This window comes from Bubalus bubalis, chromosome 12 (genome assembly GCF_019923935.1).
Source record: "Bubalus bubalis isolate 160015118507 breed Murrah chromosome 12, NDDB_SH_1, whole genome shotgun sequence".
NCBI lineage: Eukaryota > Metazoa > Chordata > Mammalia > Artiodactyla > Bovidae > Bubalus > Bubalus bubalis.
Window position 1 is genome coordinate 10698173 of NC_059168.1, and position 288358 is coordinate 10986530.

The 288358-nt window shown below is 39.0% G+C and overlaps 4 protein-coding genes, 1 long non-coding RNA gene, 1 other non-coding gene and 1 pseudogene across 24 annotated transcripts in view; 4 read left to right on the plus strand and 3 right to left on the minus strand.

The window, feature by feature from the left end:
- Nucleotides 1-659, plus strand: part of DUSP11 (dual specificity phosphatase 11) — a 15742-nt gene extending 15083 nt beyond the window's left edge. For both annotated transcript variants that reach the window (XM_006045943.4, XM_006045944.4), the window contains exon 9: nucleotides 171-659. In XM_006045943.4, the coding sequence (XP_006046005.1) occupies nucleotides 171-366 (196 nt within the window). In that variant the 3' untranslated portion in view covers nucleotides 367-659. The remainder of the gene's footprint in view (nucleotides 1-170) is intronic.
- Nucleotides 660-4602: 3943 nt separating this feature from the next.
- LOC112578314 lies at nucleotides 4603-4706 on the minus strand. Its single transcript, XR_003102605.2, has one exon. It is a non-coding gene; the product is annotated as a U6 spliceosomal RNA (small nuclear RNA).
- Nucleotides 4707-10321: 5615 nt separating this feature from the next.
- TPRKB (TP53RK binding protein) lies at nucleotides 10322-16541 on the plus strand. Of its 8 annotated transcripts, none has more exons than XM_006045942.4 (5): nucleotides 10322-10474; nucleotides 12813-12972; nucleotides 14122-14244; nucleotides 15541-15717; nucleotides 16414-16541. In XM_006045942.4, exons 2-5 carry the CDS (start codon nucleotides 12832-12834, stop codon nucleotides 16498-16500), a joined length of 528 nt encoding a protein of 175 aa, XP_006046004.2. In that variant the 5' UTR covers nucleotides 10322-10474; nucleotides 12813-12831; the 3' UTR covers nucleotides 16501-16541. The 8 variants fall into 8 exon arrangements, with proteins under 8 accessions (XP_006046004.2, XP_006046000.2, XP_006045999.2 ...); XM_006045938.4 differs by having other exon boundaries at nucleotides 10337-10474; nucleotides 12810-12972; XM_006045937.4 differs by having other exon boundaries at nucleotides 10470-10588; nucleotides 12810-12972.
- Nucleotides 16542-20634: 4093 nt separating this feature from the next.
- Nucleotides 20635-23301, plus strand: NAT8 (N-acetyltransferase 8 (putative)). 3 transcript variants are annotated; one of them, XM_006045932.3, is made up of 3 exons: nucleotides 20648-21731; nucleotides 22290-22342; nucleotides 22532-23301. In XM_006045932.3, the coding sequence occupies exons 2-3, from the start codon at nucleotides 22340-22342 to the stop codon at nucleotides 23273-23275; spliced, it is 747 nt and encodes a 248-aa protein (XP_006045994.2). In that variant the 5' UTR covers nucleotides 20648-21731; nucleotides 22290-22339; the 3' UTR covers nucleotides 23276-23301. The 3 variants fall into 3 exon arrangements, with proteins under 3 accessions (XP_006045996.2, XP_006045994.2, XP_006045995.2); XM_006045933.3 differs by lacking the exon at nucleotides 22290-22342 and adding an exon at nucleotides 22154-22249 and having other exon boundaries at nucleotides 21622-21731; XM_006045934.3 differs by lacking the exon at nucleotides 22290-22342 and having other exon boundaries at nucleotides 20635-21731.
- An 834-nt stretch (nucleotides 23302-24135) lies between these two features.
- ALMS1 (ALMS1 centrosome and basal body associated protein) lies at nucleotides 24136-214839 on the minus strand. 9 transcript variants are annotated; one of them, XM_006045931.4, is made up of 24 exons: nucleotides 214441-214839; nucleotides 182396-182521; nucleotides 172163-172358; nucleotides 168229-168346; nucleotides 167112-167122; nucleotides 165001-165104; nucleotides 164748-164897; nucleotides 158015-158174; nucleotides 142745-147514; nucleotides 141559-141692; nucleotides 110416-112256; nucleotides 95094-95335; nucleotides 88820-88945; nucleotides 75841-76011; nucleotides 67498-67635; nucleotides 65866-66030; nucleotides 62771-63933; nucleotides 36901-37018; nucleotides 34506-34709; nucleotides 33838-34067; nucleotides 32940-33123; nucleotides 28511-28574; nucleotides 25690-25789; nucleotides 24136-24490 (listed from the first exon to the last, which is right to left on the minus strand). In XM_006045931.4, exons 1-24 carry the CDS (start codon nucleotides 214735-214737, stop codon nucleotides 24446-24448), a joined length of 10857 nt encoding a protein of 3618 aa, XP_006045993.4. In that variant the 5' UTR covers nucleotides 214738-214839; the 3' UTR covers nucleotides 24136-24445. The 9 variants fall into 9 exon arrangements, 8 of the variants coding, with proteins under 8 accessions (XP_006045993.4, XP_006045992.4, XP_044781708.2 ...); XM_006045930.4 differs by having other exon boundaries at nucleotides 166875-167122; XM_044925773.2 differs by lacking the exon at nucleotides 182396-182521 and having other exon boundaries at nucleotides 166875-167122.
- LOC123328410 lies at nucleotides 38890-47689 on the minus strand. The gene is made up of 2 exons (XR_006543216.2): nucleotides 41844-47689; nucleotides 38890-41695 (listed from the first exon to the last, which is right to left on the minus strand). It is a non-coding gene; the product is annotated as an uncharacterized LOC123328410 (long non-coding RNA).
- On the plus strand, nucleotides 183915-190821 carry LOC102399389 (annotated as a pseudogene).
- Nucleotides 214840-288358: the final 73519 nt, after the last annotated feature.

Here is a 288358-nt window from a genome sequence, read left to right on the forward strand (position 1 = left end):
TAATAATACTCTATTTTATAAAGCACTGAGAGATCCAAAGGTTAAGCAGTTTTATCTGCTAAAATCACACAGGTTGAAAACAGTAGAACCAGAGTGTCTATGTATAATTTTATAAAGCTTGTTATATATAGTTATTAAAACTAATAATGTTTTATTACTTTCATTTTAAGAAAATTTTCCCAGAATTGGAACATTTACCAGAGATGCCATGTCCCTCCTCCTGGTCCCCCTGGAGAGGACTATTTCCAGCGGAGATACTCTTGGAATGTAAAGCCAACTGCCAGTCAAGGAGGCCCGAACAAAAGGTTTTCTCCTGGCAGTTACTACAGAGTACCCTATTCAGCCTATTACAGATGGACCAAGTGACACATGTCTACCCTGGAAATCTGTCTGCAGACAGAGCAGGACTCAAATCAGCAAGTGACTTTTTGTAAGATCAGGTCAAATGAGGTTTATAATCTATTTTATTGCTCCCTTATGTGCTCAAGCTTAAGGAGAAATTCTATTGATACTTACTACTGCTGACAGATTTGCAGTATTTACAACAGTGAAGGAAATGATCTGTCATTCCACTCTTAAATTTTTTTTAAAGGAAGATGATATTTTAGAACTGATAAAGGTAATAAAGAATATCCCTTGTAAATTAATGAAAAATTCTACCTTCGTTTTCTGTGTATTTTTTCCTGACTAAACGTGTGGTGTTAGTGTGTCTGTATGTGTGTGTGTGTGTGCATGCAGAAACATGTTTTTATCATATTCTATTATTGACCAAATCACTAGGGTATCTTTTTTCTCCCCCTAACTGTTCAATATTTTTGTTAAAATCTACCTAGGAGATAATCTCTTTAGAACCTAATCACTATTTGTGATTAGTTGTAGTATTTTTGTCATTAGAAATTTCTTTCATTGGCAATCTGTTTATTGTCAGCTTCCTTTCACTGAATTTTCAGATAGGCCATCTAAAACAGGAGTGGATAAACTTTGAGACCGATTGTCAGTTGAGCAGGAAAGACCAATCGATAAACCTAAATACTTAATGCTGAGTAATTTACCTGACAGGGTAACTGTTATCAATTGGGTAGAGCTACTCAGAAAACTTGAAAACTTTTGTAGACTGTAAAGGTTGCTTGATGAACAGAATAAGATGTGACGTTTAAAGCCTGTGATATACATGGAGACTTGCATGGCTCCTGAAGTTACTGCTTTTCTATTGAACGTAACCTGCTGCAGGCTTTTTCTGCTAGCCTCTCACCGTGGAATGGTGCCTGACCTTGACTTTTTCTAAGTTATCTCCTCAGCTGGTTTACACACAGATGGATCACTTGGGAGGTAGTAATTATTTTTAGTTGCAGAGGAAGCCAGAAACCTTTGTTTGCTCAAGAAAGGGTGTAACTGTCATGACATCATAAGCCTTGGTAGATGTTTGATGAATGCTTGGGCAGATTGGCTTCATTTTTTAAGCCTCTGGTTTTGGGGTGTTGTGTCATAGAGTGATACTGCCGGTGACGCTTGTTTGCCCTGTTTCATAAATGAACATCTTGTGGAACCTGACGCCAAGGAGGTGCTCTAACTAACTCGCCTACTCCCTGGTCTGTGTCTCATGAACTCAGGCTGCTACCCTTCATCGAAATGGTGGCTCAGAAATTTTTTTTTTTTCTACCCACCACATTTAACAGAGATACAAGAGTTTTTCTTGCTAAAAGGCTGCTCTTGTGGAATTGTTTCTTGCATATATCATGAACTCTCCACTTGGAAAGAAATTGGAGCAGGACAACCGGTGAGGCAGAAAGAGAACCACCAGGGGCAGGCGTGGGACTCCAGCGAGCCTACTATTCTACAGAGTTCTTGGCCAGCAGTTTCTGAGGAGGACGTTGCCAGCACAGTGTCATGTAAGCAGTGCCACCTGGGAAACCATCTTCGATCCTGCGGTCCTCCCTGTCCCCATCTCATCTCAGTTGTCGACACAGTTTGTTGAAAACCACGCTCCTCTTGTGTCTTGTTTATTCTTCAGCACACTGGTTTTGGCTTCGGCTCACAGCATACCACTGAAAGACTTCTGGCTAAGGGGACCGGCAACTTCCTCTTTTAAAGGATGTGTCGTGGTCTGTTTAAGCTTTTATGTTTTTTATTTTCATCACATCAAAACACACATATAAGAAAAACACACACATGAACATAGTTTAAAATTCAAATAGTTCTACTGAGATTTTTAAGAAAAAGAGCAGTCTTCCCATTGGCACACCTGTCCTACCCCCTGATTGTCCCTCCCCAAGGGCAACACTTTATGCATTTTTGCATTATTATCTAATATTTACCTCTGTTCTTTAAATACTAGGCTTATACGACCAATTCTTGATTTTTCCGTTCCTAGTACTTTCTGTTGATTTCCTTACTGTAGAAGATGAGTATTTTTTAGCTCTCTCATATCATTTTTCCACATACACACTCCTATTCCCCGCATATTTTTAATGTAGTTATTTTCCACCTTTTGGTTACATTACTATCCTAAGGTAATGTTATTTTCTAGGTGAGTGTCTGCCTCTGAACCAGGGTGTGCCATGGCTATTCTTGCACCACTTTCACCCTACGTTTTTTTTTAATTTTATTTTATTTTTAAACTTTACATAATTGTATTAGATTTGCCAAATATCAAAATGAATCCGCCACAGGTATACATGTGTTCCCCCATCCTGAACCCTCCTCCCTCCTCCCTCCCCATACCATCCCTCTGGGTCGTCCCAGTGCACTAGCCCCAAGCATCCAGTATCGTGCATCGAACCTGGACTGGCAACTCGTTTCATACATGATATTTTACATGTTTCAATGCCATTCTCCCAAATCTTCCCACCCTCTCCCTCTCCCACAGAGTCCATAAGACTGTTCTATACATCAGTGTCTCTTTTGCTTTCTCGTACACAGGGTTATTGTTACCATCTTTCTAAATTCCATATATATGCGTTAGTATACTGTATTGGTGTTTTTCTTTCTGGCTTACTTCACTCTGTATAATAGGCTCCAGTTTCATCCACCTCATTAGAACTGATTCAAATGTATTCTTTTTAATGGCTGAGTAATACTCCATTGTGTATATGTACCACAGCTTTCTTATCCATTCATCTGCTGATGGACATCTAGGTTGCTTCCATGTCCTGGTTGCTTCACCCTACATTTTTGTGTCTTTTCCTGTGGCCCTAACGTGGATAGGGTAAACACATCAGACTCTGTTTGTTTGAAATCTTTCTTGGGTTGATTGGATTTGTTCTTGACTTGGTCTAGGTTGGACACTGTTTGCCAGGGCTGCCATAAAAAAAATCACAGACTAGGTGTCTAAAACACTGGATATTTATTTTCTCACAGTTCTGGAGGCCAGAAGTCCATGATCAAGGTATCAGCAGAGCTGGTTTCTTCTGAGGCCTCTCTCCTTGGCTTGTAAATGACCATCTTGGTCATTTGTCTATACATGGTCTACCCTCTGTACCTATGTCCAGATTTCCTTTTCTTTATGGAAACCAGTCACACTAGATTGTGCCCACCGTAATGAACTCATTTAAACCTAACTTTTTAAAGACCCCATCTTCCAAGTACAGTCGCATTCTGAAGACCAGGTGGTTGGGATGATATCAACATACAGCTTTCGCAGGGACACAACTCAACCTATGACAAGTACACAGTGGCTGTTCTCTACACCGGGGGCACAGCTCTTGCCCTGGGATTTCTGTTTGCCTTCACCCTGGTCATTTCTTCTGTGCCCCTTCTGTTTCCTGGATCCATAGCTGCTGCTTTCATTGTTTACTTCCCTTTGTGGTGGAGCATATTCTTCCTTGGTTTCCCAAGGATTAATGGGATGCAAACTCTTTGAGGCTTTTGCATGTCTGAAATGGGTTTATTTTATTCTTCACTGCATTGATAAGTTGATATGCTATACATTTGTAGGTAGGCAGTTTAAAATGCATTTATTCATTATTTTTCCATAGTTCATTGTTGCTATTTAAAACCCTGTGCTATTCTGATTTCTGTGCTGCGGTCCATGGGGTCACAAAGAGTGGGACACAATTGGGCAACTGAACAACAGGAACAATTCTGATCCCAGAACTTTTATTTGTGACCTGTAATTTTTATTCCTGAAAGCTTTAGGATCTTTCTCTCAAGTGTCCTGAAATACCATGATATGACTTACCATGGGTAAATTTTTGGCTGCGCTGGGTCTTCACTGCTGCGTGAGGGCTTTCTCTAGTTGCAGCAAGCAGGGGCTACTCTGTTGAGGAGTGCAGGCTTCTCCTGTTGCTGGTCATAGGCTCGAGGGCACATGGGCTTCAGTAGTTTCTGCTTGAGGGCTCTAGAGCGGGGGCTCGGTTAGTTGTGCCTCACAGGCTGAGTTGCTCCACAGCATGTGGCATCTTTCCAGATAAGAGATCGAACCCATGTCTCCTGGCATTGAAAGGTCAATTCTTAACCACTAGACCACCAGGGAAGTCCCTAGTGTGGGTATTTTTAAAATTCATAATGCAAATGAGGCCTTCCAGTCTAGCAGGCTATGCACATCATTTCTGGGAAATGTTTTTCACTTTATCTTCTCTATATCTTACTTCTTTTTTTTTTTTTTTTAAAGTGGAACACTTCCCCAGTTTGCATGTCATCCTTGTGCAGGGACCATGCTAATCTCTATATTGTTCCAATTTTAGTGTATGTGCTGCTGAAGTGAGCGCTGCCTTCTCTGTTTTCTTTTGGGGGAACTTCTATTAGTTGACTATTTGATTTTCTGAAATGTACCTCTTAAGTTAATTGTATTTTTGTCTCTTATTTTCCATTTTTAATTTTTTGTTTTTTTTAAATCACAAAATTTTTCTCAGCTTTATTTCTACCCTTCTATTGGTTTTTTGCTACATATTTTATATCTATTTTTTTCTGCTATATGTTTTTAATTTCCAATAGCTAGCTCTTCTTTTCTGAATGGCTATCTTTCCCTGGCACTTCATTCTTTAATTTTTTTTTTAATGAATGCATTATCTTTTCTCTCTTTATAAAGTTATCAGTTTTTAAGTTTCTTCTGTTCTCTGTATCAGCTGTTTTTGGTTTTGATTTTCTCCTGTTTGTTGATGCCTTTCTCTCTTGTTAGATGTGATCTTGGAATGTCTGGTGATCTTTGCCTGTTGTTTAGAACTTAAGATTCGAGCACTCAGAGCGGATGGAAACTGCTCATGTATGGCAGACTTGTCATAAGGCGGTCACTCACCTTGTTATTTTTGTTTAGCTTCCCCTCGCTGCACAGAATCAGGTTTTATTTTTCTCCATTTTTTTTAAGCCCTTAAAATTTTTTTTTATTTTTGGCTGTGCTGGCTCTTCGCTGCTACACAGGCTTTCCTTTCACTGCAGCGAGTGGGGCTACTCTCCAGATGCAGTGCACAGGCTTCTCACTGAGGCGGCTTCTCTTGTGGAGCACGGGCTCTAGGGCTCCGGGGCTCTGGAGCGGGGCTCCAGAGCGCAGGCTCAACAGTTGCGGTGCACAAGCTTAGTTGTTCCGAGGTACGTGGGATCTTCCTGGACAAGGGATCACTCCTGCATTGGCAGGTGGATTTTTTACCACTGAGCCACCAGGGAAACCCTATTTGTCTCCATTCTGACAGTTAATATCTTTGAAAGTTTTACTGTACTCTCTCATCTACCATTCATCATCCCTCCCCTTCTCTTGTGGGTTTTTAATCTTTGGGAGTTTATCTGTTTTGGTTGGGTTTGGGTGGTGAGTAGAGATATAGACATGAGTTCAATCTAGCCAGTATAATGAGACTTTGTCAATTAAATGAGTTTTGGATTTAACATCAGTCTGGTAAGCTTGATTTTTAAGGCATCACATCCCAGAATTGCAGGCCACTCAGAGCCCCAAGTCATGATCTGGACCCACACAGTCAACTACAGACACTCCTACTATGGAGAAAGCCCTTCCTAGGATCCTGTCTGAACCACCTTTCTAGTGTAATTCTAACAGCTGCCCCAGAATTACATCCTAAAACAAACTCATGAATGTTATTCCCCTCTTGGAAATTTTGAATGGCTTATGGCCTTGAGAATCCATTTCCAACTCCTTGTCAAGGCCTTGTGTGATCTGACTCCCAGCTGACTTTTCAAAGCCTCTGCCATGTTCCACTCCATTCTTCAGTGTGCCTGCGGTTCTTGAGCACATACACATTTATGCCACAGTATCTTCGTCTTTCAGATTGTTTCTTGGCTGTAACAGCTCTCTTGCAGCCTCTATGGGCAAATCATTCTCGAAGCCCCATCTCCTCAGTAAAGCCATCTCTCCTAACCTTACCCACCTACTGAATTACTCCTTTAGCTACAAGGTACTTTGTAGGACTAGTTAGCATTTATTTCATTTATATCATGCTGTGTGAAATACAGATTCCAAGAATGGTCTCCTCCTCCTTCCTGAAAGTGCCATCTGCCACCTGGCCCATGCTCCCCAGTTTTGCCTTTGCAGGCAAACCTAGCACTCCCTAAGCTGACTGGAGCCCAGGTTAAACTCTGGGCCTGCATGGCCCTTATAGCCCCCACATGAAGCTCTTTCTATCAGCCATCCCTCCACTTTGGAGTTGGAGGAAATGCCGCGTCAGGCCACAAGCTCTGGCTTTATGAGCTGCCATGGAAGAGTGAAATGATGTATAGAAGTGTAGAGCAGTTGACTCCCGTGTGAGGAGCCTTAAATAATGAAATGCAGAAGAGAGAAGGGAGGCTGGCAGGTGAATTCCCCCTCCATTCTCCCTTCTGTGGAATACTCTTGGAATGGCTTTTCCTTCCAGGCCTTCCAGAGAAGAACCAACCTACTGAGTGAACACATACACCAAACAACCTGTCTTTTTGGCTCACTGTGAAGCCTGTTCCTCACCCTCACCTCTCTATTCTTATATACCCCCAATAGAATTGTTATTTAGTCACTAAGTCATGTCTGACTCTGCGAACCCACGGACCATAGCCCACCAGGCTCCTCTGTCCATGGGATTTCCCAGGCAAGAACACTGAAGTGGGTTGCCATTTCCCTCCCCACAAGTAGGTGGTAGTGGTTGCCACTGTATCGACATTAATGACTTCAGCAATTGAGAGTAAAGTAGAACTACCTCAAGAGACCAGCTGTGACCACATACACAGAGATTATAAGGGAATATTAATAGCATCAAAGAAAACGGAAACATTAGAGAGCCCTCTTTCCATCTGCTAGAGGTTATGTTCAAGAGAGAACATTTTCAACAGCCTGACACAAGGCATTTTTCTATTTTCCTTATGAAGTGATTCAGCAAATTTAATTTCCGTTTTATTTAAACTATTTTTTTTATTGAAGTATGGTTGACTTACAATGTTGTGTTAGTTTCTGCTGTACAACAAAGTGAGTCAGCTATACATATATATTGAATATATATTCTATTCCTTTTAATATTCTTTTCCATTATGGTTTATCACAGAATATTGAATATAGTTTCTTACGCTATACAGTAGGATCTGTTCTATATAAATGATGGAATCACAGGATACACTATTTTTATGTCTGACCTTTTTTCAGCATAATTTTGAAATCTGTCCATGTTATTGTATGTAGTAATAGCTGACTTCCTTTTTACTGCCGAGTTGTGTTCCATTGTATGGATATACAGTTTGTTTATTCACTTAACAAGGGTTTGGGTTGTTTCCAGCTTTTGGTGATCACAGACAAGTCACTTTGAACTGGACAACTTTTTTTATGTCTATTTTTTAATCAACTCTACCGATAAATTTTATAAGATGTACTCTTTAAAATGACATAATTTGATGAATTTTAACAGTAGAAACAGTATCAGACTTTATTTTTCTGGGCTCCAAAATCACTACAGATGGTGACTGCAGCCATGAAATTAAAAGACGCTTACTCCTTGGAAGGAAAATTATGACCAACCTAGATGGCATATTCAAAAGCAGAGACATTACTTTGCCAACAAAAGTTCGTCTAGTCAAGGCTATGGTTTTTCCTGTGTCATGTATGAATGTGAGAGTTGGACTGTGAAGAAAGCTGAGCGCCAAAGAATTGATGCTTTTGAACTGTGGTGTTGGAGAAGACTCTTGAGAGTCCCTTGGACTGCAAGGAGATCCAACCAGTCCATTCTGAAGGAGATCAGCCCTGGGATTTCTTTGGAAGGAATGATGCTAAAGCTGAAACTCCAGTACTTTGGCCACCTCATGTGAAGAGTTGACTCATTGGAAAAGACTCTGATGCTGGGAGGGATTGGGGGCAGGAGGAGAAGGGGACGACAGAGGATGAGATGGCTGGATGGCATCACCAACTCAATGGACGTGAATTTGAATGAACTCCAGGAGTTGGTGATGGACAGGGAGGCCTGGCGTGCTGCGATTCATGGGGTCGCAAAGAGTCGGACACGACTGAGCGACTGATCTGATCTGAACACAGGTTCCCTTGTAATTAACACCACATCAGGACATAGAACATTGGCTTCATCGCAAAGGTTCCTTTGGGTTTTTTTTTTTTTTTTTTTTTCAGTGTCTCCCACTTCCCCATCCCTAACAACCACTAATTTGCTTTCACTCTAGAATAAATTTGCTATATTTGCAATCCCTATAGTTTTGTAGAAATGGAATCATACAGTAACAATTTTACTTTGCTTTTTTGCTGAGCATGTTTTTAGATTGATCCGTGTTTCAAGTATGTTCATTCCTTTTATTACTGAATAGTATTTCCTGACATGAATTTACCACGATTTGTTTATCCATTCATGTATTATTGGGCATTGGGTTGTTTCCAGTTTGGGGCCATCATGAGTAAAGCTGCTATGAACATTCATGTTCAAGCCTTTGGGTGGACATGTTTCACTGCTCCTGGTTAAATACCAAGGAGTGAAACTGCTGCGAATGGTTAAGTATGCACGTGCAAGGGAGTGTGCTCAGTTGTTTCAATCGTGTCCGACTCTTTTTAACCCTATGGACTGTAGCCCGCCAGGCTCTTCTGTCCATGGGATTCTCTAGGCAAGAATACTGTAGTGGGTTGCCATGCCCTTCTCCAGGGGATTCTCCTGACCCAGAGATCAAACCAGCAGTCTCTTGTATCACCTGCATTGGCAGGTGGATTCTTTAACACTAGCGCCATGCATTTAATTTTTAAAGAAACTGCCAAACTCTTTTCCAAAGTGGTTACACTATTTTTATTTTATACTCCGACTAGCAATATGTGAAGGTTCCAGTTCTGATGTTTGACGACACTTGATATTTAAAATTTTTAAGGTCTTTCAAATTTTAGCATTCTTATGGGTATGTAGTAATAACTCATGTTTTTAATTTGTATCTATTTCCCTGATGACTAATGATGAGCATCTTTTCATGCTTTTATTGGCCTTTCATGTATCTTTCCTAAAATGTGTTCAATTGTGTCATCTATCCTTAATCAGGTTGTGTCTCTTACTATTTTCGAATTGGAGTTGGTTATATAATCTGGATACCAGTCTTTCCTCAGAATAATTTCATATATATTCCCACTGGGCTCAAGCCACACGGTTCTCTTTGCTCTTTCTTAAATGAGGCCATATCTGTTCTGAGTCTTTTAACTCTCTCTGTTCCCTGGAATTGCTGCTCTTCAGATACACACAGAACCTGCCTCCAGACCTCCTCCAGTCACAAATGGCCCTTTTTGGTGAGATCTTTCTTAACCTTCCTATTTTAAATAGTAATACTCATGGCCTGACATTACCCCCTATTCTCTAGTTTTTTCTCCATAGCACATATCTATCCTATTTATTATTTACCTGTCTTTTTGTTTAAAGAAAAGTATTGACCCAGATGAGCCCCCAAGCATAAAAAACATGGAAGAATAACATGTTAGAATAATATGGAAAAAAACATCCATTTAGCGGATGACCTCGTCTTTCGGAGGCTGATACACTCAGGGATGGCAATCAAACCTGTGAGCCTGCTGGATGAAGGGGTTGTACTATCACTTCTCTCAAGTACCCTAGGCAGATCGCCGAGCGCTTTCGGCTCCAGATCCTGGCCAAGTGGACCTCGCCCAGAACAAGAAAAAACTAAGTCCTGCTTGCCTCGAAAAAGAACTGTGGAATCTCGAGCAGCGGAGACATGTAGAGCTCATCGGAGCCATTACTTTTCTTCGCATAGGATGAAACACGATGTCTCGTTCAAGGCTAAGCGGCTTAAGGAGGCGGCGAAGACCCACACTCAAGCTTCCGGCCCGGCCGGAGGAGCCTCGCCGCCACTCTCATCGGAAGTGGAGGACCGAGCCACTGCTCCCCTTCGGGTCAGCAGACGCGACTCATGCCGGCGAAACACTCTGTGTAAGGAGGTAGCCGAGAACCTTCCTCCGACCCCGACCTGAAAAGACGCTGCAGGGTCTGGGAGGGCGAGGAAGGAGCGCAGCTGCGGCCGATCTCCCGGAAGTTGAGGGCTTTGTTTCCGTGGGGGAAGATCTTACGAGACGGACAGGGACGCGACGGTGAGTACTCCCGGCACCACAGCCCTGGCCGGGTCGGGCGGTAACTGGAGACCAGTGATTTTCCAGATGATACCTGTGATTCTCGGCGCCCTCGTTTATCGAGCGTTTGCCAAGGTCGGGTCCTGGGATGCAGCCCGGCAGTGATCGGCTCAGCCTCCCTTCGAGGGCGGACGATACAGCATTCTGATGAGCCTGAGACTCACCAAAGTTGTAACAGAGGAGGTCGTAGAATAGGACACTGGTCCTGGGGTCCTGGGAGCGCTGGTAAATGGGCTCTTACTGGCCAGTCGAAGGGAGGGAGGATTAATTCAGAGTAACTGCCTGTCCGAGGGGGCGTGCTGGGTAGGGACTGGGGGTGGTGACAAGCTGGAAGGGCCAGTGCGGCGGTGGGGAAATGAGCGCGGTCTGCAGGGGTGAGCTAGGAAGCGGAAGAGAGAGGAAGGTCTCAGATCACAGAGTTTGGGACCCCGTGACATAAAGGGACTTTATAGCAGGGCAATATTTGGTGTACATTTTGAAAAGATCACTTTGACTCTCGGGTGGAGGCTGGATGATAGGAGGGAAGGAATTGTGAGGCGACCTCTTCTAGGAGGTCACCGATGTTGAGGAGAGAAGGTGGCCAACGGCGGTGGCAGAGTAGGTATGGAAGAGAATTGGACCCTTCAAAAGGATACTTAAAAGTTGAGAAGAGTTTTGCATAAGATATGGGATTTGAGTGGGAGGTAAGTATCCAGCGATGGTTCGAAGTTTATGACCTAAGTGAGTGAATTATATGCTATGCTATGCTAAGTCACTTCAGTCGTGTCCGACTCCGTGCGACCCCATAGACGGCAGCCCACCAGGCTCCCCCGTCCCTGGGATTCTCCAGGCAAGAACACTGGAGTGGGTTGCCATTTCCTTCTCCAGTGCATGAAAGTGGAAAGTGAAAGTGAAGTCGCTCAGTCGTGTCCGACTCTTAGCGACCCCATGGATTGCAGCCTAACAGGCAAACCAAAACCATTTTTGACGTTTGATAGGCGCCCTTTTCCCCCTACTGTAAAAACAAAAACCACAAAAAAATTGTTTCCTCCCTGGTTATATGTACTCATTATCTTTTGTGTGCTCACTGTAGAAAATTAAGAACATGCAAAAATATTTTTTCTAGAAAACAAAATTATCTGTAATTCTGCTACCCAGGATGGCCATAATAAAAATTGTGTAGCCCTGTTGTGCCAAGACATTATTCACAATTTTATTTTTCCAGATTGTAACAGAAAAAATCAGATGTAATTCCAGCAAATCAAAGATAACCTTTTGTTGTTTTTTTCAGTAGTTTTCTTTTTGTGTACATTTTTAAAAACCCACATATTATGCACATTTTGTGTTTTATTTTCCAATCAGATGTTAAGCACTTAATGTTATTTATTACTGTATCTACACATCCTTAGCTACTCTTCAAGACTACAGTTTTTAGTGGTTGATCAGGAAAGCCACTGTAGTTGGGCCTAATACTAGTTAGGTAGGTTTTCAACCTTTTACTCTTAGGATGATAAGAAAAACATCTTATTACATAAATCTTCAGATTGCCAATGTATTCCTTCAGAAAAATGGTGGAGATAAAACTTCCTAGGTAAAAGGATAAAGTGAACCTATATAAAATTGCTCCACCTAAATATCTCTCTGAGACTTGAATTGAAATTGTTTTAAAGATTATATTTTTGCAGTGCTTAGTTTTTTCATTCAAAGATAGATTATGTCTCTCCAGTTATTTGTTGTTTATTCTGCTTTTGTTTTTGTATATATCCTGTTCTTTCCTTGTTAAATTTATGTCTTTAAAGGGTGTTACTATTTAAGAATTGTACCCTCTGGGCTTAAATTCCCATGTATGTAATGAATATCTTTGAGTTGTGTCATACTTTCTTCCATAAGATTGTTTTCTGCCTTATATTTATGTCTAGATGCTGCCAAAATATAAATAAAATGGTGAGATTAGAAAGCTAAAAATACTAAGTTGGAGTGAGGTTTTCTTAATGCTGTAAGTAACCTGTGGTCTAAAAAGTGTTTGGTATCCTGCTCCTAGTTGTTTGTTGAGAAGCTCCCCCTCATCCAGAGCCTGCTTTATCTGTACAACTAGGGGACCTCGTGTTGCCCTTGATCCTTTCCCAGGAAGGAAGCTAAAACAGCTTAGCAGGGTTAGGAAGACAGTCTGTCATGAGGCTGCCAGATGTTTTGGGGTGGATTTTTCAAGTTTAACAGTTCTACATTGTATTATTAAAGTTATAATACTTTAATTGTGAGCAAGGATATTTGTTAGTGACTTACAGTTGTTAACTTTTGGTCTTTTGGTCTTGTGCAGTAGCATCCTGCTTATCTATGCAATGCAGTTAACACATCAGCTGGACCTATTTCCTGAATACAGGGTGACCCTTCTGTTATTTAAAGATGTAAAAAATGCTGCGGCCTTGAGAAAAAAGGCCATGGAAGGTGCCATTGATGGCTCATTAATAAACCCTACAATGGTAAGTACTCATGGCAATGAGTGAGCTTTATGGGGAGTTTAAGAATCTGATGATTTTTCATGATGTTATGGGTTAGCCCAAAATCGTTATCTTCAAGTAAAAGGACTTGTCTGACCTGTAGAGTGGATTCAGATTTGGCCAGCCTTCAATTTAACAGTGAATAGAAGCCAAGTCGGAGAAGGCAATAGCACCCCACTCCAGTACTCTTGCCTGGAAAATCCCATGGACGGAGGAGCCTGGAAGGCTGCAGTCCATGGGCTCACTGAGGGTCAGACACGACTGGGCGACTTCACTTTCACTTTTCACTTTCATGCATTGGAGAAGGAAATGGCAACCCACTCCAGTGTTCTTCCCTGGAGAATCCCAGGGATGGGGGAGCCTGGTGGGCTGCCGTCTATGGGGTCACACAGAGTCGGACACGACTGAAGCGACTTAGTGGCAGCAGAAGCCAGGTGCTGAGCCCCGCCCTAGGAGACATGAAAGGTGGTCTCCCTCTGATATGATGGCTGATGCCTAGATATCCATCTTCTTGTGTGACCTAGAAAATCTCTGTAAAGGAGGCATTGCACAGTGGTAGAATCACCAGGACTTAAATCCCAGTTATGCCATTTATTACAACTTTGAGCATGTGGTAGCCAGCCTTTATACAGTGCTTATTTGAGTTCTTTGTATATACTGCTAACTCACTTAATCTTTACAACAACTCTATGAAGTTGTGAGATGATTATCTGCTTCTAAAAGATAAAATGCTAAGGAATTTGCCCAGGTTCCCTTGGTGGTAAGTGGCAGAGCTGAAATTCCAATCCATTCTTTGCCTTGGTTTCCTCATTTATTGCACATGAAAATAATAGAAGATATCAAATAGGGTAATTTTGAGTAGAATAGAAAATAAAGTTTAAATGTTGAGTATATGGCCTTTCCCATAATAATGGTCCTCAATAAGTTGTTTTAAAACTTTTTGTGTCTTAATTGCCTGCAGCTGTAAAATTCTGTGATTTTTCTAAGCACCTAGGCCCTTGAGATTTTGGCAATTTTGAAAATATAGAAATTGTGATGAAGTAAAACAGCCTGATACTGGAGGGTACAGGGCATTATTCTTCAGAGTACTCCAGATTCTTTGTATGTAATTTTTTCTGTTCTCTTTGGTAGATTGTTGATCCATTTCAGATAATTATGGCCGCAAACAAAGCAGTTCACCTCTACAAACTGGGGAAAATGAAGACAAGAACTCTATCTACTGAAGTTATTTTCAATCTTTCCCCAAATAACAATGTAATTAATATGGAATATATACTTTCTTTATATCTGTTGACCTTGTCATGGTAGCCTGTGTGTGACTCAGTGTTGGGTTGGAGCCTGTTGCTGGTAACAAACCAAAATAACAGTGAAGAGTGAGTCCTGGACAGAGCATTGTGGTTTAGCATTGCCTCCTACCAGACAAGTAAGCTTTGGAGTCACTCACATGAAGTTTAGCTAAATTAAGTGAGGATAGTTTTATTTGTCCTTCCTGACATACAGAGTCAGGAAAATGCTGTTTAAATCTCATGATAAAAAATTAGGCGTGGGTATTTGTGTGTTACCATGCACGTCTTTTGTTCTCCCTATACATTCTTTGAGGATAGAACCACGCCTTTTCCATATACCAGAAGGCTGCTGGTACCTAGACTAGCTCTTAACACATGCTCATACACACGGTACACAGGAAGAGTTTGTGTTTGAGATACTGATAGTAATCAAAGTTTTTGAGTTAAAAACATTCCACCTGCACATATTTAAAAAAAAAACAACTAATTTTGCTGACGAAGTTTAATTATTACTACTACTAAACACAATCAAGTACTGCCATGGAGAGAAAGGTTAGGAAACCTGTGGCATGGTTTAAAATACAGATGTTTGAAAAATCTATAAAATGTGTAGTAATAGAATTCCCCAGTATCTTGGGGAAAATTACTGGGTAATTGTTTCTTTGAGATCACTGAAATAACTCAAGAGACTGCAGTTCATAAACATGTGTTGAGCTTGTCCCTGTTCCAGTCTAGGGTCAGAAATGTTCCCAAGAAAGGCAGATGAACAAGACAAAGTTCAAGTGCCCTAAGATAATTGATATAATGGAATAATAATGCAAATCTGTGGGAACAAAGAAGCAATTCATTCTATAAGGAGGAAAGTGCTAAAGGAGTAACATTTGAGCTGGACCCTTGAAAGATGAAGGCAGTCCAGGAGGAGGACAAAGTGCAGGCACAGGCAAGAAAAGTAAGAAAGGATGGGAGCCCCACAGCCCCACTGGCTGGAGGGCAGGAGGGCGTGGTGAGAGTCACTGGGTCCAGGGGAGGGGCATTGGTGCATCCAGTCAAAGTCCAGGCTTGATTCTATGGCAATGAGGTGCAGCTTTGAGCAGGGAGTACTCCAGAGGCAGAGATGGTAGAGATTAGGAAGGGACATTGCAAGACTGTAGGCAGAGAGAACCGCTAGGATATGAAAAATGAGAATCTGACCAGGAAAGGCTGCAAATGGGGAGAGGTTTCAGATGTTGAGACTACTGATTTTATTGTCTTTTTCACCCCTTAGATTTCAGAGGCCTTGAAAAAATTTGGTATCTCAGCAAATGATACTTCAATTCTGGTTGCTTATATTGAAGAGGGTGTAAAACAAATAAATCAAGAACACCTAATATCTCAGGTAGAAGGTCATCAGGTTCCTCTGAAAAATCTCCCTGAAATAACAAATATTACAGAAGTCAAAAAGGTTTGTAAACCCGTATTTTTAGAAAGAGCATGATAGATGTGGAATAATACTGTTTGCTTATTGATCACCAATGCTTTTATATTGTTTTAACTTTTAAGAAAGGTTAATAAGAGTCTGATGCTGGGAGGGATTGGGGGCAGGAGGAGAAGGGGACGACAGAGGATGAGATGGCTGGATGGCATCACTGACTCGATGGACGTGAGTTTGGGTGAACTCCGGGAGTTGGTGATGGACAGGGAGGCCTGGCGTGCTGCGATTCATGGGGTCGCAAAGAGTCGGACACGACTGAGCGGCTGAACTGAAAAATGATTAGACATGCAAAGAAATGCAGATTTATGTAAGATATAATTAGAAACTTAGTTGGTAAAGACATTCTTTTAAAAAGAATAGATAACTTTAGATATCAAGCTTACATTTGAAATATAAAATATAGTATGAAGTTAATGTCTAGATGTGTGCTTTTAAAATTGGTACAAATGTTTTGATGTTTAGCGAGTTATCACTATAACTGCAGTTGAAACTTTTGACATAAGTGATGAGTTGCTGTCTACTTTGCATACCTTAATCACATTGTGATTCCATCCCATTATCCCAATAATTGAGTAATAAATTAGGTCACATATATGTATTTGTATAATGGAAATTAGTAGTGCATGAATATGTCAGCATGTCATAATCTGTCTTTTATGCTTACAGGTATATAAACTATCTTCACAAGAAGAAAGTATTGGAACATTATTGGATGGTATCATTTGTAGAATGTCAACAAAAGATGTTTTGTGAAATGACAGAAATATTAAAAAATTTTCAGCTTTTATACAAAACATTCATTGTTTTTCCTAGATCATAAAATCTATTATGTTGTAGAAAGTTTTAAAACACAGAATGGTAACAAAGGAAAAAAAAAAACAACACTCCTGGTCCTACCTTTTCATATTTTAAAAGATAATCACGGTTATTGTTGTTGTTGTCTTTTGTTTCTGTCCAAATATATTTTATTTTTATATAATTGGAATAATTGCAAACATTTATTGACTGTCTACAATATACTAGGTTCTTATCTAAATGACTGTGTATCCATCAATCACACGCTTGCACTTAATTCTGGCTACTCCAGCATCACCGTTCCAAGCCTCCTGGTTCCAAGTTTTGTATGCAAAAATTCACTTAATTATCACAGCATCATGTGAAGTAGGTTACTCCCATTAGAAGGTTGTACAAATAATAATGTGCGCAAGGTCACACAGCTAAAAGTCATGTCTTATAAATGGTTTGGGATTTTTTTTCATATTTTGTCTTAAAATATGGTTGTGTCAGTCAAGATAGAGTAGCTTGCAGGCCGTATGTTAATGTTTTGCTAAGTTTGCTTGTTCTTGGTCTTTTCTCTGCATGGGCAAACACTTCTTTTCTGAAATATTTGAAAGTAAACTGCAGCCCTTGGGGGCACTTCACCCCCCATTGTATTTAGTTGTCATGTCTCTCTCAATTATTTTTTAATTGAAGGAGAATTGCTTTACAGAATTTTGTTGGTTTCTGTCATATCAACAGTCATGTCTCTTTTAAAGGCTCCTTTAATCTAGAACTATTTTTTTTTAAAGGTGATGTTGACATTTTTTGAAGAGTACCCCAGATGTCTTTCAGAATTTCAGAATGAGTTTGTTCGTGATTCAAGTCAGTTTAAATATTTTGGAGAATGATACGTAGATTTTGTGTCCTTCCAATTTTACATCACTGGGAAGCACATAACGTCACCTGGCCTCATCACTGGTGGTACAGTTTGGTCGCTTCGTTAAGGTGGTACCCCAGACTTCTCCAATAGGAAGGCGTCTTTTCTCCTGACGCTTAGGGAGAAGTCAAAGCTGCCCTAAAGCTCAAAGTGCCTGTAGCCAGGATTAAAACTCCAGGTGACCCCTGATCTGTGCTCCTAATGGCTCCACACAGCCATCACTCTCACCCTCCTGCCTCACTTCAGGCCTCTTGAGCATTAACATACCTGGTTCCCCTTTACCCACCCACGCTTTCATAATTAGGCCCTTTGGTGATCTGTATAAAATGAGCTTGGGTTATCCTAGTTTGAGTGCTGGGGCCTGATAATGCCTCCCTTTCGTTAAAAGGTTAGATTAGCAGTATTTCTATAGAGCTGGATCATTGTTCCAGTATTTCTGAACATCTTGCCAAGGAGTGACCTATCGGACCACTTTCTTTCCTCTTGAAACAATTTGCTGTTACTTCCTCTCACTCATGCCCTTTAAGTTACGAGTGCTCAGTGGGAATCCAGGGCACTGACCTGAGGCTGGCTTACTGGGAACCGATGAGAGATCAGGGGAGATGATGTTCTTTCCAGGACATTTTCCTCCTCTTTCTGAGACTTCCAAAACACGACACCACTTGATTGTCTGACTTCCAGTTCATTGACCCAATTCTGGGCTTAGCTGGTCTAACAGGCAAGTGTTCTTCATAAATGCAAGCATAGGATTTCATTGACATGCTGCTCTCAAGTCCCACAACTCTGGGAATAACAGTGATTTCAAAAATATAACTACCTATTATAATCAGGTTCCTATGGATAATATAAAAATAAAATAATTTATGAGGTCACTAGTAACTGTTTAACTGTTAATAAGTTAACAGTTTTTAGCAAGTAACACATTAACAGCAATATAAGTGCTGGATGAGAAGTGCAAAGTCTTCAAAGGAGGGAGCAGATACAAGATCCATCTGGTTGTCATGGGTCCGAAATCTTGATGGAGGAGGTAGCACTGAGCTGGACCTTAAACCTTAGTCACATACTGGATCTGGGTCAAGTATGGCCCGAACATAGGGGCGTGATGAGGCTTAGGGGTGAATCTTGCCTCCCAGCAGACAGCTGTTGGCATACACTGCTTTATACTAATTAATAATTCAAACACTTGTCAGATACCTGTCTTTTGGGGTCAGCATGTGGTACTGAAAAAGCAAAATGTTCAGGCCTTCGAGTCAAAACTGCCAAGGCTTGGGTGCCACTCTCATGGATAGGAGATCTCAGGCTTGTGAGCCTCGGTTTCACATTTGTAAAATGGAAGCAATATGAGCCTTAGCTCTTAGATGGTTGTGAATGTCAAATAGTACAGCACAGGAAAAGTGCTTTCTCACAGAGCCAGGTATCTAATATCTCAGAAAGTAACAGCTGTCTGTATGTACCGGGCATAACACTGAGGCATACAGTAGAATAAGACTCACTGCTGCTGGGAGAGTAAAACTTAGGACAGCAGTTTGGCAGCGCCTCAAGCTGTTAAAATGGAGTTACCATATGACCCAGTGGCTCCACCCCTGGATATAAACCAAAGGAGCTGAAAACACGTGTTGAAACCGCCACTTGTGCAGAATACTCATAGCAACACTGTTCACAACAGCCAGAATGTGGAAGCAAGTGTCCATCAGGGGATGACTGGATAAACAAATGCGGTCTATCCTTTCCATGGAACATTATTCAGCCATAAAAAGCAATGAAGCACTGATGCCTGCTAGGACATGGGTGAACTTTGAGAACCAAAGTGAAAGAAGCTAAAGATAAAAGTTCACATATTGTGTGATTCCATTTAAATGAAACATCCAGAATAGGTAAGTCCAAAGAGACAGCAGGCTAGTGGTTGCCAGGGGTGCAAGAGGGGTGGAAATGGAGGGACTACCCACTGACTAAGGGGTTTCATTCTGGGGTGATGAAAATGCTTCAGAACAAGACAGAAGTGGTGGTTATACAACATTGTGAATGTACTAAGTACCACTGAGTTGTACAAATTTGAATGGTTAATTGAAAATACTAGAATAACACACCTGCCTTACCTTCAGGAATTCACAATCTTCGATGGGTCTGTTTAGACTGACTCTCAAGAGTTGGCTGAAATACATTTGCAGCAATATAAATAGACCTAGAGAATATCATGCTAAGTGAAGAAAGTCAGAGAAGGATAAATACCATATGAGACCGCTTGTATGTGGAATCTAAAATAGGACACAGATGAACTCATCCACAGAACAGAAACAGAATCAGACTTAGAGAATGAACTGTGGTTGCTATGTGGGAGAGGGAGGGAGTGGGGATTTGGAATTAGCAGGTGCAAGTTATTATACACAGAATGGATAAACAACAAGGTCCTACGTATAGCACAGGGAACTATATTCAATATCCGGTGAGGAACCATAATGGGGAATAAGGAAAGAATGTATATATGTGTAACTGAGTCACTTTGCTGTGCAGCAGAAATTAACACACTGATTCAATAAATTTTTTTAAAAAAGGAGTTGGCTGAGGCAGAGACAGGTAGATTCCCAGGCCTGTTTCTTCATTTGAAAGCAGGGTCAAGATGCTGCAATGTGCTGGTTTCCAGACCTGTATCTCTTACACAGAGAATTACCCATAATTCCTCTACCCAGACATAAATACTGCCAATGTTTGATGTAACCATTCAAGACTTTTCTTTCTGCATGCTTGTGAATGTAAATTATTAGTTATATTTTTTCAAAAAAGAATGAAAACAGTTTTATCATCTTTTATAGCTTGACAATTGTATTCTGACAATTATTTTTCATGTCAATAAATCCTCATGGTCATCATTGATGACTCTGAGGAAGGTTAAAAAGCCTAAATGTAAACCAAGGTCACTGGGTTGAGGAAGCCACAGAAGTTGGTGAGAATACAGGAAAGAGAGGGCGGGGACAGACAGGACTTCTGGTCCCTCACCTTGACCACTAGGTTCTGATTGGTTAATATTAGAGACTCATGAGGGTTACTCAGCTATACTCTGGAGCCTTCTATTCTCTTTTGGTTCCTTGTTCAAATTTTGCTTAACGTTGAAATGTTATAAATGGCACCTTTGCGGTGATCTCTTTCACAAGTCTGGTCTCTGGAGCATCCTCCTAGTTGCTCTTGCCAGAAATCTAGCTGTCATCTCTGACCCCTTCTTCATCCTCAGATTAGCATTAACTTGTCATTTCTGTTCCCCAAAGATACTTCCAAGAGGGCCAGTTTCCATCCATGGCCCCATTCAGGTCCAAGTTACTGCTTTCTCTTGTAGGATCCCCACTAGCCTAGATGGCTCCTTTGTGAACAAAGAACAAGGCACCCCCTCAACACTGACACAGCCTGCTGGACACACAGTTCAGTGGGCAGTGACACCTTTGAGCAAAATAAGAAAAAGATGCCTTTTCCTTTGGCCAGACTCAGCTCTGTGCCAGGGCTCGTGGATTTTAGTTCCCACAAGCCTTCCTTGACAAGGTGATCTTGTAAAGTGAGCACCTGCGTATCTGTATCCAGAGGCCCTTCTGCTTGGACCGCTGCACTAGCCTCTGGGGGGCAGGGGGATATAGACTTCCATTCCGGGTCCTTTCAGTCCATTTTCCACAGGTCACCAGAATCACACACACATATCACACAACTCACCGCTACCTCTGGTTATGTTACGCCCCAGCTAAAAGAACAGCAGCGGGCTCCTGGTGTTCTTAGAACAGAGCCCAAACTTCGTAAATTGGATGATATGCCCTGCATGGCCAGGGCCCTGCTGCGCTCACCCAGCTGTGAAGGACCTTATGTACTGAGCCAGCGGAACTGGACTCTGGCCTGTGATGACAGAGCGCAGGGTGAGGGGCGAATGCTCCAGGGTCATAGCAGGTGTATGTGGGGCCAAGCATGAACATCAGAGAGCACCAAGGTGCCAGGTGAACTGCCATGGTTGGGGGTGTAGGCCAGCCACAAGGGCAAGGACCCCTGAGCTGTTCCAAACCCTGCGTGACCCCTCCAGGCTAATTCCCCAGAGTTCAGAGAACCAAGAATGGGCTTCGTGCTCTATCATGGCCCAGCCCCTTGAGCTTGGGCTTTATGATTAACAAATATTCAGAAGCCAGCCAATGAGGTGCCATCCAGGACCTGGGCCCCAGAAGTAGGACAGGCCCTGCAGTCTCTCCTGGATGCCAGTCGGATGCTGAGGACAGAGGCAGGCAGAGGCTGCCCTGGACACTCCAGGCTCTTGTGACAGCAGGTGAGAGGACATGGGTGGAAGGACTGCTCTCAGGTGTGGCCCGGAGCTCCGGACTCGCCCGGCCTTCAAGGCTGGACCGCTTTTGGTGTTACGCCTTATGCCCCCTCAGCAGCCTGAGAATCTGCAATCAAGGGGGAAGGAACATTTGCTGTTTCCAAGTCTTTGTACTTGGAAACACAGGCTTCCCTCAGTGTATGGGCCCTGAGAGAGGGACCAAGAGGAGGACGCATGCGTGGCTGCTGCAGGGAGCGCCAATGTATGGAGAAACAGACGAGGGCTAGGGAACGGGGAAAGACGGGAGGGCACTTTGCAATCAGAACTTTATGCTATTTCATTAAACCCTCTGAACAACTTCAGAAGGCAGATTCTTAGGGATTATATAACATGCCCAAGGTCATGCATGAAGCCATGATCAAATGCAGGTCTTTCGGACTCCTCACCTTCTCCCAGTGGCTGTGGCCTACTTCCTCTTGGGTAGAAGCAGAGACACATCTTTGAGCAGGGTCTTCCTGGTTCTGGTAAGTGGGCCACTCACATGGCTTCCTCTTTCTTCCCCAGGGCTGCTGGGCAAGCATAAGGGGGCACCTAGGTCTTTCCTGGTGGCTCAGATGGTAAAGTATCTGCCTGCAATGCGGGAGACCTGGGTTTGATCCCTGGGTTGGGAAGATCCCTTGGAGAAGGAAATGGCAACCCACTCCAGTATTCTTGCCTGGAGAATCCCATGGACAGAGGACCGATAGGCTACAGTCCATGGGGCCACAGAGTCGGACACGACTGAGCGACTTCACTTTCACTTTCAGGTCTCTCTTGAACTTCGAGATCCAGACAACCAGAAGTCTTCTATGGCTCCTTATCACATCCGCAAATACCAGGAAAATGACCACAAATGGGTCACAGACTTGTTCTCTAAGGTGATGGCTGAGCACATTCCTACCACCTTCCGCCACATCCTGAAGCTGCCCCAAACCCTTGTGCTCTTGCCTGGGGGACCCCTTGCCCTATTCCTAGTCTCTGGCTCCTGGGTCCTGGCCTTCGTGGCCAGCCTCGCCCTCCTTGCTGCCCTGAAGTTCCTTGCCGAATACCCCTGGAAGCAGTTTAAAGTCATGTCTTTGCACACAGACTTGTCTGACATCACTAAATCTTACTTCAGGGAGAGTGGCTCCTGCTTCTGGGTGGCTGAGTCTAAGGGGCACGTGGTGGGCATAGTGGGAGCACTGCCTGTTAAGCCCACCCTGCAGAAGAAGCAGTTGGAGCTGCTTCACCTATGTGTGGCCCCTGAGCACCGAGGTCAAGGGATAGCCAAAGCCCTGGTCAGGACTGTCCTCACGTTTGCACGAGACCAGGGCTATGGTGAAGTGGTCCTTACCACCAGCTTGCTGCAGCACTATGCCCTGGCCCTTTACCAGCGCCTTGGCTTCCAGAAGATGAGCCAGTTTTTCTTATCCACGAGCTGGAGGCTAATGTCTATCTCTCAAATTCAATTTACCTACTGCCTCCCCTCTGCTCAGGTCTCTCAGGCACTGGAGCAGAGAGGAGGCCTGTGATCTGTTTTCTAGCAGATTAGTCAGGAGGCATCTGCTCTGCTGCAGAAACCGGCAGCCCCTGAAGTCTCAGTGTGATGGCAGGGTAAAAGCTTATTGCTTGTTCACACAGGCGCTGGTGGTGGCATGGCTCTGTTCCATTCAGTCTTTTGGGATTGCTACTGTTCCATTTATCTAATGCCAACAGACTGTTGTGTGAAAAACTACCACAAAACAATAATAAACCTTTTTCTTTGGCTCATGAGTCTGTGGGTCAGCAGCTTAGGCTGGGTTGCCCCTTTGGTGTCCAGGTGTCATGCTGGGGACCCTCCCCACTTTCAGTGAATGGAAATGCAAAATCATATGAAGAGGGCGTGGAGAAGGCATGTGAGAAGAATCCACGTGAGAAGGACTGGGGCCAATGATGCCGTCAATCTGTCATGGTTCCCAAGGTCTGTGCTGAAGGGGAGAAGGCAGCCAGGGACAGGACTAGACCTAGAAGTGGCACCACCTGCAGCTCACTGGCCAGGACCAGGTCGTGATTTAAATCCAGCTACTGTTGTCTCCTGAGCTGTGTCTCTAAAGGCTAGCGGCCCTGAGGGAAGTTGGAGTGAGGCTAGGATGTGGCTCTGGACCCAAGGTGCTGTGTCTGCCGAGTCTCTATGGCTACACAATGGCTACCTAAGCAGACACTGTCTCCACAGAATCAACAAAAGGGCTCTCACTACATTACATGGCATTTCTAAAGAAAGACCACATTTTATCTAACAGCCCATTTCCCTTGACTGGCACTTTTAGACTGAAGTCTCCCACACACCCCTAGAAACACTGCGTAGCTCCTGGCACCTCTCCAGACAGAAAATAAAAAACCTTCTGCTGCTTGCTTTACTATGAGTCAATCAGAAGTTATTTATTTTCTATAAAAACACATACAAAAAGGGACTTACTCTTGGCTAGAATTAAGGTAGTATCATTGTAACAAATATCCTTGTGGGTAAGGCCACTGTGGAGAAAGTACTGCTCATAAACCATTAATAATCTTAGTCATTCTACCCAAGACTCTTTAGAAGGTAACTATTTCTACATTACACATGGACGACAAGTTTTATTAAACCAGACTCATAAAAGTAAGGATTATGTTCCTCCAAGCTGATAAAATATAATTCCAAGGCGCTGAGGAAAATACTCTTTATTTCAGTCCCAAGGAACTTTTCTCCCCAAGAGTTGATTGGTCACTTTCTGTGGAAGAAAAGAAAGGGAAGAAACAAGTTAGATATTCTTGCCATCAGAGGCAGACAGCCGCTCCTCACCCTAGTCGTGCTGAAGAGACCAGTGTGGTTCTCCCAAACCTTATCTTTCCCAGCTTCAGAAAATATGGTAATTATAGTAAAAAAATACTTCCTCAAGTGTTTAGGAAAGACCATCTACATACAGTCTGTCTACACAGAAACATTACATTCATATAACCCTAACAGACTAATCCGCCCGTCAGTTCCCACACCGCGCACCGAGAAGCCTGGCCTCGGGACGCTGGCACCCCGGCGGCGCTGCAGCGCCCGCGCCTCCCACTCGAGGAAGCCCGGCCCGCGCCGCGGCGCGCGCTCCAGGAGCAGCTCTCCAAGCCCACATGGGTCTCGCACGAACTCGCCTCTTGGTTCCTGACTTTCAGAGTCCTCTGAGGGTGAAGCAAGGGGGTTGGGAAAGAAAGGAGAACAGCTGAAGGACCTAGACCTTCTGGTCCATCTGCTTTCTCAAGGAATTAATTGGCAGCAAGGCCCCTGGCCTGTGAGGTTCTGGGGCTTGTAGCACCATTGATTCTACTGCGGCTATGGGCAGGAAATGGTGGTGGCGTCGAGGCCCCGCGTCCCCAAACTACCGACTTGTATGCTACGCTTGGACATTTTCCAACTTATCTGAAAAGCTCTAATGGTATATGATTTACCTATAAGGGACATAAAACTACCATTTGGGACTCAAATGAAAGCCCAACAATTCTGAAGGATGTGGGGATTTCCAGCATGGCATCTAAACTGACACCTAAGTATGAAAGTTTCACTCCAAATGTGTCTGGAAGGTGACTTATTTATCTATTGAATAATTTTAAAAAATTAAAAAAAATTTTTTTTTTGGCCACACCATGCAGCATGTGTGATCTTAGTTCCCAACCAGGGATTGAACCTGTGCCCCTACAGTGGGAGCACAGAGTCTCAAACACACTGGACCTCTAGTGAAGCCCCTGAAAGGAGCCATTTTTAAATTTGCCTTTTTAGATTTTCAGATTTGAAATCTAGTTACAGATGCTTTTGTCTTCTAAATTTCAGTGGTGGTACATGTATTTATTAGCTTAAGTTCACTCTCCAAATTCGGCTAATTCAAACAGGTCTCGATTTCTCTTTCCCCTGGTAAACCTCATCAATCCTGCTCGAGGACTGACTGACCTTTTTATACAGCTGGGCTCGCAGCCGGTATGACTTATATTCTGATCTCCTCTTTTCTTCTTCTCTCTTTTTCTGTACTTCAGGAAGCTGTTCATAAATCCTTAGAAATGGTACCGGTGGAAAGACAGAAAGCAGTGAGGTTACTGACCACAGAGGCACACAATCACTTCTCCCCACATCTCCTAAGCTCTACCACTCTCTAGGCACTCAGTGCCTCAGACAGGCTGTGGGCCTGTTGTGGGCCCAGCTTCCTGTTAGACATTTGGACATAAAGAACCCTGGCCTAGAGTGTTCAAGATCTGGAAAGAGATACAGATAAACAAAAACATAATAAAATCCTGATGATAGTGGTCACTTCTGGGAAAGGAGTGGAATAAAGGGTGCAGATGAACTTCTTGGCATTCTATATGCACAAATGTATGGTTTCAATATAAGATAATGACTACGTATTACTACCATACTTCTAAAGATGAAAAATAATGCAAAAAAAGTACAATGGGTCATATCTACAAAATGCTACACAGTTATAGGAAATGAAAAAAAGTTATTCTGACGGAAGGAGGTCAATGAAGACCAAAAGGAATAAGTTTGAGGTGGGTCTTGAAGAAGTTAGGAGTAGAAAGGAGATGGGAGGAAAAGGGAGTGTTGGTAAGAATGGAGTCAAGGTTTCATGGAGAGAGTAGAGTGCAGGGGAAACAGATGGGGTGAAGGTCTCGTAGTCAAGTGAAAATCTTGGGCTTTGTCCATCACGGATTGGATGCCACTGATTTTAAAGAACCATGTTTTGAGGAATAGGATCAAAGATGCATTTGATATATACACTTTAATTGGAAATAATCTAAATTTCCAATAAGAAAACAAATTATGGACTATAATAAAATTATTACAAAGCACAAAATATTTCAAATAGCTTTTACAATATGGGAAAACATTCACAATACTCACAATATACTGTTAAGCAAAACAAAACAAGCTACAAACTTCTGTATATAGTATGATCAACCATTTGAGGAAAAAGAAGTATTGCGTTGGCCAAAAAGTTCCTTCAGTTTTAAAGTGAGAATAAAAGACATGCTTTTCTTTTTCACTAAGAACTTCGCTGAACAGTGTATTCACTGTTTTGTTCCACGACCTTCTGCCATTTTCCAGGCAACTTCATAATTCCATCCTCCCAAAACTTTATCTTTTTGAGCAAAGAACTGTTTCAGGTGCCTTTCACAGTCTTCCAGGGAATTGAGAAATTTTCCATTAATTTTATAAAGACCAGAATAAATATAAATCTGAAGGTGCAATGTCTGGTGAATACGGCAGATGAATCAAAACTTCCCAGCCAAACTGTAACAGTTTTTTCTTGGTCAACAAAGAAACATGCGGTCTTGTGTTATTCTGATGAAAGATTATGTGTTTTGTGTTGACTGATTCAACAGAATTAGTCTGACTCACTTTTCCGCGAGTGTTGCTTTCAGTTGGTCTAATTGGGAGCAGCACTTGTTGGAATTAATTGTTTGGTTTTCGAGAAGCAGCTAACAGTAAAGAACTCCCTTCCGATCCCACCATATATACAACATCACCTTCTTTGGATGAAGATCGGACTTTGGTGTGGTTGGTGGTTCATTTTGCTTGCCCCATGATCGCTTCCTTTCCATATTATTGTACAGTATCCATTTTTGATCAGCCGTCACAATTTGTTTTAAAAAACAGAATGTTTTTGTTAAGTTTAATAGAGAATCACATGCAGAAATACGGTCAAGGAGGTTTTTTTCGCTTAACTTATGTGGAACCTAAACATCAAAGTGATTAACATAACCAAGCTGGTGCAAATGGTTTTTAAAGACTCAACATTTGATTTGAATATACTGAGTACATTGGCTGTCTCTGGCCAGGTATAATGTTGATTGTTCTCAATGTCTCAATTTGATCGCTATCAACTTCAACTGATCAACCCCATCACCTGTGGAACTTCCAGCAAGAAATCTCCAGCATGAAATGAAACTTTGTAAACTACTTTTGATACATTTGATAAGTCACAGCACCTTCTCCATATATTGCACAAATCTTTTTTTGCACTTCCACTGTGTTTTTATCACTCTTGAAATAATAAAGAATAATATACTGAAAATTTGCTCTTTTTTTTCCATCTTCAATATTAAAATGGATATACAAAAATTCACCAATTTTGGTAAGTTTTAATATGCATTCTGATATGACGGACAGCTGTCACAATGCAACCTAACAAAATTGTTTTGAAAGAAGTTAAAGACAAGTAAATGCCGCTAGAGTCATCTTCTGGAAATACTGAATTTTTGCCAACCCACGACATGTATCTATGTAAGCACAAATACTTTTTTTAAAAGAGACAAATGGTGGCAGTGTACACATGATTCTGAAACTTTATTTCAAGTTTCAAACTTTATTTAGCTACAAGCCTAATGTGTTGTATCTCTGAGATTATTTCCTTATCTCTTATTATATTGGATACAATTCCTAGAAAAAGGATTGCCTAGAAATAGAGCCCCAAATAAGTATTTACTTTTATTTCAAAATATTTTTATTTATATTTAAGTTTCTAACAAAAACAAGCCTGACTAAAGCATAAAATTCATGGCAACTCTTTGTACTTTTTATATATGAGGCATCCATACCATGATCTGCTAATTTTCATTTCCGTTTTAGAACCATAAGTGAGAAACTATTTTTATAGCTAATTTTCTCACAATGTTGTAACTAGAGTGTAATGCTTTTATTCTGGGCCAAGCTACAGCTCCTGACCATTCAGTGGCCTGATTTATACTTTTATAGTTACTTATTCTTTTGGCCTTACCGTTTAGACCTCTGAATCATTTCCTTCTTTCCAATAGGCCTTTTCTTTTGGGCTGCCAGGAAGCCTAAGCAAGAGAAGAGATTTTTTTTAGTGGATTGTGCCATTTTTTCTTTGAAGTGAAGAATAGTTGATTTACAATATTATGTAAGTTTAAGGTGTACAACATAGTTATTCACAATTTTTAAAAACTATACCCCATTTATAGTTATAAAATATTGGCCCTATCCTCTGTGTTATACAATACCTTCTTATAGCTTATTTATGTCTGAATCTCCAATCCCTATCTTGACCCTCTCCTCTTCCCTTTCCCCACTAGTATAACCACTAATTTGTTTTCAGTATCTGTGAGTCTGTTTCTTTTTTCTTATATTCTTTAGTTTGTTGTATTTTTTAGATTCCACATATAAGTGATATAATACAGTATGTGTCTTTGTCTGACTTATTTCACTAAGCATAACCTCCAGATTACTCCACGCTGTTCCAAATGGCAAAATTTGATTCTTTTTTTATGGTTGAGTATCAAGTGGTGTCACCATACCACACCTAAAAACTGTGGACCTGTTTCCATACCAGACCCTGAGAGCTGGACATTTGACCTGATTTATCTCTGTGCTCATTTCAAAAGTACCTGGCATTTGGCAGAGATGTTTTGCAGCTGTACTTTGAGAGATACATGTTTTGAGAGATATATAGTGGTCAACTGCCCTAAACCGGTTCTGACTTGACCACAAGAATGAGCCTGTGTGGATGCAACCTGGAAGTGTCCAAAAGTGACTTTTGCTTCATTAACATGCTAAGGTCTCTGTCCAAAGGGGGCATTTGTACTCTGCTAGGCACAGAGTTCCAAAGAATAGCAAGGAGAGATAAGAAAGCCTTCCTCAGTGATCAATGCAAAGAAACAGAAGAAAACAATAGAGTGGGAAAGACTAGAGATCTCTTCAAGAAAATTAGAGATACCAAGGGAACATTTCATGCAAAGATGGGCTCAATAAAGGACAGAAATGGTATGGAACTGACAGAAGTGGAAGATATTAAGAAGAGGTGGCAAGAATACACAGAAGAACTGTACAGAAAAGATCTTCACAACCCAGATAATCACGATGGTGTGATCACTCATCTAGAGCCAGACATCCTGGAATATGAAGTCAAGTGGGCCTTAGGATGCATCACTACGAACAAAGCTAGTGGAGGTGATGGAATTTCAGTTGAGCTATTCCAAATCCTGAAAGATGATGCTGTGAAAGTGCTGCACTCAATATGCCACCACATTTGGAAAACTCAGCAGTGGCCACAGGACTGGAAAAGGTCAGTTTTCATTCCAATCCCAAAGAAAGGCAGTGCCAAAGAATGCTCAAACTACCGCACAATTGACTCATCTCACACGCTAGTAAAGTAATGCTCAAAATTCTCCAGGCTAGGCTTCAGCAATATGTGAACCGTGAGCTTCCAGTTGTTCAAGGTGGTTTTAGAAAAGGCAGAGGAACCAGAGACCAAATTGCAAACACCCACTGGATCATCGAAAAAGAGAGTTCCAGAAAAACATCTACTTCTGCTTTACTGACTATGCCAAAGCCTTTGACTGTGTGGATCACAATAAACTGGAAAATTCTGAAAGAGGTAGGAATACCAGACCACCTGACCTGCCTCTTGAGAAATCTGTATGCAGGTCTGGAAGCAATAGTTAGAACTGGACATGGAAGAACAGACTGGTTCCAAATAGGAAAAGGAGTACGTCAAGCCTGTATATTGTCTCCCTGCTTAATTAACCTATATGCAGAGTACATCATGAGAAACACTGGGCTGGAGGAAGCACAAGCTGGAATCAAGATTGCTGGGAGAAATATCAATAATCTCAGATATGCAGATGACACCACCCTTATGGCAGAAAGTGAAGAAGAACTAAAGAGACTCTTGATGAAAGTGAAAGAGGAGAGGGAAAAAGTTGGCTTAAAGCTCAACATTCAGAAAACTAAGATCACGGCATCCAGTCACATCACTTCATGGGAAATAGATGGGGAAACAGTGGAAACAGTGGCTGACTTTATTTTTCTGGGCTCCAAAAATCACTGCAGATGGTGATTGCAGCCATGAAATTAAGAGACGCTTACTCCTTGGAAGGAAAGTTATGACCAACCTCAGTCAGTTCGGTTCAGTTGCTCAGTCGTGTCCAACTCTTTGCGACCCCATGAACCGCAGCACACCAGGCTTCCCTGTCCATCACCAACTCCTGGAGTTCACTCAGACTCACGTCCATCAAGTCAGTGATGCCATCCAGCCATCTCATCCTGTCGTCCCCTTCTCCTCCTGCCCCCAATCCCTCCCAGCATCAGAGTCTTTTCCAATGAGTCAACTCTTCGCATAAGGTGGCCAAAGTACTGGAGCTTCAGCTTCAGCATCATTCCCTCCAAAGAAATCCCAGGGCTGATCTCCTTCAGAATGGACTGGTTGGATCTCCTTGCAGTCCAAGGGACTCTCAAGAGTCCTCTCCAACACCACAGTTCAAAAGCATCAATTCTTCGGCGCTCAGCTTTCTTCACAGTTCAAGTCTCACATCCATACATGACTACTGGAAAAACCACAGCCTTGGCTAGACGGACCTTTGTTGGCAAAGTAATGTCTCTGGTTTTCAATATGCTATCTAGGTTGGTCATAACTTCTCACAGCATATTAAAAAGCAGAGACATTACTTTGCCAACAGATCAGTACTGGGTGTTCATTGGAAGGACTGATGTTGAAGCTGAAACTCCAATACTTTGGCCACCTGATGTGAAGAGCTCACTCATTTGAAAAGACCCTGATGCCGGGAAAGATTGAGGGCAGGAGGAGAAGGGGACGACAGAGGAGGAGATGGTTGGATGGCATCACCGACTCAATGGACTTGAGTGTGGGAAGACTGTGGGAGTTGATGATGGGCAGGGAGGTTTGGCATGCTGTGGTTCATGGGGTCGCAAAGAGTTGGACAGGACGGAGCGACTGAACTGAACTGAGGCACAATCTTTACCACGTGCAAAGGACCATGGAGGACTGTGCATGCCCTGGCTGCCCCTGAAAATCTCCGCCCCTTTCCTCAAGGCCTAATCAACCCATCTGCCTCCTAACCCTCAATTCCCTTACCCCGCTCCTCTTTAGAACATGAGCTCTACTGGGACTTCCCTGGCAGCCCAGTGGTTAAGACTTCACCGTCCAGTGCAGGGGGTGACAGTTCAATCTCCGGTCGGGGAGCTAAGATCCCACATGCCTCTCGGCCAAAAAACCAAAACATAAAACAGAAGCAATATTGTAATGAATTCAATAAAGATTTTAAAAATGGTTCACATCGAAAAAATCTTTAAAGGAAAAAACAAACAAAAGCATGAGCTCTCCGTTTTCCATTCCGTGATCAGCTCATGTTCTGCTATGCTGAACCTGGTCTCGTTCAATTGAAAACTGTGAGTCTGGGCAAAGGATCCACTGAGGGGATCCTGACCCTTAGGGGATTGGTAACAGAGGATTGTGTCTTAAGAAGGAAGGGTGTGTTGCTCAGGAACTGTGAGAGGGAGCAGCCAGGGCTTTGTGCCCCTACCCTGAGCTGGCAGTGCAGGCTGGTGAGCAACGGCAAAGCCCGGGTTAGACGGTGCTGACTATGACAGCGGCCTAAGGCTCCTGAAGACACGACGCTGCGGCGCAGACTGAGCAGTGTGAGCTGAAACACTGAGCTGTGCACAAAAGGCGTGATTAAAGCATGAGGGAGTGCTTTATAGTGTTCACAGCTTTCACATATTATTTTATTAAGATATTACATCTAGTATAATTGTTACGAGCACAGAGTCTAGCACCAGCCCACCTGGGTTCAAATCCGTTTGGGCAAGGTACTTAATCTCTCTTAGCCTCAGTTTTCTTATTTGTGAAACAGGGATATTAATAGTATCCACCCCATAGAAGTGTTATAAACATTAAATAAGAATAATGTCTGAGCAAAACACAAGAGCTATATAAGTATTAATTATTACCCTTTGAGGGAAGCAAGCCCCATCAAAACGTTATACTTTTGGAACTAACTTGTTCATGGTGACAGAGCTGGTTTTTAAAAACATTATTCTCAGGAATTCCCTGGTGGTACAGTAATTAGGACTCCACATTTTCACTGCCGGGGACCTGGGTGCAATCCGTGGTCAGGGAACTAAGATTCTGCAAGCCAAGTGCCCTTTCTCACTGCACACTCTCATTTTTAAGATGTGGTGACAGGGCAAGATTAACTGTGCTTTTCTGGATCATGGAAGTGCTGAGAGCTTAATTAGGCAGGTTCTGTTATCTAAGGAGATTTGAGTCTCAACAAGCAAAAAGTCACCTTCTGAACTGTAACTGGCCTGGCATTGAGCAGTGCTGCCTTGCATGAAGCAGGCCTTGCCCTCTCTACCAAGTAACAGGAAAGTGAACAGGCCGAGTGTACCTCTCTTACGGAGCAGGTGCACGGGGTCCCGGTAGCCCTGCCATTCCTGCACAGTGTTGAACAGTGCCTCCCGCTCACTCTGTAACATATTCTGCAGCTTCCTCTCCTGGACTATTAACTTCAGGCGCTTTATCCGCTCCCCAGAACGGGAGATGAAGTCCGGTCTGTGAAGCTGAAGTGATTCCTGAGGAGAAGAAAAAGCCCCCCAACCTCATATTAATGATGCAGTCTTTTCTCCAAAGGCCTACAAAAACAGTACCTGCCCAGCAGGTTTGGAAAGCCTATTTGTAACTTACAGAAAATACGTAGAGCTGAAGGATGATCTAACAACTCCGTGAGTAGGAGAGTTCCAGTAGGAAAATCAGAGGGATCAAAGAAATGCCTTTGGAATAAGTCAAGAACTAAGATGGCAATTACAACTCTCCCCAATGTGGATGGGATAAAGTTTGGCTCACTGTGCGATTTTAAATTTCCCCTCAAAGAAATACATCATTAAATAACATTTTCTTTGGCTCCCAAGTACTTATAAAAAAGAGACTTGGTGCCTTTTAAACCCTGTGCTAAGTAGAAATAAGAGTTATATAAATGGAGGAACAAAGACTGATGCAAACATCAGGCCTGTACTACACTCCACATGCAGGTATCTATCTAAAAACCCAATGAGTAGCTACACAACATCTTCCCTTCTATTGCCTTGCCCCTCTCAGATACTGAGGGTGATACGTGATTTATAATACTAATAGTAAAGGCAGCCTTTGATTAATGAGTGTGAGAACAGATGAACTGTGGAGGTGCTGGAAACAAGGGTCACAGGACTATACTTCAGAATGCTGAGTCACAGGTTTACCCTTTCTTCCTCCTTCAACATAGGGCTAAAATGAAGTCGGTCTCACTGTACCTGGAGGGTGGCTCTCACAAACGGCCCCGGCGGCTCCTTGCCTGGGCCGGCTGGATGGCTGTGGCTGTCCATGTGCTGCCCCTGCCAGTTCTGCTCCCGCAGTGGCTCCCTCCAAGGTTTCATGTTGGTTATTGGTGCAAACCAGGAGACACCAGGGCCATGAAGCTTGGGCATGTTTTCCTTCTTAGGACCAGACTTCATATTTTCCACAGGAACAAACCATGAAACTCCTGTAGGAGATATTTTTAAGAAAGAAAAAAGATTTTTCATTTTTCTTATCAGAAACATATGCATAATATAGGCTCTCAGGGAATCAGCTGTCAGGGGCCGGCAAAACGCCCTAGAGTCTGCTTACTGCAGGTATATAGACTCTAACTGCAGCATTAAATAGTCAGCCCTCTGTATACATGCATGCAGAATCCTTGCATTTGGGGGACAGTGCTAGGTCATTTTATATAAAAGACTTCAGCATCCATAGCCTTTGGTATTCAGGAGAGGTTCTCAATCCAAGCCCCTCCAGATATAGAGAGATGACTGTACTTTGAAAATGTGCCAAGGTGGTCCTGGGTGGTCAACATTAAGTTGTTCAGAAATGAAGAATCCTAGCGTTGCAAGACAACAGAAATTCACAAGTTTTTCTACTAAGAAAGCAGGACTTAGAAACTGACCTTCACAGCAGGTCTTCTTGTTCTTCTTTAACTTTTTGTCCCCAAGATAACTGGTAAGGAGCCTCTTCTCTTCTATTTTTTCTTCTGACCAAGAAGTCACATCACTGTCCTCTTCTACTCTAGCCTCACTAGAACTTGGAGTTGGGAAAGTCATTCCAACATCTCGAGTGTTTTTTCTGACACCACTCACAATCTCCAAGTTACCTGAGGGTAAAGATCACAGACCTCTATGAGAAAAGCCTTGAGATTTAGTTGTCAGGTGTATTTAAGTCAGTAAATTAAAACTTAAAAAAAAAATTAATCATTTATTTTGTATTCTGCAAAGAAAAAGAATTGAGATCTATAATCTTCATAACTACATCTGGTAAAACAGGGAAATCCCGAGTGGGCCACTGGTTAGGGTTCAATGCTTCCACTACAGTGGGCATGGGTTTGATTCCTCGTCAAGGAACTAAGATCCCACATGCTGTGCAGCGTGGCCAAAAGAAAAAGCAAATAAATAAATCTGGTAAAATATTCAAAGCAATCATTGAGACACATTTTTAACAAGTATCATCATGTAAAAATATGTGTTGAAGACAGTGCTCTGAATGAATAGAAGCAAAAAGACAATGCAAGCAGAGTTGAAAGGTGATATAAACCATTTTGGAATCACAATATTTGATTTACTACATCAAGCGTCTTCAAAGTTTTATTGTAATTTCAAATACGTGAGATATCTTATTTATTTATTTTTTTTCTGTAATCAACTTGTGTTTTATTTTTATTTTTTTTAGTTTCTTTTTTTTTTAATTTTATTTTATTTTTAAACTTTACAAAATTGTATTAGTTATGCCAAATATCATAATGAATCCACCACAGGTATACATGTGTTATTTGAGTTGTATTTTCTCTTATTGTCATCAGAATCCTAAACTAGGATAAGTGATATACATCTTTTTCTTATTATGATGTCTGCATAAAGAATGGTAGTTTCACTGGTGCCTAAACTATTACCACTAGAGTTAAGTTTTTGTTTTAATTCCATTTCAGTAAATTAAAAAAATTTTAAGGTTTCCGAACCGCAGGCTACTGACTCCTCTTGGGTGGGGTAAAAGGCTTTGAGAGAGAGAAGAGAAGGAAGATGAGGGTAGAGAGATGGAGATGTGTGTGTGTGTGGGAGGAGTTCACTTCTGTCAGTTTAGATATAAGAGGGAAAGAACTACTAATATGGATTCACTGGGAAAAAGATTTCAGTTCTGATCCCAAGTAAGAAGGACAGTAAATGCAGTCACCAAGGTAAGGGAGAGGTTAACAGATGTAAAGACATGACTTGAAGGGAAAAATAATCAAGGGGCAGGTTTACTTCTGTTTTATAAAATCAAGAGATATAGGAAGTCATAAAGTAAAAAGCCTCCTTCCCATTCCTGTTCTCCATTAAGTTTATAACCCTGTGATTCCAGAGAACTTTTGCACACATTCAAGCAATTCTCTTCATTTTTCAAATACATGTAGTAGCATGCTACATACTATTCTGTACTTTGCTTTTTCTTTTTAATTATGTATCTTGGGGATCTTGACACATTAGTAGCAACAGCTTTTTCATACTATGTAGGACTTCATTATGTTAGTCGCTCAGTTGTGTCTGACTCTTTGGCAACCCCATGGACTGTAGTCCACCAGGCTCCTTGGTCCATGGGATTCTCCAGACAAGAATACTGGAGGGGATTGCCATTTCCTTCTCCAAAGACTTCATTATATGGATATACAATAATTTATTTAACAATTTAGCTACTGATGGACATTTAAGTTGATTTTACTTTAATGCTTATAATAAAACAATACTTCAGAGGTTAATTCTGTCATTAACCATTTGTCATTTTACACATTTGCACCATATATCTATAGGCTAAACTCCAAAAGTAAAAGTGCTGGGTCAAAGTAATTTTGACAGAAACTTCCAAGTTGTTAGTCATAAGGGTTGCACTCCCAACTTATACACCTCCTAGAATGTATCTATTTCCTTACATGCCTGCCCACAAACTTGCTATCAAATTTAAATTTTTGTCTGATAGGTGACAAATGGCATTTGAGTATATATATTTTTTGTTAATTAAAAAAATTTACTTATATATTTCATTTTGGCTGTGCCAGGTTTTAATTGTGGTGCACCAGCTTAATAGCTGCCCTGCAGCACGTGGGATCTCAGATCCCCAGCCAGATATCAAACCCATGTTCCCTGCACTGCAAGGCAGATTCTTAACCACTGGACCACCAGAGAATATACTTGAGTATATTTTTAATATACTTGAGTACATTTTTAATCTTCATTTCTTTTATTGTGAGTGAGGTGAGTGTCTTATCACAGGTTTAAGAGCTACTTATATTAATATTTCAATGAAAATGTTTAATTTACCTGCTTGTACGCCCTTATTTAACATATGTGCATTTTGCTTGTTGCAAAGGGTAGAGTTCGAGCTCCAGAAACTACTGGTAGAAGATGAAACAGAGTCAGAAGAGACATGGTCCATCACCTGGAAAAAACAAAAGAAATCCTGTTATCATCACTTGTGGTCAAAGGCATAGTTACCTACAGAATAAGAAAATATACAAGTCACCAAGAGCCCTTTCCAATCCAGTTCAAATGGCTGAGATGACATTGCCAGGAAGCTTGCAGCAATGTGAACACGCTACTCCATATTTTGTGATAGAGAGGTGGATGCTGTAGTTAGATAAGGGCTCAAGCTGTTTCAAGAAGCTAAGACAAGACTGGGTGTGTTCCCAGGACTTGAAAACACTCTGAACAGGGTGCTAGACAAAGACTAGCCTGGTGTGAGAATGAAATTCTGAAGTGACACTACCACAAAACTGGTAAGAAAGAAGCCAGAGGATAACTCAAGAGGCTGAGTGGTGAACTGCAGAGAGTGCTTTCCAATAAGATCCAACTTAGGTGTTTATTCAAGAATACATGCCCAAAAGCTTAAAGGCCCTATGAGAAGTCCTGGATGTGAGGAATACTGCAAAAAGAACTTAAATATTTGAGCCCCAAAGGTTTTTTAGTTATATTCAGAGCAAGTAGAGCAACGAAGGGAGCTGATGGTGGAATGTTTGTGAATAACCAAAAGATTACCAAAATATAGTAAAAAAAAAAAATTGATATAAAATGGTATTTCTTAAACTGGTTCATCAGAACACTCTCCTGAGAAAGGGTCCTAACCCAGAACAATGAATTGGAGGTTGTAAGTGAGGGGTCTGGGCATCCACATTTTGAATAAATGCCAGGTGCTTGTCTGATTAAGGACGTTTGGTAGAGTAAATTGAAGCCCAAGTCAGGAAAGGAAACAGAGCATCTCCTTCCCTGAGCTAGATAAACTATATTTCAGGACCTTCAGGGAACTTGCAACAGATCCTGCAGCAGAGGAACTATGTTAAATGTCTGGAGACAGGAAATTAATTTTTAAAAAGAATAGCATAGAAAACTGCAGGCTTTAAAGATGATGACCTGTAAACTTCTAGAATGGATCACAAATTTGATTATTTGCAAGCATATGCAGGTAAAAAAAAAGATCAGCAAATTTTAGCCAAGGTTCACTCAAGCAGGCAGAATAAAACCCTGCCAGGTTAGCCTTATTTTTTTTCCTAGTAGATACGGTCATTTACCTAGTAGACCAGAAATATATAGCAGAGCACTAGATTTGAATAAAACAACAAAACTTCTCATAGCATACTTGAGGGCAAGATGGAGTTATAGGGGCTGAAGGTTAAGCTGATGGAACCAGCTTTCCCATATAAAACATCCGAAAGGGACTAAATGGCTGTCAGGATCCCTAATAATAAGAGGAATGAGAGGCCAAATCAAACAAGGGATAATTGTAAAGCCTTATGCATCAGGCAGGAAGAATGACAATAACTTTGATACAGTAGAAAAAGCTGTGAGTCTGGAGTCCAAATACCTAAACCAGTCTCAGATCTTCCCTTTACTAGCTGTCTCTTCTTGAGCAAGCCATAATCTCTGTTGCCAGTTTCCCCATCTAGAAAAGGGAACAGCTGCATTCCTGAAACTATGCAAGTGTTACAAAGAACAAATGATTTAGATACAAAAAATGTAAAAAGCTAATATAAAATTAGGAGACAAAAATCATGTTAAACCAATATGTATGAAAGTGTGGTGAGGAAGATTTGACTGACTGGTAATACACTATAATTTTTCTGCAGCTGTTTTTTAAAAAAGGGGAGAATAATTTACACACTAAAATGGACTTTCAATATAAATTGTCAAATACAAATGGTCAAATACAAATACAAGTGGTTTGCTGCCACTTTTGTGAAAAGGGAAGAAAATATATGCAATATATAGTTACTTGCTTTTTATGTATAAAATACCTGTGAAATAAAAGAACCCAGATTGGAAAGGAAGAAGTAAAACTTTTTATTTGCAGATGACATGATGCTATCTGTAGAAAATACTAAGGAATCTACAAAGTATTAAAACAAATAAAAAAGTTTAGCCAGATTGTGGAATATAAGGTCAAGAAGATAAAAAAATCAATTGTATGTCTATATTCTTGTCAACTGCAATCTGAAAATAAAGGTAAGGAAACAAACTCCATTCACAGTAGCATCAACAAGAATAAAATATCAGCGAATAAATTTAACAACAGAAGTGCAAGGCTTGTACAATGAAAACTATAAAACTTTGGTGGGAGAAATTAAAGGCCTAAATAAGTTGTGAGATATTTCATGTATGTGGGATGGACAAAAGATTTGAATAGATATTTTACCAAAGAAGATATAAGAGTGGCCAATAAACATATGAAAAGATTTCAACACTATCAGTCATGAGGGAAACAAACTAAAGTCACAATGTGATACCACTTTATAGCCACTAGGATGGCTGTAACCAAAAAGATGTGCAGTGCCAAGTGTTGACAGGGAAGTGGAGAAACTGGAACCTTCACAAGCTTCTGTTGAAAATGCAAAATGATACAGCTACTTTGGAAAACACTTTGGGATTTTTCTTAAAAACTAAACATAAACTTACCATATGACCCAGCAATTCCACTCCTAGGTATATACTAAAAAGAAATGAGTCCACATAAAAATTTTTGTGTCTACACAAAAATTCGGAGCAGTATTATTCATATTATCCGCCCCCCAATCAAACAATGCAAATGTCCAACTGGCCATCAGACAAACAAAATATGGTAGAGCCACACAATACTAATCAGCAATAAAAGGAGTACTGATACATACTGTAAGGGTGAATCCTGAAAATATCCGTAAGAAGCTAGATACAAAAGACTAGCTATTACGTAACTCCATTTATATGAAACATGCAGAAAAAAGGAATATGGGAGTTCGTCTTGGGCTGGGAATGTGAACTGGTTATAAACAGGTATGAGACTTTTCCGGGTGACAGAAGTGTTCTAAGGCTGGATGGTGGTGATGACTGCACAGCTCTGTAAACTTACTCCAATAAAGCTGTTTAAAAACCTCTAAAGATGTGCAAGAACTAGCAACACTGAGTAACTCTGAAAAGATGGGTGCCTGGGGAACAGGGGAGGGAAGAGACTTTATCAAATGCTTAATGTATTTTAAATTTTGTACCATGTGATTGTATTATCAGTTTAAAAAATGAGAATAAATGAAACAAAAATAAGGAAGTGTGGCAATAAAGTAATGGCTTTGGTGAGTTCAATAGGAGTAAAACATGTTAGGCCATAGCAGTGTTCTAGTTTACAGAAAGTGAAAAGTGAAGTGGCTCAGTCGTGTCCGACTCTGCAACCCCATGGACTGTAGCCTACCAGGCTCCTCCGTCCGTGGGATTTTCCAGGCAAGAGTACTGCAGTGGGTTGCCATTTCCTTCCCCACAGGATCTTCCCAATCCAGGGATCGAACTCGGGTCTCCTGCATTGCAGGCAGATGCTTTACCCGTTTAGTTTACAGAAAGGAGGATGATAAATCTGCTGTTACTATCTGAGGCACACCATATGTAATTCAAAGGGACATGTTTAAATACAGGATATCAACAAATAGACCCAGAAGCTGCCAACTTAGGAAAGTGGAGTAGAAAGGATGACCTGTGAGAACTGCTTCAATGAGTGAAGACCTGAGAGAAAAACACTTCAGGGAAGGAAGTGGGGGCCTGAGAAGTAGATTAGATCTCTTTCCTGTGCCTTCAGAGAGCAGAACTGCGAACAGAGCCAGGAAATCTAACACAGGCAGATTTTGGATCTTTTTAAATTTTCAAAACCTTTGTCAACTAGTGCCTAGGCAAATGAAATGAGATGCCAATGAGCAGTGAGTGAGTGGTGGAGCTGTGGAAGCAGAGGCTGGAGCACCTTATGGGGCAGAGGCAGCAAAGTGTGGATGGTTCTTCCCAAGAACGAGTGTGAGGACCTCCTGCACTTCCAAAGTACACGACTGGGCATGGTATGCACCGCTGGGTGTGAAAGAACACATGTTTATATCTGATTAAATGAGGAGTCTTGGTATGTGTGTTTCTGCTTCCACTTTAAATCTTTCTGATTAAGTTCATTCCTGTCTGTAAAAAGGTAAACATTTAAAAATAGAAAATAGTCTAAAAATACATTCTTGCTCAACAAGATGTATCTAGTTAACTCTCTAGTGTGGTGAAAATCAAAAGACTAGACAAAAACAAGTGTTTTCAAGGATGTGGAGAAATGAGAACCTTCACATATTGATGCTTAGAATGCAAAATGGTAACAATACTTTGCATAACAATCTGGTAGTCAGTCCTTCAGAGGGCTAAATATAGACTTACCATATGAGCCAGAGTCTATCCACTCGTAGGCATATGCCCCAAAGAAATATAAGCTATGTCCACATAAAAACTTGTATATGGATGTTCACAGCAGCTCTGTTGATAGCAGCCCCACAGTGGAAGAAATCTAAATGTCCATTAACTAATGAATAGTTAAGTGAAATATGTATACTCATACAATGGAATATTATTTGGTCATACAAAGGAATGAATACATGCCACACTATAGATGAACTTTGAAAATATTAAGTGAAAGAAGCCAGTCACAAAAGATCACATATTATGTCTATTTAAACGAAATGTTTAGAAAAAAGAACTCTAGAGAGAGAGGAAAAAAAAGCAGATTAGTAACATAGCCAGGGAAGGGGCAGGAAGTTGGAAGAAGTGACTGCTAATGTGTAGGTAGGTAGGTAGGTATTGAAAACACCTTAAAATTGGGATGATGGTTGCACAGCTCTGTATATACTAAAACCCACTGAACTGTACACTTAAAATAGGTGAATTTTATGGTGTGTGAAACATCTCAAGAAAGCTATAAAATGTGTATATTTGTGTATGGTAGGTATTGAAAACACCTTAAAATTGGGATGATGGTTGCACAGCTCTGTATATACTAAAACCCACTGAACTGTACACTTAAAATAGGTGAATTTTATGGTGTGTGAAACATCTCAAGAAAGCTATAAAATGTGTATATTTGTGTACGCAAACTGAAATACAAGCAGTTTATGAATAAACATTTATCTTTATTTGGAGAAAAATTGCTGCTCATGCTTGGTGGTCTTGTATCTCCTGTTACTGAATCAGGGATATAAGAACAAAGGAAGGTACCAACAGTGTCATCTTCATATAATAGTGAACAGTCCTAACAAATGTGGGCACTGGATATTGTACATATGGCAGCACTGTATACACACTATGGCTAGAGCTAAGTGCAAACTGTTAGAATGATGCAGTCATGCCATGCTGACTTCCTCAAACAAGAATCACAATTCACAGCCTTGCACTGTGTCTGACAATCTGTGCTGAGGACCCAACACAGGATAGAAGGTAATTTTTGCTGAATTCATTTACAGACGCTGTTGGTAACCCACAACAACCCACCTTCCTTAGTCCAAGGGAGAGTCTTAGGCAGCTCCTATAGTGGTCTCAGCATCCCTCATGGCTTGGAGGTGAATCAGCCCACTCAGTTCTCTGCAGTTGGGCTTACACATAAAGATTTAAATGACCACAAGTCAACTGACATTACCAGTTACCATGGTTTTTAAGCTTTCTGTTGCAGAGTTGAAAGGAGATACATACTGGCTGGCTTCTTCTGTTTTAATTTCTATTATTGTAAGAGTAAACTCACCTGTTGATGCCTGATTACAACTAGGAAAAAACTGCCACCATCTCAGAGATGTTTCAGGTTTTTTGTTGTACTTCTTAACTAAAATCTAGGTGAAATTCATTCCCATATTCATTGATCAGACACACCATCAGATAGACCCAGAAAAAAAAGGTTTCCAAGTAATTGCTTTTCAGGTGGAAACTGAGCTTGGGAAAATGTACCAAATGTAGGAAACAGTCTATGTTTTCTTACACGACCTTCGACGGCTATTCTTCACGCATGAAGATTGTTATCATTGACCTTCTGCCAGCAAGGTGCCTGCTGAGATACTTTTCTTTCAGAGTAATGGATTTACGCTAATTCATTTATAACTACTCAAGTTTAGTACCAGAGATACACGTTGATAAAGCAGAGTCAAAATCAGAAATACAGTCAATAGCACCCAAAGACAGTCTTTCTTGTGAAAAGTTTTTAGATATGTGCAGCTCAAACTGGCAACTGTAGATTCAATACTAAAACTTATTAACCAGTAAAAGATGACACAAAGTGTGTGCCCTCAAAATAACATTTTGACACAGATTTAATTCTGAGAAGCAAGATTAAATCTTAAGCAGAACTCAGGTGAGAACTATTATTTACCATTTAGAAAATCAGAACTGGTCAATTATTTCTGCAAGTATGGTAGATGATAACTATAAAATATCCTGTCCTCTAAAATGTATTGTGCCTGCAGAAAGGTCCTCAGAAAATTTCTTTTCATACAAAAATGAATAAAGATTGCAGAGACGTAATAAACCTGGATAATGCCAAAATTCAAAGTAAGGCCATGAGCCTGTATAGTTAAAATGTAACAGCAGTACTTGTCATTAGAACTGAGGTTAAAAAATCTCTAATGCATAGTAAAGCTTTCCAGATAATGGTTGGGTTTGGGGTAGAGAAGAAAGAAAACCAAGAGCTGAAGTCCTCAATTAATATATGGGAAAAACTAGAAGGTTAGAAAATGATCATTAAAATTTTACAGAGGGTGGTAGAGCTAGATGACATGAGTCTTAAAAATTATGGTCTGGCAGTGGGCCTCTCACTCTTTTTTTCTTCCCTGCATTCTCTCAAATCTTTCCTCTTGGCTATAGTATTTATAAGGATTATGATCACCTTTACATGGATGGCTCTAAAATCTTTATTCCACTCATGAGGTCATATATATCTATGGTTTTAGACATTTTCACTTGGATGCTCTGATCCAACTTCAAGTTTAATAAATAAAACTCCATATTTCATAAGTCAGAATTAGTTTCCTCTTCTTATCACTCTATTTTGATTACCTTATCACATAGGATTTTAGCTGCTTTGCACATAAATTTCAAAAGAACCATGGCTATTAATTACCAAGTCCAACTGATCAAAGCTCAGCTTAAAAACAGTATTAATTTTTCTCATAAATTAACTTGTGAATATCACTATCTGGTTAAAAAATCTGACAATTAGCTAAACATTAGGCAATAAAATTTCACCTAGACACACCAAAATAAATTCCATGAGGATTAAGGATTTAAGTACATTGTCCTCTACCCTAAACATGATAAACAACAACAACAAACCAAGGAGAATACTTTCTTACAATCTTGAGGATGGAGCGACCTTTCCTAGCATGTGACAAATAAATAAAGTTGAGTATACAACAATGCTATTACACCACTAGATGGTTTTAGATAGTGCATGCTCAGTCATGTTCGATTCTTTGCGACCCTATGGACTGTATGTAGCTTGCCAGGCTCCTCTGTCTATGGAATTTTCCAGGTAAGAATACTGCAGTGGGTTACCATTCCCTTCATTAATATCATATAATTATTGCTCAACAATTAACAAAAATTCTTCAGAGAAAAATGTGCCAAGTATATAGGAAGTTAATTCTCAAAATAAGAAATGTAACAAGCAACCTCTGAAATCTAATATTTAAAAATGTAATTTAAAGCAATGAGTTTTTTCACACATCAGATTAACAAATATTAGAAGGACTGATACTACTCAAAGCTGGCAAAGGAATGAAGAAACACTCCCTCATACTTTTGGTGAGCACATATATTTGTACAAAATTTCTGGAGGGCACATAGTTAGGGGTGGGAAGGTCTATAGATTTACTGATGGTCTTTTAAATTTGTTGTTAATGATCTACTTATTTTCTTAGAAAATCATCCATCTAATATAGGTTTTAAAATATATCAGCCTAAAATTGCACATAGTAATCTTCTTTAAGAAATCCACATCTTTGACTGGAGTTATATCCTTCCAACCTATTAACATCGACCCTTTTCCTATGGTCACAATAATTAAAGATTTGGTCTTTTTTTTTTAAGAGCCAGATCTTGGTTATATTGATCAAGCTGGGGGACTAATTTTTAGAATGCTTACTTTAATTACTTCCTAGTTGAATTTGCTCAACTAAAATATTAAAGGCTCTATATTTTCCTGTAAATATAGGTTTAGTCACATCCTGTAAGATCTGGATATTGCTTTTACTCTCATTAATGAAAAAAAAATTCTACAATCTCAATTTTTAGTTATCCCATAGCCCAAAAGTTTAGAATATTTTAAAATGTTTCCTTAAAAAAGTTACAGCCGTTAAATACCAACCTTACTGTATTGTGGTTAGAGAATATAAGCTTAGTTAGTAATCTACTTTGGGGATTTATCAACATTTTGCCTAAGTGTACAGTTAATCTTTGTAAATATTCCACGGGCATTTGGAACAACTGTGAATGCTGTGTTTTAGGAATAAAGTTTTGTATAGGTATCTTAAATCAGCACTGTTAATACTGCTATTAAATACTGCTATTTTATCTGTTATATATCAAAATCTGATAAAAAAACAATTAAAATATTCCATTCTTGTACTTTGTCACATTCCTTACTATGTTTGGATGAACATATGAATTCATTCTGGTTGTAAGCACAGCAGTAATTTTGGCAGTCTCTGACAGACTTTCTTCCCTTGGAAATTACAGAGTGGAGATAGGGTAGACTCTCACAAAAAGTAACATTTAATTAAAAATGACCAAAAAACCCCTCACCTTTCAATGGTATAGAAACTTGTATTTCTAATCTGGCAAAACTATAAATTGACCAAAAAATCAAAATAAAGGAATTTTCATGCACTGCAGGTAGAAATACAGACTAGAAAGTACTTTGGTACTAATGCAGAAAATTATGTATACATATAATTTATGATCCAAGAATTCCACTTCTGGATTTATGTGCCAAAGACAGCCTCACAAGGTCCGTAAGGCAATATGAACAAGGATGAGCACTGCTGGTGTTTTGCATTGGTGGGAATTGACAATAACATGGGTGTTAATTACAGGGAAAGGTAAACCGGTAGATGCACTCAGTGGAGGGCTGTGCAATGATCAGAAACCTGAATTAGATGTATGAATAGCAATGTAGATGCATCTTAAAAATACAATGCTTAGTGAAAATAACAAAAATAATGATATACATATAAGCTGAAAATACATGACAAATACATATGTACATATACATATACATGTATACGTATATGTACAAATACATATACATATACAGAATATATGTTTTGTAAGAACTCCTCTAAGTCAAAAGATATTTACATAACCAGTTGCATATAGGAGGAGACGAATGAGGATGGGATGTGGGAACCAAGTTTTTAAAAGAGACACCATGAACCTAGGAGTATATTTAACTCAATCCTTCGCAGCTGAAGTTAAAATTTTATTTCATTTTGGCATAAAAACTGTGTATAGTACTTTTCTAATTCTGTTCTTTCACTCTGCTTCTCGAAGGATTTATGATGTCTAGATTGGAACTCAAATAGGCACTTTAGGCAGAAACTAAAACACAGTGAGAAGCTTACGAATTCTGTTTTCCAGCTCTTAACTAATGTTTTGTTTGTTTGCTCAGTCTGGCTGAGGTCACTTTTTAGTTAGTGCCACAACATTTTTTTATGGTTTCATATTAGAAAATAGTTGATTCTTGTTTAAACAAAAACATGAAAAATTAAAAAGAAAAAAATGTATAAACCCACAATCTTAAAATAACCTGCTAATATTTTTGTTCCAGCTATATAAATACAAGTGTATGTTATAGCTTGCTTTTTATCTCTTAACACAATGAAATTTATCCTTGGGTTCAAAGATACTGCCTTTGACTGTTGTTTCTCTCCATATATGTGTGACTGTGAAGAGTGATATATTAGCCTGTTTTATAAAAATGTAAGAAACACCAGTAAACATTTAAACAGTACTAAAGCTATCATTTTATTCTCTCATGGATGTCTCCTTGGTAGTTAATGTTGTTCATTTGCCCAACTGCTGGTAACATGGGCAACTGGAAATAATGAGAGGTGAAAAATACAGAAAAATCATTCATCTTTAGCTTTTTCTTCATAAACAAAAACTGAATGTGACTTCTTTTGTGCTGACAGTAGTAAACTATTCCTTTTCTTTGACCCCAATATACAACCAGACGGTGAGAGAGGGGAAAAGAAAGAAAAAACAGAGAGGGAGAGAGCAGGCAAGCACAGCAAAAACATGAAAGAGAGAGAGAAGGAAAAGAGTAGCTTTCACAAGAGATACACAGCAGAGACGGTGAGACAATAGACGGCATGAAGTGGCGTAGAGGACAGCACAAGTGAACAGAATGTGGGTGCACAGAGGCAGAGAGAAAGAACACCGAAGTAGACAGAGGGCAAAGACACTGCAGCATGAATTAGAGTGTGGGGAGAGCCTGCACAGACACGTCAAAGACATGCACAGAGAGTGAGTCAAAGAAAGAACAGGTGTCATCAAAGGAAGAGGGGAAGGACAAGCAGGCACTTGTAGTTACTCCCTTCTGTTGACTCTTAAACCCTCACATGTACATGTCCTGGATACACATGTTCAGGGGAAAAAAAGCATTAGCATATCTAAGGATACCTGGTTTAAAGATAAGATAGGCAATTCAAAAAAGAAATACAGAAAATAAAAATTCAGTAGGTGTGGAGAAGGCAATGGCACCCCACTCCAGTACTCTTGCCTGGAAAATCCCGTGGACGGAGGAGCCTGGTGGGCTGCAGTCCATGGGGTCGCTAAGAGCCGGACACGACTGAGCGACTTCATTTTCACTTTTCACTTTCATGCATTGGAGAAGGAAATGGCAACCCACTCCAGTATTCTTGCCTGGAGAATCCCAAGGATGGGGGAGCCTGATGGGCTGCCGTCTATGGGGTCGCACAGAGTCAGACACAACTGAAGCGACTTAGCAGTAGGTGTGATTAAAGAAATATCAGTCAGGATAGATACTGTATTTCTGGCCTATATGGCAAATATTAACAAGAATGCTACTGGCAGGTATTGAATCAACATTTTAAGAGGATCACTTAGTAGTGTGGATTAAACATTTTTCATGTACGTACTTGGTAACCCAGAAATTCTATGTTTAGACATATATCTCTAGGAAAGAAAAATTCATAATGTACCAAGACTACCCACCAAAGTGAAAATTATGATAAAGTGCAAAAAAACCCTTAAAACTAACTATTGTATTTATACAACTGAACTCATAAAGCCATTAAAAATGACTAATAAATCTTTATTTATTGTGGCATGGAAAGATGTCTATGATATATTAAGTGTAGAGTTTCAAAACAACATACATAATATGGTTTCATTTTTTTTGGACCATTGTTTCTTTCCATATATGAAAACGATTGTGAAGGCTAATATGAAATCAGCCAGTTTTACAAAAATGTAAGAAACAGTGATAAACATTTAATTCGACAGTAATAAAGATCTCATTTTATGCTGTCACGGAGGTTTCTTCATTTGATATTTAGCTTCATTAGAATGCCGATCAAGCAGATCCAGGGTAAGCAGTAGGTGTGTGCAACATAAAATATAAACCTGGAAGCTTATTTATGAAAATGTTGATCATGACTATTTCAGGATGGTGAGAATTATGGTTCATTTCCAAGGTCTTTATATTTTATGTATTAAACTCTTTATATTTAGTTATCTTTTTACTTTTATATTCAAATGTAATAAAATAATATCTTTTTTGACAAAAATAGTTGTTACTAAAGAGAAGAGAAAGATGCAATGTGGCTGCTGTAACGTGTAAGGGACTGATTATAATAAGCGGCCCAGGAAAAAGAACACGTCTTCCAAAGGGAGACACGTTCCCAGTGAAAACATAGCTTCTGTCCTAGCCAGAATGGTTTACTGTATACCCTTCTTTGGCCAGGAAGAAATCAGAAAAAGGGATAGGAAATAACCTCTTAAGTCTAAAATTAAGTCTTTAGTTTCATTACTAAAATTTTCTAGAAAAAAAAAAGGCCTCCGCTATATCACTGCCCACATGAAACACAACAATGCTGTGAAAGCAGCTCCCAGCTGACTTTATGTAGAACAGCAGCAAAACTCAAGGGCGTGTCCTACAGAACCAGGTATTTTCTCAGCTCCACACGTAGAAAAGTGGCCATCCATTTATGTTTCAAAACAATGGCAGAGAAAAATATCACCTGCTAAAGCTGTCCAGAGTCCTAAAATCAATTACTATCTTTCTGCCTTTCCCAAACTCTGAAAGGCAAAAAAAAAAAAATACAAGACACATACAATCAACCTTAAGGTTCAAGTCCTAGGAAGGGGACTCAGTATCTTGTAAACAGGTAATAAGCCAGTCAGAAAGAGTTTAACCACATTACGTGGGATCAAATAAATGGTTTTCACAAAACTGTTTAGAGACAAAGGTAATCTGAAAAAAAGAGAAGATAATATGAAAATATTCTATAGCATTAAAGTGGAAGAAAGGAAGAACAAAAAAGGGAGGAAGAATTTACTTTGCCAGAAGGTTTATCCATTTTAGTCAATAAAGAACTGGGGACTTCCCTTGCGGTACAGTGGATAAGAATCCTCCTGCCAGTGCAGGGGACATGGGTTCGATCCCTGATCTGGGAAGATTCCACATGCCGTGGAGCAACTAAGCCAGAGTGCTGCAATTACTGAGCCCATGTGCTCTACAGCCCACAATTCACAACTACTGAGCCCCTGCATCTAGAGACTGTGCTCCATAATGAGAGAAGCCACCACGGTAAGCCAGTGTACCACAACATAGAGTAAGCTCCCACTTGCTGCAACCAGAGTGTTGGCGCTCAGCAACAAAGACCCAGTGCAATCGAAAATAAATAAATAAATAAAAGAAAAAGAATCTGCATTTTCACTTTAGAAAAAATTTAAAAAGAACATGGACTTAATGAAATAGATCCAAGATAAGCTGGGAAAACAGGGGGAGATTAACAGGTTGTTGACAAAATTAACACAATTCAATAAAAAGTTAATGAATATATGCCATATGTTGGAAAATCAATGCCAGGCATCAAAGGAAAAAACTGAAGACAGTAATTATGTCGTTATATCATTGCAGAATTAATTTATGCAAAATAAAACAAATTTGATTTAAAAAAATAAAGAAAACTTAGCCAGTGGAGCAGAGTACAGTTTTAAAAGGTCTCCTGAAATGTAGAGAAAAAGATGAAGGGAATGAAAATAATTAGATTGCAAGAAGAGGATTCTATATGTGGCACTGGCCCCAACACTCACTTGTAAGACAGAAAACAGGTTGAGAGGAAAGGAAAAAGTGTTCTAGGATACAATATTTAAAAGTTTTTGTTGAAATTAAAAGTAAATCTGAATGTACAAGGGATACAGAGTTACTTGGTACCAGAAAAAAATTAATATCCAGAATACATAAAGCAAAAGGGACAGAAATACAGGGAGGGAGACAAAGACAATTCAACAATAATAGCTAGAGACTGCAATATAACACTTTCAAAATGGATAGAAAAATTTGACTGGCCAATAAGGAAATTGAAGGCTTGAATGACACTATAAATCAAGCAGATCTAGAGACATATACAAAATACTCCAGCCAACGGAAGCAGAATATACATTCTTCTTGAGGGTATATGCAATGTTCTCCAGAAGAGACCATATGCTAGGTCAAAATAGTCACAATACATTTACAAATCATACACAGTATTAATATGTTCTCTGACCACAATGGAATGAAATTAGAAATCAAAAAGGAACTCCGAAAATTTTAGAAATAATAGAAATTAAACAACACACTCTTAACTGCCAATGTTCAAAGACAAAATCACAAGGGCAATTAGAAAATACTTTGAGATGAATGAAAATGAAGGCAAAACGTAACCAAACTTACGGGATGCAGTGAAGGTAGAGCTTATAGAAATTTGTACCTCTAAATGTATATATTAAAAGAAGCAAGATTTCAAATCGATAACTTCATCTTCAATCTTAAGCAGAAAAAGAAGAGCAAATAAAATCCAAAGCAGGAAAAATGAAGGAAATTATGTAGATTAGAACGAAAATATATGAATCACGGGCCTCCCTGGTGGCTCAGCCTGCCAAGGCAAGAGTCACGGGTTCAAACCCTGGTTCGGGAAGACCCCACGTGCCGTGGAGCCACTAAGCCTGTGTGCCACAGCTACTGAGCCTGTGCTCTAGAGCCCAGAGCCACAACTAACGAACGCCACCCGCCTAGAGCCCGTGCCCCACAACAAGAGAAACCACTGCAGTGAGAAGCCCACGCGTCACAGCTGGGAAGTAGCTCTCACTAGCTGCAACTGGAGAAGACCTGCGCACAGCAGCAGAGACCCAACACAGCCATAAATAAATCTTAAATTAAAAAAAAAAAGAAAATATATGAATCAGAGAATAAAAAAAATAAAATAAAATAAATCAAAAGTTAGACTCACCAAGGGAAAATGTAAATCATTATAAATTAAGAATGAACCAGGGGGTGTTACTATCAATCACAGAGAAATTAAAAAGGACCATAAGGGAATATTATGAATAATTATATGTCAACAAATTAGATAACCTCAATGAAATAGACAATTTCTTAGAAAAACAACCTACCAAAACTGACTCAAGTAAATCTGAACAGAACTATAATAAGGACAGAAACTGAGTCAGTAATCAGAAAACATCCAACAAAGAAAAGCCCAAGCCTATTTCACTGGAAAATTCTAAAAAAAAACCACAAAAAACATTTAAAGTAGAATTAACAATAAGTACTCACAAACTTAGAAAACAACAACTTCAAAACAAGAGGGCTTCCTTGTTGACTCAGTGGTACAGGAGACACGGGTTTGATTCCTGATCCAGGAACATCCCACATGTTGTGGAGTACTAAGCCTGTGTGTCACAACTATTGAGCCTGTGTTCTAGAGCCTGGGAACCAAAACTTCTGAGCCCACGTGTCCCAACTACTGAGGGACACACACTCCAGGGCTTGTGCTCTGCAATGAGAAGCTACTGCAACGAGAAGCCCACGCATGTACTGCACCTAGAGAGTAGCCCCTGCTTGCCATGAGAGAAACCCTGCGCAGCACTGAAGACCCAGCACAGCAAAAAAGATGAAAAAACAAGGAGGATCACTTCCCAATTCATCCTATGAGGCCAGTATTACCTTGAGAAAAAAGGCTAAATATAATAAAACTACAGACCAGTACCCCTTATCAAAAGAGAAGGAAAATCTTTAACAAAATACTAGGAAACTGAATCCAGCAACACAGAAGAATTATACATCAAAACCAAAAGGGACTTATCGAGAGAAGGAAAGTTGGTTTCATAGATGATTATCAGTCAATGTAATACACATATTAATAAAGAAAGAAAACATATGATCATTTCATTATACACAGAAAAACCATATGGCAAAACCCAAAGCCCTTCCATAATAAAAACACTCAACAGGGACTTCCCTGGTGGTCCAGGGGTTAAGACTCTGCCCTTTTACTGCAGGAGGTACAGATTAGACTAGCTGGGGAACTAAGATCAGGCATGCTCTGTAGTATGGCCAAAAAGTGAAACAAACAAGCAAAAAAACACCACTAAACAAAATAAGAATAGAAGAGAATTTCCTGTCTGACAAAGAGCATTGATAAAAATCTCAGAGTAAACATCATCCTTAATGACCAGAAAGATTTCTCCCTAAAATCAGGGATAAGACGAGGATACTCATTCTTACCACTTCTATTCAAGATAGTACTGGAGGTTCTAGCAAAGGCAACTAGGCAACAAAAACAGATTAATGACATATTCGAAAGGAAGAAGGAAAACAATCTCTATTTGCAGATGACACAATATTCTACATAGAAAACACCAATGAACACACACAACTCAAACATACTCAAACTTATAAACAAGTTTAACAAAGTTGCAGTGACCAAGATAAATATGAAAAAAAAATCAGATTTCTGTACAGTTCAGTTCAGCTGCTCAGTCATGTTCAACTCTGTGCAATCCCATGGACTGCAGCACGCCAGGCTTCCCTGTCTATCACCAACTCCCGGAGCTTGCTCAAACTCATGTCCACTTAATTGGTGATGCCATCCAATCATCTCATCCTCTGTCATCCCCTTCTCCTCCTGCCCTCAATCTTTCCCAGCATCAGGGTCTTTTTCAATGAGTCAGTTCTTCGCTTGTTACACTTGTTAGTCTATACTAACAAGGAAAAGTCCCAAATTGAACTTCAGAAAACTAGTTATGTTGCTTATTAACAAGAATAAAGAATAAAATACTCAATATACTTTTAACAAAAGAAGTACCAAACTACAAAGAAGTGGAAACTACAAACATCATTGAAAGAAATTAAAGATGACCTAAGTAAGTAGAAAGACATCCCATGTTCATGGATTAGAAGATTTAATATCATTAGAGTAACAATACTCCCTAAATTCTTCTACAGTTTCAATGCAATCCCTCCCCAGGATTCAAGTTGTCTAGTTTCTTCTTTTGGGCAGAAACTGACAAGCTGATCTGAAAATTCCTATGACCTAAAAATAATAAGCTTGACAAGGAAAAAACAAAGTTGGAGGATTCACACTAATTAGACAGTGTTGTAGTGGAATAAAGAGAGACATAGGTTCAGTGTCCAGAAATAAACCCCTACATTTATAACTTTATCATTAAAAAAACTAAAAAAAATTTTTTTTCCTTTATGATCATTGGTTTTTGCCAAGGGTGGCCAGACAATTCAATGAAGGAAAGAATAGTGTTTGCAACAAATGGTGTTAAGACAACTGGATATCTACAGGCAAAAGAATGAAATTGTACTGCCTCAACACCACATACAAAAATTAACTAAAAAATGTTCATCAAACTAAAAGAACTAAAATTATGAAACTTTTAGAAGAAACAAAAAAGAGTAAATATTTTGTAACCATGGGTTAGATAGCAGTTTTAGATATTATACGAAAAGAATAAGGGACAAAAGAAATAACAGATAAATTGAATGGTTTTGTCAAAATTGAAACTTTTGTACCACAAATAATACCATCAAGAAAGTGAAAAGCAAGTCACAGAATGTAAGGACATGTTTGGAAAACATAAGGGACTTGTATTCAGCATAGACAAGAAATAGTAATAAAATGACAAATAACTCAATTTTAAAATGGGCCAAGGATCTACATAGATATTTCTCTAAAGAAGATATATACAAATGGCCATCAGGCATATGAAAAAATGCTCAATATCAGTAGCTGTTCGGCAAATGCAAATTAAAATCACAGTGACATAACTCTTCACATCCATAAGATGGCTATTATCAAACGACAGAAAACAAGTGTTGATGAAGATGTAGAAAAGCTGGAATAAGATCTAGGTGCAGCCACTAGATGCAGATGCAAAATGGTGCAGCCACTTTCAAAAACACTTTGGCAGTTACTCAAAAGCTTAAACAGAGTTACTACATGATTTAGCAATTGTACTCCTAGGTATATACACACCTAAGAAAATTGAGGAAACATTTGGACACAAAAACTTATACATTAATGCTCACTGCAGCATTTTTCATAATGGCCAAAAGAGCAGAAACAATCCAAACGTTCAACAACTCATGAATAAACATGTTGTACATGCATATGAAATACTGTTTGGCCATAATAAACAACAACTGACTCATGCTACAAAATGAACCCTGAAAAAATTAAGGGGAGGGTAGGAAACGACTATTAATGGGCACGGAGTTTCTTTTTGTACGAGAAGAACGTTCTGGAATTAGCAGTGATGGCTGCACTTTAAAAGAATTAACTGTAGGGCTTCCCTGGTGGCTCAGTGCTGAAGAGTCCGCCTGCCAATGCAGGGACACTGGTTTGATCCCTGGTCCAGGAAGATCCCACGGGCCTCAGGGAAACTAAGCCTGTGCAACATAATTACAGAATCCTGTGCTCTAAAGCCCAGGAGATACAAATACTGAGCCCATGTGCTGCAACTACTGAAACCATGAGCCGGAGAGCCTGTGCTCAACAAGTGAAGCTGTCAAAAAGAGAAGCCCATGCATGGCAACTAGAGAGCAACTCCAACTCGCCACAACTAGAGAAAAGCCTGTGCAGCAACAAAGACCCAGCAGAGATAAAAACATAAATAATTAAAAAAAAGAATGAATTGTGAGGTACGTAAATTTTATTTTTTGACCAACAATGAGACACACCCTGGGAAAGTAAGAAAACAAATGTTAAAAACCTGACAAATTTTGAAAATCCAGGATCCAACATAGGGAAAGAAATACGGTTGCATCTGGCACCAGATACATTACACATATGCACCCAGAAAAGGGGGAACAAAATTAACTGAGCTCTGAATTAAAGATTATTACTGGGACTTCCCTGGTGGCCCAGTGGTTAAGAATCTGCCTTGCAACGCAAGGGAGGTGGGTTCGATTCCTGGGAGGGAACTAAGAGCCCATATGCCACACAGCACTAAGCCTGAACGCCACATCTGGAGGCCATGCGCCACACTGTACAATGAAGACCCGTGTGCTGCTACTAAGACCTGAGACAGCCAAATCAATAAATATTCTAAAAAACTGTTTAAAAGTTTTATACCCAAACAAGTTGTTATTCCTATACAAAGGTGACAGAATGATAATATCAAATTTGCTAGAACTGAATACATGTTCACTGCTAAAAAACTATTGAAAAATCTCTCCAAACAATAAAATTATTTAAATTAATAAACTCAGTTATATTGAAAAGACTTGTAACAAATACCGATGCTTTTAAAACACATACAGTGATTTTGCTTATAACATGAAAGAAAAATGTTATACTTCTTGAAAATAAAGCCAATCAATACAGGAATAACACTTCCAGAATAAACATAAAATTCACAAAATAAATATTGGTACATTGGGGGAAGTGTGCTGTATGTGGGGAGAACAACCAACTTCTTAATTCTTCCTATAATAGTGGTGTCAATAGATACTAACTTCATTTCTGACAGTGATACATTTGAGACAGTGGCTTAAGCATATCTGTTAGTTACAAGGCTGCTGAATTAGCAAAAAAAACTCAAAGAAATCTTATACTAATGAAAAAAAATCGAAACCTGTAAGAAATCACTAGAAATGATAAAAAACACTGAAGAACCAAGAAAATTTTGGAAAAGAACAACAAAGTTGGAGGATCCATACTTCCCAATTTCAAAACAGTAATACAACAGTGAAATGCTGGCATAAAGACAAGTAAATCAATGGACAGAATAGACAAAAATAAACCTTTGTGCCATATGGTCAAATGATCTATGATCAAAGATCTCTGACCCTTGACAAGGGGCCAAGATCACTCAATGGGAAAAGAGTAATTTTCTTAACAAATAGTGCTGGGAAAACTGGATATCCACACACTCTTAAAAAGAATGAAGTTGGAACCTTACTTTATAGCATATACAAAAATTACCTTAAAACGAAATAAATACCTAAAACCATAAAATTCTTGGAAGAACACGTTAGGGGAAAGTTTCGTGGCACTGGACTTGGTAATGATTTCAAAAGCATAGGAAGCGAAAGTAAAACTCAACAATTGGCATTGCATCAATATTAAAAATTTCTGTGCATCAAAGAACACAATTAAAAAAGGTGAAAAGGCAACTCACTGGTTGGGAGAAAAATTTATAAATCATGTATGTGATAAAAGGTTAATACTCAGAATATATAAAGAACTTCAACAACTCAATAACCAAAAAATAAATAACATGATTCAAGAACGGACCAAGTATTTGGACAGACATTTTTCCAAAGATGATATATGAATAGTCAAGAAGCATGTAAAAAGATGTTCAATACCAGTAACCATGAAAGAAATGCAAAGCAAAACTGTAAGATATCACTTGATACTTATTAGGATGCCACTATTAAAGAAACAGAAAATAACAAGTGTTGGCACAGATGTGGAGAAAGTGAACCGTTCTGTCTTGTTAGTGGGGCTGTAAATGGTGCAGCTACTGTGGAAAACAGTAGAGTAGTTCCTCAAATAGTTACAAACAGGATTACCACATAACTGAACCACTCCACTTCTGGATATATAGCCACAAAAACTGAAAGCAGGGTCTCGAATGGATATTAGTACACCCATGTTCACAGCATTATCATTCACAACAGTCTAAAGGTAGAAGCAACACAAGTATCTACTGCTGGATGAATAAACCAAATGTGGTACACACACACTGCAGCATTAGTCAGGGTTGTTTTTTTAAACAGACAATCCTGTCAGATGGTACAACACTGATGATCCTTAAAGAAACGCTAAGGGAAATAAACTTGCTACTTAAGGATAAACACTGTATTCCACTTACATGAGGTAACTAGTGTAGTCAAATTCTTAAGACACACAGAATAGAATGGTGGCTGCTAGGGGTGAAGCATAAGGTGGTATGTATTTAATATCACTGAACTACCATGCACAAAAATAAATTCAAAATGGATTAAAGACAAATGTAGGAACTGAAACTACAACCAAGAAAAGACTCAACTTCCTGAAGAAAACACAGGCAGGAAGCTATGTGACGCTGGTTGGCCTCAGTGCTTTTTTTTGGATGTATCTTCTCAGGCGTGGGAAACAAAACCAAAAATAAACAAATGGGACTACATCAAAATAAAGAGCTTTTCCACGGTAAAGGGAACCATCAAGAAAAAGAACAGGCCATCTACTGAATGGGAGAAGATAACTGCAAGCAATTTATTGGAGAAGGGGTAAGTAAGCACAATATATAAAGAACTCATACAACTCAACACAAAAAAACTAAACAACCTGATTTTGAAAATAGGCAAAGGATCTGAATAGACATTTTTGCAAAGAAGACATGCAGATGGCCAAGAAGCACATGAAAAGATGCTCAACATCACTAATCATCAGTAAAGTAAAAAGCAGAAGTACAATGGGATATCATCTAACACGTCAGAATGACAGTTAGCAAAATACAACAAATAACAATGTGGAAAAGGATGCCGAGAAAACAGGATGCTCATGCACCACTGGTGGGGATGGAAACTGGTGCAGCCGTTATGCAGAACATGGAGGCTCCCCTCAAAATTAAAAGCAGAACTACCATATGATCCAACAATTAACCTATGGGTATTTTTCAAAAGAAAACAGAAACACTAATTTGAAGAGATAACTCCACTACTACATTCACTGAAGCACCATTTAGAATAGCCAAGATATGGAAGCATAAGAATTCTTATCAAAAGGAAAATATTTTTTTCTATTTCTTTAATTTTCTATCTATACGAGATGATGGATGTTCACTAAACTTACTGTGATAATCATTTCATGATGTATACATCATGTGAAATGCCAGGCTGGATGAATCACAAGCTGGAATCAAAACTGCCAGAAGTAATAACAACCTTAGATGTGCAGATGAGAATACCCTAATGGCAGAAAGAGAAGAAGAACTAAAGAGCCTCTTGATGAAGGTGAAAGAGAGTTAAAAAGCTGGCTTAAAACTCAACATTCAAAAAAATACAATCATGGCATCTGATTCCATTACTTCATGGCAAATAGAAGGGGAAAAAGTGGAAACAGTGACAGATTTTCTTTTCTTGGCTCCAAAATCACTGCGGATGGTGACTGCAGTCATGAAATTAAAAGACAATTGCTCCTTGGAAGAAAAGCTATGACAAACCTAGACAGTGTATTATAAAACAGAACCATCACTTTGCCTATAAAGGCCCATACAGTCAAAGCTATGGTTTTTCCAGTAGTCATGTATGGATGTGAGAATTGGGCTATAAAGAAGGCTGAGTGCCAAAGAACTGATGCTTTTGAACTGTGGTGCTGGAGAAGATTCTTGATAGTTCCTTGGACTGCAAGGAGATCAAATTAGTCAATCCAAAGGAAACCTGGATATTCATTGGAAGGACTGGTGCTGAAGCTCCAATTCTTTGGCCACTTCATGCGTAGAGCTGACTCACTGGAAAAGACCCTGATGTCGGGAAAGACTGAAGGCAAGAGGAGAGGAGAGCAGAGGATGAGAAGGTTAGACAGAATCACCGACTCAATGGATGGGAATATGAGCAAACTCCAGGAGACAGCGGAGGACAGAGGAGCCTGGCCTGTTGCAGTCCATGGGATCACAAAGAGTCAGACATGACTTAGCGACTGAAGAACAACAAATAAAAGATAAGTCATTATGCTGTACTCAAACAGATATGTCAATTATATCTCAATCAAACTGGAAGAAAAATAACTTATAACACTTGTACATTGACAACTACAAAACATTGCTGGAAGACATTAAAGATATAAATAAATCAAAAGACTTTCTGTATTCCTGGATTGGAAGACAGTATCATTAGGATGGCATTAAGCCCTAAAGCAAACTACCTATTAAATGCAATTAATATCAAAATCCCAATGACATTTTCAGCAGAAATAAAAAAGCTGATCCTAAAACTCACATGGAGACATAAGACCCCAACTGGCCAAAAGTGTCATTTAAAAAAAAAAAGTTTTAAGGCTAACATTTCTCAATTTTAAAATTTACTGGTAGCCCAGTGGTTGAGAATCAGCCTTCCAATACAGGCGATGTGGGTTCAATTCCTGGTCAGGGAACAAAGATCCCACATGCTGTGAAGCAAGTTAAGCACCAAAACCACTGACGCCTGTGCTCTGCAACAAAGGACCCTGCATGACACGACGAAGATCCTGCTTGCCACAACTAAGACCCAAGGCAGCCCAATAAAAACAAATAAATAAATATTTTTAAAAAACCCCAAAACTTACTACCAAAACTACAGTAATCAAATAAGTGTGGTAATGACATAGATACGCATGTAGATCAAAGGAACAGAATTGAGACCCTAGAAATAAACCCTCACATCTGTGGTCAATGGTGTCAGGACATTCAATAAGTAAAGAACAGTCTCGACAACTGGTGCTGGGACAACTGGATATCTATGTGGAAAAGGATGATGTTTGATTTCTGTGCTGTGCTGTGCTGTGCTTAGCTGCTCAGTCATGTCCGACTCTTTGCAACCCTATAGACCATAGCCCGCCAGGCTCCTCTGTTACTGGAGGATCTCCAGGCGAGAATACTGGAGTGGGTTGCCATGCCCTCCTCCATAGGATCTTCCCAACCTAGGGATCAAACCCAGGTCTCCTGCAATGCAGGTGGATTCTTTACCATCTGAGCCGCCAGGGAAGCCCAAGAATACTGGAGTGGGTAGCCTGTCCCTTCTCCAGGGGAACTGCCTGACCCAGGAGTCTAATCAGGGTCTCCTGCATTGCAGGCGGATTCTTTACCAGTTGAGCTACCAAGGAAGTCTGTTTGACCCCTACCTCATACCATAAATTAACTCAGTATACATCCAAGATGCAAGTGAAAGAACTAAAAGTATAAAATTCTTGAAAAAAAAAAAAAAAAGGACAGATCCTCATGACTCTGGATTTGGCACCAAAAGCACAAACAACAAAAGAAAAGATAGGCACACTGGGGCTTCATCAAATATAAAATGCTATGCAGCAAGGAACAGTAAGTGAGCAGAAAACACATATTTGCAGATTACACATCTGATAAGATTGCACAATCCAGAATATATAAAGAACTCTTACAACTCAAAAACATAAAGGACAAACAATTAAAAAGTGGACAAAGACCTGAATAGATGTTTTTCTAAGGAAGACCTAAAAATGATCGAGTACATAAAAAGGTACTTTAACATCATTAGTCGTTATGGGAAAGGGCAAGGCAAAACAAACCACAATGAAAATGACCGTGAGTATGAGATACAACTTGGTACCTACTGGGATGGCAAAAAAAGGTAGAGTGTTGGTGAATGTGGAGAAGCTGGAACCCTTAGAAATTGTTGGTGGGTATGTCAAATGAGGTAGCCACTGTGGAAAACAGTTTGAAGGTTTCAGAATAAGCTTAAAATTATTGGGTTGGCCAGAAAGTTCAAGTTTTTCCATAACCTCTTAGGGAAAAACCTGAATGAACTTTCTGGACAACCCAGTAGTATTTCCAACTCCAACGTATACACCCGAGAGAACTGTATGTAGGTGTTTAAAAACTTGTACACAAATGTTCATGTTAGGTCTATTCACAATAGCCAAAAGGCAGAAACAATTCAAATGTCCATGAATGGATGGATAAATAAAATGTCGTCTAAACAAGTATTATTATTCAGCCATAAAAAGCAATGAACTACTGACAGATGCTAGGACATGGAGAAATCTCAGAAGATTATCCTAAAGTCAAAGAAGCCTGACACAAAGATCACATATGATGTGATTCCAATTAAATGAAATAACCTGAGTAGCAAAGTTCAGAAACACGAAGTAGACTTCTGTGGTTGTCAGGGACTGGTAGGAAGGAGAAAAGGGAGTGACTGCTTAATGAGGTTTCTCCTGGGTGATGAAAAATTCTGGGATTAGGCATGGTGATAGTTGTAAAACACTGTGACTGTATTTGGCACCATGGAACTGTCCACGCAAAATGATCAACTGTAGACTTCATGCTCTATGTTTTACTACACTCCCCTCCCAAAATGCTCTATCTGCATCCCTTCCCCCATCTCCTCTATGGAACAAAATGCCTCAATCCTGTCTTTCCCTATTCTTTGTTTACTTAAAAAAAAATCTTATGGTACTATTTATACATGTAAGTACTGTCATTAAATACCTACCAAAAACTCGATGAGAAATAATATTTATGGTAAATGTATGAATGTTTTGTGCCTTCTCCCCACTAGACTAGTGGTCTCCAAATTGTTTAAATCATTGGGTTCTACTGATTAAATATTTCTGAGCAGAAATTATTAGATACTTATAAGTTATGTATTATTGCTGTATTTATATATTGTAAAACATAGACAAAACATAAACTTTAAAAGGTTCATATTCCAATGAACCACTTTGCAAGTATCCTTATTTGGAGAGCACGTCTCCAAATAAATTTTATCTTGGGTTAAAGTGATGGTTTGCATTTACTGACCCTGTAAAATCTGCCTTTATGGAATTCTCTAAATTAAGGCCATATTAGCCTCATATGACTATTGTTACTGAGAACATATTGTAAGGACTCCGTTGAGGATTTTGTTACACCACAATGCTTTCTTGAGGACAGAGGAAATTTCTCTTAAGTCTTTAGAACCAGAGATATCTGTACTGCTCTTGAAAATTTTGTTTTTCCTATTAGAGTTATGCAACTGATCACAAAATTCTACCAATATTAGCTGGTAGAAAACATAAAGCAAAATTTGTGACTCACTTTTAGGAAACATATCCACAAGGTATCAACTTGTCTTCCCATTACTCTTAATTATTCACTCATTTGTTTTAAAAATCATGTTGTAGCTCACTCCACCCTGGCTTCAATCTAACTTTCTATCATTCCAATTCTTCATCAACTTAAAAAAATCATATCATATTACTTATATATGTATGTGTGTATGTATATGTGTGCTTAAAAGAACCTCAAGATTTCTTAAAAGATAGGGAGGAATGAATAAACAAAATCAACAGGCAAAAAAAAAAGCAGGCAATATTGTTCAGAATGAAGGTCATTCTAAACTTGAAGTTCCCCTGTACCAAGGGTATACTGATTCTGAGGTATGCAGATTCTGAAGCATTTAGCAGCAAAGCCTTTCATCCAAAGGGTAATTTGTAAATGAGTGTTGATGAAAAGAATGACAACTCACAACAGCACTGTGCTACACTTTCTCACTCTTTTCCAGTTGGTAAGAAATATTATAGGGAGGAAAGGGCAATTGGCTTTTTTTCCCCTGTGTGCAAAGCTTAACTAAAGAAGTCCATGAAAAAGGCAGTCACATTGCCAGATGGAATTTGTAGCCATGTACCTGGATGTGTTTCCTTCTGGTGTGCTCTGAAGTAATTTGGGGATAACCTGTATTCAAAGCTTTCTTGTTTTTCTTGCTCCGCTTCTCAAGGTATCTCCTCTGGTGGTCGGTGATACTGCTGTATAATTTAATTCGCCTGGGTGACAAACAAACTCTTTCATGGCCAAAAGCATGGATCAATCGGGCAGTGTCAATGGTGGAAATTGAGCTGCTCCTCTCATGCAAAGTCATTTCCTTATCTGTTTGGGTCAATATATCTGATTCCACAGGAGAAGTGGTGGTAGAAAGGATGTTGGTGGTCGTATCTGTGAGCAGCTCACTATCCTCTGAGTGTCTAGAATCTGAAGAAGTGTTATTTATATAATGAAAACCTGGATGTTTTCTCAGAATGTATTTATCAAACTTAAACTGCTCAATTTTAATCTGATTGGGCCTCCCAGCTTGATGAGCAGAAAGAATCTTATTTTTTTTAAGATCACTTGTGTTTTTATGGCATTTCTCCAGGCTTTTATACCGTTTCTTTTTCTGAAGCTTGTTTTTCTGCTGCTGCTGTTTATCACTCCATTCCTTAGCATCTTGTTCCCCTCTGCTGTCATCCTGTGTACTTTCTGAGGGCTGAAGAGAATGTGTGATGGGATGCTGAAGAAGTTTAGCCAAACGATCAAGTCGCTCCACCAAGGAAAGTTCCTTCTTGGCACTGACCTCAGGTTTCTGCTGCTTCTGCCGTTCCTGATATCTGTTCCAGAGTTCATTCAAACTCACAGTGTGCTCGCTTGTTAGCTCTGGGGTGGCCTTAGGATCCCTTTTTAGATCATTAATTTGTTTGTCAGATTTTGGAAACTCTCTAGCCTGACTTTTAGTAGCATGCTTCAATTCCTTGTTTTCCAAGTTTACGTTGATACTGAGGCTCTCTATTCTGGTATAATCTCTCTTTGTCTTTTCCATATGTTGACAAGGGGAAGGAAGACAAGTGTATTCTCTTTGTTTGTCTGGATGATGTTGAAAGAAATCTTTCCAAGAATGCCTCATGAAAACACTTCTTCCTAAGGATTCATGGCAAAAATCTTGGTCACTTGACAGGTGCACTGGATGATGAAAGTAAAACTTAGCTGACCTGAACACAGAATGGGTGGTGTTTTCAAATTCCGAATGACATCTGGATTCTGAAAAGGAGGAAAAAAAAAGATTTTGAAGTACTTTCAAAATATCTGCATTCCATTTAGAAATAGTATTCACATTTAATTCTTTATATACAAAACAAAGACCGAGGGAAATAACGGTTTATATAGTTCAGGGATGCAGTTAGGCAAGAGTGGGCAGTCCCCAAGCCTTTCCTGGACTACAAGGCCATCACCCTGGCCTCCCCTTTCCACAGCGATGGAAGGTGGAAGAAGTTAACTACATGATGACCGGACTGTATCCATGAAATAAGCTGCTACAATTCTGAGAACTGGCCTCAAAGAAATGGGAACAAATTGACCCTGGAATTGAAGACTAACTATACTTAAAATAGTCAAGATGATGCTGCATGACCACTGCATGACCAATTTCAAGACGACTGTCAGAGCTGACTGCAGTTTCTGCATGTAGTCCCCTCCTTCCATGTATACACCCTGAAACTTGCCTTTAAAAGCTCTTACCCACTGGTCGTCAGTGGGGGAGTCAGCCTTTGGACGTTAAGTCTCTCCCACCCTCCCCCTGGTCTGCTAGCCTCCAAAAGAAAGCAAACTTTCCTTTCCATAAAAAAAAAAAAAAAAAGAATGATTTATATAAAGATTCAGAAAATTCACTGCCTGTATAAAGGATTCATGCTGTGTGCCTAGTGCCCAGACTGGCATGGTAATACTTCAAGAGACTCAGGGTCAAAAGACCCAGATTCTTGGGTTGGATTCTGCCACAATCTGGCTGTATGACCTTGAGGAGGGCACTCTGGTTATTGGGATTGTAACAGCAGCTGCTATCTATCACTGCCTGCTATGTGTGGAGTGTTATAAAATATACTTTACCTCTTTTTTTCTCTCTCTTATAAACTTGATAGAGAGGTATTATTAACCTCATTTTCAGCAAAGAAACCTGAGACTTCACTTTCATCATCAATAATTAAATGGATAATATTTTCAAAAATGCCAACTCTTTACATGTTTTACAGCCCAGGAAAATTCCTTTTTTGTGAAATATCTTCACACCTCCCTCCACGCAGATGATACCACTCTAATGGCAGAAAGCAAAGAAGAACTAAAGAGACTCTTGATGAGGGTGAAAGACTTGAGTGAAGACCCTTGCTCCTTGGAAGAAAAGCTATGACAATCCCAGACAGCATATTAAAACCCAGAGACATTGCTTTGACCACAAAGGTCCTTCTAGTCAAAGCTAAGGTTTTTCCAATAGTCATGTATGGATGTGGGGCTTCCCTTGTGGTTCAGATGGTAAAGAACCTGTTTGTGATGCAGAGACCCAGGTTCGATCCCAGAAAGATACCCTGGAGAAGGGAATAGTAACCTACTTCCATACTCTTGCCTGAGGAATTCTATGGACAGAAGAATCTGGCAGGCAACAGTCCATGGGGTCACAAAGAGTCAGACATGACTGAGCAGCTAACGACCGGACTATAAAGAAGGCGGAGCACTGAAAAATTGATGCTTTCAAACTGTAATGCTGGAGAACTTGAGAGTCCCTTGAACTGCAAGAAGATCAACCCAGTCAACCCTAAAGAAAATCAACCCTGAATATTCACTGAAGCACTGATGCTGAAGCTGGAACTCCAATACTCTGGCCACCTGATATGCAGAGCCAACTCATTGGAAAAGACCCTGATGCTGGGAAAGACTGAAGGCAAAAGGAGAAGGGGGCAGCAGAGGGTGTGATGGTTAGATAGCATCACCAAATAAATGGACATGATTCAAGCAAACACCAGGAGACAGTGAAGGACAGGGGTGCTTGGCGTGCTGTAGTTCACAAGGCTGCAAAGTCAGACATGACTTAGTGACTGAACAATGCTCACCAGAATTAAGTGGAAACATGTGGACATTGGTGCTTGGGGGGCACACATGCTCTCTCTCTCTTATAGCTCCTACCCCACCACCCAATCCCATTACCTGCAATATCTATCTGTAAGGCTTTCTTTTCTTCTGACCAGGCTTCCTTAGGAACCTTCCTCTTACTATGGATCTCCTCTTTCTGTTTAATGGCTTTAGTGTCTGGCAGACTATCAGTCTTTGTGTCTTGAGTTGAGTGCTGTGAAGCAGCAGCAGTACTGGAACCTAAGACAGGAAAAAGAAGACTGTAAGTTGACAAAACGTATTTTAAAATACTTTTCAAGCATCTACCCTGGGTTGGGAAGATCCCCTGGAGAAGGGAAAGGCTACCCACCCCAGTATTCTGGCCTAGAGAATTCCATGGACTGTACAGTCCATGGGGTTGCAAAGAGATGGACACGACTGAGCGACTTTCACTTTTCACTTTCACTAGAGTGAGAAGACAGTTAAGATGTGTAAACACTGAGAGTGAAAGAGAAAGACATCTTGGGGAAAGGTGACTACATATGAAAAAAATGGAATCAGGAAAGTAACTCAACATCTAAGAAACAGAACAATTATATAATTTATTTGATTATAGAATTTGTAAGCACTGAAAAGTTGTTTGGGAGCCAATTCTACTATTCTGAAAGACTAGGCTAAAGAGGTTTTAATTTGTAAGGGCAATGAAAACTTTTTGATGTGGAGATTAACATGATCAAAACTTTTTTTTGAAGCACTGATTTAGCTACAGCAAAAAAGGGGGTAAATTTTTGAAGTTCTGCCCAGAATACATATAAGTTCTGAAACAGAAGCAATACACACAAAAAAGAGAAGTGGCTAATTATACTCCAAAATATGTTTCAATATTTATAACTGTGGCAGAAACTACCAGCTGCCTTCTGAAATTGATTTTCCTCTGCCTCTGAAATAGAACCTGACTTAGCTGGGCATATGTTTACGAGAAGAGAGATTATATTCCCCAGCCTCCCTAGCATCACAGGTTGGTGTGACCATGTGAATAACTCTGGCTAACAGGATGGGAGGGGAATGATATATTTAAATTTTGAGAAGTATTTAAAGGAAGAAATATACTTTTTTCTTTTCCTGTTTTCCTTTCTACCGCCTGGAATATGGGTCTGATGGCTACAGTATGAGAATGGAGGCTAAAACATTGAAGCAATGGGAGAGAAAGAGCTTTGTTACCTGGTATATCTATTCTTTCTATCAACAAGTCTTTTTCGTTTTGTTTTGATCCCTGAGAGCTAAATCCTAACTTAAACACACTTGAATAGGCATATTTAATTAGTACAGTCCTACTGAAGTGTTTTAACTGAGTAGGTAGTTAGGAAGTAAACAAGTTAAATTCCTAAAGAACAAAAGCCTATGTATGACAATGTTATTAAAGAGCTAGCATCTCATGGCACCAAATACTTTTATCAGAAATGTTTTTTAAAATCCATATGTGAATTTATGGCAATCAGATTAATTTGTGTACAATATACACAAAGTTTTCCAAAAATATCTCAAAGAGCTTTAAAAACGTTGATTTCACCTGCCAGTGCATACCAAAAGCTGCAGCTAATATTCTACTTCAGATATGAACAAGATGGAGGAGGGTTGAAGACAACTGGATAACACTTTTCTATTTATTGATATATTCATTTTAGAAGGCCAGAAGAAAATAAAAGGCAGATAATTCAGTTCCTCTACCTGTGGTATCTTTCTCCAAAGATTCTTTTTCTTCAGAGCCAGCAATCTTGGTCACTGCCTTTTTAGTGTAGATCTCCTTTTCTTGGTTTTTGTTTGAGAGGTCCTCATCCCCAGTGATGAGAACTTGAACGTGAGCATCTGGAATAATGATGTAATTTGATCCCATGGAGAAGGAAAAGGTAACACCAGAAAGTAATACACCACCCTCCCTCCCAAAACAAAACCTCTTTATATACTAGAGGAAAAAGCATCTCATAGGCTCAGCCATGTAAAAGCTGTGGCAGTTCTGAGGACTTCATAACATATGACAGTTTCGGGGAGTTTGGAAAACTTTCCATATTTTTCTGTGTACAATCATCTTAAATAAAATCTGCTCTTTGCTGATTTGATGCAACAGTAAGAAAAAAAAAGGGGGGGGTCCAGATCAGGTATCTTTCAAAGTAGAAAAGTAGATCTGAACAACCTTTCAAGTTCTTTGGCCTAGTCAAAGTTTTTCTCACTTAGGGGACAAATTCTGACATTTCATATAAATACTAGAAAAAATTTTTATCACCTAGATTTTATATACAGTACTCATGTAATTTTAAAAAATCTCCTGAAGTTAAATTTGCCTAATAATTTCTAATTCCTTTTACTTGGTCATATTTGCTAGATATCTATCTACTTAATTGGTCTTTTAAAGTGAGTTTTTTTGTGGGTATGAGAAAACTCAAGTGCAAAATTATGTTGGTAAATAAATTAAAAATCACCAATATAACAACTAGGATACAGTTACCAAGCAGTTAATAATGGTTATAGAGCTTAAAAAATAAAACATTACAGATATAGTGATATAATGATAGATACTCTATGTGCATGCTCAATTAATACCATTTTCAGCAGCAACCTTAAGCTCAATTTAGAATCTGCCAATTTCAAGGATGTTTTTGAATGTATTGGATTATTTTGCATGTCTTTCTTTAAACTTTATATAAAAGGTGTAATACTCTGAGTACCTTTGTCTTTTACACTCCAAATTATGATTGGAGGATTTACTCATAGTAACTCTAATTAATTCATTCTCAATGTTACACAGAATCCTATTCAATTAATGTATCAAGTCATCTGTTGATAAACTTTACACTATTTCTAATTTTTTTTAATATTAAAAAGCATTACAATGAACATTGTTGTAGAATTTCTTTGTAGCTTGTATGAATTGCAAATATTCTCCAAGTCTGTGTCTTGTCTTTGTTATATGTCTTTTGGTATACAAAATTTTTTAATAATATCATATTTATTTTATTTTTCTTCATGGTCTGTGCTTTGCAGGTCTCATTTAACAAACCAGTATTTCATGGTCAAAACACAGTCATCTAAATTCTAAAAGCTTAAAGTTTTCCTTTTTACATTTAATATCACTTGGACTACGCTTTTGTTTAGTTTGCAGTAGGGCTTCCCTGTGGCTCAGATGGTAAAGAATCTGCCTGCAATGTGGGAGACCTGGGTTTGTTTGATCCCTGGGTTGGGAAGATCCCTTGGAGGAGGGCATGGCAACCCACTCTAGTATTCTTGCCTGGAAATCCCCATGGATAGAGGAACCTGGCTGGTTACAGTCCACAGGGTCACAAAGAATTGGACACTAACGAGTGACTAAGCACAGAGCACACAGGGATCTATCAGATTTTATTTTTTCTTAGTTCTATCATCAGTGGCCAAAACACTATTGACTAGCTCACCCCCTCCCCAGGATATGTCATCTGTGGCATATATTAAGTTTCCACATTCATGGGTGTGTTTCTGGTCAACACATTGTTTATTACTACATATTAGGTCTTAAATATGTTTTATACACATACACACACATGCACACAGTAAGTCTTTTGATATCTAGTATGGCAAGTTCCCTATCTTATTCTTTAAATATACTTCTTGATTTTCAAAAAAACCTTGGAATCAGCCTGTCAAGTCCCACAAAAAATTCTACTGGAATTTTGAGTAGTGATGCATTGAATTTACTTAGGGTTCTTTACTGTAATTCAATGAAGCTCAATCATTCTCTATGTCCTTTGTTAGAGTCATTTCTAAGTACTTATTCTTTGTTGTTTTTAAAAAGCGTATCTTAAAAATGCCTTTTGCATTATGTCTCAGAAGACACATAACAAATATTGCACAGAGAATTCAATGAATTGTTAAAAAAGTGAACATATACCAGGGTTTTAAAAAAAACCTGGCTCGAAGTATACATGCTCCCCTCATTCTTTCTTCCAATCTCCCCCAGGCTGATAATTAACAGCCCATTTTAAATGCAACAAACTACTTATATTTCTGAACTTTCTGTAAATAGAAAAAAAGAGCACATAGCCTTATGTCTTGCTTTCTTCTCTCATGTTGTATTTGTAAGATCCATTAAGTGTTAAAACGTATTTGTCCTTTACTTAGTCCCATTTTCTGGTTAGTATTAACAATACAATTCATCCATACTACTGGAAAAATAATGGGCATTTGGTAATTTCTGGTTTGAAGCTATTACAAGAACTGCTGTAAAGAATATTCACGTGTGTCTCTTGGTGCTCATGCACATCCTCTTCCGTGGAGTATATAATTAGGATCAGAATTGCTTGATTATGCTTTTGTGTAACTTACTAGATAATGGCAAATTGCTTTCCAAGGTCACTCTCGAAATTTACATTCTCACCAGTAGTGAATAAATACCTCTTGTTTTATATTCTTACCAGCACAGTACTGACTTTTTCATTCCAGCCATTCTAATGGGTATGCAGAGATCTTATTGTGATCCTAATTTGCAAATCCCTGCTGATGAATCAAGTTGAATATTTTTGCGTTATGTTCACTGGCTATTCGATATTCTCTTTTATAAAGCACCTAATTCAAGTACTTTTGTCCTTTTCAAAAATTGGATTGCCTATCTTTTTCACATTGATTTGTATTAGTTCATTTTATATTTTAGATAGAAGTCCTTTGTGAGGTATCTATTGAAAACATCTTCCCCACTCTGTGGCTTGCCTTTGACTCTCTCATTTGGTGGTTAATTAATAGAATATCTTAATTTCATGTGATATATTTGTCAATATTTTCTTTTATGGTTACTATTTTTGGGGGCTGGGGATTCGATTTCATAAATTTTTTCCCATTCCAAAATTATGAAGACATACTCCTCTGTATTTTCTTGCAGAAAACTGATCTATTTCATCTATCTATGCCTTACATATTTAAATCTATGAAGTATATGGAATTGATTTTGACGTGTAGTGAAGTGGGGGGGGGTCAGTGTTCTTCCCCGCCCCCCCCCATATCCAATTTACATAACATCATTTTACTAAAAACATCATCTTTTTCCCCACGGTACTGCAGCGGTAGCTTTATCATCAATCAGGTGTCCATATATATGTGAATCTGTTTCTGGAATATTCTCTGCTCTGGTCAGTCTGTTTATCCTTGTGCCAACAATACACTGTTTTGATTACTACAGCTTTGTAATAAGTTTTGATACTTGGTAGTGTAAATCCTCTAGATTTGTTCTCCTATTTCAATTTTTTATTATTTATATTTAAGGGTATAACTTTACCCTAAGTATCACTTTGGCTATCTTCTATACATTTTGATATCAGAGTTTTAAATATATTGCAACTTCCAGTATTACTTTAACTTCTGAGTTACTTAGAATTACAGTTTTAAATTTTCAAATACATGGTTATTGTATAAGTATATGTATATAATATTTATGTATTATGTATATTAGTTTCCTAGGGCCGCCACAGTAAATTATTACCAACTGAGTGGCTTAAAACAAAATACATTTATTCTCCCACAGATCTGGAGTCAGGTGTCAGCAGGAACACGCTCTCTCAAAGGCTATCTGGGAGAATTCTTCCTTGTGTCTTCCAGCTTCTAATGATCCCTAGTACTCCCTGGCTTAAGGCAGCACAACTCCAGTCTTTGCTTTTGTCTTCACATGGCCCCCTCTCCTATTCAGTAAGTCCACGAATCACTGGATTTGAGGTCCACTCTAAACCAAGGATGATTTAACCTAAAGATCTTTAACTAATTACATCTGCAAGTAACATTACATACTGAAGTTCTCAGTGAACATAAATTTTGGGGGAATACTATTCAACCCATAACACACAGATTTTTGTTTTGTTGTTACAAGTTTTTATTGTTGATTTCTAATTTGGCTACAGTAGTCAAAGAAGCTGTTCTGTTTGAACATCAATTCTTTAAGTGCAACAACTTCATCCATTTTTCTAAGTGTTTCACCTGTTCTTTAAAAAAATGCAAAGTTCTCAATCAATCAAATTTTAAAATTCCATTGTTTAAATCTTCTCTAATTTTTTTGTTTTTATTTTTTTCCCTTTTTATTATTAAAACCCTTGTGTGGAGGGCTGACATTAAATAGAACTCAAGAAGGGAGCTTCTCTGCTTCTTAGGAAACCCCCACCCAGAAGCAGGTTATCTATGAATGGTTTAGTACCTGACAGGTGAGGGCTGTCCTGCACTGTCCAAAACCAAGCTAGGCATGCCACACCACACCCCCAGGGATATGGGCAGCCGCCTGCCAGAGGGGGACCAGCTACCTGAACCCACCAAGGCTTCCATGGTGCTGCCGTATGGTTCTACCTCAGTGGGATTCCAGAGGTCTACAGTCTTAAATCTCACAGATGGTTGCTTTGCCCAACTGGCTCCTCAACCAAGTACATACACTTGAATCCTCTTTCCAGCATCTTTCAGTTTCTGATGGATATGAACTGTTGGGTTTACCTATATCTTCCTGTCATTTTTCCTGCATACAAGTTTGAGTACATGAAAATAAGCTCAAATTTTACCTTGCTTGTTGGTATATTTGAGCCTTTTTTTTATTGGAAGGGAAACTTGTGTGTGCACGCGTGTGTGCACACTCAGTCGCCCAGGCATGTCTGACTCTTTGTGACCCCATGGACTGTAGCCTGCCAGGTTCCTGTCAATGGGATTCTCCAGGCAAGAGTACTAGAGTTGCCATTTCCTACTCTTATATATAGATATAGGCGTGTATATATATATATAATTCATAATTATACATTATACTATATAAACATATAATTATATATTACATATTATACATTATAATTAATATAAATTATTAGTAGGAATATCCTACTCCTAGGAGTATATATATATAATATATATATATATTATATTTTGGCCTAGAATTTTATTTTGTCAATATTAACACTGCTCGCTACCTTTTCTTTGGTTAGTATTTGCCAAATATATCTTTTTCCATCTCTTTTATGTTTTGGGAGGTAACACAAAATAAACAGTAATCTAATCAAAATATCAGAAAGTCGAAGAGTTCCATTAAGCTTATAACAGAAATCAACAATTTTCAAATACCACCAATTCATTTAGTCATTTCTTCCAGTATCACTAGCCTTGTTTCCAAATAACATGTTTCATATCGTTGTATCCTTTTTAGTTCCATAAAATGTTTTATTTTCTTCTATGATCAATAGGGATTTACCTTTTAGAAAACTTTCCTGTCACACCCATATTCCCTCATTCTATCTTCTGAAATTTTAACCCTATACTAATGTTCAGTGTTTATATATTATGTAAATAAGTCTTGATTTAGTCACTCTTCAGTTCATATGTGACTGTGTTATGTTTCTGTTATTCACAGTTAAACCAACCAGAATACTGTAATCATATTTACTTTCTTTTACAAAGTTTTGCTTTTCCTGAGGAGTTACCAATTGCCTGTTTTTACATTTGCTAAGTTTCTCTATACCATTCCCTTCATCATCCTTATAAATGGAAACAGAATCGAAAATCCCTTCCAAATACAGCCAACTATATAAGGCAGTCTATCAGCTTGACTCTTTTCTTACAGTCCTCTATCTGAACTTGTTCTCGATCCTCTGCATCACTGCTGTAATTCCTTTCCCACTCTCCTATGTTGTTGACCTCATTTCCTTCATTCTATGTTTTCCTTTAAAAAAATTAAATCTTTAATTTTAATGAAATAATTTTCCCTCAGAATTTCAAGGCATTATGCCTTTAGTTTCTAGTCCCATGTATTACTTTTCTTTTTTTAATTGGAGTATAGTCATTTTACAGTGTTGTATTAAGTTTCTACTGTACAGCATATCTGTCTTGTTTGATGTCTTACCAAGTACAACCTCTATTTGTGCAAGAGCTCTGAGAGGAAATCCTTGGCAGATTAGAACCGAGGGTCGTGGTTAGAAATATAGGTCTACTGTACAGCAAAATGAACAAGCTATACGTATATATATATCCCCTATTTTGGGATTTCCTTCTCATTTAGGTCACCACAGACCACTGAATAGAGTTCCCTGTGCTATACAGTAGGTTCTCATTACTCATCTATTTTATAGATAATATCAATAGTGCATGTATTATTTTTTAAAAGTTTAACATCAGTCTAATATCCATTTCTTTATATGGTACTTGTTTTCTCTTTGGAAGCTTTTAGAATCTCCTCTTGCCAGTGTATCAAATTTCAAACAGTCATGTGCTTTGATGTGGATTTTTACATACATAATTCCTATTAATATGAAAATTCATATCCTTCACTTTTGGGATCTATTCCTATACTAGTCCTTGATTCCTTCTTTTTTACCTTCTCTATCTTCTGTATGGAACACCTGTTTTTTGATGATGACCCTTTGAGGTCAATCTTGAATTTTCTTTTCTTTTTTCTTTTCCCTTCTTTTTATGTTCTATTTCCTATCAGATTTTCTTACTTTTATATTCCAATCATTCTGAGATTTTTATTTCTGATATATTTAATGGGTTCACTTAGCTGGTATACAAAAGTTTTCCCCAGCAGGTATCTTCTCCCTATTCTTCTTAACCCTTTAAAGTGAGAGGTTCTAAGGCTGGGCTTCTCGGTTAATCAGGAGGGCTTTTCCTTAGGATATAAAGTCTGAAGTAGACCAACAATAATAGTAACAGATGTCCGTTTAAGAAGCGGGAAGTTACAGGGGTCCCTCAGGTAACAAAGCCTAACTTTATTTCAAACACAACATCCTCACCAAATGCACAGTTAGTAAGTTCACTGTGCAGACTTCTAATGGAGTTCCCTGAGTCTACCACTTTTTGTTTCCTGTCAGTTTTTGCATATCCACCTTCTTCACAAGTGCCTAACAGTGGGATCACAGGGTCACCTATGTGAACCAAACTGCCACTAGTATATAGCTAGCATATGAGAGTTTTCATTTATGAACTACATTTTGAAAAAATAGTTGCCTTTTTATTTACTTGGCAGCCTCAGTGCTAACTGGCAGATAAGCTTATCTCATTTCAAAAGACCTCAAAATGCTTTTGAGTGCAACAAAAAGTTATCTGGAAGAATGTCTGCACTTTAGCAAGCAGCCTTTCATTTGGTTTCCTCATAAAAGCACTAACACCATCACAGGAAATCATTAACACTATGCCCAAACCAGAACATAGAGCCAGCAGCCCTTGTTTGAATACTGCCCCCAGATTAGTAGCTCCTATCTGGCTAATAGCTATGAACATGAATAAAATACTGTAAATGTAACAAAGTAACATATGTAAGTATACATGTAGAGTTTTCAGTAGCTCCTGAAATTTTCGTTTAATAAATACTACTGTGTATCAATTAAAGAAGCACAATATCAGTGATGCAGAGGGAAAAAAAATCAAGGAGATTCCTAAAGATTAAAAGCTTTTATAAAACATTGGGGCCTTTATCTGGGAATAAGAATGAAGACCCAAGATCGATGAATGAAGCAGACTGAGTCTTCATGAGTCTGAGACTCATGCGGACTGATGCAAACAGAAGAATGTGTATCCTTTCTGCAGAGGACAGTCATGCCTCAGGGTTCACTGATTATTGCCAAGAAGGAACACAAGCTGAGTGCAACCAGATATTCTGACTTTTCAAAGGAAGCCCAAAATCTTATTTTTAAATGCTGGCAGCAAAATTTAAAAAAATTCAAAACAACATGTAAGCCACAGACTTTCCTGCAGAATCCAATTGATGAGATATTTATACCATCTGACAGATAAATTCATGAAGCATTTTAATCAACACTTTCTATGGATTTTAGTCTTTAAAACATTTAATTGGATATAATTTCATTTTAAAAGCTGCAATCTAGTTTCCATAGTGAAACTAAAGTTTATTGTTTTCAAAAATTTGAAGCATTTAAAAAGATTTTATATTTTCCTTCTTGTACATACCCAATAAAACACCTAGGAGAAAAGTTCGCATTAATGAAGTAGAAAAAAAAGAAAGGATAATACTCCCACTTAGGATGAATACAGAGAGAAAAAAAAAAAAAGAGGCCACAAAATACACAAAGCCACTCCAGTCACCTGCATTATCTTTCTGAAAGGGTTTTTTCCCCATTGACAAGGATGCCTTAGTTACCGCCCTCTTACTGTAGATGCCCTCTTTATGTTTAATGTTAACAGTGTCTGCCAGGTCATCATCCCTTGTGCCTAGCACCTGAGCCGGGAAATCTGGAGCAATGGCATCATTGGATCCTGCAGAAAAATGGGAAAGCAGTATAGTTAACATAAGTACAGATATGAATTTAAAGAAAAACAAAAAAAATTACCTCTTAAACCACTTCTATAAAAAAGGCACTACCATGGGAGTGTTATAGGGTACTTAGAAGGAGACGCCAGTCAAACTGAAGCTGTCAGAAATGTACAATATTGCAACAATATAGTGGAGAAGCAAATGACGTAAGAGGAGACATAAAGCAGAATATCAGTTCAGAAGGGAGATCAAATTCTAGCTCAGAAATGTTTTCAGATGAGGAGAAACAGATTGCAAGTAGGGACTTTCTGAAATATGGAGAGGAAGGAAGAAACAAAAGCATTTTAGGTAGCGGTTATGGCATTAGCAAAGACTAGGAAAACAGTAAATAAGAAAATCAGATACTTTTGTGGTCAGACATTAAAGAGAGTGGTGGGAGATATTAAAAAGTAATTGGGACAAAATTCAGTGGAGCATAGAATCCCAACTAAAGGGGGTAATAATAAAGGGAAATACAATCAGTCACATTTTAGGAAGGTTAATCTGACAATAATACAAAATATTCTAAGGAAAATTTTATGTGATAAATGTAAGATTTGAATATAAGATTTTTTTTTCTTTTAAAATACATTTCAGTGTTAAGCCCACTAATATAGGAACTGATAAGAAGTTTACCCACGTCACAAAGAAGAGGCAAAAGAACATCTCTGGATATATAACAGTTTGTAGTAACTACAGAATTATCTTCTACAAAAATGTTTTATTTTTTCCTTCTTATCTGATACTCCATATCTCATGCACTTTGTAAGCACCGAAAAGGTATATGGCCAAAAAAGCTAAGTAAGTATCAGTTCAGGTGGTTCAGTGGTAAAGAATCTGCCTGACAAGCAGGAGATGCAGGTTCAATCCCTGGGTGGGGCAATTCCCTGGAGAAGGAAATGGCAACCCACTCTAGTATTCTTGGCCTGGGAAATCCCATGGACAGAAGAGCCTCAAGGGCTACAGTCCCTGGGGACGCAAAAGAGTCAGACGTGACTTAGTGATTAAACCACCACCACCAAAAGTATCAGTCCATGAGTATAGTATAAATATGTCATGAGGAATATTTCAGGACAGACTGCAAGAATCCTGTTAAGCCCTCTGGGTCGTATGTCCATTGAGCTTTTCTTTGCTTCTGTGGCATCACTTTCTTTTATTTGCTCCCTATCCTTCAGGTAAATCCTCATTGTCCTTTCTTCAACTAAAACTCTCAGTGTTGGAGTTCCTGAAGGGGTCAGAACTGGGTTCTCTTCTCTTCCTGGATGAACTCCCCAATCACCAAAGTATAGAATTGTATGTTGATGACCAACAAATATGTATCTCTAGCTGGAACCTTTCTTCTGAGCTTCAGATTCCAGTACTTAGGACACAACTAGCCTCTACAGCATTTGGGGGAGAAACTGTTACAGCAAAAATAGAAATGACACTTTTCTTAAATAAAAATGAGAGTTTTCTGATAAACAAGGAAAATAAGGAAACAGTGAACAGGCTGGAGAAACAACATAAACAGGCCTGAAAAAGAATAATCTCAGCTTATTCTTTACTGTTACTACTAACACGTGTAGCTAAACTTCTCCTTCACAAAGCCAAACAAAGCTAATTACTCTTTGATTCCATATGAATTGTACTCTGCACCTGGCATTCTTCTCCCCCTACACTCTCTCAGTAGCATTCTGCATTCCAAAAAGAAGGTTAGGATCAATAACTTGAGGGAGTGGAAGGCCCAGTTGCTGAGCTGCCTGATGCTAGCTGTGGCCTTTTTTGAAATTTTGCAAAGGAAAAAAAAAATACAAGGGACATCCCCAGTGGTCCAGTGGTTAAGAAGTCACCTTCCAATGTAGGTGATGTGGTCCAGAGACTAAGATCCCATATGAAAGTGAAAGTGTAAGTCACTCAGTCAAGTTTGACCCTGTGACCCCATGGACTTCAGCCCACCAAGCTCCTCTGTCCATGCAATTCCCTAGGCACAAACACTGGAGTGTGTGGCCATTCACTTCTCCAGGGACTCTTCCCCACCCGGGGATCAAACTCAGGTCTCCTGCATTGCAGGCAGATTCTTTACTGTCTGAGCCATGGGGAAGTGGTGTACCTTGAGGCAACTGGTCCCTTGGGCCGCAAACTACTGAGCCCACGCGCCACAGCTAGAGAGAAGCCCACACAGTGCATCTAAGATGTAGCCAAAAGCAAACAAACAAATTTTTTTTAAATGCAAGATCTTCATTGTGATTCTCTCCCTATTACCCAAAGAAAAGGGGCATAGTTCTTGAGACATTAGCCTGCTGTATTTTCCCCTTTGCTGGACAATGAAAGAATAAAGCCACCTCTCTCCTCCTCCAAAACTGTCTGTATTTCTATTGGGCATCAATGCACAGAAAGCCAAGAATCTGGCAACAAAATTAGAAAAAGAATTCCTTTCCTCATTAAAAAAAAAAATTGTTTTTATATATTATGGAACAACACAAACAACTGTACATGAGGTTTTTTTCACAACTTTCTTTTATTCTCCAAGAGAGGTGATTATGTCAGCTTCAGAGGTGGGGAAGAATACAGTTCCTGAGAGCAGTAGGTATATATATAAGAGAATCAACCTCATTGGAGCCAAGAGGCAGTTGAAAGAGAGTGCAGCCGCACAATATATATATGCCATTGAGTGTATGCATACTTATTTTCCTGTATCTGTGTTCAGCTGTAAAATGTATCAAAATAAGTACAGATTAATGTTTGGGACAGGAAGAGAGTCCAGAACTCTAACAGGAGATTTGGAATCTCTATACCCACCTGGATGTTTTCATAAAAAACAGCATATGTTTATCATGTGCCATATTCCATGGAGTGCACTTGTATACAAACACATCCATAAACCAACTCTGTCTAAACTCAACTGCAGATTTAACATCTCCACATGGATGCAGAAGTCTCATTTTTAACATATCCAAAGCAGGTATCTTGACCATCTTTCCCAAATCTGCTTCTTCCTCAGGCTTCTTCATCTCAGTAAATGTCACCTTTTTTTTACCCAGTTGCTTATTCTAGAAAACTAGAAAGCATTTTTTTTTTTAACCTCCTCTCCCTCACTGTCCATATTTTACTACCAAGTCCAGGAGGAACTATTTCCTAAAAATAAGTTGAATGTTTCCATTTCTCTCCATCTCTATCATCATCATTCTAATCCTAGATGCTACCCTTTCTGATACTGACCACTGCAACAGCCTTTAGGTAACTAGCATCCTCAATTCCACTTCTTGACTCCCTACTTTTCATTCATAAGCCATCCTCCACGTAGGAGCATGAAAAAATTACAAATGTAAATCAAACCATAATTGCCAACTGGAATAAAGTTCAAATGCCTTAATATAGTTTACACAACCCTGCCTCAAAGGCAATGGCACCCCACTCCAGTACTCCTGCCTGGAAAATCCCATGGACGGAGGAGCCTGGTAGGCTGTAATCCATGGGGTCGCTGAGGGTCGGACACAACTAAGCGACTTCACTTTCACTTTTCACTTTCATGCATTGGAGAAGGAAATGGCAACCCACTCCAATGTTCTTGCCTGGAGAATCCCAGGGACGGGGGAGCCTGGTGGGCTGCCGTCTATGGGGTTGCACACAGTCGGACACGACTGAAGTGACTTAGCAGCAGCAGCCTCATCTTGAGCCTACCTATCTTTAACCAATTCTAGCCACAGCTCTGCTCTACCCACACTGCCTTCTTCTCATTTGCCAAATGCATCAAACTTCCCTGTTTCTGGAGCTCTGCCCATATTGTTCCCTCCAGCCAGAGCACTTTCACTCCTCACTCTGCCTAATTTACCTATATCTTCTAGATCTCAGTTCTAGAGTTTCTTCTTTAGCAAGGTCTTCATGAGCTCCTAAATTAAACTGGATCCTCTTATTCTCTTAGAACTCTTATTTTCTTAATGCATGATTTGTAATTTGTATACTATTTGTATCTATTTGTTCATATCTACCTCCCCACTTGAGCATAATCAGAGGGGACATGTTTATTTTGGACAACCCTATAAATGTAGCGCCTAGTATCTGTCAGGAATACTGGGTTCATACTTAGAACTGTTAGTTCATATAGTAATTCTATGTTTAATGTTTTGAGGAACCACTATACAGTTATCCATAGTTGCTACACCATTACCATTAGCAATACCCAAAGAGTTTCAATTTTCCATATTCCTGCAATCCTTGTTCTTTTTTATTTCATAACAGCCATCCTACTGGGTATCTCTTCATAGTTTTCACTTGCATTTCCTTTATGACTAATGATGTAAAACATCTTTTCACATTCTTTTTGGCCATCTGTATATCTTTCCTGGAGAAATGTCTCTTTAGATGCTGTGCTCATTTAAAAATGAGATTTTGTTGTTGTTGTTGAGCTGTAAGAGTTCTTCAGACATTATGGATATTAATCTCTTATCATATATATAAGAACTGCAAATTTTTTTCTCAACTCTGTGAGCAAACTTTTTACAATGCTGATAATTTTTGGGGGGGAGCAAAAGTTATGTTATTAAAGTCCAATTTTTTTTTTTTTTTTGGGCTATGCTTTTAGTATCATTAGTTGTAGGAAAACCAAGTCATGAATAAAACAAAACCTCTTTAGTCTCTTATATTAAAGACAAAAAATACAATTGTTTATTCTTTTTGTGCCTTTCATTCCAAAATTAACTTCTGACATTTTCCCCCCACCGTGTAACTAAATTTTCTATTTAGATGAGTGTTGTGTTAAACTGACTTCAAAGTTCACCACCAGTCACTTTCAGCTTCATTTCTCTTCATTTTGATTCATCTCTTCAGCTGGATGAGTCTTCAAGTAAATTTCCCAAGAAGGTACAGAGGTTGAATATACTTTCTAGCTCTTGTATACATGTGAAAATGTCTTTTCACTGTTACACTGCTTAATCTATATGCACTGGGTCTATAAATCCTTGAATTATATAATTTTCCCAATAAACACAGACTTGGTTCCATTATTTTTACATTTAGTCTTTCAAATAAGTCTGATATCAGATTTAATTTTGTTCCCTTTTTTCAACTGTGTATATTAATAGGATTTTTTTCCCTTTTAATACTCAAAAATCTTTTTCTGGTATGTATCTCAGTCTCCTTCTACTGATTTTTGCCTGGATTTTTATGATAACTTTCAATCTGCATACAGTGTTCCCTTTTTTAGGAGAGGGATGTTTTCCTCAGTTAAGCCTTTGAATATTACCTTTTTCCTCAGCTACAAATAAAATTCTTGGTTTGGTTTACTTAGCTATGTTTCTTATGTCTCTCATCATCTTGTGCAGCATTTTCTTATTTATTTTTGGTCATGCTGGGTCTTCGTTGTAGGTTGGCTTTCTCTAGCTGCAGCAAGTGGGGACTACTCTTCCTTGCAGTGCGCAGGCTTCTCTCGTTGCAGAGCACAGGCTCCAGGCACGGGCTCTAGTAGGTGCCACTCGCTAGCTCGAGGGTGTGCAGGCTGCAGCAGTTGTGCCACATGGGCTTAGCTGCCCCAGCAACACGTGGAGTCTTCCCAGATCAGGGATCAAATCCACGTCCACTGCACTGGCAGGCGGATTCTTAACCACTGTACCACCAGGAAGTCCCTCACAGCTGTTTCACTTCTTCTTTTTCCTCTGTAATTTTCGAGACTTTCTCAGATTTGTCCGCATCACTAATTTAACTTCCACCATGCTAATTCCATCCTTTCCTGCCTGAACAATAAATTTTACACCTGCTACCAAATCTTTACAGCTTTACAGTCTTTTCCTTCATATCGCTGCTGCCCCCCTTTTATCTAAACTGAGACAAAACAGAAAAGTCACAAATTAAAATGTGTACAATTTAGTAGTTCTTAGTACTTTCACAACCAATACTGATATCTAATTCTAGAACATTTTTGTCCACCACAAAGAAATCTTACATATGGTAGCAGTTACTCCCTGTTTTCCCATCCCCTACCATTCCCTTGGCATCCACTAAGCTACTTTCTGTCTATATGGATTTGCTTATTCTGGGAATTTCATGTAAATGAATTACACAATATATGACCTTTTGCTATTGGCTTGAAATATTTCTCCCTTTAATAATGTATTTTTTTTTCAGTTCTGTTAGTTTTGATTTATGTATTTGGTACTCTGCTGTTAGGTGCATATACATTTCATAATTGTTATATTTTCTTGATGGACTGACTCTTTTATCATTATAAAATGATATTGTCATTAATAACAATTTTTGTTTGAAGTTTATTTTGTCTCCTAATAGACACTCTAGCCCTCCTTTGCTATTATTTACAGAGCATATTCTATTCCATCCTTTAACTTTTAACTAATTTATCTTTGAATCTCAACTGAGTCTCTTTTTTTTTGGCCTCACTGCACGGCTTGTGGGATCTCAGTTCCCCAACTAAGGATTGAACCCAGGTCCACGGCAGTGAAAGTGCTGAGTCTTAACCACTGAACTACCAGGGAATTACCAAAATAAGGTCTTTTTCAGAAAAAGACAAACACAATATGATGTCACTTATATGTGGAATCTAAAAACAATGATACCAATGAACTTATTTATAAAACAGAAGTAGACTCATAGATGTGAAAAAACAAACTTATGCTTATCAAAGGGAAAGCTGGGGACTGGGGGTAAATTAGGAGTTTGGGATTAACAGATACACACTACTATATATAAAGATTAAAAAAAACAAGGACCTACTGTATAGCACAGGGAACTATATTCAGTATCTTATAATAACTATAATGGAAAATAATCTGAAAAAATATACATAGGTAAAATTGAATCATTTTGCTATACACTTGAAACTAATCCAATATTGTAAATCAACTATACTTCAATAAAAAAATAAAGTGAGGCTTCTGCAGATAGCATACAGTTAAATTATGTCTTTTTAGCCAATCTGTCAATCTCTGCCTTTCTATCAAAGTATAATCCAGTTACATTTAATGTAGTTACTAAAACTGTAGGATTTAAGTCTGCTATTTTTCTATTGTTTTCAATGTTTTATGCTTTTTTTTGCTCCTCAGTTTCTGTACTATGCCCCTTTTGTGTCAAATAGCTATTTATTAGTATATCATTTTAATTCCTATGATGACTTTTACTATATATAAAGTTATTTTCTTAGTGATTGTCCTGGGAATTAACATTCACATGTTAATATAAATCAACAATCTATTTAAATTAATAGCAATTTTAATAGTACATATAAACTTTTCTCCTTTATAATTGTCCCCTCCCTCTTTATGCTATTTTCACAAGTTATAGAATTACACATTTTGTGTCCAATAACATAAATTTATAATTATTGTTTTGCATTAGTCTTTTATGTCATATAGGAGGAAAAATGAACTACAAATAAAAATACCTTTCTACTGTCTGTATTAACTTATGTAGTTACTTTTATTACTCTTATTTTTTCATGTGGATTTGAGTTACTATTTAGGTTATCTATTATTTCATCTTGAAAAATCTTAATATTTTCTGTGAGTCAGTTTGTTAGCAATGTAGTCTCAATTTTTGTTTATCTGAGTATCTGAGAATGTCTTAATCTTTCCTTTATTTTTGAAGTTTTGCTGGGTACAGAATACTTGGTAGGTAGGTTTTTTCCCTCAGCCTTTGAATATGTCATTGTAATGCCTTCTGGTCTATATGGCTTCTGATGAGAAATCAGCTATTAGTCTCTTTGAAGAGACTTTGTACATAACTCTCTGTGTTGGCTCCTTTAACATTCTTTGTCTTTTGATGACTTATGATGTTTCTAGACATGGATCTCTTTGAGTTTATCATGTTTGGACTTCCTTGAGTTTTTTGGATGCACAGATTAATAGGAGTCCTTAAATTTGCCAGTTTGGGGCCATTATTTCTCCAAATACTTTTTCAGCCCTTTTCTCTCCCTTCATCTCATTATGTGTATAACAGATTGTTTGAGGGTAATCCACAGGACTCTGAGATTCTGTTGACCTCTCTTCATTCTTTTTTTTATTCTCTTTCTCACACTGGATAATCTCGACTGACCTATCTCCACCAAGTCACTGATTCATTCTTCTGCCTGTTCAAATCTGATATTGAGTTTTCTCTAGTGAACTTTTTATCTTAGTTATTATGCTTTTCAACTCCAGAATTTCTGTTTGGTGATTTTTATAATTTCTCTTTTACTGATATTCTCTATTTGGTAAAACACTGTTCTTATACCTTCTTTTAATTCTTTGTTAAATTTTTGTTTATTTGTGGCTGTGCTGGGTCCTCCTTGCTGTGTGGGCTTTTCATTAGTTGTGGCAAGCGGGGGATACTCTCTAGTTACAGTGCATGGGCTTCTCATTGCAGTAGCTTCCTTGTTGCTGAGCATGGGTTCTAAAGGCTGCTGCTGCTGCTGCTAAGTCGCTTCAGTCGTGTCCGACTCTATGTGACCCCATAGACGGCAGCCCACCAGGCTCCCCCGTCCCTGGGATTCTCCAGGCAAGAACACTGGAGTGGGTTGCCATTTCCTTCTCCAATGCATGAAAGTGAAAAGTGAAAGTGAAGCCAAAAGCTCAGTCGTGTCCGACTCTTCGCGACCCCATGGACTGCAGGCACCAGGCTCCTCGGTCCATGGGATTTTCCAGGCAAGAGTACTGGAGTGGGGTACCATCGCCTTCTCCAGGGATCTAAGGGCATGCAGGCTTAAATAGTAGCACGTGGGCTCAGCAGGTTGCAGCTCACGGGCTCTGTCTAGAGCACAGGCTCAATAGATGTGGCTCAGGGGCAGGGGCTTAATTATTCTGCGGCATGTGAGATATTCCCAGATCAGAAATCAAATCCTTGTGTCCTGCACTGGCGGGTGGATTCTTTACCACTCAGCCACCAGAGAAGCCCCCTTTAGTTCTTTAGACATGCTTTCACTTAGTTCTTTGAACATACTATGACTTATGCTATTTTTTTAAAGTAATTTTTCTAAACTAATTCTGTAAACTCTATTGAAGTTCCCACTCAACTAGCTTGCTGCTGCTGCTGCTAAGTTGCTTCAGTCGTGTCCGACTCTGTGCGACCCCATAGACGGCAGCCTACCAGGCTCCCCCGTCCCTGGGATTCTCCAGGCAAGAACACTGGAGTGCGTTGCCATTTCCTTCTCCAATGCATGAAAGTGAAAAGTGAAAGTGAAGTCAAAAGCTCAGTCGTGTCCGACTCCTAGCGACCCCATGGACTGCAGCCTACCAGGCCCCTCCGTCCATGGGATCTTCCAGGCAAGAGTACTGGAGTGGGGTGTCATTGCCTTCTCTGACTCAACTAGCTTAGTGGTAAGCTAAGATACAGATATCCTTAAACATCTACAAACAATAAATCTCTCAGTCTTTGCTGAGGGATTACATGCACAGAGCCTTCAACACTGAGGGTAGGGAGTTAAAAATTCTGCCTTAGCCTTTCCTTTCTTCTTGTCCACAGCCTTAAGGGCAGGCAAAGGTTAAAGGCCTCAGGTCTTTCCTGAGCACGCACACAGGCCTGTGCACATGTGTAAGTCTTCCAGAGCCCTAGGAATATGTCAATGGCTTTCAAAATATCTATAGACATCTCATCTTCAGTTTTTCCTTTAAAAGAAGCTCATACACACCGGACAGCTCTGAGTAATGCCAAATAAAGACAAGCCTTTTGAGTGGAGTCTTGAAAGAGGACTAGCTCTGTTCTACTCCCTCTAGTCCTGGAACTATAGGCTGATATTTTTCAAGATTCTCATTGAGCTGGGTGTGGGGATGAGAATAGAGTAAACTAAAATGCCACAAGCTTACTATTCTTATCAAGGTTCAGACATTTTTCTTCAATAAATGCTTACTACAAAGGCTACAAGACTTTGGTTTATTTCCAGAATTTTGGAAAAGTTTTCTATAAAGTTTTGCCAAATTTCTGTTGTTTTTATCACAGGGCAAAATTTTTCATGCTACTATTTTTTTTCTGCTATAATCTTCTCTGCCATTTTTTGGCTATAACTTCTCTTCTTCTTTTAAAAATTCCAGCCAGTTCTCTCCCAATGGCTTTTTGCTTCTATTGACAGTTAAGTGTTAGTAGTATATACATTATTTAAATATCTCTAAATGAATATAAAAATAACATCTATACTTTATATTGATATGAGGTATAAATGTCTTTAAAAACAGATATGGTACCTATCCTCACAGAACTTACTCTCAAATATAACTGGAACCTTGTTGCTATTTCACAGTGTTACTAGTCCCAAAGAGTGTATCTCTAACATCTATCTCTTTCTTTCATTTCAGGGAATATTGTCACCCTGCTTATTTAACTTATTTAACCACTGCAGAGTACATCATGTGAAATGCTGGGCTGGATGTAGCACAAGCTGGAATCAACATTGCCAGGAGAAATATCAATAATCTCAGATACACAAATGATACCACTCTAACAGCAAAAAGCGAAGAGGAACTAAAGAAACTTAAGATGAAAGTGAAAGAGGAGCGTGAAAAGCTAGCTTAAAACTCAACATTCAAAAAACTTAAGATTATGGCATCCGTTCCCATCACTTAATGGCAAACAGATGGGGAAACAATGGAAACAGTGATAGACTTTATTTTCTTGGGCTCCAAAATCACTGCAGAAGGTGACTGCAGCCATGAAATTAAAAGACACTTGCTCCTTGGAAGAAAAGCTATGACCAACCTAGACAGCATGGGAAGTACTGATGCTGAAGTTGAAGCTCTAATACTTTGGCCACCTGATGTGAAGAGCTGACTCATTAGACAAGACCCTGATGCTGGGAAAGATGGTTGAATGGCATCACGATTCAATGGACATGAGTTTCAGCAAGCTCTGGAATATGGTGAAGGACAGGGAAGCATGGTGTGCAGCAGTCCACGGGGTCCCATGGAGTCACAAACAAAGAGTCAAACACAACTGAGTGACTGAACAACAAGAGCAAATCTCTTTTTTTGTGAGATTACCTTTGCCTTGTGTTTTTGTTTTTAAAAGGATTTCATGAGTCCAACAGTTTAGTCATTCTCAATTGAGAAATTTTTCGGCCCAAATATCTGCAGTGGTTTATGACTTGCCCCCGGCCCCAAACTCTAGTTGGATCTTCCATATATCTATGGAAACACAATATACTCTAGAGTTAGACAATAGCTATCAGAACAATTTCAAGGCTTTTACCAGTAGCTCTACTGGTATAAGAAAGTATTATTTTCTATTGTTAATTCCATCCACTCTCAGAATAGATGGAAGAACATGAAAAAATTACTACCTCAAGTATATAGCTAACAGATCTCTTCTTGTCTAACTGATGAATTCAGTACTTTATAGGGACAATATTTCTCATGATACAACGTACCATTCCTGAGTCATTTTCTCTTCCCACTGCTGTCCATTTTTCTCAAAGTTAATGTCTCCAGAGGGAAGTGTTAAGGATGTAAATGAACAGAAGCACACTTGATCAGATTTCTATTGGTACATTTCTGTCTTCTGAACTAGGGGGCTGCAAGTGAGACTGAGATCAAAGATGTTCCTACCTACAATCAATCAAGTGAGCTTATTTTATTTCTGGTAGCCATTAAGTGTCTTTTTAAAATCATAGCCATGAAAGTAGTGAAAAATTCTTTCCAGATCTTGGTTATAGGCTTAACAATCAATCCTAACATTGGCATCACATTGGGAAGTCAGAAGCAGCAGTAACAGGGGTTTTACCTCAGTTACCATTAGACACTAGTTTGGTTTTCTTAAAATCAAATCTGTGTAACACCAGGGACAACTACTTTCTTTTTAATTTTTACACACATAAAGATGTCTACTGACCAATCATGAACAATTCATACTTAAACTGAATCAAATCATCTCCTGTGGACCAATTAATATGTTATCCCAACAATCAAAACCCCACATCCTACCAACTCAGTATCTGTATCTTATAATTTTCCACAGAAATTGTTTATTGAGCTCTTCCATGGGGTGCTATTCACTTTCTAAATCTACAGTTCTCTTGTGGTGATCTCAAAGAAGTCCTGTGGGATATTTTAAAATCCTAGGGAAATAGTGATACTTAATATCTGGTGTACACTACAAATAACCAAATCCCATGGACAGAGGAGCCTGGCAGGCTACAGTCCATAGGGTCACAAGAAACTCAGCACACACAGCACATACACAGCACATACAAAAACTAGCACCTAAATGTTTCAACATTAGATACTGTTATTACATTCCTTTCAACTCTGTTGTATCTTTGCAGAGTTGGGTTTTTGACAGTTTCTGTAACAAAAATAGTGAAGGAGAGTGGTTGCGTCCCATTTCATCTCATGGTTTGAGAAAGTTTACAGTGCCCGATAGCTGCACGTATCTCATCAGTAGGTAATTATGGGTATTTACGAACACAGTAAAATCTTTTCTTTCAAACACAAAACAAAAAAAAAAAAACCCTAATATTTTTGCTTCTTAAGTTGCTAGATCAAAACAGTATTTTTATGTGCTAATAACACAATAGCTTAGTATTTGAAAAAAATACTTCTTGTAATTCTATGCTGTTGATGACTCACATCTACATGATGATGGGGAAAAAGATCACTCAACCAAAAACTAAGGTCACTGTGAACAGACAAAACTTGGAAACCTTTGTCCTAGATGGAATCCACTAACCAAAACATGTAACTGTTCACACAGTTTTCTTGAAATATTTATTAAATGTTTGAGTGTACACAATATATCTGACACCTATCTGAACCACAGACTGATCAAAAATAGTTCTATATTTCACTTAAAAACTAAATAGCAATGAGATTTCACATGTTATACCTGAGTGTGAGCTCTCAATGGTGGTGTCTGATTTGGAATCCAGAGACGAAGGAATCTGTGTTAATTGTGGAACATAGTACATCTTCGTACTACCAGAAGGCTTATATGGCAATAGTAAAGGCTGGCCTAAGGAGATAAAGATCAGAATAATTATTAAGAAAACATTTATTAACTAACTGAATAAACATTAAGTACCCTTCAAGATTCTTGGGATATATTCATGAACTAGAATTCTATAAAGAGATAAACAGTATACAATTAGCATACTAAATAAGTAAATCATCTAGTATTTTAATAAATTATTAGTGATATAAAAAATTAGAAAATGCTGAGGAAGATAGGAAGTACTGGAGAAACTACAGCAGCATGCGGTCTAAATAGAGTGGTTTTAGCATCTATTCCAATATATAGCAATCTATTCAAATATATTTCTCTAACTAAGAAACACTTTACCTTATACTGAACGCAAACCTGGTCACTCTTAACCCCTACTCTTAAACCCTCAACTTTGGAGGTTCTGCCTCTAGAGTCATAGGAAATAAATCTAATTCTATTATATGTGGCAGATTTTCAAACTAAAAGTTTTCTATTATAAAAGTATAAATTCTCAATATTAAAAAAATACACAAAAGTAAAAAAGACAAAGTTCTACTATCAAAGATAGCTATTACTAACATTTTAATGTACTTCCTACATGTCTTTCCTCTGTATTTGTTTACATAGTTGTGCACAACTATGTAAACTGAAGCTGAAGTTGGACTTCAGCTTTTCCACTTTACATTAATACAATTTTCATTTTATTTCACAGCTTCACATTTAAAAAAAATCATTATACTACAAATTAAGTGTATTTAACCCTTCTCCTAATGTTAAAAATTAGGGGTTAACTAAATTTTCAATAATTGAGAATTCTGTGAAAAAAAAAAAAAAAGACTTTCTGTTTATAGCATACCTATTCTCCCCTGCTGTCCCGTATCACATAGATTTTCTGATTTCAGAGTTAAAAAGTATGTCATTTATAAAGTTGTTTTATTATAAACTTCTAAAATTCTTTCTAAAATGTCTGCAACAGTATAATAATTTGATTATTATAGAGGATGAAGTCTTTTTCTATATACTTTTCTTTCAAGATGTGGTAGAAACCCTGATTCTATAACAGCATCTTTTTAAAAAATGAATCAATTAATTAATGGCTATGCCGGGTCTTTTTTGCTACTCGCAGGCTTTCTCTAGTTGCAGTGAATGGAGGCTACGTTTTCGTCATGGTGTGTGGGCTCTAGGCACCTGGATTCAGTAGTTGCAGCTCATGGGCTTAGATGCCCTAAGACATGTGGGATCTTCCCAGATTGGGGATCAGACCCATGTCCCCTGTTCAGTTCAGTTCAGTTCAGTTGCTCAGTCGTGCCAGACTCTTTGCGACCCCATAAACCGCAGCACGTCAGGCTTCCCTGTCCATCACCAACTCCAGGAGTCCAACCAAACCCATGTCCATTGAGTCGGTGATGCCATCCAACCATCTCATCCTCTGTCGTCCCCTTCTCCTCTGCCCTCAATCTTTCCCAACACCAGGGTCTTTTCAAATGAGTCAGCCCTTCACATCAGATGACCAAAGTATCGGAGTTTCAGCTTCAACATCAGTCCTTTCAATGAACACCCAGGACTGATCTCCTTTAGGATGGACTGGTTGGATCTCCTTGCAGTCCAAGGGACACTCAAGAGTCTTCTCCAACACCACAGTTCAAAAGCATCAGTTCTTTGGCACTCAGCTTTCTTTATAGTCCAACTCTCACATCCATACATGACCACTGGAAAAACCACAGCCTTGACTAGACGGACCTTTGTCAACAAAGGAATGTCTCTGATTTTTAATATGCTGTCTAGGTTGGTCATAACTTTCCTTCCAAGGAGTAAGTGTCTTTTAATTTCATGGCTGTAATCACCATCTACAGTGATTTTGGAGCCCAGAAAAATAAAGTCAGCCACTGTTTCCCCATCTATTTGCCATGAAGTGATGGGCCCGGATGCCATGATCTTCGTTTTCTGAATGTTGAGCTTTAAGCCAACTTTTTCACTCTCCTCTTTCACTTTCATCAAGAGGCTCATGTCCCCTGTATCAGCAGGTAAACTCTCAACCACTGGACCACCATGGAAGTCCTCTGTAACAGCGTGCATGTATGGTCAGTCACATCCAATTCTTTGTAACCCCATTGACTGTAGCCCATCAAGCTCCTATGTCCGTGGGATTGTCCAGGCAAGCATACTGGAGTGGGTTGCCACTTCCTTCCCCCAGGATCTTCCTGATCCAGGGACTGAAACCACACCCCCCACTCCCCACCACCATCGCCTGCATTGTAGGCAGATTCTTTACCACTGCAACACCTGGGAAGTCCCCTCTGTAACAAGATCTTAATATTAGGCTGGGTACATACTGTCCATCTGTACATTACATTTCCCAATGTCCCCTGTAGCCATGTATGGACATATGACTACATCTGGGCCCATAAGTCAAGTGTGAGAATAATGTGTGCAACTTCTAGGCATCCCATTAAAACACTCCATTAGCTACTGCTAAAATTTATCCTCTTCGTTACTCTTCTTTTTCAGAATTTTCTTTGTTATTCTCCATGATAAAATTTAAGATCAATTAAACAAGTACAAAACAACAATTTTGCTAGAATTTGAGTAGAATTATGTTAAGAGTACAAATTCATTTGGGAATAAATGACATTTTTACAATATTCAGTTTTACTATTTAGAAATATTTCATCCCTTCTTTTAGTCTACTGGTCCTTTCTTTTCTATCCCTACACAGTGAAAGTGAACGTGAAAGTGAAAGTCGCTCAGTCGTGTCCGACTCTTCACGACTCCATGGACTATACAGAATAGTCCATGAGATAGAATCCATGGAATTCTCCAGGCCAGAATCCTGGAGTGGGTAGCGTTTCCCTTCTCCAGGGGATCTTCCCAACCCAGGGATCAAACCCAGGTCCCCAGCATCGCAGGCAGATTCTTTACCAACTGAGCCACAAGGGAAGCACAAGAATACTGGAGTGGGTAGCCTATCCCTTCTCCAGCAGATATTCCCGACCCAGGAATTGAACCGGGGTCTCCTGCATTGCAGGTGGATTGTTTACCAATTGAACTATCAGGGAAGCCCCATCCCTACACAAAGGTCGTATAAAATTCTTGTTCAGGTTATGTCTGAATATATTATGGGGTTGTATCACATATGTGAACAGAATTTTGTACACAGCTATCACCTTTGATCAAAGAGACCAGCTTCTTCAGTTTATCCTTACAGATCATGATTTTCCCTTGTATCCTGTCATCACCTCTAGATGGACTCCTAGTTACACATGTCTAGTTTATAAAAATCACTTGATCTTAGCCAAAAGGCCAAGAAGTGATACTCGAGACAGAGTCTGATAGCCCCAGGAATGAGAATTCCCTGACTCTGGACACAACAATAACTTTTATATTACTTGGAATTACCACTCCATCATTCTGATGATTTGATATGAAATCCATATTACTAGTACCCTGCTTCCAACCAAGAAACTGACTTCAGAGTGAAGGAAATGAGACAAAACGCTGATGCCTAAAGGAATTCACTCTTTTCATCACAAGTCTGATCACCCACAACTATGGTAAACTCAAAAAAAAAAAAAGTGAGTGAACAATTCACTGAAAACCGTTGTGGCACAAGCTGGTGGGTATCACTTTCTGAGGCTGGAATGCTAGCTTACAGAATCTGGCACATGCTCAGAGCCATATATGGTTCTGATACTTCTATCCCACAGACAGAATGCATATATTCAGGAAAAAAGGTAGAAGCCTTTAAAATCTTTTCCTTTCCATCTCTGTGACTGTGCTTTGTTAGATGGAAGATCTTAGAAATTAGGGAGGGGCAATTCTATCAAGAGACAGGAGCCATCTATCCATTTTACATTCTTTATGTCACTGAAATAGTGACATTAGCAGGCAATAGGGGGTCACAATGTTGACTAAACTATGACTGACCTTAACTATCAAGGAGAAATAAGGTTACCTTAAAAAAAAGACAGTCAATAGGAGTCTGGCTAATAACAAGCGGATCACTTTACCAAGCTTGGTCATAGAAATTAACAAAAATTATTTTAAACTTTTATGTGCAGGGCTAGTGAAGTCTTAGCCTACTTAAGAATACTTGTACCACTGCAACAAGCAAATACCCAGCTAATGAGAACCTGGCTGAATTCAAGGGGAACAAAGAGATGTTCAGAGGATGGAAGAACTTAAATAACAGAAAAAATAGGCTATAGCCTTCACTTCTATTTGGACATGCTGTAGTCATCACTGTAGGAATATTGATTTATTAGTTTTCTTCTTCTGTCAGTGTATGTAAATTTAGTTCAAAGTTAGCAGAAAATGGACAATAACATTTGGGCAGAATTACAGTGGACCTAGAGCAAGAATGGCTATCATGTGAAGATGGAGAATTCTAAGAGAGAGAAGTGAGTTTTTGAATTGTCAACAAGTTTATATGTATGGACGCAAAAGTCTTAAAGTGTGAACTGCCTATCTATGGGGGAAGAAGCCACTATACAGCAAATAATAATTGCTCCTGGAAGAGAAAAAAAGGACTGGAGAATGGTAAAGAAAGTTCAACTATAAAATTTACTTCTTCAAAAAACTTGAAAATGGAATTAAATGTAGACATACAGCATATTACCCTTAATTTAATTCAGAGCAGTGGACACTCAATCATAAATTTAACTTATTATTCTGTATACTTTAAAATATTTTTGAAAATTTTACTTTTAAATCCACAGAGTTAATGTTTTATTGGTAAACCAAACAATATTTACCTTTTAAAGCAGTCTTTTCTCCCAAGTACCTGTATGTAAAACTATATAAACTGTGGCCTCTATATAGACTGATCCATTTGATGTCAGAAGAGGTATAAAATACACTTTCATAGTTGGATATCCTCTCTTGTGCTTCTGCCACCAACAAGAGAACACAGCCAAGAGTACCCTGGCTTTCAGAACAAGGCATGTAGAACAGACCCAAAGCATTTTTGCATCCTGATGCCAAACTTCAACTGACTAGTAAGCCCATGAGTGAGAAAAGCAAATGTTTGCTATAAAGCTCTGAGATTTTCGAGGTTCTTACATGGTATAATGGTGGCAACAGGTAACTGACATGTTAAAGATTTACTAGACTACACATTTTTGGGGTATATTTTTATATTACAATAAAAATGTATGAGAAATATAACTATCTCAACATATAAATGTATTTATTCAAATTAAATTTAGTGCAATTTAAATTCAGAACAAAGCAATTTTCTTTATATATTTAAAGCATATCCCATCTTTATCTACAGACACATACACTTTTTGCACAAGTAGGGAAACTTAAAATTTATTTTGAATAGATTTGTACAAGTTACTGGATACTTTAAAATTAGTAATTTAAAGCTTCCACTTTTATTTAGAGGAAGAATGGGAACTTAATTTTCCAGTTACTTGTTTGAAAAAGAAAATAGCTTGCTAAAATTTTGAATGTTACACAGTATAAGTACTATCAAAATATCACTGTCAAGATAGCATACAAACACCCTAAATGTAGACCCTATGGTAGAGATTGCTAGATGTTCACCAAATCTCATTTCTTCTTCATCCTGGAAAGCACACTTAAACTAACCCTCGTCAGTGGAAAGTGATATGGGCCACTTCTAGGCCCAGCCCATAAGAGCCTCCCACATGTGCACCTCCATGTTTTCCATCCCTTCCAGTTGACTATGATGGTGAATTCATGGTTCCATGTTTTAAAGACAGCAGGGTCATAGCCAACCTGGGTCCCTGGTCAATATTTCATGAGCAAGAAATAGACTGGTATTGTGTTTACAAAATCTGTTTAATATATTATACGAAATGATAGCTAAAAAAAAAAAAAAAAGCCAAATCATTCGCCTGCCTCTCTTAAATTGAACCTCTGCAGTTTTTCAGCTTTCAGGAACTACTTGCACCTTATGACAAGTATTATGAGATGAAAATATGTCAACCACAAGTAGTATGCGTTTCACATAGGTTGTTAACTCCAATGGAATAGAAATAAAAACATAATAAACTATATCCTCCTCATGGCTATGAAAAACAAACGATATAATCATGTACAGCCTAATGATTAAAATGAAAATCAGGTTTTCTAACTAGAAAGACTCAATCAAGAAATTTCTTTACACATGAAAGTTGATAATATGACCTAGAATGCAATCATATTCTCTTACCATCTGTACCATGAGGAACAGTAATCTGTTGAACTGAAGATGATGAAGCGAACTTGACAGGAACATTGCCCGACTTCTGTGTATTGAGCTCTGGAATTTCATGTCCACGATCTTCAGCATTAACAAAAATTTCAGATGAAAACGTGGCTTTACCTGGACTTTCTGTTGTTATCTGAGTGACTGCATCAGATGACAATTTTCCAGAGAAGGGAGAAAACGGGGACTTAATCTCCTCTGGTGATCTGAAAAAAAAGAGAAAGGGCACAACAGGTCATATCCTTGGCTTATCACAAATCGTTATTTCTTTCCAAACATCGCTTCAATATTTTGTGGAGACACATCAGACTCCAATGGTTAAGTTATTTCTGCAGTACCCTTTGCTTTTTTAGATACTTATTACACTGTGATCAAATTTATTTTAAAACCAACTTTTATTTTCAATTCACAATGCTATTTACTAAGGACAAGGTCCTTTTCAGTTGAAGTGAAAATATATCCATTCAAAAATAAAATTACTGGGAAGTGAAAGTGAAGTTGCTCAGTCGTGTCTGACTCTGTGACCCCATGGATGGTAGCCTACCAGGCTCCATGATCCATGGGATTTTCCAGGGAAGAATACTGGAGTGGGCTGCCATTTCCTTCTCCAGGGGATCTTCCCAACCCAGGGATCAAACCCAGGTCTCCTGCATTGCAGACAGACGCTTTACCGTCTGAGCCACTAGGGAAAGGAGTATGCTAAACACATAGAGTATATAAAAACAAACAAGAAATAAAATCTTTCTGAAAAAATTTATATGTCAGTGGGGGAACTAGAGGTTTTTAAGGTTGCAATTATGTATAAAGATTATAAAGAATACACATTAAGACATAATGGAGTAAATAAATGACTGTATAAACAAGTAAACAATAGGAGGGATAAGACAAATCATGCTAATAGAAAAACCCCATATGTAGGTAAGCCCCTCTTGCCATTAACCTCCTCCCCAAGGAGGTGAAGTTAAATCTTCTCCTTAAGTCCAGTCCTGAGTTCACTGAGTTCCAAAGAAGAGAGCAAAAACGGGAGAAAAAGTAACTTCACAGTGGAGAAACCTGGCAAACACCATGTTATCCAAGTGACGATGGTTCACATCACCAGTGATACAATGTGGACATTACATATTCTCTGTTATGATGTGGTGAGAATTCACCTATGGTGTTCTTGCCAAATCCCAGAACTACAGTCTAATCATGAGAAAAACATCAGCCAAATTCAGATTGAGAAGAACTCTACAAAATGTCAGACCAATATTCCTCAAGACTGTCAAAATCATGAAAAACACGGAAGGAATGAGGATCTGTCATAGAGCAGAGAAGACTAAGGAGACATGACGACTAACTAAATACAATCAGATATACTGGATTGGGTCCAGTATGTTAGGAACAGGAAAAGGTCACCAATGGAACACTAGTGAAATCTAAAAAGCGTCTGAAGTTTAGTTACTAGTAATATATAAATGTTGGCTTTTTTAATTTTTAAAAATATACTATGGTAAAGAGGTTAACTAACAGTAGGAAAAACTTGGAGAGGAGTTAACTGTATTATGTTTGTATCTTTTCTACAGATTTTAAATTACTTGAAAATAAAAAATATTTATTTTTTAAAAATGGAGTAATACTGGATTTCCCTGGTGGGCCAGTGGTTAAGAATCCTCCTGCCACTTCAGGGGACATGTGTTCAATCCTTGAACTGGGAGGATTCCACAAAGAGTAGGGTGACTGGGCCTATGCCACAACTATTGAGCCTGTACTCTAGAGCCCTCAAGCCACAACTAGTGAGCCTGCAAAAGAAGCCACTACAACGACAAGCCCAAGCACCGAATGAGAGAAAGGCCCCACACAGAAACAAAGACCCAGCACAGCCCCGCCCCGCAAAAAAGGAGTAATGCTGTATTGTATCATATTGATGTAATGGCTATATCACAAAACCAGAAGAGCTTTTAAATCTCTATCCTTTGTCTACTAGTCACTAATTAAAAGAACAATTATGAGAAAAGAAAGTAGGCCCATCTCCCTTATGTATACAGAAGCAAGAATCCTAAAATGTTAGACAACCAAATGCACAGTGAGTGAGTGAATGTCTGTGTGTGTGTGAATGAATTCCTACCAAGCTGGTTTACTCCAGAAGTGCAAGGTAAGTTAACATTCAAATATCAACCAATATGATTCACCACATCAAAAGGAGAAAATTTGCATGATCATATCAATATAGTCAGATAAAACATTTGATGAAATTCAATAATTACGTATGATTAAAAACTTGTAGCAAAGGGAAACTACAAAAAACTTTAGCGCCACGATCCTATTTATAGTGAAATGTGAAGAATGTCCACTGTAGCATTAGAAACAAAATAAGGATGCCAACTCTTACCTTCTCTATTCAGTATGTTAGTAAAAGTCTTAAATGGCATTAGCAGGAAAAAGAAATCAGACATATAAGGATAGGAAAGGAAGAAATAATACTGTCACTTTTCATATTTGATACAATCAGGGATACAGAAAATCTAAAACAATCTATTGATAACTTGTAGAATATGTTAAGTTTTCAGAAGAGTTACCAGATAAGAGAACAAACTTAAGAATTCCCCTATATTCTTTGGTATCTGAAAAGTTATACAATTAAAAACCAAAAGATATGCAATATACATTATCATCAAAATATCAAATACCTAAGTATAAAAAAGATATAAGAACACTAAACAGAAAACTATTGATATATCACAGAGAGAAATTAAAGGTGGTCTGAATAGGATTTCCACTTCCAGTTATGACATACAGGTACACCTCATTCTATTGCACTTAACTTTATTGCACCTTGAAGATACAGCATTTTTTTTTTAACAAATTGAATTTTAGTTAGTAGTAATAGTAATATATAGTTAGTAGTAATACATAAATGTTGGCTTTTTAATTTTTAAAAATATACTATGGCACAATGGAGTAAAATCTAGCAGAAAACAAAGTCAGGCTGATGGGGGACTGAGTCAAGAAAGCTGAGTGAAATTCCCTGCACAGTCATAGAACTAATGAAACAGAAATCCCACTAGATAAAGGGGCTTGTGACAAACGTTAGGCCTCTTCCACAAGACATTTGCCAGGTTTTGAACCTACATAAGCCAGGAAACTAAATAACTAATGCCTGAGAGAAAGAAATTTCAAAAGTGACAAATCCAAGACCAGGAGATGACTGTGGCTCAGATCATGAGCTCCTTTTGCAAAATTCAGACTTAAACAGAAGTAGGGAAAACCATTAGGCCATTCATGTATAATCTAAATCAAATCTCTTATGTACAGGGATCCCTTCCCTTTCCTTCCCATAGTGGAAGTGACAAATAGATTCAAGGGATTAGATCTGATAAGACAGAATGCCTGAAGAACTATAATGGAGGTTCGTAACACTGTATGTCGGAGAGGGAAATGGCACCCCACTCCAGTACTCTTGCCTGGAAAATCCCATGGACGGAGGGGCTTGGTAGGCTGCAGTCCATGGGGTCGCGAAGGGCTGGACACGACTGAGTGACTTCACTTTCACTTTTCTTTTCTTTTTTTTTTTTTTTAAACTTTACATAATTGTGTTAGTTTTGCCAAATATCAAAATGAATCCGCCACAGGTATACATGTGTTCCCCATCCTGAACCCTCCTCCCACCTCCCTCCCCATACCATCCCTCTGGGTCGTCCCACTTTCATGCATTGGAGAAGGAAATGGCAACCCACTCCAGTGTTCTTGCCTGGAGAATCCCAGGGACGGGGGAGCCTGGTGGGCTGCCGTCTATGGCGTCGCACAGAGTCGGACACGACTGAAGTGACTTAGCAGCAGCAACACTGTATGTAGGTGGCGACCAAAACCATCCCCAAGAAAAGAAACTTAATAAGGCAAAATGGTTGTCTGAGGAGGCCTTACAAATAGCTGAGAAAAGAAGAGGAGCAAAGGAGAAAGGGAAAGATATACTCATCTGAATGCAGAGTTTCAAAGAATAGCAAGGAGAGATAAGAAAGTCTTCTTCAGTGAACAATGCAAAGAAATAGAGGGGAAAAAACAGAATGGGAAAGACTACAGACCTCCTTCAAGAAAATTAGAGATACCAAAGGAGAATTTTATGCAAAGATGGGCACAATAAAGGACAGAACAGTATGGACCTAACAGAAGTGAAAGATATTAAGAAGAGGTGGCAAGAATACACAGAACTGTTAAAAAAAGGTCTTAATGACCTGGATAACCACGATGGTGTGGTCATTCACCTACAGCCAGATATCCTGCAGTTTGAAGTCAACTGGGCCTTAGGAAGTATTACTATGAACAAAGTTAGTGGAGGTGATGGAATTCCAGGTAAGCTATTTCAAATCTGGAAAGACAATATTGTTAAAGTACTGCACTCAACATGCCACCAAATTTGGAAAGCTCAGCCTAAATTATCCCTAAGTAAAGAGGCTCTGACCCAATTAGTAAGAAATTAAAATTAATTGGTTAGCACCAACAAATTGGATTAACAGCATTTGTATATACAAAAAACAAATAACTAGAAAATACAAAATCTAAAATACTATATACAAAATTATCATAAAACATAAAATACTGAGGAACAAATTTAATGAAAAATGTGAAAGCCTACGCAATAAAAATTACAACATCTTACTGAGAGATATCAAGTCAGTGGCGGGGAGGGAGGAAGGGGAGAATAATTATTTCAATGATGGTGCTGGAATATCCAGTAAAAGAAAATGGTCCTGAATTATGTAAACTACAGTATGTACAGAAATTAATTTGACTACAGAGTCAATTCAATATAACAAAATCCCAGGAGGATTTTTGAAGAAACTGAGAGGACTATTCTAAAATTTATATGGAACTGCACAGAACCTAAAGTAGAAAAAAATAATGTTGAAAATAAAATAAGGTTAGAGGACATAATCTGATTTCAAGACACTATAAAGCTACAATAACAAAAACATCATGGTACGGCTGCAAAGATAAATAGTTCAAAGGAACAGAGTGGAAACTTAAAAATAAACCCCCATATAAAAGGTCAACTGATTTTTGATAGAGGTGCCAACTACTTCAATAAGGAAATAAATAATTATTTCAATGATGGTGTTGGAATATCCAGTAAAAGAAAATGGTCCTGAATTATGTAAACTACAGTATGTACAGAAATTAATTTGATACAGATGAAAGACATAAAAAAATAAAGCTAAAACTATTTTCATTTCTAGAAGAAATGTAGGAGAAAATTTCATAATACTGGCTTAGGCATCATTCTTAGACAAGACACAAAAAAGTACCAACCATAAAAGAGAAACTGGGTGTCCATCAGCAGATGAATAGATAAAGAGGATATTGTATATACATTTATATATACAATAAAATACTCAGCCATAAAAAAAGAATGAAATTTTGCCACTTTCAACAACATGGATGGACTGGGGGCTATGATATTAAGTGAAATAAGAGACTTATGTAAAGTTTAAAAATAAAATAAAATTTAAAAAAAAAAAGAGACTGAGAGAAAAAATGTCATATGATTATCAATTATATGTGGAATCTAAAAAATACAACAAACTAGTGAATATAACGAAAAAGAAACAGACTAGCAGATACAGAAAACAGCCTAGTAGTCACCAGTGGGGAAGGAAGGGCAAGATAGGAGTAGAGGGTAAAGTGGCACAAACTGTTATGCATAGAATAAGCTACAAGGATATAATGTACAACACAAGGAATATGGTTAATATTTTATAATAACTATAATAAATGAAGTATAACCTTTAAAATGGTGAATCACTATATTGTACACATGGCAACCCACTCCAGTATTCTTGCCTGGAAAACCCCATGGACAGAGAAGTCTAGTAGGCTACAGTCCATGCGGTCGCAAAGAGTCAGACATGACTAAGCAACTTCACTTTCACTTTCAACTTACACAGTATAGAAAAAGAAAAATTAACAAACTTGATTTCATAAAAATTAAAACTTTGTCCTCATGAAGCCACCAGTAAGAAAATGAAAATCAAACCTCATTCTGTGAGAAAATATTTGCAATACAGAGGATCTGTTATCTTGAATATGTTAAATATTCTTAAAATCACGACACAATCCAACGTATAAGAGTGAACAGATACTTCATAAAGATAAAAATGGCCAAGCACAGAAACAATACTCAACATCATGTGTCATCAGGGAAAAACAAATTAAAACCACAATAACATATCATTTCACATCCACATTTAGAATGGCCAAAATAAAAAATAACTGGAAATACCAAGTGTTAGCAATGGAATTTGCATATGCTGTTACTGAGAACAGAAAATGATAGTCAGTTCCAGTTTTGTATAATCAATCATTCTGTCTCTTCTACTAAGTGAAGCTACAAAACTGAGATGGACTACATGGAGCAGTTATTAGAAGACTTTTGAGAAATAGTAGGAGCTGGCAATTTGATTTACTGGTACATCTGAAGTACCAGTAAAACAGAGAAGTTCCCTTTGGTATCTAATGACCTGAACTCTAGTCTGACACTTAGAAGTGGACATTGGTACAGACAGAAAGACCTCCAGAAGAAGCCTTCTATTCGGACATGAGAAGTGGAACTGGAAATAATGTGAAGATCCCCTTTTCTTTTCTCTCTTTCTAGTAATCTCAAGCACTCAAGTGACTACATGGTGGCAGCAATCCCAGCAGTGACGGGAGCTGAAAATTCTAACAGAGGGAAACCCTCCTCTTCCACTACAGGAGGTGCGGTCTCAAGAGCGTAAGGCAAATCTGTGATTTTTTTTTCTCTGTACTGAACCACTTGGCACTGACACAGTCACAGGAAGCACACAAAAAACACACAGAAGAAAGGGCTAAGTTAAGCTCCTGCTTTCTGTTCTGAGGACCTGAAAAGGGGAGCTCAGGGTGAAACATATAAAGGAAAGCATCTATTATAATGGTTAATAAATATGGACAGTACCACAAGTTGGTGAGGATGGAGAGTAACTGAAACATTTGTACATTGCTAGTGGGAATACAAAGATACAGCCACTCTGGAAAAACAGCTTAGCATAGTTTAGTTCTAAACAGTTCTTGTACAGTTAAATACACACACATATCACATGACTCAGCAGCTCTAACTATATATACACATACATATATAAATATATTCTAATTTTTTTAGCAGCTCTAACTATAATCAGCGAAAACTGGAAACAACCCAAATATCCTTCAAGGAGTCAATGTACATAAATAAACTGTGGTGTTGTTTTTTTTTTTTTAATAACTTTTTACTGCTTTATGCTTGTAAAAAATTAAAAAGTAATTAAAAAGTAAAAAACTATTGATTCACAAAACAAGATGGACAAATCTCAAATACACTTTGTAAAAGATGCCAAACCTGAAAGGCTATTCTATATTTTATGATTTCATTTACGTGACACTCTGGAAAGGCAAAACTTGGACTGAGAGAAATGCTTCGTATGGAACTGTGATGTGGATTAATCAAAACTGATAGAACTAACCTTTTAACCACAAAAAGTGAATGTGATAGTATGTAAATTAAAAAAAATTAACCAAGTTATTGGGGCAAGATGGAATACAGGATGTAAGAAATGAATCTTACAGTATTATAAATGAATCATATCATCATGCTAAAGCATATAGGGAAGAAAATAACTAATGCGGGAAACAGCAACAATGTCTGGACTGAATACTATACATAAAAAACCTGTACATAGTTGGAGAATTTGTTTCTCACCTGGGTATGGGATAAGAATTCTGAAACTACATATACTGAGGTAAACATACTGAAGATAATGAGCCATGTTTATCACCATTGGAGAAAGAAGTTTATAAATAAAAGAAAAAAGCCCGAATCAACCCCATGGTTCTGGACTAGTTGGAGGTATCAACATTGACCGGTGATTTAAAAAAAAAAAACAAACACACACATAAGTACATACACACATTACAATCAAGACAAAATGACTATAGATGTAGACACATGTGAGTTAATGCCTATAATCTTTAGCTTTATTCACTCAGCAGGGCAAGAAGCAGTGTCATCCTGCTGCTGCTGCTGCTAAGTCGCATCAGTCGTGTCCGACTCTGTGCGACCCCACAGACGGCAGCCCAGCAGGTTCCGCCGTCCCTGGGGTCTCCAGGCGAGAACACTGGAGTGGGCTGCCACTTCCTTCTAGTAGTGTCATCCTAGTATGTCTTAAAAAAAATCAAACAGAAAGCAAAAAATATCTTGAAACGAAACTGTGGAACAAAACATATCAAAACCTATGAGACAAAAGCAGTTCTAAGGACATTTATAATGATAAATGCCTTCATTAAGAAAAAAGAAAGGCCTCAAATAATCTCACACCTCAAGGAATTAGAAAAAGAACGGAGTAGCCCAAAGCACACAAAGAAAGGAAATAAGAAAGATCAAAGTAGAAATAAGTAAAATCAAAGGAAAAAAAAAAAGGATCAGAGACCAGAAAAATAAAAAAGATCAAGATTAAGAACCTAAATTTTGATGATAGACAAAAATGACAAACCTTTAGCTAGAATAAGGAAGAAGGACTCAATCAGAAATGAAAGAGAAGACATGACACAGGATCCTAAGAGATTATTATGAACAGTTATATGCCAACAAACTGGATAACCTAGCAGAAATGGATAGTTTCCACTATCCACAAGATACATACAATTTACCAAGACTGATTCTTGAAGAAATAGAAAATATAAACAGACCAGTGGAGTAAGGAAATAAAATCAGTAATCAAATCTTCCCAATAGATGGTTTAAAGTGGTGAATTCTACCAAATGTTTCAAAAAGAAATAATACCAATACTTCTCAAACTTGTCCAAAAATTGAAGAGAGAGGACCATTTGCAAACTCATTTTACAAGGCCAGCATTACCCTGATGACCCGAAGCTAGGTGAAGATATAGAAAACTACAAACCAATATCTGATGAATACAGACATAAAACTTCTCAACAAAATATTTGCAAACTGAATTAAACAGCACATTAGAATTATACACCAAGATAAACTGGGATTTATCCCTGAGGCGTAAGGATAGTTCAACATATAAAAGTCAATAAACATGCCACTTTAATAGAATAAAAGATAAAAATAGTAAGATTATTTCAGTAGATGCAGAAAAAGCATTTGACAAGATACATCTTTCTTGATAAAAACTCTCAACAAATTGGGTATAGAAGAAACATCCCTCAACATAGTAAAGGTCATGTATAACAAACTCTGGGGAGGACCAACCCCTTCCAGAAAAACATCTATTTCTGCTTTATTGACTATGCCAAAGCCTTTGACTGTGTGGATCACAGTAAACTGTGGACAATTCTGAAAGAGATGGGAATACCAGACCACCTGACCTGCCTCTTGAGAAATCTGTATGCAGGTCAGGAAGCAACAGTTAGAAGTGGACATGGAACAACAGACTGGTTCCAAATAGGAAAAGGAGTACGTCAAGGCTGTATATTATCACCCTGCTTATTTAACTTTTATGCAAAGTACATCATGAGAAATGCTGGACTGGAAGAAACACAAGCTGGAATCAAGATTGCCGGAAGAAATATCAATAACCTCAGATATGCAGATGACACCACCCTTATGGCAGAAAGTGAAGAGGAACTCAAAAGCCTCTTGATGAAAGTGAAAGAGGAGAGTGAAAAAGTTGGCTTAAAGCTCAACATTCAGAAAACGAAGATCATGGCATCCGGCCCCATCACTTCATGGGAAATAGATGGGGAAACAGTGGAAACAGTGTCAGACTTTATTTTTCTGGGCTCCAAAATCACTGCAGATGGTGACTGCAGCCATGAAATTAAAAGACGCTTACTCCTTGGAAGGAAAGTTATGACCAACCTAGATAGCATATTCAAAAGCAGAGACATTACTTTGCCAACAAAGGTCCGTCTAGTCAAGGCTATGGTTTTTCCTGTGGTCATGTATGGATGTGAGAGTTGGACTGTGAAGAAGGCTGAGTGCCAAAGAATTGATTCTTTTGAACTGTGGTGTTGGAGAAGACTCTTGAGAGTCCCTTGGACTGCAAGAAGATCCAACCAGTCCATTCTGAAGGAGATCAGCCCTGGGATTTCTTTGGAGCGAATGATGCTAAAGCTGAAACTCCAGTACTTTGGCCACCTCATGCGAAGAGTTGACTCACTGGAAAAGATTCTGACGCTGGGAGGGACTGGGGGCAGGAGGAGAAGGGGACGACAGAGGATGAGATGGCTGGATGGCATCACTGACTCGATGGACATGAGTCTGAGTGAACTCCAGGAGTTGGTGATGGACAGGGAGGCCTGGCGTGCTGTGATTCATGGGGTCGCAAAGAGTTGGACACGACTGAGCGACTGAACTGAACTGAACTGATGACAAACTCTCAGCTAACATCAAACTCGATGGTGAAAGGATGAAGCCTTCCCTCTAGTATCAGGAACAAGGTAAGAGTGCCCACTGCTAGCACTTTTAACTCAACACAGCACTGGAAGTCCTAACCAGAAAGATCAGGCAAGAAAAGGAAATAAAAGGCATCCAATCACTAAGGAAGAAGTAAGCTGTCTTTCTTTGCACATGATATGATCTAACATCTAACAGAAAATCCTAGAGACTTCATAAAAAAAAAAAGTTAGAAATAACCAATAAATTCAGTAAAGTCACAGGATACAAAATCAACATAGAAAAATCAGTTGTACACTAACTACAAAATATCTGAAAAGAACTGAAGAAAATCCCATTCACAATAGTAACAAATCAATAAATACCTAGAAATCAATTTAACCAAGGAGGTAAAAGATCTGTTCACTGAAAACTAAAAGACTTTGATGAAGGAAATTGAGGAAGACACAAACAAATGGGAAGACACATGAAATGTGTTCATGAACCAGAAAAATATTGTTTAAACATCCATATTCCTCAAAGCCATCAATATACATTCAATGCAATCCCTACCAAAATTCCAATGCCATTTTTCATAGAAAGGGGAAAAACAATTCTAAAATCTGTATGGAGTCACAAAAGACCCTGAATTGCCCAAGCAATTCTGAGAAAGAACAAAACTGGAGGTATCACACTTCCTGCTTCCAATCTATAACACAAAGCTACAATAATCAAAACAGTATGGTACTGGCACAAAAACAGCCACACAGATCAGTGGGACAGAACAGAGACCCGTAAATAAACCCACACATATGCATTCAGCCTGTATTTTACAAGGGAGCCAAGAATACTCAGTAGAGGAAAACCAGTCTCCACAATAGAAGGTGCTGGAAAAAACTAGATAATCACATGCCAAAAAAATGAAATTGGACTCCTATTTTAATACTAACAAATTAACTTGAAATGGGTTAAAGATTTAAACATAAGACCTGAAAACATAAGCTCCTAGTAAAAAACACAGGGCAAATCTCCTTGACATAGGTCCTGCCAGTGGTTTTTTGGATGTAACACCAACAGCACAAGCTACAAAAGCAGAAGTCAGTACTACAGGACTACATCAAACCCCAAATTTTCTGTACAGCAAAACAGTCAACAAAATGAAAGGCAACCTACACCGATGGACTTTTGCAGCATTTTGCCAAGTGAAATAAACCAGACAGGGAAAGAGGAATACCATGCATCACTTACACGTGGAACCTAAACAAGAGGACACAGAGTAGAATGCTGTCTACTAGAAGCTGGAGGGCAGGAGAAATGGGGAGCTACTGGTCCAAGAGTACAAACTTCCAGTTAGAAGATGAGTAAGTTTTGGGGATCTATGCACAGTACTGTCATGATAGTTAAAAATAATGTATTAATATGCTGCTGCTAAGTCACTTCAGTCGTGTCCGACTCTGTGCGACCCCACAGATGGCAGCCCACCAGGCTCCCCCGTTCCTGGGATTCTCCAGGCAAAAACACTGGAGTGGGTTGCCATTTCCTTCTCCAATGGGTGAAAGTGAAGTTGCTCAGTCGTGTCTGACTCTTCGCAACCCCATGGACTGCAGCCCACCAGGCTCCTCCATCCATGAGATTTTCCAGGCAAGAGTACTGGAGTGGGGTGCCATTGCCTTCTCCGATGTATTAATATAGTTGAAAGTTATTTTAGAATATATCTTAAATTTTCTCACCACAAAAAAAGTAATGATAATTATGTGATGTGATGCAAGTGTTAGCTAACGCTATCACGTAATTATTTTGCAATATAAGTGTATCAAATCAACACATTGTAAACTTTAAACAAGGTTGCATATCAATTTTATCTCAACAAAGCTAGGGGGAAAATCCTATACTCCAAAAAAGAAATAAGCATTCTTTGGGGAAATGATTGATTTCAGGGCTGTGGCAGGGTACAGTAGCCAATCATGTTTTTAATTGCTAAAACTGAATCAATTTGAGTAGTACTGGATTATAATCCAAAGGATGAAATAAATGCCCCTGAGTCCATATTAATGTACATGGAAAACTAAAGGAACAAATAAATGGGAGGAACAACAGCTCTTGCTTACAGAAGAATTCCAATTAATAAATGTAGAAGGAATGAAGGAAATGATTTACCTACCAAGATTCTCTCTTTACACTAGAGAATCTTGGTAGATACCACTTTTGTCAAGTAATCAAGGTTAACATCATCAGTATATCAACTTAATGTGCTTCCTGATGAAATGCACTGAAATTGGATAATCTCAATTTAATCTTGAGACAACATCAGACAAAGCCAATTTGAAACCAAAATAATTCTCTTCAAAGGTCATGAAAAATAAGGAAGTCTGAGAAACTGCCTTCAGTTTCTCCAGGAGATTAAGGAGACAGAACAACTGGAGGAGATTAACTAGAGAGAACAACTAAATGCAAGGTGAGATGGTGGGATGGATCTGAAACAGAAAAGGTTCATTTTTGGAAAAACCAGGAGAAATCCAAATTGGTCTACACATTTAATTATAATTGTGTATGATGGAGAATTTCTTAGTTTTGGTAAATGTTTTATGGTTATGATGCTAAGATAAGATGTTAACATAAGGGGAGGTTTAGCAAAGGGTATATTGGCAACCTCTAAAATATTCCTCCAACAGAACTTCCCTGGTGGTTCAGTGGTTAAGACTCCATGCCTCCAACGCAGGGGGTAGTCTGGAAACTAAAATCCCCCATGCCACATGGCATGGCCAAAATCAAACAAACAAAAATCACCCAGGTGATCTCTGCTTCCTGGTATTCATACATTTGAGTAATCCCTAATCCTTGAGGGTTGGCCGGAAATACTGATTCATTTCTTTCTAGTATTAGAATGTGGCAGAGGTGGTGAGATTCACTTCCAAGGTTAGGTTACCAAGTAAAGACTGTGCTTTGTCTTGGGCACATCTCCTGAACTCTTACTTGCTCACCTGAGAAAAGCTTAACTGCCACAGCTGCCTTATGGAAGGAAGAAGCTGTTTCTGGCCAATAACCACGTGAGTGAGCTTAAAAGGACATCGGTCTTAGTCAAGTCTTGGGATGGGACCACAGCTGCGGCCAATACCTTGTTTGAACCCTGTGAGAGACCCGAAGCCAGAAGCACCTAGCTAAGCCATGCCTGGATCTCTGACCCACAGAAACTTTGGGATAATATTTACTGTTTTAAGCTACATTTCAGGGTAATAGGTTACACTGCAATAGATAACACAGGAACTCTACTATTTTTGCAGCTCTAAATCTAAATTTAATCTCAAAATAAAGTTTAATATTCTTAAACACTTTATGTATATATACACACATATACAGATGAGTGTGTATACTATTTACAGATTCTGGAGTCAGACAAACTAGGTTCAAACGTCATTTTTAACACTTAATGGTCATATAATCTGGGGCAAATCATTTAATCTCTCTAAGGTTTGTAAAACCTGTAAATTGAGGTAATATCTACCTATGATGATTATACTAAGTATAAAATGATAGAAACATCGACTACAGTGCCTAGCATTTAGTACATTCTGGAACAAACAGCATTGTTATTAGTTCATATTTATAATCAGCTATAATTTTTTCTCATTCAAAGAATTCAGCTTCAGTAACTTGACACTTTATCACTTAGAAGAGTTTAAGTATTATATGCAAACCTATCAATCTTTTAATTTCTAAACAATTTTCACACCCAAAAAGGATCTATTTATAATACTATGGAAATCAGAGATTGACCTTGTTTTTATCTGCCCCAATCCAATTCTCAGTCACTAACTTTCAGAGCTATAATGGACCTCCAAACTTTCCAACTATTTCTTCCCACCAATCATCCATATACGAGTGCCAAAGATATTAAATGACTTGTCCGAGAGCACAGTTGATAGGATAGTTTAAGTATGGCTCAGGATTTGGGAGACATGGTAATGTGGTAAAGAAGCGCTGGCTTCCATTGAACAGACTGCATTACTGGAAACAACTGCTGCTTGCTGAAAAAGCAGCAATGTCAGTGTCTCAGTTTTCCAGAAGGCAAATAAGGATACCATCACCTACCTTACAGGGTTAACAAGAATTAAATCCGGTAACATATGTAAGTCCCTCACTGCCATGACTACCACATTGTGGATATTGATTAAACATTTTTTTCCCCTTCTTTCCAAGGCTCACCACTATGATCTACTACCTTCTCAACTATAACGTGGAAACATTACACAGAGGCTAAGTGTTTAGCCATACAGTAAAGGACTCACTAATGTAAAAGAGAATTAATGATAGTCTTAAAATCAGCCTAAACAGTATAAATCTAATGCATTTATCCCTAAACTGGGTTTTCATTCCTACAATCATTGTGAAATAAGATATAACATTAGGGACTACATTATCTTGACATACACTACTTGTGATATTAACCTGATAACTTGGTTAAAGTGATGTCTGCCAGGAATTTTCACGGAGAAATTACCGCTTTGATACTCATTCAGAGAAGAAACATGAAACAGAAACAGAGAGAGAGGAGGAAAGGGAGCACATACATGCATGCATCCCCTTCCAAAGCCTGGTCTTCAGCATATTTCCAATGTAATAAATAAGGAATTTCTAAATTGAACCACTTGGTGATCAAAGATTCTTCTGAGTAATGTTTTAAAATACTTGATGTCAAGTTGTTTTCCAGAAGTCTTTTGAGAGTATAAATACATTACATTACATTCAGATGTTTTCTCTTACTTAAGTGTTCATTCCTTGAAAGATTTTTAGATTAGGCAGGTAATAACCTCCCCTAAGAGAAATTATCTGCCTCTCCCCCAAGAACTTACACTTGCTTAAGTATTTTAAACCCTTTATCATAAATTTCATCAGCTTGCTTGTCATCACAATGAGACTCACCGATCTGCAGATACCGGAGTCCCTTCTGGATTGGAATATTCTTCCAAATCTGAACTGTTCACTTGTGTTTGCCTTGATGTTACTATCTGGCTATTCTGATAAGGTATGGTTTTCAAGTCCTGAGTAATAACATTACTATCTGGAAGAGGAGATTGTACGACTTGAAAGTCCGATGAAGATTTAGGTCCTAGAACACCTAAAGATTCTTGATTCTGTGCTACAGGTTTACTGATCAATAATTTGGAGGTTGGTTCCAATGATCTTGAAGATATAGTTTGTAGGTCAGAGTTAAACTCACTATTCATCCTTGTTTTAGTGGCAGGATCCAATGAATGAAATCTTTTATCTAAGTTTCCACTATCCAACTTGGAAGGAGTCTTGGGACAAAGAGTTATACGAATACAAGAAAGTGCTTTTCTATTTGAAGGTGGAGTAGATGCAGATGTTACTACTGTACATTGATTTGGGACTGATGGGGAGACCACATCACTGAATTTGGCTTCAACATCTATCACATCAGAAATGTGTAATTTAGGCTTATGTTCATTATTCTTTTCTACTACAGAATCCTGACTTTGAGGAAGGGGGGAATGGAGTTTTCTCAGGTGGTGATCTACATTTGGGGCTTTGCTTTGTTCAAAGAGTTGACGCTGCTCAAGAAAAATGGAAGAAGGAAGGTCTGAAGCTATATAATCCTGACTCTGAGGAAGGGGAGAGTGGTTTTCTCTTAACTGATCTACATGTGGGGCCTTGCTCTGTTTAAAGAGTTCTCGCTTTTCAAGAAAAATACGACAAGGAAGATTTGGAGCTACATAATCCTGAAGCTGAGGAGGGGGCGAATGGTGTTTTCTCACATGGTGATCTGCATGTGGGGCTTTGCTTTGTTCAAAGACCTCTTGTTCAAGAAAAATGTGTGAAGGAAGATCTGCAGTAATAGTTACATTCTTCTCTTTTACTTCTAGTGTGGAATTTGGTCTGCCCGTGCTAATGAGAGTATGATTATCAGAAAAATGAACTTCTTTGAAATTGCTATCATTTGCACTGACACTGGGCTTAGGATGACTGCTTTTAAAATCTGATTTTTCTAAGGGTTTTTCTTCTTGATAAGAATGTTCAACAGATAATTTTTGGCTTTGGCTACTATTTTCTGCTAAAATAGTCACAGCTTTATCTGGTGACTGACTAGTGATTTTAAATGATGAAGGGGAAGAGGTTCTCTGTTTTAGATCTCTAGGAGGATTCTGCTCTTCAGTGAAATGAGAATTAACTACCCCCACAGATGCTCCAGAACACTGGCTACCTTCAGTAACACCAACCTTAAGAAAAGAGGAATCTGAAAAGCATTTAGAATGTCGGTGAGATGAGAAAGTGATGGAGGTAGTAAACTTTTTCATGGGTTCTGGGGGCAGCATTTGTGATGAAGAATGACAATCCATTTCTTCAGGTGGCATACAAGCAGGTTCTACTAATTCTGACAGCCAAGGGTCCAACTTTTCATGAAATGGCATTCGAAGGCCCTTGCTAATTTCCAAGTCATCACTGATAAAGTTTTGAAATGGGGAATGACTTTGTAACTGCAAGGAATTCCAAACTTTGAATTGGGAGTTGTTCTGGTCCAGTGACTTGGAAAGGTTGATGTGTCTAGTTCTCCATGATGATGGGCTCCGTTGTCCTCTGACTATTTCTGAGGGTTCAGCAGATCTAAAAACACAAGGGTGGCTGTCCAATCGGGGTCGTTCAGCTGTTAGAGTTCTGAAACATCCTTTTTCATGGCTCTCAATAATAATGTGACTACAAACAGCTTCTGGCTTGTATCCTATTCCCCGTGGACTCTGTAAATCCTAGAAGATACAAACAAGTTCTTACTTGAAGTAGTCTGAATAATTATAAAAACACAACAAGAAAAAGATAGTTAACTATAAATAAAATGGCTTATGATAACTAAGATCACACAGTTAATTTCTTCTAAAAGTTTTCACTTAAGTTACAAAAGCAAAGACTTTTGCTCACCTTTTTAGTTTTAGTAACAGGGGTCCCTTACCCAAATTCTGCTGGTCACATGACTACCAAGCAGAGACTCTTCTTTTGCAGCCAGATAGTACCATGTGACTAGGTACAAGCCAATGGGAGGTGAGCAAAAGCAGTAAGTAGGACTTCTGGCTCTTGTCCTTAAAAAATCAAGTTCTTGGCCTCCGTGATCTCCTACTGCCACCTTCGATCATTACCATAACGACTACTCTTTCTTTTCTTAATTGGAGTGTAACTGCTTTACCATGTTGTTAGTTTCTGCTGTACAACAACCCATTACCATTACTCTTGTCAAATGAAAATGGTGATGTCTAGAACAACCCTGGGAGGCCACTCATAATGGTGCCTCAACTGCCCACCCAGCTTGGTTCCTCAGATTTCAAGAAGCAAAGTTACTTTCTTACCCTGGACCCGAAAGAGAAATACAATTCTACCTTATCTGAGCCACTGTATTTGGGTCTGTCTTCTACAGAAACATGGCCTACAATCTAATATTCACCAATAAAAACAGGAAAAAAGAATTAGTACTTCTTACTAGGGTATAGGATCAGTGCTAAAGATACCATAAATATTTAACACTTCTTTGAGATTTCTCTGTTTTACCTCTAAAATGATAACCTGGCATTCTATTTAATTTTAGTGCCACATGTGATTTCATATAAAAATATTTTAAATTGCATTGCCATTTCTCACATAATGGAGATGTACTTTTCCCTAGTCCTCCTGCAAAGTACAACTAAAAATCCTGGACATTATATACAGAACAAACTTAAGAAGAATCTGAAAGGTAAAGAGAAAAAAGGCAGACTGGCTAGGGACTTTGGGATCAGAGAATAACAAGGGAGTGATCCCTGGGTTTTCTTTTTACTTCAAATATCCCAGACTTCCAGTTAAAGACAGCTACCATGAACAAAGAGCACAGAAGAATACAAAGAGCTCTAACAAAAACCTGCTCTCATTAGTTTAAAAACAAGTAAAGGTGAAGTTCAGCAAGACAGAAAACTTTTAGACAATAACTGCTCTCTTCCAACCAAACATCACAGAAAAAAACTATGGCCTCACCCATACCCACACCAGCAAAGGCCAAGTGAGAAGCTTAAAAGTTCCATCCCTGGAAAACTCTAATGCAGAATCCAAACATCCAGGCCAATGTGGTATTAGAGATGGTCAAAAAATTATACAACTACCTTATGACCCAGCAAAGCAATAAAGACTGATGTTCATCAAAAACCTAGACAGGAATGTTTATAGCAGCTTTATTTGTAATAGCCAACAACTGGAAAACAACCAAGTTACCTCATTCAATCGGTGTATATTTAAACAAATTGTGGCACATTCATACCATGGAATATTACACATCAGTAAAAAATAAACAGACTATTGACACTGAATATTGTCCAGAGAATTATGCTGAATGAGAAAAAGCCAATACTAAAAGATTGCACACAGTATGATTTCATTTATATGACATTCTTAAAAGGACAAAATTATAGCAATAGAAACTAGATTAATGGTTGCCAGGGGTTAAGAAAGGAGTGGGAATAAGACAGAAGTGGATATAGTTATTACAGGGAAACAAAAGGGACCATTGGGGTGGTGAAAACATTAAGTATCCTGACTGCATCAATGCCATTATCCTGGTTGTAATATATTATTATATATTTGCAAGACATCTTCATTTTTGGAAACTGGGTAAAGTGTAGAGGCAATCCTTCTATATTATTTCTTACTACTTTATGTGAATCTATGATTATTTCAAAATAAAATGTTTCAATTTTTAAAAAGTCAATAATCTAAATACCACTGGACAAAACATTTTAAAAATGTGATTTTAATTCCATGGCTTCTTACTATCCTGACACTGCCACACATATCACTGGGAAATAAATGCTCCAATTTGAGAAGCATAAACTTAGTCCAGCTTCTTAAAACTGGGCATGATTAGATTTATATTCATTCCAAAAGACATTTCTTCTTTCTTCCCAACAATCCGTATCTTATAATTTTTTACAATACGCCAAACCCCACAACCATCCATCACCTCCTTCAAGCTTTATAATAATTATAAACAGCTTTTTATAATAACTTTTCCATTTAAAAATTTTTTATAGCTTTGGTACTGGGCAAATCAATTTTAGTATTTTCATACAACCTTCTCCAGATACAGCCATAAGAACTTATATTACATCCCAACAATGCATCCTTTGATATGGGATAGGCTCTTAAATGTGGACTTCCCTGATGATCCAGTGGTTAAGATATACCTAACAGAAAATGGCTAAAATAGATGCACTTCCAATGTGGGGGACCCAGATTCAATCCCTGGTCAGGGAACTGATCCCACATACTGCAACTATATCCTGCTTGCCACAGCTAAGACCTGGCACAGCACACTAGCCCCCCAAAAGGCTACTGTTTTGCTCACAACCCTCTTTAATGATAAAATCATTCAGCAAACTATAAATGAAAGGGACTTTCTCAACCAGATGAACAGCATTTACAAAAGATGCACAGCTAACATTATAGTAAATGGTAAAAGATCAGACGCTTTTCCCTTAGGATAAGAACAACATAGCATGTACTTACTTCCTCTTCTCATACTGAAGGGTCTAGCCAGAGCAATCTGGAAACCAATTAAAAGAAATCAAGAATGGAGAGGAAAAAGTAAAACAATCTCTGTTTGCAGATGACATGATCCTCTACACAGAAAATACCAAGGAAACCATAAGAAAGCCAACTAGAATAAACAAGTTCCTTAAAATTTAGGACATGAGTTTAACAGACAACAGTCAACTACATTTCAATACACAGTGAACAATCCAAAAATGAAATAAAAAATTCCATCTACAATAGCATAAAAATAAAATACTTAAGAATATACTTATCAAAAAAATGAAGACTACCACAGAACACTATTGAAACAAACTATAAAAGATCAAAATAAATGGAAAACTGGCCCAATGAATTGGGCCAGACTTTAATACTGACTTTAATATTGTCAAGATGGCAATACTTCCCATACTGATTGATAGATTCAAGGGAATTCCCAATAAAATGTCAGCTGGCTTTTTTTCTTTGTAAAAATTGATCCTAAAGTTCATTCAGAAATTCAAAGGAGACACTGCAGCCAAGCCATTTGGAAAATGGTGAACAAAGTTGGAGGACTCACATTCTGATTTCAAAACTTAACCACACAGCTACAGTAATCAAAACTGAGTGGTACTGGGTACGAGAACAGAACTGATAGTTCAGAAATAAATACTAACATTTATGATGAATTGTCAAGTAGGCTAGAAAAGTCATGGGGAAAAAAGTCTTTTACACAAACAGTGCTAGGACAACTAAATATCCACGTGTAAAATAATGAATATGTACTCCATATACAAACAAATGCCATTTCAGCTACTACACATACGGATTATTTTTATATTTACAGTTTTGATACTTTGGTGTATAAAATAGGAGATATTGGTATAACCTAACTTTGTGTTTTTTTAAGAAGTGGCAAGCAGCCTGATTCATGAGAAGTGAAGTTTCTTGGCTGTGTGTGACTCCTTGAGATCCCATGACCTGCAGCCTACCAGGCTGCTCTGTCCATGGAATTTTCCAGACAAGAGTGTTGGAGTGGGTTGCCAATAACCTAACTTTTTCCTAAGTGTTTTCTAGTTCTTTATAAGTCTATTATTTTGCTTAAATAAATAAATAATGCCTCTAAGTGGACAGGCAACAAAAGTAAAAATACATGCATGCAGTTGTCCAGTTTCCCCAGCAACACTTACTGAAGACACTATCTTTTCTCCATCATATATTCGTCTCTTTTGTCACAGATTACAATAAATGGCCATAGGTGCATGGGTTTGTCTCTAGGCTTTCTATCCTGTTCCACTAATTTATATTTCTGTTCTTCTCCCAGTACCGATAGCTTACTGTAGCTTTGTAGTATAGTCTGAAGGGAGCTTGATTCCTCCAGGTCCATTATTCTTTCTCAAGATTGCTTTGACTATTCAGGATTTTTTTGTGATTCAATATAAAGTGTAAAAAATTTTGTTCTAATTCTCTGAAAAATGCCCTTGATAATCTGACAGGGTTAGCACTGAATCAGAATACTCCCTAACACGATACACAAAAATAAACTCAAAAATGCTTATTCACACTCAGAAACAGTCACAGACACAGGGAACAAAGTTATGGTTCAGTTCAGTCGCTCAGTCATGTACGAGTCTTTGCGACCCCGTGGACTGCAGCGTGTCAGGCCTCCCTGCCCATCACCAACTCCTGGGGTATACTCAAACACATGTCCACTGAGTTGGTGATACCATCCAACCATCTCATCCTCTGTAGTCCCCTTCTCCTCCTGCCTTTAATCTTTCCCAGCATCAGGGTCTTTTCCAATGAGTCAATTCTTCACATCAGGTAGCCAATCAGGTAGCCAAAGTATTGGAGTTTCAGCTTCAACATCAGTCCTTCCAGTGAACACTCAGGACTGATTTCCTTTAGGATGGACTGGTTGATCTCCATGCAGTCCAAGGGACCCTCAAGAGTCTTCTCCAACACCACAGTTCAAAAGCATCAACTCTTTGGTGCTCAGCTTTCTTTATACTCCAACTCTCACATCCATACATGACTACTGGAAAAACTATTGCTTTGACTAGACAGACCTTTATTGGCAAAGTACTCTGCTTTTTTGTCATAACTTTTCTTCCAAGGAACAAGCGTCTTTTAATTTCATGGCTGCAGTCATCATCTGTAGTGATTTTGGAGCCCAAGGGGGTAAATTGGGTGGTGGGCTGGGAGATTGGGACTGACACAAACGTACTACCATGTATAAAACAGATAACTAATGAGAACCTACTGTATAGCACAGGGCACTCTACTCAATGCTCTGTAGTGACCTAAATGGGAAGGAAATCTTAAAAAGAGTGGATATATGTATATAAATGACTGATTCACTTTGCTGTAAAGCAAGAAACTAACACAACATAGTAAGTCAACTATATGCCAACAAAAATTAATTTGAAGAAATACACCCCAAATTAAAAAAAATATTGGTGCAATTTTAAGTGAAGGCTTCCCTGGTGGCTCAGATGGTAAAGAATCTGCCTGCAACATGGGAGATCTGGGTTCAATCCCTGGGTCAGGAAGATTCCCTGGAGAAGGAAAGGCAACCCACTCCAGTATTCTTGCCTGGAGAATCCCATGGACAGAGGAGCCTGGCAGGTTACTGCTCATAGGGTCACAAAGAGTTGGACACGACTGAGCTACTAACACTCACATCTAGAATATATAAAGAATTCTTACAACTTAAACAAACAAACAATAAAAAAAAAAACCCAATCCAAAAATGGGTACAGGTCTTGAATAGATATTTCTCCAAAGAAGATATACAACTGGCCAATAAGTCCATGAAAAGATATTCAAATCAATAATCATCAGCAAAATGCAACTCAAAAGCACAATAAGGTATCACTTTATATCTGCAACATGGCCATTATGAAATAAAAAAAACACCCAGAAAATAATAAGTGTTGGTGAGAATGTGAAAAAAATTAAATCTTTGTGCATCATTGATGTTAATGTAAAGTGGCTACTAAAGAAAACTGTATGGCAATTCCACAAGAACATAAAAGTAGAGCGACCACAAGATCTAGCAATTCCACCTCCGGGTCTGTACCGAAATACTTAAAAGAAGGCTCTCAAGGAGATATTTTTGTATTTTCATATTCACAGCAGCTCTATTCATAACAGCCAAAAGATGCAAACAACTCAAGTGTCCACGGATGGATGAATGGATAAACAAATATCATACATACATACAATGAAATACTATTCGGCCTAAAAAGGAAAGGTACTGTGACACATGCTACAAAAGGGATGAATTCTGAGGACACAGTTGTCAGAGAAAGACAAATACTATATGATCCCACTTTTATGGAGCTACCTAAAGGAGTGAAATTCAGAGACAAATTATAATGGGGACTGCCAGGGGGTGGAGAAAAAGGGAGAAGGGAATAGGGGATTATGGTTTAATGAATACAGAGTTTCAGTTTTATAAGAAGAAGAGCTCTGAGGATTGTTTAACAACAATGTTAATACAGTTAAATACAGTCAACTGCATGATTAAAAATGGTTAAGATGATAAATTTTGTTATGTATAATTCAGCACAATTTTTAAAAGCAAAAATAATTTAAAATTGCCTCAAAGGGGGATCATGGACCTAGACATAAGAATTAAAACTAAATCTCTTTGAAGATAATGTTAAACCTTTGTGACTCTCAGTTATGCCATGATTTCTTAATATGATACCAAAAGCACAGCAATAAAAGAGAATTAATTATAAGTCAGACTTTGTCAAAATAAAAAAACTTGTGCTTTGAAGGTCACAACCAAGAAAGTGAAATGACAGCATACAGAATGAGAGAAAATACATGCAAACAATATATCTGATAAGAATCTAATATCAGAATATACAATTCAACAGTGGTGGTAGTGGTGGTTTAGTTGCCAAGCCGTGTCCAACTCTTGCTATCCCATGGACTGTAGCCCGCCAGGCTCCTCTGTCCATGAGATTCTCCAGGCAAGAATACTGGAGTGGGTTGCCATTTCCTTCTCCAGGGCATCTTCTCAACCCAGGAATAGAACTGGTGTCTCCTGCATTGCAGGCAGATGATTTATCAACTAAGCTATGAAGGAAGCCCACAGTAAAGAGGGAATTCAACAGTAAAGATAATAAAATTTTAAAATGGTCAAAAGATCTGAATAGAGATGTTTCTGCAAAGAATATCAACAAATGACAAGCACATGAAAAGATGTTCAATATCATTAATTATTAGGAAAATAAAAAACATGATGATACCACTTCATACTCATCAGAATAATTATAAACAAAAAGAAAATAGCTTAAAAGGATATGGAGAAACTAGAACTCTCATATACTGATGACAGGAATGTAAAATAGTACAGTTACTTTGAAAAACACCATATTAGTTCCTTGAGATGTTAAACAGAGTTACCACAATGTCCTGGCAATTCCACTCCTAGGTATACAGCCAAGAGGTATGAGACACGTGTACCCCAGTGTTCATCGCAGCACTGTTTATAATAGCCAGGACATGAAAGCAACTTAGATGTCCATCAGCAGACGAATGGATAAGAAAGCTGTGGTACATATACACAATGGAATATTACTCAGCCATTAAAAAGAACGCGTTTGAATCAGTTCTAATGATGTGGATGAAACTAATGAGCCTATTATACAGAGTGAAGTAAGTCAGAAAGAAAAACACCAATACAGTATACTAATGCATATATATGGAATTTAGAAAGATGGTACCGATAACCCTACATGCAAAACAGCAAAAGAGACACAGATGTATAGAACAGTCTTTTGGACTCTGTGGGAGAAGGCGAGGGTGGGATGATCTGAGAGAATAGCATTGAAACGTGTATTATCATATGTGAAACAGGTCACCAGTCCAGGTTCAATGCATGAGACAGGGTGCTCAGGGCTGGTGCACTGGGATGATCCAGAGGGATGGGATGGGGAGGGAGGTGAGAGGGGGGTTCAGGATGGGGAACACATGTACACCCATGGCTGATTCATGTCAATGTATGGCAAAAACGACTACAATGTTGTAAAGTAATTAGCTTCCAATTAAAATAAATTAAAAAAAATGTCCAATCAAAACCTCTTTATACCAGCACCATGCACAACAGCCAAAAGTGGAACCAAATGTCTATCAACTATTGAATGGATAAATAAAATATATCTATACAGTGGTATATTATTTGGCAATTAAAAGTACTTAAGTACTGATTCATGCTACTATGCAACATGCATGAATCTCAAAATTGTTATGCTAAGTAAAAAAAGCAGTCACAAAAGATCGTGTATTATAGGACTCCATTTATATGAAATATCCAGAACAGGCAAATCCATAAGGAAAGATAGTAGATTACTGGTTCTAGTAAGAGAGGAATGGGGGTAGAATAGTAAAAAAAAAAAAAAAGTTCTAACATTTAGCTATTGGATAATTCTGTAAATAAAGAAAAAACCACTGAATTATATATTTTAAATGAGCGATTATTACTGTGTATATATTATAGTGAGATAAAGCTGTTAAAAAGTAGTTTATTCTCTGTGAGCCTCTGTTTGTTAAGTGCATTTGTATTATTTCTTTTTAGATTCCATATATAAGGGATGTCATATGATATTTCTTCTTTGTCTGACTTACTTCACTCAGTATGATAATATCTAGGTCCATCCATGTTGCTGCAAATAACATTATTTCATTCTTTTTAATGGCTGAGTAAGACTCTATTATATGTATATGTGTGTGTGTATACACACACACACACACACACACACACACACATACATATATACCACATGGTTGCTGAGTGGGGAAGGATGGGGGGAAAGGATAGTTAGGGAGTTTGGGATGGACATGTACTCACTGCTACATTTAAAATAGAAAACCAACAAGGACCTACTATATATATATAGCACATGGAACGCTGCTCAGTGTTATGTGGCAACTGAAAAGGAGGGGAGTTAGGGGAAGAATGGATTCATGCATACGTATGGCTGAGTCCTAGGGCTGTTCACCTCAAACTATCACAGCATTATTAATTGGTTATAGCCCAATACAAAGTTAAAAAGTTTTTTTTTTTTTAAGTACAGTTTAGCTAATATATGTCCTTTATGAATTTCCAGAGACTATTTCTCTATTAAAATTTCTACCTAACAGAGCTATTTGAGTTTTATCAGATTATTCTCTTATTGTTCAGTTTAATATCACAAATCACAGACCTCATGTAACAAACCAGAAAGAAAATAACAGTTCTCCCCTGTCACATAAAACAAACAAAACTAAACACAAACATACACATACACACACGCACAGCCACACAAACACAGTCATCAAGCACTAAAAGTAAAAATCTACTCTCTACAAACAAATGAAACATGGATTACTATTTCATGCAAAACTCCCCTGAGGAAATTTCCTCACAGTCCAGTGGTTAGGACTCTGTGGACTTTCTTGGTAGTCCGGTGTTTAAGAATATTCCTCCCAGTGCAGGGGACATTGGTTTGATCCTCGATTCAGGAAAATTCCACCTGCTGCAGGGCAACTGAACTGATGCTCTGGAGCACACCCTAGAGCCAGTGCTCAGTAACAATGAGAAGTCACTGACTCAATGGACGTGAATTTGAGCAAATTCCGAGATAACGTGGAGGATAGCGGAGTCTGGCATGCTGCAGTCCACGGGGTCACAAAAAGTCAGACGAGACTGAACAACAATAATAGCACTAAACAATCTGCATCTGCTTAAACCTCTGGATGCAGAAGGACAACTGTGAAATTACATGTGAATTTTCAGCTGAATGGAGCCAGGTCAGACTCCCTAACCTCCGTATTTTTCAAGGAGCAACTGTACTGTGTCTCAGTGTGGGGAACTTTTTCTGTTTACCCTGCTCAAAGTTAATTAACCTTCTTGGATGTATATTTTCTATCAAATTTGGAAAGTTTTCAACAATTACTTCATTAAATATTATTTCTGTGCCTTTTCTCTTTTCTTTCCCCCTGGGACCTCCATTATACACATGTTGGTATGCTGGTGGTATCTCACAGCTCTGGTCATTTTTTTTCATTCTTTTCTCTTTCTGGGATTTCAAAGTTGCCAATCTCAACTGATGTATTTTTAAATTCACTGATTCTCTGTTTGCCTGCTCAAATGTGCTACTAAAACCTGCCAGTGGATTTTTCCTTTCAGTTATTATATTTTCAGCTCCAGAATTTCAATTTGGATCCTTTTTATAATTGTTGGATATCCCTTTTTTGACATCTCTTTGGTGAGATAGCTTTTTCTTGGTTGTCATCAGTGTGTTGACCATAGCTTCTTTAGCTCTTTGAGCACCTTTAAAATCTTTTTTTATAATTCCTGGGCTTCCTCAGGGACAGTTTTTATTAATTACTGTTGACTTTTGAACAACTTGGATTTGAACTGTGAGGGTCCACTTATGTGATTATTTTGCAACAGTAAATATCAATACTATAGTCCATCAATGGTTTGTGGTTGAATCCACAGATGGGATTAACAAAAAAAAATCACAGAAATGGAGAACTGAGTAAAGTTATATGGGAATTAATCCCTGCATAGTGTTACTGTAAACTGTATTTTCCCCCTGACAACAGCCATATTCTGTTTCTTTAAGCATGTCATGATTTGTTGACAACTGGACATATCAAATACAGGGTGGCAACTCTGGATACCAGATTCTCTCCCACAGCTGGAATTTGGTGCTGCTGCTTGCTGTGGGTAATTGTTTTGTACATTCTTTGTGTGTGGCACTGAAGTCTTGTTAGCTTTGCTCAACTGTGAGCTATTATCTTGACAGAGTTTCCATAAACATCCACAGCCAAAAAGAAAAAAGAAAACAACTTTCCCCAGTCTGTACTGACTTTATGTTGAAGCATTCCAACAGTTAGCCAGCTCTGTACTTTCATTTACAGCCTGTGCAATGCAAGTCTGAAAGTTTAGCCAGAGATGAAAGCTTAAGGTCTTCTTGGGCCTTTTCTGAGAATGAGTCCAGCTTTGGGCAAGCACATGGCCTCAACTCCCCAGTATAAGCAGGACCTTTAAAAAGTCCTACTCTCCATGTGTCTCGTTTTTCAACTGCTTTCTCCCCAAGTTTTACAATGTTCCTATTGTTTATCCTGTTAACCCTAGCCCCACTCTGCTACAGTCGATACTCCGGCCAAACACTGGCAGGGAAGTTGTTTCATCCTCAGAAAAGCTCTTGGTTGAGTGCAAGCCGCCACACTGGTCCTTCAGGGAGTTGTAAGACAGGCTGAAACACCTCCTAACAATTTTTTAAGAGTAGGGTTTGTATTGCACCCTCTGTAAGTGCTGACCCGCATTAGGAGTGTGGTCTGCAATCCTCAAAGCTACTGCAGACTGGGGGATGGTGAGGCAGGCGATTGAAGAAGCCTCAGTCAGTGTTCTCCTATAGAACAATTGCTCTTTACTTCAGTAATCCTTCCCTAGTTTTTTATTTTTAAGTTCTGACTAGATTCCAGAGATCTACAAAAATTGGTTCTGATAGATTTTGCGAGCTTGTTATTTTTGTGCAGAAATGGAGCCTTGGAGTTCCCTACTTGATCATTTATGGCAACATCACTTACAAATGTTTTATATGTATAAAAAAAGAGTATTGATCTTTGATTATGTGACTGCTAATTACAAATACATATTTTTTTTTTATCATATTGAGGCATTACTGGCCTACTCTAGAGAAATATTTTTAACTGGGAACAGATTTTTTACTTTTTATTTTTATTCCCAAATATCTTTTTGGAACACAATGAAATAACTACAGTTTTCCTGCTATGTAAAACATGTTTATAAATTTCCTAAGACTGAACTATCTGCTTTGCTGGCTTAAGCTCTACTTGCTCATGATACATTATTGATACTGAATACCAAATATTAATATTTACTTTAAATATTTTTCATCTATTTGCCACATTAGATTCTTTAATATAAAACATATATTGTGCTAAGAACACTTAATACAAGATACACCCTGTTGACAGAGTACATCTCTTTTTTAAGTGCAAAAAGGAGTATTATTAACTATAAGCACCATATTGCAGAGCAGGTATCTCTCTAGGATTTATTTTATATAATTGAAACTATATGCCCACTGAACACCAACTTCCTACTTATTATTCCCCACAGCCCTGACAACCACCATTCTACTCTGTTTTTATGAGTTTGGCCATTTTGGAAATCCCATATATGCAGAATCATGCAGTTGTCCTTCTGTACCTGGCTTATTTCACTTAGCATAATGTCTTCCACATTAATTCATGCTGACGCATATGGCAGGATATCCTTCTTTTTAATGGCTATGTATTTACCATTTTATTTATCCATCAATATACTGCTTCCCTGGTGGCTCAGACCGTAAAGAATGTGCCTGCAATGTGGGAGACCTGGGTTCGATCCCTGGGTTTGGAGGATCTCCTGGAGAAGGGAAAGGCTACCCACTACACTATATGTTTACTGTTTATCCATCAATAAACATATAGATTATTTCCGTATCTTAACTACTGCGAAATCTTGCAAAGAATATGGGAGTGCAGATATCTCTTTGAGATCCTAATTTTAATTCTTTTAGGTATATACCCAAAGTAGGGATGCAGATCATATAGTGATTCTCTTTTTAACTTTTTGAAAAACCTCTACACTGTTTACTATAGTGGCTGCACAATTTTATATTTCCTCCAACAATGCACAAGGTCTTCAGATTTTTCACATCCTCTCCAACCCTTGTCTGGCATTTTGATAGCAGCCATAAGGAAAGTTAAGACCAACCTAGATAGCATATTAAAAAGCAGAGACATAACTTTGCCAACAAAGGTCTGTCTAGTCAAAGCTATGGTTTTTCTAGTAGTCATGCATGGATGTGAGAGTTGGACTGTGAAGAAGGCTGAGCACCGAAGAATTGATGCTTTTGAACTGTGGTGTTGGAGAAGACTCTTGAGAGTCCCTTGGACTGCAAGGAGATCCAACCAGTCCATCCTAAAGGAGATTGTTGTTGTTGTTTAGTTGCTCATTCGTGTTCAACCCTTTGCGACCCCATCAACAGTAGCCCCCTAGGCTCCTCTGTCCATGGGATTCTCCAGGCAAGAATAGTGGAGTGGGTTGCCATTTCCTTCTCCAGAGGATAGTCCCGACCCAGGGATCAAACCCGCATCTCCTGCACTGGCAGCTGGATTCTTTACTACTGAACCACCAGGGAAACCCAGTTAAAGCATATACCTAAAAAAATAAAAAATTATTTTTATTTTTTTAAAAGTAAATCGCAAAAGATGACAGATTGCTATCAGAAGGAAGTCTGATGCTTTTATCTCAGAGGACAATTACATTTTCCCCAACATTTTTGAGTTCCCTTACAGATTTTTAAATGTCAATCATCTTGCCTTCTAATACTCATCTGGTACTTTAGCTATAAAACCCCTTGGTACTTTAGCTATAAAACCCTTTGGTCAGAGAGAGTCCTGGCTCATTAGAGGAACACAGATGCACTAGGAGGCTGCTGGACTACACTTAACCAAGTAACTTGATATGCATATTTCAACTGAGATTTCAGTGTACAGTGAGTGCCTTCAGTGGACAGTTCATTTCTCCCAACCATACCTCCCACTAGGAAGTAGAAATAATTAACCCTGGATCCAGTGAAAGGACGGTGTGGGTGAAAATCTAAAAGGGGAGAAGAGGCATTCAGGTTGACATCAGCAACATCAGAAGATGACATCATGGTGATACAATCACACCTGGCCCTATCTCACTTTGGAGGAAGCCACCAATGAGATACTGACCCACAACAGCCCAATAACCAGTTATCACATGGGGTACTCAGAGGGCAAGCACAAAACTATAAAATGTAGATGCCTGCTATTGTTGTCCCTTTTCTGTGACTTTCATGCCATCTGAGTCATGGGCTTTCTCCACGACCCCAGGAGACAACACCAGAAAGTTACTGGAAGACCACAGCACTCACTCACAACTGAACCCCAGGATGGAGGGACGGCATATGTTGGAAGTCAGCCCAAGAAGGCCTGGGCCCAAAATGCCACCAGGTTACTAACTGAGTGATTCAAGCACTGTCTTAAATGGCACCGAAGCACAAATGCTTCAAGGCCACCTGCCTCACGCTGCCCTAATTTCACCCCTAACTGGCCACAGGATTATACAGTTCAAACCCATCTGGTAATACAAGACTAAAGATTAAATTGTCAGAAGCATATAACTAAATTTTCTTTAAATGAAGGGTACACATGTGCCTCTCATCTTTACTATTTACAATGCTGACCTCCTATGCCTTGAAGAAGGGCACCACTTAATCATTTGCGAGATTCACTCCCAGAGACCCCCAAAATTTACTGAGAATTTGAGTTAGCAACAGACACTCCCCAAAGTGCAAGCAAACCTTAATCAGAATATCCCAACTCTATGCAACCCTGTTAGACCCTATGGGCCTTCAATTCCCTTCCTCACTGACGAGAGCAACCTACTCTAGAACGGCTCCTTCACATGCAATAGCACTTGATAATGCCCAACTCCATGATAATGCCAAACATAATGATCTGAGATGACAGAGTCTCAGCAGACGACAGCATGGGACACAACTTCATCATGAATACTGCCTCCACAATTTTCCACTATGGAAGAGGTGACACGCAGGAAAGCATGGCGGCTGATGATGGCAAGCACTTCCCAGAACTTGGTTGCCAAACTGAATGCCTAGTTATCTAAATTCCCAGCTGATGACCCATTTTCTTGGCATTTTGTAGAGTTACCCCAAGTTCTCCTTGCTTACTACATATCTCCTGCTGAGATGTGAGGTGGCACTTTGACTGTAGGCTGCTCTCCACTACACCTTTAAATTTTGATAGGTTAAGATATATGCCAAGTCTCTAAACCTTTTAAATGTCTGATTAAATGCTTCATATAATTGCTTACCCTCACCACACAATATTAGATTGATCCACATTATGTGACCTAATTGAGGGCTAGTAAATTTAATTCTGTTAAAAGGACTCCTCCCTGAGTATAGATGCTACAATCACCATAGGACTCCCTCATCACTCGCCTACATACACTCTCTCCAGAACTGCAGCCACAGGGACACCTCCCTACACAACATCAAGGGAATCTTTTCCCACTGGTTATGGAACCACTCAGGGTTCCATAATCTTCTCATTCAAGTCCTCCCACAGTCTTAATATTTTTATACAATGGGCAGAAACCAGTGCTTTTTTTTTTCCTGAGCTGCTGTAATTGCTGAACATATTATCAAACTCAACAAAGGCTTCTTTCCTGAGTCAGTGGCCTACTTAGCTAATTTCTTGACCCTGCCCCCATTTTCCCAGTGGAAGCCATCTCATGCATCTCCATGGCTTACCCAGCTCCTCTCTATGGTGATCAACTGTTCCCATGCAACACTTTGCAGTACAGTATGTGGCATTTGGCAGGAGCCCCACATGCACTTTATAATCCACCATGTCTGTCCACGCACTAACACACTCCACCTGTGACACCACACGGTTGAACACGACCTATACCTCTCATCCCAAAGAGCACAATTCCCATGGTCTTGAGTCTCATGCTTCAGCTTCCCCAGGGGAACCCCAACTTATTTGGATATACCCAGTATAACAGTTGGTGTCCACTGTGGGTTTAGTACCCAGGAGCAAACATACATACATGGTTCCTCATTTATGCGCTTCTCCCTTCCGCAGCCACCAATGCATTTGCCTCCTTGCCAGCTCCCTGATAAGTCCTGTCTGTTCACACCAAGATAGTTAAGTCTCCCTGGGACTATCCTTACAAATCACTGAATAGGATCCCCAAAATGTCTCTTTTTAAACCACCTCATGTCAAAAACGTTCAGTACTCATTCCCATTATGTTGGGAATAGGTCTGCTACTATCCTTCATGGGAACTGAGTTAGGCACCACCACAACAGCCAAGCAACAACAAATTATTAAATTGTTAAGGCAAACACCAAACTTTCAACTCCCCTGTCTAAAAACACTGGGCTGTTACACCAAAGCCCAGCCTTAATGCAGTAACATTACAATTCTTTAGTGTAGATGGTTTTGGACAACCATTTAGCTTTAGGTTACTACTGGCCAAGGAAGGGGAACCTGCAAAGGGTACCTCTTGTTGCATGTATATTAATAATTCTGGACAAACATAGACATTTACAAATGATATCCCAATAGGTACAAGTATTTCATAATCCCACCCAAGTTTTAAATCAAATACCTACCTTAATCTTATCCATGAGGTTTATTTTCTGGGCTGAACCCCCCAAAATGGGAGATGGTTACAGACAGGATTTCAAACCACCATTTGTCTATTTATATTGTTGAGTGGCATTTTGCTTTGCTTAGATGTTTCATGTGCTGGGTGACCAAAATCCTGCCAGCAGCTTTTAATATCTCCACCATCTAGCCAGTACCCATGATTTCCCCTAAAGACTAATGCCTAGGCATCACAGGGTCAATTGTGATGAGAAAACAGCTATTCTGAGTTGCTACATAAGCATTTTACAGTATGACAACCCTGCTCACACCCAGAGCCTGGACAGGTAAGGACCTGAGCTTAGGATTCCTGTGACAAGTTCCTGCTTCCTTTTTCTCAGAGCTCCTTTCAAAATAACCACGTACAGTTGAATTCACAAAAAGGTAGCAAAATCTCCCCTGAAACGCTTTTCAACTAATATGTGCTCTTCTGCTCACTTGTGACCTGGGACAGAGGACTGCCTTTCCTAGGCTACTGGACACCCCATCCCCCTTTCTGCGATCTGTAAGAATAAACGTGACTTTACTCCCTTGTAAAGTATAGTGCCATTGTGTCTTCAATCAAAATGTTTACACTTCCTCAAAGTGAAAGCTCAGGTGCTAACACTAACAGAGCTGTATGTCAACCCCATGTGAATGGCTTGTGCCTACTAATTCATCCAGTTATAATGTGAGTATTCTTAATTTAATACAGAAGTTATAGGCCCCACAACAGAACATATTTACAAAGCAAAAGAAAATTACATGAAGAGACAGAGCAAGTATCAAACCCAGATATGGAGAAGATACTGAGATTATGAGATCAGAAATTTACAATAACTATGATTAATATGCTAAAGGCTCTAATGAATAAAGTGGAAAGCATTCATCAAGAATAAAGGGACAATATAAGCAGAAAGATGAAAATGTGAAGAAAGAATAAAAAACAGATGCTAGAGATCAAAAACACTGTAGCAGAAATGAAGAATACCTTTGAAGGAATTATTAGATTGCACAGGATTCAAGACAAGAAACCTGAGACTTAGCATTGAAACATATATATTACCATATATAAAACAGATGACCAGTGCAAGTTCGATGCATGAAGCAGGGCACTCAAAGCCAGTGCTCTGGGATAACCCAGAGGGATGAAGTGGGGAGGGAGGTGGGAGCGGGTTTCAGGATGAGGGGGACACATGTGCATCTGTGGCTAATTCATGTTGATGTTTGGCAAAAACCATCACAATATTGGAAAGTAGTAATCCTCCAATTAAAATAAATAATTAAAAAAAAAAAGAATATCTCAACAAAAACCTATGAAAATACAAAACAAGGAGAACATAGACTGAGCAGGAAAAGCAGGACAGAATCTCAAAGAACTCTAGGAAAACTACAAAAGGTTTAACATATGAGAATGAAAATACTGGACAAAGAAAAGGACAGAAAAAAATCACTGAAGCAACAATGACTAAGAATTTCCCCTAAATTAATGTCAGACACCAAACTGCAGATTCATGAAGTTCAAAGAACATCAGGCAGAGTAAATGTGAAGGAAAAAATCACTATGCCTAAGTATAATGTAACATTTACAAAGTACAGAAAATCAAAGAAAAATAAATCCTGAAAGAAGCCAGAGAGAGAAAAATCTAAAGAGAAGCAGAGAATTACTTCCAACTTTCCCACAAAACCATGTAAACAAGAAGAGACTGAAATATTAAAAATGTTAAGAGAAAAACTGCACCAGCTTAGAATTCTAAACTCTCCCTATGAAATTATCCTTCAAATTGATAAAGAAATACATTCTCAGAAAAACAAAAATTGAGGGAATTTGTTACCTGTAGGTCTGCCATATAATAACTTAACAGAAGTACTCAAGAAGAGAAAATATAGTTCAGAAACTGAGATCTACATAAAGATAGTAAGACTGTCAAAGAGGAAACAAGTAAAGGATTAAAAAAACAAACAAACAACTTCTTCTCCTTATCCTTAATTGGTCTCAGTAGCTTACTCAACAAATTTCTTGTGCATCTTTTTAAACCACAATGGCATGAAACTAGAAATCAACCACAGAAAGAAACAGAGGATAAAAACTACTACACGGAGCCTAAACAATGTGCTACAAAAAATCTTTCATTGAGTCAACAATGAAATCAAAAAGAAAATAAAAAATACCTTGAAGCAAATGACAACAAAAATATAACTACACAAAATCTACGGGATGCAGCAAAAGCAGTCTGAAGAGGGATGTTTATAGCAATATAGGCCTCATTTAAAAAAACAAGAAAAATCTCAAATAAACCAATATACAAAGCAGAAAAAGAAGAATATTCAAAACTTAAAGTCATCAAAGGAAGGGAATGATAAAGATCAGAGAGGAAAAAAATACAGATTAAAAAAAAAAATCAGTAAAAGCAACATCTGGGTTTTTCAAATGATAAAATCAAAAAACCTCTAGAAAGGCTCACCAAGAACAAAGAGGACAAAATAAAATGAAAAATAAAGGGGGGGGGGACATAACAGAAATACAAAAATCGTAAGAATATACTACGAACAACTATAATACTTTAAGACAACAAGATGGACAACCTAGAAGAAATGGACAAGTTACTGGATATAGAGCCTGCCAAAACTGAATTGAGAAAAAACAGATAATCTGAACAGACAGTCACTAGAAGTGAAGTAGAATCTTTAACTGGGGAAAAAAAAAATTCCCTATAAACAAAAGGAAGGACCCAATGACCTTACTCGGGAATTCTACCAAACAACAAAGAAGAAAAGAACTTAAACCTACACTACTGAAACTCTTCCAAAAGCTTAAAGGGGAAGGAAGGCTCCCAAAATCATTCTATGAAACCACCACCATCACCCTAATATCAAAACCAGACACACTACCAAAAAAGAAAAATATAGGCCAATATCTTTTATAAATATAGATGTAAAAATCCTCAACAAAAGATCAGCAAACCAAACTCAACAACGCATAAAAAGGATCATACATCATGACCAAGTTGGATTAATACCAGGGTCACAAGGATGGTTCAACATATGCAAATCAATCAATGTGATATACTATATCAACAAAAGAAAAGACCAAAACCTCATGCTGCTGTTGCTGCTAAGTCGCTTCAGTTGTGTCCGACTCTGTGCGACCCCATGGACTGCAGCCTACCAGGCTTCTCCGTCCATGGGATTCTCCAGGCAAGAACACTGTAGTGGGTTGCCATTTCCTTCTCCAATGCATGAAAGTGGAAAGTCAAAGTGAAGTCGCTCAGTCGTGTCTGACTCTTAGTGACCCCATGGACTGCAGCCTACCAGGATCCTCCATCCATGGGATTTTCCGGGCAACAGTACTGGAGTGGGGTGCCATTGCCACCTCATGCTAAACAGATGCAAAAAATTCAACATCCATTTATGATAAAAACTCTCACCAAAGTGAGTATAAAGGGAAGATACATCAACATAATAAAAGCCACTTATGACAAACCCACAGTCAACATAATGCTCAACAGTGAAAACCTAAAAGCCATCTTGCTAAATTCTGGAACAAAACAAGGATGCCTACTCTTACCACTTCTATTCAACACAGTATTAGAAATCCTAGATACAGCAATCAGATGAGAAAAAGAAATAAAAGGTTTCCAAATTGAAAAGTAAGAGGTAAAATTATCATTAGATGCAGATGACATGATAGTCTATATAGAATACCCTAAAGACTCCACAAAAAAACTATTAGAACTAATAAATGAACTCAGCAAGTCGGCAGAATACAAGATTTATATACACATACACACACACACACACACACACACACACACACATAAATCTGCTGCATTATTTCACATTAAACTATGAAATGCTAGAGAGAGAAAGTAAAAACGGAATCCTATTCCAAACTGAATCAAAGAAAATAAGCTTCAGAAATCAAACAAATGGGGTATTGGGACAAAACCAGACATACAGATCAACAGAACAGAATAGAGAGCCCAGAAATAAACCCAGAAACCTACACTCAATTAGCCTTCAAAAGAGGAGGTTAAAAGCTACAATGGAGAAAAGACAGTCTTTTCAGCAAGTAGTGTTGGGAAAAAGGGACAGCCTCACATTAACCAATAAAGTTAGAACAGTCCATCACACCAAAAATAAACCCAAAATGACCTAGAGGCTTAACTTCTAGAAGAGAACACTCCCTGAAAAAAAAAAACAAAAACACAGCAACATTTTCTTAGATCAGGCTTGCAAGACAAAAGAAATAAAAGCAAATTTAAACAAACAGGGCCTAATCAAATTTATAAGCTTTTCCACAGCAAAGAGACCGTAACCAAAATGAAAACAACCTATGGACTGGGAGAAAATATCTGCAAATGATGCATCAAAAAAGATATTAATTTCTAAAACATAGTAATAAAAATCAGTATCAAACAAACAAACCAATCAAAAAAACTGGGAGAAGACCTAAATAGACATTTCTACAAAGACATATACATGGCCAGAGGCATATGAAAATATACTCAACATCCTAATTAGAGAAATGCAAATCAAAACTACAATGACCTCACAACAGTCAGAATGGCCATCACCAAAAATTTTACAAACAATAAATACCGCACAAGCTGCAGAGAAAAGGGAACCCTCCTACACTGGTCTTGAAATTTAAATTGGTGTGGCCACTATGGAAAACAACAAGGACTTTCCTTTAAAAACAGAGTTACCATATGATCCAACAACCCCTCACTTGGGTATATGTCCAGAAAGATGAAAACTCGAATTCAAAAAGACATATAAACCTCAATTTTCATAGCAGCACTATTTACAATACATGGAAGCAACCTAAGTGTCCACAGACAGATGAAGGGATAAAGATGTGGCACGCGTGTGCACACACACACACACACAGAAATATTACTTGACCACCAAAAAGAATGAAATATTGTCCTTTTCAGCAACATGAATAAACCTAAAGATTACCATACTAAGTGAAGTAAGTCAGACGAGAAAGACAAATATCATATGGTACAACTTACATGTTAAATCTAAGAAATAATAGAAATGAACATACAAAACAGAAACAGACTCAAAGACATAGAAAACAAACTTACAGTTACCAAAGGGGAAAGGAGGAGAGGAGGGATAAAATAAGAGTATGGGATTAACACATCACTATATAGAAACCATATAAAAAACAAGGGTTTACTGCATAGTACAGGGAATTATATTCAGTATCTTATAATAACCTACAATAGGAAAGAGTCTGAAAAAGATTCCATAATGCAAACATATAATGAAGATATATGAATTATTTTACAGTACACCTGAAATTAACACAATATTCTAAGTTAACTAGAATTCCCCCAAATTTTTCTAATAAATTAAAAAATAAATGCCCAGAAATAAGAAAACAAGTAAATGAAGGTGTATCTATGAGATACTATACTCTACTACACTGTAGCTCAAACTATGTATGGTCTGTGGGCTGAATCCAGTCAACTGCCTATTTATTTTTTGTCTTCATAATATCTGAGTCAGACATGACTCAGCAATTGAACTGAACTTCATTATATACTACTGTAAATAATTGAGTAAATTTTAAAATTCTTTTGGAGATGGGAGGGAAAATGGTAGCAATGATAAAAGAAATAAAACAAAAGAATTGGGGCTGTTCTTTACTGGAAAGTAATCGTACTACCTATGAAATGTTGTAGTGTTATTTGAAAGTATACCTGAACTGGGTACAAACATAATTTACAAATTCTAGGACAATTACAAAAAAAAAATTTTTTTTAAAGAAAAACCTATAACATATATGCTAAGAAATGAGCAAAAATGTACTCACATAGATGCTCAACTAAAATCATGAAAGGCATCCACCAGAGGGCAGATAGCACAAGTAAAACTACAATTCTGCAGCCCATGGAACACAAACTGCAACAACAAAAACTTAGTAAAAATGAGATGGCAGAGGAATTTGTCCCAGATGAAGGAACAGGATGATACCCCAGAAAAACAACTAAGAGGAAACGGCCAGCCTACTGGAAAAAGAATTCAGAATAATGATAGTGAAGATCATCCAAGATTTCAGGAAAACAATGGACGCAAAGATTGAGAAGATGCAAGAAATGTTCAACAAAGACCTAAAAAACTGAAGAACAAACAGAGATGAACAATACAATAACTGAAATGAAAAATACACTACAAGGAATCAATAGCAGAGAAAGTGAAGCAGAAAAACGGATATGTGACCTGGACGACAGAACAGCAGAAATCACTCCTCAGAAAAGAATAAAGAAAAAAATAAAAAATGAAAAGAAATGAAGACAGTCAAAGGGACCTCTGTGATAACATTAAATGCACCAATGTTCATTTATAGGAGTTCCAGAAGGAGAAGAGAAAGGCACTGAGAAGATATTTGAAGAGATAATAGCTGAAAAGACAAAGAAAAAATACTTAAAGCAACAAGGGAATAACAACCAATACAAGAGAATTACCATTATAAGCTGAAACTCTGCAGGCCAGAGTTTAATATATATTAAACTCAATATATACATTTAAGTGATCAAAGTGGCACAATATATTTAGGGTGATGAAAGGGAAGAACTCGCAACCAAGAATGCTCTACCCAGTGAGGCTCTCACACAGACTTGATGGAGAAATCAAAAGCTTTACAGAGAAGCAAAAGCTAAGAGAATTCAACACCACCAGACCAGCTTTGCAACAAGCGCTAAAGGAACTTCTCTAGGCGGGAAAAGACCAGAAACTTAAAACAACCTTGTACATTATACAGACAACTATACCAAAACCTTATGGCGAACAGCAAAGACAAAAACTACAACAGATACACACACAAAAGAGAAAGAGCAACCCCAGCATAACATTAAAGATGGTGCTCAAACAAGAGACAGGAACAAAAGAGGAGGGGAAGAAAAATACCCTCCAAAAACAAACCCAAAACACTTAGCAAAATGGCAAGAGGAATATATATACCAATAACTATATCAAATGTAAATGAATTAAATGCTTCAACCAAAAGACACAGACTGCCTGAACAGATAAAAAAAAAAGACCCCTATAAAGAGCTTCACAACCCAGATAATCACGATGATGTGATCACTCACCTAGAGCCAGACATCCTGGAATGTGAAGTCAAGTGGGTATTTGAAAGCATCACTACAAACAAAGCTAGTGGAGGTGATGGAATTCCAGTTGAGCTATTCCAAATCCTGAAAGATGATGCTGTGAAAGTGCTGCACTCAATATGCCAGCAAATTTGGAAAACTCAGCAGTGGCCACAGGACTGGAAAAGGTCAGTTTTCATTCCAATCCCAAAGAAAGGCAATGCCCAAGAATGCTCAAACTACCACACAATTGCACTCATCTCACATACTAGTAAAGTAATGCTCAAAATTCTCCAAGCCAGGCTTCATCAATACATGAACCGTGAACTTCCAGATGTTCAAGCTGGTTTTAGAAAAGGCACAGGAACCAGAGATCAAATTGCCAACATCCACTGGATCATCAAAAAAGCAAGACAGTTCCAGAAAAACATCTATTTCTGCTTTATTGACTATGCCAAAGCCTTTGACTGTGTGGATCACAATAAACTGTGGAAAATTCTGAAAGAGATGGGAATACCAGACCACCTGACCTGCCTCTTGAGAGACCTGTATGCAGGTCAGGAAACAACAGTTTGAACTGGACATGGAACAACAGACTGGTTCCAAATAGGAAAAGGAATACGTCAAGGCTGTATCTTGTCACCCTGCTTATTTAACTTATATGCAGAGTACATCGTGAGAAACGCTGAGCTGAAAAAACCACAAGCTGGAATCAAGATTGCCGGGAGAAATATCAATAACCTCAGATATGCAGATGACACGACCTTTATGGCAGAAAGTGAAGAGGAACTCAAAAGCCTCTTGATAAAGGTGAAAGAGGAGAGTGAAAAAGGTGGCTTAAAGCTCAACATTTAGAAAACAAAGATCATGGCATCTGGTCCCACCACTTCATGGGAAATAGATGGGGAAACAGTGTCAAACATTATTTTTGGAGGCTCCAAAATCACTGCAGATGGTGATTGCAGCCATGAAATTAAAAGATGCTTACTCCTTGGAAGGAAAGTTATGACCAACCTATATAGCATATTGAAAAGCAAAGACATTACTTTGCCAACAAAGGTCTGTCTAGTCAAGGCTATGGTTTTTCCTGTGGTCATGTATGGATTTGAGAGTTGGACTGTGAAGATAGCTGAGTGCCAAAGAATTGATGCTTTTGAACTGTGGTGTTGGAGAAGAATCTTGAGAGTCCCTTGGATTGCAAGGAGGTCCAAACAGACCATCCTAAAGGAGATCAGTCCTGGGTGTTCACCGGAAGGAATGATGCTGAAGCTGAAACTCCCAATACTTTGGCCAGAGTTGACTCACTGGAAAGACCCTGATGCTGGGAGGGATTGGGGGCAGGAGGAGAAGGGGACGACAGAGGATGAGATGGCTGGATGGCATCACCGACTCGATGTACATTAGTCTGAGTGAACTCCAGGAGTTGGTGATGGACAGGGAGGCCTGGCATGCTGTGATTCGTAGGGTCGCAGAGATCGGACATGACTGAGCAACTGAACTGAACTGAACTGAACTGAAAAGTTGTCTATAAGAAACCCACTTCAGGGACTTCCCTGCTGGCACATTAGATAAGAATTTGCCTGCCGATGCAGGGGACACAGGTTCAATCCCTCATCCAGGAACATCCCACATGCCAAGGAGCAACTAAGCCCATGCGCCACAACTACTGAGCCCACATGCCACAACTACTGAAGCCTATGCTCTGCAATGAGAGTAGCTCCCACTCTCTACAACTAGACAAAGTCTGTGTGCAGCAACAGAGACCCAGCACAGCCAAAAATAAATAATTATTTTTTTTTTTTTAAAAAAGAGACCTCACTTCAGACATAGGGATATGTACACACTGAAAGTGAGGGGAAGGAAAAACATATTCCAGGCTAATGGAACTCTAAAGGGTGGAGTTGCAATGCTCCTATCAGACAAAACAGACTTTAAAACAAGGACTACTAAAACAAAGGTCACTACATAATAATCAAGGGACCAATGCAAGAATTAAGATATAACAATTATAAATATATATGCATCCAACACAGGAGCACCTCAATATATATAGCAAATACTAACAGCCATGAAGGGAGAAATCAATAGTAACACAACAATAGTGGGAGACTTTGTAACACCCCACTTTCATCAATGCACAGACCATCCAGAGAGAAATCAATAAGGAAACACAAGCCTTAAATGATACATGAAATCAGATGGATTTGATAATTATAGAGCATTCTATCCCAAAGAAGCAGAATAAACATTCCTTTCATGTCCACACAGAATAGCCTCAGTAATGATCACAATCTGTGCTACAAAGGGAGCCGTGGGTAAATTTTAGAGGACTCAAGTTATATCAAGCATCTTTTCCAACCACAACTGAGATTAAAAATAAACTACAAGAAAAAGAAACTATAAAACAACACAAACAGGTGGAGACTAAACTGTTTGCTAATAAACAGCCAATGGATCACTGAAGAAATCAAAGAGGAACTCAACGGCTTCCCTGGTAGTCCAGTTGTTACGAATCTGTCTGCCAATGCAAGGGACACGGGTTTGATCCCTGGTCCAGGAAGATACCACATGCTGCACAGCAACTAAGCCCATAAGCCACAATTAGTGAGTCTGCACTCTAGAACCCGCAAACGGGAACCACTGAGCCCACGTGCTGCAACTATTGCTCTGCGACAAGAAGTCACCACACTGCAATGAAGAGTGGCCCTCGCTTGCTGGAACTAGTGAAAGCCTGTGCTCAGCAACAAAGACCCAGTCCATCAAAATAAATAACTTTTTTTTTAAAAGAAGAACTCAAAAAATACGTAGAGACAAGTGAAAATGAAATCACTGCAACCCAAAATCTGTGCAATGCAGCAAAAGGAGTTTTAAAAGGAAACTTTACAGCAATATAATCTTATCTTAAAAAAACAAAAAATCTGAAATAACCTAACCTCACACCTGAAACAACTAGAGAAAGAAGAAACAAAACATAAAATTAGTAGGAGGAAAGAAATCATAGAGATCAGAGCAGAAATAAATGAAACCGTTCTAATGAGGTGGATGAAACTGGAGCCTATTATACAGAGTGAAGTAAGCCAGAAAGAAAAACACCAATACAGTATATTAACGCATATATATGGAATTTAGAAAGATGGTAACAATAACCCTGTGTACGAGACAGCAAAAGAGACACTGATGTATAGAACAGTCTTATGGACTCTGTGGGAGAGGGAGAGGGTGGGAAGATTTGGGAGAATGGCATTGAAACATGTAAAATATCATGTATGAAATGAGTTGCCAGTCCAGGTTCGATGCACGATACTGGATGCTTGGGGCTGGTGCACTGGGACGACCCAGAGGGATGGAATGGGGAGGGAGGAGGGAGGAGGGTTCAGGATGGGGAACACATGTAAACCTGTGGCGGATTCATTTTGATATTTGGCAAATCTAATACAGTTATGTAAAGTTTAAAAATAAAATAAAATTTAAAAAAAAAAAAAAAAAAGAAATAAATGAAACAGAGACAAAGGAAACAACAGCAAAGATACATGAAGCTAAAAGCTAGTTCTTTGAAAATATAAACAAAATCGATTAACCTTTACTACTGCTGCTGCTGCTAAGTCGCTACAGTTGTGCCGACTCTATGTGACTCCATAGACGGCAGCCCACCAGGCTCTGCCGTCCCTGGGATTCTCCAGGCAATAACACTGGAGTGGGTTGCCATCTCCTTCTCCAATGCATGAAAGTGAAAAGTGAAAGTGAAGTCACTCAGTCGTGTCCAACTCTTTGCGATCCCATGGACTGCAGCCTACCAGGTTCCTCCGTCCATGGGATTTTCCAGGCAAGAGTACTGGAGTGGGATGCCATCGCCTTCACCGAACCTTTACTATACTCATCAATTAAAAAACAGACAGGATTCCAATCAATAAAATCAGAGATGAAGAAGGATAAGTTACAAATGACACCACAGATATACAAAGGATCATAAGAGACTTTTACCAGCAACTGTATACAAATAAAATGGACAACCTGAAAGAAATGGACAAATTCTTAGAAAGGTACAATCAGAGTTGGACTGTGAAGAAAGCTGAGCACCGAAGAATTGATGCTTTTGAACTGTGGTGTTGGAGAAGACTCTTGAGAGTCCCTTGGACTGCAAGGAAATCCAACCAGTCCATCCTAAAGGAGATCAGTCCTGAGTGTTCTTTGGAAGGACTGATGCTAAAGCTGAAACTCCAGTACTTTGGCCACCTCATGTGAAGAGCTGACTCATTGGAAAAGACTCTGATGCTGGGAGGGATTGGGGGCAGGAGGAGAAGGGGACGACAGAGGATGGGATGGCTAGATGGCATCACTGACTCGATGGACATGAGTTTGAGTGAACTCCGGGAGCTGGTGATGGACAGGGAGGCCTGGCGTGTTGCAATTCATGGGGTCACAAAGAGTAGGACACAACTGAGCGACTGAACTGACTGAACTGAACTGAAGGGAAACAAAAGCAAAGATAAGCAAATGGACTACATCAAACTAAAAAGCTACCACACAGCAAAGGGAACTACTAATAAAACAAAAAGGCAGCCTACTGAATAGTAGATATCTGCAAACAATGAATGTATCTAACAAGGGATTAATATCCAACATATACAAAGAATTCATACAACTCAATTAAAAAATTCAGACAACTCAGTGAAAAAATGGGCAAAGCATATGAATGACATTTTCGTAAAAAAAGACACATAGATGGCTAACAGACACACAAAAGAATGCTCAACATCACTAATCATCAGGGAAATGTAAATTTTAAAAAGTCACTAAAATATCAACTCATACTTGTTAGAATGGTTATGAAAAGGACAACATATAAGACGTATTGATGAGGATATGAAGAAAAAGGAACACTTGCACACTGCTGTTGGGAATGTAAATTGGTGCAGCCACTATGGAAAACAGAACGGAGGTTCCTCACAAAATTAAAAATATAACCAAAATCACATGAGCCATCAATTAACTTATGTGTATTTTTCCAAAGAAAATGAAGCACTAATTCAAAAAGATATATGCACCCCTATATGCATTTCATCATTATTTCTTATAGTCAAGATATGGAAGTAATCTAAGTATGTACATACATATACACCACATGGTTAATATACCACAAAAAAGAATGAAATCTTGCCATTTGAAACAACATGGATGGACTTAGAGGGTACTACAGTAAGTAAAATAAGTCAAAACAGACTAATACTGTATGATTTCGATTACATGGGGAATCTAGAAAATAAATGGACAGACGTAACGAAACAGAAATAGTCTCATGGACAGAACAAACAAGTGGTTGCCAGAGGGAACCACTGGCAGGAAGGGAAGAGCAAAATAGGTGAGGAAGGCTAAGATGTACAAAATAAATGAGTCATGGGGATGAAATGTACAACATAGAGGGAATATATCAGCATGTAAAATTAAAATCCAATCTAATTTATACTTTAAAAAACTGATATCCTTTTCAAAACTGATGAGCTATGTAAAATTAAAATCCAATCTAATTCATAGTTTCAAAAACTGATAAACTTTCCAAAACTGATGAGCCAAATAATTATGCTATATCACTGACAATTTTCTAAGACACTGTATGAATTAAGTCATTAAGTGTACATATCTGATAGCTATATCAATTTTTATAGAATTAATAATAGCAGTTATCGATTTAAAATAGATAACCAACAGGTCCTACTGTATAGCACAGGGAACTCTGCTCAGTGTTGTGTGGCAGCCTGGATAGGAGGGGAGTTTGGGGGAGAATGGATACATGTACACAACACTGTTAACTGGCTATACTTCAATATAAAATTAAAAGTTAAAATAGTAACAGTTGTCAATTATTGAGTACTACCTAGATATCACACACCCCAGCATTTTATAGGCATTATCTCATGTAAGCCATTGCAAAACCCTGTAAGAGAGATATGTCCCATTACTATTCGTAATAGCAGACAAAATCTATAGAATCAAATTCTTAAATCTTAACTTTTGAAGACTTAAGACTCCCAACACTTTAGCCAAAGACTATCAGTGACTCAGCAGGAGTCATCAATGCCCAGGTAAGAGATTCAAATTACACACCCTTTCTGTCACATTTTGTCTCTTAATTTTTAGATTTCTTTTATACCTTGGACAAGTCAGTTGTTCTCCCTTGACCAAACAACTTTGCTTTGATCTCTTCTACTTTTCTCCTGTCATCTTCATTTAATTCTGAAATGGAGTAGCCATAGTCATGAGCCATATTAAACTTCAGATTCCAGGCTGGAGAGAAAAGATAAAAGCATTCGAGACAATACAGTGCAAAACTATCAGTGATTACAAGAGCAGAGATCATCATCAATATAGCCAGTTTAATGCCTACCACAGTGCTTAGTAAACAGTGTGCACTCTCAGTTTTATAGCAAACTATTCAAAGTTCTTGACAGAGATAATTTCACTGAAAAGTCAGATTTAAAAACAAATAAAAACATATTCTACAGACATTTCTCCCATGAGGCCACTTGAAATATAGTATTTAGCCAATTTCATCTTAATCTTCCTTCCAATCAAAAGAGTCCCTTTGTCTCCCCTATTAGCTCCTGCTACAGTCTTTGCCACTTCCACAGTTGTTAATATTTTAAAATAATAAATAAAACCTGGGAGTTTCTGGAGAATCAAAATAAGCACAAGTGATCAAAAGAATGGCATAGGAAGCTGACCTCAAGAGACTTCCAGGTAGGCCCGAATTGCTTAAAAGTTGCCTTCCAAAATATATTTATTCACTGTGTTATCATAAAGATTTTTTTTCTTTTTTAATGGAATTCTACAATTTAGAGATTAATGGAATTTAACTCTAACCCAAGTTTTAGTGTTAAATACTTTCATTCAGTTTTTCCTAATGTCTATCTAAGATCTGCTTTAAGAATCTTATTAGAGAAGAGGATAGAAAATATACATAAGTTTTATGAAACACAGTGACTTAGAGAGTCAAATACTCTAATGAGTATTTTATTGCCTCCACAATGAGGACAGTACAATGAAAAGATTAGGAAAACATTCAAGCTTTAGAAGTTTGGAAACCCAAATTTTCTTACTTTTCTTCAGACATCAGAACTTCCAGTTCCTTAAGACCTCAAACTAGCACTATTAATACTGTGACTTCATTATTGGTTAAACGAGTTTATTCTGGGTTGCCAGTAGATAATGCAATCATTTTAACAGTTCTACAAGAACAGTTCTACAAGAAAATTACCTAGAGCATCAAATATTTAACTTTAAGCAAATTATTAAACTATAATGCTGACCTGCCTTTATAACAAATTATCTTTTCCTACCTCGTGCTCGTACCCGAGATTCCTCTTCCTCTGCATTTTTGAGTATTTGTTTAGCATGGTTCAATGAGGATTCACATTTCAGAAGGTTTTTCACATGTGCAGCCAGTGAGTCTACACTGCTTCCACCACCATCGTCACTCTCTAACACCCCCTCTTCCTCTCTGCTATCTGTCATGCTTGTCTTGGGTGAAGAATATGGAAAGAAATTTAGAAGCACATCAGAAACTGACTCCAAGGAATTACTGTCCCATGAGCAAGAACTTGCATCACTACTTGAATCACTTTTAATGATAGTCATCATAGGGATAACAATCTTATTCCCAATGGTTCTACTATACTCTTCAGGTTCAGATCTCATTACAGATCTGGCTGCTTTATATTGTTTAAGGGTTTCATCAAATGCCACTCTGGCTTTGCCTTCTGCTTCCTGTAAAGGACTTCTAACTGTAGTTGAACTAATAAACTCCCAATTTTCAATGCCTCTCTGGCATTTCAGATTCGTCTGTGTGCTAATATCCTTCTGTATACACCTGTTGCTTGAGCTTTCTTCTGTGAATGGCTGTCTCTGAGACAAATCACCATTAGATTCATCAGTTGTGAGGGGTTCTTTGAAGCAAACCATCTTCTTAGATTGTATAAATGAAATATCACTAACATCTCTGAAAGGGACAAGGGGAGCAGGAACATTGTATCGTCTTAGTGCTATATTTTCTGCTTCCATTAAAAGTGTCTGAATCTCTTTAAGAGTTTTGGAACTGTTTTCTGTATCCCGGATTTCCTCAGAGCCAACATCTTCAAAACCAGACGATTCTGGCTTATTTATTACAATTCTACCATCAGCCTGAGAATTTAAAGGCATATTGTTTGAGATAACACTGGTGTGAGAAGAATCCAAATTATCTGTTAGCCTTTGAACATGATGTGAAACAGGTTTGTGCTTCTCACTATGTAAGTAAGTACCAGGGGGAACTGTTGATAACCCATTAATCTGATCAGCTTGCCCAAGACTGCTTGAGAACTTCAGGTTATCTTCAGTTAGATGTCTTTCTGGGAAATCCTGATGGTACAATATAGCTGGTTTCTCTCTATGTGAAAAGGAACTAGGAGGAACTGCTGGTAACACAGTTTTTTTGTCAGCTGGTCCAGGAACTGTTGAAACCTTCAGTGAATCTTCCCTTAGATGTTTGTCTGGCAATTCCTTTGGGTAGAAAATATTAGATTTCTCACTGTGTGAATAGGAAGCAGAAAGAGGTATTGGTATCTGAGAATTCACATCAGTTGGCTCAGCAACAGATGAAATCTTCAGAATATCTCCACTTTGATGTCTATCTCCCAACTGCTGTTGAAAGAAAATACTAGGCTTTACTCTCTGAGAATAAGAATTAGGAAAACCTGTCAATAATGGAGTCTTCTGGTCAGCTGGTCCAATTATAGTTGAAGTCTTGGGCTTCTCTCTATGTGAGTAGGAACCAGAGGGAGTTGATGGTAACTCAGTCTTTTGATCGTCTGGTAAAGTCTTGAGTCTCTCTTTATGTGAGTAAGAACTAGAAGGTCCTACTGGTATCTCAGCATTCTGATCAGCTGGTCCAGGAAGAGCAAAAACTTTCAAAGCTTCCTCAGTAAGATCTGGTAACTCCTGCTGGTAAGAAAAGATGGGACTCTCTCTATGTGAATAGGAAGCAGGGGGCACAATTCGCACACCAATGGTCTGGTCTGCTTGTCTAGGAACCCCTAAACCTCTTAAAGCATTTTCATTAGCATCTGGCAACTCTTGCTGGTAAGAAATGATGGGCTTTTCTCCATATGAGTAAGAAGTAGAGGTTACTGGTGGTATCCCAATCTTCTGGTCAGCTGGGCCAGGAACCTCAAAAATTTTCAAAGCCACCTGAGTAAGATCTGGTGACTCTTGCTGGTAAGAAATGATGGGCTTCTCTCTATATGAATAGGAACTAGGTGGTACTGTAGGTATCCCAGTCTTCTGGTCAGATGGTCCAGGAACATCTGAAACCTTCAGAGCCTCCACAGTCAGTTGACTGTCAGGCAAGGCCTGTTGGTAGAAAATAATGGGTTTTTCATTATATGAGAAGGAAGGAGAGGTTACTATGGGTATCCCAGTCTTCTGGTCAGCCTGTGCAGGAGCATTTGAAACATTCAGAGCCTCTTCAGTAAGGTGTGTATCTGGTAAGACCTGCTGGTAGGAAACAATGGGTTTCTCTCTCTGTGAGTAGGAAGGAGAGGTTACTATAGGTATCCCAGTTTTCTGGTCACCTGTTCCAGAAACACCTGAAATTTTCAGAGCCTCTCCAGTTATATGGCTATCTGGCAACTCCTGTTGGTAGAAAATACTGGATTTCTCTCTATGTGAATAGGAACCAGAAGGTTCTGATGTCCCAGTCTTCTGGTCAGCTGGTCCAAGAACAGCTGAATCTTTCAGAGTCTCTTCAGATAAGTGACTGCTGGGCAAGGCCTGTGGGTAGAAAATACCAGGCTTCTCTCTATGTGAGTAGGAACTAGCAGGCAGTAAGAGGACACCAGTCTTCTGGTCACTTGGTCTCAATGCAGGTGAAACTTTCAGAGCTTCTTCAGTTAGACTACCATCTGGTAGCACGTGCTGATAGAAAAGACCACTTGGCTTCTCTCCAAATAAGTAAGACCGAGAGGACCCTGTTATTATCCCAGTGTTCTGGTCAGTTGTTCTAGGAAGAGCCGAAACTTTTAGAACCTCTTCAGTTAGAAGCCTGCCTGGCAACTCCTGCTGGTAAAAAGTAATGGGCTTCTCCCTATATGAGTAGGAACTAGAGGGTGCTGTCTGTATGCCAGTGTTCTGGTCTACTGGTCCAGGAATAGCTGAAATTTTCTGAGTCTGATCACTTAGATGACTGTCTGGCAACTCCTGCTGATAGAAAAGACTGGTCTTCCCTCCATGTGAGTAGAAAGCAGGGGGCACTATTGGTATTCCACTCTTCTGGTGAGCTAGTCCAGAAACAGTTGGAACTTTCTGAGCCTCTTTAGTTAGATGACTGTCTGGCAAATCCTGTTGGTAGAAAATAATGGGCTTCTCTCTATATGAATAAGAAGCAGAAGTTATTATAGGAATCCCAGTCTTCTGCTCAGCAGGTCCAGGAGCAGCTGAAGCTTTCTGAACTTGTTCAGTTAGATGACTATTTGGCAATTCTTGTTGGTACAAAATACTGGGTTTCTCTCTATGTGAGTAAGAAGTAGAGGGTATGACAGGAATCCTAGCCTTCTGCTCAGCCAATCCAGGAACAGATGAAACTTCTGGAACTTCGTGAATTACATGAATGTCTGGCAACTCTTGCTGGTACAAAATACTGGGCTTCTCTCTATGTGAATAGGAAGTAGAGGCTACTGTTGATATCCCAGTCTTCTGCTCAGCCAATCCAGGAACAGCTGAAACTTGCTGAATCTCTTGAATTAGATGACTGTCTGGCAACTCTTGCTGGTAGAAAATACTGGACTTCTCTCTATGTGAATAGGAAGTAGAGGGTACTGTAGGAATCCCAGTCTTCTGCTCAGCCAGTCCAGGAACAGATGAAACTTTTTGAGACTGTTCAATTAGTTGACTGTCTGACAGTTCTTGCTGGTACACAATACTGGGCTTTTCTCTATGTGAATAGGAAGTAGAGGGTACTGTAGGAATCCCAGTCTTCTGCTCAGCCAATCCAGGAGCAGCTGAAACTTGCTGAACTTCTTGAATTAGATGACTGTCTGGCAACTCTTGTTGGTACACAACACTAGGCTTCTCTCTATGTGAATAGGAAGTAGAGGGTACTATCGATATCCCAGCCTTCTGCTCAACAAATACAGGAGCAGCTGAAACTTGATGAGCCTCCTGAATGAGACGTCTGTTTGGCAATTCTGGTTGGTAGAAAATACTGGGCTTCTCTTTATGTGGGTAAGAAGTAGAGGTTACAGCAGGAACCCCAGTCTTCTGCTCAGCCAATCCAGGAGCAGCTGAAACTTTCAGAGTCTGCTCACTTGCATGAGTATCTGGCAATGTCTGTTGATAGAAAATATGAGGCTTCTCTCCATATGAGTAAGTAGAGGATAGAGTAGGCAACCCACTCTTTTGATCAACCGGTCTAGGAGAAGCCAAAACTTTCAGAGCTTCTTCAGGTGGCTGACTGTCTGGCAAGACTTGATGGTAGAAAATACCAGGCTCCTCTCCAACTGAGTAAGAACTAGCAGGTACTATTGGTTTTCCAGTCTTTTGATCAGCTAGTCCAGGAAGAACTGAAACATTCAGAGACTCTTCAGCTTGATGACTGTCTGGCAATGCCTGTGGGTAGAAAATACTGTGCTTCTCTCCAAGTGAGTAGGAACTTGGAGGAACTGTGGATACACCTGTCTTCTGGTCACCAAGTCCAGGAACAGCGCCAACTTTTAGAGCCTCTTCAGTTAGATGACTGTCTGGCAAGGCTTGTGGGTAGAAGATATTTGGCTTCCCTCTTTGTGAGTACGAACTAGAGGACACTGCTGCTATTCCAGTCTTCTGGTCAGCTAGGCCAGGAATAGCTGAAATTTTTAAAGTCTCTTCAGTTAGACGACTGTCTGCTAATGTCTGCTGGTTGACAGTATCAGTATATTCACCAATATTCTTCACTTGAGGAGACCTTCCAGCCAATTGAGGAAAGTCCTCAGGGGACAAGGATAAAGGAGATACAGTGTCTGAATCTTCAGGAAAGGTAGTGATGCCTGGTTTAAAGGTGGACTGAGGAATTTCAGCTATGCCTCCTTTAGAAGTATCCCCTAAAGAAAAAGGGATTTGTTAATATTTTTAATATTATAAATAAATACACACACACACACAGACACACACACACACACTTATATATATAGAATTAAAATGTATTCCTTTTATGCATTAAAAGAAATCAGGCAAGTTTTTCTTCTTCTGGCCTTTATGCTACCAGAAAGGACTCCAAAAGAAATAACTCACCATCAGAAGAAATAAAGATTTACAGATAAAGATGTTAATTATAAAGTGATTTATAACAACAAACTAATGTGGAAATAAATATTCAACGAGACTAATTTTTTTAAAATAGCAGAATATATATTTTATGGAATATTATGTGGAGCTTAAAATTTAGATTTTAAAGAATTTTCATTATGATGAACAAATCGTATCTACTATGGCATCTGATTTCATGCTACTTATAAGCTAATAAGTTAGCCTGTTACCATGTCATGTATGTTGTCAGAAGACAAAAGACTCCTCAGTCAAAGACAAAATACGTTATTCCATGGGATAGTAAAGGAAAATCAACTTATTTTCATGAAATTCCCTTTCCCCTAAGTCATATGAGGGCAAAGCAATATAGCCCAGATGGATGCTATACATGCAATGGATTTAAATGATTCTCCTCATAAACACACCATAAATAAAATATGTATTTTTAACTACATGAAACTCTAAAGACTCTAAAGGTTACACTAAAAAGTAAGAAATTAATTCTATATGACATGGGGAGTTGTTGACTGATCTGATCAATACTGCAGAAACAGATTCAGGATGAGTGGAAGGAATAAAAGGGTAAGCAGTACTATCTAAAAGAACTTTCTGCAACAATGGAAACATGCCATATTTGTATTATCTAATGTGCTGTGCTTAGTCAGTCAGTCACGTCTGACTCTTTTTGACCCCAGGGACTGTAGCCCTCCAGGCTCCTCTGTAAAGGGATTCTCCAGGCAAGAATACTGGAGTGGCTTGCCATGCTCTCCTCCAGGAAATCTTCCCAACCCAGGGATCAAACCCAGGTCTCCTGCATTGCAGGTGGATTCTTTCCCGTCTAAATCACCAGGGAAGCCCAACATTGCTGGAGTGGGTAGCCTATCCCTTCTCCAGGGGATCTTCAGACCCAGGAATCAAACCGGGGTCTCCTGCATTGAAGGCAAATTCTGATACTGTATTATCTAACAGAGTAATTCTAAATGAAAGTAGTTCTGAGTAGCAGTGAAAAATAAATAACTGCAATAAAAATAACAAGATTTGACATTCATTTGGTGATTCAAAAAATCAATGTTTACTCTGTTCTAGCCACTGTTCTAGATATAGGAAATAGAGCAGCAAACAAACAAAGCTTGCATTCCAATTCTGCCTCACAGAGTTTACATTCTACTAGAAGAAAGCAGACAATAAATTATTAAAACTTGGTATGACAGATGGTGATGAGATGATTCATATATACAGCAAACATGATCTATACCTTACACAGAGGGAAAGTAAGTTTCAAAGATGATGAAGCAACGGTGCTTTTCATTGAGAAGATCTTGTTAACTTGCAGACTCTGACTAAGTGGGTCTGGGATGAAAGCTGAAATCCTGCATTTCTAACAAGCTCCCTGATAATGCACAATACTATTGACCCTCAGATTATATTCTGAATAGTTGTACATTAATTGACAAAAACAGGCCTTTTAACCCTTTAATTCTAACTCTAAATTCTGAACTCCTTTCACTAAAATGAATTGCCATTCTAAAACCATTAATGAGTTTTAAAACAAAAATAGTAGTTGAATACATGATGAAACAGGTTGAGTTAATGACTAATGATTGCAAAGAACTAATAAAAAGGAACAATATAAGCTACACAGTAACCTGAAAAGGAATATGGGTTACAGAAATCTTTGTGAAGAAAAAAAACAGCTAGAAAATTAATAAATCAACACAGACTGACAAAATGAACAACCAATGGGTCAAAGAAAAAAATAAAAAAGGAATTAAAAAATACATACCTGCAGACAAATGAAAATGGAAATATGCCATACTAAAACTTAAGAGGATACAGCAAAAAGTTCAGAGAGAAGGTTATAGCAACAAATAACTACATCAAGAAACAAGAAAAACAGCAAATAAACATCTGAACTTTACAACTCAAAGAACTAGAAAGAGAAAAATAAAGCTCCAAGTTAAAAAGGAAGGAAATAACAAAGATCAGACTGGAAATAAATAAAATAGAGACTAAAAAGACAGTGTAAAAGATCAATGAAACTAAGGGCTTGTTCTTTAAAAAGATAAACTGACAGTCCTTCAGCTAGATTCCAAAGAGAAAAAAGGGGACACAAATAAGCTAAGAAATGAAAAAGATGTTACAAATAATAGCACAGAAATAATAAGGATAAGAGACTGCTATGAACAAATATGGACTAACCAATTTGACAACCCAGAAGAGATGGATAAATTTCTAGAAACATATCAATACAATCTACCAAGTCTCAATCATAAAACAAGAAATCCAAACAGACTAGTAAGGAGATTGAATCAGTACTCAAAAGTATCCCAACAAACAAAAGTCCAGGTCCAGAATTTATAGAACTGAATTCTATAAAACATTCAGAGAATTAAAACCAACACGTACCAAATTTTTCTAAAAAGTAGAAGAGAGCACTTCCAAACTCATTTCACTAAGCCATCATCACCCTAATACCAAAATCAGAAAAGGACATTACATAAAAAGAAAATTACAGGCCTGATAAATTTAGATCTAAATTGAAGACTTGATAAATTTAGACCTAAAAATCCTCCACAAAATATGAGCAAACCAAATTCAACAATACATGAAAGGGGTGCTATACCATAATCAAGTGGAAATTATTCCAGGGAACATTAACAAATCAATCAATGAAATACACCTTGTTAACAAAATGAAGGATAAATTATATGATCTCAATATACAAAGAAAAAGCATTTGACAAGATTTACTACCCACTTATAATAAGAATTCTCAACAAAAGGGATATTCAAGGAATGCACCTCAACATAAAGGTTATATACAACAAGAGAACTGCTAACATCATATTCAAGGGTGAAAAGCTAAATGCTTTTCCTCTTAACACTAGGAAGAAGACAAGGATGCTCATTCTCATCAGTTTTACTCAGCTTAGTTTTGGAAGTCCTAGTGGAGTAATTAGGCAAGAAAAAGAAATAAAAGGTATCCAAGTCAGAAAAGAAGAAAAACTTCTCGATTGCAGATAACACGATGCTATATGTAGAAAACCCTAAAGACTCCAACAACAACAAAAAAATGAATTCAGTAAAGTTGTGAGATACAAAATCACCATACAAAAAAAGTTACATTTCTATGCACTAAATATTAATGATCAGAAAACAAAATTAAGAAAACAATCATATTTACAATTGCATCAAAAAGAATAAAATACCTAGGAATAAATTTAACCAAGGAGGTGAAAGCTCTGTACACTGAAAACTGTAAATAAGACACAGTTGAAAGTAATGGAAGACCCAAAGAAATGGAAAGATAGTCTGTACTTACGGACTTCCTAAAGGTCAAGTGTGCCTTTAAGAATTATCACTACAAACAAAGCTAGTGGAGGTGATGGAATTCCAGTTGAGCTATTTGAAATCGCTGCACTCAATATGCCAGCAAATTTGGAAAACTCAGCAGAAGCCACAGGACTGGAAAAGGTCATTTTTCATTCCAATCCCAATGAAAGGCAATGCCAAAGAATGTTCAGGAGAAGGCAATGGCACCCCACTCCAGTACGCTTGCCTGGAAAATCCCATGGATGGAGGAGCCTGGAAGGCTGCAGTCCATGGGGTCACTGAGGGTCGAACATGACTGAGCGACTTCACTTTCACTTTTCACTTTCATGCATTGGAGAAGGAAATGGCAACCCACTCCAGTGTTCTTGCCTGGAGAATCCCAGGGATGGGGAAGCCTGGTGGGCTGCCGTCTATGGGGTCACATAGAGTCGGACCCGACTGAAGTGACTTAGCAATAGCAATAGCAAAGAATGTTCAAACTACCACACAATTGCACGCATCTCACACGCTAGCAAATTAATGCCCCAAATTCTCCAAGCCAGGTTTCAATAGTACATGAACCAAGAATTTCCAGATGTTCAAGCTGGTTTTAGAAAAGGCAGAGGAACTAGAGATCAAATTGCCAACATCTGCTGGATCATCAAAAAAGCAAGAGAGTTCCAGAAAAACATCTATTTCTACTTTATTGACTATGCCAAAGCCTTTCACTGTGTGGATCACAACAAACTGTGGGAAATTCTTCAAGAGATGGGAATACCAAACCACTTGACCTGTCTCCTGAGAAATCTGTATGCAGGTCAAGAAGCAACAGTTAGAACCAGACATGGAACAACAGACTGGTCCCAAATTGGGAAAGGAGTACATCAAGTATGTATATTGTCAAGCTGCTTATTTAACTTATATGCAGAGTACATCATGTGAAATGCTGGGCTGGATGAAGCACAAGCTGGAATCAAGATTTCTGGGAGAAATAACAATAATTTCAGATATGCAGATGACACCACCCTTTGGCAGAAAGCAAAGAAGAACTAAAGAGCCTCTTGATGAAAGAGGCGAGTGAAAAAGCTGGCTTAAAACTCAATGTTCAAAAAACGAAACAAAACAAAACAAAAACTCAATGTTCAAAAAACCAAGATCCAGTCCCATCACTTTATGGGAAAGAGTTGGGGAAACAATGGAAAGAGTGAAAGACTTTATTTTTGGGGGCTCCAAAATCACTGCACATGGTGACTGCAACCATGAAATTAAAAGATGCTTGCTCCTTGGAAGAAAAGCTATGACAAACCTAGACAGCATATTAAAAAGCAGAGACATTACTTTGCCGACAAAAGTCTGTCTAGTCAAAGCTATGGTTTTTCCAGTAGTCATGTATGGATGTGAGAGCTGGACCATAAAAAAAGCTAAGGGCCGAAGAATTGATGCTTTTGAACTGTGGCATTGGAGAAGAATCTTGAGAGTCCCTTGGACTGCAAGGAGATCAAACCAGTCCATCCTAAAGGAAATCACTCCTGAATATTCACTGGAAGGACCGATACTGAAACTGAAGCTCCAACAGTTTGGCCACCTGATGGGAAGTACTGACTCATTGGAAAAGACCCTGATGCTGGGAAAAACTGAAGGCAGGAGGAGAAAAGGATGATAGAGCATGAGATGGTTGGATGGCATCATCGACTGGATGGACATGAATTTGAGCAAGCTCCAGGAGTTGGTGATGAACAGGGAAGCCTGGCATGCTGCAGAACATGGGGTCACCAAGAGACAGACACAACTGAGCAACTGAACTGAACTGCACAAGATGATGAAAACAGGAGACAGTAAAAGAGAACTGAGTTAAAACCATAGGCAGAGGAGGGGAGAATGGATGGAGATCACAGTAAGGGAGGCTCTACACATACCAAAGCCTCTGGTTTCCAGTGAATGTGGAAGGTCCATACTGCAGGAGAATCATTAGATTTATTTAAACTACTAGACAGGACTTCCCTGGTGGTCCAGTTGTTAAGAATCTGCCTGCCAATGCAGGGGACACAGGTTGAATCCCTAGTCTGGGAAGACTCCACATGTCACGTGGCAACTGAGCCCAGTCTCCACAACCACTGAGCCCCTGCATTACAACCACTGAGCCCACATGCCCCAGAGGCAGTGCTCCGCAGCTGTAGAAGAAGCCACTGCAAGGAGAAGCCTATACACCACAACTGGAGACAAGCCCATGTGTACCCACAAAAACCCAGCATAGCCAAAAATAAACAAATACATTTTTAAAAAAAATTTTAATAATCAGACAAGCAAAACAACAACAAATATTCTCAGCACCAGAGAAGCTATTAGTATCCAGGGCTGCAACAACATATTATCTAAAATGTCCAGTTTATAAAAATATTGAGACATACAAAGAAAAAGTGAACTATTCATAGGAAAAAAATAAGTAACCAATAGAAACTGCCTTTAAGGAGACCCACATGTTGTATTTAGCTAGCAAAGATTTCAAAGCAGTTATTATAAATATGCTCAAAGAGGAAAAGAAAATCATGCTTAAAAACTAAAAGAAGGTAATGGCAATGTCTCATCAAATATAAAGTAAGGTTATAGAACTTATAAATGAACCAACTTCCATTTGGGGCTAAAAAGTACTACTGAAATGAAAAATTTGCTAGAGGCTCAATGGTAAATAGGGACAGACAGAAGAATCAGTGAACATGATGATAACAGAGACTACGCAGGATGAAGGACAGCCCCCAAAAAAGAATAAATGAACATGAACAAAGGCTATTAAACAAGATTAAGTACACTGACACACGTATAATGGAGGATTATCTGAGGCAGAAAAGAGCAAAAAAAAAAAAAAAAAAAAATACTCAAAGGAAATAATGTTTGAAAACTTCCCAGATTTGATGAAAAACATCCTATGTATCTGACAATCCAAGTGAACTCAATGTAAGATAAACAGACACATCATAATCAAAATGTTGGAAGAGGATACTCTGAAAACAGTAAGAAAAACCAAGTCACATACAATGGAACATTAATAAGAGTAACAGTTGATTTCTCATCAGAAACAATAAATAAAGGTAAAATACAGTGGAAAGACATATTCAAAGTGCTGAAAGAAAATAACTGTCAACTAAGAATTCAAAATCCAGCAAAACTCTTCCAAAAATATAAAAATATTTCCAGATATATAAAAACTGAGAGCAATTGTTGGTAGCAGGCCCATCTTACAAGAAATACAAAAGGAAGTTCTTCAGGTTGAAAGCAAGTGATACCAAACAGTAATTCGAACTTACATAACAAAACAAATAGTGCTAGTAAAGATAATTATATTAGGTAATTACAAAAAAACAGGATACTTGCATATTTTCCTTTCTTCCAACAAATTTTTTAAAAAAAGTTTACATAAAACAACGTATGTAATTGTATTATTGGAGCTATAAGACACAGAAATGTGACATATTTGACAATAACAAAAGGAGGTACATGAGAACAAAGTTAGAGTACAGCCAGGAAATGACACTGGATGACGACAAGTCCACAGGAGCAAATAAAGAATAAAAAATGGTGAATTCAAATACAAAGGCAATAAGCCCTAATAAACAAATGTTTGCGCTCTCTACTTAAGTTTTTTTAAAACCCATAAAATTATATAAATAATTATGACAATGTAATAATGTAGTCCTTGGTTTGTAACATATAGGTATATTATATATCAAAAGATAGCAAATACAGGGAGTGAACAGATCTATATAGCAGAAACACCTCTTTATCACACTAGAATTCAGTTAGTATAAATTTGGGGCATATTCTGGTACGTTAAAATAAATGTTCTAAGTCCTAGAAGAACCACTAATAATATAACTTTAACAATTAGCTAGAAAACTATTAAGGAAGTTAAAATACTGGAAAATATTCACTTAATGCAATGAAAGCCAGTAAAAGAGGAAAGAAAAAAAAAGACATGAGACAGATGGAAAACAAAAAGTAAATCAGTAAATATAAACCCAATGTTATCAATAATTACATTAAATGTGAAGGGATTATACAATCACATTAAAAGGCAAAGACTATCATTCTGGAATTAAGAAATAAAGATACAACTGTAAGTTACTTATAAGACATAAATCTGAGCTTCAAAAATATAAGTAGACTAAAAGTAAAGGGATGAGTAAAGACATGACATTCAAGCAGCAACCATAAGAAGTGGGATGTCAACACTGATATAGACAAAATAGACTTTAAACCAAAACAAAACAAAAAATGTTTCTAGAATTAAAGAGGGACAATGTAGAACAACAAAAGGCTCAATTCAGGACTATATAACAATTAGAAACATAGATTCACTTAATATCAAAATATATGAAGCAATTCTGAAAGAAAAGGGAGAAATAAACAATAATAGTTGGAGATTTCAATACCCTACTTTCAAAAATGGAGAAAATTAGCAGAAGATCAACAAGGATACAGAAGACTTGAACACTATCAACCCACTGGAACGAAGACACGTATAGAACACACCACCTAACAACAACAGAATGCACATTCTTCTCAAGTGCAAACCATACATTCTACAGGATAAACGATGCCGTAGGACATAAAGCATGCCTCAACAAAGTGTAAAAGGACTCCTACAATTACACTAGGAAACAGTTTGGATGAATTAAAACAAAAACACAACAAACCAAAACTTAATGCATGCAGTTAGTCTTTAGAAATCTATCAACATAAATACCTATATTAAAAAGAAAAAATCTCAAATCAATAACAACCTTTCATCATAAGAAACAATAAAAAGCACAAACTAAAACTGAAGCAAATGAAAGAAAGGAAATAAAAAGAAACTAAAATGCAAATAGATTTAAGTAGAAAAAATAGAGATTAGAAAAAGAAGAAATCAAAATTTCTTCAAAAAGATCAACAATAGGGACAAAATTTACCTAGACTCACAAAAAAAGAGAGAAAGAGAAAGAAAACTCAAATTACTTCTAACTCAACTTATGACACTAGTGTTACTTTTGTACCAAAACCTAACCAAAAAAAAAAAAAAGGCAAGAAATTTACACATCAATATCTATTATGAATCACAAAATTCCCCCCAAAAAATCACTGGGTAAAATGAATCCAACAGCACACACAAAGATTGTACACCATAACCAAGTAGCACTTATAACCAAGAAAGCAAGGTTGACTCAACATCTGAAAATTAATTAATAATGCTTCATAATATTAGAATAAAGAACAAAAATGATACACACAACCATCCTTTTAAAAATACAGAAAAAGCATCTGACAAAATCTAATACCCTTTACGTGATAAATGCACTCTAGAAACTACAAATAAAAAATAATTTCCCCAACCTGATAAAGGGCATCTACAAAAACCCCTCAGCTAACATGATAAAAGACGTTCCTAAAAAGACCTGCACGAGACTGCTCTTGCCACCAATAGGCAACACTGTGCTGAAGGTTGTCACTGTACTTGTCAAGGCAACTAGGGAAATATACAAAAAAGAATACATTCTAGAAAGGAAGAAGACATCTCTATTTGCAGATGACACTGGCTTGTATACAAAAATAAGAAAACCACACAAAAAATTATTAGGAATAACAAAGAGGTAGGTCAGCAAGGTTGCCAGCTACAAGATGAACATACAAAATTAAACTTTATTTCTATACACTACCAGTGACTATTCCAAAAATGAAATTAAGAAAACATTTCCATGTGTAGTAACATCAAAAAGATTTAAATACTTGAAATTAATTTAACAAGGACATACAAGAGTTATATGCTGAAAACTACAAAACATTGTTGAAAGAAATGAAGACCTAAGTAAACAAAAAGAAATCCCACACGCGCAGATCAAAATATGCAATATTATTAATATGGCAATATTCTCAAAAAATTCTACAAATTCAAAGAAATCGAACACCTGCTACACCATGAATAAAACTTAAAAAACATTATTCCAAGTGAAATGAATCAGTCACAGACAAACACTTATATGAGGTACCTAGAGTAGTCAAATTCACAGCAGAGGTGAAAAGTAGAACCATGGCTGATGGGGAAGTAGGAGGGAATGGGGAGCTATCCTTTAATATTTAGATACAGAGTTCCAGTTTTACAAGATGAAAGAGCTTTGTGAATGCATGACACTGTTTACATGACAATGTGAATGTATTTAATGCCAATGAACTATATATGTAAAAATAGCTAAGATGAAATATTATCAGTATTTTACCACTATTTAAAACTAACTTTAAAAAAGAAAAACAGATAAAATAAGACTTTATCAAAATTAAAAATTCTGTGAAGTCAACACCATCAAGTAAGTGAACCCATAACTCAACAAGAGTGGGAGAATTTTTGCAAATAGCATATCTAATAAGGGACCTGTATCCAGAATATACAAAGAACTTTTAAAATGCAGTAACAAAAAGTTAATAAACCAATTAAAAAGTGAGTGAGACTTTTAACAGACATTTCTCCAAAGAAGATATCTAACTGTCCAATAAACACAACAAAAGATGTTCAACATCATTAGCCATTCAGTTCAGTTCAGTTCAGTCGCTCAGTTGTGTCCGACTCTTTGCAACCCCATGAATCGCAGCATGCCAGGCCTCTCTGTCCATCACCAACTCCCGGGGCAATCTTGCTTTCTACCTCAAAATTAATTTCTCAGTCTCCTCTCTATAAACTTATATCTGCTCCTGTGTTCATTCAGTTTCCTTTTTCCTTCAAGTCTCAAAAAGGAATATAGAAACAAACTGACTTTAATATCAGACTCCTCCATGTAATTCAGTTCTAAACACTGTCAGGAAGAACTCAATGAAAAATCAAATGGTTCATCTAATAAAATATCTGAGGATTTATAAATATACCTAATCCAAAGTTAACATCATTGCAGTTCAAAAGTTAAAAATTAATTAGGCATAGCAAGCTAGTTATAAAGACACAATATATCCTTCTCTACGTACCTGTTGAATGTCTGACAGTCCTTGACACAGTGTCAGGAGATACCCTCAACATTCGGAGATTTGAAGAGTGATATTCCAAATCTCTAGTTGGCTCATGAGGAACAAATGGAGGCAACACAGATGAAAAAGATTCATTAATGTCTGTATTAGAAGGACATACCTATGAAAAAGAGGAAGATTAATTTTAGACTTCATCTACTAAAAAATAAACCTCCTTTTTATGAAAATGAATGCTAAACAGTTATACCAGGTTCCTTAAGATCATACTCTTAAATCTCCTGAATTCATATATAGGTCATATCTTATTTGGTTAATTCCAAGATGGCTCTACAAATTATTCTGAGGGTTTTCAAGTCAACCTGTACAGAATATTACAGATAGGAGACATAATAGTATTCTATTACTCAGAAGTTTGATCCTTACAATAATTGTATGAACACTGCAGGATTTGAACTATTATAATACTCTTGACAAGCTCAAGGATTTTTTTTTTTTTTTTTCCTTAAGTAGGAAAGATATGCTAGGGTAAGGAAAGAGATGAGAACAGAAATATTTTCAAGAAATCCACAAATGTTTAGAAGAAAAATAAAAGCACCAAAGAACTGGATCTGTGATCAGTTACCAAAAAACATAAGTCCTCAAATTTCTTGAAACAAAAGTAGTAGGAAATATAAATTGATGAAATAAAAGTTAAATGCTGAAAAAGAAGTTCCTGAAGTTTCATGGCATTTCAGCAAATCCTTGCTAAAAAAGAAATTAGAAACTATTATTAGTGATGTTGGTACATAAATATATACAACTCTTCACCAAATGCATAGTATACTGCCATATATTCATACATGAGTATACATACACTTTCTTGATAAAAACAACATACCACTTTTAGGTTTATTTTCCTAAAATATTATTCCAGTGCTGCCCTCCCAGGACAGAGTCTGAAATTTTTCTATCCTCTTTATGAATTTTTCTATCCTCTTTATGAAAGTTTTTTCATTGTGTAGTAACAAACATTCTTAGGAAGCTGGCAGAATGTGAAAATAAATAATTCTACTTCTACTGCCTATATCGTTTCTCTAGACCAATGGTTCTCAACTGGGGAAGATTTTGTACTCCCTCACCTCCCCACCAAGGAATATGTGGCAAGGCCTGGAGACATTTTTCTCTGTCCTGCCGTCTATGGGGTCACACAGAGTCGGACACGACTGAAGTGACTTAGCAGCAGCAGCAGCAACTTTAGTAGAGGTAATGTTAATGACATTCAGTGAGTAGAGGCCAGGGATGTTACTAAACATCCTAAAATGCACAGAACACCCCCACACAACAAAGAATTAGCCAACCCCAAACCAATAATGTGGAGAAACCCTAAACATAACACAAAGTTCTTAGTTTCCAACTCTCCTACTGCTGAAGGAGACATGCAGCTCACTAATGTACAGTTGACCCTTGAACAGCATGGGTTTGAACTGTACTAGTCCACTTATTGGAGAAGGCAATGGCACCCCACTCCAGTGTTCTTGCCTGGAGAATCCCGGGGACGGCGGAGCCTGGTGGGCTGCCGTCTATGGGGTCGCACAGAGTTGGACGTGACTGAAGCGACTTAGCAGCAGCAGCAGTCCACTTATACATGGATTTTTTTTTCCAACAGTAAATACTACAGTACTACACATGATCCAAGATTGGATGAATCTGCGGATGTGGAAGAATCCTAGATTTGGTGGAATCGGGGATACAGGAGGCCAAATACGGATTTTCAACTTTACAAAAGGTCAGTGCCCCTAATTCCCACATTGTTCAAGGTCAACTGTATACATCACATACGCGATAGATGAATACTTGTGTGTGCACACTGTGTTTAATAGCAGTTTCCCCCTAAAGCTTCTAAACATAGGGAAAACCATTTCTATTCCAATTTTAACTTTAATAAAATTTCAAAGCTTCAAAATATACAGATATTAGAGTAGGTAATAAAGAAAATGTAGAATGAAAAAGATGAGACATATTTAAGAGATCAACAGATATTTACCACTAAAAATTAGGGGAGGTAGGAGGGAAAAAAAATCAAGATTGGTTTATCTCCTAGTTTATAATCAACAATGAAAATTGAATCAATGACAATAAAGAAACCAAGAAATGTTAACACCTCTAGAGGAACAAAAAATCTGTAAGTCACTCTGACTTTAGAGAAAAGATATGTTATTCTGATTTAGGCAAGGTAAATTTGAGATGATGGGAATATTCACAAGAAAATGTCATACAAGATAGTATATGGGTCTATGTAGGAAAAATACTAGGGTCTAAAAATGGAGATGATAATCATCCACACAGAAAATCTTGAGTGGAAACAAATTCTTTGAAATTTGCTAAGTGTCAGTCATTCAGTTGTGTCCAACTCTTTGCAACCCCATGAACGGGGGCACACCAGGCTCCTCGGTCCATGGGATTCTCCAGGTAAGAACAATGGAGTGGGTTGCCATTTCCTTCTCCAGGGGATTTTCCTGACCCAGCAATCGAACCCAGTTTCCTGCACTGTGGGCAGATTCTTTACTATCTGAGCTACAGGGAAGCCTATGGGATGGACAGGGAACCAACAAGACAAAAAAGAAAGAGATCTAAGGAGTCAACCTTAAATAATAGTTAAGAGATATACAGCCAAAATAAGGGATACTAAAACAGTATTTTATTATAGAAGATAAAAGAATGTAGTATGCTTCCAGGAACAAGGCAAGAGAAAGAACAAAATAACAAATTAGAGTAGGAAACCCCTGGTAATAGACTGATCTACTTTCACTAAAATAAAGGGAACTAACAGCCAGGCACTATATACATGCTACATACCTTACCCCGTTCAATATAACAATGTTTGAGGTTGATTATTACTGCTTATTTCTTTATGTAGACAAGGAAGGAGAATAATCCTCCAAAATCATTTGACCAAGGTACAAGGCCAACAAAGTAACTGAACAGGGTTTTGACTCCAATTCTCCACATTCTCTTCATTGCCCCAACCTACATCATATGTAAATGGATACCCAAATAATCATTCAGAGAATGATGGATGGGTACCAAAGTGAGACAAACAAGTATGAACGACTCTTCTGAGACCCAGATGAGAATAAGGAAGAAACTAAGCAGTAGGCAGACCTCCTGAGAGCAAGCTGAGCCATGTAGAAAGATGATTACCATGTCTGGCTCATTGCTTCTCTCATATTTAGCATGATGTAAGTCCCAGATTATAATAGAGACCTAAGAATGAAAGACAACAGAGAAAACAGCATCTGCCCTGGACTAAAAAAAATATACTTAAGGTTACAGTTAAGGGCAAATACAATTTGGAGCTGTGTCAGAGTTAATCTCCGCACATCACTATTAACTAAATAAATATATATCTTCACGTCTTCAAATATACTTTATCTATATGAAAAGTTGACATAAGTTGCAAAAGTAATTCTATCAAAAAAAATTAGAAACTCAACTGTAAATATAATTAACAATGCTGTTTTAAAAGAGTAAATCATAAGAGGTCTAATAATAGGAAAAAAATTTTTTTTGTTTCCTTAATATGTTTATGAAATGATGGGTGTTCACTAAATTTACTGCAGTAATCATTTCATGATGTATGTAAGTCAGGTCATTACACTGTATCCCTTAAACTTATTATACCTCAATAAAACTGAAAGAAAGAGAACAAAAAGAAACTCTAAGTTTAAAATTGATATTTTGCTTCTCATTCTTATTAAAATTAACTTTGACCTTCATTCGTGCCAAAATAATGCAAAATCTTGGCTTTGGTGTCACTGAAGAACAGTTAAACAGGGAGGCAATTTATGGTATATTCATTAAGTATATATACAAGGATAGTTTCAAATACTAGTTCCTCTACTTGCTAAATGATTATCAGCAAGTTCCTTAATCCTCTAAATATCAATTATAAAATGGGGATGATAATCATCAGTTCAGTTCAGTTCAGTCACTCAGTCGTGTCCAACTCTTTGGGACCCCATGAATTGCAGCACGCCAGGCCTCCCTGTCCATCACCAACTCCCAGAGTTCACCTAAACTCACATCCATCGAGTCAATGATGCCATCCAACCATCTCATCCTCTGTCATCCCCTTTCTCCTCTGCCTTCAATCTTTCCCAGCATCAGGGTCATTTCAAATGAGTTGCTCTTCACATCAGGTGGCCAAAGTATTGGAGTTTCAGCTTCAAAATCAGTCCTTCCAATGAACACCCAGGACTGATCTCCTTTAGGATGGACTGGTTGGATCTCCTCGCAGTCCAAAGGACTCTCAAGAGTCTTCTCCAACATCACAGTTCAAAAGCATCAATTCTTTGGCACTCAGCTTTCTTTATAGTCCAACTCTCACATCCATACACGACCACTGGAAAAACCATAGCCTTGACTAGATGGACCTTTGCTGACAAAGTAATGTCTCTGCTTTTTAATATGCTGTCTAGGTTGGTCATAACTTTCCTTCCAAGGAGTAAGAGTCTTTTAATTTCATGGCTGCAATCACCATCAGCAGTGATTTTGGAGCCCCCAAAAATAAAGTCTGACACTGTTTCCACATCTATCTGCCATGAAGTAATGGGACCGCATGCAATGATCTTAGTTTTCTGAATGTTGAGCTTTAAGCCAACTTTTTCCCTCTCCTCTTTCACTTTCATCAAGAGGCTCTTTAGTTCTTCTTCACTTTCTGCCATAACGGTGGTGTCATCTGCATATCTGAGGTTATTGGTATTTCTCCCGGCAATCTTGATTCCAGCTTGTGCTTCCTCCAGCCCAGCGTTTCTCATGATGTACTCTGCGAATAAGTTAAATAAGCAGGGTGACAACATACAGCCTTGACGTAGTCCTTTTCCTATTTGGAACCAGTCTGTTGTTCCATGTCCAATTCGAACTGTTGCTTCCTGACCTGTATACAGGTTTCTCAAGAGGCAGGTCAGGTGGTCTGGTATTCCCATCTCTTTCAGAATTTTCCAGTTTGTTGTGGTCCACAAAGTCAAAGGCTTTGGCATAGTCAATAAAGCAGAAGTAGATGTTTTTCTGGAACTCTCTTTTTTGATGATCCAGTGGATGTTTGCAATTTGATCTCTGGTTCCTCTGCCTTTTCTAAAACCAGCTTGAACATCAGGAAGTTCACAGTTCATGTATTGCTGAAGCCTGGCTTGGAGAATTTTGAGCATTCCTTTACTAGTGTGTGAGATGAGTGCAATTGTGCAGTAGTTTGAACATTCTTTGGCATTGCCTTTCTTTGGAATTGGAATGAAAACTGACCTTTTCCAGTCCTGGGGCCACTGCTGAGTTTTCCAAATGTGCTGGCATATTGAGTGCAGCACTTTCACAGCATCATCTTTTAAGATTTGAAATAGCTCAACTGGAATTCCATCACCTCCACCAGCTTTGTTTGTAGTGATGCTTCCTATGGCCCACTTGACTTCACATTCCAGGATGTCTGGCTCTAGGTGAGTGATCACACCACCGTGATTATCTGGGTTGTAAAGATCTTTTTTGTACAGTTCTTCTGTGTATTCTTGCCACCTCTTCTTAATATCTTCTGCTTCTGTTAGGTCCATACCATTTCTGTCCTTTATTGAGCCCATCTTTGGTATTGGCCCATCTTTGGTATCAAGGGAAATGTTCCCTTGGTATCTCTATAATCCTACCTGATAGGACCGACCAAAGGACTAAATGAATTGAGGTATCATATATAAAGTAAACCTCTTAGCACAGTATTTGAGCACAAAACATTAGCTATCATTATCATCCCCATTGTTATTAAATTGAAAAATAGAAGTAAACAATGTCTAGAATGTTGAAGAAAATAAAACTATCTATAAATAAATTCTACTATCTGTAAATAAATTCAATAAACTGAAATAAAAGGAAAAGCTTATCACAATATTTTTGTTCATTTTCTCTTTTTACCCTAACCTAGAGGTCAAAATATAATTGCAACTCAAACTAGCAGCTTTCCAATGACATATTTATCTTAAACATGGGAAAATAGGAAAAGGAAAGTAACATTAAGTACATATATATGTATATATGTATGTGTAACCATATATATGTAACCATATATATGTAACCTAACTATATTTGATGACTAATAGAATGTAAGGATACATCATCAGGTAACAGGACTCAGGGCGGGGCTAACAGTGTCAGATGAAACCAGATGGGCAACGGGACCAGAGAACCATTAAAGTCAGAAGAGCCAAGGGTCCAAGCAAATCAAGCCTTGTATAAAACAAAATTTTGACTTTGAGATATCTCTGAAATTAAAATCTTTCAGGGGCTTCTAAACAGAAATACATGAATATTTCAGGGCCTATTCCAAGGGCTGTTACACTGAAGGCCAGAGGGTAGAAAAAGCACAATTGAGTATCTCCATGAATGAGTTTAATCTTAACACCATTCCAGAGGTTCTTGCTAGCACAATTTGAAAGAGTTAAGATATTTCAATATGAAGGGCCTGGATGCTCCAAAGGCTGGCCTTTTTTCCCAAAGCACCATAGAACTTAGTGAGTCTTATGGTCTACAAATCACAAACATTTCTTTTATGCCAACCTCTAATAAATTAATGCAGCATACTCCTGGATATCATATGAAAGCCATATTACACATCAAAATTTGGTATCGGAGGATATAAATAGCCCTTTATTCTCATCCCCGTTTTTCAACTAAAATTTCTTTCCCCACCAAACAAGAAATGTCAAATAGAAAGACTTACAGAATCTTCAAAACTGCTGTCTTCCTTAGATGGTAGCTGTACAGTAGATTGCCACTGCAGGGAGCTGTCACAAATCTCTAGATCATCAAGCAAATTTTCTAAATCTGCTAGTTCAATGCACTCACCAGTCAAGTCACCTTGGTCACATATCTGGGAAACAGTAAAAAGTAAAAATAAAAACAAACAATACCATTTCCTAAAACAATAATGAAGAAGACCATGTCTCTCCCCAATACTCATTTTATTGCCTTACCTCTTGTCTTTTACTGCATACAACAGCATTCTCATCCACGCTACAGCATTCAGTATCATCGTCCAGAGTACAGATGTCAGATTCAGCCTTCCCCTGCAGGCCCTCTACAAAATACGAGTCATTGTGCATAATTGTATGTATAGTAAAACTGGACTTGGTTCCCAAAGGCCGAGGAATTTCACCTTGGCCCATATCAGCTTTCAGCAATGTCTTTTGGCCAACTGCAATTAATGGTGCATTACTCATCACTGGTAAAGCACCTTGTGACTTTGCATCACATGCCACCAAGTTTGCTGAAAAGCTGCTTCCTACAGCTGCAGATGGACCTTCAATGACATAACTAGAGTTTACAGTCTTACCCAAAATACAGTTTGAGGAATCTGCAACTTCTTCAAAGCTGTGCTGCTTTAAATCTTGTGAAACCAAAGAATCTGAAGTCCATACTTTCATTGGGTAAATAATGTTTGAAGATCCTAACTTCTCTGCAAGGTCAAGAGCAGAAACAGGCTTTATCTTCCCAATGGGAAGAAACTGTTCATTGTCTATACCATACTGAAATAAAGTTGACCATGTTTTGCCAAGACCAATAGCCTGTCTGAGAGATTTTTCACTTAAAGAAGATGATGGCTTAAGCTCTGGACTAAGAGAAAGTGGCTTAATCAGTATTTCCTGAGAAACACTAGGGATTGATTTTAAATTGTGATGCCAGTACAGGGAGCTATCACCATCATCTTTTTTATACAATGGTTTTGAAGCTCCTGATTCAAACACCCCGGGAGTAGACTGATAGCGTGGATGATTAAGTTTATCAAATAAAAGGTTTTCATCATAATTTAAAAGGAAAGGATCTGGACTTTTTAGTTCACTTTCTTGGCTGTCATTTGTTAAAGATTTGTTGATGTCAGTTTGGATTTCATTTACTGTACTCTCCTTCTTGGAAGGTTCAATAGAGGCAATAACTGCCCGAAAAGCTACATTTTTCATAGCACCAACATTTTCCCCATCAAAAACAGAAGTTGCCTCTTGGTTTCTTTCTTCTTGAAAATACAGTTGTTCTGATGTCTCATTTGAGTTGGATTTAATAGTCTGAAGAGGACCACCAGAAATCTCCATCGTAGAGCTATCAAGCCCCCGGGAGAGTATATGTGCTTCTGAAACTTCTACAGAATTATCAGGAACTACAACATTCTCAATATATTGTATTTCTGAAGATCTGGGATGCACCTCTGAAAACACTAAAGTATTTCTATTCTCCTTTACTTCAAAACATTGAGATAATCCTTTCCCCAAATCTTCTTCATTGCTTTTATAACTCTCCAAAGAATCCACCTTTTGTTTCACCTCATTCTCAACAGGAGCCCTTAAACAAACACTCTCAAAATGATGACTATCAGACATCAAGGGAACCTCGCTTCCTCCTGATCCCAAAAAACAATGCCAGAAAGAATGTGGCGTTTTATTATTAAAATGAGGAGCAACTTCATGTGGAAAAGAAACATGATCCTTACTGATTAGATATATTTCTGGATGGTGTGAAGCTCCCTGCTTGCTCCACGGCATATTTGAAAAAGAGAAATTGTCACTTTCCTTAGGAATTTTATTTCTATCAATTGTGTCAGATGAATCTGAATAAGAATCATGGTCCTTACTGGCTGAATATTTTTCTGATTGTTGTAAAGTTCCTTGGTTCCCATACTGTGCATATAAATAAGAAGCATCAAAACTGTCACTTCCTTTAGGATTTATGTATTCACCACTTATATCAGATGCAGTTGAAAAAGAAACGTGATCTTTATCAGCTAAATTGGTTGCTGGCTCCTGCATAACTTCTTGTGTCTCCCATGACATATATGAATAAACAGCATCATAATTACCAGAGTCTTCGCAGGTTTTCAGATCAAGTGTATTAGATGAAACAGTCTCTTCTTTAGTCCCTTGTTCAGGAGTTAATAAAGAGTGCTGAGACTTAACAGCTGTACCACCTATAAGTGGGTGCTGAGATATACTAAAGCAACTGTTAACTAAGTCTGAAGCTACTCCTGAGGCTGCCTGGAATAAAGCTTCACTAACTTCCGACGGTCGAGAAAACCATTCAGTGTCTTCAGACTTACCAGGAATTGCCCTGAAAATATACAGTTAAAAATAAATAAATAACACATTAAAAACATTTATCTTTTTTAAATACTAATATGAAAAAAATGCAAAACTGATGTTACTAAAACTGAGGTTATTTGAAAAGTATGTTGAAAAAGTTCTAATTTCAAATTCCTCAAATTTTTTGTAGACAGAAGATGAACTACCATCCTATGACCTGATATTTTCTCAGGCTTATCTCAAAACAATACTATGCCCCAAAGATGATTCTTTAAATGAAAATTTCAAACTTTACCATTTAAAATATGCAATTTATTACCTACCATAATTTAATATTCATTTAACATGCATTAATTAATTCTTTTACTAGTTATTATGTTCTTAAAAACCACTTAAGTGATCTACTCTTCAAACAAAACATAACCTAATCATTGGTTGACTACTGTGTACAGAACACTTTTCATAAAAGTAATTTTAAAGTAAAACACAGCATAAGGGCAGAGGTTTTTAACTCTGTAAACATTTATAGTTTTTCATTTACATTGTCTTTTTTATTTCTAAAAGAAGAAAAATATTCTTGGATAATTCCAAATATGATTTGAAGAATTCCAGACTTGTCTCTCATGATGACTAAAGGACATTAATTTGGGATAACTTAATTTAGATACATCTATTAGAAAAATCATGCTACTTCATTACTTCCTATTTGCACCTTCTACACAGGAAAGAGAGATAACTAGGTTCACTCAATACTGGCTGACAAAAATGAGAATGCCAAACAAGCTAGTGACAATGAAATGAATGCTTTTCACAGAATGGGAGTGGGCTGATGGATAGCAAATCAGCAGATATATAAAGAAGAAAATCGAGTGTGCTTTCTAAACTAAAATATGCCTAGTATGCTAGAATACATTAGAAATTATTTTTAAATAAACTACACTCCCCTGCCTCATCTTTACACACGTTATTCTGCCAAATGAACATGTACTATATCTTAAGGCCTTGTTACCTTCAAAGTGTGTACTGACTATATCACCTCAAGTCTCACTACAAGTCATTAATTTAGTAACAACTTAGAACAAGAAAAGAAAGAGTAAAAACGTTATATGCAAGTACAAAAATAAACCATCCTACCTCAGAGGTGCAAAATCTAGTTCACTTTGATGAAATAAGGAATCAGGCCCAAACTCTTGACGTTCTGTCAAACATGTCAGCAAAGGCAAATCAGGAGAAGCAAAATTGTCCTGTAGGACTGCAAAGTTTCAAATATAAAAATGTTGGGAATGCTGATAATTAACTGCTTAGCTTATATAATATTTTAAAGAACCTAAATGTTGCCATCTGGAACTTTCTACAAGCATTAGTATGATAACGTAACAACAGCAGCAAATACCATTTATTAAGATCCAAGTTTGGAGAAGAAAATGGCTACCCACTCCAGCAATCTTACCTGGAAAATACCATGGACAGAGGAACCTGGCGGGCTACAGTCCATGGGACCACAAATAATCAGACACAACTGAGCGACTAAACAACAACAAGATGCAGGCACTTAACATACAATATTTTATTTAATCCTCATAACAACCTTGAAGTAAGGTATTATTACAGTCATCTTACAGATGGGGAAATATGACCATAAATCTTAAAAAATATTAAGTCATCTGTCCACATTCAAATAGCTTATATGCCAGAGTACAATCTAGACCTAAACACTATATTTTTTAGCAAATACTCCTAACAATTATGATTGTTTCTTTCCATCTTACATCAAAATGTGGTTCACAGGCTCCCAGGCATCCTTAAGATACTCTCAGAAGATGCCTGGGTCAAAGTGATATTCAAAATAATATTAACATATCATTTGCTTTATTCACTCTCATTATTTCATAAGGATACCATGGAATTTCCCAGGAGCTACATCACATATGATAGAGCAACATACTGAAGGCAGAAGCAGATATCAGAACCTGTTTGTCTCCTAATAAGTCAGACAGTACATATTTTTAAGTAAAACAACACTAGTCCTCCAAATATTTTTGATTTTGAAACAGTTATTTTTCTAATAAACCAGGTTAATTTATAACATCAATGGAGTTGCTACTTTTGAATGAATTGATAAACTCATTTTTAAAGTTTTTCAGTTTTAATAATTTCTAATATTGGAAAACATCAATAAGCCACATCAACAAAAGTTCTCAGTAATTTTAAAGTGTGTCAAGGAAATCCTGTGGCCAAAATGTTTGAAAACTGCTAATTTCAAGGAAAAAAAATGCTTGTGAATACCTGAATGTCACCTTAAATAAGTTCTAACATCCTTAAATATGTACAACTAGGTATAAACTCCTATTCCTTATAGTATTTATACAATTACAAAAACAAAAAAGTAAACACTAGCAGAAACAAATCTATGAAACCAATAGTTTTTTATTTCATATTAATTTAACTAGACAAGTGATGTTTTGCTAAAACTGAAATGTCCTTTAAATATGAATGTAATACTGTGACTACAGTGTACCTTCTTGATTTCACAATGCCTATAATAATACTGCATTCCTTCCCTATCATAACTTCCATAGCATAACTGTCACACTCTTGTTTTAATCTTCAGTCTGTCTGCTTCCCACTTTGATTACCAATTCCATGTCTGCTTTATTCAGAGCTATATCCTCAGTGCTTAGCAAAATACCTGCTACAAAGTACCTCCTACACTTAGTAGGCACTCAGAATACAATTATTTATTTAATAAATGGATTAATAAAAAATGGGAAACTGAAAGATAACAGTAACATTTACCACCAAGGACTAATTGGTATAATTCTTCCTTGGCTCTGGCCTATAAGCTCAGTCCTAAACCTTCATAACAGAAATCTTTCATTCCTCGAAGAATTGTGAAGATTTTTCAACAAAGACCCCACATTTCCTCACACCTGGACAACTGTTGCTGGCCTGGATAGTCTTTTTTGAAATATCTAACCGTTCTGGCCCCAGTCATCATCATGACATTTGCCACTGATGAGATCCACTCTACAATGACTGGATTCAAGCCTAACAAAGTCACAATGCTGAAATTTCCTCTGGTCATCAGATCCCAGGATCTGATCTAATTATTAAAATGTTCTATTTTATCTACAGTAAATGAGAAACTGGAGCTGTAAAACTCAAGCCATGTAGCAGAATCTCCAACCCATTGCTGAAACTATTCTATTGGAGAACTTTACTTATTTGCTGTGACATAATGCTCGCTTTTTTTGTTATATAGCTATATAACATTATTAGCTATATTATTATTATTAGCTATATCCCATTGTTAAATGGCTCTACTAGTTGAAAACAGCCTCCCTACAAGTTTTGTAGTCTCATTTCAACTCTGCTGCTGCTGCTGCTAAGTCGCTTCAGTCATGTCCGACTCTGTGCGACCCCATAGATGGCAGCCCACCAGGCTCCCCTGTCCCTGGGATTCTCCAGGTAAGAACACTGGAGTGGGTTGCCATTTCCTTCTCCAATGCATGAAAGTGAAAAGTGAAAGTGAAGTCGCTCAGTCGTGTCCGACTCTTAGCAACCCCATGGACTGCAGCCCACCAGGCTCCTCCATCCATGGAATTTTCCAGGCAAGAGTACTGGAGTGGGGTGCCATTGCCTTCTCTGATTTTCAACTCTAGACTAGGAATTGGCAAACATTTTCTATAAAAGGTCAGCGAGTAAATACTTTAGGCTTTGTTGATCACACATGGTGTCTCTGCCCCATGTAATTCTTTTGTTCATTTGTTTTTTACAATCCTCTAAAGATGCTAAAACCTTTTTTCGCCCACAGACGGTACAAAATCAGGCTTCAGCCTGTGACTAGTAGCTTGCAGACCCCTGCTGTAGACCATTATCTAACTCATCCTATGGTACTATGATTTTCCTTTTATTGTACTGTCTTTCCAAAAGACAACACAGCTTTCCTCTATATATTCCTAAGTGCATAACACACAATAGGCACTTAGATATTTGCTAAATAAATGAATAAATGAAAAATAAGTTGCTTCATCTTTAGCATGACAGTCCTTCAAATATCTGATCATAGCAAAGTCTTTTCTTTCATATGCTATCAATGTTACCTCCTCTTCAAGGAACTCTAACTCTTGTCAATGTCTTTCTTTAAATATAAAACTAAATTTGACTTTGATGATCTGCATCACTGAATATATTGGCACTGATACTTTTTACTTGGATAGCATTTGAAAAGAACTTGTTGGATTAACTGCTAATTCATGCTCCTCTACAAAATTCTGTTAAGACACCTCTATGGTTGAATCCCACACCCTTGACAAAGGTTAACTATAAAATCTGTGATGGTTGCATTTTCTTCAATTTTTGAAACTAAAAATCTGAAGAAAACAGAAGGAAAACAAAATAATATTTGAATTATGAATTAGGCATAAAAAAATTGAAATTATCATATTGCCTAAGCATTCCTATATATGTGTAGCAATCTAAAGTAATGATAATATAATTCCATCTCCTACCTTGATGATTTGAAAAGGACTTAAAGTTTATCTTTTGTAAAGAGCTAATAAATTAGTTCCATATTAAACAGAGGAAAGCAGGAAGATCTGCCTCAGACAAGTCATTTAACCTCTTTATCTCAATGTTTGGATCTAAAAACTTAGGATAATGATAAATGTCTTAACTAGTTCTAAGAAGCTAATTAGGTAAGCATGAACATTTGTTTTCTGTTTGGTTTTTATACATCATGGAGCCTCCATTGCTGAGAGAAGCAGTCAAAGGATACCACATGTGGTTATCCCCAAGAAAAACCCCCGAGTCAGGACTGAGGAGGCATATCCATGAGAGAAAGCTTCTATGCCTTCTGAGAGCAACAGGGAATGATAAAATGAGGAGCAATTGCATATTTAACGTAACTAGACCAGCTGGCCAGTGTGAAAAACCAGAAATAAACTAACACGTTTGAGTACAGTTCTACAGAACTCAACTCAAGGATTTAGACGCAAGATTTGGAGTCCCCCATATGTATTTTGTAAATGTGAGGTATTACTACTAGCTAAAAATAAAGAGGTATTACCTAGCAACGGAGAACATAAGAGGTCTCTGTTGGGATCCTTTCCTTGATTTTCTGATTGGGTCAATATACCTTCCTCCAAAGAGGTGAAATCGGTCACTTCAGTCCCTTTCTCTCTCATATTAAACCCAGTCTGGGCTGTATCCAAGGTGCAGGATGAGTCCATTTCTTGAGGAAGACAATGCCAAGATTCTGTTCTCTAAAACAAGAATTTTAGGGAAAATATGCCAAATCATTAACTGAGTTACCATACATATTAACATTTAGATTAAAATGTCCATTTACATTAGCATATAGCTTTCTATTTCATATTTTCATCAAAATTTTAAACAATCAAAGCTGTTCTCTTTTTTCACAATACAATTTTTTACCTTTTCCCATTATTACACATCTTTTAACGTGTTGAACCACTGGCATTTCTGCTATTCTTTAATATTACTTCTCATCATTAAAACAATAAATTTGGTTCTTCATGATGAAATCCTACAATATCATAAAACTGAAAAAAAAATTCCAAATCTAAAGCTACAATATTCTTTACACATGACCACTTTACTAACTCTTATTTGCTATACTAGTTTCTGTGGACTTCTTGGTACAAAACATGTGGCTTCATGAGTCGTGAGTGGTACATTTGTCTCTTTCAAATATTAACTCTTTTACTAGTGGCGTGATTCAGAGCAATGTCTCTCAAAATACCTATGGTCAATTCTTCCTGCTTCCAACTCATTACAGGATAACATTTTATTAATACTAATAAAAATTAATAGGTAACAAGTAAATAAAAAACAAATTAATTTACAAACTAGAAAAAAAAAAAAAAAAACTAGGAAAATGAAACTGAAAAGGTATATAAGCCCAAAATACAAAATACATGTCTAAGTGTCATTTTCTGATACTAAAAAACATCAATTTGCTATAAAAGTTTCTAAACACTTCCTCTCAATTCTTTTTATTTCTTGACAGTAACAGGCAATTCATGGACTGGCACCAATCCACAAACCACACTAAGTAGCAATGTTGAACTAAAGTTGAATTAAAGACTAATGGTAACCAGTTTTATAGGCATTTTCTGTTTAAGTCTGGTTATTTAAGAATATTCTTCCTGTCATGCTATTAAAGTATTCCTTTATTTTCACTTTAAATTAATTTGATTAGGAATGGGCACGAAATTTGATCAAACAGCATTAGAAGCCATCATTTTTCCCCAATTACATCTGATAAAATACAGCAATAAATTTCTTCATAATGTAACAACTTCACAGTAGTAGGCAGATGGTAGATGAGACCTTTAATTAGATTTGACAGCAGTCTTTAACATTCTCAGTGATTAAGATTCATTAGTATTTTTAAATGCTTTTGTTTTCTAACCTTGTTCTGTATATTTTTATACAAGGAAATTTTTTTAAAAATATAAAAGACTTCATCGTTGAATTCATTAAATCCAAAAACCTTTTTGATAGTTGGTACTATTATAACATTCTTGATTTCTTCTTAGTTCCAGTTCAACTCCATAAACTTTGAGAGGTTTGTATTAAGTCTACTTCATTAAGGTGGGGGTTTTTTTTCTTGACTGGATTTGCTAGGAATGTATACATTTTTTCTATCTTCAGTGTAACAGTTCTACTTTCTAACTTATTTCTGCTTTTCTCTTTACCATGTTTCCTCTACTTTCAGCTTTTCATTAATTATACAAACAAAATTTTTTGTTAAACAATGAATTATTTTAACCTATCTGTTTAAAAAGATGAGACAATGACATTATATTGATGGCTATCAATAGGCTTAGATAAATGATGTACTGATATTCATTATTTTATTTCTTAACCAAATTAAATTTTTTTAATTCCCAAATGACCCACATATAAAAATATATATTATAATTTAGGACAATTTCACAATTTCAACAAAACTTTAAAGGATTATTTCCATTAGTTAAAATCCTCTAACCGAATGTGCTTAAGAGTAAGCTTAAAAAAAAAAAAAAAAGATACACCAACTATCCACTTTCTAATATCAGCTATAAAAAAATAAATATACAGAGAAAAATAATCCTGGAGAATAATATTCTAAAATATTAACACTATCCATCTATGGCTTACCAGATAATAGACCTTTGGCATTCCAAAATATACCAATCCCATGTATGTCAGATAAATTAGTCAAATCTGTAACATCAAATTGCTATTGGAAACATGCTTTATACATTTTTCATACTTGAAAAATAAAAAGGAATGTGAGAATGATTTTTTTTTTTCTTTTGAAAGTATTCAATTCAATAGGGAATAGTGGGCCAGTGAATAGGTTTGAAAGCAAGGGAATTCCAATCATCTTGGGATTTTCACTACAACAAAATTTCAGGTCCCAACTCATCTCTTAACCCCTCTGACCAGGGTTTGAGCCTTGTCCCATAGTTTATTCTTCACTACAGATGAAAGATATATGCATTTGTTCTCCTGTCCATACTCTGACCTCCACAGATCACTCAGCTCCTAAACTGCAATAATTTTGCTACCTTATGAAGACAACTATCCTATCACATTTACACTTCCCTGGTAGCCCAGTTGGTAAAGAATCTGCCTGCAATGCAGGAGAGCCAGGTTCAATCCCAAGGTCAGGATGATCCCCTGGAGAAGCAAATGGCAACCCACACCAGTATTCTGCCTGGAAAAATTCCATGGACAGAGGAGCCTGGGAGTTGGACATGACTGAGTAACACTTATTAACTGCATTTTCCTCTTTACCACTCTCAAGTGTTTGTCAGTTCAGTTCAGTTGCTCAGTCATGTCCAACTCTTTGCAACCCCATGGACTGCAGCACGCCAGGCCTCCCTGTCCATCACCAACTCCCAGAGTTCACCCAAACCCATGTCCATCGAGTCGGTGATGCCCTCCAAACATCTCATCCTCTGTCATCCCCTTCTCCTCCTACCCTCAATCTTTCCCAGCATCAGGGTATTTTCCAATGAGTCAGCTCTTCACATCGGGTGGCCAAAGTATTAAGAGTTTCAGCTTCAACATCAATCCTTCCAATGAATGCCCAGGACTGATCTCCTTTACGATGGAGTGGTTGGATCTCCTTGCAGTCCAAGGGACTCTCAAGAGTCTTCTCCAACACCACAGTTCAAAAGCATCAATTCTTTGGCACTCGGCTTTCTTTATACTCTCACATCTTTATACTTTTTACTTTCCCATCTTTATACTTCAACTCTCACATCCATACATGACCACTGGAAAAACCATAGCCTTGACTAGACAGACCTTTGTTGGCAAAGTAATGTCTCTGCTTTTGAATATGCTGTCTAGGTTGGTCATAACTTTCCTTCCAAGGAGTAAGTGTCTTTTAATTTCATAGCTGCAATCACCATCTGCAGTGATTCTGGAGCCCCCAAAATTAAAGTCAGCCACTGTTTCCCCATCTATTTCCCATGAAGTGATGGGACCAGATGCCATGATCTTAGTTTTCTGAATGTTGAGCTTTAAACTAACTTTTTCACTCTCCTCTTTCACTTTCATCAAGAGGCTCTTTAGTTCTTCTTTGCTTTCTGTCATAAGGGTGGTATCATCTACATATCTGAGGTTATTGATATTTCTCCTGACAATCTTGATTCCAGCTTGTGCTTCCTCCAGCCCAGCATTTCACATGATGTACTCTGCATGTAAGTTAAATAAATAGGGTGACAACATACAGCTTTCACGTACTCCTTTCCTGATTTGGAACCAGTCTGTTATTGCATGTCCAGTTCTAACTGTTGCTTCTTGACCTGCATACAGATTACTCAGGAGGCAGATAAGGTGGTCTGGTATTCCCATCTCTTTCAGAATTTTCCATAGTTTGTTGTGACCTACGCAGTCAAAGGCTTTGGCATAGTCAATAAAGCAGAAATAGATGTTTTTCTGGAACTCTCTTGCTTTTTCAATGATCCAGCGGATGTTGGCAATTTGATCTCTGGTTCCTCTGCCTTTTCTAAAACCAGCTTGAACATCTGGAAGTTCACGGTTCACGTATTGTTGAAAACTCGCTTGGAGAATTTGGGGCATTACTTTGCTAGTACGTGAGATGAGTGCAATTGTGTGGTAGTTTGAACATTCTTTGGCATTGCCTTTCTTTGGGATTGGAATGAAAACTGACCTTTTCCAGTCCTGGGGCCACTGCTGAGTTTTCCAAATGTGCTGGCATACTGAGTGCAGCACTTTCACAGCATCATCTTTCAGGATTTGAAATAGCTCAACTGAAATTCCATCACCTCCACTAGCTTTGTTCGTAGTGATGCTTCCTATGGCCCACTTGACTTCACATTCCAGGATGTCTGGCTCTAGGTGAGTGTGAGTGATCACACAATCATGATTATCTGGGTCATGAAGATCTTTTTTGTACAGTTTTTCTGTGTATTCTTGTCACCTCTTCTTAATATCTTCTGCTTCTGTTAGATCCATACCATTTCTGTCCTTTATTGAGCCCATCTTTGCATGAAAAGTTCCCTTGGTATCTCTCCTTTTCTTGAAGAGATCTCTAGTCTTTCCCATTCTATTGTTTTCCTCTATTTCTTTGCACTGATCACTGAGGCAGGCTTTCTTATCTGTGCTTGCTATTCTTTAGAACTCTGCATTCAAATAGGTATATCTTTCCTTTTCTCCTTTGCCTTTCACTTTTCTTCTTTCCTCAGCTATTTATAAGGTCTCCTCAGACAACCATTTTGCCTTTTGCACTTCTTTTTCTTGGGGATGGTCTTGACCACTGCCTCCTGGACAATGTCATGAACCTCTGTCCATCCGTCCATAGTTCTTCAGGCACTCTATGAGATCTAATCTCTTGAATCTACTTGTCAGTTCCACTGTATAATGGTAAGGGATTTGATTTAGGTCATACCTGAATGGTCTAGTGGTTTTCCCTACTTTCTTCAATTTAAGTCTGAATTTTGCAATTCTAAGTTCATGATCTGAGCCACAGTTACCACCGAACAGTGACCCCACAAGAGACTGACCCAGACTTGTTCGTGAGTGTCCAGGAGCGTCCAGTAGAGGCGTGGGTCTGCAGTGGCTGCTGCAGGGTCGGAGGCACTGAGTGCAGCTGTGCGTGCCCGCACCTTTTGAAGGAGGTCGCCGTTATCTTCATCACCTCCACCATAGTTTGGTCTTGGGTCAAACAACAGGGAGGGAACATAGCGTCCCCCCCATCAACAGAAAACTGGATTAAAGATTTACTGAGCAAGGCCCCCCTGCCCATCAGAACAAGACCCAGTTTCCCCCCCAGTCTCTCCCATCAGGAAGCTTCCATAAGCCTCTTATCCTTATCCATCAAAGGGCAGACGGAATGAAAACCACAATCACAGAAAACTAACCAAACTGATCACATGGACCACAGCCTTGTCTAACTCAATTAAACTACCCAAGACAGATGGGTCATGGTGGAGACATCTGACAAAACGTGGTCCACTGGAGAAGGGAACGGCAAACCACTTCAGTATTCTTGCCTAGGAGAACCCCATGAACACTGTGAGTGTCAGAGTCATCTTTATAAACACTGTTTCACAAACATTTCTGACTTTCTTACCCTTGTCCCCTACCATCCTATCTGCCTGGCAAAAGTTGAGTTCTAGTTGAACCTCTCCTTGTCTTAATCCAAGCAACAGCACACTGCTGAAGAAAACACACATTCAGACTGGATTTCCTTTAGATTTTTTTAAAATGAATTTTTACTGGAGTATAGTTGATTTTTTTTATTTTAAAAATCTCGCTTCCCAGGTGGCACTAGAGGTTAAAAAAAAAAAAAAAAAAAACCCCGCCTACCACTGCAGGAGACACAAAAGATGCAGGTTCAATCCCTGGAGGAGGAAATGACAACCCACTCCAGTTTTATCACCTGGGAAATCCCATGGCCAGAGGAGCCTGGTGGGCTACAGTCCAAGGGGTCACAAGGAGTCAGACGTGACTGAGCACATATGCACGGGTGAACTGTTGATTTACAATGTGTTAGTTTCTGCTGTACAACAAAGTGAACCAGCAATATGTATACATATATCTTTTTTTTGGATTTTCTTCCTATTTAGGTCTCCACCGAGCACTGAGTAGAGTTCCCTGTGCTACACAGTAGGTTCTCATTAGTTATTTATTTTACACTTAGCAACAATATGAGCTGCTGGCTCAGAGCTTAAAGCGTCTGCCTGCAATGTGGGAGACCTGGGTCCAATCCCCGGGTCGGGAAGATCCCCTGGAGAAGGAAATGGCAACCCACTCCAGTACTCTTGCCTGGAGAATCCCATGGAGGGAAGAGCCTGGGAGGCTACAGTCCACAGGGTCGCAAAGAGTCGGACGCGACTGAGCGACTTCACTTTAGCAACAATAGTGTATACATGTCAATCCCAATTCCCCAATTCATCCCACCACTCTCCCTTTTTCCTTGGTATTCATATATTTGTTCTCTATGTCTGTGTCTCTATTTCTGCTCTATGAATAACATCACCTATACCAGTTTTTCTAGATTTCATATATATACATTAACATACAATATTTGCTTTAGATTGATAACATTAAACCTCAAAGGCACTCAGCCCTGCCTGGAAGTTCTACTATAATTTCCTGCCAAGCTGACTGGCCAAAATGATTACTTTATACTTTGCTCAGAACTACTGAACTCTCCTTCCTCATTTTCAACTGATGACCTCATTTCCCACTTCAGTAAGCAAAGAGCAGGAGATGGAGCTCCCTTATTTTCCTATCACAAGATCTACAGCCCTATTACCTAACCCAGATTTTCATTTTATGACTTAAACTGTCTCTCCCTCTACCTATCAATGGCTTTCCCATCTCATTCCATTTTTTTCTAATGATTTCTTTATGTGATTTCCCACTTTCCTTCACATATTTTCCCTTCCTATTGAACAATTCCTCTCTTCATGCAAACATACTCCAATAATTTCCCATCATAAAATAAAACTTTAAAAAAATCTGTTGACCATTCTTTTCTTTCAGCTTGTTTTGCTATGATCCTGAGTGTTATATCCTTTTAATTAATATAAAAAGACCCTCAAACCTCTAAATATTTTTGATTGATATGAAGAGGGATGACAATAAAATAAATACAAACAAATTTTGAAGGAGAAGTAAAGGCTGGAGATACAAATTTGCAATCTTTAAGTACACAGGTATATTTAAAGCCCCGGATCTACATGAGAATCAAAATATTCCAACATATCAAACAGAAGTCAAAAATTCAAATAAGTTGAGGGGACACAATTCAACAAATAACAATCTCCCTTCCATTAACGGTCACAATTACTATGCTTTTTCTTGTTAGGGTTTCTCGTAACCCTTTGAGCTTGGTGACAGTAAATCTCCTTCCTCTGTATCTTGCATTCAATGGATAATAACTGCAATTCAGAGAAAACTGAAGGAACCAGAAGAAATCTGATATCTAAGTTATTACATAATCACCTTTAAATATTTAATCATTATGAGTAAGACTGTATTTTTTTTCCTCCTACAAACATATATGAGCTTTTTCCTATCTGCTCACAATTTTTCCATTTCCTCTAAGTTTATTACTATGTTCTAGATTAGTGGTTCCCAAAATTTGGTCTGAAGATCCCTAGGAGTCACTGACATCCTTTCAGGGAAGTGACATGGGCCTCCATTTTCTAACTATGTACCTATATAAGGTTAGATTTTCTTCATATAATTTAAGCAAAACAATATATCCCAATGGACTAAACGCAGAAAGCAAATCTGAAAGTTTAGTTATGACAGTTAATTTTATGTGTTACTTGGCTGGGCCACAGGGTGCCCAGATATTTGGTTAAACAATCTGGGCACTGTGAGAGCATGTCTGGATGAGATTAACATTTGATCCACAGACTTAGTAAAGCAGACTGCCCTTCCTGATGTGGGCAGGCCTCACCTAATCCACTAAAGGCCTGAATAGAACAAAAGGCTAGACAAAAGATAATTTGCTCTCTCTGTCTGATGGTCTTCAAGCTGGGACATCAGTCTTCTGCCTTTGGAATCAGACTTGGCACAGAACTTATACCATCCGCTGGCCTGTCATTGAGCCTTTAGACTTGGGTTAGAACATATACCATCAGTCAATTCCTAGGTCCAGACTGGAATTAAACTATCAGCACCCCTGGGTCCCCACATTATAGAACTTGGAATTTCTCAGCCTCCATAATCACATGAGCCAATCTGCTAAGGGAAATGTGGACTGAAACTGCCCGCCATGACCAGGCAAGTGGCCAGCCACTTGCATGAGTTATCTTAACAACAGGAGGTCCATGGTAAGTAATGTGGAAGTAACAAGCTACCACCATCAGAAAGAATTTGGGAAAGGTCAAAAGGAGATAGGAGACACCAGCCCAAACATCCTACCAATCTCCCAGAATCCTTCTCTTGGCTGAGCTATGCACACACCACCAGGAAGGACCCTGAGACAGAAGGATCAACCCAGAAACTAAACCCCATCACCATAAATCCAGAGACTGCAAGTCTCATGGCAGAGTAGTTCTCTTGGGTTCTCTTACCCTCCTGCTCGCCACCTGGGTTTTCCCCAACAAAATCTCTTGCTTTGTCTGCATGTGTGTCTCCCCGGATAATTAATATCCAAGTGTTTAGACAAGAGCCCACTTTTGGGCCATAGATGGGGTCTCCACTCCTGCAACAAATTCCTTATAATACACACACAGACACAAATACACACACACACACACACACACACACACACACATATACACACACATATATACATACTGTATATATGTGGGTTTTCCTGGTGGCTCAGACGGTATAGAATCTGACTGCAATGCAGGAGGCCTTGGTTTGATCCCTGGGTCAGGAAGATCCCCTGGAGAAGAAAATGGCTACCCACTCCAATACTCTTGCCTAAAGAAATCCATGGACAGAGGAGCCTGGCGGGCTACAGTCTAAGGGGTTGCAAAGAGTTGGACACAACTGAGCAACTAACACTATTGTAAATACACATGTATTATCTCCTATTGGTTCTATTTTTCTGGAGAACCCTGTCTAATACAACAACTGTCTTCTAGTAAGGCTAACATTAAAGAGATGTGCAAAAATGTAAAACGATGCCATCCTTTCAACCAATTTTTTTTGCTTTGGAAAACAGTAATTTTTCATTTTAAAACATATTTTTATGTTAATATATAATGGATTTGTTATTTTTAAATAAATGTTCTTAAAATGATTTAATTTTAATAACTTGACATCAGTTCAGTTCAGCTCAGTCGCTCAGTCGTGTCCAACTCTGCGACCCCATGAATTGCAGCATGCCAGGCCTCCCTGTCCATCACCAACTCCCGGAGTTCACTCAAACTCATGTCCATCGAGTCAGTGATGCCATCCAGCCATCTCATCCTCTGTCGTCCCCTTCTCCTCTTGCCCCCAATCCCTCCCAGCATCAGGGTCTTTTCCAATGAGTCAACTCTTCGCGTGAGGTGGCCAAAGTACTGGGGTTTCAGCTTTAGCATCATTCCTTCCAAAGAACACCCAGGACTGGTCTCCTTTAGGATGGACTGGTTGGATCTCCTTGCAGTCCAAGGGACTCTCAACAGTCTTCTCCAACACCACAGTTCAGAAGCATCAATTCTTCGGTGCTCAGCTTTCTTCACAGTCCAACTCTCACATCCATACATGACCACTGGAAAAACCATAGCCTTGACTAGACGAACCTTTGTTGGCAAAGTAATGTCTCTGCTTTTGAATATGCCGTCTAGGTTGGTCATAACTTTCCTTCCAAGGGGTAAGTGTCTTTTAATTTCATGGCTGCAATCACCATCTGCAGTGATTTTGGAGCCCCAAAAAATAAAGTCAGCCACTGTTTCCCCATCTATTTCCCATGAAGTGATGGGACCAGATGCCATGATCTTAGTTTTCTGAATGTTGAGCTTTAAGCCAACTTTTTCACTCTCCTCTTTCACTTTCATCAAGAGGCTTTTTAGTTCCTCTTGACTTTCTGCCGTAAGTGTGGTGCCTGTCATCTGCATATCTAAGGTTATTGATATAGACAACCCTTATAAACAAAAACTCTTTAAAACACTTTTGAAAAATGTAAAGGAATCCTGAGACCAAAAAAAAGTAAACTGCTGTTCTATATAATTAAGGCTACCAAAGATCTACTAGAAAAGTAGAATATTAAACTAATTCACCTCTTTCTGCTCTTCATAGCTAAATCAGAATTTCTCATGCTGCTTATCAAAAGGAAGTTTTCCAGTTACAGAAGACATACCTGATCATTGCCAGAACCCCACGGAGCTATATTTTCCAAAGAGGCCATGTTAGTATCAGAAATTTGTGTTCTACTATTGTTTTGATATAATGGCTGTTGCCACAGATGACAGGTCAATGGAACAACCTGAAAATCAAAGGCAGATTTAAAGAGAGTAATAACACAATCCCTATGACTAAACAATAAACAAATTTAATGTTTAAATTATGTTTGTCAGTTTATAAAGCACTTTCACAAATATAACATTTAGACTTCATAATCACTGTCCAACTTATTATCTTCAACCTCCCTGGTGGTGCAGTAGTTAAGAATCCACCTGCCAACACAGGAGACATGAGTCTGATCCTTGGTCCAAGGAGATCCCACATGCCAGAGGGCAACTAAGCCCATGCACCACAATTACAAGCCCAAGCTCTAGAGCACCTGTGCTCTACAGCAAGAGAAGCCACCACAAAGAGAAGCCTGCACAACCTAACTATACAGTAGCCCCCACTCACCACAACTAGAGAAAGCTGATGCACAGAACGCAGTGCAGCCAAACTTAATTATTTTTTAATTAATTCATTAAAAAAAATTAGGAAATAGTGATTTTGGTTACACAGTAAGGACTTGACATATTCCAACAAACCACACCAGTTCTTTAACCTCCTATGCTTGTACCTGGAGAAGGTAATGGCAACCCACTCTGCTATTCTTGCCTGGAAAATCTCATGGACAGGGGAGCCTGGTGGGCTACAGTCCATAGGCTCGCAAAGAGTCAGACACTACTGAAGTGACTTCGCACACATACTTGTTAGAAGTAAAAGAAGCAAGTAGAAACAAGCAAGTTACCTATTTCACAATCTTACTATTTGAGACATCTAAGAAATTAACCCAAATAACAGGAATTAAAATCATCCGAGAGCATGGACAATGGGGACAAAGTTGGGCTCATTTTGCATAATCAGAGGTTGAAGCAGGGCTCTCCTATTTGTGAAAGAAGGCAATAAAAACTGAAGCAGTGCACATGGAAAAGATCAGAGGCAATCAAACAAAAATGACTTCAGTCACACCAAGTCACCTACTGGTTCAGGATGGGTTACTGAGATTTTCCCCAATATTCTTGGAGTGTAAGAACCCAAAGCTTCCAATGTAAAACCTCCTTTTAAAGGAGATGCAAGGGGCAAGGTGGAGACAACCAGAATAGAGAAGAACACCAGGTAGAGAAGAATGTACCAAAGGACAAAACAAAGCAACACTCTTGCTAAAAATGAAATTACAAACTATACTTTCAAAGGTATTTCAAAAGACTTCAAAATGAGAATACCTCAGACTCTTAAAGAGACTTTTTAAAAAGAGACATGTACAGGGAGGGAGGAAGGAGGAGGGTTCAGGATGGGGAACACGTGTATACCTGTGGCGGATTCATGTTGATATATGGCAAAACCAATACAACATTGTAAAGTTAAAAAATAAAATAAAATAAAAAGAGACATAATGTCCATAAAAAAAGAGATTGATAAAAATAAAACAGGCAGCTATGAGTCAAGAAAAGATGCATGCTCACAAAACCACAAATGTCAAAGAACCTCTGAAGGAAACTCAAGATCATAAGGTAATTTTTTCCCCCATAATTAAAACAGTTACTACACTAACAAAACATTTTTACAGAGCACATACAACAATGTGCTTTTGATGAGAAAGGCAAGCTTAACTCAAAAATCTATTCAATAACTAAAGAGATTCTATTCAATAACTAAAGAGATTTCTATGGTATAGACTCTTTTATGAGGTTTTTCTCAAAAGGTAGAACACCATGGGGCACACCCACCTTGCTTCAGTGGCATTTTCTGAGGAATAAAGAACAAAAAGCAAAGAAAGGCATTTTGCAAATTCATTTTGGCAATTTGAAATCCCTAAATAAATAAAAATAGAGCCAATGTTTTGGCACAGTTAGTATTCCTTGAGCCCTCCAGGAACGAAGAATGCCAAAATGAATGTTCATAATGGCTATTCACTGCAACTAAATAATGCTGGGTGTACAGCACAGGGTCTTGCCTTTGAAAATAGCTGATTCATATTAGCTTACAAAAAAAAGTTCAATTCCCTAGGATATTTGTAGAACACTAATGATACAATATTACGAAACCAACACTTTGACAAACTAACCCAGTGTGTGAGAAAAAAGAACACACTTTCACTTTTATCAGCTAAAAAAACCTTAAAAGTTAAAATTAAATGTTAAAAGTTCTTACTGTTGTTCATTCCCTCAGTTGTGTCCGACTCTTTGTGACCCCATGGACTCCAGCACGCCACGCTTCCCTATCCTTCACTATCTCCCAGAGTTTGCTCAAACTCATGTCCATTGAGTCCATGATGACATCCAACCATCTCATCCTCTGTCGCTCCCTTCTTCTTCTTCCAGTGAATGGGTTCATTGGAAAAGTTCTTATTAAAAAAATACATTTCCCAGAACTTATTTTTATTACCTACCCAATGGTTTATAGACTTCATTAAGGAAATTAATTTCTAATACATTCCCGTATGTCTGATCAGTTTTCCCACAGGTGCCTCAGATATTGGTATAACCCAAACACTTGAAAGAGAATTCTTAAGATGAATGCTTTAAAACTAAGCAGGTGTCATCAGCAACTCTGATCTGAGGTTAAATGCCTTCTGGTATAAACAGTTTCAGAGTCCTTCCCTGATTAGCTTTTAATATTAAAAGTTTGTGGTCTTTAGTGGTCTTCCAACTACATACTACCTATCAAAGAAACATTTTAGATCTAAGGATGCATATCAATTAAAAGGATTAAAAAAAGATATTTCATACAACAGTAACCAAAACACAGGAGCGGTCAAAAACTGTTACAAGAGACAAAGAAGTATGCCATATAATGATAAAAGGGTCAATTCACCAAGAAGATATGAAAAGTGTATTTCTGCACCAAACTTCAGAGCTCCTAAATTAATAAGACAGATGTTGGAAGAACTGAACGGAGAAATACACAACATAATGAATAATGAATAATGTTCTTTCAATAATGCATAGAACCAGTCAGAAGAATAAGAAAATACAGAAATTGAACAACACTATAGACCAATCAAACCTGCTGCTGCTAAGTCGCCTCAGTCGTGTCAGACTCTATGAGACCCCATAGACGGCAGCCCACCAGGCTTCCCTGTCCCTGAGATTCTCCAGGCAAGAACACTGGAGTGGGTTGCCATTTCCTTCTCCAATGCAGGAAAGTGAAAAGTGAAAGTGAAGTCGCTCAGTCATGTCTGACTCTTAGCGACGCCATGGACTGTAGCCTACCAGGCTCCTCCGTCCATGGGATTCTCCAAGCAAGAGTACTGGAGTGGGGTGCCATTGCCTTCTCCATCAAACCTAACAGATATATATATAGAATACTCAATCCATAAACAGCAGAATACATTTTCTCAATTACACATGAAACATTCTTCAGGACAGAACACATGTCTAGCCATAAAACTAGTCTGAATAAATTCAAGAAGACTGAACTAATACACAGTACCTTTTCTAATCACAATGTAATGAAACTAGAAATAAACAGCCTAAGAAAAAACTGGAAATTTTACAATATGTGGAAATTAAACACTACTCTCTTAAACAACAAGAAGTCATAAAGGAAATCAGAAAATACCTTGACACAAATGAAAATGCAAAATACCAAAAAAATTTATGCATGCAATTAAAGAAGTAATAAGAAGGAAGTTTAAGCTATAAATGGCATGCTTTAAAAAAAGGTAAGATCTCAAGTAACAATCTAACTTGCACCTCAAGGAACTAAAAGAAAAACTAAAACCTAAAGCTGAAAATAACAAAAATTGGAGCACAGATAAATGAAATGGTCAACAAGGGAAAAAAATCATGAAACTAAAAGTGATTTTTTCAGAAAACTGACAACATTGATAACCCCTTAGCTAGACTAAGAAAAAAAAAGACTCAAATAATAAAATCAGAAATACAAGAGGGAATATTACAACCAATGCCACAAAATAAGGACCATAAGAGAACATTATGAACAACTGCACACCAACACACAGGACACACATTAATCCCTAGAAAGACACAACCTACTAAGACTGAACAATGAAAAAACAGAAAATCTGAAATGTATAACTAGCAAGGAGATTGAATCAGTAATCAAAAGCTTGCCAACTCAGAAAAGCCAAGGACCAAATCGCTTCAATCACCCTCAAAAATGTTAGCACACAGAATTCACAACACATTAAAAGTAGTATACACCATGATCACGTGGGGATTAACCATGGAATGCAAGGATGATTCAACTCATAAAAAGCAATCAATACTTCACATTGACAGAATGAAGAACAAAACCACGGATCATCTTTACTGATACAGAAAAAGCACTTGAATATTCAATACCCTTGCATGATAAAAGCACTCAACAAATGAGGAACAGAAGGAAACTAATCAATATAATGGGGCTTCCCAAAGGTGGCTTTAGTTCAGTTCAGTCGCTCAGTCGTGTCCGACTCTTTGCGACCCCATGAATCGCAGCACCCCAGGCCTCCCTGTTCATCACCAACTCCCGGAGTTCACTGAGACTCACATCCACCGAGTCACTGATGCCATCCAGCCATTTCATCCTCTGTCGTCCCCTTCTCCTCCTGCCCCCAATCCCTCCCAGCATCAGAGTCTTTTCCAATGAGTCAACTCTTCGCATGAGATGGCCAAAGTACTGGAGTTTCAGCTTCAGCATCATTCCTTCCAAAGAAATCTCAGGGCTGATCTCCTTCAGAATGGACTGGCTTAGTAGGTAAAGAATCTGCCTGCAATGCAGGAGACACAGGTTCAATCCCTAAATTGGGAAGATCCCCTGGAAGAGGGCATAAATCCACTCCAGTATTCTTGCCTGGAGACTCCCATGGACAGAGGAGCCTGGTGGGATACAGTCCAAAGGGTTGCAAACAGTCAAACATGACCTAGGCCACTTATGAGGACCCACAACTAACTCATATCATACTCAATAGTGTAAAACTGAAAGTTTTTCCTCTAAGACCAGGGACAATGCAAGAATGCCTACTCTTGCCATTTCTAATCAACACAGTACTGGGAGTATCAGCCAGAGCAAAGAGATCCCAAGAATAAATTCTCACATATATATGGTCAAATAATTTTCAATAAAAGTATGAAGTTCATTCAATGGGAAGAGGATGGTCTTTTCAACAAATATAAAATTAAAAGGGAAATAAACTTTCCCACAGAAAAGAAACTTCCACTTCTCAACCTTGGCACTGAGTGGAGGGAGTTAAAAAGAACTTCCCTGAGAATCTGAACAGTAAGCCAGTACTGATTCAGGTTTTCAGTCTGAATTCATGCTACAGTATTGTCCAAAACCGGAGAAGGCAACGGCAACCCACTCCAGTACTCCTGCCTGGAAAATCCCATGGACGGAGGAGCCTGGTAGGCTGCCGTCTACGGGGCTGCACAGAGTTGGACACGACTAAAGTGACTTAGCAGCAGCATTCCTTTAGTGTTCTAGAAGCCAGATCAAAGACTTAAAGACCTAAAACTATAAAACTCTTAGAAGAAAATTCAGAGCAAAAGTTGCACAACAGTAGGTTTGGCAATGATTTCTTGGATATGATAGCAAAGGCACAAGCAACAAAAGAAACAACAGACAAACTGGACTTCATGAAAATTGTCAAATTCTGTATATCAGAAGACACCACCAACAGAGTAAAAAGGCAAACCACAAAATGGGGGAAAATGTTTGAAAATCACATATCTGATACAGGATTAATAGCCATAATATATAAAGAACTCTTAAAACTCAAAACGGAGCAGGCAATGGCAACCCACTCCAGTACTCTTGCCTGGAAAATCCCATGGATGGAGGAGCCTCATAGGCTGCAGTCCATGGGGTCGCTAAGAGTCGGACACGACTGAGCAACTTCACTTTCACTTTTCACTTTCCTGCATTGGAGAAGGAAATGGCAACCCACTCCAGTGTTCTTGCCTGGAGAATCTCAGGGACGGGGGAGCCTGGTGGGCTGCCGTCTATGGGGTCACACAGAGTCAGACACAACTGAAGCGACTTAGCAGCAGCAGCAACAGTAAAACTCAAAAACAAAACAAAAAACCACCTAATTAACCTATTATCAAATAGGCAAAGAACTTGCAGAGCCATTTCTCCAAACATATACAAATAGCCACTAAGTACAGGGAAAGATGTTCAACATCACTCATCAAAACAATAAGACATCACCTCATACTCATCAGGATAGTGAAAGTGAAAGTCACTCAGTCGTGTCCAACTCTTTGTGACCCCATGGACCGTATCCATGGAATTCTCCAGGTCAGTATACTGGAGTGGGTAGCCTTTCTCTTCTCCAGGGACTCTTCCCAATCCAGGGATTGAACCCAGGTCTCCCTCATTGCAGGCAGGTTCTTTACCAGCTGAGCCACAAGGGAAGCCCAAGGGTACTGAAGTGGGTAGCCGATCCCTTCTCCAGCGGATCTTCCCGACCCAGGAATCGAACCAGGGTCTCCTTCATTGCAGGCAGGTTCTTTACCAACTGAGCTATGAGGGAAGCCCACTCATCAGGATGGCTACTATCAAAAAAAAGAAAAAGAGAAAGAAAAAAAATAACAAATGTTGGCAAACATGTGGAGAAACTGGGACCCTTGTGTAGTGTTGGTGAAACTATAAAATGGTACAACTATTATGGAAAACAGTAGGGAGGTTCCTCAGAAAACTAAAAATAGAACTACCACCATGTTCTAGCAATCCCACTTCTGCGTATATATCCAAAAGAACTGAAGGCAAGGTCTAGAGATATTTGCAAACCTATGCTCACAGCAGCACTACTCACAACAGCCAACAGGCAGAAGCAATCCAAGGGTCTTATCAGCTGATAAGGGATAAACAAAATGTTGTACATACATAGAGTGCAATGTTATTCAGACTTAAAAGGAGGGTAATTGGGTCACTACTACAACATGGATGAATCCTGAGGATGAAAGTGAAAATAAGCCAGTCACAAAGGACAGATACTATATGGTTCCACTTAAAAGAGGCATCTAGAGTAATCAAATTCACAGAAACACAAAGCAGAAACGTGGCTGCTAGGAGCTGAGATAAGGGGAAACGGGGAGTTGTTTATGGTGCAGAGTTTCAGCTTTGCAAAATGAAAAGAGTTCTGGACACTGGTTGTACAACAAGGTTAATGTATTTAACATTATCAAACTATACACTTTAAAATGGTTAAGATGGTTAAGATATTATGTGTATTTTATCACAATTAAAATTCTTTTTAAAAATTTTCAATCCCCAGATAAACCTAAACGGAAAATTTCTTTATTTCTTTTACAAGAAATACTAAGGGAAATGCTTCAGGATGATACTAGAGAGTAACTGAAATTTATACAAAATAACAGAGAATTAATTAAAGCAATTACACAGCTAACTGCAAAAGACAGTGTAACTGCGTATTTCTCCTCCTCTCTTCCCTTTGACAATCTAAAAAGCCTTCACTGGCAGGATGTGCAGCAAGGAAGACCAGGCGGAAAGGGGCGAGGCAGGCTGTCACTGCCAGCATCAACACGGGCAGCCTAGTGTGCCACCGAAAGGAAAACAGCAGATCTGGAGGAGCAGTTGTCTGATGAGAAGGTATGCATAGCAGCAAAATTCATCCTTCATGCCCCTCCTGGAGAATTTAACAAGGTGTTTAATGATGTTCTGTTATTGCTTAACAATGACACTCTTCTGAGGGAAGGGGCAACCCAGGCATACCTCAGTAAAACTGAAGGTTTTGAAAATCAGGTATTGAAAACAGAACATGGTAACTTGGGAAACGGAAAGTTTTTGGAACCAAAAAACTTGATCACTTAAAATAAGGACACAACTGATCCAACACTGTATGAAGCAGAAAACGCAACTGAACCATGGCAAACTTCAGTAATAATGGCTCTCTGCTGCTGCTGCTGCTAAGTCGCTTCAGTCGTGTCCGACTCTGTGTCAGTACTGTATGTGGTTAAAAAAAATAGATGGACAGCAAACAGTTATCGCATGCATAGAAAGCCATTAATTTCAAGCAAAAGACTTTTGGAATGGTCATTGGAGGTCAGAGTGGATGTTTACAATCATTCCTTCAACTACTCAGGTGCCTGGCATCTTGAATTCAGGTTCATTATTATGAAAATGTTAAGGTTCAGCTATGAGTCATAAAGATATACAAGATTCCCTAACAGTGTCTAATGAGGTGCAAACAGCAAATGAATTTATAAAGATTGAAGAGGCTAAAAAGGATGAATATCAAACTGTCATCAGTGAAAATTATCAGACAATGTCAGACACAACTTTCATCAATGGTTCCCAATTACTCACACTAAGATTGATTGGAACAAGATCCTTAACTACAAGCTTGGCAAAGAAATGCAGAATGCATTAAGATAAACACTGAAAGACCAGATCATTTTAGTGTCTTTGTGTTTTAAAAAATACTCATTACAAAAACATTCAAAACTGTCAAGCTCACCACCTAGTCAGATGGGCAGTTGCCATTTAAAATCACTGTAATTAATTAGTTCGATTAAAGCACAAAGTTTGGTAATCAATCATTATTTTCTATTTTTCTTGTTCAAAGAGGACTGAAAATCAGTTTAAATGTTTTTTACTTTCTGTTATGCCTTTCTTTCTTATAATGAAGAGATGATTTCTCTAATTTCAAACATTTTTCAAGTGTTTCAAAATTTTTTTACTTACCGTAACCCTAAAATTGCTGTCTTTGGTTTATAAAGTGGATAACTTTTGATATTTGCCCAGTTCATTTTAATGAAGTCAGTAATGGACACTACAGTTTAAGGAGGCTGATGTACTTAGCCATATACACTAAAGAAATTGTCTACATTTTTCCCCTCATCTCTTTCTCTTATGTAAGATTGAGATTAGAGGGAAAACATTTTCTTTATCTGTGTTTAAACCTTTCAAGAAGGTTATTTAGCACAAGGCCAATGTCTAATGCTGTCTTGACATTCTGAATTAAATGAAAATACTTATTTCAGAAATGCATTTAATGCTTTTTTCCCTCGTGAGTTATGCAAATTAGCTTTGGATTACAAGCTATGTCCCCAATTTATATTTATCATAAAGCCACAACTGTATTATAACAAGGCAAAATGTAACATATATAATCCTGAACTCATGACCATGATTCAGTTTATTTTTCTCTTGTACAGAGAAATACTAAAATTCAGTGTCTTCCCTGGTGAGCTAATGACTGGGAATTCACCTTGCAATGCAGGGGACACAGACAGGTTCAATCCCTGGTCCGGGAACTAGGATCCCACGTACCACAGAGCGACCAAGCCCGCGTGCCGCAACTACCAAGCCTCTCGCCACAACTAGAGAGTCTGTGTGCTGCAACCAAAGAGCCGCACGCCGCGGGTGACCTGACGGCGAAAGAAAGGAAGGAAGAAGGAAAGGGGGAAAAAGTAAAGTACTAAAATTCAATGTGACAATCAAGTGAAAATGTTCCTATTTCAAAAAAAACCGATTGTATGAAACAACATATATCTAACTGTACTGTTGGGCACATAAACATACAGAAATGTATTTGACAAGGACAGCACAAAGGAGATCAACAGGTACTGATCTGTACTGAAATAAGGCAATAATACCAGATGATAACTCAAAAGAAAGGAAGAAACGAGTACAGAAAAAGAAGACAAAAGAAAGTTCATATAACTAACTACAAAACATCTGCTTGTTATTCTCCCTCCTCCCGGATTCTTCAAAAAACCTATTACAGAAAGTATTAACTCTTACAATACCTCACTTGGTATGTAACATATATCTGTAACATATGCAGACATATGTTTAACAGTAATAACATTAAAGGGGCAGGGTAAGGAATGGGGTTATATTGGCATAAACCTTCTATATTTCACTGAAATTTAGTCCTAATGAATCTCAAGCAGATTCTGATAAATTAACAGTGTATACTGTAAGCCCCAGAAAATAACTCAGTAATTATAACTTTAAAAATCATTAGAATTAAATCAACACAAGAGAAAAATATCTACTTAAAACCAAAAATGGCAATATAAGGTCTAAAAGACCAAAAAGACACGATATATAGAAAACAAAAAATTAAACAGTAGATATAAATCAAAACATATCAACAGCATTTAATGTGAGTGAATTAAACAACCCAATCAAAGATATATAGTTGTGTTAGACTACATGAAAAACAAGATTCAACTATATGTTCTCTACAGGAGACACACTTTAGGCTGAAAACACAAACAGGGTGAAAGGAAAAGGATGAAGAGCAGATTTATAACCATAAAACATGCAGAGTGGCTACTGCAATATAAAAATGTATTACAATAAAAAAGGCTACTAAAAATAAAGGGGAGCATTTCAGAATGATAAAAGGGTCAATCCACCAAGAATAATCTAATAATTCAAAATATATATTCACTTTGCATCAGAGCTCCAAAATACCTTAAGGAAAAACTAACAGAACTGAAGGAAAAAAGAGACAATCCAACAATAATTAGAATTCAATACTCCAGTTTCCCAAAGTACTGGATGGATATTTTTTGGTGATACTTGAACATTAAAGGCGGCTGCGACGAGCCAAAGCCTTTGACTGTGTGGATCACAATAAACTGGAAAATTCTGAAAGAGATGGGAATACCAGACCACCTGATCTGCCTCTTGAGAAATTTGTATGCAGGTCAGGAAGCAACAGTTAGAACTGGACATGGAACAACAGACTGGTTCCAAATAAGAAAAGGAGTTCGTCAAGGCTGTATATTGTCACCATGCTTATTTAACTTATATGCAGAGTACATCATGAGAAACGCTGGACTGGAAGAAACACAAACTGGAATCAAGATTGCCGGGAGAAATATCAATAACCTCAGATATGCAGATGACACCTCCCTTATGGCAGAAAGTGAAGAGGAACTCAAAAGCCTCTTGATGAAAGTGAAAGTGGAGAGTGAAAAAGTTGGCTTAAAGCTCAACATTCAGAAAACGAAGATCATGGCATCTGGTCCCACCACTTCATGGGAAATAGATGGGCAAACAGTGGAAACAGTGGCTGACTTTATTCTTCTGGGCTCCAAAATCACTGCAGATGGTGACTGCAGCCATGAAATTAAAAGACTCTTACTCCTTGGAAGGAAAGTTATGACCAACCTAGACAGCATATTCAAAAGCAGAGACATTACTTTGCCAACAAAGGTTCGTCTAGTCAAGGCTATGGTTTTTCCTGTGGTCATGTATGGATGTGAGAGTGGGACTGTGAAGAAGGCTGAGTGCTGAAGAATTGATGCTTTTGAACTATGGTGTTGGAGAAGACTCTTGCGAGTCCCTTGGACTGCAAGGAGATCCAACCAGTCCATTCTCAAGGAGATCAGCCCTGGGATTTCTTTGGAAGGAATGATGCTAAAGCTGAAACTCCAGTCCTTTGGCCACTTCATGTGAAGAGTTGACTCATTGGAAAAGACTCTGATGCTGGGAGGGATTGAGGGCAGGAGGAGAAGGGGACGACAGAGGATGAGATGGCTGGATGGCATCACTAACTCGATGGATGTGAGTCTCAGTGAACTCTGTGAGTTGGTGATGGACAGGGAGGCCTGGCGTGCTGCAATTCATGGGGTTGCAAAGAGTTGGACACGACTGAGTGACTGATCTGATCTGAACATTTAAAAAAACAAACAACAACAAAAAAACCAGAGCAAATCAATGGGTTTCCTACACACCGGCAGTGAACGATTAGAATTTGAAATTAAAAACACGATACCACTGGGACTTCCCTGGCAGTCTAGTGGGTAAGACTCTGGGTGCTTCCATTGCAGGAAGGGTGGGTTTGGTATGTGGTCAGGGAACTAAGATCCCACATGATGTACAGGGAGGAAAAAACCCATTTACATTAGCACCCAAAAAATGAAATAGGTATAAATCTAAACAAATATGCACCAAATCTATATGAGGGCAACTATAAAACTCTGGTGAAAGAAATCAAAACAGAACTAATTAAATGTACAGATAGTTCATCTTCATTGTTAGCAAGACTCAATACTGTCAACATGTCAGTTCTTCCCAACTTGATGTATATATTCAATACAATTTCAATGCAATCCAAGCAAGTTATTTTGTGGGTATCGATAAACTGGTTCTAAAGTTTATATGGCAGAGAGCCAAGGCGGCAGTGAGGGAAGGCATGCAGTCTGCGTCTGCCCACCCCTAGGATATTCACCAGGCAATGGTGGGGGATTTCCTGTGGACAGGCTGAAGGGAGGAGCCCTGGGGGAGACCAGGTACCAGGTAGGGCCAAGCAGGGGAAAGTGCAGGCCTGGGGACCAGTGACTGAGGGGCTGCTGGGGGAGAGGGAACAGTTTTAGAACCAGAAGTGGTTTGGGTGCCCAGAGCAGTCTGGGCACCTTTTGGTGCTAGAAGCCGCATGCCTGCTTGCCTCAGAGGGGTGGGGATCCTAGGGGATCACAGGATCCACTGGGAAAAGCCCCTGGGGTGCCCCTTTCACTTTCCAGAGACTGAGGGGCTGTGGGGGGAGGGGTAGCAGTTTTGGCATCAGAAGCAGTTTGGGCGCCAGGGACAGTTTGGATGCCTTTGGGTGCTGGGAGTGGCATACCTGCTCTACCAGAAAGGGGAGGGACCTCTGAGGGGATAAGAAGTCCCACTGTGGAAGGCCCTGGGGTTCCCCCTTCACTTGGCCCCAGGGAGCCTTTATGGGGCCCAAGGGCCTCTGGGACCCTCTCAACCCTCCTGAGGAGCTCTTTGCCTTCCAGGGTACCTTTTGCTCTTCAGGGACTCATCCACCTGGATGGGTCCTGTAGATGTGAAACAGGGGAGGGAGGCTCTTGCAGGGAGAGAAGACCATCCAGCTGGGGGAGGCACCTGCAGGGTTCCAGTAGCAGGGAACTGCCTAGTGTCCCCCTGCCCACTCGGCCCTGGAGCGCCTCCTAAGACCACCACCTCTGGGCCCCCCTCCACCCTCCAGGGGGCCCCCCTCCAGCCCCTCTCCTCCCTCCAGGGCTTACTCCTCTTTCCAGGCCAAGTCCTCGGCCATCCGGGTGGCCCCCCACCCTTCCGGGTCCCCCTCTATTCTCCAGTTTCCTCTCCCCTCCAAGGTCCCTGTCCTCTGTGGGCCCTCATCCCCCAACCAGGGGCTCTGTCTACCCTCTGGACTGGGCCTCCACCGTCTGGGACCCTTTCTCTACCCTCTAGCTCCTTCCTCCTTCCAGGGGCACCCTCTATTCTTCAGGACCCCTCTCCCTCCAGGATCACCTCCAAGGGCACCCACTGCCCACGTAGGTCCTGCGACTGCAGAAGGGAAGGAAGACAAAGCAGAGCCAGCAAGGAAGGGTCCCTCTGGATGGGGAGGAAAGGGGAATCCATCTGGTGTTCCCCTACCCACTCGGCCCCAGGGAGCCTCCTGGAGACCCAGGTTTATCCTCTCCATCCTGAAGCCAGAAGCACTGCAGAAACTTGGGTGGAGTCCAGGCCACCTGCCACGCCCTACACAGAGGCACTGCAGAGGTTTTCTCAGTTTGGGTAGAGCCCCGTCTCTAGGGTCTTCTCTGGAGGCTTAGGTCCTGAATCAGGACCCCCCTCACGCCCCCCAATAAATCCCACCTCCACCCAAACAACACCACATAAGTCATCCCCCACCTAAGCACAGCCCTTCACATTCAAGGTTTGTTTCTGTTTTTGAGGTTGTTGTTTTTTTTCAATACTTTTTTTACTGTTCACCAGCAGAGTTCGGTTTTACCCTCCAGTGGTTGTTTCACACATATTCTTATTTTTTATATTATTTGTTAGTTTTCTAAATTTATTTTATTAATTTTTAACCTTCATTATTTTTCTGCCCCCTCTTGATTTTTCTTATTTTTTATTTTTAGAGATATATATTTTTTTTCTTCTCTCACTTTGCTACTGGAGTCCAGTTTCACCCTTCTGAGGTTATTTTCTATTCTTTGTTATTATTCTGCCTTTTTTTTTTTTTCCTTTTCTTCCTTTTCTATATTTTTCTTTTCCACAACCATGGCTTGTGGAATCCCACTTCAGGACTGAGCCCCAGGAGGCAGGAGTGCTGAGTCCAAATGGCTAGAGTAACAGAGAAAACTTCAGGTGCCAGGGAATATTAATCAGAGTGAGGTTTCCCAAAGGTCCACATCTCAAAACAAAGACCCAGCTCTACCCAACTACCTGAAATCTCCACCGCTGGAAACTAAGACTAAACAACTTGTGAGACAGGAACGTAGTCCCAACTATCAAAAAAAAAAAAAAAAAGAAAGAAAGAAATGACAAAAAAAATATGTTACAGATGAAGGAGCAAGTTAAAAACTACAAGACCAAATACATGAAAAGGAAACAGGCAACCTATGTGGAAAAGAATTTCAAGTAATGACAGTAAAGAAGTTTCAAAATATCAAAAATAGAAAAAATACAAGAATCATTTAACACATTTACTAAAGACCTAGAAGAAATAAAAATAAACAGAGATGAACAACACAATCACTGAAATTAAAAATAATCTAAAAGGAATCAATAGTAGAATAACTGAGGCAGAAGAATGGATAAGTGAGCTGGAAGACAGAATAACAGAAATAACTGCTGAGGAGCAGAAAAAAGAAATAAAAGAATAGAGGACAGTCTCAGAGACCTCTGGGACAATAATAAATGCACCAAAATTCAAATTATTAGTGTTCCAGAAGAAGAGAAACAAAGGGTATGAGAAAATATGTGAGATTATAGCGGAAAACTTCCCTACTATAGGAAAGGAAATAAGCACCCAAGTCCAGGAAGCCCAGACAGTCCCATACAGGATAAACCCAAAGAGAAATACAACAACACACATATTAATCACACTAAAAAAAATTAAACACAAAGAAAAAATACTAAAAGCAGCAAGGGAAAAGCAAAAAATAACATACGAAGCAATCCCCATAAGGTTAACAGCTGATTTTTCAGCAGAAACTCTGCAGGCCAGAGAGAGTGGCAGGATATATTTAAAGTGATGAAGGATAAAAACTTACAACCAAGAGTACCAGCAAGGATCTCATTCAGATTTGAAGAAGAAATCAAAAGTATTACAGACAAGCAGAAGTTCAGTGAATTCAGCACCACCAAACCAGCTTTACAACAAATGCTGAAGGAACTTCTCTAGTATGAAGCACAAGAGAAGAAACACTCACAAAAATAAATCCTAAACAATTAAGAAAATGGCATTAGGAACATATATATAACTACCTTAAATGTAAATGGATTAAATGCTACAATCAAGACACAAGCTAGCTGAATGGATACAGAAACAAGACCTGTGTATATGCTGCCTACAGGAGAGCCACTTCAGACCTAAGGACACATACAGACTGAAAGTTGAGGGATGGAAAAATATATTCCATGCAAGTGGGAATCAAAAGAAAGTGGGAGTAGCAATATTTATATCAGACAAAATAGACGTTAAAATAAAAACTGTTACAAAAAATAAGGAAGGACAAGACATAATGAAAACGGGACCAACTCAAGAAGATATAACAATTATAAATACTAATTCACCCAACATAGAAGCACCTCAATACATAATGCAAATACTAACGAGAACAAAAGGGGAAACTGACAGTAATAGAGTAACAGAAGGGGACTTTAACACCCCAATTACACTAATGGACAGATCATCCAGACAGAAAATTTATAAGGAAACACAAGCCTTAAATCACATACTAGCCCAAATGGAGCTAACTGAGATCTCTAGGACCTTCCATCCCAAAACAGCAGAATACACTTTTTTCTCAACTGAACATGGAACATTCTCCAGGATGGATTACATCTTGGTCACAAATCAAGCATTGGAAAATTTAAGAAAACTAAAATTGTATCAAGCATATTTTCTGACCACAATGCTATGCAACTTGATATCAATTACAGGAAAAGAAAGAAAACTGTAAAAATCACGAACACATGGAGGCTAAACAACACACTTCTAAATAACCAACAAGTCACTGAAGACATCAAAAAGGTTATTTAAAAAAATACCTAGAAACAAAAAGACGATGAAAACACAATGACCCAAAATCTGTGGGATGCAGCAAAATCAGTTCTAAGAGGAAAGTTTATAGCAATACAAGCCTATCTCAAAAAACAACAACCAAAAAATCAACAACCTGACTTTACACCTAAAGCAACTAGAAAAAGAACAAAAAACCCTGAAGTTAGCAGAAGGAAAGAAATTAGAAAGATCAGAGCAGAAATAAATGAAAAAGAAATGAAAGAAAAATAGCAAAGATCAATACAACTAAAAGTTAATTCTTTGAGAAGATAAACAAAATTGACAAACCACTAGCCGGACTCATCAAGGAAAAAAAGGGAGAGGACTCAAATCAATAAAATTAGAAATGAAAAAGAACTTACAAGAGACAACACAGAAATACAAAGGATCTTAAGAGTCAACGACAAGCAACTATAGGCCAATAAAATGGACAACCTGGAAGAAATGCGCAAGTTCTTAGAAAAACCTTTCAAAACTGAACCAGGAAGAAACAGAAATCATGAATGGACCAATTACAAGCACTGAAATCAAAACTGTGATCAAAAATCTTCAACAAACAAAAACGCAGGGCCAGATGGCTTCACAGGCAAATCGCACATAAAGTTTAGAGAAGAACTAATACCTATCCTGCTAAAACTATTTCAGGAAATTGCCGAGGAAGGAAAAACCACAAACTCATTCCAGGAGGCCACCATCACCAAAACCAGACAAAGACACCACAAAAAAGAAAATTCCAGGCCAATATCAAAATCCTCAACAAAATTTTAGCAAAAAGAAGGCAATAACATATTAAAAGGATCATACATCATGACCAAGTGGGATCTATCCCAGGGATGCATGGATTCTTCAATATATACAAAAAAATCAATATGATACACAGTTTCAAAAAACTGAAAGATAAAAACCATATGATCATCTCAATAGACACAAAGAAAGCTTCTGACAAAATTCAACACTCATTTATGATAAAAACTCTTCAGAAAGTAAGCATAGAAGGAACCTATATCAAAATAATAAAGGCCATATATGACAAATTCAAATCAAATATTCTCAATGGTGAAAAACTGAAAGCATTTCCTCTAAGACTAGGAACAAGAGAATGGTGCCCACTCTCATCACTATTATCCAACATAGTGTTGGAAGTCCTAGCCACAGCAATCAGAGAAGAAAAAGAAATAAAGGAAATCCAAATTGAAAATAAAGATAAAACTTTCACTGTCTGCAAATGACATGATACTATACATAGAAAAATCTAAAGATTCTGCCAGAAAATTACTAGAGTTAATCAATGAATACAGTAAAGTCACAGGATATAAAATTAATACACACAAATCCTTTGCATTCCTATACGTTAACAATGAAAAATCAGAAAAAGGTTAAGGAAACAATCTCATTCACCACTGCAGCAAAAAGGATAAAATACCTAGGAATAAACCTACCTAAAAGAAAAAAAAACCCATGCAGAAAACTATAGGACATCGATGAAAGAAATCCAAGATGTCACAAATAGATGGAGAGATATACCGTTTTCTTGAATTGGAGAAATCAATATTGTGAAAATGACTATACTACCCAAAGCTATCTACAAATTCAATGCAATCCCTATCAAATTACCAATGGTATTTTTCTACAGAACTAGAACAAAAAATGTCATGATTTGCATGGAAACACAAAAGACCCCAAATAGCCAAAGCAATCTTAACAAAGAAAAACAGAGCTGGAGGACTCAACCTTCCTGACTTCAGACTACACTACAAAGCTACCGTCATCAAGAGTATGGTACAAGCACAAAAACAAATACAGAGCAATGGAACAAGACAGAAAGCCCAGAGATGGAGAAGGCAATGGCACCCCACTCCAGTACTCTTGCCTGGAAAACCCCATGGACGGAGGAGCCTGGTAGGCTGCAGTCTATGGGGTCGCTAAGAGTCAGACACGACTGAGCGACTTCACTTTCACGCATTGGAGAAGGAAATGGCAACCCACTCCAGTGTTCTTGCCTGGAGAATCCCAGGGACGGGGGAGCCTGGTGGGCTGCTGTCTCTGGGGTTGCACAGAGTCGGACACGACTGAAGCAACTTAGCAGTAGTAGTTAGTAGTATGGGCACCTTATCTTTGACAAAGGAGGCAAGAATATACAATGGAGAAAAGACAGCCTCTTCAGCAAGTAGTTCTGGGAAAACTGGACAGCTACATGCTAAAGAATGACACTAGAAGACTTCCTAACATCATATTCAAAAATAAACTCAAACTGGATTAGACTTAAATGTAAGATCAGAAAGTATAAAGCTCTTAGGGGAAAACATAAGTAGAATATTCCTTGACATAAACCACAATAAGATCCTCTATGACCCACCTCCTAGAGTAATGGAAATTAAAAAAAAAAAAAGAGACCTAATTAAACTTAAAAGCTTTTGCACAACAAAGTAAATAATAAAAAAGATTAAAAGACAACTCTCAAAATAGGAGAAAATTGCAAATGAAACAACTGACAAAGGATTAATCTGTAATATATAAGAAGCTCGTACAGCTCAATATTAGGAAAACAAACAGCCCAATCAAAAAATGGGTCAGATCAGATCAGATCAGTAGCTCAGTCGTGTCCGACTCTTTGCGACCCCATGAACAGCACGCCAGGCCTCCCTGTCCATCACCAACTCCCGGAGTTCACTCAGACTCACGTCCATCGAGTCAGTGATGCCATCCAGCCATCTCGTCCCCTTCTCCTCTTGCCCCCAATCCCTCCCAGCATCAGAGTCTTTTCCAATGAGTCAACTCTTCACATGAGGTGGCCAAAGTACTGGAGTTTCAGCTTTAGCATCATTCCTTCCAAAGAAATCCCAGGGCTGATCTCCTTCAGAATGGACTGGCTGGATCTCCTTGCAGTCCAAGGGACTCTCAAGAGTCTTCTCCAACACCACAGTTCAAAAGCATCAATTCTTCGGCGCTCAGCCTTCTTCACAGTCCAACTCTCACATCCATACATGACCACAGGAAAAACCATAGCCTTGACTAGACGAACCTTTGTTGGCAAAGTAATGTCTCTGCTTTTCAATATGCTATCTAGGTTGGTCATAACTTTCCTTCCAAGGAGTAAGTGTCTTTTAATTTCATGGCTGCAGTCACCATCTGCAGTGATTTTGGAGTCCAGAAAAATAAAGTCTGACACTGTTTCCACTGTTTCCCCATCTATTTCCCATGAAGTGATGGGACCGGATGCCATGATTTTCGTTTTCTGAAGACATATAGATGGCCAATAAACAGATGAAAAGATGCTCAATGTCACAAATTATTAGAGAAATGCAAATCAAAACTTCAATGAGATATCACCTCACGCCAGTCAGAATGGCCATCATCAGAAAATGTACAAACAATACATGTTGGAGAGGATGTAGAGAAAAGGGAACTCTACACTGTTGGTGGGAATACAAACTGATGCAGACATTATGGAGAACAGGATAAAGATTACTTCAAATACTAGGAATAAATCATCGTATGACCCAGCAATTCCACTACTGGGCCATAATCAGTATGAGAAAACCATAATCAAAACTCAAGACACATGTACCCCAACGTTCACTGCAGCACTGCTGACAGCAGCCAGGACATGGAAGCAACTGGATGTCCATCAGCAGAGGAAGCAACAAAAAAGATGTGGTACACACATACACAACAGAGCATCACTCACTCATCAAGAAGAGTGAATTTGAGTCAGTTCTCATGAGATGGATGAAGCTAGAGCCTGTTGTTATACAAAGTGAAGTAAGTCAGAAAGACAAAACAAATATAGTAATTAACACATATATACAGAATCTAGAAAAATTATATTGATGAAGCTATTTGCAGGGAAGGAATGAAGACAAAGATGTAGAGAATGGACTTATGGACACCGTGGGGGAGGGAGAGAGTGGGACAAATGGAGAACGCAGCATCAGTATATACACATTGTCCAGTGTAAGCTGGACAGGTGTGACAAGTTGCTGTGCGGCACAGGGAGCCCATCTAGTGCTCTGTGATGACGTGGAGGGATGGGATGATGGTGGGGAGAGACGCTAGGGAGGCAGGGGATATACGTATAATTATGGCTGATTGCACTGTTGTACAGCAGAAACCAACACACCAATGGGGAAAAAAAAAAGTAATTTAAACTTAAAAAATAGAGTGTATATGGAGAGTTAAAAAACCCAAGAAAGCCAAAAAAACAACGGACACTATCTGACTTAAAGACTTCCTATAAAGCTACAGCAATCAAGGCAATGTGGCATTGGTGAAAGACCAGCAAACAGATCACTGTAACACAACAAAGTCCAGAAACAGACCGAAATAAAGACCGCTGATCCTTGACAAAGGAGCAAGGCAACATAATGGAGCAAAGACCGTCTTTTCGACAAACGACGCTGGAATAACTGGACATGCACGTGCAAAAAGCGAATCGGGACAGATCTTACAGCTCTCACAAAATTCAACTCAGAATGAATCACAGATGTAAACAGGGAATATAAAACTGTAAAAACTGTAGAACACCTAGAAGATAATATAGGAGAAAACCTAGATGACCTTGGCTATGGTGATCGCTTTTTAGGTACAACACCAAAGGCACAACCCTTGAAAGAAATAATTGATAAGCTGGACTCATCAAAATTAAAAACTTTCATTCCATGAAAGACAATGTCAAGAGAATGAGAAGACAAGCCACAGACTAGGAGAAGCTATTTCTAAAAGACATAACCAGATAAGGACTGTTAACCAACATACAGCACTGAGCATACACGCAGCGAGTCATCAGACTGCTTGGTACTGACCCAAACGGACTGAAGAGATGGTTAGTCTCTCAGTCGTGTCTGATTCTCTGCAGCCTCACACTGCAGCCCACCAGTCTGCTCTGTCATGGAATTTTCCAGGCAAGAATACTGCAGTGGGTAGCCATTCCCTTCTCCAGGGGGTCTTGCCGACCCAGGGATTGAACCCAGGTCTTCTGCATTGCAGGTACATTCGTTACAGTCTGACTCATCAGGGAAGTCCAACGAAAATATCCTTTAGTAGATGAATGGATAAAATAAACTGTGGTTCGTTTAGACAATAATATTATCGAGAACTAAAAAGAAATGAGCCACTAAGTCATGAAAAGACATGGAGAAACTATATTGGTGGATACATGCCATTATACATTTGTCAAAAACCATAGAATGTACAATACCAAAAGTGAGCCCTAATATACACTCTGGCTTTGGATGTCAATGTAGGTTCATCATAACAAATGTATTACACTCTGACGTTGGAAATTGACAGTGGAGGACGCTGTGCATGTGTGGGAGCAGGAAGTAGGTTGGAAATCTCAATTTTTTTTTGGAACCTACAATTGCTCTAAAAAATGATCTGTTGAGGAAATTCCCTGGTGGTGCAATGGTTAGGACGCCATGCTTTCACTGGCAAGGGCACAGGTTCAATCCCTTGTGGGGGAACTACGATCCCACAAGCTGTGAAAGTGAAAGTCACTTTGCGACCCCATGGACTATACAGTCCATGGACTTCTCCAGGCCAGAATACTGGAGTGGGCAGCTGTTCCCCTCTTCAGGGGATCTTCCCAACCCAGGCATCAAACCCAGGTCTCCAGCACTGCAGGCGGATTCTTTACCAGCTGAGCCACAAGGGAAACCCAAGAATACTGGAGTGGGTAGCCTATCCCTTCTCCAGAGGATCTTCCTGACTCAGGAATTGAACCAGGGTCTCCTGCATTGAAGGCAGATTCTTTAACAGCTGAGCTACTAGGGAAGCCAAGCTATGGAGCATGGTAAAAACAAACAAACAAACAAAACCACAGTCTGCTGAAAAACAACTAAAACAAGGCTCTGGTCCAGTATGCAAGGAGTTAGGAAGTCATCACTCCCATCCCTACAAAAAGAAAACACCCTAACCAAATTGAAAAATCAACATCTCTTCTTATATCCCCACAGAACTGAAATTAAGGGCAAACTACAGTCGCAGACATCCTGGAATATGAAGTCAAGTGGGCCTTAGGAAGCATCACTACAAACTCAGCAGTGGCCACAGGACTGGAAAAGGTCAGTTTCCATTCCAATCCCAAAGAAAGCCAATGCCAAAGAATGCTCAAACTACTGCACAATTGCACTCATCTCACACGCTAGTAAAGTAATGCTCAAAATTCTCCAAGCCAGGCTTCAGCAATACATGAACTGTGAACTTCCAGATGTTCAAGCTGGTTTTAGAAAAGGCAGAGGAACCAGAGATCAAATTGCCAACATCCGCTGGATCATGGAAAAAGCAAGCGAGTTCCAGAAAAACATCTATTTCTGCTTTATTGACTATTCCAAAGCCTTTGACTGTGTGGATCACAATAAACTGTGGAAAATTCTGAAAGAGATGGGAATACCAGACCACCTGATCTGCCTCCTGAGAAACCTATATGCAGGTCAGGAAGCAACAGTTAGAACTGGACATGGAACAACAGATTGGTTCCAAATAGGAAAAGGAATACGTCAAGGCTGTATATTGTCACCCTGCTTATTTAACTTCTATGCAGGGTACATCATGAGAAACGCTGGGCTGGAAGAAGCACAGCAGGAATCAAGATTGCCGGGAGAAATATCAATAACTTCAGATATGTAGATGACACCACCCTTATGGCAGAAAGTGAAGAGGAACTCAAAAGCCTCTTGATGAAAGTGAAAAAAGAGGAGAGTGAAAAAGGTGGCTTAAAGCTCAACATTCAGAAAACTAAGATCATGGCATCTGGTCCCATCACTTCATGGGAAATAGATGGGGAAACAGTGGAAAGAGTGTCAGACTTTATTTTGGGGGGGCTCCAAAATCATTGCAGATGGTGACTGCAGCCATGAAATTAAAGACGCTTACTCCTTGGAAGGAAAGTTATGACCAACCTAGATAGCATATTGAAAAGCAGAGACATTACTTTGCCAACAAAGGTCCGTCTAGTCAAGTGGTCATGTATGGATGTGAGTGTTGGACTGTTAAGAAAGCTAAGCACCAAAGAATTGATGCTTCTGAACTGTGGTATAGGAGAAGACTCTTCAGAGTCCCTTGGACTGCAAGGAGACCCAACCAGTCCATTTTAAAGGAGATCAGCCCTGGGTGTTCACTGGAAGGACTGATGCTAAAGCTGAAACTCCAATACTTTGGCCACCTCATGCGAAGAGTTGACTCATTGGAAAAGACTCTGATGCTGGGAGGGATTGGGGGCAGGAGGAGAAGGGGACGACAGAGGATGAGATGGCTGGATGGCACCACTGACTCGATGGACGTGAGTTTGAGTGAACTCCAGGAGTTGGTGATGGACAGGGAGGCCTGGCATGCTGCGATTCACGGGGTCACAAAGAGTCAGACACGACTGAGCGACTGAACTGAACTGAACAGTCCAGCAAATCAGAGACAGACAAACAGATACAGACAATCACAACTAACGGGACAGAGTTCCAGAGCAGACACCACGAAAGACAGGGAAGGAAAGCCTAAATTGTAACTGACAAATTATTAGAGGCTCAGGATAGAGAACTCTGAGATTTAAAAACTCCAGGGAAAGTCTTAGAGGGGCCCCCACACTTTTGGAGTTTTACTTCTAGGAACTGCACCAGGTTTCACAGTTAAGATTAGAGAAAAATCTCTTGCTCTGGCAGGAGAAGAGGGAAAAGTAGTCATTTTGAAATAAGCCTAGAAGCATTCTGTCCTTAAGACCTGCCTGCAAAAGAAACTATTTTACCAGAGACTGGGGTTTTACCAGAGACTAAGTGATGTCAGGGAAGGGAAATACTCAACTCCAAGCCCCCTCCTAGCTTTCTTATTTTATTTAAGGAGAAACCAATGAGAAACCCTAGTGAAGCTCACAGCCTAGAGAAAGACTGAGACCTCATAATATGACTACAGAACACCTCCCCTCCGCCCATACCTCACCACTACATCAACGGGGCTTCTGATGAGAATGGTACACGAATGCAAGAACAGCACATCCAGATCTTATTTAAGAGGTCCTTAGAGAAATCCAAAGAAAACAGGGGGAACAAGGCCATCAGAGGAAATTTTAGCCTTTGACACCTACTGCTATAGCAAACAAACACAAAATCACCTCTAACCAGATAAACTTATGAAACCTCACACTAAAAGGCTATTTACTTCAGTTCCTATCATATCATATTCATTCGGTACACGCCTGGTTTTCCACACACACAGACAAAATTACAAAACATAAATGACAAAAACAAACAAAAACAACTTTTTTGTTTTACAAAAAACAAAAGCAGGTTAAAGAGACAGCAAGGATCAGAATCAGACTCAGATAAGGCAGAGATGTTGGAGGTTCAGTTTGTAAAGATGCAAAAGTTCTGGAGAGAGATGGTGGTAAAGATTATAAAACAATGTGAATGTACTTAATGTCACTGTTTAAGACTCGGTGCTTTCACTGCCAGGGCCCGAAGTTCAATCCCTGGTTGTGGAATTAAGATCCTGCAAGCTGCGAGGCTCAGCCAAAATAAATATATTTTATTTATAGCTTAAACCAGTAAATTTTATGGTATACATATTTTACCACAATTTTTAAGAAAAGAAAATGAAATCAAGGTAGAAAAAAAGAAACAAGCCACCAGACCATGAAAAGACATGGAAGAACCTTAAAAGCATATTCCTAAGTGAAAGAAGCCATTCTAAAAGGCTACATACTGTATGACTCTAAGCACATGACTTTCTGGAAAATGCTAAACTACAAAGACAATAAAAACAGCAGCAGCTGCCAGAGTTTCAAAGGAAGGAGGGAAGGGACAAATAAGCAGAACACGGGGATTTTTTTTTTAGGCAGTGAAACTATTCTGTGTGATACTGTAAAATAGTGGATATATGTCATTATACATTTGTCAAAATCCAAAGAATGTACAAAAATGTGGACTCTAATAAAAACATACACTTATAATTAATAGCAATGTATCAATATTGGCTTACCAACTGTAACAAATATGCGAGCCTAATACAAGATGTTAATAACAGAGAAAACAGGGGAGGGAAAAGAGGTACATGGGAATTCTGAACTTTTTGCTAAACATAAAACTGCTCCCAATAAAGTCTACTGGGACTTCCCTAGTGGTCCAATGGTTAAGAATCCATCTGCCAATGCAGGGGACACAGGTTCCATCCTTGGTCTGGGAAAATACCACATGCCGAGAGGCCACTAAGCCCAGGCAGCACAACTACTGAAGCCCACACACCTAGAGCCCACGCTCTGCAACGGGAGAAGCCACCACAGTGAGAACCTGAGCAGCGCAACTAGAGTGGTCCCTACTCGCCACAGCTGGAGAAAGCCTACGGGCTGCCACAAAGACCAGGGCAGCCAAAATATACTAATAATTAAAAAAATAAAAGGATAGCCACCTGTGAGAAGATCAACAAGGAAATATAAGATGTGAACACACTATAAGCAAACTACATTATAGAATATTCCATCTTAGAGCAGCAGAATATACATTCTTCTCAGCATACATGGAACATCTCCAGGACAGACAATATGTCAGGTTACAAAGCAAGCCTCAATGTTTTAAAAAATTTATTTTATTGATGTATAGGTGATTTACAATGTTGTGTTAACTTCTGCTGTACAGCACAGTGATTCAGTTATAAACACAAGCCTCAAATTTTTTAAAAAATTTAAATCATGGAAAGTATATTCTCCAGCCAAAATGGAATGAAATTAGAAATCTATAACAGAAGGAAGTTAAGGAAATTCACAAACATGTAGAAATTAAGCAACAGACTTCTAAACAACCAATGAAAAAAAATCACAAAGAGAATTTTCAAATATTTTGAGATAGACAACAGGCAGAAAACAACTCAAATGTCCACCAACTGATAACGGATAAACAAATGTAGTATATCCATACAATGGAATACTATTAAGTCATAAAAAGGAATGAAAAATTGATGTTATATTCATGGATTCCTAAAAACATTATGCTAAGTGAAAGAAGCCAGTCATAAAAGACCACACATTGGAATTGGTGGTGCAGTGGCTAGGACTCAATGCTCTCACTGCCAGGGTTCAAACCGTGGTGGGGGAACTAAGATCCAGGAATCCGTGTGACATGTACCATATATTATATGATTCCATGTATATTAAATGACCAGAACAGGCAACTCTACAGAGAGGGAAAGTAGATTAATAGTTGCCTTGAGGAATGGAAGCAAGAGGGGCGACAGCTAAAGTGTATAGGGTTTCTTTTTGAGGTCGTGAAAAAATTGTTCTAAAATTGTGGTGATGGCTACACATACCCATTAACATACTGACAACCACTGAGCTGTGCAGTAAATGCAGGGAAAATTGCACGGCTTTTAAATTATATCACGACAAAACTGTTTAGAATGTTTTTAAATAAGCCGGTTGAACATTCAGCATGTTAAGTAAAATTAAATAAATCAAAATAAACCTAGGGAAACAGTAAAAGATGAGAGCTGAAATTAACAAACTAAATGGTGAAAAAGTCAATAGAATTAAACTTAAATATAAGAGAGGTTTCCTTGGATGAAAAAAATTAACAAAACATATCCATAGTTATTCAGATCAAGAGGAAAATAAAATATAACATTAGGAATGAGAAGTGGAAATAATCACAAATGCAATGGAAAAAATAAAGAATACTACGTAACACTTCATTATAGTTAACTAAAAATCCTTACTGAAATGATTTTCCAGAAAAATCATAAATTATCAAAATTAACTGCCCCCCCCCAAAAAAAGGGGCTTACCCCGTGGGTAAGATATTAATGAATCTGCCTGCAATGCCAGAGACCCAGGTTCGATCCCTGGGTCAGGAAGATCCCCTGGAGAAGGGAATAGCAATCCCATGGACAGAGGAGCCCGGAGGTGCAAAGAGCCAGACACAACTGAGCAACTAAGAGTTTCAACCCAAAAAAAGTGAGACAGTATATACAAATTATAACCCTAAAAGGAATCCATAGGCACAGTAGCTTCACAAGTTATTATTTTTCCAACATGCAAGAAAGTCTTATATTACTTAAACTGTTCCAAGACATTAAAAAATCTTACCAGTACCTCACATAAAAACATCATAATTCTGATTTCAAATTTGACCAAAAAAGTCAAGAAAACAATATAACTTAAAACTATTATCATTTATCAAATATCTAAAGATAAAATCCAGCACTTCCTTAAGAGAGAAACACATTCTAACTGACAGCTTTCATCCCCAAGCTCAAGAAAGTTTGAACAAAATCTGTACTAATAGGCAAAAAAAAAAAGGTTAAGAGTTGTACAGTGTAGATAAATTTGGAGATGGGGACTAGGAAGGTGAAGGAGTTCAGGCCTAAGTGTCTCTCCTAAGAAATGATAACCTGCTGACAGGAGAATGCTGAACACTAGATGAAGGCCAGAGGATAAGGGTGAAAATGCAGAAGAATCTGAAGAAGGAAACATAAAAATATTTCTAAGAACTCTTGATGATCCAGTTAAAAGTTGGAGACCAAGTGGTCAAAAGGTACAAACTTCCAATAAGAAGATAAATAAGTACTAGGTATATAAGGCACAACATGACAAATAAATTAACGCTGCTGTGCGCTAGATATGGACACTGCTGACCGTAAACCCTGAGTTCTCATCACCAGGAAAGAATTATTTTCTACGCATGTTTCTAAGCCATATGAGATGACGACTTGTGATAATTATTTTATGATGTATGTAAGTCAAACCATGCTATATACCTTAAACTTATAAGTGCTTCATGTCAATTGTATCTCAATATAGTTGGGAGAAAAGACTACTGTAAATAAATAATAAAACTAAAAACAAAAAAAGTTGAAGACCAAGAACTTCTATGATACCAATTCACAGAACTGAATTATTTTCCCTAGCACAGTTCAGAAATTTAGGTTTAGGAATTACAAAGCAGAGATGTCTGAAACGGTTCATGTTGAATGGTCTGTAAGACTGGCCTGGCATAAGACCAACAAAGTAAAGGCTCTGAATCACTCACTTCCCTGAACTCTTAAAAAGACTTGGTTGTGGGACTTCCCTGGTGGTCCAGTGGTTAAGAATCTGCTTGCCAATGCCAGGTACATGAGTTCAATTCCTGGTCCCGGAAGATCCCATAGGCTGAGAGGCAACTAAGCCAGTGCTCACAACTACTGAAGCCCCCCAACTCTGAGCCTGTCCTCCACAGTAAGAAAAGCCGCTGCCATGAGAAGCCAGTGCGCCACAATGAAGATTAGCCCTCACTCACCACAGCTAGAGAAAGCCCTCCCACAGCAACAAAGACCCAGCTCAGCTAAAAATAAATGATTTTTTTTTTTAAGACTTGGTTGTAAGGCAGGTCACATTTTGTACTGAACTTAAAACAGTTCCATACCTTAGCTCAGTGTCATTAATTGGAGTTGCAAACTTAATCAGTACCTTACAAATCACCACTAGAACATCCTTATTGTCAGAGACATATGAGAGTGAATCAAATAGTACAATTTTGTCATTTAACTTGAGGCTATCCTGAATGAAATTAATGTCTCCCATCATTTGGTCTCTTCCTTTGAATGCTGCTGCTGTTTAGTCACTATATCATATCTGATTCTTTGCAACCCCATGGACTGTAGCCTACCAGGCTCCTCTGTCCATGGAATTTCCCAGGCAAGAATACTGGAGTGGGTTGCTATTTCCTTCTTCACGGGATCGTCCCAATCCAATCTCCTGCTTGGAAGGTGGATTCTTTACTACTGAGTCACCTGGGAAGCCCCATCCTTTGAAGACACTGAATTAAATACTACACAACAAACTCATCTTCAAAAACTTATAGTTCATAAATTTCTAGCAAGAAATATAGAAGTCTCTCCTTTAAACATTTTTCCAATTTATGCCAGTAAATCTTAATATATTAGTAAATAAATCTTAATATATTAGTGAGCAAAAAAATTATCTTAATACACTTTATATTATTTTAAAACTACCTTTAATACAGCACATCACCCACACCTTCATAAACCCTCCAAGGTAAACAAGAGAATATCCTTCTCTCAAAAAAAAAAAAAAAAAAAAAAACACCCTCTATGGAAAAAATCCTCGGGCTCTAAAAAGCAGTATCTTCTATTACACAGATAGATCACTGCTAAACAAAAGAATAATCTTGTCACATTGGCTGTAAAGAAGTAAAAGGGCTTAATTAAAATCTTCAAGGAATATTAAATTTAAATATTAACAGTTATTCAAACAAGAAGTCATAGAACAAAATTAAAGTTACGAGACCTTATCCACAAGTATGGCTTTAGTTCTGGTCCATATGTATATAGATAACTTACAATTTGAAATGTCTAGCCCAGATCCCTCCTCTGATCTCCAAAGCCAAACCCATAATCTTAACACCCATCCCAACCATCTCATCACCCTACTCCATGGCCACCACTTCTACCATAAACTTGGCCATTTTTCAATATTTGGCACAACCATTTATCCAATAACCTGACACCTCCTTGCCCTCGTGTTCCACATCTAACCCATTATTAGTGTAATAATAATGTAAAATTAGTGCACCACTGTGATTATTTTACTTCTTAAATTCCTCTTGAATCAGTCTACTTTTCTATATCCACCAACATGTCCCTATTCCAAAATATCATCAGTTCCCGGCAATACTGCAATGACCTAATTAATCAGCATCCTTGACATTATTGCTGCTCCCCACCCAGCCATCAAAGCTGTTCTCTGCTCTGCTACAAAGTGATCTTCCTGAAACACAAATCTTATCCTATATTTCTTTGTTTAAAAACATTTCAATGACTTCCACGGATAAAGCTTTCAAATCCTTGACATAGAACAGAAAGCCTTGAAATCTGTAATCAACCCTTATTGGCTCCTGGTTCCTTGAAAACGCCATACTCTCTTACCTACAGTACCTTTCCATGTGCCTTTCCCTCAGCTGGAAAGCTTCTTTTCTCTTTAATTGTGATCTGTCTTCAGACCTCAGCTTGTCATAACTTCCTCAGAGAAGCTTTCCCCAACTTCACTAACAAAACAGATTCCCTTACTAAATGTTTTCAAAGCACGTTAGGACATACCATTTTTACTTTTCTTTCTTCGACCAACTGAATTTTGTCTGCCTCCCTCTTTAAAGTGCATAAGCTAGAAAAAAAGAAAAAACAAATATTTCCGTTCATCAAAATTCCATAGCATAAAGCATAATGTGTGGCCCATGATGAATGCTCAATACATGCTCAATGCATTGAGTACCGACAGGAATATTTACCAAGCAAAACAACTATTATTCTTTAATGATCAACAGCCTACAGCAATAATGTCCAGTAGAACTTTCTGTAATGATGAAATTATTCTACATCTGCACTGTCCAATTACACAGCCACTAATCAAGCTTGGCTACCGAGCACTTGAAAAGTGGTTGGTACAACAGAGGCACTGAATTTTTAATTTCATTTGATTTTAACAAATTAAGATGTAAAGAGTCAGACATTGCTATGACTACTGTATTGAACAGCACAGGTCTATATAGTCTTTTCTCTGTCTTTTCAATCGTTGCATCTTGTTTCACTCTACCCAGGTGACACCTTATCTAAGGAGCAGTCTTGAACAATAAACCCTAGACTTCTTTTTGTCCCCACAATATTCCTCTCAAAGAATAGAAACTTAATGTCTGATGACTAGATATCCGAATTGTATATCTTTCCTTTCTCCCTGAAAAATAATCAATTAAATGCAGTTATTTTCAAAATGACCTTCAGGAGCCAGCCAAAAAATCAGCTCTTTCTAGTTTTCCAGACTGGTGGGAGCTGCAGCATAATAAACCTCCTGTATTTCGAAGCCCCTCCTACCTGCTAGGGACCCCTTTAAGGCTACAAAGAAGCTGAAGAAGCACAATTGGCCAGAAACCACTAGAGATTACTATTCAGGTAGCTTACTGAATGGGGAAACAATGAAAACAGTGACAGACTTTATTTTCTTGGGTTTCAAAATCACTGCAGATGATGATTGCAGCCATGAAATTAAAAGACGCTTGCTCCTTGGAAAAAAAGCTATGATCAACCTAGACAGCACAGTAAAAGGCAGAGACATCACTTTGGCGAAAAAAGGTCCGTCTACTCAAAGCTATGGTTTTTCCAGTAGTCATGTATAGATGTGAGAGTTGGGCTATAAAGAAAGCTGAGCGCCGAAGGATTGATGCTTTTGAACTGTGGTGTTGAAGAAGACTCTTGAGAGTCCCTTGGACTGCAAGGAGATCCAACCAGTCCATCCTAAAGGAGATCAGTCCTAAATATTCATTGGAAGGACTGATGCTGAAGCTCCAATACTTGGGCCACCTGATGCGAAGTACTGACTCCTTAGAAAAGACCCTGATACTGGGAAAGACTGAACGCAGGAGAAGGGGACGACAGAGGATGAGATGGTTGGATAGCATCACTGACTCAATGGACATGAGTTTGAGCAAGCTCCGGGAGTTGGTGATGGACAGGGAAGCGTGCAGCAGTCCATGGGGTCGCAAAGAGTCGGACACGACTGGGCGATTGAACTAACTGTCGTACAGAACCCACACTGCTCTCTCAAGCGGAGACCCGCCCTTCAGGCAGATAATCTCCTGTCTCCACAACAAGAGAGTCCCTGGGCAACCATTCTCTCCTTTCCTACACCGCTCTTTTCCTCTCCCTCAGGGGATAAGCCCCACCTCCTCCCAACAGCGTTTCTGAAGCCACAATACTGACTCCTCTGAACCCCTGGTGTAATTCAAAAAGCCCGGGGCCTGGGGCGGGGGAACAAGAGAGATCTTTGCCAGAAAGGACGGGAGACTTGGAGTACTCGGCAAGAGTCGGGGCCCAGGAAGCGACAAGGCCCCTACAAGCCTTTAAAAGCACACGTACTATTGTCAGGCACCGTGACGGGCGGCGAGCAGGAGACAGACGGCAGGGAACAGGCAAAGCGCTCAGGGACCACCCGCCCGACGGCGGCCCATACCTCTCCCCGGCCAGCTCACCTTCCCGGGGCTGGTCAGCTCGCTCTCCGAATAGCGGTGCCTCTGGAGAGACGCCTGAGGCAAAGTGGCGCCGGGGTGCGCTTGCAGCCAGGCTTTGGCCTCCTCGTCGTCCTCCTCGTCCGTACTCTCTCGACGCTGGCTCTCATAGTTAAAATCCGCCTCCGGCTCCCGTCTCTCCTCTTCCTCCATCTCCTCCACCATCACCACCTCGTCCTCGTCCAAGTTCTCCGCCCCCTCCTCCTCCTCCTCCTCCTCCTCCTCGAGCTCGCCGGGCCATGGTAGGTCCTCGGGCTCCATATTGGCGTCTCGCTCTAGGAGGTAGAGGAGGAGGAGAGGGGAGGGGAGAGGGAAGGGAGGGGAAAAGAAACGACTGGCGGTTTTGGCTGCGCGCAGGCGCAAAGACCGCCGACGCCTTGCGCGGGGCTGGGTGTTGGGAGGACAGGGCGGGGCAGGGAGTGAGCGCGCGTTGCTAAGGACGCCCCGAAGGGGCCGGCGGGAAGGCCCGCGGCGCTGAGCGGCGGGCCGGCTAAGCCGACGCCTAGTCCACGTCACGGGCTGGGGTCTCGCTCACAGTACTGTAAGCTCACAATAAACCCAGACAGGGCTCCTGTCGGAATAGGGAAGAATTTAGTCCTCGGCTGGGCCGAGCCAAAACTGAATTTTCCCCTGCCCCGAGGGGCAATCAGACTCTGGGACAAACCCAAAATAATCAAACCTGCAAATTATAAATTTTTCAAAGTTTTCAATGTATTATGGGCACTTGAACCCAACAGCGGAAAAGTGTCAGAGGCAATAGAGGGGTTAAGTAAGAACTGGACTTTGGTATCAGAAAGATGGGAGCTTGAATCCTAACATGGCCTTTAACAGCAGTGAGACTAACCCTCTTTGAAATGAGGGTAATAGGCCCTTGTATAGGATGGTTGTGATAATTAAGGGAAATAACTTGTGAAGGGGTAGTGGTAGGTATTATTTGTTGACTACTGAATAGTAACAGTAAATGCTTACAGATTTGTGAGACAAGTGTTATAACCATTTTGTATTTGAAGAATCTAAGGCTGAGAAGAATAACTTGGCCAAAGTCTCCTACCTTATAAGTGGCTGGCAATGCCATCCCAGGTCTTCTGTAAGTCCAGTAATTGCCTTTGCCCAGACCTACAGCTAATAAAGAATAAAGTAGAAATATTTATACTGATAATATATATGTTTGTGGGTTCAGATCAGATCAGTCGCTCAGTCGTGTCCGACTCTTTGCGACTCCATGAATCGCAGCACGCCAGGCCTCCCTGTCCATCACCAACTCCCGGAGTTCACTCAGACTCACGTCCATCGAGTCAGTGATGCCATCCAGCCATCTCATCCTCTGTCGTCCCCTTCTCCTCCTGCCCCCAATCCCTCCCAGCATCAGAGTCTTTTCCAATGAGTCAACTCTTCGCATGAGGTGGCCAAAGTACTGGAGTTTCAGCTTTAGCATCATTCCTTCCAAAGAAATCTCAGGGCTGATCTCCTTCAGAATGGACTGGTTGGATCTCCTTGCAGTCCAAGGGACTCGCAAGAGTCTTCTCCAATACCACAGTTCAAAAGCATCAATGGCTGGGCTTTGCTGGAGCAGCCATGAAGAGATACCCCACGCCCAAGGTAAGAGAAACCCAAGTAAGACGGTAGGTGTTGCAAGAGGGCATCAGAGGGCAGACACACTGAAACCATACTCACAGAAAACTAGTCAATCTAATCACACTAGGACCACAGCCTTGTCTAACTCAATGAAACTAAGCCATGCCCGTGGGGCAACCCAAGATGGGCGGGTCATGGTGGAGAGATCTGACAGAATGTGGTCCACTGGAGAAGGGAATGGCAAACCACTTCAGTATTCTTGCCTTGAGAACCCCATGAACAGTATGAGAAGGCAAAATGATAGGATACTTAAAGAGAAACTCCCCAGGTCAGTAGGTGCCCAATATGCTACTGGAGATCAGTGGAGAAATAACTCCAGAAAGAATGAAGGGATGGAGCCAAAGCAAAAACAATACCCAGCTGCGGATGTGACTGGTGATAGAAGCAAGGTCCGATGCTGTAAAGAGCAATATTGCATAGGAACCTGGAATGTCAGGTCCATGAATCAAGGCAAATTGGAAGTGGTCAAACAAGAGATGGCAAGAGTGAATGTCGACATTCTAGGAATCAGCGAACTGAAATGGACTGGAATGGGTGAATTTAACTCAGATGACCATTATATCTACTACTGCAGGCAGGAATCCCTCATAAGAAATGGAGTGGCCATCATGGTCAACAAAAGAGTCCAAAATGCAGTACTTGGATGCAATCTCAAAAATGACAGAATGATCTCTGTTCGTTTCCAAGGCAAACCATTCAATATCATAGTGATCCAAGTCTATGCCCCAACCACTAACGCTGAAGAAGCTGAAGTTGAACGGTTCTATGAAGACCTACAAGACCTTTTAGAACTAACACCCAAAAAAGATGTCCTTTTCATTATAGGGGACTGGAATGCAAAAGTAGGAAGTCAAGGAACACCTGGAGTAACAGGCAAATTGGGGCTTGGAATACCGAATGAAGCAGGGCAAAGACTAAAAGAGTTTTGCCAAGAAAATGCACTGGTCATAACAAACACCCTCTTCCAACAACACAAGAGAAGACTCTACACATGGACATCACCAGATGGTCAACACCGAAATCAGATTGATTATATTCTTTGCAGCCAAAGATGGAGAAGCTCTATACAGTCAACAAAAACAAGACCAGGAGCTGACTGTGGCTCAGACCATGAACTCCTTATTGCCAAATTCAGACTTAAATTGAAGAAAGTAGGGAAAACCACTAGACCATTCAGGTATGACCTAAATCAAATCCCTTATGATTATACAGTGGAAGTGAGAAATAGATTTAAGGGCCTAGATCTGATATATAGAGTGCCTGATGAACTATGGAATGAGGTTCGTGACATTGTACAGGAGACAGGGATCAAGACCATCCCCATGGAAAAGAAATGCAAAAAAGCAAAATGGCTGTCTGGGGAGGCCTTACAAATAGCTGTGAAAAGAAGAGAAGCGAAAAGCAAAGGAGAAAAGGAAAGATATAAACATCTGAATGCAGAGTTCCAAAGAATAGCAAGAAGAGATAAGAAAGCCTTCTTCAGTGATCAATGCAAAGAAATAGAGGAAAACAACAGAATGGGAAACACTAGGGATCTCTTCAAGAAAATCAGAGATACCAAAGGAATATTTCATGCAAAGATGGGCTCGATAAAGAACAGAAATGGTATGGACCTAACCGAAGCAGAAGATATTAAGAAGAGATGGCAAGAATACACAGAAGAACTGTACAAAAAAGATCTTCACGACCCAGATAATCACGATGGTGTGATCACTGACCTAGAGCCAGACATCCTGGAATGTGAAGTCAAGTGGCCCTTAGAAAGCATCACTATGAACAAAGCTAGTGGAGGTGATGGAATTCCAGTTGAGCTATTCCAAATCCTGAAAGATGATGTTTGGGGGTTAGTCAATGATTTTTAAATGCTTTAAAAACAAAGATTTCCCTATCCCTTAAGAACGCCTATAAAATGAATGGGAAATTAAAGAGTCTTGAGATCCCTTGTTGTTATCTAAGGAGACAGACACAAAGTGAAGTCCAGCAAAAATTCTTCACGGTGTTGTAACAGGAGGGAAAGGGGCAGGGCACAACCGACAGTGGTGGCATAATTTAGGGGCTTTGCCAAGAATGAAGGTCCTATCTGCCAATGACACAATCCTGGGAAAACCATAAAGATAGAATATGGAGGCCCAAAGCCTCAGGACTCCTAGGAACACCTCTAAATGAACTTTGAGTACATATAAGTACAATTCTTCTTATGGTGGGTTCGGGCTTTTTCTTGCTCGAGAGCTATGGCTTTAATGATAGGGGGAAAATTGCTTTATTTTATATTTTGACTTGAGAAATCTCGATGTACCTCTCCAGTAACAGGATCACACATTTTGTTGAATCTGTTATTAAGTAATTCTGTAAAACTTTACCATTTACCTAGAAACCCCACTGTCCTTATCATCCACAAATGTCAGGAAAAATAAAGAGAACTAGTGGAATTATAAAACTAATTATCAAATCTTTCAGAAATCTTCAAACTTCCAAGGCCCAAAGAACTTCTATTTACCTTGATAGCAATAACATGAACCTCTCTAGGCTGCAGTCCATGGGGTCGCTAAGAGTTGGGCATGACTGAGCGACTTCACTTTCACTTTTCACTTTCATGCATTGGAGAAGGAAATGGCAACCCACTCCTGTATTCTTGCCTGGAGAATCCCAGGGACGGAGGAGCCTGGTGGGCTGCCGCACAGAGTCGGACACGACTGAAGTGACTTAGCAGCAGGATATATGTATCTCCTTCTGAATTAAGGATAGGCTGCCTCCTGTATTTAGGAACTACTTTCAATACTAAATTCTACCTTGATACAATCTGATATGACTAATTGCTCCAGGGGCCCACATAATAATTCCTGCTTTATCAACAATAGGTAGAATCTGCATTTCCAAAGCATCCAGCTAAGTAACTTTTGCATGATCTGAAACCTGGAAATTTGATCTTTCTGAAAAAATATCAGAAGAAAACTTCCCTTGAACCTCAATGGAAAAGACCTGATTAGGTACAGCTAACAAGTGGACCAGCAGTGAAATTCCAAGGCATTGATCTTGGGTCCATGTTTCCCAGCCAAAAATATAAGCATCATTTTTTCCTGACTACAGTACATCCATTCCATTAGAAGACCTCAAACTGAAGATTCTTGGGAATTCTCCAGAGGCTGCTGATTACAGAAGTGTACAGCTTGTGCCCATGACAACAAAACAAGATTACTCTTCTGATTCTTCAGCATCCTTCACCCTACCACTAATCTTGCCTATTACTGTACTTTGACAACTAACAAAATGATTTCTCAATATGATCTACCTTATCTGCATCTTTTTACTTTTGACTCCCTGTACTTTTCTGCTGCTTAAGAAAAGCAATACTTGTATATATTTCTCAAACCATAGCTATGCTCTTAATTAAACTGGCTATTGACAAAATTCAGTAGCTGCACTTTTAAGCACTTCATAGTGTAGATTTTCTTCAATAGGCCCCTTCTGGTTCTTAAGCTTTTCTCATGTAATTAATCCCAAACTTCAATCTTGTAAAAATCAGACCTAGATCCACACCTCAACAAAATGTTTCTCTGAGGGTGAAGATTGTTCAGTCATGTCCAGCTCTTTGCGACCCCAGGTACTGTAACCTGTCAGGCTTTTAAGGGTATTACAACCTTATTAGAAAAACCTAGCTTTTCAGGAATAGCAACTAATATTGGGGCTATCCTTGCTCCAATAGTCAGTTTGTTCTCTTCAGAACTACTGGAGCCCACTTTGCAGAAACCTATTTTACTTAACCAAGAAATCTGCCCATCTTGAGGGACAAACTACTGGCTTGCTCCCGATACACTTAATAATACTTGTACTCCCAGTATAGTCTGTACCCCTACTCGAGTACTGCTTCTTACGTGAATGTCAGGCTTATACACTCCTACTAACTTACCCTGTGTATTGAATCTAATTGTTAAAGGTTTTCAGATGCTTAAAATGGTCAGGTCTCCAGTGGCTCATATTTCCCTGAGAAAGATACCCAGAAACCAAGCAAATGAGGCAAGCAGAGATTCACAGACAACTTGGGAGAACTCCCAGGAGGGAAAGCTGACTTTCTCTGTGTATGTCCTCAGTGAATGAAATTCCCACAACAAGATTAATACAACTGAAAAAGATGCTGCAAACATTTCTCTCTGACTTTGTTATTAAGACTTGGCGACTGAAAAGTCATGTCCAACTCTTTGCGACCACATGAACTGTAGCACTCCAGGCTTCCCTGTCCTTCACTAACTCCCGGAGTTTGTTCAGACTCATCATGTCCATTGAGTCAGTGATGCCATCCAGCCATCTCAACCTCTGTTGCCCCCTTCTCCTCCTGCCCTCAATCTTTCCCAGCATCAGGGTCTCTTCCAATGAATCAGCTTTTCACATAAGTTGGCCAAAGTGTTAGAGCTTCAGCTTCAGCATCAGTCCTTTTAATGAATATTCAGGACTGATTTCCTTTAGGATTGGCTGGTTGGATCTCCTTGCTGTCCAAGGGACTCAGGAGTCTTCTCCAGCATCGTAATTCAAAAGCATCAATTCTTCAGCGCTCAGCCTTCTTTATGGTCCAACTCTCACATCCATACATGACTACTGGAAAAACCGTAGCTTTGACTAGATAGACCTTTTTTCATCAAAGTGATGTCTCTGCCTTTTACTATGCTGTCTAGGTTGGTCATAGCTTTTCTTCCAAGCAGCAAGCGTCATTTAATTTCATGGCTATAGTCACTGTCCACAGTGATTTTGGAGCCCAAGAAAATGAAAAGCTGTCACTGTTTACATTGTTTCCCTATCTATTTGCCATGAAGTGATGGGACCAGATGCCATGATCTTCGTTTTTTGAATGTTGAGTTTTAAGCAAGCCAGCTTTTTTACTTTCCTCTTTAACCTTCATCAAGAGGCTCTTTAGTTCCTCTTCACTTTCTGCCATTAGGATGATATCTGGGGTTACTGATATTTCTCTGAACAATCTTGATTCCAGTTTGTGATTCATCCAGCCCGGCATTTCCCATGACCTTAGCAGACATTATAAATGACCGAACTTCTACTTTAGAAGCTCAACCAATTAAATTTGAATACATTAGCCTGAGTTTTTATGGACAGTCGTATAGGCCTTGATTTTCTCATAGCTAGCCACAGGGGAGTTTGTGTTTAGCAATACTTATTCCTGCATCGGTTACCCTTCAGGGTAGTAGAACATGGCTAAAAGATAAAACCTAAAACAGAATCAGCTGGGTTATTCTGGGCTTTTGTTTTCACTGCCAGGGTTTTATAACCTGGGCCTCTGGCTTCCAGACTTACAACGAATATGAATAAGCATTTTGTTTCTGGTAACTGCTTTTTTTTTGCAGTTGTTCACTGTACCCTGTCCAGAGTACTAAATGTTACTACACAGTCATTGTCATAGCATATGATTCAATAACTTATCCTACAACAGGAGTATGAGGAGAGATTAACCCTAGTCCAACTACAGCCCATTTTCCGACTCAGCAGAATCTCAGCAATAGTAAAAAGAAAAGAAATCTGAATATAATGTATTAACATCCCATGGGCTAACTTTTCCTCTGACTCAAAATTTTGGGGAAGGGGCACTAAGAAAACAAACCTCTGGATCAGGAAACTGGTCTGACAACTAAGCCTCAATGCTGTTAGGAGTTGGCCTGTCAGTTGAAGCTATGCCATGATACTTTCCTATTTGAGCATAATCAATTTCTTAGAATACCAACATCACAAAAGGTCACTCTATGACTGTGATGAGGGGAAACAAAAAACGAGACCACTTGTCTAAGCACAGACATAAACACTGTTACTGTGCAAACCATAAACATACTAAACATCTGTCTTTTCCAACTAATTTGGGTGACTGCTACTGTTTTATCAATTATAGTTCTAGCCTCACTCCATTCTTCTAGATAAGATTCATTAATGTACTCAGTCATAGAATTATTCCCTTGTCCTGACATCATCTGATTCAGAGTAAAGCCCTGCTTCTCTGAACCTTCCTCAAAATCACTTGACACAAGCCCAAATTCTGTAGATCCTTACGTCTTCTTACTGAGATACTCTTTAATTTCACATGATGTGTGTTCTGCCTTGGTGCAACAAAGAATAAATCCAACTTTGCTTTAACTATAGGTGTGTTTCCAAGGATCACTGGCCAGAGAGCGCTGAAATATTAAACTAAAGAAACTCTGTAAGCTCTATGCTGATTTTAAACTTATGAGTGGGGAGCATTCCCAGTTACTAGAATTCTGGTTTCTGCTCTGAAGCACAAATCTCTCGATCAAAGATTGATTGCTTTGTAGGTTCGAGGCACTGTGCTAGAAAGTAGGAATGCCATCTCCTGTCATCAATCCTTCTGTGGCTAAGCAAGCACCCCTGTTGATGTTTCCTTGTAGCAGTAGTAGTAGCCAGTGTTAAAGGTGGTGCTGCCATAAGAAGACAGGACAGGAGCTGAGAGTGCTTTTTCCCTGAAAGCACAGAGAAACCTGGCCCCCACCATGGTGGGATTAAAACCCAAGCCTCATCATTCAGATTCTTCCTATTCCCTAGGTTCTCCATACTATTTCCCAGCTGTTATCCCTTTAGGGAATTCAACTTTGGCCCAAATAAAGATTCAGAGCTTTCTGTTTCTCTGGGAAAGAAGAAACTAGGTAAGAATGCAGTCAATGCAAAAGCAGAGGGCTTTAGTCACAAAAAGAGAGTGATGATTCTGTTCACACTGTGCCTCCTAAGTCCTAGCTCCAACTCCCACCATAGCCACCTTAGACAGATGTTTGAGGTCTTATAGAGGAGAGAGAGTACAGAGAAGTTTGGAGACATCAGAAACCACATACACGTGGCTTCCCTGGAGTTCAGTGGTTGAGAGTCCACCTGCCCACGCGGGGCATTCAGGTGCCATCTCTGGTCCAAGGAGATTCCACGTGCCAAGAGGCAACTAAGCCTGTGCAGCGCAACTACTGAAGCCCATGCGCCTGGAGCCTGTGCTCCTCAGCAAGAGCCACGACAATGAGAAGCCTGCGCACCACATCTAGAGGGTGTGGAGAGCAGCCCCTGCTTGCCGCAGCTAGAGAAAGCCTGTGAGCAGCAACAAAGACTCAGCGCGGGCAAAAATAAATAAACATATTTTAAAAAACAAAAAGAACCATACACACACACACTTTTATCAGTCATAATACATTATAGTGACTCCAGTTCTAGCTAAGAGTGCTGTGCAAATACTGTTTATAGATTAAGTACATAGATCCCTCACATACTGCCTGAGATTGTGGCAAAGGGTCTTAGCTAAAAATGTTAAGTGTAAATTAGATACTGCTGCTGCTGCTGCTAAGTCGCTTCAGTTGTGTCCGACTCTGTGCGACCCCATAGACAGCAGCCCACTAGGCTCCTCTGTCCCTGGGATTCTCCAGGCAAGAACACTGGAGTCGGTAATTAGATACTGATATTGTACTAAAAAAAAAGTCATTATTATCTGTGATAGCCATCTATTGAGGCAGGGTTCCAAAGAATGGAAAAAGACAGGTGGAAACCTATGGGGAAGGTGAGACCTACTCACACCTTGAACAGAGGGTCTGACAGCTGAGACTGACAGTTCATGTTCCTGGCTAACACTTTCTATAGCAGGACTACACAAATGAGTGCATAAAACATGGGAATTTGCCAATTATAAATGGTGTGGATTCCTACAACACATGTCTAATGTGCCCACAAGATTGAGAGTCTGCTTAGACTAGACCTGCCCACTCACAGGTCATGCCCACTCCTTCATCTAGGAGCCAGGAAGCAGTGAAACAGGGTTAAGGGCATCATGCCCTCCCTTCCCCTCCCATAGTCGTTGTTGCCTCACGCTCCTCCACCTCCTTTCTTCTTCTCCTTCTCCTTTTCTGGATAAACAGAGGTGAAAAAAAACAAAAAGTTGCCTACTAGGGAGAGTTCAAATGTAGAGCAAAAGGCAGAATTCAGTAAAAAGTGAAAAACACTGGATTCATTAAAATCACAAAACACAAATCACATGCAAACTACAACAAGGCCTTTGCATTTGCTATCCTCCCAGATATCCCCTATTTCAGACTCTTTTACTTTATTAAAAGTAAAAGACCTCAGATATCAGAGGTCTTTTCTGATCATCTAAGATGGCATCTATATCCCCACCTCCTCCTTCATTCTCTTATCACTCTGCTTTATTTTCCTTATTATTAATACATCAGTCATTAGCTAACATTGTATATGTTTGTCTGTTTTCTGTTTCTACCCACTAGAATATAAACTTCATGAAAGCAGAGACCCTATATTTTTCACAACCTTAACACTTGGAATTATGCCTGCTATATAGTTGCCCTTAATATTTGTCCAGTGAATGAATAAATGAATGCTATTTTGGTGATCCTCTCACAAAAGGAATTTAAAAGGAGCAAGACACATTCTCACCAATTCTACTATAGATATATGGAAAATCAGATATGAGGGCTTCCAGACCTTGGTGGTGAGGTCCAGAAATGCCCAACGCAAATTTTATGCCCACTGAAGACCACGGGGCCTATCAGGCAATAGCAGAAACAATTATAGTGTCTAGTGGGGGAATTAGTGTTCCAGAGATGAACAACCTAGGAGAAACTACAGCCATGCCCAGATAAGGCAGGGTAACCATGGGAGAGGCTCTCCCTTGCTGGTGGTAACAATGCCCTGCACCCATCACGTGACAGCTAGTGGGCTTCTCGGGAAAGCCATGAATGACAGACTGACAACTTCCAGAAAAATCTGGAAGCAGGGCTGATACTCATCTGATGTGTACAGGTCCAGCTATATTGGTTGTTAGAATATTGAGATATTTCCATATTCACTGGTAATTAGCCAGGGCTTCAAGCACCCTTCTCATCTCCACTCCCATTACCTCCTGCTACCCCAGACCTACCTTCCTAGGATGGAAAACCTGAAGGGTTAATGCCTATTATATCCTAAGCTTCTGGTTTGATTGTCTTATGCCCTCACCATTCCAGATGTTGAAATACTTTAATATCACCACCACCTGAGGACAAAGGGGAGATGAGGGGCTATTTGAAGAAGGAACAGAACCGTATTGGGAGATTACCATTAACTTGGACTTACCTGGAGCCAGAGGCTGGTGAAGTTTTAGTTTGTAAAACTATTATGAATCTCCAGCTTGCCAGAGCTGTGCTAAAGGAAATCCATGGAAAGAGTCTCCAATGACCGTTGAGACAGAACATTTGAAGCATGTAGGCCAGTATGGCAGTGACAGGAGTCATTAAACTGAGCCTACTGCCTAGGAAAGATGAAACTCAGGGGGCTACTTCAAATTGCAGGGTCAGCTGACTTTCTCCCATCAAAGGATTCACTTTTCAAACCGAAGCCTTTAAAAGTTCAAGCTTTGGTTTTTAAATTGGGAAAAAGTATACATAAGCAGATTACCCCCAGATAGTCAGGTTACAACACAGTACTAATCAAAGTACATCCCTCTTTAGCTCCCTGTCAGTCCTGAGGCTGTGCCTTATCACATTGGTGGCTCTGGATCAGCCTCAAGTCTCCAATGGCATTTACTCAACAAATAGTTATTGACCAACTACTAAATGCCAATCACTTTGCCAGATATTAGAGTAAAAGAGACTGAATGACACTTTCTCTGCCTTCAGAGGAGTTATAATCAATAGAGCCACTTAACCAGACTTGCCCCTTTGAAATCAATGTCCAGTCTTGCTTGTATTTAATTTTCAAAACATCCCTGGACTCAATCATGGGATATTTTTCATGAAACCAGTAATAAAATTATGAATTGAGGAACTTCAGTAATTCTTGTAATAGAGTTAACCATAACATACTGTACTTAAATTTTAAGAGGGTAGGTTTTGTGTTCTGTGATTTTTACCACAATTTTTTTTAAGTCACTTTAATTGCTGTTGCTAACTATAGTGTTTGAACCAAGACTGGTACTAGTCAGTATAGCAGAGTTCTCATTGATTCCTTCTGCTATGATTGTATACAGTGGCTTACTTTCTCCAAAGATGACTCATCAAGAATGTATAAAGTTATGTGTAAGTGAGAAAGTAATTACTGGTAGATCTATTAGCTGGTGGTAAGCTATCCCAATGTCTACATCTGAAGTGTTTAAGCCTGTCCAGCAGCTTTCACATTCCAAGTGGACAGTCTGAAAGACAAACCTGAGTCTGAGATTTTCAGAGAATAAACTGAAATCATCCTTCAACTACCACATCCTTTAAACAAAAGTTTGCATCTTTGAGTTATACAAATATGTCCCTATATCTTTTCACCCATTATCCTTAGAAATAAAAGCATCTGATGATGTGAAGAAAACCCTGGTTAAAAAAAAGGAGATTCCCTTAAGGAAATTACAAAAGTACTTTAGATGATAATTGAAAGAACACAGTGGTGTAGAAAAGGAGAGGAGAAAACAGATGCAAAAGCTACACAAGGAGCAACATCAATAGTATCTAGTGACTGGATGTGGGGAAGAGAGACGGAAAGGAAACAGTAAAGCTAAATCCCAGATTTTGGTTTGGGTAACTGAGTTGATGATAGAAGTAGCAAGATGCATCATTTCTCGGCCTTTTGGGTAAGATCGAGTGTAGAAGTAGGAAGATGCAGGCCTGAAGGGGAAAATCATATGTTCAATTTATGAGCATATTGAGTTTTAGTTGCCTGAGAGATATCCAGGAAGGATGTTCAGTTAGCAGTTGTATATACAGATCTAGGACTCAAGAAAGAGGGAGGTGTGTGCTACTGACAAGGAGTGTATATATGTTAAAGGAAGTCATAACTCAAGTACATGTGCCAATATACACACCCCCAAAGGAGGAAAAAGAGAACGCGGATTAAGAAGGAACTGCCAGGGAGATAGGAAGGAAACAGAAAAAGACCGATATCATTGAAAACGGGACATCAAAGAGTTTTAAGACTGAAGAAACCAACAGGATCAAATGCAGCAGAAAGGTAAAATAAGGACTGAAAAGTGTCTATTGAAATTGGCATTATGACATTTATTGGTAACTTGCACAATAAATTATTTTAATGGGATGGTGAGAGGAAACTCCAGATCCAGAAGTTGAGAAATCATTGGGGGTGAGGAAGGTGAAATATTGAGTATAGAAAGGAGGAATTTGGCCATGAAAGGAAAGGAAATTGATGAGGTAGTAGCTAGGGCAGGAAAAGAAATATGGGAATTTGGAGTTTTTTAATATGGGAGAGTATATTGGTATGCTGAGAAAACTGACCCAAAGGAAAGAAAGACATTGAAAATAGCAGGTTCCCCAAAGTATTCTCCTTCCAGGCTGGAGGTAGGAAGCTCTCAGAGGTGAGTGGAAATCAATCCTTCTTAAGGCCACAGGCATTCCTTCTGTACTTTATTGACCAAAGCAAATCACATGGGCCCATCCACTTCATATTTCTCCCATGGAGGTTGATGGAGGAGAAGTAATAAATATTTATTGAATGATAAACCTAATATATGATACCATTCCTTTTCTAAACCTGTCTTCCAGCTTTCCCACTGGTTCTAAGAACTCTACACAATCTCTCTAGGAGGTTCCTTTTCTGCCGCAGCAAGCTAGAGCCAGCTTCTTTTGCCTGAAACCAAAAGCTCTCACTGACTGATCCACAGGAGGAAATCTAAGCCAAAAGGGGAGAAGGTGGCATCCCAGGATGCAGCTGTCAGGCTTGGAGAAGAAGCATCTGGAGACTGAGTGCGCATGATGCTGAGATGCCATGAAGGGGTGAGTGGAGGAAGAGGAGGCTTTGACTGGAGACCAAGTCATTGGTGTTTAAAAAGTTCAGGGTGTGGCTACCGGAGTTGAAAAAAGGCTTTAGGTGCGGTATAATAGTGCGTTTCTAAAACGGCTTTCCTTATGTGCTCATTAAAACCCCCTAGGATGGAGACAGAAGCGGAATTAGAGACGAGATAGATCAGATGCCACATTCTCCCTGCACACCACCCAGATGAGTGACAGGAGGGCAATATGAACATCCAAGGGACACGGGGAAGGGAAATCTAAGGTTCATTGAGTACCAGGCACTATGATGAGTATTTTACGATCGTTGCCGCCTCTAATCTTCACAATTTGGCAAAGTAGTTTACAGATGAGGAAACCAAAGTCAGTAAGTTAAACAATTTGCCCAATATAACCGAGTCAGTAAGAGGGGGTGAAGTATGGCTCCAAGTCCAGTCTGACTATACAGTCTATGCCCTTTCCTGTTTAACCTTATGATATAGAAGCTTCCAGTAGGGCAGGAGAAGCGGGCACACCCCAACTCCTAGCTCAGTTGTAAGTAGAACATGGGTCAACCTTCCCTGCAGAGGTGACAAGGACACATGTGTCCACAGAAGCAAACTGGGTATCAGTTAAGGGTAGAATGAGGTGAGGAGCTGTGGGGGCAAGGGGAGATTTTCAACAACTGTGGGACAGGTTTGGAAGAAGGAGGTCAGCAGGAAGAGACGCTAAAGAAGATTTGCAAAAATATGCAGAGGAAAGCCCTGCAGCTAGAGGAAATGGGAGGAGCTCTCCTTTAGAGATGTGGCTGAAAATGAAGAAACTTAGAGGTGTGGAACTAGTTTCCATCAAAGACCATTCTCTACAGGGGAACAAGAGTGGTCTAGTTAAATCTTTAATCTGAGCATTTCATGTCTGTATTCAAAACCCCACAAGGGCTTTCAACTTCACTCAGAATAAAATTCAAAGTCCTAACCAGGGCCTAAAAGAGCCTACATGATCTGGCTCCCACCTGGATATTTCCAGATCTAAACTTCTGCCCATCCTTTTTGCTTACACCACTCCAGCCACACTGGCCTCCTCACTGTTGCACAGTATGCAAAGTCCATACCCGCCTCAGGGCCCTTGCACCTGCTATTCCCACTGCTGGAACACACAACCACAAAGTCTCTGCTCATTTTATCAGAGAGGCCTTCTGTAGTAACCCAATACGCTCACACCTTACCCATGCTTTATTTTTCTTCTTAGTCCTTATCACCACCCAAAATCTGTTTGTTGATGTCTTATTTATTCCCACTCCAACTCACTGCTGCCAGTAGAATGCAAGCTCCATGAGAGAAGGAATTTTGTCTGTTTTGCATTGTTGAATGAAATAAATGGAGACTGAATTGAGGTAGCTGGTCAAAAGTTTCTGAATAGAACTTCAGAATAAGTTTGGTTTTACTGAAGTTGATAAAGATGTCTGGCTACTGGGGAACTTTTCATATCCTCTCCCAGCTGGCTCCTGGGAGTATTAGGTGAGCAGAAAGTGGTGTGCATCTCAGGTGCTTGAGTGGCTGGAGGGGAAGATGATCCCAAACTGTAGTTGACCTCTGGTGGCCAACTCTCCCTTAGGATGAGTCATTTCCATTGATGGCTAACTTAATCCACTGATAGCTTCATTTTCATTATCAGTTAAAGAAATTTTAAAAGTTTATATGTGGCATATAGAGAGAGAAATTTTGTTTTATACATACATACATGTGTCTCCCTGTGTATATATGTAAATATATATGTAATAATAATTTTAGTATATGATAAATCAATGAGGACAATGTAGACTGTGCAAAAAGTTTCTATTCCTAATTTTGTAAGTACAAAATTACCATCTCAACTCACGGATCTGCTTGAGGGTTGTTACTGTACTACTGGATCACGACTAGATGCTACTATCAGCATTTAAATGCATAATAGTGCTGGTAGGCAGATCAAATTTAGTAAGAGGAAGTCCATATTGTTGAGTTCCTACATATTAATAGTATCCATCTCCACCACTAAGACCACTTCGTTCAGGTGCCCATGCTCTGGACTTCATTCTAGGCACCTGCTCCCATAGAAATTTTCTGTTTCTCCACTGAGTTCCATGAGCTACTACTTTCCTCTCCCCCAATATTAATTGGAGTCTCACTGCCTTTTGCATTATCTTGGTCAGATGATCTATTGCTAATGCACTGTATTTCATGAAGGGCCTTTTGCTTGGAACACGCTCTCAAGTAACAATTTCTGTTCCAACTGGTGTTTCTTGAATATAAGCAATAGAAATGACCCTGGTCAACTTAATTATTGAAAAGATACAGTCTAGCTCACATATTACATGAATCAGAACAACCCAGTCAACTCATAGAATTGTGGAAGGTAATAAATTGTTTTTGTTTTAAGCCATTAAACTTTGAGGTGGTTTGTTACCCAACATCAGATAACAAAGCATTTGTGTTATATAAAATAGTAGAAGAAAGATACAAGGAAAATTAAGATGGATAGCTCTAAAAAGATATTTATTCACACATGAGTAATTACATATGTATAATGTGAGGGCTTCCCTGGTGGCTCAGACAGTCAAGAATCTGCCTCCAATGCAGATCCCCAGGTTTGATCCCTGGGTCAGGAAGATCCCCTGGAGAAGGGAATGGCTACCCACTCCGGTATTCTTGCCTGGAGAATCCCATGGAAAGAAAAGCCTGGCAGGCTACAGTTCATGGAGTCGCAGAATCAGACCTGACTGAGCAACTAACACACTCACACATGCATAAAGTGAGGAAAACAAGATGACGCCTAGTACCCTCACTCTTGTAGCACCCTCACTCTTGTAGCACAAGTCACACAGCACTAGAATGATTCTATAACGTCCATTTCATGTTCCCTTTCAGTGCGCATCTCAGCCAGCTGGGTTTTTTTACGCTTGGGGTAACCCAAACCACCATTTCTGAGGGGTCCTTCCCACATAAGGTTGTTATAATCTTCCACTGACTTTTATTGCAGCATATGTCATTGTTAGGAAGTGTTCCAGAGGATCACTTGTGTTCCAGACATATTTTCTCACTCAGTGTTGTGGCAGTGTTCCTAGTTCTCTTTGGTAATATTATTTCCCTTTGGTAATCCACAATCGAACAGTAACCTCCTTTTTAACCTGTTAATCCAGGTGTATAAAGACCACAAAATCATCGGATGACAGTTTTAACTTTCAATTCAGTGTAACCCTTGTTTGTCCAATGGTGGTAACGCCCACTCCTTGGATACTAAGACCACTAAACCAATAGAGCCAATAATGGAAGAACAGGAAACAATTTGGATGTACTTTTGAGAAGTAACACTACAATTTTCACACCTTTGGCTCTCAGATCCATGTATTTTGACTGTAGAAAATAGGGTACTAAATATTAGTTACTAGTTTGGAGTGTGTATATTACACGCTTTCTCTTGACTGCCCCAGTTGTTTGCCAGCTGGTTCACTAACTGAGGCCTTTAAAAAAATTTTTTTACTTAGCTATGTCAGGTCTTAGTTGTAGCATGCAGGATCTTTGTTGAGTCACGTGGACTCTCTAGTTGTGACGTGCAGGCTTAGTTGGTCCGTGGCATGTGGGATCTTAGTTCCCAACCAGGGATCGAACTTGGCCCTAGGCATTGCAAAGCAGATTCTTACCCACTGGACCACCAGGGAAGTCCCCAGTTACTGAGTTTTAATTGACCAATTAACTATTCTATAAGCTCCGCTGTTTCTGGGCAATGAGATACATGATAAGACCGCCAGTTTCTATAAGTACTAGGCCACTGTCTTCTTCTTTCTTAGCTAGAGACAACGTTGTGCAGAATACCATGACCAAGTATAAGGCATCCAGTAATTTCTAGGATGATGTTTGTAGTAGAAGCAAGAGGCCAAATGTATGCGTTGAACAATAGTTGTGTATAATATGCAAGTAGAGAACTAGATGAACTACTTTTAAACAGATTTTAAAAACAGAATTTATGGAATGAATGATAATACGAAATACAGCAAATATTTGGTGGTGTTATTGTTCAGTCACTAAGTCATGTCTGACTCTTTGTGACCTCATGAACCACAGCCTGCCAGGCTCCTCTGTCCTCCACTGTCTCCCAGAGTTTGCTCAGATTCATGTCCATTGAATCAGTGATGCTATCTAAATACCGAATTCTCTGCTGCCCCATGTCCTTTTGCTTTCAATCTTTCCCAGCATCAGGGTCTTTTCCAGCGAGTCAGTTCTCTGCATCAGATAGCCAAAGTATTGGAGCTTCAGCTTCAGCATCAGTCCTTTCAATAAATATTCAAGGTTGATTTCCTTTAGGATTGACTAGTTTGATCTCCTTGGAGTCCAAGGGACTCCCTAGAGTCTTCTCCAGCACTACCAAGAATTCAAAAACGTCAATTCTTCAGTGCTCAGTCTTCTTTATGGTCCAGCTTTCACATCTGTACATGACTACTGGAAAAACTTCAGCTTTGACTATATGAATCCTTGTTAGCAAAGTGTTGTCTCTGCTTTTTAACATGCTGTCTAAGTTTGTCATAGCTTTTCTTCCAAGGAGCAAGCATCTTTTAATTTCATGGTTGTAGTCACCATCCACAGTGATTTTGGAGCCCAAGAAAATAAAATCTGTTACTGTTTTCATTTTTCCCGTTCTATTTGCCATGAAGTGATGGGACCAAATGCCATGATCTTAGTTTTTTTGAATGTTGATCCAGCTTTTTCACTCTCCTCCTTCCCTTTCATCAAGAGGCTCTTTAGTTCCTCTTTGGTTTCTGCCTTTAGAGTGGTATCATCTGCATGTCTGAGATTGTTGATATTTCTCCTGAAATCTTAATTCCAGCTTATGATTCATACAGCCTAGCATTTTGCATGATGCACTCTGCATAGTAGTTAAATTAGCAGGGTGACAATATACAGCCTTATTGTACTCCTGTCCCAATTTTGAACCAGATAGTTGTTCATGTCTGGTTGTTACTGTTGCTTCTTGACCTGCATACAGATTTCACAGGACACAGGCACGGTGGCCTGATATTCCCATCCCTTTAAGAATTTTCCAGTTTGTTATGATCCACACAGTCAAAGACTTTGGTGTAATCAGTGAAGCAGAAGTAGATGGTTTTCTGGAATTTTTTTGCTTTCTCCATGATCCAATGAATGTTGGCAGTTTGATCTCTGGTTCCTCTGCCTTTTCTAAACCCAGCTTTTACATCTGGAAGTTCTCAGTTCATGTACTGCTAAAGCCTAGGATTTTGAGCATAACCTTGCTAGCGTGTGAAATGAGTGCAATTGTATGATAGTTGGAACATTCTTTGGCATTGTCCTTCTTTGGGATGGGAATGAAAATGGACCTTTTCCACTCCTGTCACCACTGCTGAGTTTTCCAAATTTGCTAACGTATTGAGTACAGCATTTAACAGCACCATCTTTTAGAAGTTTAAATAGCTCAGCTGGAATTCTGCCACCTCCACTAGCTTTGTTCATAGTAGTGCTTCCTAAGGCCCACTTGACTTCACATTCCAGAATGTCCAACTCTAGGTGAGTCACCGCACCATTGTGGTTATCTGGACCATTAAGATTGGTTTTGTATAGTTCTTCTGTGTATTCTTGCCACCTCTTCTTAATCTCTGCTGCTTCTATTACGTCCTTACCATTTCTATCCTTTATCATGCTCATCTTTGTGTGCAATGTTCCCTTGGTATTTCCAAATTTCTTGAACAGATCTACAGTCTTTCCCATTCTCTTGTTTTCCTCTATTTGTTTGCATTGTTCATTTAAGAAGGTCTTCTTAGCTCTCCTTACTGTTCTCTGGAACTCTGCATTCAGTTGGGTATATCTTTCTTTTTCTCCCTTGCCTTTTGCTTCTCTTCTTTCCTCAATTATTTGTGAAGTCTCTGCAGACAACCATTTTGCAACCTTCTTGCATTTCTTTTTCTTTGGGATGGTTTTGATCTCCGGAGGGGGGTTACCATTTTCTCCTCTGAAAGTATGGATCTGATCATTAAAATGCATGTGTGTGTGTATGCATGTATGTATATGCACATTTCATTCTCCTGGTCTGCCAGAACACATGCATGCAAATTCTTTTCTGTCTTGTGTCTACAGGATGACAGGAAATAGCCTTATTAAAATATTTTGCCATCAAAACAGAAAGAACAGGTGGATTTGAAGACCCATTGGGCCATTGTGAGAAGAATGAAAAGCAAACTACATCACATAGCTCTCACAAGCCACACCCTGACTCGGGTAGACCACAGGGTAACTCTGGTTCCTTAGGGATTAACTCTGGCTCTGAGCCAGTAACTAATAATTCCCAAGAGGTCTGGGTATTTCTCTTTCCCTAGCTACAGTTGCCACAGTAAAGAAGCATGCTTCCCTTTTAGGAAGACTAAGAAAAAGAGCTCTGCATGTATCTATGTTATCACATGGTCCTTCCACGAGGGTTCCTGAGTTTTCCTTCATTCAAGGGGTCCTGGGACTTTGAACAGATTCAGAAATGGAAAACGGATAAGAGGCCACGAGTCTTCCTTGTGATGGCTTATGGCAGGACTCATCATATACCTAAAGTTTTGTTTGTTTGTTTCCTGTTATGACAATTGAAGTAGAACTTTAGTGGGCTGTCTGTTTTGGCCTTGAATACCTTGTGTTCGGAGAAGGCAATGGCACCCCGCTCCAGTACTCTTGCCTGGAAGATCCCATGGACGGAGGAGCCTGGTGGGCTGCAGTCCATGGGGTCGCTAAGAGTCAGACACGACTGAGCGACTTCACTTTCACTTTTCACTTTCATGCATTGGAGAAGGAAATGGCAACCCACTCCAGTATTCTTGCCTGGAGAATCCCAGGGACGGGGGAGCCTGGTGGGCTGCCGTCTATGGGGTCTCACAGAGTCAGACACGACTGAAGCAACTTAGCAGTAGCAGCAGCAACCCTATGTTAGGCATTATTAAAGTTTTCTGTGGGTCAGACTGTTCTGATGACCACTCTAGCCCTGCTGCCTGTTATGGTAGCCATGTTCATCCTTTTCTGTTGGTCAAGCGCCACTCTATAGCCTCTGCCATTCTGAGATACGATTATCTCCACTGAAATCAAGGAATGCATTTCAATAGCAGAATATCTCATCTCATCCACAGCTTACAGAGGACAGCTACTATGGTTTCTTTTAAAGATATGGAGCTCTCCACATCAGTGTATTTTTCTATGCCATAATGAAGGGAATGTCCTCTGAAACTTCTTGAGTGATTTAATTAAGTGGTGTTATTGTTGTTCAGTCACTAAGTCAAGTCCAACCCTTTGCAACCCCATGAACTGCAGCATGCCAGGCTTCACTCTCCTTCACTATCTCCCTGAGTTTGCTCAAACTTATGTCCATTGAGTCAGTGATGCCATCCAACAATCTCATCCTCTGTCGCCCCCTTCTCCTCTTGCCCTCAATCTTTCCCAGCATCAAGTCTTTTTCAAAGAGTCAGCATCAAGTGGCCAAAGTATTGGAGCTTCAGCTTCAGCATCAGTCCTTCCAATGAATATTCAGAGTTGATTTCCTTTAGGATTGAATGGTTTGATCTCCTTGCTGTCCAAGAGACTCTCAGCAGTCTTCTCCAGCACCACAATTCAAAAGCATCAGTTCTTCAGTGCTCAGCCTTCTTAATTAGATGGGTGAATGATAAATCCACATTTAATAAATCCACTCTATAATACCAAATACCAAAGTCTTTGGATTTCTCTATGTCATACTGAAGAGTTTCTGGTATCTCAGCTTCATGTAGTATAAGCCACCCTAGGTTTTAATCAACCAACCAAGCAGTTAAATCCTCTAAAGTTAAATAAATTTAGGCCAATGTAGAATTATGTCCCTAATCTGTTGAACTCTGTGTTCATATGTATTATCCATTTTGTGTTGAAATAAATTAGCAAAATTTTGCAATTATCTTGCTAAGTAATCTTGGACTTTTAATTGGTCCCCTGGGACATGGGACAATATGACTTATTTGCCTGAATATAATTAGAGGGGGATAGAAGGAGTGTGTGCAGAATTTCATTCACTTGCCAGGAAACTATCTCAGGTAAAGTCGTAAGAAAGGTTTTTCAACTGGGGCAGGAATCGGCACATCAGACAAAAACAAGGAAGAGGGCTCCTGCCATCAAGAGAAGCTCAGTAGAGTCTAAAGTACTTGGTATCAGCCAGATCCTCCAGCTTCCTCATTCCAATCTCATAGTACCATCTGGTTGATGCCCTAACTTTTGCCTAAAAGATTAGACAAGACTATAGGTTCAGCCTATGTTAACCCACTCAGCCATTTGTGACTACATGAAGAGATTCTTTTAGGACAGATGTAAGAACTCCCTGGTTCTCTAACTATGCCTTGAAAGTGTGAAACTCAAAGTGTTAGTCACTCAGTTGCGCCCGACTCTTTGCAACTCCAAGGACTGCAGCCCATTAGGCTCCTCTGTCCATGGATTTTCCAAGCAAGGACACTGGAATAGTTTTCCATTTCCTTCTCCAGGGAATCTTCTCAACCCAGGGATCGAACCTGGGTCTCCTGCACTGCAGGCAGATTCTTTACCAACTGAGCTACCAGGAGAAGATGCAACTATGCCTTGAGGCAAGAACTTAAAACCCAGAGACTTCATTTTCTTTCTTTAAGCATGGTTTGAAAAAGCCAATCCAAGTTGCAATCTTTGTATTCCTATGCCCTTGACATGGTCTATCACAGCAACCACTTTGATACTAAGGTATTGTCCCTCAAGATGTACTTTTCACTCCAGATAACCACAGATGATAGTTGAAGTGATTGGTCAACACTGTGTATGATGCACCATTTTAGCAACCCATTCTCTGATGGTAGACAACCAGGTCAAATGGCCAATCCCACTTTCCCATTTCACTGCCATACAACTGTCTGCAGGCACAGCTGCTACTGGTCAGGATTATTTGCTTTAGCCAACAGAATCCACTGTAGCGTGTTTTAATTAAGAGGGTTTGTTATATAATATTGTCTTAAGAATTTCCAGGAAATTTGGGGTGCTAATGCAGCCAGGAGAAACACTCAACCTCACTATGAAAGGTCCCAGTGGAAATTTCACTGCTACCACTACTTTTTATAGACATGTTTGAGAGTGGAGAAAGACAGAAGAGAAGAACTCCAACAAGATCCCCCAAAAGAATCAAATGCTTCTACCACGATATGCAAAACCAGTTCTCACATAGCTCACTTCTAACAATTTATCCTGCACAGGTGTATTAACTTGGATGAACTAACTGGAGTCTGGGATTTTGTTTTAGTTTTCCATCCTTGCTTCTGTAGGAAAGTGTACTAGAAGAGGGATGCAATGGATATTGAATGACCCAATCTTCATTCCTGCAACAATCAGAAACACTTGTAGCCCAGTAAATATACTCCTGAGTCTCTACCTCTTGGAAACAAAAGAACTCACATATAAGAATTTATATAAGGGTGTCTATTACAGATGCTTTTATAGCAATAAAAATCCATAAATGAAGTGAAGGCACAACACTAGGAAACATGGTTGAATTAATTACAATCCATGTACATTTCTGAATGCTATCATTAAAAAGAAGGAACTAGAGTTCTATGAGGTGACTTGGAGCAATGTCCTAAGGATATTGTTGACAGAAAGGCAAGATGAAAAAAAGTACACAGGATCTTGTTTCTGTCAAAAAAATGAAAATGAAACCATATATAATGCATAATGTATATGATTATATGAATGCAATAAAAACTATAGAAAAACAGACACTAAGTTTAGAACATGAGTTATCTGAGGAGATACATGTGTGTGAGGGAAGTGAAGACAATATCAAGGGAGAAAGAAGAAAAGAAAGGAGATCACATTTGAAAACTACGTGGTGGATTCCTCGAAGCTGGCAGTGGCAGCACCAGCAAAGTCTTTGAACCTCTAGAAATCTCCACGAAACAGCAGCAGAACAACCAGACAGCAAAACCAACACGCAGGAGAAATATTTACAACTAGGACAGCCAGATTTAACAAGTACAAATACAGGGTGCCCAGTTAAATTCACATTCCAGGTAAATAATGAATACGTTTTTAGTATAAGTAGGTTCTAAATACTGCATGGAAATAGAAATGCTAGATCTAAATGGGGGAGGGGAATAGAACCAGAAAAATCCCAGAAAACAAACCACATGTTTCTGCAAACTACCCAAAAGCAACAGAAGAGGGAGCTCTATGAAATTAGAAAAGCTTTCCTGAGCTCCATCTTATTTCTTTATAAGTTCAGGAAAACTAATTTCACATGAAAATGAGAAACCAAATAGTATCAGTCAAATCCTACACTAAAGTATTAAAAGAAAAAAAGGAATAAGAAGCATACGACATCCCAAAAGACAACAAAGGCATGTCAAAAAGACATGCTCACAAAGCTGTAACATATGTTTCAAAATAAATATTAAGAAAATTATAGAAAACACAAAAAAACTACACAAATCAGAGAAACTCAGAAATGAGCTGACCGAACTCAAGAAAGAATAAGGAAAGGAAGGAAAGACTGAAAAGAAATAGAAAGTGAAAATAGGAAATTTTTTTAATCAAAAAGAAATGAAGAGAGAGAAAAGCAAAGGAGATCAAACACACATTCCTTTAGCAATAGGAATTCCTAAAGGAGAAAACCAATGCGAGGGCACAGAACAAAAGCTACGTCCTATAAATTAAAAAATGAAACAAACAACAACAAATCTTTCCTGAATATAGAAAAGATTTGAAACCGCACATGTAAAAGAGCATACCACACAGTTGAGATTATTAGCCCAGAACAAATAATGCCACAACATAAACTACTGGACTGTAAAGAAAAATAAAAATTCTCTGAACATCTAGACTAAAGAGCATGTGATTTTTAAGGAAAAGGAAATTAGATTATCAGAATCTTTAACAATGCTCTATGCCAGAAAAAAGAGAGAAAAGGAGTAATATAAGACACTCAAGAAAAGAAAGTGTGAAACAAGGGTTTTATATCACCTCAAAATAACTTTCAGATATAAAGGACATAGACAAACTATTATCAACATGTGAAGACCAGGGACTATTATTCTCAGGAGCCCATCCTAGAAAAATCTATTAGAGAAAGAGCTTCAGACCACCAAAATAACTAGAGACTCATTGATATAAGGGCAGATATTAAACATTCAAAGTATATTACCTGTAGAACTATGAATAAATGAGAATTAAAAGATAAAGTATTATATAAAAATATGTATTCTAACAGTGTAAATATAGCAGAAGTGTCTTCTTTATTTTTTACTTTTTAAAAACAGCTTTATTGAGTTATAATTCATATGTGATATAGTTCATCCATTTAAAGTGTACAATTTAATGGCTTTTAGAATATATACAGAGTTGTGCATCCATCACCACAATCAAGTTTAGAATATTTCATTATCCCCCAAAGAAATCCCTGTTACTTCCTAAACCTGCTGTTACAATCTAGAATATTATTCAGTCATAAAAAGGACCCAGAAAACAACACCATTTGTAGTGACATGGATGGACTGGCATACAGAGCAAAATAAGTCAGAGAAGACAAATATTATATAATATTGTTGATGTGTGGAGTCTAGACAAATGGTACAGATAAACTTATTTGCAAAGTAAAAACAGAGCCACAGATGTAGAAAACAAACTCATGGTTACCAAGGGGGGAAGGAAAGGTGGGATGAACTAGGAGATTGGGATTGACATATATACACTATTATATGTAAAATAGATAACTAATGAGAACCTACTGTACAACAAAGCAGGAGACACCGGAGAGGTGAGTTTGATCCCTGAGTTGGCAAGATCCCTTGGAGGAAATGGCAACCCATTCCAGTATTCTTAGCTGGAAAATTCCATGGACAGAGGAGCCTGGCAGGCTACTCTCTATAGGATTGTCAAGAGTGGGACACAACTGAGCAACTGAGCATGCACGAACACAGGGAATGCTACTCGGTGCTCTGTGGTGACGTAAATGTGAAGGAAATCTAAAAAAGAGTGTATATGTGTATATATAACATGATGCACCTTGCCATACAGCAGAAACCAACACAACATTGTAAAGTAACTATACTCCAATAAAAATTGATTTTAAAAAAGAAAAGTACTGGTATAAATGATTGTATAGTTGACTCTTAAACAACACAGGTTTGAACTTCACTCAAGTCCACTTAGATATGCATTTTTTTCTATAAATACTATAGTATTACTTGATTTGTGTTTGGTTAATTCCCCAGATATGGAACCGCATTCTGGAGGGCAGACTACAAAGTTATATATGGATTTTCTACTGCTGGGAATTAGGCACCCCAAGTCCAGCAGTTGTTGAAGAGTAAACTATACAAGTTTTTGTGTGCACACATTTTTTGTGTGTTTTGAGTTCTCTTAGGTAGATACCTAGGAGTGGAATTGCTGGGTGCATGGAAGAACTTCTGGAATGCTTGCCTAAGTTCTATTTTTTTTTAGTTTAGCTGGTGTCCACCTTAAAATAATTCATTAAGCCACATGTTTTATTTGTGTGGTGTTCTGCAATGGTGTTTTATTTCATAACAGAAATATATGTACTTAATTTTCCTATATCCAGTCACACCCAGGCCAATTATTTTAAGTTCTCTGGAAGTGATACCCAGGCATGAGTATGCTTTAAAGTTCCCTAGTGATTCCAAAGTGCAGTCAGTTAAGAACCACTGTATAGGAAGAATCTCTGGCTCAGTATCAGGGGTCTGGGTTTGAGTCTTCAAATAGCCACCAATACATCTGTGTGACCTGAAGTAGGTTTTTAACTATTCTGGGCCACAGTGGCACATATGTTACATGGTGAAAACAGTTTACCTACCCAAAGTTGGGATTGTTTAGGTTAATTTTTTAAATTCCTCTTGGTTCTAGAATCTGATAAACTTTTTTTTCAAGTAGAGATTGTATTAGAATAGTGAATTGTATAAAACTTCATACACTTTATACAACATATGTTATACATATACTATATGTATAATATACAGTACATATATTATTATGTATATGATCACATTTATGCATCCACGTGCAAAGTTTTTCTTGTGTTTGTATGTCATTCAGTGCCTGGTGAGAATAATTCATTATATATGGCTTAATAAAGAGACATAATGAAGGAGCTAGATACAGACTTGTGGACAGGATTACTGTACTTGTATAGACTCAAAACAGTGAGAAACCATTACCCCTCGAAGTTTGAAGAACAAGAGGAGATTTCCAGCAAGATCTGGGGCTATGGAGAAGGTTGAGCTACAACTACAACTCACCTGATAGGAGCTGTAGAAGGACATGGTCACTCACTGTGGAGCCGTTCATTTGTATGTTTGTGTAGATGACTATACCACAATACATTTATCCATTCATGCACATTTGGGTTATCCAAAGATTTTTGTTCTCCTAAATAATGTTGCTAAGAATATTCTTGTACCTGCTTTCTTGTAAACATCTGCATACACTTCTGTTGTGTATATACATAGGAAGGGGATTGCTAGGTCATAGCATATATGATTCTTCAGTATGTATTGCCAAACTGTTTTCCAAAGTGCATGTACCAATTTACATTCTCTAACAGCAAGACTTCCTCTTGCTCCATAGTCTCAACAGTTTCCAAAGGAGACATGCAAAGTGGAAGGACCTACACAATCATATATGAATACATTGTAAAACTAAATAATTAAGACTGTGATCTGTGCTACCGCACAGATGTCAACTACAGGAAAAAAAAGAAAGGCAATGCCAAAGAATGCTCAAACTACCACACAATTGCACTCATCTCACACGCTAGTAAAGTAATGCTCAAAATTCTCCAGTCCAGGCTTCAGCAATATGTGAACCGTGAACTTCCTGATGTTCAAGCTGGTTTTAGAAAAGGCAGAGGAACCAGAGATCAAATTGCCAACATCCGCTGATCATGGAAAAAGCAAGAGAGTTCCAGAAAAACATCTAGTTCTGCTTTATTGACTATGCCAAAGCCTTTGACTGTGTGGATCACAATAAACTGTGGAAAATTCTGAAAGAAATGGGAATACCAGACCACCTGACCTGCCTCTTGAGAAACCTATATGCAGGTCAGGAAGCAACAGTTAGAACTGGACATGGAACAACAGACTGGTTCCAAATAGGAAAAGGAATACATCAAGGCTGTATATTGTCACCCTGCTTATTTAACTTCTATGCAGAGTACATCATGAGAAACACTGGACTGGAAGAAACAAGCTGGAATCAAGATTGCTGGGAGAAATATCAATCACCTCAGATATGCAGATGACACCACCCTTATGGCAGAAAGTGAAGAGAAACTAAAAAGCCTCTTGATGAAAGTGAAAGAGGAGAGTGAAAAAGTTGGCTTAAAGCTCAACATTCAGAAAACGAAGATCATGGCATCTGGTCCCATCACTTCATGGGAAATAGATGGGGAAACAGTGGAAACAGTGTCAGACTTTATTTTGGGGGGCTTCAAAATCACTGCAGATGGTGATTGCAGCCATGAAATTAGAAGACGCTTACTCCTTGGAAAGCGAGTTATGACCAACCTAGATAGCATATTGAAAAGCAGAGACATTACTTTGCCAACAAAGGTCCATCTAGTCAAGGCTATGGTTTTTCCTGTGGTCATGTATGGATGTGAGAGTTGGACTGTGAAGAAGGCTGAGCGCCGAAGAATTGATGCTTTTGAACTGTGGTGTTGGAGAAGACTCTTGAGAGTCCCTTGGACTGCAAGGAGATCCAACCAGTCCATTCTGAAGGAGATCAGCCCTGGGATTTCTTTGGAAGGAATGATGCTAAAGCTGAAACTCCAGTACTTTGGCCACCTCATGCGAAGAGCTGACTCATTGGAAAAGACCCTGATTCTGGGAGGGATTGGGGGCAGGAGGACAAGGTGACAACAGAGGATGAGATGGCTGGATGGCATCACTGACTCAATGGACGTGAGTCTGGGTGAACTCTGGGAGTTGGTGATGGACAGGGAGGCCTGGCGTGCTGCGATTCATGGGGTCGCAAAGAGTTAGACACGACTGAGTGACTGAACTGAACTGAACAGGAAAAAAACTATTAAAAATACAAACATATGGAGGCTAAATAACACGCTTCTGAATAACCAACAAATCATAGAAGAAATCAAAATATGCATAGAAATGAATGAAAATGAAAACACAACAACCCAAAACCTATGGGACTCAGTAAAAGCAGTGCTAAGGGGAAGGTTCATAGCAATACAAGCTTACCTCAAGAAACAAGAGAAAAGTCAAATAAATAACCTAACTCTACACCTAAAGCAACTAGAAAAGGAAGAAATGAAGAATCCCAGGGTTAGTAGAAAGAAAGAAATAATAAAAATTAGGGCAGAAATAAATGAAAAAGAAACAAAGAAGACCATAGCAAAATCAACAAAGCTAAAAGCTGGTTCTTCGAGAAGATAAATAAAATAGACAAACCATTAGCCAGACTCATCAAGAAAAAAGGGAGAAGGATCAAATCAACAAAATTAGAAATGAAAATGGAGAAATCACAACAGACAACACAGAAGACTACTATCAGCAACTATATGCCAATAAAATGGACAACTTGAAAGAAATGGACAAATTCTTAGAAAAGTATAACTTTCCAAAACTGAACCAGGAAGAAATAGAAAATTTTAACAGACCCATTACAAGCATGGAAATCGAAACTGTAATCAGAAATCTTCCAGCAAATGAAAGCACAGGACCAGATGGCTTCACAGCTGAATTCTACCAAAAATTTAAAGAAGACCTAACACCTATCCTACTCAAACTCTTCCAGAAAATTGCAGACGAAGGAAAATTTCCAAACTCATTCTATGAGGCCACCATCACCCTAATACTAAAACCAGACAAAGATGCCACAAAAACAGAAAACTATAGGCCAACACCACTGGTGAACATAGATGCAAAAATCCTTAATAAAATTCTAGCAAACAGAATCCAACAACATATTAAAAAGATTATACATCATGACCAAATGGGCTTTGTCCCAGGGATGCAAGGATTCTTTAATATCCATAAATCAATCAATGTGACACACCACATTAACAAATTAAAAGATAAAAACCATATGATTATCTCAATAGATGCAGAGAAAGCCTTTGACAAACTTCAACATCCATTTATGATAAAAACCCTCCAGAAAGCAGGCATAGAAGGAACATACCTCAACATAATAAAAACCATATATGATAAAACCACAGCAAACATTATCCTCAATGGTGAAAAAGTGAAAGCATTTCCCCTAAAGTCAGAAACAAGACAAGGGTGCCCACTCTCACCACTACTATTCAACATAGTTTTGGAAGTTTTGGCCACAGCAATCAGAGCAGAAAAAGAAATAAAAGGAATCCAGATTGGAAAAGAAGAAGTAAAACTCTCACTGTTTGCAGATGACATGATCCTCTACATAGAAAACCCTAAAGATTCCACCAGAAAATTACTAGAGCTAATCAATGAATAAAGTAAAGTTGCAGGATATAAAATTAACACACAGAAATCTCTTGCATTCCTATACACTAATAATGAGAAAACAGAAAGAGAAATTAAGGAAACAATTCCATTCACCATTGCCACGAAAAGAATAAAATACTTAGGAATAAATCTACCTAAAGAAACAAAAGACCTTTATATAGAAAACTATAAAACGCTGATCAAAGAAATCAAAGATGACACAGATAGATGGAGAAATATACCATGTTCACGGATCAGAAGAATCAATATAGTGAAAAATGAGTATACTACCCAAAGCAATCTATAGATTCTATGCAATCCCTATCAAGCTACCAACAGTATTTTTCAGAGAACTAGAACAAATAATTTCACAGTTTGTATAGAAATACAAAAAGCCTCGAATAGCCAAAGCAATCTTGAGAAAGAAGAATGGAACTGGAGGAATCAACCTGCCTGACTTCAGACTATACTACAAAGCTACAATCATCAAGACTGTATGGTACTGGCACAAAGACAGAAATATAGATCAATGGAACAAAATAGAAAGGCCAGAGATAAATCCACACACCTCTGGAACCTTATCTTTGACACAGGAAGAAAGAATATACAATGGATAAAAGACTATCTCCTTAACAAGTGGTGCTGGGAAAGCTGGTCAACCACTTATAAAAGAATGAAACTAGAACACTTTCTAACACCATACATGAAAATAAATTCAAAACGGATTAAAGATCTAAATGTAAGACCAGAAACTATAAAACTCCTAGAGGAAAACATAGGCAAAAACACTCTTTGGCATAAACCAGAGCAGGATCCTCTATGACCCACTTCCCAGAGTAATGGAAATAAAAGCAAAAATAAACAAATAGGACCTAATCAAGCTTAAAGCTTTTGCACAAAGAAGGAAACTATAAGCAAGATAAAAAGACAGCTTTCAGAATGGGAGAAAATAATAGCAAACAAAGCAACTGACAAAGAATTAATCTCAAAAATATACAAGCAGCTCCTGCAGCTCAATTCCACAAAAATTAGTGACCCAATCAAAAAATGGGCCAAAGAGCTAAACAGACATTTCTCCAAAGAAGACATACAGATGGCTAACAAACACATGAAAAGATGCTCAACATCACTCATTATCAGAGAAATGCAAATCAAAACCACAATGAGGTACCATCTCACGCCAGTCAGAATGGCTGCTATCAAAAAGTCTACAAACAATAAATGCTGGAGAGGGTACAGAGAAAAAGGAACCCTCTTACACTGTTGGTGGGAATGCAAACTAGTACAGCCACTATGGATAACAGTGTGGAGATTCCTTAAAAAACTGGAAATAGAACTGCCATATGACCCAGCAATCCCACTGCTGAGCATACACACCGAGGAAATCAAAATTGAAAGAGACACGTGTACCCCAATGTTCATCGCAGCACTGTTTACAATAGCCAGGACATGGAAGCAACCTAGATCCATCAGTAGATGAATGGATAAGAAAGCTGTGGTACATATACACAATGGAATATTACTCAGCTATTAAAAAGAATGCATTTGAATCAGTTCTAATGAGGTGGATGAAACTAGAGCCTATTATACAGAGTGAAGTAAGTCAGAAAGAAAAACAACACCAAAACAGTATACTAACACATATACATGGAATTTAGAAATATGGTACCGATGACCTTATATGCGAGACAGCAAAAGAGACACAGATGTAAAGAACAGTTTTTTGGACTCTATGGGAGAAGGCGAGGGTGGGATGATTTGAGAGGGTAGTGTTGAAACGTGTATATTATCATATGTGAAACACATCGCCAGTCCAGGTTCGATGCATGAGACAGGGTGCACAGGGCTGGTGCACTGGGATGACCCTGGAGAATGGGATGGGGAGGAAGTGGGAGATGGGTTCTGGATGGGGAACACATGTGCACCTATGGCTGATTCATGTCGATGTTTGGCAAAAAACACTACAAAATTGTAAAGTAATTAGCCTTAAATTAAAATAAATAAATTAATTTTTTAAAGTAAAAAAGATAAAAAAGCTCAATCGATGAGTTAAAGAACAGATTAGACACTACTGAAGAATCCATGAACTCAGAAGGTCCTATTTGACATATGTATACCTATGGCTGACTATGTTGATATTTGGTGGAAACCAACACAATTCTGTAGAGCAATTTTCCTTCAGTTAAGAAAATAAACTTAAAAAAAAAAAAAGACTGTGATCTGGGTGAAAAAGTGGATAAATAAACCAATGGAGAAGAATAGAATCCAGAAAGAGCCCAACATTGTAGAGCAGTTATGAAAAACAGTCTTCAGTAGATGGTATTGAATCAATGGAATATACTTACTTAAAAAATCAGACTTGACCATACTTTACACCATACTTAAGAATCATTCTCAGGTGGATTGCAGAGCTAAATGTAAAAGGTGAAACAAGAGAGATTTAGAAGAAAGTTTGGGAGAGTATCTCCATGACCTTGGGGTAGGGCAAATTTTTCTTAAACAGGACACGAAATGCTTAGCTAAGAAGGAGAAGGTTAATTTGATTCCATTAGGATCAGGGACTGTTGCTCACCAAAGGACATCATAAAAGTACAGGAGTAAAAGCTACATACTGGCAAAGTTATTTGTAGCACATTGTCTTACTCAGTTCGAGCTACTATAACAAAAATACCATAGACTGGGTGACAAACAATAAACATTTATTTTTCACAGTCTGGAGAATGGGAAGTCCCAGATCAAGACATCTGCAGATGTAGTGTCTGGTGAGGGTCTGCTTTCTGGTTCACACAGAGTTATCTCCTTTCTGTGTGCTCACATGACAGAAGGGTAAGAGATCTCTCTGGGGCCTCTCTTTTTCAATTAATTAATCTATTTATTTGACTGCATCGGGTCTTAGTTGCAGCACACAGGCTCTTTTGTTGTGGCACGCTGGTTTAGTAGTTGTGTTACATGGGCTTAGGGGCTCCACAGCAGGTGGAATGTCAGTTCTCCAACCAGATATTGAACACATGTCCACTGCATTGCAAGGTGGATTCTTAACCACTGGACCACTAGGGAAGTCCCTGGGGTCTCTTTTATGAAGGTGCTAATGCCATTCATGATGGTTCTACCTTTATGACATAATCACATCCCCATGCCCCACCTCCTAATATCATCACACTGTGGGCTAGGATCTTAATGTGAATTTGTGGGGGACAAAAACATTCAGGCCACAACACATGTGAACCTGAAAAATGGCTCTTTTCCAGACTGCAGAAAAAATTCTTAGAATTAAAAAGTTAGCAACCAAATGGGAAAAATCATCAAAAGACTTGAATGGATATTTCACCAAAAGAAAATACCAAAATATTCATAAACATATTAAAAGGGCACAACCACATGCAAAATACTACAGCAATGAGATATTACCTCACTTATGATCATGGTTAAAATTAAAATGACTGACAATATAGTGTTGGAGAGAATACAGAGCAGTGAGCCCTCTCACACGTATAAACGGATGCAACCCCTTTGAAGGTCAAAATAAACAGAAGTTGAAAAATATACTATGACTCAGCAGTTCTACTCCTGTACTTCAGAAATGTATACATTTGTGTTCAAAAAGACATGCAGAAGAATGTTTAAGGGCAATATTTTTCTTAATAGATAAGAATGGAAACAACTCAAGTGTCCATTAACAATAATATTAATCTATCAGTTATGGTCTGCAGTTAGTTCCCTGGCAGTCCAGTGATTTGGATTTCATGCTTTCACTCCTGAGGGCCCAACTTCAATCGATCCCTGGTCAGAGAGCTAAGATCCCACATACTAGATGGTGTGGCCAAAAATAAATAAATAAATAATGGTACACTCATGCAATGGAATAATATAGAGTGATGAATATGAATAAACCAATGCTAAATCAATCTCATAACATTGGAGCCATACACAAAATAATACATATTGTAGGATTTCACATATACAAAGTGCAAAAACAGGCAATAACATTCTATGGTGCTTGAAACCAAAGGAACAGTTAAGATTTGGGAATGAGAAAAGAGTAGTGATTAGGAGGACACAATAGGGGACTTCTGGAATGCTGGTATAGTTTTTACTTTTTTATAGTTCTTATTCTTGATCTGGGAGTTTCTTGGGTATATTTATTTTTTGATGATCTATCAAGCTATGCACATATAATTTCTGCATTTTTGTATGTATGTTATACCTCAGTTACATTTTATTAATGAAAAATATGTATATACAATAGGGTTCCTCATTGCAGTGTCTATAATGTCACTGGACTCATTACAGTTAGTTAAATAAATTGAGGTACATCCATAAAGTTAAATAATTTGTTGTCATTTAAAATAATAACCATGGAAAACTTTAAGAACATTTTACTCAGCGGAAATAGCAGGTTACAAAATAATATATCTAGTGCAAATCCATTAAAATATGTATATATATATTTAATATATGTGGAATATATATATATATATATATAGCACATGATTCTTGGGTATGTGTATGTGTGTGTGTATTCAAATAAATTAACTGGAAGGATTCACTCTCAAATATTAATAACAGTTGTCTCTGAGTTGTAATTACAGGTTTCTTCCCTTTTTTTGCCTTTCTTAACCATTTGATTTTTCTATTGTAAACTTGATGTTCTACTTATATTTTTTAAATGTTAAAAGAAAGAGAGAGACAGAATCTATTCAGAGCTTTGTTGGCATGCCATTAACTACTTAAAAAAAAATACTCTTCTATATGTTCCCTGATTCTATCAAAGTAGTCTTTTATTCTCCCCATGGTATCTGAATCAGGCAGAAAGCAAAATTAACCCACTATGCAAATCATTAAATTAAAATCTGAAATGGCGTCAGTTAGAGCTTTCCTGTTGTGTGTTCTTGTTTCTCTCATTTGATCTCTTTGAACTTAATATTCTGTTCCCAGTATCCTGCTGGAACTTGGATTTTAAAGTCATTCTGTTTCTCTGTATATTTCCTCAGTGCTTGGATTTTTTTCTGTTTACAAGAGACAGAGCCAGAAAATCCCCAGACATAAACCATGGTAGGCGGCTTATTAAAAAAAAACTCATACTAGATCTCATACATGAAATGCCTACTATTATTTGACACAGTGCTAAAAGCTTAACATTAATTAATCCTCACAACCCTGAGATAGGTATCTTTATATCTATCTTACAGATGAAGAAACTAAAGCTCAAACAGGTTAAATGACTTGGCCAAGGTCATCTGGTTAATAAATGGCAAAGCCAGGTTTCAAAATCAGGGAAGGGCCATGGAAGAGGGCAGCCCTATAAAAGTGTCCAGGAGAGAGCCTTGTATAAATACCTTGGCTGTACAAATCTTCATCACTCCAAGGTCCCTTTCTATGGAAATCTGATATTGAAACATAGAGGGTAAAAATCACAGGAGTGAATTATCAGGAGAATCTGGTAATCTCAGGAGACCCTGGTTTTGTGATACCAGAGGCCCCACTCCACATAAAAGGCCTCTTTTTGGTAAGTGTGTCCACCCTTTGGCTGGACAGAACAAGACCCTGGAAACTCTGTCTTGAACTGCCAGGCCTCCACTTCCCCATGTTTTTCCAGAGGAAGCACTTAGCAGGCAGTGAGGACTGCCTGGAACACATGACCACTGAGATATCACTTTGGGGAAATGCATCAGCGTAGTACCCAGAGTCCTGTGGACATTTAAACTGAGAGTCATACAAGTTCAAACACATTTTAAGAGATCTATATTTTTATATTTCTCTCCCTTTTATTTTGTGATTTTGAGGTCCTATTTTATGTCTTCATACTTATCCTTTTGCTGTTGAAAGTGAAAAGTGTAAGTCATTCCGTCATATCCGACTTTTTGCGACCGCATGGACTATAGCCGACCAGGCTCCTCTGTCCATGGGATTTCCTAGGCAAGAATACTGAAGTCGGTTGCCATCTCCTTCTCACTTGTAGTTATAATCACTTTTACTTAATTTTTTTTTATTGTTTTTTAATCTATGTACTGGCTTATTTAAGTGATCTTCAATCCTTTTATATATTTGCCTTTCCTATTATGGTTTTCCCTTTCCTATAAATTCTTGCTCCTTTTCATTGTGGACATTCAAGATGCTGACTATTAGGTGCCAAAAAATTTTCAAAGTTCTGCCTAAATGTACATGCATCATGCAAAGCCAAAATGGCTAAGGTCATCTTCCCGTCATCGCTTTCCAGCTAATAGTTGAAAGTATCCCTTGAGATACAAACACATAAATGAAAACATTTTAATTGAGGTGGAAAACTGGGAGTCGGAGGCTTAAGGTAATTGTTCTCAAACTTGAACCTGTTTCAGAAGGACTAGGAAGACTCGTTGAAACTGTTTGCTGGACTCCATTCCCAAGTTTCTGATTGAGTAAATCTGGGGCAGAATTTGCATTTTTAACAAGTTCCCAGGTGATGCTAAGGTCCAGGACCATACTTTGAGAACCACTGGCCTAAGGAATTGGTACAATAGATCATAGTCATATAGATTTTTGGTTTGTAATGGCGGTTCATTGTTTCATGCCCAGAGTGTTGTTGTTCAGCTTCTAAATTGTCTGACTCTTGGAAAGCCCATGGACTGCAGCATGCCAGACTTCCCTGTCCTTCACCATCTGCTGGAATTTGCTCAAATTCATGTCCATTGAGTCAGTGATGTCATCCAACCATCTCATCCTTTGTTGCCCACTTCTCCTCCTGCCTTTAATCTTTCCTAGCATCTTTGCATCAGGTGTCCAAAATACTAGAGCTTCAGCATCATTCCTTCCAATAAATATTCAGGGTTGATTGCCTTTAGGATTGACTGGATTGATCTCCTTGCAGTCCCAGGGACTCTCAAGAGTCTTCACCAGCACTTAAGTTCAAAAACATCAATTCTTTGGCACTCAGCCTTCTTTATGGTCCCACTCTCACATCCATACATGACTACTAGAAAAACCATAGCTTGGACTATACAGACCTTTTTCAGCAAAGTGATGTCTCTGCTTTGTAATACACTGTCTAAGTTTGTCATAGCTTTTCTTCCAAGGAGCAAGCATCTTTTAATTTCATAGTTACAGTTACCATCTGCAGTGATTTTGGAGTCCAAGAAAATAGTCCGTCACTGTGTCCATTTTTTTTCCCATATATTTGTCATGAAGTGATGGGACCAGATGCCATGATCTTAGTTTTTTGAATGTTGAGTTTTAAGCCAGCTTTTTCACTCTCCTCTTTCACCTTCATCAAGAGGCTCCTTAGTTTCTCTTTACTTTCTGCCTTTAGGGTGGTATCATCTGAATATTTGAGGTTGTTGATATTTCTCAACCTGGCAATCTTGATTCCAGTTTGTTTCAGACAGGGTAGAGGAAAACCAGGACTGTGTGGTATCATAGAAATCAAGTAATGAGAATTTCAAGGAAGAATAAAGTGAGAAGTTACATAAGATAAGAAAAGGCAATGGTCCATTGGATTTGGCATTCAGGAAGTCATCAGTGACCTCAGGGAGAAAAGTCTCAGTGGAGTGATGGGCACAGAAGCATGGCTACAATGGTTTTAAGTGAAATATTAACAACAATACTTGTAGGCAATTTTTAAAAATACCCTGGCTGTGAAATGGTGAAATTATAGGCCAGTAGGATATTGAGGATTTGACTTGAGCAAGTGCTTAAGGAAAAGCACTGTGAGTGAAGAAGAGATTGAAGAGACAAGGGAAAGAGTTGTCAGTGAGCAAGTTCCTGAGAAAGTGAGAGGGATTCCAAGCATGTTTGGGGAGGAACCACTTTTCCTGAGGTAAGAGGGAAGGAAACAGGACAGGTCAAGAGAGAGTTTAATTTGTAGGTGGTTGGGAAAGAAGTTGAAAGAGTTTTTGCCTAATGGCCTCAATTTTCCCAATGGAATAGGCAAATCCTTAGCATCAGTTCAGTTCAGTCGCTCAGTCGTGTCCGACTCTTTGAGACCCCATGAGTCACAGCACGCCAGGCCTCTCTGTCCATCACCATCTCCCAGAGTTCACTCAGACTCACGTCCATCGAGTCAGTGATGCCATCCAGCCATCTCATCCTCTGTCGTCCCCTTCTCCTCCTGCCCCCAATCCCTCCCAGCATCAGAGTCTTTTCCAATGAATCAACTCTTCGCATGAGGTGGCCAAAGTACTGGAGTTTCAGCTTTAGCATCATTCCTTCCAAAGAAATCCCAGGGCTGATCTCCTTCAGAATCCAAGGGACTCTCAAGAGTCTTCTCCAACACCACAGTTCAAAAGCATCAATTCTTCAGCGCTCAGCTTTCTTCACAGTCCAACTCTCACATCCATACATGACCACTGGAAAAACCATAGCCTTGACTAGACGGACTTTTGTTGACAAAGTCCTTAGCATAGAGGAAGATAATGGGGAAGGAGATTTGAGGAAAGAGCAAACAAGCTGAATTAAGTGCTAAAGAGATGAAACGAGGCATAACTTCTAATACAGAGAGGAACTGATGAGCAGGTATGAAGACCCAGAGGAAACTGGCGACTTGACTGGACAGCACTACTGCCAATTTCTTTAGCGGTGCTAAACTGAGCAAGCGAATGCTCGGATTAACTGAGGTTTGCGGTTCTATAGGTCAAGTACACTGGCATGCCAAAGGTCAAAAAGGTCTAGGGAAACAAAAAGGATAAAAGGGTATAGATTCAATAGGAAACAAGTAATGCATGAGGATGCTGATTTCTTTGGGGAAAAATGGAATAAACAAGGGACCTACTGTCAGATTGTGACCAAAATGGTAGTATCGAGAGTTGCATCACAGAAGGGATCAGATTCTAAAGGCAGCACTTAGGACATAAATTTCATAAGGTCAAATTTTCCCTTGGAAGTTCCTTAAATTGGCCTCAAGACATAGTTTGCATTGACATCCTGACATACTATTTTCCAGCAAGTCCGCGCTGGCCTAGAACTCTCTTTGGTTGAGCAGCGTGTAAGTAGTTGGCATGTGTTCAGAGGCCATATTGACAAAAATAGGGAGTGTTCTTTGACCACTTGAATCACAGTGAAGGCAACAAGATGTTGCCACAATAAGAGATAAAAGGGAACTGAGGTCAACCTGCAAAGCAGCAGAATCCTGGCTCCCACCTTATCCTCATTATTGGCACACACTCATTGACAGGAAAGGCCCTGAAGCAACTGTGCTATTTAAATTGTTCTTTCTTTTTCTCACTTTCCCTTCAGGCAGTAGAACCAAATTTAAATAAGTTTAAAACATGAATGATGTGATTTCACTATTTTAGGAAAAAGAGCAAGAGTGAGCTTAAACAATTAGAGACTGTGGTCTGTGTGAATCATGAAAGTAAGATTTCAAGGATTCGGATAGTGATGAAAGCAAAGGACAAGTATCCAAATAACTATCATTATCAATCCATGTGCTGCCTCCAAAAATTTCCATTTCAAGCATCTCTCTGACCACCACCCAATCTTCCTGTCTATTAATTCTAGTACCCTCACGCTGGGCAATTATCCAAACGAGTGACTGCCCTTTCTCATTTTCTCTTCCCCTTCTCTTAGTATCTTGTGTACACAGACTCCTCCTAATGGTCCTTCACTACAGATTTGCTTGCAAACCACCTTGATTCCTTGATCCTGTCTTCTTCCAACACACTTGCTTGGTCAGGCTCAACCGTGTGCCGACTTAAGTACCTGAAGAGTTGAAATTATTTTCTCCCCAGTGTTTCCTATATTACTATTTGGACTGGTTTCACTTTATTTTTTTGTTGTTATTTTTAATTGAGGTATAGTTGATGTGTAATATTATATAAGCTTCAAGTGTACAATAATTATTAAAGGTTATATTCTATTTATAGTTATTATAAAATATTGGCCATATTCCTCGTGTTGTACTATATATCCTCGAAGTTTATTTATTTTATACATAGTACTTTGTACCTCTTAAGCCCTTACCCCATCTTACTCCTCTACTCTTCCTTCTTCCCACCAGTATCCAGTAATTTTTTCTCTGTATCTATGAATCCATTTCTTTTTGCTGTTATATTCCTCACTTGTTTTATTTTTTTAGATCACACGTATAAATGATATACAATTTTTGTCTTTCTCTGTCTGACTTATTTCTCTTAGCATAATATCCTCCAAAAAATTGTTTCTCTTCAAATTCATGGTTGCAAATTTAGTGTGGGATCACAAATCTGTATTGCCTGGCAGTCCTACATTTCTCTACCAAGATGAGTGTACAAGAGAAGTCTGTTTTAAAATTTCTCCTATTTCTTCTTAAACCTCCAACACCCTTTCTACGCACTTTCTCAGATGAAGCCTGTATGTCAAATGTCACTAGTCATAGTGACAGCCAGATAGGAACAGTCTCTCTTTTCCACCACAGGATCCACTGCCTTGTATCTGTATCCATGCAGTCTTTTTTTCCTCTCACAGTGGATGGATTCCCAATCCTAAGTTCAATTCTTCCATTAATGCTTTGAATCCCATTGCCTTGTGCCTTAAGATCTTGTCCCTGCAACCATTTCTATGTTCTCTTCCATCATTTATTCCTCCCTCTCTAGTATGTTATTCCCATTGATTATAAGCATGTCATAGGATCACTCATCATTAAAAAACCCACCTTTGCCCATACATCTTCCTCCAACTGTTGTCCCACTTCTCTGTCTCTCTGTACAACAAAACTTCTCAATTTGCCTATACTCAACCATCCTGGCCCTTCACCCTCTTTCCCTTCTCATCTGTCTTATTTCATTCCTTCATTCTATTGAAACTGATTTCATCAAGGTCACCAGTGTCATCCATACAGCCAAATGCAATGGTCACTTCTCTGTACTTTTCTACTCACTCTCTTAGCAACACTGGACATGCATAATTATTCCTTCTTTCGTGCTATCAGGATCCCATAGTCTCTTCATTTCTCTTTAACTTCTCTACTTTTTCTTTCTCCTCTGACTTCTCCTCCTCCTCTGTCCAACAACCAAGTGTTGGTATATTCTAGTGATCAGTCTGGATCCTCTTCTCTTTTTTTCTTTCTACTTTCTCTGTAGGCACTTCATTCAGTTTCACGACTTTAATGTTATCTTCTGATGGCTCCCCAAATTATATTATGATTCTGGCTCTTCTTTAAATTTAAAGTTTGTATAGCTAATTGCCTGCTTGACATCTTACTCTGATATCTAGTAGGAAGCTAAAATTTAACATGGCTGAAACATAACCTTTAAGACACGACTATGTCTCCAATCTTTCTTCCCAGTGCTTTCTGTTTCCCAAAATGCACCACCATTCCCAGGGTATTAGCTTTCTATTGCTACATAACATATTACCACAAACTTAGTACCTTAAAATAATACACATTTACCAAAAAAAAAAAAAGAAAAAAATTCTCCAGGAAGCAGGCATAGAAGGAACACACCTCAACATAATAAAGGCCATATATGACAAACCATATATGCCAAAGAATGCTCAAACTACAGCACAATTGCACTCATCTCACACACTAGCAAAATAATGCTCAAAATTCTCCAAGCCAGGCTTCAACAATACGTGAACTGTGAATTTCCAGATCTTCAAGCTGGTTTTAGAAAAGGCAGAGGAACCAAAGATCAAATTGCCAACATCCGCTGGATCATGGAAAAAGCAAGAGAGTTTCAGAAAAACATCTATTTCTGCTTTATTGACTATGCCAAAGCCTTTGACTGTGTGGATCACAATAAACTGTGGAAAATTCTTCAAGAGATGGGAATACCAGACCACCTGACCTGCCTCTTGAGAAACCTGTATGCCGATCAGGAAGCAACAGTTCGAACTGGACATGGAACAACAGATTGGTTCCAAATAGGAAAAGGAATATGTCAAGGCTGTATATTGTCACCGTGCTTATTTAACTTATATGCAGAGTACATCATGAGAAATGCTGGGCTGGATGAAGCACAAGCTGGAATCAAAATTGCTGGGAGAAATATCAATAACCTCAGATATGCAGATGATACCACCCTTAAGGCAGAAAGTAAAGAGGAAATAAAGAGCCTCTTGATGAAAGTGAAAGTGGAGAGTGAAAAATTTGGCTTAAAGCTCAACATTCAGAAAACAAAGATCATAGCATCTGGTCCCATCACTTCATGGCAAATAGATGGAGATATAGTGGAAACAGTGGCAGACTTTATTTTGGGGGCTCCAAAATCACTGCAGATGGTAACTGCAGCCATGAAATAAAAAGATGCTTACTCCTTGGAAGAAAAGTTATGACCAACCTAGACAGCATATTAAAAAGCACAGATATTACTTTTCCAACAAAGGTCCATCTAGTCAAGGCTATGGTTTTTCCAGTAGTCATGTATGGATGTGAGAGTTGGACTATAAAGAAAGCTGAGCACTGAAGAATTGATGCTTTTGAACTGTGGTGTTGGAGAAGACTCTTGAGAGTCTCTTGGACTGCAAGGAGATCCAACCAGTCCATCCTAAAGGAAATCAGTCCTGAGTGTTCATTGGAAGGACTGACGTTGAAGCTGAAACTCCAATATTTTGGCCACCTGATGTGAAGAGCTGACTCCTTTTTCTGAGTAAGACCCTGATTCTGGGTAAGATTGAAGGCAGGAGGAGAAGGGGACGACAGAGGATGAGATGGTTGGAGGGCATCACCAACTCAAAGGACATGAGTTTGAGTAAACTCTGGGAGTTGGTGATGGACAGGGAGGACTGGCCTGCTGCAGTCCATGGGGTCACAAAGAGTCAGACACGACTGAGCAACTGAACTGAACTGATGACAAGCCCATAGTTAACATTGTACTCAACAGTGAAAACGGAAAACATTTTGCCTAAGATCAAGAATAAGAAAAAATGCCCACTCTCACCACTTTTATTTAATATAATTTTGAAAGTCCAAATCACAGCAACCAGAGGAAGAAACGAAATAAAAGGAATCCAAACTGGAAAGGAAGAAGTAAAACTGTCACTGTTTGCAAATGATGTGATTCTATATATAGAATATCCTAAAGATGCTGCCAGGAAATTATTAGAGCTTATCAATGAATTTGGTAAAGTTGCAGGATAAAAAATTAACACTTAGAAATTTGTAACATTTCTATACATTAACAACAAAAAATCAGAAAGAAAATTAAGAGAACAATCTTATTTGTCATCACATCAAAAAGAATTAAATACCTAGGAATAAACCTACATAAGGAGGCAAAAGACCTGTACTCTGAAGACTATTCGACACTGATGAAAGAAACTAAAGACAACAAACAGATGGAAATATATACCATGTTCTTGTTTGGAAAATCTATATTGTTCAAATGACCATAGTATCCAAGACAATCTACAGATTCAATGCAATCCCTATAACCAATGGCATTTTTCACAAAACTAGAACAAATATTTTAAAAATTTGTGGAAGTACAAAACACCCCAAATAGCCAATCTTGAGAAAGAACAGATCTGGAGGAATTGTGTTCCCTGACTTCAGACTATACTACAAAACTACAGTAATCAAAACAGTGTGGTACTGGTGCAAAAGCAGACGCATAGATCAATGGAACAGAATAGAAAGCCCAGAAATAAATCCACCCGGACTGAGTGACTTCACTTTCACTTTTCACTTTCATGCATTGGAGAAGGAAATGGCAACCCACTCCAGTGTTCTTGCCTGGAGAATCCCTGGGACAGCAGAGCCTGGTGGGCTGCTGTCTATGGGGTTGCACAGAGTTGGACACAACTGAAGTGACTCAGCAGCAGCAGCAGCAACTATGGTCAATTAACTTATGACAAAGGAGGTAAGAATATAAAATGGAGAAAAGACAGTCTTTAATAAGTGATGCTGGGAAACTGGACAACTACATGTAAAAGAATGAAAAAAGAACATTCTCTAACATTCATCATGTACAAAAATAAACTCTGCATTGACTAGAGATCTAAATGTAAGAGTGGATACTATAAAACTTCTATAGGAAAACATAGGCAGAACGCTGTCTGACATAACTCACAGTAATGTTTTTAGGATCTGTGTCCTAAATGCTTTTTCACTTATTATTATTTGGCTGTGCTGGGTCTTAGTTGCAGCACAAAAGATTTTTGATCTCTGTTAAGGCATGTGGGATCTTTTAGTTGCAGCATGCAAACCCTTTAGTTTCAGCATGTGGGATCTGGTTCCCTGACCAGAGATTAAACCCAGGACCCTTTCACTGGGAGTGAAGAGTCTTAGCCACTGGACCACCAGGGAAGTTCCTGGATCTGTCTCCTAAAGCAAAGGAAAAAGCAGAAATGAACAAATGGGACCTAATTAAACTTAAATGCTTCTGCACAACAAAGGAAACCATCAACAAAGGAAAAGACAACGTACTGAGAAAATATTTGCAACTGATAGGACCAGTAAGAGATTAATATCCAACAAATATAAACATCTCGTATAACTCAACACCCAAAAAACAAACAACCCAATAAAAAAAACGGGTAGAAGACCTAAACAGATATTTCTATGAAGAAGACATACAGATGTCCACATCAAACACATGAAAAGATGTATAACATAGCTCATTATTAGAGAAATGAAAATCAAAGCTACAATGAGGGAGGCTTCCCTGATGGTTCAGTGGCGAAGAATCTGCCTGCCAATGCAGGAGACATGGGTTCAATCCCTGATCCAGGAAGATCCCACATGCAAGGAGCAATTAAGCTCGTGCGTCACAGCTACTGAGCTTGTACTCTAGAGTCCTGGAGCCTCAACTACTGAGCCCATGTGCTGCAGCCACTTAAACTCGTGCTCCCTAGAGCCCATGATTTGCAACAAGAAAAGCCACCACAACGGAAAGCCTGCACATCACAATTAGAGAGTAGCCCCCACTCACCACAATTAGAGAAAAGCTCATGCAACAATGAAGACCCAGCACAGCCATAAATAAATCAAATCATATTTTAAAAAACTACAATGAGGTATCATCTCATACCAGTCAGAATGGCCATTATCAAAAACTCTACAAACAATAAATGGTGAAGAGGATATGGAAAAAAGAGAACCTCTTGCACTGTTGATGGGAATGTAAATTGATACAGCCACTATGGAGAACAGTATAGAGATTCCTTAAAAATCCAGGAGATAGTGAAAGACAGGGAAGTCTGTCATGCTGCAGTCCATGGGGTCACAAAGAGTCAGACACGACTTAGTGACTGAAAAACAACAACAAATGTAATTGCAAGTGTGATATTCCCATCATCTTTACCATATTGTATTGGTTAGAAGTAAGTCACAGGTCCTGCCTGCACTAAAGGGAGGGGATTACCGAAAGTGTGGACACCAGGAGGCAGAAATTATAGGAGCCACCTTAGCATCTGTTCACCATATAGAGTGGGCTAGAGCTATTACTTTTTGACTTCCTGATATTCAACAGGTATTAACTGTTGATCAAATACACACACACACAAAATCACACTTAGTTCCCAAAAACAAGTACGGGTTTCTTGAAGGTAGCACAATCTAAATTTACATTGCAGAAGAAAAAATTTTTCCTTAGAACCATATAAATTTAATGACTACCCCTACCTCATGTGAAGAGTTGACTCATTGGAAAAGACTCTGATGCCTGGGAGGGATTGGGGGCAGGAGGAAAAGGGGATGACAGAGGATGAGATGGCTGGATGGCATCACTGACTTGATGGACATGAGTCTGAGTGAACTCTGGGAGTTGGTGATGGACAGGGAGGCCTGGCATGCTGTGATTCATGGGGTCGCAAAGGGTCGGACACGACTGAGCAACTGAACTGACTGAACTGAACTGACCCCTACCTGAGAGTACCTGAAATTATGTAAAACGCTGTGAATTCCTCTTATTCATCTTACTCCCTCAACCTTTCTTCATTCCCTTTAAATGCCTAGTGTTCTGGGCCGAAGATCAGGGTTCATTATTAAACTATGTATCTTTTATTAACTACTGGTTAGCTACACAAAGAACTGTCTTTGGAATTGCCCTTTATCTTAACCATCAGTCAAATTAAATTATTAGCCAAGGCTTATCTTTCCTCTACTCTCCGACAGTGAGAGAGAAAGGGTGTTTCCTCTTCTAATTACATAACCAATTCTCTCTTGATTGACATTTTAAATAATTTTATTTCTCTTTCTGAATCTGTATTCTGTCCTAAGTGGTTTTCCTATTTCAATCTATCTCAAACTGTTTTGGGAAATAGGTAAACTGTAAAGAATCAACTAAAAGTAAATAAACATCTAGGTTCATAATTTCCCTGAGTCTTACATGCCCAGGCTGGATAAGAACTGAATGAGGTTGTGAAGGGATGGATGGATAGTGAAAAATCAATGGATTATGATCTCAGTATGGCTAAGAATTGCTGGGGGACTCCCCGGTGATCCAGTGGTTAAGAATCTGCCTTCCAGCGTAGGGCATGTGAGTTCAGACTAAGATCCCATATGCAGCGGGGCAACTAAAGCTATGTGCCACAACTACAGAACCCACGTACTCTGCAGCCCTTGGGTCACAACAAAAGATCCCACATTCCACAGCTAAGACCTGAAGCAGTCATACATAAATAAATAAAAATTTTAAAGACAACTGCTGGAATGGATTCATGAAAACAAGTGCACTGGAAGGATAAGAGATAGCAGTCAAAGAAAATCAAAGCCTGAAATCAAGATATTGGAGATGCACAGAAACCAGTGGTGACCGATGTTTAAATACTTGTCTTTGACCTACCGTTGATTCCTTTTATTGTCCTTTCAGCAGAGAAAGTTTCCCAAACTTTTGGTTTTACAGATTATCTTCATCTTGTTCTGGATTCTCTGGTGACTAAGGCAATCTTTATCCAGGATGGGCGCCTCTAAGGAAAGCATCTTCAGAGAAAATGTTTATAGGGCATCAGTTATAACCTTTCAGAGAGGGAGGAATTTGGATGCAAGCATACTGGTCATATAGTCGCTTTTCTCCCACAGCACCATGCAACTTCCCTCTTCCCACACACAAGCTCTGGAGTGGTGCTGGCACTGAAAATGCTTAGAACCATTATCATGGTTTTATAGATACCCTTCATTGGGTCCTTTTGACAAATGAGAAGAAAGCCAGGAGGAAAATTAGAGCTCTAATTATGGATTAACCTGCTGAGATAATGTTTGCCAGCACACTTTCCATGATTAAATCAATGGCACACCATGGAAAAGGGATATTTCTGTTCTTGCTCTTTGAAAATGACTTTTCTGTCAGCAAATTTCTGTCCCAACAGACCCTCTTTGAGTTTGGTAAAATTGCATCATGAGGAGTTCTTTTTATTTGAAAATTACTCAGTTTAAGAGAGCATAAAAATAAACTTGTGTTACTAATTGTAATCATGCTAATGAAGTTTGCATCTCTTCAGCAGGCATAAGCACAGTAGATAACAGCCACTGGAACACAAGATTTTCTCTCCAAAATCTACCCCTCTTACCACTGAACAATCACTCCCTTCCTTCAGTTTCTGAGACCTCTACAGTCTGGGTTCACATGCCGCATTACTTCTTGGAAATCAGGGGCTCATTTTCATAAAAATGTATTAATGTCCCTCATTTTTAAATATAAGTGATTATATAAAAGCAACAAATCTCCTAAAATTGCACACATTTGGTGCCTATCATTCTAGATACATTTCTATGAATATGCGTTTTATGGAGATATAATTCACAGGCCATAAAATTTATTTTTCAAAGTGTACAAATCCTGTCAATTTTAGTATTTTCACAGAATTTTGCAATCAGTACCACTAATTTTAGAGCATTTCATCATCCCAAAACCCAACACTCATTAGCAGTCACTTCTCATTTTCCCCTATCCTCAGCCTCTGACAAACATTAATCTCCTTTCTCTCTATAGTTGATAAAAATTCCATTAGCTACCAAGTAAAGAAGAAAAAGGGCTTCCCTGGTGGCTCAGAGGTTAAAGCATCTGCCTGCAATGTGGGAGACCTGGGTTTGATTCCTGGGTCAGGAAGATCCCCTGGAGAAGGAAATGGCAACCCACTCTAGTATTCTTGCCTGGAGAATCCCATGGACGGAGGAGCCTGGTAGGCTACAGTCCACGGGGTCACAAAGAGTCGGACACGACTGAGCGACTTCACTTCTTCACTTCAAAGAAAAAAAAGAAGGGCGTCGGTGGTGATCCAGTGGTTAAGAATCTGCCTTGCAATGGAGAGTATACAGATTCAGTCCCTGATGAGGGAACGAAAATCCCATATACCTCGGCATAACTAAGTCTGCATGCCATACGGAAGCCCACACTCTGGAGCCTGTGCGCCCAACTAGGGAGTCCATGTGCTTCAATGAAAGGTCGCATGTGCTGCAACTAAGGCCCAACACAGCCAAATAAATAAATAATTTTTTTTTAAAGAAGAGAAAACAAAATTTTATTCAAGCCAAATTTAGGATTATAACCCAGGAAGCAGATTCTCAGAAAGCTCTGAGCACTGTTATACTTGTTAGAAGTTGAAGGCATAGTCATGTGAGACAGGATCGTATTATACATCAAAATGCCATACTGATACTTCACATAAAATTCACCAAGGATTCATAGTCTAGCTAAGCACCTACAAAGTGAGCAGCAAGTCACAGAAACCCCCTACAGAGCTGGCAAAGAATGCTGTTCTTTTTAAGAAGTTACATTGCTAACATCAGAAGAGAGAAAAAAAATTGATATATACTGTTGAGCAGACACTCCCATCTTCGAGGCACCCTGGTTAATGTGTAAGGCAGGCACACTGCACATTAGGGAGGGAGAAGGCCCCAACAGACACGCAGAGATAATTTTATGTTTATTTTTTTCTTGTCATATCTTAAAATATAAATTTTATTTCATCATTTCTCCCCTTTTGATCATTAATCTTTCAATAGAAAGCAAATCAAATATTTGGTGCCCCTGATGCCAGGGTGGTTTGTTTACCTGGCTCTATCATGTCCCTCTATGCCAGGTCTAAACAGCCTAGTTCTTTCTTTTCTTTTAGGGGGTAGGTCTAGTAGAATGCTTGGCAAGGACTGACAGTCAATTCTAGGTTGTCCAATAGGATTCAAATTTTATCCTGTATATGCATTGTGCATGCTCATCATTTTATACAGAACTATAGAAATGATCAGTAATTTCAAGTCATTCAGACACCATCATTTTAGTTGAATATACACTGACGCACAAGAGATTATTTTTCTATAAATGATATAGAATACAATCAAAATCACCAATGATAACAAAATCAGAAGCCATGAATCCCCAGAACTGAGTCAAGATTTTATTTAGATTAGAAAAGGGGATCCTTCAATGCAGAAATTTGTTTGATATGTGAGTCATTAGGTGGTTATATTAGAGGAGTCATCTGATATGAAAGCACAACACTGTCTGTATTATAGCATAAGTTTCCCTCCTCAAAATAGTTTTAAAAATCAGGAACCATTTGGTTTTGCCACATCACTTTCTCATCATAGAAGCTTCAGAAAAGAGTACATAAACTGAATGTAGTAAATGAACATGGAGGTGTATGCTGATGAGGAAGTATTTTATAGATTGTAAGAATACCCAAAAAGTCAGTGACAAGAATTATGAAGGGCTTATATTGGCCTGTATTGACCAACGAACTTGATAACAGATCCAACCATCAGTTAAATTGCTCCCAGTAGTTATACTTTGTGATAGTGTTAGAATGAGTTTTCACTGAGGCAAAAACATAGATATAATAAAACAATAACTTTCAATTTTGGTAGAGAGACAGACATTTGGGAAACGCTCTATTTGAACTTGTGGGATGGGTCTTAGGGTCAGCCATCTCCTACGGTTGTCATATTATCCTTGCTTGGTAATGCTTGGCTTAGTTGAAGCCGGGTGCTAGAAACAGGGGTCAAAGTACATTCAAGTGGAGGGGTCTTTTTAAAATGAGGGATGTGAACCCATGAATTAATGTCTTTTAGTTGGGCTGTGCATGGATTAGCTAATACTATTCTGGACATATCAGATAAATGGAATCTTACAATGCATGATCTTTTGTGATTGGCTTACTTTCACTTAGCATAATGTTTTCAAGGCTCACCCATGTTGTAGCATGTATCAATACTTCATTCCTTTTTATTGCCATACAATATTCCGACGTATAGATATACCACATTCTGTTTACCCATTTATCCATTGATGGACATTTGGGCTATTTCAACTTTTTAGCTATCCTGCATAGTGCTGCTATAAATATTCATTTATAGGTTTTACGTGGATACATGCTTTCATTTTTCGTATGTAGAAGCTACAAGTGGAGTTGCTGGGTCATATGATAACTCAATGTTTAATTTTTAAATGTGGTAAAATACACATAAAATGTACCATTTTCATCATTTTAAGGGTTCAAAGTTAACCTTGTACCACTTCATATAGAATATAGGAAACTTGCAGCTATATAGGTCCATTTAGAACCCCCTCACCACTGACCTACATGATGTAGTTATCATATGTATAATATCTACATCTATTGAGAACCCCACCATAGAGGAAAAAGGGTGGTCAGCTATTTTTACATAGCTATTTATCATTTTTGTGGTTCCTCATTTCTGAAGAACCAAATTTCCCTCTGGTAACATTTCTTTCAACCTGAAGTACTTTCTTTAGGACTCATTGTAAATAGGGCAATGAATTATCTTAGTTTCCCTTTGCCTGAAAATGTCTTTATTTCACCTTCACTCCTACAGAACATTTTTATGGCTCTATGATTCTGTTTTTTTTCCGATGAAAAACCTGTAAACATATCATTATTCCCTCTGTGTAATGTTTTGTTTTCTCTAGCTGGTTTCAAAGACCTTCCTTAATTTTGTTTTTAAGGGATTTTATTAGGAAGATTCCTGGGACTTTCCTGGCGGTCCAGTTTCTAAACCGTTGCACTCCCAGTAAAGGAGGCCCACGTCTGTTGGATCCTGGTCAGGAAACTAGACCCCACATGCCACAATTGAGTTCTCATGCTGCAATTAAGACCCTGCAATGACACAACGAAGGTGGAAAATAAAAGACTCAGGAAAATGTTTAAGAAAATAAAATTAAAAAAGAAAGTTTAAGTGTGGTTTTCTTTAAATCTATCCTGCTTAGGGCTTGCTAAACTTCTTGAATTTGTAAATTTACACCTGTCACCAAATTTAGGATATTGAGGACCATTATTTCTTCAGATGTTCTTTACTGTACCAACCTTTTTTTCTTCCCCTTTTGGAACTCCAGTTACACATATATTATTAGATCTTTTGATATTTTTTTCACAGATTCCCTGAAGCTCTATTCATTTTTTTCAGTCTATGTCCCAAGAACAATCTCTGTTCTGATTGAATCATTTCTATTGATTTAGCTTTAATTTCACTGTCTTTCCCTCTGTCATCTCTATTCTGCTACTGAGCCCTTCCAGTGAGTTTCTCATTTCAGGGGTTGTATTTTTTAGCTGTGCTCTTTTCATTAGATTCTTTTTTATGCTTTCTATTTTCTTTTCTATTTATGTCTTTCACTTATAGTGTATTTTTCTTTACTTCATGTTTATAATAGTTAGATAATTGTTTTTATATATGCAGATATAGACTATTATAATTTTATTTTCTATACTTATATATTTGTTGTAATAGCTTTTTAAAAATTTCCATCTGACCATCCAGGTGATCTTGGGGTTGGTATCTGTTGACTGTATTTTCTGTCAAGAATTATTTATATTTCCTAATTCTTAATTATGTTGATGAACTTTGTACTGTATTTTAAAAATTTATTTATTTTAATTGGAGGATAATTACTTTACAATATTGTGATGGTTTGGGCATACATCAATATGAATTGGCCATAGGTATAAATATGTCCCCTCCACCCTGAACCCCCTTCCCTGTATTGTACCTTGAAATTGTGACTGTCATGTTAGACATACCAGATTCTATTAAAGTCCTCTGAAGAATGCTTGTTTCTGTTTTAGCAGGCAGTCAACCTTTCTGCCTCGCCTCCTGTGATAGAGGCTTAGAGCCTCTCAGCTCGGTTCTCTAAGCCTTTGTAACACCACTCTGGCTCTGACCTGTTCAGCAGCAACAGAGATTACTCCGAAAGTTGGTCACGTGGCCCAAGTCCTGCTTTCGCTCTCCGCGCTTTAGTCACCTGTGTTTGCATTTGTTCTGCACACGTGCTCCTCAGTGGTTGGATTCCCCGATATTCGATCATGTGGTTAAAACCTTGGCACCTGTCCACACACTCATTGCTCAGGGCTTGTGCTGAGATTTATGTGGGTTCATATGCAGAATTAATGGATTTCTTTCTTTGGGTCTCTTTCATATAGGATTCTACTCCCCAGTCTCAGGCAGGTAGGGGCCCCTTTTCCTGGTTTTTTTTTTTTGGCCCTAAGCATTGGATTTCTGTTCGCGTTTTAGGCATGGGTATCTTTATACTTCTCCACAACCAGGGCTCAGCCACAGAGCAAGGCCAGAAAAGAAAAAGAGGGGAAACAAAGGGCAGCTTATCCCCATGGTGGCTGCCTCTCTAATTTTTTACTCTCCTCCACAATCTGCTGCATTTTCAATTAAAAAAAATGTTTTTTTAATTTTCAGATAATGGTTTTAGGTAATGGGTTTTTGTGCTTTGTCTAGCAGGAGAGATGGGTTGTGTACACCACCATGGTAAAATTCAAATCTGTCATGATTTTTTTAAACTTTGAATGCTGATGTAAAACTTGTGTTTATTCAGTTTAGATTCTAACATCACCACCTACCAGGTATGCTGCTGCTGCTGCTAAGTCGCTTCATTCGTGTCCGACTCTGTGCGACCCCATAGATGGCAGCCCACCAGGCTCCCCCGTCCCTGGGATTCTCCAGGCAAGAACACTGGAGTGGGTTGCTGTTTCCTTCTCCAAAGCATGAAAGTGAAAAGTGAAAGTGAAATCTCTCAGTTGTGTCCGACCCTTAGGGACCCCATGGGACTGCATGGGGTCCCTAAGGGTCCCCATGGGTCCCTTATGATCCCACCAGGCTCCTCTGTCCATGGGATTTTCCAGGCAAGTGTACTGGAGTGGGGTGCCATTGCCTTCTCCGTACCAGCTATGAGACCTTGGGAAAATCACTTGATTTATCTGAACCTGATTTTCTCAGTTTGTAAAATGGGATTATATTGCCTGCTTTAGAGACTTGCTGTGAGGATTAATTGAAATTACACATTTAATGCTTGGCTTATGGTAGTTGCTCTTTAAATGTGAGATCCCTTCCCCTAGACTGGGATAGCAAATAGGTTCAACTCTCAAGCCAAATCTGGTTTTAAAAGAAGTCTGATGAACAATTGTTATGGATGGTAATATTTATTTCAAGGTCTTTAATAGTAGCTTATATATTTTAGTCATTGAATACAACAAAAACAAATACATACAATAATGTTAAAAGTACAATTTAAGATTGATGATAAGATTTTTATCAAGTTTTTTTCAACTTTATCGAGGTATAATTGACAAATAAAAGTGTAAGGTATTTAAAGTGTATATCCAAGTTTTAAAATTTGAACATTTTTTTTTTCATATTGTTCATGGGGCTGTTCATATTTGGGGTAATATTTCCTGGATTACAATGTAACAGTTAGAGCAATTGATTATGTAGTTCCAACCAGATACAAGTCATAACCAAGTAATGCTTTTGCAAAACTAGCTATTTGCAAAACATTATCAAAAGATAAATTACATTATAACATTGTTCCAATTGTAATTATCAAACTATAATTGCTAAATGGGCAGACAGTGAAAGAGCAATGTATTCAAAGATAAATGAGTGTAAGTAGCTGAAAACACTCTACCTTTACAACTGATCTGTAACATTCTAGACCTCAGATATAGAATTAATAATTCCCATCAGTTCATGGCCATTATTATGCTTGTTATAGGCAAAGTATTTTCTAATTTGTTCTTTTTTTAATGTTCATTCGCCAAAGCCTGTCTATCCCCAGTCCCCATCCATATACACACATAGGCAAGTATTCTAATAAGATTATAATGTATCCTTTGTACATAGACAGAAATGTTATATATAACATATAAGGAAGTTATGGTACATATACACAATGGAATACTACTCAGCTATAAAAAAAGAACGTATTTGAGGCAGTTCTAATGAGGCGGATGAAACTGGAGCCTTATTATACAGAATGAAGTAAACTAGAAAGAGAAACACCAATACAGTATATTAACACATATATATGGAATTTAGGAAGACGGTAACAATGACCTTATATGCAAGACAGCAAAAGAGACACAGATGTAAAGAACAGATTTTGGACTATGTGGGAGAAGGAGAGAGTGGGACAATATGAGAGAATAGCATTGAAACATGTATATTACCATATGTAAAATAGATGACCAGTGCAAATTCAATGCATGAAGCAGGGCATCCAAAGCTTGTGCTCTGGGACAACCCAGAGGGATGGGGTGAGGAGGGAGGTGGGAGAGGAGGTTCAGGTTGGTGGGACACATGTACATTCATTGCTGATTCATGTTGATGTATGGCAAAAACCACCACAATATTATAAAGTAATTAGCCTCCAATTAAAATAAATAAATAAAAAATTTAAATGTACTTTGTATATAACATGCCTGTACAATGTATGTATAACACAAACAAGTGTTTAACCTATACACATGTATAACACACATTTTGTATAAACGTCTCACAAAACATACATTTTTGTTTTGTGTATTTCTTTATTGAAGAATAGTTGGTTTACAATATTGTGCTTGTTTCAAGTGATTCAGTTACATATATTTTTTTCAGATTATTTTCCATTATCGATTATTATAAGCTATTGAATGCAGTTCTGTATGCAACACAGAAAATCTTTGTTGCTTATCTATTTTATATAGTTTGTATCTGTTAATCTAATTTTTTGAAATTTTAAAAATTATGTGCTTTAGGTCTCATTCTATTTCTCATTTTTTAAAAAATATTTATTTATTTATTGGTCACACTGCATGGCATGTGGTATTTTAGTTCCCCAACCAGGGATTGAACCTGTGTCCCCTGCATTGGAAGCACGGCATTGTAACCACTGGACCACCAAGGAAGTCCCCTATTTCTCATGTCTTTGACTTAGCACTCTAATATTAGTATATATTCGCGTTGCTTGAGCACATCCAATCTCTTTCTTCTACATGCTCATAGTCTTCCCTGGGGTATGTCCAGTACATTTTACTTATCCAACTCCCCAGAAATCAACCTTAGACTGCCCCCAGATCCCTGCAAAGAGGATTCAAATTTCCAGATATGCCCCCTTCTTATCAGTCCATGTGAGATTTTTTTGTGATATACAGTTGGCTCAATAGTAAAGAATCTACCTGCCAATTCAGGAAACACAGGATACATGGGTTTGATCCCTGGGTTGGGAAGATCTCCTGGAAGAGGAAATGATAACCCACTCCAGTATTCTTGCTTGGAAAATTCCAGGGACAGAGGAGCCTGGTGGGCTACAGTCCATGGGGTCGCAAAGAGTTGGACACAGCTGAGCTCACACGCACGTACAGGATTACTAAACCCCAGATCATATTATTACTCTCTAGAATGTCCCAATTAGCCTACACCAAGGGTCAGGAAACTAAAGTCCATGCTTCATATTCATCCAGTTCCTTAAAGAAAAAAAGATACTGGAATACATCAGTTCATTTGTCTATGGATGTTTTTCTGCTACAGCTGCAGAGTTGAGTAGTTAAGACATACACCATCTGGCCTGCAAAGACAAAAATATTTAGTATTATCTGTTCCTTTACAGAAAATAGTCTGTATGATATTGATTTTATGGAATTTTTTAAGGTTTACTTTGTTGTCTAGTATATGGTAAATTTTTGTAAATATTACACATATACCAAAAAAGAATATATTCTGTTTAATGTAGAGTTCAATATACATTTAGCAGCTAGATATTAATGGCATTCAGATTTTCTATATCTCTGATAATTTTTTGTTTGCTGATTTAGCAACTTGTAGTTAAAATCACTGATGATAATTGATGATCTATTTTTCTCAGTGTTTTGTCAGTTGTTATTTTATATATTTCATATATATAAAATGCATACATGTGCACGATGGCTATATGTCCTTGCCCTGTGGTTCTTTTTCCCAGCACATGATGATACTCTTTGTCTCTTATTATTTCTATCTAGGAATCTATTTCCTCAGACACAAAGATTGCTACTCAGCTTTCTTTTTTTAAATTATTTATTTAATTGAAGGATAATTGCTTTACAGTATTGTTCAACTTTTGTTTACTTCTTTTAATGACATCTTTATTTATATTATTTTTTATTCATATTCTTTATTTATATTATTTATATAAAATTCTTTATTCTATATAAATTCTTATTCATATAAAATTATTTATTCTATATAAATTCTTTATATAAGATTCTTTATTTATATTATTAAATAACCTCTTTTACTTTTTTCAGCCTTCTTTTCTCATCTCTTTTCCCTCTCTCCTTGAAGATAATAACTTGATTTTCATTAATCATTTGCATTCACTGCCATTTTAAACACTGTAAGACAAGAAAGAATCAGGAAAGCCTCAAGCAAAATAAACATGACATCTTATTTCAAGCCAGACTGCTGTTCAAATACTTAGGTAACAGATTTGAACATAAAGGAATTCTGAGAATTTCTATCAGTTCAAATGAAGGCTTCTATGGGAGTGTAAACTTGGGTCTACCAAGAGATGATGAAAAAACTGCAACAAAATAACTGGCAGAGAATATTGAATGCATACCACCAGGTGTGCGAGCTCAGTCCCTCAGCCACGTCCAATTCTGCATCCCTGTGAACTGCAGCCCGTCAAGCCCCTCTGTCCATGGAATTTTCCAAGCAAGAATATTGGAGTGGGTTTGTTGCCATTTCCTACCACAGGGCATCTTCCCGACCCAGGAATCAAACCCGCATCTCCTGCGTCTCCTGCACTGGCAGGCAGATTCTTTACCACTGAGCCACCGGGGAAGCCCGGGTGTCACCAGAGACCAAGACAAAACACATGCAGTGAATCTGGCTGAAGAACATATTAGAAATGATCTGGAAATTATCTAACTGACATAAGTTCTGTTGAGAAGGGTGTACATAGGTAGGATGAGGTATAAATACTTTGCAGCATAAATGTGCTTCTTCATCTTTAATAGCTTGGGCTACAAAGCTGCCAAATCAAGTGAGAGAAGTATATAAACAATATAAAATTTAACTCTATAAAAATAAAACTATCAATTCATATTTAGGAGTGAGGAGAAGGGAGCAGAGGAAATGGGAAGTAGAAATATTCTAATTTCACCATTGCTCATAGTGTGGAATTAATACTCTATTTAGAAAAATAGAAAATAAAGATAGCTATATAAACATAAAAAAAGACAAGAAATGACAAATGCAGCAAGAATGCGGAATAAACAGAATCCCTGGGCCCTGTTGATGGGATGTAAATTGGTATAACCACTATGGAAAAGAGTATGGAGATGAAGGCACCTCAAAAAATTAAAAGTAGAACTACTGTATGATCCAGCAACTCCACTTCTGGGTATATATTTGGAGGAAATGAAATCACTATCTTGAAGAGATATCTGCACCCCAGTGTTCTATTGCAGCATTATTCACAATAGCAAGACATGGAAATAACCTAAGCGTCACTGATGAATGAACAGATAAAGAAGTGTTTTTTATATATATATAAAGTGATAATTATATGAGGTGATAAATGTGTTAACTAACTTTATTGTGGTAATCATTTTACAGTATACATGTGTATCAAATCATCATGCTGTACACCTTAAACCTACACAATGTTATATGTCAGTAATATTTCAATAAAGTGTTCTTGCCTGGAGAATCCCAGGGACGGGGGAGCCTGGTGGGCTGCCTGCCGTCTATGGGGTCGCACAGAGTTGGACACGACTGCGGCGACGCAGCAGCAGCAGCAGGGGAACAAAGAACAAAACCAACCAACCAAACCAACCAATGGCGAGCATGTAATAGAGTAACATAACCTGAGCAGACCAGTCAGTCAACCAGTGGCAGATTGATTTTGTTGGATCCCTGCCAGGGCAGTGTCCATAATAGAATAGACATTTATTTTAAACATAGACTTGTCTTTCTTACTTACCATGCCTCTGCTGCAAACATCATCCTTGAAATCACCGGATGCCTTCTTCCTGGTCACAGTATTCTGCACAACATTGCTTCTAGCTAGCAAAGAAGGCAACGGGCTTAATCATACAGAAATTGGTGGTCTTATCGTGTACTCATCACTCAGAAACATCTGAGCTTATAGAACAGTTAACTGACCAATTAAGACTCAGTTATTGAACCAGTCAGGGGAAAAGGGTGGGTGCCATACTTGCTCTGAACTAGTAACTAATACACAATGCTTTCTCCTATGGACAGAATACGTGGATCTGAGAGCCAAAGGCTTGAAAGTTGTAGAGTTACTTTTCAGTATCGTATCTAAGTTTGCTTCCTGTTCCTTCCATTTTTGGCTCTATTGGTTTAGAGGTCTTAGTACCCAAAGAATGAGCGTTACCACACTAAGACAAAACAAGGGTTCCACTGAACTGAAAGTCAAAACTCACCTGACAATTTTGTGCTCTTTATAAATCTGGATTAACAGGACAAAAAGGAGGTTACTGTTTGGCTGCAGATTACCAAAGAGAAATGCCATTATCAAAGAGAAGTAGGAACACTGCCACAACACTGAGTGAGAGAAGAATGTGTCTGGAGCACTTCCTAACAATGACATATGCTGTAATAAAATTCAGTGGAAGATTATAGCAGACTTATATGGGAAGGACTCCTCAGAAATGGTGATTTGGGTCACCCCAAGAGTAAAAAACCCAGCTGGCTGAGATGCCCACTGAAAGGGAGCACGAACTAGACATTATCAAATCATCATAGTGCTGGGTAACTTGTGCCCAGCTACAGAAATGAGGACACTAAGAGTCATCTTATTTCTCTCACATTAGCATGCATGCATGCATGCTCAGTTACTTCATTCGTTTCTGACTCTTTCTGACCTCCTGGACTGTAGCCCACCAGGCTCCTCTGTCCATGGGATTGTCCAGGCAAGAATACTGGAGTGGGGTGCCATGCCCCTATCCAGCACACTATGTATATGCATATGTAATTATACATATATGAATATCTATTTAGAGTTATACATCTTAATTTTCCATGCATTTTTCTTCTACTATTTTTTATAAGGTGAATGCTTTGTTATCTGATGCTGGGTAACAAACCACCTCAAAATTTAATAGTTTAGGGACTTCCCTGGAGGTCCAGTGGTTAAGACTCCATGCTTCCAATGCAGCATGGCGCATGGTTCCCTGATTAGAAAACCTAAGATCCCACATGCCATGTGGCATGGCCAAAAGATAAAAAATAAAAAAAATTTTAAATGTCAATGGCTTAAAACAACAGTTTATTGCCTTCCACAGTTCTGTGAGTTGACTGGGTAGTTCTGGTTCATGTATTATGTGAGCTAAACTATATCTTTTCAACAAATTTCTCTTTTAATTAAGTTGACCAGTCATTTCATTGCTTATAATCAAAGAACACCAACTGGAACAGAAATTGTTACCTGACAGCATGTTCCAAGCAAAAGGCCTTTGATGACATATGGGGTATTTGGAGTTGGTCATCAGACCAATATAAGGCAAAAGGCAGTGAGATTCCAATTAATACTTTGGGAGAGGAAAGTAGTAGCTCATGGAACTAGTGGAGGAGCAGAAAGTTTCTATGGTAGCAGGTGCCTTAGAATGCAGTCCAAAGCATGGGCACCCAAACAAATTGGTCCTAGTGGTGGGGATGACTCAACAATGTGGACTTTCCTTCACTAAATTTGATCCGATTTGGAGTCAAATCATTATGTTGAAAAGCTATCTGCTCCTCCATGCTCATTGCAACATTAATTACAATAACAGAGTCAGTGGATAAATGGATAAAGATATGCAAAATGGAAGATTATTCAGCCATAAAAAAGTAGAAATCCTGCCACATGCTACAACATGAATGGACCTTGAAGGCAAAATGAGTCAGAAAGTCAGACAGAGAAAAGGACTAATACTGCATGATCTCACATACGTGAAATCTTAAAAGACTGAATTAGGAGTTCCCTGGTGGCCTAGTGGTTAGGATTCCAGGCTTTCACTCCTGTGGCCCATGTTCAATCCCTGGCTGAAGAACTGAGATCCAAAAGCTGTGTGGTACAGCCAAAAAATTCATTTAAAATATAAAGCAATTTTAAAAACTGAATTCACATTTACAGAGAACAGACTGATGGTTGCCAGAGGTGGGTGTAGCAGTGTGGGGTGAGCAAAATGGGTGAAGGTAGTAAAAAGGTATAAACTTCAGTTACAAGTCGTGCAGATGTGATGTAGAGCATGGTGACCACAGTTAGCAACACTGTACTGGATGTTTAAAAGCTGCTAAGAGAATAGGTCTTAAAAAGTTCTCGTCACAGGAAAAAGGTTTTGTAACTACGCGGGGTGATGGATGTTAACTAAACTGATTTAGATAATCATTTTGCAATACATACATATATCAAATAATTATGTGGTACAACTAAAACAACATTATATGTTAATTACATATCAATTTTTAGAAGATAGTTATTTAAAATTAAAGCTAAAAGCTAGAATTAAAATGTCTAATTTCCAAATTATTAGAAGGACATACATTCAAACAACTGAGGAAAGCTGACTAAGATTGATGGTTGTTCTAGTGGCAATGTCCTGGCTGTGATATTTTACTAGAGCTTGAAAACATTATCACTGAGGCAGATGGGGTCAGGGTTACATGGGATTTCTCTGGATCATTTCAAGTGCCTGTGAATCTACAGTTATCTCAATTGCAATGAAATTGCAATGAAAAGTACATATACCCCTCCCAGCATTTACATTCTATCCTCAAGACTGTACAAGTATATATGTGTTTCCTTGTTATACTAAGGATGATGTCATTAGGACTTAGCAAACAAAAGACCCCATCATATTTAGAGGCAGTGGGAGATTTTAAAATAATAGGAAATTTTTGTTCTACCACATTTGAGAGTTCTACAGAATAAGCCTTGAAATTTTGACTTTGGGGACCTTCCATTTACTAAAGAGTAAAAGGAGAGGTTGAGGAGGTAGCTGTGTTGAGGAGGAGAGCAGTGTGTTCTCACATGGGTAGGATGGAAGTGCAGCCAAAGGGAGAATCTCACCAGAGCTTTAAAGTGCTCAAGGCCATGTGAGACACGTGCAAGAAGCACTGCTTTATCTGAAGTTAGAATTCTGAAGGAAAAATGCTGAAAAAAATCGTGTTTTAGAAGGTATCAGTTTTGGGATTCATACCCAAATTCTGGAGATTATATACTTCCCCAGTTGTGGTAGTGAAGAAAAGGGGAACAAATATGTGTAGGTTACCATATTCTTAATTAACTGCATACTTCTATATTACTTGTTGAGTATTTGAAGATTGAATAATTACTTTCTCCTTTTCCCTTTCTTTAAAATACTAGTTATGGCAATTTCTTCCTCTTACTCATTTCTACCTTTCACTATTCTAAGTGTGTGTGTAGGCGGTAGTTAAATTTATTCATTTCCTAGGTCAGAGGATCCTGGAATTATGGTAGACCAGAGGAGGAATGGGCATCACTTGGAAACTGCAGTCTCCAAGATTAACTAGCAGCTCTGAAAATGAAAACAGGAGAACATGGACTTAAACGTGGTTAAGAACAATGGACTTGGGAACCACACATTTGGGTCTAAATACTCACTCTGCCATGCAACCTATGTGCCCTGTGAGGACTACATGAATAAAGTACTTGGGGAAAAAAAATACCTGGCTCACAGTATGGGCTCAAGAAAAGAATTTAATAGTCCCATGCTTTCATCTCAAGGTGCTGAACATGATTTTGTATTGGTTGCCAGGGAGTATTCTGTGTTATCCTATTAGCAGTATGGAATAGAGAGCTAAATATATTATTATGCTGCCCCCCAAATTCAAGGGTGTCTTTGAAACATTGGTCTTCTTTTTAGTGATGAAGCACAAGGTGGAGAAACTTGTCTTTCATTTTGGATGGAATATACCAAAATATCCCAGATTTCTGCATACTCCATCCAAGAATTTCTCTAAAGTAAAAGACTTCTGTATTTTCACAGGATTTATCTCTTTTCTTTGCTCTGTTCACACAAATCTTACTGAAATATCCAGTGTACTTGTGGCTTCTAGTTCTCCAGAGCCTTTAGTGTGACACCATTCTTGCAAAACAGCATGCTGTTCTTTGGGCTGGAGATGGAGCCAGGAACACTGCAGAGTTCCAGAGTCCCACTTGGTTGTGGGTTCTCCCAGACTCTGTTCCTGACTCATCAGCCACCTACCTTATCTGTCTCTGGTTTAATTGGTCTATTTGTAAGATGGAGCAAGATTGGCATGGAGAAGGGGGCCAAGAAAATGGATAGAGAAAGACCTGAAGTGAGTGGAGACTTATGCACATGGGACGTCCAGTGGTGGCAAAGAATGACAGAAGTCTTGGCTGACAGCTGTAGCGCGAATAGCGTCCGTCCTGTACTTAAATACCAGCGCTCCCAGCAGATAGAATCTGTTTTCATTCTGTTTTAAAAAGTGGCAGAGGGGGTGGGAGTGGTAAGGAGCAACCAGACAGACTAAAAAAGAAACCATCTTATTCCCTTTTTTTATGCACCTTCTGGAAGCCACTCAGATGGTAAGACATCCTATTCCAAGGAAGAGAAATGCTTTTCATTACTTGGCAATCAATAAGCTGGATTGGCAATTTATTAGCATCTATTTCAACATCCAAGGCATCTCATATAATGACAGAAGAGGCTGATCAACATTTATAGAGAGCCATTTCAGAACTTAAATAAATTTGTGTTTCCTGTACAGAGCACTGACAATTCGGAGATGCGATGAGGATTTTGAAATCGGGATTTAGGAATTCCTTTGAAATCGGTCCAGGCTTGTCAGTGCCTTTGAAAAGCATATGGCTAAAGGCAGCAATGATAATAAAAAAAACCCAAGGAGGCACAGCTCAGTCACTCAGTTGCTTCTTTCTCTCTTGCTGCCTTTGCTATGCGTCCATTATGTGCTCTCCAGGTCACTGGCAGGAAATCTGTAAATGTCAATGTGAGGAGTTTCCGGTGCATTATTATAGCAGGCAACGTTATTGTTTTTTTCTCCTTTAAAAAATATTTTGGCAAGATACCTGAGACTCTGGAGTGGGCCGCCAAATCTCAGTAGGATTCCAGATGGTTGAGATTCCGGCTCCTGATGCCCTGATGGCTCCCCCTCCCTCCTCTCTTAGATATTTTCATTTGTGTTCTCCTCAGGGATAAATATTTTTCTGTCAACCCGCCTCAATAGCGGTCATTACTGAATGTTTCTGGATTAACCTTGAGGTGAATGAGCTTAATGATACATACTTGTGAGGTTCAGCCTTCATATCACCCCTTTCCACACTGCTCTTGCCCCTTTCGGCATCCTCCTCCCCTCCCTCTCCCACTGAGGTGTCCTGTGTAGACTTGACCTACTAATGCTCCCTCTTTCTGCCCTCATTTACCTGGCTCGTCCCTGATAGGTGCTCAAGCACTCCCAGAATGGTGTGTGAGCCTTCTGTGATCCTCTCCTGACCTCAGCAGTCAGGGTGACCGCCTTTCCCTGGGTTCCAGTAGCGCCCATGTTGTCCTCTCTTGTAAGAACATGATGCAGTGCCCGTATACAGAGATGTCAGCCAGAACTCAGCGCGACTCCAAGCTCTGCCTCTTGTTATCTGTGTGGACTTGGGCAAGCTCTTAGCCTCTTTAAACCTCAGCTCCCTCATCTGAAATCTGGCACTACTAAAATTACCTTAGTTACGATTGCCATGAAGACTAAATAAGATAAAACATGACTTATAGAGAGTACTTATTGCATGGACATTTAGCTATTCTCCTTGCTATTATACTTATTTCAAAAGTCGGGTGGGTGTCTGTTTCCCATTCTGGATTGTAAGCTCCTTGACAGCAGGTGTCATCTGATTCCCAATCTCTAACACACTAGGTATTAATATATTCTGTTCAAAGGGTATTTGTACATTTAAGTAGAGGCTATTGTGCCCGAAATTGTGCCCGAAATAAAAAGTGTCATTTTTTCCCAAAAAGGAGAAATTTCAGTTATATGTAAAACAAGGATATTTCTATTACTTTACTCATGTGTCCATTTTTGCCCATAAGGGAGGAAATAGCACATTATGAGTCCTTCCTGAGGGAGGAGGAGTTGTCCAAAGCCTAGGGCGTTCTTGAGCCTCGTGTCCACTGGTGGGTAGACTGACTGTATTTTGTTACAGGTTGAATGTCTGGGCTCAACTCTTTCTTCTACTCCCTACGTCAGGCTTGACTGTCCTTCTGGTCAACCATCCTGTTTTGTCTGCCTGGACCTGTTGGAGGAAGGGAAATGTGTAGGCTCTGCATTCTCAATTATCTTCAGTTTAGAAAAGAGGGAAGAGGCAGCTCTTCCCCAATTTTCAGAACTAAGTCCTGTTTATTCCAGGTGACATCTACTTGTGCACTATCACACATGTGATGCTAAGTCTATGTGGAAGTGTTTCCCACTTCCATTTACAGCTGAATGAAGCCCAGGATGGATAAGAGACACATGCTATGACCTAAAATCCCACCCCAAATTGAAGCATAGGATATGTGGGATGGACCGCAATATCTTCACAAACATTTCAAGAGCACATGACCCATGCCAGGGACCATGGAAAGGATGGCAACACTGAACCAGACACTCTGGAGACATTCTGAAAGAATTCTTGAGATGGGTTAGAGCAGAGGAGTTTGACATGTTCCTAGCTACCCTTCTTTTCTGATTGAATTACTTACCATGAGCCCATATGGCTTCTACAGTAATAAAGAGGTGATTGAAAGAAAACAGAGGTGTTAGCCTGGCTTGGCAGAAGTGAAGAGGAGCCAGGCTGGGAACCTACCTCCTCTTTCCTTCTTTGAGCCACACCTCAAGTCTCCTTCCTTCTGTGATCTGCTTCCCCTCATTGAGCCACTGTATCTTCTCCCTAGAACCCTCTACATTTGTGAGTAAACATCCTTTGGCTCAAGTCAGGTAACCTGCATTCTTGCCCAGCTCTACCCCTAACTCACAATCCTTGGGACCTTGAGTCTTTAACTCTTTCAAAAGTCAATTTCTTATCTGGAAAGTAGATATAAATACATCGTTCTTAGGAGACTGTCAGGTCTTAGCCAGATAATATATTTAAAAGCTCTTTCCAAAGTACACAGTGCTATAAACAATGCCCTCATATGTTTGAGGATGTCTTGAAATACTTAGTCCAACCCCAAATCCCACATAGTCCAAAACCTATATAACCCAACCCCAAACAGTCAAGAGGAAGGCAGAGCTAAAGAGTCAAAGACAGTGAAATCTCAAGCAGCAAGGCTGGATTCTCAGACTAGGGGCTGGGAAAAACAGCTTTAGCCCCCAGGTTCTTCATGCTGTGACCCTAAGTAAGTCTCAAATCTTTAATTACACAATTTAGAGTGAGAAGAAGTCTTGAAGTTTATTTATACGTGCCACCTCAGTTTTTGTTTTGTTATGTGTGGGTTAATACTTTATTTCTTCCTTGTTGCTGGTCACGTTGTTGTACCACCTCATTTTATAGAGGTAGAAATTAAGCCCCAGAAGGCCTGACAACCTCTCCTGGTTCTCAGTCCAGTATTCTTCACACTACATACACCTTTTTATAAAATGAGCCTTCAGTTCTCAGCATCTGTGAGCTGATAAAATTGTGGCTCAAAGAAACTAAGTGAATTTCCCAGGATTACAGATGTTGGTAGCTGTAGACTAGAAGGAGAAGCCTGATCTCATACTGCTTGGTCCAGAGGCAGTGCTCTTGGTTCCCACTGGGATACGAATGGGAAATTGAAATTCTAGTCCCCACATCCCAATTGAGCCCCTGCCTACAGGGTGTTCAGACTTTACAGGGACTCTTTTGCTAAAAGCCATGACTTTTGAGTAAGTCATTTATGTTGGGAGAATCCACCTGCATATAATCCCTTAATTTCCATTTCCCTTTCAGCCCTTTCTTAGCCCCACTGCCTAGCAAACAATGCAGAGGCAAAACTTATGTGGTAGTGCTTTATTGAGAGGGACAAGCTCAGGGCAGCAATTTAGGAGACGCAAGAGACATGGGTTTGTTCCCGGGGTTGGGAAGATCCCCTGGAGTGAAAAATGACAACCCACTCCAGTATTCTTGTCTGGAAAATTCCATGGACAGAGGAACCTGGCAGGCTACAGGCCATGAGGTTGCAAAGCATAGGACACTTTGCAAGGGACTGAGCAAAAACACACACACACAGATGTATATACCAATATATACACACAAATATGTACTTAGTTGTATAACAGATCACCCCCAAACTTAGCAGCTTGAAACAACAACAACAAAAATTTATTATCTCACACAGTTTCCATGGGTCAGGAATTCAGTGGCATTTTATGTGAGTGGTTCTGGGTCAGGTGAAAGTCTCAGGGGGTTAAAGTCAAGATGCTGGCCGGAAAGCCTGACTGAGGCTGGAGGATCCATTTCCCTCTAGATTATCACCACCGATGTGACTTGGCTTTAGGAACTCCCAGTCCATGTGTGTCTCTGTTTCACATTCCAAATTCTACCAGAAGGTAGAACACAACTGGCCCAACCTAGATCAGGTCTCCTCCTCTGGGCTAATCACCTACCTTGGGGAAGATTTAGAGAACGCAGATCTGGTTGCTGGGTCACAGGGCTATGATTAGGGGGTAGCTCTCAGGCAAGGAGCAGTTGTGGGCTGGGTACCACCTACAGTGCTCTTTACCATGGCACCCATCGTGAGCCATACACACTAGCACACCATCTTGCAGAAAGCCGACCCAAACCCTTGCTCATGCTTATGGTCTGCCTTATGTCACCCTGTTCTTATGTCCTGCAATGTCTTGACCAGAAAGAAAACAATCTTTTCTGTAGCCAGACATGATGACATTAAAAGCCCAGAGAAGGATGAGAAACAAGTCCTTACTTTTTACTTAATACAGCCCTCGGGAATTCCCTGGAGGTCCAGTGGCTAGGACTCTGCACTCTCACTGCCAAAGGTCCAGGTTTGATCCCTGGTTGGGGAACTAAGATTCCATAAGCCAAAAAGGAAAACAAACAAACAAACAAACAATACAGCCCTTCAGTGCAGACTGAATAAGCCTTAGGTTGAAGGCCCAAGTCCCTCCTTTCCCTGGCTCCCTCCCTCTTCTTTTTCTACTTCTACCCCACCCCATCCCCATCCTCACTCATGGGCTTCAGGCTTAGATTCTACTCTGACAGAGTCCCTGGTGGTCAACGTCTCAGAAATTGCATTCTCTTGGTGGCAGATGGAACCTCCTTATAACACTTCAAGCCTAGATAACTTTAGGTCTTGCAGACTCTCCAGAGTAAAACGTCTACAAGACAAACAGGGCTTTATCCTGCTAATTCAAATCAACTCCCAGAATGCATTTTTTATTGAGGTATAGTTGACTGACAATAATATATTAGTTTCGGGTGACAGCACGGTGATTCACCATTTTCAGAGGTTATACTCCATTTACAGCTACAAAATATTGGCTGTATTCCCTGTGTTATACAATATATCCTTGTAGCTTGTTTATTTTAAATATAGTAGTTTGTACCTCTGAATCCTCTGCACCCATCTTGCCCTTCTTCCCTTTCCTCTCCCCATTGCTAACCATTAGTTTGTGTTCTGTATCCAAGAATTCACTTTTATTCTAAGAGACCCTCTCCCCAAGAAAAGATATACAACATGTATCGTACTTTTTATCCCCTCTTCAAGCCTGGCTGTGAAACATGATACAGACTCAGTGCTGGGAAGAGTGACTGATGGCCATATTTGTCACTCCATGCAGCAGCCTCTAAATTCTAAGTATGAGCCTAGATGGAGACTGTCACTCAGGAGCCATTATGGGCCCTGGTGGAGGCTGAGGGAAAAACACTAATCAGTACTGGAGAGGAGGCGGGCAGGGAGTGTGGGGTGGGGATCTCTTAGTCAGCGACCCTGGTCCTATCCTAGAAGGAAGAATTTCTAGAATATGACAAAAGAAGTTATATCCGAATTAGTGGGTGATAGCTTCAAGATGAATAATATCTCAGCTATATTTGAACTCGTGTTAAACATAGAAAATTATGCTACAAGAAGTAGCATTTATTCTGAGCTTTTTTCTCTGCCAAGTGAGGCCATTTAAGGATATTTTAAAATGTTAAGATTGCCAAAGTAGAATTGCCCTATTGGTGGCAATGAGAACAGATGATAAAGGGATAAAACAAGGCAGGTCCCTGACTCCAGCCTGATTTGAGTAGAGCATGGAAAGTCACCTTGAGTGAGGGAAGGTGAAGCCATGGCTGGGGGACCACACAGTCAGATGCGGGGTACTGTCAAGGGCCAAGTTTTGAGTAGTGAATTTATGGTGCTTGTTACATTATTAAAATTAACTAAATAAAAAGAACTTTTAAAGGAGGATGAGGGGTGGGGTGGAAGAGTCGCTAAGCCTTTAGCAACTCCATGTTCCTATCTTTTAAATGGTTTTTTTTTTTTAAGTTTAGAAAATATTAGATTGATAAAAGAGTAAACATCTCTATAATCCTATTGTGTGGTTGATGTAAGAATTATAAACATTTCTCCCACCACACCTCCAAATTCTGAAGGGGACCTCAGAGGGGTTGGGGCATACATTTTCTAACTCAGAAAATGGCAATATAATAGACAGGTCTTCCGCTTCATCACGTCCCTCAATCCACTTGGTAAAAATATCCCTTTAAATATCTTAAAAAGTGTTTCCTCACAAATAACTGCCATGATGTGAGTCTCAGTGATGAGCAAAGGGAGGTGAATGGACCCAGATCCTGGAACTCTCACCACTTGCTATTTAGGAATGATTAGGGAAGACCACAGAGAAGGCAATGGCACCCCACTCCAGTACTCTTGCCTGGAAAATCCCAAGGACGGAGGAGCCTGGTAGGCTGCGGTCCATGGGGTCGGTAAGAGTCATACATGACTGAGCAACTTCATTTTCACTTTTCACTTTCATGCACTGGAGAAGGAAATGGCAACCCACTCCAGCGTTCTTGCCTGGAGAATCCCAGGGACGGGGGAGCCTGGTGGGCTGCTGTCTATGGGGTCGCACAGAATTGGACACGACTGCAGCGACTTAGCAGCAGCAGCAGGGAAGACCAGGTATTAAATGAATACATGAACGTAAAGCAGGGTGCTTTCACTCCATTCAAGCAAAAAGTGAAGGGCATTTGATGGGTGATGAGGAAACAGTAGGGCCAGGCATCACCTGCAGCCCTCTGGCAAGTCACCTGGTGAAACAGGCATTGCGTCTCAGGTGTGCCAGGCCCAGGCTGGGTGCTGCAAGGAAGCGGTTTGGAGTTTCATCTGGGAGATAGGGGTCTACACAGATAGCTGTTTTATACAAAACCACAAAATTTGACCAGCAATTAAACAAAGCAGCAGAGGGGGATGAGGGGAGGATGATAAATGCACAGTGAGCAGGGGAGGGTCTAGTTTGGAAATGAGAGTCACCTTGTGCTGAAGCTTAGAGGAAAGGCAGGAGAGCCTCAGGAAGAAGTCCATGAGTGAAGGGCTTGGAGAAAGGAGACAGGGATGCCATATATGTGAGGGCTTAGGAAGGGTGGGTGAGAAGCAGCCAGGACAAGAAGCATGAGGAAAGGCAGTCTCTGCATCTGAATCACATTCCTGGGCTTTCTAGAAGGCCCAAGGGCCCCTAAGGATTAGACTCTCTCTCTCTTTAGTTGCTAAGTCGTGTCTGACTCTTGCAACCCTATAGGCTGTAGCCTGCCAGGCTCCCCTGTCCATGGGATTCTCCAGGCAAGAATACTGAAGTGGGTTGCCATTTCCTTCTCCAGGTGATCTTCCTGACCCAGGAATCAAACCCAGGTCTCCTGCATTGCAGGCAGATTCTTTACCGACTGAATTATGAGGGAAGCCCTATGAGTGAGACTCAGTTCAGTCCAGTTCAATCGCTCAGTTGTGTCAGACTCTTTGTGAACCCATGGACTGCAGCATGCCAGGCCTCCCTGTCCATTGCCAACTCCCGAAGTTTATGCAAATTCATGTCCATTGAGTCAGTGATGGCATCCAACCATCTCATCCTCTGTCATCCCCTTCTCCTCCTGCCTTCTATCTTTCCCAACATCAGGGTCTTTTCAAATGAGTCAATTCTTCACTTCAGGTGGCCCAAGTATTGGAGTTTCAGCTTCAGCATCTGTCCTTCCAATGTATATTCAGGACTGATTTTCTTTAGGATTGACTGGTTTGATCTCCTTGCAGTCCAAGGGACTCTCAAGAGTCTTCTCCAACACCATAGTTCAAAAGCATCAATTCTTCAGCACTCAGCTTTCTTTATAGTCCAACTCTTACATCCATACATGACTACTGGAAAAACCATAGCTTTGACTAGATGGACCTTTGTTGGCAAAGTAATGTCTCTGCTTTTTAACATGCTGTCTAGGTTGGTCATAACTTTTCTTCCAAGGAGCAAGTGTCTTTTAATTTCACAGCTGCAGGCACCATCTGCAGTGATTTTGGAGTTCAGAAAATAAAGTCTCTCACTGTTTCCCCATCTATTTGCTATGAAGTGATAGGACCAGATGCCATGATCTCAGTTTTCTGAACGTTGAGTTATAAGCCAACTTTTCACTCTCCTCTTTCACTTTCATCGAGAGGCTCTTTAGTTCTTCTTTGCTTTCTGGCATAAGGATGGTGTCATCTGCATATTTGAGGTTATTGATATTTTCCCCAGCAATCTTGATTCCAGCTTGTGCTTCATCCAGCCCGGCATTTTGCATGATGTACTCTGCATATCAGTTAAATAAGCACAGTGACAATATACAACCTTGATCTATTCCTTTCCCTATTTGGAACCAGTCTGTTGTTCCATGTCCAGTTCTAACTGTTGCTTCCTGACCTGCCTACAGATTTCTCAAGAGGCAGGTCAGGTGCTCTGGTATTTCCCATTTCTTGAAGAATTTTCTAGAGTTTGTTGTGGTCCACACAATCAGAAGCTTTGGCATAGTCAATAAAGCAGAAGTAGATATTTTTCTGGACTAGAGTGAGACTAACAAGGCTAAACTGATAGATGGGCCGGGCATAGATACTGGGAAAGATGAGGGGCTGCACCTGCCCTGGGGCCCACCACCTGGGAGGGGGCAGCTGTGTCGACTCTGAGAAGTGAGTTGACAAGAACTAGCATATAGTTCAGAGAAGGCAATGGCACCCCACTCCAGTACTCTTGCCTGGAGAATCCCATGGATGGAGGAGCCTGGTGGGCTGCAGTCCATGGGGTCGAGAAGAGTTGGACACGACTGAGCGACTTCACTTTCACTTTTCACTTTCATGCATTGGAGAAGGAAATGGCAACCCACTCCAGTGTTCTTGCCTAGAGAATCCCAGGGATGGGGGAGCCTGGTGGGCTACCGTCTATGGGGTTACACAGAGTTGGACACGACTGAAGTGACTTAGCAGCAGCAGCAGCAGCATATAGTTGGGCTTCCCAGGTGGTGCTAGTGGTTAAAAAACCTGCCTGCCAATGCAAGGGACTTAAGAGATGAGGGTTTAATCCCTGGGTCGAGAAGATCCCCTGGAGGAGGGCATGGAAACCCACTTCAGTATTCTTGGAGAATAGCATAGACAGGGGAGGTTGCACAGAATTGGACATGACTGAAGCGACTTAGCACACACGCACGCACAGCATATAGTTAGCCCTCACCAGTGTTTGCTAGGATTAGTCTCTAGGCATTCAGCCTCAGTGCCCCCTACCTGCCCGCCATCTCTCTATCTTCACTGATTTTTTTTAAAAAATCCATTCCATTTAATCCAGGGACAATTCATTCAAGTGGTCAAAATCTGTACTGAGCCCCACAGGTTGGGGCTCTGTCTCTCTACCAGTTCACTATGGCTTCTTGGCTCTACGTCAGAGATGAAGCACGGAAGCACAGACCCCACCCTGGTGAGGGGTCGGGGGTGGGCAGGGGGCAGGCAGCCATTGGGAAGCTGGTGCCCTCGGTCATGGGGGGCCCTGTAGGAAAGCAGATGCAGGCGGGGCCTCGTCTCCCCATTTAACCCCACCACCACTCCCACCACTCTTTAATTTTCTCAAATAAGGAGACTAAGTGTTTTCAATCACATTGTCAATATTTCCTTCTTCTTCCCACCCACCTTCCTACCTCCTCCAGCCCTTTCTACAAAGCCAACACCCAAATGAAGAGACATGATGCTCCTGCTGCTTGGGAGAAAGGTTAGCTTCTAATAACACAGGAGACATGAGGCTCTTGAAGGCAGCAGAACCACAGGCAGCTGGCGAGGTTGGAGGCAGAGGTGCTGGCAGCAGGCAGCCCGCAGCTCATACAGGGAGCTGCCAGGGAAGTGTTTCCAGGGTAGGCTGACACAGCCTTTCAGGAAAGGAGCAACTCAAAACTCAGCAACGTAACTGAAGCCTGCCGTGCCTCCTCTCACACCTCCACTCTCACCCAGCTCCTGCTCTGCTTGGGACTGTTTAGGAGGATTCGCTGCTGGCACCCAACAGCTGGGCGAATGCTGCTCACATGTGTTTCCCAAACAGCCCTGGAGGAAACATGGGTCTTACACAGGAATGGGGGCTTGGGGTTTGACAACAGGAATCCATTGTGGTGGAAATGATAGCAACCCAGTGGAGAGAAGGACGAAAGAGTCGAAGGAAATGGCACAGAAGCGCTGCCCAGGAATTGAATCAACTCAGACTCTCCCATTTGGAAATGATAGTGTGTGCTTCTGACGATGACTGAATCATCTTTTAATCACCACCATTAAAACCAAACAACCATAAGGGCAATAGCAGATTAAATACAAGAAAGTGAGGAATCCAAGTACTAGCAGCATGCTTCTGTGAGGATACACTGGTCTCCTGGGTCCTGATGACAACTTCAGCCCAAGTCCAGGGTCTTTTTCTACCTTCACATGCACAGGGGGAAATGGCCTCCCCAAGAAGTGGCTCAGGGGGACCCTGTTGTCTCCTTACCAGGAGGATGGCCCATTTGTGACGGCCACAAAGACAAGGAAAGATCTGGACAAGGCAGCAAAGTCCAAGGAAATTTGCCTTGGCAGAAGTCTGAAATTAGCACGGAGAAGAAATGAGAGACACAGCGAGAGATTAGCCCAAATAATGAGACCTCCAAAGCCACGTGGCAGCGTTACCAGCGGCAGCCATGAAGGTCACAGGGCTTTTGAAGAGGGATTTCTTCCATCTAGGGCCAGAACCCACCTTAAACTGGCCTTTAGTTACTTTTTTTCTTATTTTAACAGAGATATATTTGGTTTAATGCTTTCAGTTGCAGTGCTTTTGAACATGTTTTGTTGTCTTAATGTGGACCATTTTAATTGTTCTTTTTCTATCCTTGTTCTTATTTTATTGCTTCTTTTTTTCAGTCTTCTAGTTCTACCTTCTCTCTGTTATTTTCCTCTACCTTCACACCTTACCTATGAAACTTTATTCTCTAGAAAAATATTTGCTTCTGTATTTAGCCTTTCTATTTAAAAACTAATCTTGTAAAAATCTCCCCTTTTCTTTTCTTGTATATTTCTTTAAATGTTACTGTTTCATTATTTACAGACAATACTTTCTATAGAATTTAATTTTAGCCCAACTTTCTATTCTTAAGGTTTAAATAGAAAAGCAACCTTGTTATTAACTGTATCAGTTATGTTTCAGAACAGGAACGTGCCAGATTGTACTTCCTAAAAATGGCCACAATATTTCCATCCCACAGGCTTTTCTAGAACTTTGCCACTCCTCCATCAAGAGGTGATGTCTTAACTTCCCTCTCCTTGACCCTGGGTAGGTTGAACCCGAGTGGGTCTTTGTGACTGTCTCAACTACTAAAGTTTGGCAGAAGTGATGCTCCAGGACTTGTGATAAAGTGTGGTATGTGATAAAGATGATCACACACACACACACAAACACACACATTCAATCTTGAAGCCCAACCACTAT

Bases quoted from the DNA above. Each gene is read 5' to 3' on its own strand.
- ALMS1 (XM_044925768.2), bottom strand. From the start codon at position 166,848: ATGTCATGGGAGACACAAGAAGTTATGCAGGAGCCAGCAACCAATTTA. The intron at 33,124-33,837 runs GTACAGTGAGAC...TCTTCTCCTCAG, and splicing joins TTGTGAGAGCCACCCTCCAG to GAATCACTTCAGCTTCACAG. The intron at 28,575-32,939 runs GTACACTCGGCC...TCTCTTGCTTAG, and splicing joins GCACCTGCTCCGTAAGAGAG to GCTTCCTGGCAGCCCAAAAG.
- TPRKB (XM_006045942.4), top strand. From the start codon at position 12,832: ATGCAGTTAACACATCAGCTGGACCTATTTCCTGAATACAGGGTGACC. The intron at 12,973-14,121 runs GTAAGTACTCAT...TCTCTTTGGTAG, and splicing joins CATTAATAAACCCTACAATG to ATTGTTGATCCATTTCAGAT. The intron at 14,245-15,540 runs GTAATTAATATG...TTCACCCCTTAG, and splicing joins ATCTTTCCCCAAATAACAAT to ATTTCAGAGGCCTTGAAAAA.